General features: G+C 46.5%; 2 protein-coding genes across 12 annotated transcripts in view; both read left to right on the plus strand.

Moving 5' to 3' along the window:
• LOC142579574 (dopamine receptor 1-like) overlaps positions 1 to 95,111 on the plus strand; it is a 533,834-nt gene extending 438,723 nt beyond the window's left edge. For all 5 annotated transcript variants that reach the window (XM_075689927.1, XM_075689926.1, XM_075689931.1 and 2 more), the window contains 3 exons: positions 1,597 to 1,707; positions 73,402 to 73,583; positions 91,121 to 95,111. In XM_075689927.1, the coding sequence (XP_075546042.1) occupies positions 73,518 to 73,583; positions 91,121 to 92,473 (1,419 nt within the window). In that variant the 5' untranslated portion in view covers positions 1,597 to 1,707; positions 73,402 to 73,517 and the 3' untranslated portion in view covers positions 92,474 to 95,111. The remainder of the gene's footprint in view (positions 1 to 1,596; positions 1,708 to 73,401; positions 73,584 to 91,120) is intronic.
• A 24,215-nt stretch (positions 95,112 to 119,326) lies between these two features.
• On the plus strand, positions 119,327 to 232,433 carry LOC142579575 (uncharacterized). Of its 7 annotated transcripts, none has more exons than XM_075689934.1 (23): positions 119,327 to 119,848; positions 120,675 to 120,721; positions 120,826 to 120,857; positions 123,916 to 124,052; positions 124,501 to 124,601; positions 124,714 to 124,829; positions 128,843 to 129,650; positions 135,782 to 136,136; positions 143,597 to 147,439; positions 147,698 to 147,807; positions 149,284 to 149,370; positions 155,993 to 156,108; positions 157,773 to 157,935; positions 160,215 to 160,358; positions 164,102 to 164,270; positions 174,792 to 174,910; positions 183,727 to 184,024; positions 185,490 to 185,545; positions 187,633 to 187,812; positions 188,462 to 188,590; positions 189,055 to 189,187; positions 203,278 to 203,427; positions 229,357 to 232,433. In XM_075689934.1, the coding sequence occupies exons 2-23, from the start codon at positions 120,695 to 120,697 to the stop codon at positions 229,488 to 229,490; spliced, it is 7,407 nt and encodes a 2,468-aa protein (XP_075546049.1). In that variant the 5' UTR covers positions 119,327 to 119,848; positions 120,675 to 120,694; the 3' UTR covers positions 229,491 to 232,433. The 7 variants fall into 7 exon arrangements, with proteins under 7 accessions (XP_075546049.1, XP_075546050.1, XP_075546047.1 ...); XM_075689935.1 differs by having other exon boundaries at positions 185,487 to 185,545; positions 189,055 to 189,188; positions 203,288 to 203,427; positions 229,357 to 232,432; XM_075689932.1 differs by having other exon boundaries at positions 185,487 to 185,545; positions 229,357 to 232,432.
• The last annotated feature ends 41,869 nt before the right edge of the window (positions 232,434 to 274,302 follow it).

Here is a 274,302-nt window from a genome sequence, read left to right on the forward strand (position 1 = left end):
TGTCTGTCCTTGCGTATGAACTTGTGCCGGGCTCCATCGAATTTTGAAACTAGAAAGCTAGACCTAGTATTGGAAAGTTAGGCTTCTTTCTTTTTACCCGCCGTGGTGGCGTAGTGGCTTTGGCGCTGCGCTGCTGAGCTCGGAAACGCGCGATAAAATCCCGTACGCGGCGGCCGCTTTCGATGGGCCCGAAATGCAAGAACGCCCGAGTACCGTGCATTGGGTGCGCGTTAGAGAAGCCCAGTTAGTCAGAATTAGTCCCCCACTACGGTGTGCCTCATAATCATATGGCGCATTTGACGCGTAAAGCCTAATATTTTTTTAAAGTTAACTTTCGCCGTGAGTTATTAGCGCCGACTTTTTTTTTTGTAACAAGTTTCTTATTTTCTTAGGATGGCTCGAAACTGTTTGAGAATGTAAAAATGGCGACACTGTGTCGTCCGCTGGATGAGCGAAAAGCGTTTCTTGCGGAAGAGTTATAGCCTAACACCTTTAAAACGCGAAGTGATTGTACCTGATGTCGAGCATATTTCGAATAAGTTCCCGTACAATCCCGCAGAACGTTGCAGCTCTCGGACGACTTCTTTGACTTCGCCAAATTTCGCACACTCTACAAAGACAGGCGACTTTGTAAAATGTCACCTAAACCATTCGTCACGAGACAACGGGTTTCAGCGAAAACGAATTCCACGTGCGCGACAGTCGTATGGAGACGCGTGGATTGAAGGAAAGTGAGACCACTCGTTACCCGGCCCGGTGCTCTGCCAACTCAGCAGCAAGGCCATTGACGCTGACATAGCGATGGCTACGTTTGCGTGAGCCAGTTAGAGTCGGATCGAGTCGGTTTGTCGGGCCGAAATAGGGTTGTCGGATTCATGTAAACGCTGGCAGCTCGAGATGAGAGAATCTTGATGCGAGTTCAGTCAACTCGAGTACAATAGGTGGAGTTGATTCTCCCATCCCGCTTGGCAAGATCCATGAGTGAGTGAGTGACTGAGTGAGTGAGTGAGTGAGTGAGTGAGTGAGTGAGTGAGTGAGTGAGTGAGTGAGTGAGTGAGTGAGTGAGTGAGTGAGTGAGTGAGTGAGTGGTGAGTGAGTGAGTGAGTGAGTGAGTGAGTGAGTGAGTGAGTGAGTGAGTGAGTGAGTGAGTGAGTGAGTGAGTGAGTGAGTGAGTGAAAATTTAACTGAGCTCTAGTAATTGTGTTTTTCTGCGGCTGGGGCGGATTCTTAAGGAGAGTCTTCCTCCTTGTGTCTTCCCCATGTAAAGATCCATGTAAACTAGGTCGCGTCGGGATAAATTATCTTGACCTCTAACTCAACCCACTCGCGTCGAGTTCATGTGATCGAAGCTTATGGTGCAGTCACTACATTCAACAAAGCGTGCGTCTCATGCCGCCACACGAAAAAAGGTGTGCGTGAGCTAATAGCCCTATGTGGTTAACACCCCCGGTGTTAACCGCCTATAACCACAGCTCAGTTTCTGTGCCTAAAACCCACGCTCATGTGCAAAAGCTCCATCACTCTCGCACAGCGTGCAAGTTTGCACGGTGTGCAAGTTATTTGCCGTTTTCTCATTCCGAAAACTTGTGTGCGCAGGTGACGTCGCCGTGTCAAGCTGGGAAGCCAGCGAAAGCTGCCGGAGTACGTGCCCAGCTGCCACGCCGAGAATTCTAACCGCTGCGCTGACATCTCTCCGAAGATAGTGAGGTATGATTAAAGAAGCCAGTATGATGCATATACTGAAGATATGATTAGTTTGGCACCATGCTAGGATATATTGCAGAACGCGAAATAGCCGGCTATCTTTTGGCCCAAGAGCTAAAGTTCGCGTTCAGCTCCCCTCCGGAATGTGACGCGTATAGGTATTGCAATAACGTTTGAGCTGGAAAGTTTTGATTTTTCCGTGACTCTTTCTGTAACGAGGATGGCCGCAGCTCTCCTCGTTCGTCCTCAAACCTTCAGTCAGCCACATCCGGCGTTCTACTTCCCTCTTTCGTCAACTCTTGCTTCGTGAGCTCCGTGAGAAACGTCTCCAATCGATATCGCTCCTCGATCTGCCTTCCTCGATCTTGCTTTATCCATTCACTACCGCCCCTTCCCCTTCCTGCGTCATTATTTCCATTTTTAGCCACGTGCAGTTCGTAGCAAAACCCTTTCGCCACTTTGTATAGTGCGCTGGGTCCGCCACATATTGATTGAGCACGCGGCTTTCTATAAGAAAGACAAGGAAAAAAATATAGTGAACACTGGGAAGAAAAAACGAGTCTTTTGAACGCTGTGTTGCATCCACCCACTTCTACAAGCTAAACGAGTGGAAGAGTACATTCTATTAGTAATGTTTTGCTTCATTGTACACGCATTCTTTAATATTCTTTTTTGTTGTTGTCATTTGTTGTTGGTTGCTGCTGCTGCTGCTAGTATTTACCAAGTTGGTGCATAGTTCTCTTTTTTTCAATCTATCTATCTATCTATCTATCTATCTATCTATCTATCTATCTATCTATCTATCTATCTATCTATCTATCTATCTATCTATCTATCTATCTATCTATCTATCTATCTAATCTATCTATCTATGATACATTGCTTCTCTTCGCCCTCGCTATTTTCCTGCGTCATCTTGAGTTGTCCACAGATAGCAAGCTGCCGTACATCTATATTGACGACAGTTTCTGCTGGCCGCGGTGTTTTTCTTTATTTATTTTCATTTTGTGCATACGATGAAATGACCTTTTCGCTTCCATATTTGTCCTGTCAACGCACTCACGGTGCCAGCGACAAACATTAGTGTGTGTCTATGTTACTGCGCGTGTTGTTTCTCGTTTTCATTCCCATCCTGCGCGGCTCAAAATGCGTTCTGACAACGCCTGCGGCCATCGCTGACTGGAATGACGCTTGCGTCGAGGTCCCGAACCGCCTTCGTCGGAATGAGCAAAGAAACAATCGTTTGAGGTGTTTGGGGAAGGTGATAGAAGGTTGGGGATCGGGGGGGGAGATTTCTTTGCAACGCTTGTCTGGAGGCGAAGCGCGTTTCCAGGAGAATTAAGAGGGAAAATTCCAATCCCCGAGGTATTCCACGGAACAAGCATTAAGTTTCTTGTGTTTTTTTATGCCTTCACTTTCTGCCATGTTATTACAGAACTGCATTTCCTCCTTTCTTTGCTCCAAAGCGCGAGTGTGATTTGAGACGAGCTATCCGCTTCTCGTAACCGCACTTGTTTTTTGTAATCAGCTGCGGCGCTCATACTTAACGGAATGACGGCGAGCGAGAGTGCGACGCAGAATAAATTGCGTTTGCAACGGGAGATGGACAGCCATGAACGATTTGTTTGCGCATGTTATCCCGAACGCGGTACTGTTCACCTGTGACCGTATCAAGGATAGCGCTGGTTTTAAAATTAAATGAGCGTGAAATACGGTATCGCCAGCCAGCATTTTGTAAGGTGCCAGGAAACGCTTTTTTCCACTGAACCCACACTGGCGAGCTCAGCACTTTTCCAACCCTGATTGTATACATCGGAGAGCATGAAACGCCAATCCGACCCACAGGCGACAAAGAATAGTTGATTCCCGTAGTAGCAGCCTTGGAAAATGCCTGAACTTCAGACAAACGTCGAGAGAAGGCAGACGGAAATTGGTGAACTCATTACAGCTCCATCGTACAAAGTATATGCTCAAAAGTAGCCCACTGCAGCCTACTCGAACCAACTATTTTCGAGTTTGGGATGAAAGTACCTCGGACACCATCATGAGCAGAACGGACGCCATCTTCTACACTCGGTATCTTCTACAGCCGTCCACTTTCTGGTTGTGCAGTTCAGGGTGCCTAGCCCTGACGGATGTCTACGCAGCAGGCAAAGTATAAGGAGGGAAGCATTAGAAGTGATCACGCGTGGAGCTGTCCATCATGCCCGCAGTCGTTCACTGAGATGAGCCAATTTCGTTGAAGTGAGCTGCTTCACCTTGCGTGGGGTAGCAACCCAGTCGCGCGTCTGGTTCACGTCCCTACATTTCATTTCTCTCTCTATTCTTCCTCCTATGCAGCAGGCTTCTTATCCTACTCCGTCTTTTTAAAGAGGAAGTAACTGTCCCCTTTCTCGTTTTCCCTATATTTCCATCGCTACTTTTCCATTCCACTGCTTAGAAAACCGTGAAATGGCTCAACGAGCCATTTGGCACCGTGCCTCCGTGTATCGTACGGTTGTGATTATTCAACGCTGTATGACATTGAAACTATTCAAAGCCGTACAGGCTACGGATGCACTCAGCAATATGACCAATTGAGGGGAAAATCGTCACGTCAGCTAGGTACCCCTAGTCGTAAACCAACCGCGCACTGATAAAACCTGTGGCTAGCTGACTCACTGCTACTGAGCTCATTTGGGCTTAGTCCTGGTTGACCCCCCTGCCTTCATCTCTCTCACTTTCTGTATCCATTTCGCGACCTTTTAATAAGTGCCGTAGTGAAAGAGCGTTGGTCGTAAGTAATGGCACTGGAAGTAACATGCAAGGAGTCATGATCACATCGACGCATGGGCCCACAATGAGTCAGCTTCTGATACTCGAATGAGCCTTTAATGTGCATCACAACTACGCAAAGAACTTGTGAAGAGCGTCGCATCTGTTGACAACACTTCGCTTTGTTATTGCAGAATCATTTTCCTCGTGCCTTATACCAAAGGAGAGTAGCTTTTAGGTACTTGACGTCCGATTTCTAAGCATCTGCGTAGAATCAAGGCCGGCTTACGTTCGAGTGAACACGGCAATAACGACACGCTGGGGCGCCTTACTAACCGCGTTCCGTACCTCATTACTACAATGCGTAGGTGCAACGATGCCTTCCTGTACGCTCAACTGGGCAAATGGCGACTATTTCCGGCGAGTAAGACACCGGGGCGCATTTGTCATCTGGCGTGATAACGCCGACCGTTCCGTGACCGTGGACACCGATGGAAATCTCCTTTCCGCGGAGCACCCAGTAGTGTACGTGTCCGAGACCCACTCGTATACGCAAATAGATCATGCGTACTGTCTATCGCTCATCTCAAAGAAGAATCACGATGCATCCCTCTAATATATACTGGTGACCTATAACGAAAAGTGGAAGCGACAAGAAAAGAAAAAGGGAAAGAGTGAGAGAGAGAGAGCTCGTGCTCGTAAATTATTAATGACGATGCCCCACCTCTGCCCTCGGGGCTGCCTGTGAAGCGACGGCGCATGCGCGCCCGACGAAGGCCACGCTAACAGCGCCTATAGCAGTACATACAGGTAGCGCGCACATATACGGTGACCGTCGTTACCAAGAAGTCCCGTCTCTCTATACGAACGTGATTCGCCCCCGGCTATGGGCAATTTGTTTCAGCGTTGAGAAAGCCTTTGTTCTTTGTCGCTGAGCGTCCCGTTCAGAAAGCCTCCGGTGGTATTCCTTCTTGGCCAAGGGTAAAACCGAGGCGAGGCTTCGGAGCACCGAGGTACAGCACCTCTTTGTCTATATAGCGTTGTACCAACTATACGTAAGCTTTCGTCGCTCTTTCGCTGTAATTCCGGTAATTTTCTCTTCCCCGCTCATACGCATATGCAGGAATGGTACGGGGACTTTAATAAACCTTTCTTTACGTCTCTTTCTGTATCTATCAAGTTTATCCACTATATAGTCCCAAAGGACAAGGCGGTGTCTGCTTACATACCGTGGATTCCTTGTACAGAGGTTATTATTTATGAATGGTAATATGCAGGGCGCCGATAACTAAAGACGGGGCTGCAGCCAAATTACACCTTGTCACCGGACGACCTGGCGCAGCGGTCTTGTGGCGTGCATGCCTCGCAGTGCTGCATACACAGCACGTTGCTTTTGGCGCTACTTACCTTACTAACTGGCGCTATTATTTTTTTCTGCACACTATCGTCTCATCTTTCACGTGCGGTCGTGTGCAGCCTGTGCAAATAGGTGAACTCGGAGGGTCGTACTTTCATCTATGTCCGCCGGTTACAAGCTAAAAAAGCAAATCGGCGTTCACGCGACGACGCTACAGCGCACAATTTGCGCTGCGCGTATGCGTGTGACTAAAGCAGCCGAGTCGTGAACAGACTAAGTATGGACTGTTCATCCGACGATGTTGTTTCGGGCCAAGCGGACGAATGAAAGAGCGCGTAGTATAATGCGTGCTCTTTTCCTCCCGCGTGACACGATAATGCGATAAAGCTAGAAGTCTCGCTAACCAGAGGGCCGAGATTTATTTCGAAGAAAACGCCTTGGCGCGGAGGCGTCGGAGTTTTGCTCAACTGAGCTGGAGAACTCAAGCTTGCGTATGTTCGTAACACACGGTGAGAATGCTAAATAGCGAAGACGCTTCTGGAGAGTTGCCATGCTAAACAGCATGTGTATATAGAGCTGGGGGAGAAAGAGACGGTGCCGAAGTGCGGAAGACGTCAGCGGCCAGTAGGCTGGTCGCGGCGACGGTTATACGCACTGAGCCGTGCGTGCTTTTGTGGGCCGCAACTTTCATGTCACGTGCATGAAATTGGCGCCCACTATCTGTGACGACGTTCTCTTCGGCGTTTTTGAAGGCGTGCCGCGAAGTAAACGTTTTTCACGCTAACCTGGCTTGGCCTGCAGATATCCTCGTCAGGAAGGCGTGCCAAAAGAAACGGTCAGCGCTTACCTAGTAGTGTTGAACGTAAGCTTTAGTATGGAAAAAGCTAGGGTGGCAATGGGAAGTCATTTGATTCCCGTTAAGCGTCTATTCCATTTCTTTAAAACAACGCGAGGACTGCTCCTGTGATCCAGGCAGGAGTGCGTCCCATAAAGCGCGTAATAAAGCGCACCGTGCGCCGCATGCTCGTTTCGGCCGTCGTATAGCACATAAGCGTAGAACGATCCTCAACGATTGGCACGGCATGGGCGAGCGTGACGTTGCTGAGCCACAACGAACGTCGCGGCCTACCGCGCTCTTGAGTGCAGTGTGCTTCGGCGATATGACTGAGTCCGCAACTTGGTCCTTTGAGTGACCAATAGCGTGAACGAATGCGCTGGAGTCGACGCATAGAATAGGTCATAAACGATTTTGCGAGGGAAACCGTCGAAGATGATTGTCGAAATTAAGCAATGTCTACATCGCCTGCATCAGTGTTTTCTTTTTCTTGTTTAATTGAAACGCCGTCGTTTTGTGAGGCTGTCGCAAAGCTTCGCCTCGATCGCACTCTAGCCTACAGGCGTGACAGTGAGCGAAGTGTGCCTTTGCGCCAACTTTGTCGCAAAGGTATGTCTCGCTTTTATCGTGCAGTGTAGCAGCGTTACACAGCATGCAACGCCGGGCGCCTCCTTTCACTGCCGACCTGGAACGATACCGCACGTGGTGTAGTGAGTGTAGTTTCACGTACAGCGGCTCAAAGCTCTCAAAGCGCTAACTGGCGCGAGGAAAGGAAGTGTTAATTTTGTTCACCTTTGTAAGTAAATCGTTGCTGTGCGAGGCGACGCATGAGCCAAGGGCCTCAAAGCTCTAGCTTCCACGAGAGAAGTAGCGGTTCTTCATAGTGGAATTTAAACCGCTCGGGCTCCTTCACGTGCCGGCCGGGACGCCTCGTCGGCTAAATCATTACCTGTAATGAGCCCTGGCAGTCAGTAAAATATTATCTCGTCTCATTTCTGGAGAGCTTGGTGGGAATCATCTCTTATCTGATGTACCAGTTGTTCACGAGTCGTGTGGCGTAGGATAATCTGCTAATTCTGAGCGGCTGCCTTTGAGTATCAAGATCCCCTCCCCTCCTCCTACCCCATCCCAAGAGTCGCTTCGTTTCTCCATACGGAGCCGAGGGCACGGGTCGTGCCTCAGAAGCACAGGCACGCGGTGCCTCGACAGTTGCGTCACGGAGTACGGGGCACCGCACCAAGCCAAACATTTCGGCAAGCGGTGTCACGTCATTCACGCGCTTTTCGCGCCGGATGCTGCTCCCAAGAATAGAATAAAAGCCCGCGCGACGAGCGATTAAACAAAAGAGAAAGCACAGCGGTCCAAAAGCGTGAAGGCTCTGATCAGCGCGGACAAAAGGAATCAACTGTCGATGCCTTGTCACGGCGTCCCGAGCTTTCTGTTCCTAGCGCCGTTTGACAGCCATGACGCGACAGGTTCAGGAGAACAATCGCCGGCGTGCGCAACGCTCCCCACGCGTAGTGGCCGCCAGACGCCGGTTGCTGCGGGTGAACGGGGGCGATTGCGAGTACGCCCTTGGTCTTGGTGCTTAGTATTCTGTCGCTTTTTGCTTGCTTGCTTGCTTGCTTGCTGGCTGGCTGGCTTGCTTGCTTGCGTGTGTGTGTGTGTGTGTGTGTGTGTGTGTGTGTGTGTGTGTGTGTGTGTGTGTGTGTGTGTGTGTGTGTGTGTGTGTGTGTGTGTGTGTGTGTGTGTGTGTGTGTGTGTGTGTGTGTGTGTGTGTGTGTGTGTGTGTGTGTGTGTGTGTGTGTGTGTGTGTGTGTGTGTGTGTGTGTGTGTGTGTGTGTGTGTGTGTGTGTGTGTGTGTGTGTGTTTGTCCTGCTTGTTTGTCTTCACCGTGAAAGCCGTTTCAGTTGAAGGTGAGTTTAAAAAGTTTAAAGGCAGCTGTGAACCGTAAATAAGTAAACCAGAAAGAAACGACTGCGCTTGCAAATGCTCGCCGCTCCGGGAAACGCTGAGTGAAACGCTAAGGCGTCACATTTCCCCTGGGCTATCGCTCACCGAGCGTTTCGTGGAGGCTCGCTTTCACATTCGAAGATGCGTCGAAACCGTGGAGTGTAGGGCACCGGCGCTGTGGAATTATTTAACTCTTCGCTTTCTGCCGATCGAGCGTTGCCTTAAACGAGCTCTACTGAAGCTTTCGCTCACCGTCCTTATGTGATATTATGTCGGCTTTCGTGCATTCAGGATTCATTTTAACTTAGACTTAAGTCTCTCTCATTGGCCTGCTTGTTTATTTCCTTTCTTTCTTTCTTTCTTTCTTTCTTTCTTTCTTTCTTTCTTTCTTTCTTTCTTTCTTTGCTTCTATTTTATGCTTCATAGGTTTTCTTTAGAAGAGCGGTCGCTGCTATCAAAAGAGCTTCTCTTCCTTCGTTGACCCTGTGCTCTGGAAGTAAGACATACTGAAGCGGTTATAAAGCTTTCACGCCGGAGTCCCAAAGAAATAGATGCTGTTTATACTTAACGCAATTCACCATTTTCGGAAATGCGTCGCCGTGGGCGTTATACTTTGCCAGTGTGAGGAGAAAGTGACCTTCTCCACCTCCCAAGATTAAGATTGAGGCTTGCACACGATCGAGATGCAGAGGTTAACCTTGGAGATATCTTTGCTTGAAAACTGCCGTTGTTACTGTTATTACTCGTCCCTGAACAGTAACTCATATCTCGCTTATTTACTGCAGCAAAGGTTACTCCTACTCCACAGCCGCCGCCCGTGTCCTGATACATCATTTCTTTTTCTTTGACGCTCCTTTCTATTGATACGTTCTATTCCTAACGCTAGCCTTTAACAATACTGATATTTCTCAGAAAATTTATGTGCGAACTGATTTTTTTTTATCGGCAGCATCTGCACTTATAAGAAAGAAAAAAAAAAAGAGCAATACAGATAGGGAGAGCGCTGGCTGGAACATAGCGGCAGTGGTGGTTGCTGAGAATTACTACAAACGATATGTCAGGAGCTAAAGTATTACCTCGACCTAAGGCAAATTCAAGCGCGCGCTCCAATGACGCAGTGACTGAATCGTTCCATGATGAACTGCACATTGCGCCAGACTCGGTACATAGGGTTGACAATCGTCCCGCCATTTCCTGTATTGTCGTCGATCTTGAGAAAACACTGCGACATATGACCTTGTCGGAACGACCACTTGCCCCGGTTAGACTCCGAGGCGGATATCCCTTTCAAGCGCTCGTGCACTATTAAGTACCTCTTTGAACAACGCGTGACTTGTAACCAAGGAAACCGCACTACACTTTTTTTTGTGCGTGCGTGTGTGTGTGTGTGTGTGTGTGTGTGTGTGTGTGTGTGTGTGTGTGTGTGTGTGTGTGTGTGTGTGTGTGTGTGTGTGTGTGTGTGTGTGTGTGTGTGTGTGTGTGTGTGTGTGTGTGTGTGTGTGTGTGTCAGCAGCGTTGCATAGTATAGAATGCTCTCTGTGAAGAAAAGCTTGTCCCGAGACTAGTGAAATCGAGTGCTTAGGCAATACATGAGGCGCGGCTTCAGATCAGCACGAACTTTCGCTTACATAAAACGTGTGCATGAAGTACAGTTACAGTGTGAACCACTGTTGAAGGGAACGCATGATTGTAGGGCACTTGCGAGTTTTTCCGCTCACAAGTGCAGGATCGCCCGAATTTGCGGCAGGCGAATTACAGCATTGGAGGCTGCGACGCAACTATACAGGGTGTCGCAGCTAACTTTAGCCAGAGTTTAAAAATATGTGAATGGCACGTAGCTGGGCAGAATAAGCGTAATGTTATTTGCCGTCGCTTGGAGATGCTCAAATTATTTTTTCATTCCGCATAATTGGATAATTAGGCTTACATAGTTAACCCACTTCTCAAATATTATAACTAGATGAAAAGTGTCAATCAAACAATTGTAAAGCAACATAAACACCTCCCGATTCAGCTTTTCGTTGCTCAGTACGTGCTACATAAAAGTGTTTTTCCGAGCGTTAAAGTAGCCCACGAATACACGCAAAGTACCTCGAGCGGCCATTTGCGCGGCTATTTCGCGCGCATTAGCGGGCTTATTTCACGCTCGGAAAAACACTTTTATGTGACACGTACTGAGCAACGAAAAGCTGTATCGGGAGTTCTTCATGACGCTCTACAATTTTCTCATTGACACTTTTCGTCTAATTATAATATTTGCGACATTGGTTAACTAAGTACGACTAATTATCTAATTAGGCGGAATAAAAAAAAATAACAATTTGAGTATCTTCAAGCGACGTCAAACAACGTTACCTTGGTTCTGTCGAGCTACGTGGCATTCGCATATTTTTAAACTCTGGCTAATGTTAGCTGCGACACCCTGTATATAGACATCTATGCCGTGCGATGACATGTTTTGAACCCGTCGTCGCGGCTTGGCAGCTATAGCGTTGCTCTGCTAAGCACGAGGTCCCACATTTTGAACACATTTTAACATATAGAAGCGAGAACTGTCCTCTACTTAGATTTACAGAGGCGCACCTCAGGGGTCCCCGGGTGATCAAAATTAATGCAGAGCCCGCCCCTATGGCGCGCCTCATAATCACATTATTGATGATGATTGTGATTATGATTATGATTATGATTTGGGATTTTTATGGCGCAGCAGCCGTGCAGACTATAATGCGCCAAGCACATGTTTTTCGTGTGAGCTTATTTGTTCAAATAATCACATTATTCGAGGCAAGCCGCAGTGGCACCGCGAGTTTCATGAATGTAATTTTTTTCTATTTTTCACATATTTTTCAGCCAGTACTTGGCAGCTAGAACACCGGCAAAGTGAGAGCCACACGTTAGTGTTCCTCTCAACAGCGAACCAAACTGTACGTTCTAAAGAAGGTCAGCTGACCGCCGCACCGCAGGCGCCAAGATATTCTGGAAATGTGTCACATCATATCTAAGCTAAAAAAACAAAAATAAACAATAACCACGTCAAGAAATGTAGAAATAAAACCGCGAATCCCTCCAGGTCATTCACGCCTTTAATGTTCAGCTCCCCTGTGTTCTTATTTCTCCTAAAGATAGTTTGCAGCCGTAGCTCGGCATCTATCTATTCCTGCTGAAAGAAGCTCTGCGATGTCCCGACCGATTCCATAACCTGAGTTGCGCCCACGCTTCTGCAGTGAACCCCGCTGTCTGAGCGTATACTTCAAGCACTCGGCTATTTCGTAACTGCCTCCGATGGAAAGCATATGAAGCAACACTTGTATAAGCATGGCGGTAGGGCTGAAAATCACCGAATACGTCTCCACCCCCTTCCCCCTCCCACACGCCGACTTGGTGATATCGACTAGCCGCAGTTGATCCAGACGTGTCGTATATAGCTGCACATCTATTTTCTGTCAATAGCGGCTATCGGCTCTCGCGCGGCTGAAAATAATGTAAGGCGCAGGCTGCAAACACCATGAGCCTTAAGCTGACTAAAAGAAACCCAACAGTTATCGAGCCAGACAGTTTCACACGGCCGATTTATGCGCGCTAAATGTGGTGTTCTTCTTTTGCGCGTGTGCAAGCACACTCTTTTCTCTCCTCGCGCAAACAATTGTAGCGGTGGCGTCACTGGTTAACACTTGGTGGAGTGAAGTTCGCATAGGCACTGTTCGATGTTCATCTTTCTCAGAGCAACTGATCTTTCAGTATAAGCACTCAATCGCCCTTCGCGAAAAGCGTGAAGCCGGTTTGGCATTTAATTACTGTAGTATACATCATTTGTGTAAGTTGGAGCTTTCTTTTAAACTCTACTGTTCTAACATGTACAATCACTTTGTTGTCTTAAAAAGAACAACAACATTGTGTGCACTTTTCCAGTCTCTGCTATTCTTTCACGTTTAAATTCTGAATCGCGGGTCACTTCTATAAGGCCCGACATGCGTGGCAACTACAAACTTACACGCCTCCTGCAGTGGAGGGGGGCACAAATTACAATTCAATTCCTCGCCGCCCTTTATCGTTGCTTCACTCTCTGCGGACCGTGCAAATGGCTGAATAGGAAAAAAAAAAAGAAAAAGCGAGCCTGATTCGTCAGTATGCCGACCACACCCATGTGCTGTGTAAATGAACCAAACTAGACCAAACAAAAGTGAAAGTATCACTCGTGTGCCCGGCGAAATTTTGGCCCCCGGTTCCGACAGTCACGGGAACGTTATCGTCAATATTGTTGCTTTACGTGCTTTCGCTTCCAAGGCTGGTCAGCCAGCTGGCCACACGGCCGAGCGTCCCAAAGTGGAAACCACAGCGGGTAGGAAGGGCATTAGCGAGTTGGGGAGTTGTCCGCGGAAGGGCAGCGTGCAGGCTTCATTTATCGAGCGGCAGTGTCCATTCCTGCGACCGCACGCGAGGCTAAGTGGCGTGGAGGGGGGAGGGGGGGCATGGGGGCGTGAGGGATAACCGACAGAAGGACATCGCAGAGGGAAAGTACGGCGGGAAAGCGGGACCAGACATGCGGACAATGTTTCGTGGTCAAACTCGCTTGCGTGTTTGTTTGAGCCGAGCTCCACACGACAAGCGTGCCGGGGCGAAATCAATCGTGTCTTCTCTTTTCATCTTTCTTTTCTAGTAACGCTCGACGCATGGTGGTCAGTGGGGGCAAAAAAAAAAAAAGAAAGACACGGCGGGCAGTGTTTGCGGCTACGACCCCTCACCCCCTCCGACATCTTCTCGCCGTTATTGCTCTGTCGGCTTCCGCTTTCTATTCTTTCAGGCAACTTTTGTTTCGTTCGTCTATGTGCTTTGCTAGTTGTTTCACAACTCTTGTAGCGCTGTTTATTTTGCTTTTACCTCCCGCTTTTTGTGAGGCGTTTGATCTTGTGGTTTTCTTGTTTCTTTTTTACCTTCTATGAAGTCTCACACCTATCTTGTCACGCGCTAAGCATTTCGTCTTTTTCTAATTAAGTTCGCTTTGTGTTTGCATGATCTCGTATCATTTCTTTATTCAGTTTGCCAAATCTATCTATCTATCTATCTATCTATCTATCTATCTATCTATCTATCTATCTATCTATCTATCTATCTATCTATCTATCTATCTATCTATCTATCTATCTATCCTAACTTTCCCTCTCTTTCTTTTTTTTTCTATCTTTCTTGACCTTTATTCGCCGCTGGAACAGTGTGGAGGGCAATGGAACAAGGTTGGCCCGGCTAAAGGGCGCACAAATGGTCAAAACGACGAGAAAAGGAGGCTGGAAGGAGCACGCGCCGAATAACAGGCACTCGGGGCCAAAAGACATAAAGCTCGCGAGCGTGCGCACCTCGCGCCGGCAAGTATATATATAACTACAATGCCATAATTCCCCTCGCCCGTCCTCTGGCTCACTCTATATCGTGGTCATTGGTTTTCGCGACCTGAATGCGACTCCGCTCGCTTGTCGCTCTTCTCTGCCATTCTCTCCACTTTTCGGGGGGCGGCGACACGCGAATGCTGCGCTCTTTGCAGCGGATGCCGTTGCGTGACGTGACCTTTCGTCTTCGCACACAGACGTCCCGACGATATGTTTTTTTTTTCTTCGGGTGTAGAAAAAGAAAGATCAACGAAAAACGCGCCTGTGTTTGTTTTTGTTTTCGTCATTTGTTTTTACATATTTATCTTCTTTTATTTTTCTGTGTTAGCACAAAGAGGATGTCGTTGTCAGCGAGTTTTCTCTCTCGCTCTCCTTCTCCCATCTCGCCCTTTCTCAGTCATTTGCTTTACGGCCGCGTGTGCGCTTCTGCGCTGTCTGTTGTCGCTGCCCTCCGTCCATGAAAAGCCTCTACCTCTAACACCTGAAAACTGCTGTGAGCGCGTGAGCACTCAAGTCAGTGACGCTATGTTCATTAGCGCTGCCGAAAGGAAGAAGCGCGTTTCTGCAACCGCTGCGCTAATTACTGCATTTGTCTGTTTGGAAGCCTCGGTGTATTTCTAGCGTAACGTAACGTACGTGGTCTTAGAGTACGTGAGAAGCATTGTTTATTCACGGTGTCTCGATGAAAACAGTCACTCGCAGAAAGTATGCGACATTCATAAATGTATCTGTGGCGTCAGCTATGATGGCGATCGGAAGGCGGTTGTTGGGCAGAATGCATGGTTAGAGCGATCACGCAGGTCACGCTTGTGTTGCGTTATAGATAATTAGATCTTCTTGCGTTAATTGAGTTCGTACAACTGCGGTAATGATTTCGTAAGTTGTGCCACAAACTGCTACTGAAAACAGTCAGTCGTCTACAAAAGAATGCTGGTTCACTGCGGATCGGGCCTAAATGAGGATTCTTCCCATAACCACCGGTTTATAACACTTGTACTTGAGATTGGAACCTGTATTGAAAAGAACCCTTACGCTAGAATTGTTCGTAAGATCAAATGCTAGCTCATGCGGACGCTGAACATGGCATTAGCGGCCAGACACAAAGAACCTTACGAATGAAGAGCTTTGTGAATTCGTCCCCAGGATTGCAACAGCTTCAAACTTTTGTGCAGTCATGACAGTGTCATACATAACTGTCGGAAGAAGCATGAGGCATAGAAAAGTTGCGGTGCTTTGCGTAGTGGCTCACCTAATGAGTTGTGCCAGATTAATGCGATGTTACGCTATCTGCTGTTCAAGAGCCAAAGAGTACCCAGCGATGCGTATTCATGCGCCAACATCTCTATCTATCACGTAAATAAAACAAATGCCATAACGTATAAAATTACACGGCATACACTATACGCACAGCGTACACAGTCAAGCGACATCCAGCCGAATCAGAATATTTTTGTTCAAGCTAGTGTATGGCAGGACCAGCTTACCTCTTGAATAAATTCTCATGGCGCAGGCTGCGTAAAAGGATCTTTGTTTCCTGTTCGCGAACCATGTTCTAAAGGACGCGGAGTGCTGTCTGTATCCTGCATATCTACAACCTGTTTACATGTACCTGTATTCTGTGCGCTCATTCAACAGCGAATAGAAAGGAAAAACATCGGACACGGGGAAAGCGTGGTGAACGGTATTTCAGGGGCCGTCTAAATTGGGCCCTCAAGCAGACGTCGACCCCCCCTTTTAACGAAATGCGACACTCGTGTTCACCGACCGAAACGGTGAATTCTCGTGTCTCTGACACGGTTCTTGTTTCTCCGCCCGCGCACGTGCGCACGAAACGCGAGAATGGAGTGCTTCCTGGCCTGTCGCTTTCTTTGTTTCTGCTAGCTTGGAGTTGATCACTTTTGGTTAAGTATTTGCTGCCGCAGCCGCCGCTGCTGCTGCGGCCCAAAGAACTGGTGCAGCTGAGGATGCCCGCTCGGGAGAAACGAGAGGCTGCAATTAACGAGTGAAACCAAGACGGTGGCGGCGCACGCAAAAAGCGCGACCCTAATGGAATCAGGCTCCACAAATCCCGTGCGGAAGAAAGAATTTCGTACAGTCCGGCTCACAGATTTGTTTAATCCGGCGGTCAATGAAGAAGTAAGGGGCACGTGGGAGAACAAAAAAGAAAGACGCATTTCTATGCAGCATGGCAGCTTGCATGCAAATATAACTTAGTTCGTTGGTTGTTTTGCACGTTCATAGATGTCATGATAAGGAGAAAGAGGGGACCGTTAAGACGGATGTAGGCACAATTATCATTGCCGTACAAGCCCTATTCAAAACTTAAAGCGGAACAACAGTGCTGACGGTGATAGGTTACGTGAGCATAGTGCGTTAGTTATATGCGTAATAATGCGTCAGATGTAGCGCGGGAGTGCTACTGTTGATCAATATCTGGATGGGGGTCGCGGCAACAGCAATGGCCATGTCTGGCGACATTCTTTTCAACCATAACGCATTATAAAACACCCTTATGCTGCACGGTTCATCTTTTCGAAAAATAAAAACAAGGATACGGAAATATCTTCTGTTGCATATGCTGCTGCTAACGCGCTCACGTCAACATTACTGTAACACAGCCACTCATTTGAATAAGCGTTTAAATGGGAGAGTTGTGCGAGTTGCTAGTTGTACACCGCTGAAACAATAGTCATGCCTGTTTCGGTTGAACACAGCGCGGTAATATGTCATCATCAACGCTTCTGTTCCAAGCTACGTTTTCTGGCTGAGGTCAACTCTTGAGCTTTAACCCTATATATACTAAAGCATCTTGTGGTGCTATGTAGGTTTTCATAGTAGAAGCTTTTTGGCGTAGTATTAAGCTATTGTTGTTTATTACGTTTCGTTATTATACATGGTGTTTATTAAACTTCGGGAAAATAGTTCATCAAAAGGCCAAATATTTCGAACAGCAAAAGTGAACCAAATGACTGAGAAGTCTCAAAAGAAATTATTAGTGTTATACGTAGATGTGCTCAATTTTGATCTGTATGCAGTGGCATGCTTTTATGTTTGTTTGTCCTGTATAATTAAGAAAAGAGCCTTGGGGCTATGCAATTTAGAGCCCAGCTCTCCGTCAAGCCGCCATGTCGTGGGCCTTCGTCTGCGCCCCTGCTATAATGGGACATGATTCCCAAACAAACAAACAAACAAACAAACAAACAAACAAACAAACAAATGAATGAATGAATGAATGAATGAAAAGAAGCTACAGGGATATGACGCGCTCACGGTGCTCTTTCCCCAGCATTTCTGTGTTATAGGCAGTACCGCTAAGCTGGCGAGATACCACGAGGCCTAGCGTGATTGCATGATTTTTATTGTTTCCATGTTACTTCATTAAAAGCAGCGCTAGTGTCTCGTCCTTGTTCCTTTGTGGTTGCATGTGTTAGCGCTGTTATAATTTTCAAATCATGCTTGCAAGTTGGCCTTCATAACCTACTTTGGGGGATTAAATTAGGAAAAAAAAGAGCCGCAGCGCTTTAAGAGCTCACCGATGGTGACAAAGAGAATCTTTCAATTGAAATTGTCTGGCACTTCGTAGCTGATGAGTCACTTTAGACGGCGCGTGTGTGTCGCAGCAACTTCGAGAGTCTCGTCGTCGCTGCAGGGTTGAGTTGGGAAACGAACAATCGAAACCTCGTTAGTCGCCGAGTCTAGTCTCACACGTGCCGAGACTAATAACTCAAAGTGGCTAAATTTCTTCCGAAACCCGCACACTCACAAAGACGGGGAAAGGCCGATGGCCATTTAAGGGTGGAGGAGGTCGTTGCCTCCGAGGCAATCTAGTCCCCCCGGCAGGTAACCGACCTCGGCGACAGTTCGATTACTGGAGGTTCGTTTATTGTGCTTTCATTTTAAAGATGTTGCCGCCTAGAGCTTAAGGAAAATGTAGAGGATCGTACTAAGCGGTTCCTAGTAAAACGAAACCACCTTGTCGTTTGTATTTCTTTTACTTGGCGTTCATCGTTTTCAAATAAGAATTTCCTTTAGCTACCTCATGCCGCCCGCTTGTTGGCCTATCCCCCTTAGTGGGTGCGAGCCATGGCAGAGGTTCATCATCATCATCATTTTAATAATAATCATCGTCATCACCTTGTTTACCTTGTCGTCCAGCCGTGTGCAAAGACTGGTGGAGGTGGCTGGGTACAATTACAACGACGCAATCCATGCACAAGACCCCGTCTAGCAGCTGGAACACGTGTACTACGACCGTGAACACTTCAGTTCACCGAGCGAGCCATCGGCAACGAGGCCTACCACCAGAGACTCCAGTAGAGCCTACCAAGAAGGGGCTATGACGTCCTCTTAAGTCACCACGGAAGTTCCGACGCCTCGTACCCCAACCTACCGTACCTCTCGGAACCCGCTGTCGCCCCCTACCTTTCACGGAGATTTATATGGGGGCGCACATGACTGGCTGGGTGAGTTTGAATGGGTTGCTGCGTTCAACTGCTGGGATGATGCCACAAAACTCCGGAACGTGTCATTCAGCTGTCATTCAGAACGTGTCAAGGACGCCGTCCGCACGTGGCTTCAAAATAGAGAAGACCTGTTAACATCCTGGCGTGAATTCCGACATTACCTTCTGGAGTGCTACAGGAACGCCGACCGCCGCAAACGTGCTGAGCATGAAGTACAATCCTGCGTTCAGATGTCGAACGAGGCCGTCATGATGTACGTTGAGGATATGACTCGACTTTTCAAACAAGCGGATCCTACTATGCCAGAGGACAAAACGTTACGCCACCTGATGCGCTGTGTGAAGGAGGAACATTTAGTAGTCTGGTGCGGAGCCGCACAAAGAGTGTGGCCGCGATCCTCAGTGAAGCCCTGACAAATGAGAAAGTCTTCGACCAGCAAGTCAATGCCACGTCAGCGCCCGAATTGTTCGTCACCTTCGGGAGCAAGAGCACCGAATCGATTCGCGAAATTGTTCGCTCTGTCGTCCGCGAAGAAACGGAGGAGCACTACGGTGTGGGACAGTCAGTGATCGACTTCATCGCCAGTGTAATCCACGATGAGGTTCAGCAACCGATACCCACTGATTCCCAATGATGTGCCCATCCTTGCGGGACCGGTTCCCGTGTTCGCAGATATTCAGGACCGCACGTACGTAAAACCCTAGCGAAACTCCACGCCTGTTTCTCGCCTTGCAGTCTCAGTTCAGAAGACGCCACCTGTCGCGATTCAATCAGCACACACTGGTTTGGATACCTATGGTCGCCGTGCAACCACGCAGAAGCCTGATCTCTGGCATACGTCGGATGGACGACCCCTCAGCTACCATTACGGTGAGGCCGGTCACATCTGCCGCGGGAATCAGTATCGTCAACTTGGGCTGCGCGGTTTCTCCATCAACCCACCACGACCTCAAGTTGGCCGGAGTCCAAGGGAAATAGAAGAGTGTCTAGCCCAGCAACGAGTACCTTTCTCACGACGTCAATCGCGGTCACCATTTCCGAGGCGACCCTCACCCATTCGTCCACGTTTCGGGGCAACAGCATGGGGACGCTCGCCAATCCCCCTTCGAAAAACACTGAAGGCAGCGGCCTTCGGGGCCGCTGCCTTCAGGTCGTAAACCTGCGTTGCGTGTTGCTGACAACAGCGTGACGTGACCGCCATGAGCAGCTGTTCCCGTATAATCCACGTCAGGAAACCTCCGAGACGGGGACGCTATCGCCGAAGGCAACGTCCCACTTTTAAAAGAAGCTTTCTTTGCCTCTTCCTTCGACTTTCCCACTGCTGCTGCTGCTGTGACTGCTGCTGTGACTGCTGCTGTCTGGCACACCGCGTCGGGGCGGGGGGCAGGTGGGAGGGGGAGGGGGGGGGGGTTCAGAGCGTCTGCATCCTCTGGAGCTCCCTGGGCATCTACATGTTTGCCTCTTGACAGCTGTGATTCTCCATGACCACTCTCAAAAGCATTGCAGAAACTGCATCCCTTCCTTTTCTACTAACATGCGAGTCCAGAGGGAACGTAGATATAACTGCAGAGAGGAGGGAGAAGAAGCAGTTCCCAAACCGGGGGGGGGGGGGGGTATATGGTAATGTGATGAAGGCAAGGAAACCCTGTTACAATACGACATCGGTTGCGGGAAAACTGGATAAGTTTAAGTTCAAGGTACGGTACAGTGCGCTCCTGCTATTTCTGAAAAATAAACACCATGCAAATATGTCAAGCGGACAAATTAAGGAGGCCTCCAGAAGCAGAGCCCGCATTAATTAAAAGGCAATGCAGGGTTCACGCTACACTACGGAAGTCGCCGACCGTCAAATCAACACGTCTGTGCCAGCCGTGGTAGCTTTGCGGCTATGGTGTTGCTCGAGGTCGCGGACTTGATCCCGACCGCGGCAGCCGCATTTTGACGGGGGCGAAATAGAAAACGCACGTGCACTTATATTTTGGGACACGTTTAAGAGCATCACTGTGTCAAAATTAATCCGGAGTCCGCCACTACGGCGCGGCTCGTAATCCGATTTTGGTTTTGGCACCTACAACTCCATAATCTTATTCAAGTTTAGTAGTTATGTCACGTTGTTTCTCTCTCTCTTCTGCCATGATGCGATGTCCCATATGAGGCAATGACAATGTTCAGCCCTCTCAGAGGTTACGAAATATGGCTCACAACAACGCCTCAAGCAAACTGTGTGTTCGGGTGCACCACGCAGACAAAGAGCAGTGGTGCACGCGAGGTAATGTTTAACATCAACTCACCACTCTCATCTTAGACTAAATGTTGAAGAAGTTAAGCTTTCGCCGTCAAGATCACGCCTAACTATCGTCAATCAAATCAACCAGCACAGAAAGCTTCGCTTACATCGATTCCCACTTTGCATGGGATCTGGATAATTTTTAATGCTTCAAGTTGAATGCGCTGCTCGAAGCCTTGTTCGTGTTCGTGACGGGCGGTCACAAATACTCATCATGAATTTCAACTACGAACACCGACATCTTTTCCGCGGCACCTCTGTGGCCTATGGAGATCCTGTAGCTGACGTCACACAGTGCTTCTCATCTGAGAAAATGAATGCTGATGACTATTTTCTTGACCGCATCAACGTCAATTCCAAGCTTTCGGAAAAGAGGAAGGCTGCACTTCACGACCTTCTAAAGGAATTTCAGTCTTGCTTCGTCTCTTCGTCTAAAGCCCGTCGAACCACCGCTCACCAAGCACCGAAATATTACCGAGGCTGATGCTCGTCCTGTCCGCCAAGTGTTTACCACGGTACGGATTACCGCGTTTCTGCTAAAGAACGCGAGGCTGTTCAGACGCAAGTCAAGAAGATGCTCAAAGATGGAGTCATCCAACAGTCCATTGTCATCGCCAGTCATTCTAGTGAAAATGGACGGAACACTACACTTCTGCCTTGATTACAGGAAGTTAAACAGCATCACAGAAAAAAGACATTTACCCGCTCCCTCGGGTCGATGACCCTCTAGACAGGTTTCGGCACGCGAATCATTTTTCATCCAGTGAATTAAATAGTGGCTATTGGCAGATTGAGGTTGATGAGCGACACCGAGAAAAGGCGGCGTTTGTAACCTCAGACGGCCTTTATGAATTCAGAGTCCACCCTATCAGTCGCTGTTCTGCTCCAGCCACTTTCCAAAGGATGATGGATACCGTTCTCGCTGGCTTGAAGCAGGAAAGCTGCCTTGTATACCTCTATGATGTAGTCATCTTCTCTGACACTTTCGAAGAACAACTGAAGCGCCTAAGAACGGTCTTGGAAGCAAGTCGCTCAGCTGAGTTCACGCTTAAACCTCAAAAATGTCATTTCGGCTATGAAGAGCTGAAATTCGTTCAACATGTCGTGAGTGCAGATGGAGTTCTCCCCGACACTTCTCGCCTCTTTTCCTGTTCCGTGCGAAGTTTCCATGGCTTGTGCGCTTGCTATCGCCTATTTGTTACCAACGATTTGTTGCCGACGTGGGCAAGCACAGCACTTGTGCTTGCCCACGTCGGACTTGGGGCTGTCCTTGTGCAACGACACGGCCGTGTTGAGCACGTCATAGCTTACGCCAGTCTGACACTCTCTCGAGCCGAGTCCAACTACGCTACTTCAGAAAAAAGAATGCCTCGAAGTCGTGTGGGCAACGACAAAATTCGGGCCTTACCTCTACGGCCGTCCCTTCAAAGTGGTGACTGATCACTACTCGTTGTGCTGGCTTGCAAATCTGAGAGATCCGTCTGGTCCGTCTGGAGTTTGTCGTCACGAATGTGTACAGGTCCGGGCACAAACACGCAGACGGCGGCTCGCTTTCCCGCGCACCAGTGGGATATACCTTGCTCTTAGCTCTGAGGATGGCGATGGTTCCTTCGGGGCCGTTTTTGATTCTGACTTCACGTCAAGACAGCGAGCAGACAACGAATTAAGGACTGTTATTGACTGCATGGAGTGACGAAAATCTTCACTTCCTCGCCACATTGCTCGCGAGTTACCCACTTTTTCTCTCAGAATGTGCACGAAAAATGCCCGTGGCAGCGACAAAGCCTTTATTCTCGCTGTGCCTACAGCGAGGAGAAGGGCTTTGTCGCTGACATGCGTGATGAAACATGCGTGATGACATCCTCTTTGCGTACCACGACGAACCCATGTAAGGGCACTTGGGCTATACGCGGACTCTCGCCTGAGTACGCCAGCAGTATTATACTTAGCGTACACCGCTATGTGAAAGTCTGCCGCGAGTGTCAGTGCCGCAAGACACCAACAATGAAACATGCGGGCGTACTCCAACCAGTTTCACCACCTGGGACACCGTTAGACCACGTGGGAGTGGACCTCCTAGGGTCGTTCCCTTTGTCGTCCACTGTAAACAAATAGATTATCGTTGCAACAAATTGCCTGACTCGTTATGCCGAGGCAAAAGCACCTTCCCGCGGCATGGCTTCCGAAGTCGCGAAGTTCTCGTTCACCACATCGTCCTGCGATATGGCGCCCCGTCGTGCGTGATCACTGACAAAGGGGGCGTGCTTTGCAGCACAAATAATGGAGGATATTTTCAGACTGAGCTGCATGAGTTATCGAAAAACAACAGCCTACCATCCACGAACGAATGGACTGAGGTAGAGGTTAAACAAAACCATAGCAGACATTCTGTCAATGTACGTGGACGTGCAGCACAAAACTTGGAACGGGATTCTCCCATACATCAAGTTTGCCTACAATACGGCAATACAGGAAACTACGCGATTTTCGCCTTTCTGTATTGTTCACGGATGTGCAAACCATGCTTGACGCTGTGGTTCCGTGCGACAAAAGCGGTGAACTTACTCTAGACGCCGAGCAATGCACCCAGTACGCCGAAGATGCTCGCCAACTAGCTTGCGTAAACATCCGTTACCAACAAGATGCCGATGCACGATGTTACAACCTCCAACCGCATCCAGCCGCGGGACACTATTTTTGTCACACTCCTTTGACTTGCGTCTGGCTCTCTTATTTTGATATAGGGCGTTCTTCCTAGATATTGATGCGCAGTTTCTAGTGTCAACCGGTGCTAAATGTGTGTTGTCGGAGGAGGGACTTTTTTAATCTCTTGTGCAATACTTTCAGATAATTATTTCGCTTCAACCTATGTTGTGCTCACACCAATAATGTTGTGCTCTCTCTCTCTGTATTCTTTTATCTTCTATCCTCCCCTTCTTCACTTCCCCCACAGCAGGGTAGCAAACCGAATATTACGCAATTATTAACTTCCTTTGCATTTCCCTTTATTCCTTCCTTTCTCCACATTTCCCTAAAGAATTGCTTCGCGACCGTCATTTGACAGAAATCAAACTCAGTTAGACACCGCGCTTTTTGTTCTCTTCATCGCAGACGCCGCATATTAAAAACACATTGCATCAGAAAATATAAACGCATAGCGGACATTGCTTTATGTAATTGGACATGTTCGACTTTTTCTGCTACGTTGACTTGTTGCTTCCGGAAGAAGGCACCAACTGTATAAACATGAGCCCTTTCACCCGAAATGGCGTGCTAATTTTAACACCGATGGAATCGGCTTCTCTTCTATATAGTCGCCGTGACTTGAATTAGTCTCCACCGGAGAAGGCGAGTGACAAAGAAGGATCTAACGAAAGCCGGGTAGGATAACTCACCTCGACTCGGGATCACTGCGAGCCGGCAACGCCATGCGCCTTCTCTAAATTTCCCCTGTGTCGCTTCAGTGAGTGAAAAAAAAGAAACGCAACAAAACAGCTGTAACGGCATACGCAGCCTTAATTAAAGCCTTCTCGCGAAATCTACGTTACATTTACGGACAAGCGTCAACTTTTCTGTAGGCTACGCGATGCTGCCTCCGTCGACTTTCTCTCGTATGCCCACTTAGCCATTAGAGAGGGAAGAAGTCTCGGTACCAGTTTCCGGCATTAATTAGAAGCTTCTGGCAAAGTTCACTTAATCTTCTTTCTTCCTCCAAAAACTGCTAACTTATTCGCAGTTGTTGATCTTTTTGTTCTGCGAAGGCTGCTATTTACTTATTTATTTATTTATTTATTTATTTATTTATTTACTTGCTTGCGCTACACGATTCTGCACATGAAATCTTTTTCGTACATTATATAGAAACGGTGCATAATGAATGTTTTCGCGAGCACCGTTCATCCCTCCCCTCTTCCAGGGTTCTGACGCATAGTTGAATTCCTGCAGCCCAGGTGACGCGCTGCCTGGCATTTGTGACTGAATAGGGGATGTACGAAATTCTGCAAGTACGCTCCCCCCATAAACTTTGACCCACATCAAGTCTAACCCACACACGACGGTGGACACTGCCCTGGAAGTAGAAATAATGTAGGTGGTGTAGCGAACGGGCTGGCTTATGAACAATAAATTACCTGAGACTCTAACCAGAGGGATGTGCTAAATATATCGGCGAACCACACTTGAAGCCGTTTGATTACTTGCACTCGTGTACTTTGGCACGCACCGTATGCGGGAACTGCGCATAAAAAAACTAACTCGAGTGGCTCACGTTGGGGCACTACTTTCGATCAGAGCAAGGGCGCCACAAATAGCTCTCGAAATACAAGACCCAGAAATTCCTAGCATACATCTATGTATGTGGACCAAGACACAAATCAAGGAAGCGAGCCTCCGACTTCCAATTTGTCCAAAGTAGGCCGTCGAAGGAGAAAACGCCCTGCAGTCATGGCGTTTCCCGCTTCATTCCAAACGACCTTTTCTTTCTCTCTCTTTCTCGCGTGAATTCTTTACTCGCAAAAAATAAACCTGAAGGTAGCCAATGGTGCGTTATTTATATTCCTGCATGACGGCGCAACGTATTGCATTGGCCACGACCGTTCTAAACATCGTTGCACCTAGAGCGCGCATATAACAAACACTCCGCTGGCTCACGCAGCAACTCTACGGTGCTTTCTCTCTCTCTCTCTCTCTCTCTATATATATATATATATATATATATATATATATATATATATATATATATACGACACGAACTGTTGGACGTGCGGAGAATGCTCGAAGAAAACACGGAACGAATGAAACTGCGCAGTAGGACTTTGCTTGGTATTGCCACATCCTTCTTGCTTATCCGGACTTTCACAGAAAATTTATCCCTCGGCCGGAATGTGCAATGCGTGTGATCCTGAATCAGAATGAGTGAGTGAGTGAGTGAGTGAGTGAGTGAGTGAGTGAGTGAGTGAGTGAGTGAGTGAGTGAGTGAGTGAGTGAGTGAGTGAGTGAGTGAGTGAGTGAGTGAGTGAGTGAGTGAGTGAGTGAGTGAGTGAGTGAGTGAGTGAGTGAGTGAGTGAGGCGCGAATCCCTCATACCTTTTCTTCCGAACACCAGGTACTCTTTGCTCAATTTGTTATTTGTAGCTTAGTGCTTTATTGGTTTATTCTTGAACAACGCTGACTGTTCCTGACCAGTTCGTTGTTATTACCTACGCAGTATAAGAAGATTAGTCACTTGAACGGCCGGCTGTCCCACAATCTTAGGGCTGCAAATTGGGCTAGCAAGGCAGCTCTCGCGTCGTGCACTTCATTCTTCGTCCCTTGTCTCAGCGCTACGTTTTGTTTGTAACCAATATCTTAGCCAGTCTTACGAAGGAATTAGCGTCGTTCTATTTGTGTGTGTGCGGTTAAACCTACAACAACAGTAGCAAAAAGTTCTTCGTCAGAGGGACGTACACAACCTAGGACAACGACGCGATGACTGCTGTTTTGCTTTACTTCAATTTGCTGCTGGCAGAAGATATAACGCATGCATGCAGCTACGGAATGACGGCACCCGAAAACTTTCACTTTAGCAGTAGCCGGGCCTTCGCCTCTAACTTGTAGACTCGGGCATCACACCACCTTGCGCTTTATCTGAACGGAGAAAGCGAGTCTGGGGGAGTCGAATGTAGTGGAGGTGGTCATTAGCAGTCTCAAATAAAAAGAAAAATAAAAGTCGAGCTGCTTTTATTTTGCTGAGTGCGTACGTATGCATAGAGAACTCCGCGAAAGAGAAGAAAGAATCGTCGATGTTAATTACCGCTCCACCCCTTGTTCCATCTCACCCACCCCAGTACTTTGGTCCGAAAAGAAAAATTCTGAAGGTGCTTATTAGCGTATAAGACGTCGCTCAGGAACGGCCTTTGGCCGTCGCTCAAGCACTAACTTACTAAGGCACGGCGCGGAGGAGTTAATTGCTGCTGACAACACGCGTCGGTATGCGCACATTATTATATTTTCTTTTCGGCCGAAGCCACAACGCTTTCTCGCCGACGGGCATCTACAACTGTAGTAACGTTCCGCACGCTCTCAGAGTTTCCGACAAAGTTATTGCTCTGTCTCACTCGTTTTGTCGCTTACTTCCTAAGCCGACTCTGTTCAAGCGGGTAAGTGCTTGTTTGTTCTGCATATCCTTGCCTTTGTCTGTTGTTCTGGCCTGTCACGAGAAATTGAGTGACCCGTCACGCCATGTGAAGGTGTCGGCGTGCAGGCAGGCTGTGCGGAGTCAAAGAATCCACCCTGATGGAAAGGGCCGTTACAAGGTGGAAATTACGCTCCAGTAAAAAAGAAATAAAAGTGAAAAAAAAAACAATGATGTTATCCAAAAAAGCTTATGGTTGGCTGCCGTGCGCTGCGGTGTAAGGGAACAAGCGAATGAAAGAGAGAGAGCTCAACAAGGCTTAAGCGCTTAAACGGGCTTAAGGCATTAGACGCTTTACACCGCGTTGCATCGGGCTTTGCGCACCGCTAGTCATACTGCGTCAGTTGTGCTTTCTCTTGGCGTCATGCGAATCGCACGATGACTGCAGCTACAGCTACGCCGGTGGAACTGGCAAATTCTCGACACGACTGAAAGAGTACAAGGCAGTTGTCGACAAAAATCATCACGGGCCCAACACACTCGTGGAGCATGTACCGCACTGCAGTCATGTCGTCGACTGGAATAAAGAGTCAGCTATCACCAATGAAATGAACGTGACGAAAAAAAGATATTTCTGGAATTATCACTTAAACAGGCGGCACCCAACCACACTAACCGGATGGATAGCGCTATACTTCTGAGTTTATTCCCGGCCATTACGTCACGTTCTGCGTGCTGACGACGACCTAGCGTCTGCGCAAGAGTAACAAGGAATTCTTTTGGCCTACGGAACGTTAATAAATCTAAATTGGTCAATGGCCAGAAGATTTTGTTTGTCTGTCATATATTGATGTTTAAATGCACGTGAGTTGGATATTAGCTTCACACACGTGTGCAATAAACTCGAGCTTTCCGGACTGCACCAAAGTGGCTTGAAGTTAGAACGTTTCCAGAAGCGAATATTCCATGACCATGCACGAGCCGTACTCGTCAACAGCGTAGAGCGTGGATGCATCGCTGTTACATCTCTTGAAGTCTGTCGAACTGAAAGGCAACTGCATTTGTTTTACGAACAAACGTCAATGCACGTGCGTTCACTCTCTCCATCTTTTCAGCTCTCATTTTTACCGTTTCCCGCCACACAGTATATGTAGCGAACCGTATTGCTATCGGCTGGACCTCTCGAACTTTCTTCCGCGTATGCTTTCCCTATTAATAGCGCCTTCCTCGTACACGTGGCGCAGTGGGCCTAAAGGATTATAGATCAAGAGTCAAGACTTACTCGTTAAATTATATACTGGTCCTGTACGTCGAAGATTGACTAAAATGAAAGATTGATTTTTTTCTTTTGTTTTGCTTCACGAGGAGATTTCAGCTTACCTCAGCTGGTGCCCCCGGATTCGCTGCTTCTTTTCAGATAATTTGTGGCATGGTTACCGCGGACTCGGGTGGCCGATAAATATCTACGTGGCCGCATCGTGATAACTATTGCCAAGCTTCAAATCACTACACGCGGTTGTTTTTTGTATAAGTATTTGTTGTGGAAGGCGTCAGTAGCAAAACAGTCACGCCGCCCCCTGCCTTGCCAGACTGTGTCTCTCATATTTGTGAACAGATTTTCTAACCATTAGCTTTTATTATTATTATTATTTCTTTTGGTGCTTGTAAGTTTTTGGTGCCCTGGAAATAAAATCCAGAGTGAGGTCAGGCAAAAGTGCAGTGATAATGGTCCCTTACAGCTGGCAGGAAAACGTCACGTCTTTATAATATTATTATTAACCGTACTTAAGGAGATGTCGATGCCTGCTAGACGGCACTGGCTACTGGTTTGCTCTTAATTCATCGATGTCCTCCAACGAAAATTTCAAACAATGAATACAGAAAATACTCTAGTAGCAACAGGTCTAAAGTTCACGTACATACACACAACGTTAATACACACAAAGAAATGTCACTGAACAAATTGAAATGAATCCTTTCATTGGGAGGCTGGTTTGCTACAACTGTGGTAGCACACCCCAGTGACAATGCAGGAGACGCTCAGGCGGGACAATCGCCGGCCTCGATTGCCAGGCTAAACCCGCCCATTGCTACAACACACCATCAACACCACCGCATGCCCGAGAGTATAAACTAAGTCTTGACCGAGCACGGTTAAACGAACTCGGATGAACCGGACACAAGCAGCAAACGTTTAATGACTGATTGCACAAGCCATCAGACCTTAAGTCGTCAGGTGCGGGTTGTAGGGCTTGTAGGCTTTGTACATTAGTAATCATTGTTTATTTGCGCCATAAGAGGTCTGAGATAAGGAGAGAAAAAATGCGCGAAAATGCGGCTGTACAACGAGAAACTTGACTTTTACTAGTGGTGTACTAGTAGGTAACGCGCAACTACTTCATACGAGACAGATTATTCGCGTATAAGCACTCTCATATTACAGTCCGAGTTGCACCACGGTCGCCGCCTACTTTCTCCAACCAGTAGCCGTGGCTTTACGGTGTATGAGATCTTTCACTTCATGTAGTGCACATCAGTCAACAAGGAGAGATCACCCCAAGTGAGTTGCGAAGTATTCACAAGAGAAATTGTCAAAAAAGAAAAAGCACGACTCTAGCTGTCTCTGTCGATCTATCACAATGTCTGCAAAGATTTGAGCGCCGCTTTTTCCTGGTTATTTCTTTCATCGGAGAAAAAGATCTCTTCCGAATTGAGTATTGATTTTTACATGAATAACTTCTAATACCTTCTCATCAGAGAACGGTACCAATTAAAGGGACACTAACTGCAAATACTAAGTCGACGTGGACTGTTCAAATACCATTACAGAAACCTCACAACGCTTGTTTCGTGCCAAAAATAAGAAATACTTAGTTTACGAGAAAATTGCATCTGAAGGATTCGTATATCTTTGTCGCAATTCAAATCTCCCGCCACCCAACCGTGGGAGCGGTGACGTTGCATATGCCACCACCACCTTTTGCTGCCGTCGGTGAGTAAAGCGGCGCCCGACAGACGACCGTACTGAGCCAAGACAGAGTGGCGGATTCGCCGCTGCAGCTGCTCTTTGGTCAAGTGGCGTAGACCGTTCGGGTACCCCGCGACATCACATGGAAGTTGAATTCTCTGCTACTTGCAGTTTGTGCGAGTTTCACGAGCCAGCAAACTCAGCGCAGGGGAGGTGTTCTCTAGGAGTCCACCTAGTGGGCTGTCCACTTCGGCCGCAGCTGATTGGCTGGGGCCGCTAGTCTCCTCCTTACTCGTACGGCTGCATCCAATCAGCAGCGGCCGACATGGATAGTCCACTAAGTGGATTCTCACAAAATACCCCCCATGCACTACGCGATAACTATTGAAGCGCGAAAGCGTGGACGGCTCGGAATCGGAACGAAAACGAAATCTTTTGACCGCCCGCGTAGTTGTCAGGGTTATTTCAATGAGTTCGTCTTTCTAAAAGTGAAATAGAACGGGACAAGTAGCATTTTATGTCGCCTTATAATGCAATACAAGGATGTTTTGTACAACGAGTGGTTGAGTACTATAGTGACAGAATTTAACTGAGGAATACTTTTGTCATCGGGCAAGTACTTGAATCCCCCGAAGAGTCTCTAATCATATCCTGCATTTACCTCTATTTCTCGATTATTAAGGCTCTCTTCGCGATAATATTGACGCCTTAGAGATTCTAGAGGACTATTCTATCACTTTAGCTTGACTTAATATTTTCCTTTAGTGTTCCTTTAAGGAGGGAACGTAGCTTGGTTGAGTTCGTTGAAGAAGAAGAATAGCTTCCATCGGCACCCGAGCGCTTGAGTCACGCTTAAGGGCAGCAGGCGCTAATTCCAATACCACGGACTGAAAAGTTGGAATCTTTTGCCTTTACCCACAATGCTGAACGTTAACGGAAGCGCAATCTCTGGCTACTAAAAGCACGAGCTGCTCAAGTGGCAAGCACGTGGGCTTAATTCTGGCGTAAATACAGTTCGAGTGCACCAACCTCTTCCCGAATCATGCTGCATCGATCGAAACGACAAAATAAAATAAAACACGAAGCTTGTTCACAAGCTTGTTTTATATTATTTTGTCGTTTCGATCGACGCAATTCTCTCCTTAAAGTCGCTCGGCTAAGGCTAAGAATGTTCTAGAAAGGACAGCAAGATATCATACAATTATCTACGACATCATTTTCCGAGGATTATTTCGCAGATTATCCCCTTTACGATGCATAAGCCGAACACTGTTGCCGAGTTAAACTATGTATCCGGTCCCCGCGGGCTTTGCTCGTTTCTTTTTTATTACTATCATATTTCTTTCTGCTAATGAACTCAGAATTTCTAAGAAGAGCCCGAGGGCTTTTCTGGTCTTCGCTGCTAATTTTATACACTTTAAGAAGCAGCGTCTTTCGGCAGCGCTTCATTGGTTCCTCCATAACGACGACGGATCTCTGCTTTTCTTTAATTTTCTCCATTTTTGACGGATGAGATGCACTGCTCAGCGTCGAAATTCACCGCGATCGACGTATACGAGAACTTGTGCAATATCGATCGTGCGTGTGTTGCTGTTTGTAATCGTACGTTCCTCCCTCTTTCGTCGAGGTCGTTGACCGAACATCGCACTGGAATGGGCGAAGCGGATTAAAAGTCGACTCCGCTAGAGCCGAGTAACATGAGTGAGCCGAAGATGTTCATTGTTTTCGTGCCGTGTGGGGTAGGAGAATGTTTGCCACGTAAAATGTACGGTGAAGTTCGTGGACTAAAAATCCGCCGTTCATTTCTGTAGCTTCGGCAGAAGTGCTACGAACAATAGGGATTCCTACTTTCACACGTGTTCGCTTTTGCCGCTGTCAGGTAGGGTTTTTGTCACGTGGCCACCACACCATTGCACGATGTACTTAATATTAACATACAGCATGCGGCGCGCACACGGATCGCTCCAACGCGAAACATCAGGTTCTGCAAGTGCATCTAATTACGCGACGTCCGGTTGGACTCAATTTTCAATCTTAGATTATGTGTCTTATATGTGTAACAGCTCTTGTCATTGCCGGGGTAAGGGTGTTAGTCTTACACATGTGGATAGGCCCTAAGTACGGGCTACGTCGATTGTAGAGCAACCTCAACAAACGAAGCAGGCTTTCCCTTATAAAGGTTCTTATTGTGGAGAAGCCAGCTCAAAAACAAATACTTCAGAGCGAGCCCACAAAAATTGTGGGTGGCCCGAGGGCCATCCGCAGAAACTGATTATTGTTTCAATAAATTTTATATATATCTCTCTCTATTCACGTATTTACAAAATAGTGGCTAGCCGGGCTTGTTGGTACGAACACATACTTCGGCAAACAGCGCAAATAACGGGACGCAGAAAAGGGGCACACGATACAGGAGCGTATCACGTAATCATCCGCTTCGTACCCTAGTACCAAGGCCCAGATTGTTCTCGGCATCAAAGGCCTTAAAGGGGCCCTGAACCACTTTTCATCGAAGTGGAGAGAGGTATTTGAAGTGAAAATGAGCCATTTCAGAAATACATTGCCGTAAAAATTACTTCAATGCCGTCATGCCGCCGTTATTGGCAATCAAACACGGCCAACGCTGTGCTCCCTTTCCTTCTTCAATGCCTTGCGCTGCGAAGGCTACGGCGCAGGAGAGCTTGCCCACAACGCCCCGCCTTCTAAATGTCACCGTGGCGCGCAGTTTAAATTTCATTTTGGATGTTAACGTAGACGCCACGACTTCCGCCTTTGGTGCCTACAACGCGCTAAACATAAGCCAAACGCGCTTGTCCTCAGCGAGCCGCAGTGCGCTTAGCCAGCGGACTTGTGGCGGCACCCCGCGGCGGCCGCGGTATCTACGTCATGTAGCCGACCGCAGCTTGATATCAGCTATCAGTCAGTAGAAGCTCTCTAAGGAAATGACAAAATAGTGCGTCCGATGACGAAATGGTGCATCTGGAAGAGAGTGAGGACAGAGCCTTCTGGGGAAAAGAGAGCGTTTGAGAGAAAGGCGACTTCGCGATCCGCTTGCGAGCTCCACGCACCGAGTACGACAGCAAAACTTGGCTGAGATGTTCACTGCAGCGTATGCTACCCGCGGACTATGTTATTTCATCAAGCCCGAGGGGTGGTTCAGCGCCCCTTTAAGCCTATTGTTTCGCTTCCTGAGGACTTGCAGACTTTGTTATAGACCTTGGGTGTTCGAGTACTGCATCGTGTGGGCCCACAGCTTATTCCTTTTTTTTTTTCTGTGATGACTTCATTACGGGTCTCCTTATATCTTTCATTCCCGGTAACACTTGCCGAGTACAGGGTAGCACACCGGTTTTACATTGGCTAACCTTCTTTCTCTTTCGTTCTCTTTTTCCTAATTCCCGTATATACCATACATTGGGCCGTTACAATTTACGGATTCCGTTTGCTCGATTCTATTCCTCTCCTACCATCTGTTGTTCATGGCTGACCAATCTCAATGATAACGTCGGAAGACCACTGACGGAGTGCAAAAGCGAATAGCTTTGAAATTGAACGGAAATTCAAAGGAACTCACTGAATAGAATTGGAATAGAACCGTTACATTATTCGGGCCCTGTAATATTGTGTAATGCGTATTAAAACATCTGATTTCTTCCCGACTTTTTGCCCGCTTACTTTTTTTTTCAACACCCGTCAGAAAATTGGACTGTTTACCTGCATAAATGCATTGAAAACGAGATACGCAAGCGGCAACGGCCGTAGAAAAGACGCGTACACAATAAAAGCACACTGGATAATGCTCCTTTTTTCTGCAACGCATCGTTATAAACTCAGCCATCATTTTCCGCTGCTATTTACGATGTAAATCTGGAGCATTCAGTAGTGAATGTTAAGGGTCATAAAGCATCAAGCGCTATTCATCATCGGAACAGTCATCGTCGTTATCATCATAATTACATTGTTACAAAGTTTTAGTATTCTGAACAGGCAAACTTAACGCTGTCGATAGTCGCCGCGTTAGCAACACGTTATCTTCGGGTCGCTAAGGTAAACATTCGATGCTGCGATCGGCGGTGCTCGCGTGTTGTTATGGCACTGACACTCTCTTCGCTGGTTGAACAATGGCCCTGGCACTACATGCTGAGTGGTACACATCGGCAAATCATTTACATTAGAAATCCAATTTGTTCACACGCAAAAAAAGATGCCCACGATTACGTTACTTCCTAAAGTGAAATTTGAGCGCAGCTCTTCAGCCGTTTCGGCTTTTCGATATATTGAGGCAAAGAATTCGAGCAAGACATGTATGTACAGTTACAGACAACTTTTTGTTCATGATTATATACAGATTTGCACCACCATACTGCTCGGGTACCCACTGTTTCTTAAGCGGGTTACTTGCAAATTGAACAGTATGGTGGTGCAAATCTGTGAAAACATGTTGCCCGAAATCAGAGCAAACAGGAAAAAGAAAAATTGAAAAAAACGCGTGGTGTTGCCTTACATCCATGGGTTGCCACATAGGATAAAAAAGACAGCCCAACGCCATGATGTTCAAGTACTGTTCTCCGCTCCGCAAAAACTAAAAGGCATGTGCAAAAGGGTGAACGCAGGATCCAAAGAGGGCAATCCAAGTGCTACGGTCTGTCAGACTAAGCATGTGAAAAAATACGTGGAATGTGCTACCTCAGTGGTTTACCGAATCCCACTAGATTGCGGGAAAGTGTACATTGGGCAAACTGGACGTTGTCTAAATGATAGGTTACGGGAGCACAAATACACGTGCCAGCTTCTGACAGCACCTAGCAGTTTGGCTGTACACTGCAAACAATGCAAACGCTCTCCGCTACTAAAGAGCACCACAGTCATTGGCACATCAAAAACAAAAACGGAGCGAGAAATATGAGAGAAACTTGCGATAGCTAAAGAAAAAGATATGTGCGTAAACACTCCGTCCATCGCGCTTATCGAAGCTGAGGTCGAGTTTGCCAGGGCGAACAGGTGCAAGGGAACGATGTATGCCTGGCCCGAAGTATGATCGCAGAGCGCAGCCCACCTATCCTCGCTGAAGGAGGAACCGATGGCTTCACGCTCCCACAACACATGGTCCACTGTTGCCCTTAGTCCACAGGCAGGGCAGTCCGCACTGGGATATCTTTCAGGGTATATGTCATGAAGAACCGCGAGGTTAGGCTACGCACGGGCTTGTAAAAGTCGAAGGGTAACCGCCCGCGCCCTGCATAGGGCGGGGTGCGGGAGGGGGAATACCTGTCTTGACAGAGAGTAGTGGCATTGCATGAGGAGCGAAGAAAGCAAGTCTCGCGCCGTGCGCGAGAGATGGCGCCAGGAGCGCGGGCTGCTAGAGCAGCGCGCTGGCCCCGGCTACGGAGCAGGTTACGGCGAGGCACAACGGCAAGGCACGGTGGCCACGGGAAACGCAGGAACGGGCGCCAAAGAGCTGCAAATTTTCTCAACCATTTATGTACGACGAAATGCAATACTGGGTAATCCACACTGATGACGTGCTGTTCGCAGACCCTACGCTGCGTGATCTGCGCGCGTACGCTATCCTTCTATTCGTAAGTTGTTACCAACGCAAATGTTATGAGTCTCGGTGCTCTTCTTCGGGCCCCCGCGAGAAAAGGAACGCTGCAGTCTCGCATGCTTTTGCTAAATTTAACAATAAAGTTCAATAACGCACGCCGCAACGTGACATCAGATAGTTCTGCGTAAGTCGCGCGTACCTGGTACCCTGGTCAGCACCCATGCCTGCCTGCCTGCCTGCCTGCCTGCCTATCTATCTATCTATCTATCTATCTATCTATCTATCTATCTATCTATCTATCTATCTATCTATCTATCTATCTGTCTGTCTGTCTGTCTGTCTGTCTGTCTGTCTGTCTGTCTGTCTGTCTGTCTGTCTGTCTGTCTGTCTGTCTGTCTATCTATCTATCTATCTATCTATCTATCTATCTGCCCTGCCCTGCCCTGCCCTGCCCTGCCCTGCCCTGCCCTGCCTCTGCCTCTGCTGGTAGAGTGAGAAACGGGAGAGTCATATAGGGCCATTTGTCCATGATATGTTGGATACGTCAGATCTCGTCAGCTAACCTTAGCTAAGAAGCCTTGTACTCATCCATTGCTTCCGATGTGGGCCATCGAGGACCAACCAGTGCTTTGACTTCTCGTCTGGCCTGAGTGGAACACTTACCAGGTCCGCGACGGGAAATGCCTCCCCTCGCCCGAAACCTTAGCAAGCAGCTCTTTTTTATTACTTGACTGCCTTATTACAACGCGACTTTTATAACTCCATCGATGCACGAGTTTGGTTTTGCCTTGCCTGTTACAAATACAAACAGGCAGCAGTTGAAGGCAGATAACATATTTGACAGGACATGTGGTGCTGCAACTAGAAAAAGGTCATCTGTTAGAATAAGCGAGTAAACATCCAGTGATAAGAAGCGTAGTGTAATGGTACCGGCAAAAAAAAAATCAGGTATATACTCATCAGGTATATCAGGTAAAATCAGGTATATAATTAGGTCTCACCATACTTTGGTGCTATATGCCGGAGAAAAAGGATAAACAAGTAGTCGTGCGTGATATATATCACAAATGTCACGTTTTCTTCTTCTTCTTCTTTTAACGTTTGCCAGCCGCCAAGCAACGCAAATAGGTTATTGGTGGGTGTCTGGCAGTAACGTGGAGCTTAACCAGGAGCTTAACTTCTAGACGCAGATATTTGTTCTGAGACGCGTGTTTTTAGCAGGCGCCAATGCTGTACTCTACAAAAAGCGCGTACAATGATACTCGCGTCAGGTCATCTCGCATTATTATCAGTCATGAGTGCACTAGGCATCTGAAAGAAAAAGGAAAGAAACTTAAACTCTAAGCAGGGTGGAGGGCAAAAGGCAATATAACTATACCGAGCCTGAAATGCATTCATGGCCAAGAAAAATAACGAGCAAACATATTTCGGTCCTGCGTTGCGTCATGTTAGAGGTTGTAAACAGACCCGTAAAAGAAACAGCTTGGAAGCAGAAAGCAAAAAAAAAAGGGCGGGGGGAGACGGCTGCACGCACACAACAGCGTTCGGTCACAGAGCCCAGTCCGTCTTTCAAGAAGTGCAGCCCGGCTCTGGTGGCTTGCGGTGCAGATAACGGTTGAGGCCGTGTTACTAATACTTTTTCTTCAGTGAACGCTCCGTCGTCCAGTGGTCTTAAAGTATCACTCAAAATCTGCTTCGTCATCAAAAGGAGGGCAGTAAGTTAAAATATGTACCATGGCTCTCGTCGCAATCACAAAAGCTGCACGAGGCATATCGATACGAAAACAGCAGGCATTTTAAAAAGTGGCACCGTTTTCGGGTTGTCTGAATAGTTATAGTATAGGATCGTGGCCTCCGAGATGTTGACGGCGCGCGTGCGATCTCGGAGGTCATGATAAGGCCTACGGCGAAGCGCAGAAACCAGGCATTCAAACTGGAGCGTGCGCATAGGAGCCTTCACACGCAATGAGTCTTATGCAGAGGTTGGCAGCGAGGTACTTCTAAAATAAATATTTCAACCAAGTTGACTACAGGTGAACGATAAAGACAGCAGCATGATTCCGGCGACGTCACTTCAACGTGAATACTTTCATTCGTCAAGGCGACGCCGGCAATCATGGGCACGGGACGTATCCTATGGGTAATTGGCATCGTCATTGGTACTGATCCTGTGAGCTACTAGCTTCAACTGACAACGGAGAGGTGGATGACGAGTCGGTGCTGTGGGAAGGTGTACCTAATCAACGCAACTGATCGAAGTTTTGAGACCAGTTTCCCCATTTCGCGAAAAAGAAGACGTGTTTCAGGGCTCGCTAACTGGGATGGTCGCCGAAAAAAAAATCTACACAGTTCGGAGGATTTTTGCCTAAGGCGAATGGTGACATTGGTTAAGATCACCATGTTCGACGAACGCTATATGTGCGATCACGAATTTGTGCCCAATGGCTCTACAGACCCGTCACAGATCGTCGAAGTACGAAGGACCTGCACTTTCATCCGTAAATCCACTGCAGCACTTATTGCATGACGAGGCAGCATTTAAAGCTAGATAATTAATTAGTCAGTGACGTTTCTTACAAACCTATGTGCCCACGACATTTGCGACACAAACTTTGTACATCTTGAAAGCTTTACTCAGTTTCAGTTTCATTTAGGCAGCAATTACAAAAATTTAGAGGCGTGCGCTATTAATAAAGTTCTTTTTTTTCGTTGTTTCCGGTTGATGGAGCGAAAGCAACCACCCAAAGCATGTGTGCTGTGTAATCTGACTGCAGGAGGTTTATTTGCGATAGCTTCCAGTGCTCGATGTGCTACATTATCGCGAAATTAATCACCCACGAATGTGACGCAGCATTCTCTCTTCCTCCTATGTTCTGGTATCGCACTTTCGGAAGCATACTATACTTCGACTACAGGCACCCTTCTCAGGTGCAAAGGCTCATAAATTGGCTTTCGCTTAAATTTTGAGGGCCTTATAAAAAATTAAGATGGGCTTATTTTCCTCGTCCATGTGGTATTTCGGTTAAAGCATCGGTTGGCGGGAACCATTCACTTTTGTCTTTTCATTTGTTTCTGCTCATTATAGAACAACGCCCAGTGTGCGTCCATTCTCCCGTCCTTCGGCGCTGGTTCTCTGTAAATACAATGCCTAACCACTTATCCCCAATTCAAATTTTAGTGCAGTATGTGTCGAACATTTTTTTTTTTCAATCTACTTTCAGAGATGGCTTAATTTTGCCACTACAGGAGGGGTATTCTGTAAGAGTCCACCTAGCAGACTCAATTTCGGCCTCTGCTGAAGTGCTGATTGGATGGAGCTGTGCGAGCGAGGAGGAGACGAGCGGCCCCAGCCAATCAGCGGCGGTCGAATCGAAATGGACAGTCAACTAGGTAGACTCTTACAGAGTACCCCCCCCCCCCCCGCCCCTGGGTGTTCTACTTCAAGAGCTGGATATTGATTGGTGAAGCAAATTCCCGTGTTCAGTCAAGTGATACAAACATTCGTACTAATTACTAATAATCATTTGAACATAGGTATATTAATACAACAAAAAGAAAATAAACAGCAGGCTCGCAGTCGTCTCATAAAAGAGACACTGCGCCCACCCGCTTGAAAAGAATTGAAGGCGAGCAGAATGAAGTAATTTCCCACTTATTAGAAACCTTTAGAATCACCTCAGCTTCGTAGTTTTTTATCCATTGCTAGACCAGCTAGAGCACCTAGACAGATGGCCTTTGTCAGTGACCAACATCCGTGGACCGAGGCGTCACACGCAAAACCGCAGCAGGCCGCAAAAAGCGCTGCTGCGCGATTACTGCAGGCAACCGGTGTGTGACACAGCTCGTAGCATTTAATTACGTGCGTACAGTGCACAGGAACTCCTGGCTAACTTTCTTATCCCTTTCACCCCTGCGGGGTAGCCATCCTGCTTAACCTCCCTGCGATAATTTATCCTTTGCTCTCTCTATCTCTTAACCATTGCAATCAATTCTTTGCCCTAGGACCAGAGCTGAGGTATATATCGCTAGACGCCCGCTGAGGCGGAACGATATCCCCAATGCCGCGTATGTTCCATACGTTCAGTATGTGCCGTATGCGGGTTATGGATAAAACAGCATGTATGGGATGCTTTCCGCTGCGCATTCATTGTTCCCGCAGTTTGAACGAATCCCCGGCGAAAGACGGAAAATATTTGTCCTCGTAGCGTCGCGCTCGAGTTCTAATTAACACGCTCGGTGCGCGCCTACATGGCAGCGCGGGTGTCAGCGCGAGTGCTTTGACAGACGTTTTCGCTGGAGGACATTCATCCGTTCAATGAGGCCCTCTTGCCGCTTCTCGGAATGAAATTCGTGCCTGCCGATAACGGTTGCTGGTATTCCATTCTCGTCGAATAACCGGGATGAGTGTTGTTCTTTCTGCTCCGCTTCAGCGTGCCGCTCAATTCGCTTGTTATTGTACCGTCACTGCGACGTTCACTGAGAACGTCGATCTTTCTTTTTTTTTTTTCGAAGCTCTTAATTGAGAAGCATGGGGGCCCATACTTTCTTTTTTATCAACAGTTCGCTGTATAATAGGGCTTCAGCTGAGACGTGCTTGCCATTAATTGAGCTACTTCTTTTCACCCTGTACGGTTCTTTTATCAATGACGCAGTCTTTATGAAAGCTCGCCGGGAATTAAGAAGCGTGGGCTATTCTGTTTCTTTCTTATGTCGCCCAATAAGTGGGGCGTTATTACTCTTTTCGTTAATAGATTACTTACTGTGTGTAGGACAGAAACAAAAGGACGTAGATGCAAAGCAATCTCTCGTCCGTTAAACCAAATGTTTTGTTTGCAACTATTCCGCCAAAATAGGGGGCAGGCATTCTAGAACTGGAATCCATACGAAATTATTAGTGTTTCAATATTGCAAGAGGAGCATTGGTAGGTTTTTTATTTTGCTTGAAAGCAGGATTATTCTCACTTTTGATTTGATGAATACAGAAAAAAAAACTTTATAATGCGAGCGGAACAAGAGCTGTGAGCGAGCAAGCAAGAGTTAGTTAGTTAGTTAGTTAGTTAGTTAGTTAGTTAGTTAGTTAGTTAGTTAGTTAGTTAGTTAGTTAGTTAGTTAGTTAGTTAGTTAGTTAGTTAGTTAGTTAGTTAGTTAGTTTAGTTAGTTAGTTAGTTAGTTAGTTAGTTAGTTACACATCGCAAAGCGGCACGTCCGTGGTGAGGGACGCGTTTTGTTTTGGGATTGCGCTTCAGGCTTTGCCACATGATCGCTAAAGGAACGCCGATGTGTACATCAGCGCGGTAAGGGCGCCGTTGCAGACCGGCCGACTTCGCTGTGCGCCTACAGCGACCGGGAATTGTATGCGCGACCACTATTGAACACCCGGCACCACAACACTAACAGCGCTGCCAGACCGCCGCGGCGAGTACACCAACAAAGGTTAGGCTATACGTGTCCGAGGTAGGAGACGAAGCGCCACTGCCGTCGGCCTCGTGTCGCGCGGGCGACTCCGCGGGCATCGATAATCCGTGCACGTGCCGACAGTGTCTCGTCGAGCACGGGCGCATTTGCGTGAAATTTTGCCCGTCTCGATCTCCTTGTCACGACGCGCCACTACAGGCAGCATCGCGTAGCGGCGCTCTGCGGCGCAGCTTCTCTGCGAAATCACGTATGCGCATCCACCCGCCGCTTGGTAGTTGTTGCTGTTGTGGCCTATCACGTGTGTGTCTCCTACCCACGGTGGGAGATTGGCCAAGAAATGGGTAATAGACGTCATCTTGGCCTGGTCGCTTTTCTTCTCACTTCATTTCCTCCAGTTTGCATAATGGATTATTTCAAAAGCGGTCTCTTGATCTTTCTTCCCCTCTGAATTTATCTTTTTTTTTTCTTGGCATGGGCCGTTTTGGGTTTCCCCTTTCTGTTAACGTGTGACGCAATGTACTATTAAGATAGCTGTGAAAATCAACGGCCTTGTAAGCGACTACACATTCTGTGTGAGGAGAATGACAGGATGCTGTTTGCTATCCGCGAAATTGATTAGGTGAACGCAGTGGTGTGAGAATCAGATAGCGCAAATGACTGGCTCACAAAATGCGGCCTAATCTGCCATGATAAAAGTAAATATAAGGTAACAATATCGTTGTCACGTCGAAACATTGGCGCTAAATGCAGACAACAACGAGGGGAAACAAGAAATCACGAGAGCTTGTTGCCTACCTTCGTCTTTGTTCTTTGCCCTAAATTTTCGACATGAGTCGATTCCAAATTGCTAAGTTCAGTCTTCTTATTAATATTGTTGTTGCGCAATAACTGAACCCGAAATCTGTTTAAGTTAGGAAGATGCTTATAAACGGTGAGCCAGAAACAGATACAACGCAGGCTAACACCAACACATGGGCTAAAGAGCGTCGTATACTGCTTTTAAAGCTTGCACGGGTCTCTGTTCTACAGATGTCTCTTAGCTGCTCCAAGACTTTTTCGAAACTCTCTGTGGGCCAAACACTATAGCTTGGCAACTGGTGGCCATGTTGAGAAATATTTACGAAAATAAACGCTGAAAACATTTAGGACTGCTCGTGCGTCGCTCTGCGGTGATTGCAGTATACCGCCAGAAAATGCAACGCTGTTCTGTGATAGCAAACCCGACCGAGCCAGATGATCCGCTATGAAAACCTTCATACCACACTATAGATCATCGTGCGCTAACACGCATCTATTAATTTTTTTCTCCTTCGTATTGCGTCATCTCAGAACCATTACCTCAGATTTAAATTTGCATATCGAAACGCATACGTACTCCAACTAATGCCGTAGTATGCACAACCGTACTGAGTGAGTGAGTGAGTGAGTGAGTGAGTGAGTGAGTGAGTGAGTGAGTGAGTGAGTGAGTGAGTGAGTGAGTGAGTGAGTGAGTGAGTGAGTGAGTGAGTGAGTGAGTGAGTGAGTGAGTGAGTGAGTGAGTGAGTGAGTGAGTGAGTGAGTGAGTGAGTGAGTGAGTGAGTGAGTGAGTGAGTGAGTGAGTGAGTGAGTGAGTGAGTGAGTGAGTGAGTGAGTGAGTGAGTGAGTGAGTGAGTGAGTGAGTGAGTGAGTGAGTGAGTGAGTGAGTGAGTGAGTGAGTGAGTGAGTGAGTGAGTGAGTGAGTGAGTGAGTGAGTGAGTGAGTGAGTGAGTGAGTGAGTGAGTGAGTGAGTGTTTAGGCCAACAGCAGCACATTTAGGAACGACAGAACTGCTATGAAACAAACGAAAATTCCCAACGTACCTTTTGTACATGCGAAAAAGAGTCCAGTAGTGGTTCCGTGAAACTAGTTTGATATAGCGCCTACCACGGTTCGTTGTCTTTTTCTGAATGACTGATATTTCAAATCGATGTCCAAGCTTTGCGAACGTCAGGGATACGGTTGCTTGTATGTTATAAGCCCGAATGACGAGCTTACATCATCTTGTTCATCAAATCCGTACTCTTTAGGGGACTTCCTGTGAATCACACTGAAGCTGATGTGAAAGGACTTACTTTTCACCAGCTTCGTTACTGGCAGGGCGATAAACCTCGTAACTATATTAAACTTCGCTTCATTACATTTTCAGGCAAACGACATCTAAGAGCGAGGATCAACCTTTGAGCAATCTAAGGAGTTCAACTTATTGCCAGCTAATCCCCACTGCTTATTGCTGCGAACCTTATGCCAAGGTAGTTACGGCAGGCATTTTCAAACCATGTACGGAAACTTACCCGTGTCCTCGGAAATAAATGTATATGCACAGGGGGAGGCAGCTGTTTAAAAATGATGGCACCATGCCGAAAAAAAAGGGAAGGTATGACTAATTAGATGAGGGATAGAGAGGGACCGAAAACGGCGGTCAACAGGCGCACAAGCATGAACCGACTATGAACATTGTTAGACGTTTCGCTGACTGTGCGTGGTTTGCGTGGTAATTTTCTCGTTAGCTATCTTCGCTTCCTCAGTCCTCATCTTTTCCATATCTTATCTTTTTGCCTAGTTACAAGCAGCTTACCTGCATCTTGCTCTACTAAACCTTCCGGTCTTACCTAACTAGTATTCACTATATTGCTTATTCGGCCGTTTACATTGCTTTCCTTATTACACCGTCGGCTACAGAAAGTTAAACTGTATGTTTGTCGAATTTGAACCTTCTTTAAGAGCAAAGTAGATTTAGTATTTTATGCGAACGTTATAATTAAACAGCGTACGCGATGTATCTGACATTCAAATGAAGCTTAGACATGCAAGATTTTGGCGCAAGGAAAATCAATCAATCAATAAGTCAATCAATCAATCAATCAATCAATCAATCAATATTATTGTGTCAGATCGAGAAGAAGCAACGGAAAAATTAATCGTTTCTCTTTCTTTTTTCTTGCCAGGAAGCCTTGATAGAATTTGGGATCTCGCTGCCTTGATCACCACATGTGACTCAAACCCTTTCATGTAAATAAGCTAATTCCGTGTGATTCATCAGGTGTGACACATAAATGAAATGAGGCCAGCCTCCACTACGAGATTGCCGCGTGAACGTTGTTGAGTGATAAGATTTTACACAGAGGCTGGAGAACACACTATGACAGCGGTTCACGGTGTGCTGTCGGTTGCTACCGCAACGTCAAAGAAACGGAAGCGGTGCAGTGTCGAAGCACAAACGCGCCAGTTCGCACACAATTTTTGACAGGTGTGCTGACATTTTCATCTCAGGAATGCATTGTGTTGCACGTGAGTTATCAAAAGGTATAGAAGGTCGTATCGCAAAGAGCCTCGCTCGGCATTTCAGTCGTAGGCAGAACATAACCGACTCGTGTGCCAATTTTACAAGGAACTCGTCGAAATTGTTCCAAATCAGATCCGTGTGTTGCTCGAACGTTTTCAGCTTATGTATGCATACGCTGACTGTTATAATAGGTGAGTTCTTTGAAAGTTTTCTAGGTGTGCCAGCGCAAACGTGGCTTGCGTGGTGCTAACTTCATTCTATAGGAACACGTTTATTTGAGCTTTGGCGTGACAGCCTCTATACGACGGACTTTATATTTGCCTTCCTTGCGTGCTCTGTGGAGGAAGTGTCACATTGCGAGTATACGAACTTCCTACTGTGAAGTTATAAAGCGGTGTTGATCGTTTGGCCAGCGATACACGGTAGGTCGTCGTACGGCAGAGTCCACAGGCACGTGTATGACAGAATCGGGTCAGCGGACCGCAGTGAAGTTAGGATTCGGGACTTTATCCGCACATTTGGCGAAACTACACTGCTTATAACTATTATTAGTCATCTATATTTATGTATTTATTTTTATGGCGATAGCAATTATATGGAACTTCAGGCGCATTTCTGGCGCTGTCGTCGCAGTCGGCGTCTCCGTGACGTTCCGTATAAAGTCCAAGTGCGATAACATTTTCGCCGCACGCTGTATACTGTATGCGCGAGCGAACGCGTGGGACGATGAGCCGGCGATGGTGGCACAATATCGCTAGCGCAAGGGAGGAAAGTGGAAGTGTACCACGCCATCTTCCATCGCGGGCAAGCCACCGGGGGTGGGGAGGGGGTTTTTACTTTGGTGGTCGCTGCGTATGGCGCGGCCGCGCGGGCCCTATCTTGAAAGCGATCTGCGATGGGGACTGAGTGCGCCGAGTGGCGATAGCATCAAGCGTGCTGTGTTCTCGCCGCTTAATTCGCTTTGAAGCGAGGGGCAGCACAGAGGTCAATTCGCTCGCTGTTTCTGCCGCGCTTCCTCACTCCAGCGTTTTGACAGCGAGTGTGCGCGGTGGTCGAGGGAGATCTGTTTATGTTTGCTCGTGCGCGCGTGACGCCATGCTTGTCAATTTGGTCAGTAAGCGAATGTTCGCAAGTTTATATGGCCGATGGAACTATTACCCTTACTTTGTATAGCTGTCTACTAGAGGGAAGAGAAAGACGAAGGTGGAAACGTAGGGAGGTTATCCAAGGACGTGCCCGGTTGGCTACCCTACACTTGGAAAGGGGAAAAGAGGAAGAATAGAAAAGGCGAGAAAAGAAACATAATAGAGTCAGTCATTCATCAGAGTCAGTCGCAGAGAAATCTCCGCTGTCACAAGTGTTCGTAAAATCCAGTATCCTTCACGAAGTGAAGAAGGGCCTTTGTGGCCTTTTGCATACAAGAATGCATAGGCCATGTTCCAAGGATATATTCTTCCAAGAGCGTGCTATTATTTTACAGGTTGAGTTCAGCTTGTAGAGTATATCGTTGTGTGTCAAATGATGGGCAGTGACACAGAAGGTGCTCTAGAGTCTCATCGCACCCGCGCAAACTGCACGCCGCACTGCTGGCCATGTCTATTAGGAATGATTATGCATTCGTAAATGCGACGCCCAAGCTCATACGATACAATAAAGTTGTTTCGTGACGGGAGAGTACGGGGGGCAGGCGAAGTCGCAAGTTAGGATCGAGAGAATGCAAGCATGACTTGTTGACAGCCGGCGAATTCAATCGTAGAAGTGTGATGTGTCGAGCAAGGAATTGATGTTTCCGCGCAGCATCCGTTCTTGAGAGGAGTATAGGAACCGGCGGATGCTTTTACTGAACCGAACGCGCAGCTTCATCTGCGCTGTCGTTGCCGACAATTCCGCAATTGCTCGGCAACCATTTAAATATTACGTCGTGTCCTTTCTCGAGCGCGTGATTATGAGCGTGCCTTATTTCGCACATTAGCTGCTTGTGTAACCTATGACTTAGGACAAACTGCAGAGCGTGTAGGACTGCGTTGGAATCGCAGAAAATGGCCGAACGATTTGATGGCTGCTAGAGCACGTAATAGTGCACATTGAAAGGCCGCAAGCTATACCGCTATACACGTGGTATTGTGCGAATATTTAAATCGTAAGGAGATGGGCGTCCGATGGAACAACTACAGTTCCGGTAATTTGCTATTGCAATCGATACTTCGCCTTTGCAGCGAAACTGCGACTTTTTCACAAGCCGCAGGTAAGGACTTCCACGACAACCCATGGCTTGGATTTATCCTTGAAAAGTTCCAAGTGCAGATGAGAAGTCGCATCCAAAACAATCCAATTATGAAGGACGTCAGATAGGGGCGTCATGCACCGAGACAACTTGTTGAATTTGAAGCTACTGTCAGCCGCAGGAGTTTACGGACCGTGGGATCTGAGAAAAAAAAACGATGTTTCCGCAACCTCATAACGCAGCCAGATGTTTAGATGGTGTCCACTGTGTTTAGAAGTTGCCTTCGCGAAGGCTTGCACTACACTAATTGATATAACCGAGAGTGATGCGTGCGAAGTCTGCTGCTGCGAAGAAAACATTAGTATGTCTTGTGCGTCTGTAAAGCATTTTAATGATAAGACATCCACTCCCGAGCATATTTCGACGACTGGGCCATCGGCCGTTGTCCGTGCAGGCGTTACTCTAACACCGTTCTCATCGCTTGTCGGCCCACAGGGCAGTGCAGGTACTTTTGTGAATCTTGAGGACGACTGGCCTGTGTGGGAGTATTTGACTGCAGCGTGGTCCTGACCGTGCACGTGCATGCATTCGCCGCCTCTTTCGTGTCTCTGTCTCTCGTCCTCCTGTTCCCCTTTTTCCTTTCCCCAGAGTAGGCTAGCTAACCAGACGCTTTTCTGTTTAACAACCCTGCCTTTTCCCTTGCTTTCTTCCTCCTCCTCTAGCCTGTACTGGCCCATGCGGACAATGTAGGTTTGTACGGTTTTACTGGCTATGGTCACAAACTGGTCGGAAATGCAACGTTTTCTCAGGTCACGATGTCCACAAACTTTCACAGTCGGCTGTACGTTAAAGCGTGAACTGTTTCTAAGGATGCAAGATGCTCTTAAGAAATATACTCATGTAACATTAGCCAGTTTCTGTCTACTTCTTACCTCCAGCCGAAAAAAAACATGTTACGGGCTGTGTAAGCAGCCGTCTTCAGCGCTTCCTAATGTATGTAAACAATATACAGGGTGTTTTTATTTTTTAGCTGCGCCAAATTTATAAAGATTGCCTATGGCTGATAACACAATCCTAAACCTTGACCTAAATTACTCGATGAGGCGGCATTACTTTTTCGAGAAGCCAAAGTGTTCAATTGAATAACTAAACTAATTATGCTAAGTAACTTTTTAATTAAATCTTTACGTCACATATTTCAATCTACAAAATATAGTCGCTGAGTTCGTACGGCGTATCCACTTGGAACGAATTCTCTGGACAGCACCAGTCCAGAAGTATTAATTTTCGAAGTGTCCGTTGAAATTCACTGGTGTTCCAATTACTTTTGTGCTTCTATGCATAAAAGATCGGTTTCTTAAGAAAGTAACTGGAATGCCAACTCATTTCGTCGGACCCTTTGAAAATTATATCTCGGAACTGGTGCTGTTCAGAGAATTCGTTCCAAGTGGATAAGCCGTGCGAATTCAGCGGCTAAAATTCGTAGATTGATATATGTGGCATGAAGCAATTAATCGAGGTAATTAGCGTAATTACGTTAGTTCAATCAAACATTTTGATTTCTCGTACAAGTAAGGGCCACCTCATCGAGTAATTTAGATCAAGAGTTAGAATTTTGCGATCTGCCATAGGAAATCTTTAAAAAACTTGGAGCCAAAAAAAAAAAAAAAATCGAAGAACCCTATATTCGTGGAAGAATGCTTTTCGTTTGTGGAAAAGAGCCTCGCGTGAAGACTGAACTTTAGAATTAATAGTTTATCTTTTCCTGTATTCTTTCTGAAGGGAGGATAGTAATTTGGAACGTGTGCTGGCTAATCTTCCTCCCTTTGATTATGTCCTTCGCCAGCTCTTTCTTCGGAATAGTTTCTCGCAGAATGCCTTAGACAAATTTCACACGGCCTGAGTGGCCACAGCAGCTGCGCGGATGACAGCGATGTCAGTAAGACCTTTTGCCGAAACCGGGGAAAAAAATAAATTGCTGTATTAGTGAAACTTTGCTTTTAACCTGCCTGGCGAAATTAGGCGGCCTTTCTATTCCACGTCCTTTTACTCACTGAGTATAACTGCCGTTCTCGAGGGGCAATTTATTCCCTCTGCTGCAAGAAAATGGAAATTAGTTTGGGCTCTACCCCTCCCCTTCCTCCCCCATTTCAATCTTGTACTGTCGTTAATCAACAGTCAGAAACCATTCGCGAAGAAAGTTAAAAATATAGTTAGTGAGAAAGCGTCACCTCGGGCCCGCGTACGGTACATTTATACTGAATTTACATAAAGTAACAGGCTAATCATTTAGCAAAACGATAAGCAGGTAAAATAGCGCTGTAACAAAACTGGGATGCGAGAACGTCATCATCGTATGTTAACGAGTCTCCGCCCATTCGTGGACCGCAGTGCGTGGCGCCTAATGTATCTCGAAGAGCACTGATTATACAGTACTGTTGCCTAATCAGATCGAATGAGGAGAGATTATTCCGCAACCATGCGAGTCATTTGATGAGGCCGGTGTTTAAATTACACTGCGCAAGTTTTAATGGCAACCTTCCTGATGCGGTGCGCTTTGAGTGATGTGTTCGCATACTCTGGAAACACTGCAGCGTGGGGTTCGTGAGGTTAATTCGCGGTAAGGGTGAACTGAAGCTCCTGCGAGACTGCAATGTCTGTACGCTGTTGCAAGACAGAGTGTTACGAAACTATCGTGCTCGAATGGAATCGACTAGGCGGTTCTAATTTATAAAACGCACCACTTAAGAATGCGCGGATGACGGGCCACCATGATCACGCGCGGAATGACCGCGAGAGAGAATTGACGGCGACCTCGCACCGTGGCCGAGCCTTCGCTCAATACTCAATGCCTGGAAACTTAGCATCGTTGTTTCCCGTGCGACGGTGCGAGAGTTGCTGCAAGAGCAGGAAAGATGAATATACCGAGAACGGTAGTTCGCATCGGGCTCTGTACTAGTTTGGCGGTAGCTGCATCCTGCTGCGATATTTGAAGGCTACTGGATTGAATCAGCGTCTGTGATCTGGACTGAGTGACCGAACGATATACCCAGTAGACTTTCTTTTCTTCTTTTAATCTTTCCGTCCCCTTTTCCCTTTCCCCAGTGTAGGGTAGCCAACCGGGCTCAGTCCTGGTTAACCTCCCTATCTTTCCTTTATCATTTGCTCTCTCTCTCTCTGAAGTGGGAATGCGCATGATATTTATTTGGTTGGTCAACACTCATCTGCACAAAGTAGTTTCTTTTTTTTTTTTCAGATTACGCGTCCGAGAAACGTAGGGCATTGTGGAACGTCTAAATGCTTTCGTGCGTGTTCGCCGAGCTCTGGCGACGTGCATAAGTGAAGAAGTTTATTGATCCTTCAAGTTAAATATTATTAAGATGTAGGCTGTTTAACACCACAAATGACGTTATTAATTATGACGTCGAACTTGTTTCACCTGCTATGTCTTCTCTCTGTCTCCCATTTTAAGGTATCGAAAATTAATGCGCCTAAGTTGCTTATATCGATGCGTTTCTTTCTAGCTTGACGCGCCATGCAGGAGATTCTTTATTTACTTCGTTAAGACGGGTGGCATGACGATATCTTTTATGAAGGGCTGCATATCAGTATGAAAGCTCGTAAAATGTAGGCGCACATTTCGGGATTCTCAAAACGCGACACACGATCTTTTTTTCTTATTAAATTTTCTTCCCCACATTGCACACTCGTTTATAAAGTGGTGGCGCAACTCATCTATTTTAATGAACGAGGTGGGGAAAACAGCGCACGATGCCACTTGACACTCGCGAGCGATCTGGTTACTGAAGTTGCATTACGGAACTTGCGCACGTAGTCGCCGATTTAAATATTGGCTGCGCATACATCACGTTCGGAAACCTCCATGCGATAAAGCTGACTTAACTTATCGTCATTCGACGGGAACTGTTTTTCTTTCGAGATTGCCTCCTGCCAAAGAAAGCTAATTATGAAGAGCGAGATTATTACTGAACAATAAAGCTGCAAAGTATTCGCATCTAAAAAGAGTGGGTTCGTTAGCACCGCAAGTATTTAAAAATTCTGCTACCAGACTTTTTATCAGGGCATACTTCTACAAACATTCCAGCTTCGCGGCCGGTTGAATTCTTTAGCTAATGCAAAAGTACTTTGTTATAGTGATTTCCTCTTATTTTGATATCAAATCGTTTACAAAACTCTCTTTAGGGTAAGCTTCACTGCAAGACTGGTGCCTTCATCTATGTAGAAAAGCCTGCTTGCGAAATGTTGAGTGCGTTTTAACATCAGCAGTATATGCGACGAAGAAAGACTGCATGGTAAAAACGATGAGGAAGGTGTTTATTAGCAGGGGTGTACCTAGAAGGTGACCTTAATCAGCAAATTCTTCTCGGCTACTTAGCATTACTGCAGTAGGACTCGTTGTTGAGTGAGCTGCGGCTTGCTTAACGACATATTGTAGCGCGAAGGCACACCCAAAAAGAAGATGCGCAGATACACGTCACAGGCGCTGTGACGTGTGTCTGTGCGTCTTTTTTTTTTATTGAAGTGAATGTTAGGAGAGGTTGGCGCCTTTATGTGGTGGCACCGGCTACTCCTTGTCCCTTGGCTGACGAAACAAATTTGCGCGTCTTCTTTGCGATATGCCTTTCAGCACTCCTAGCCTATGTGAGAAATGAGCATGCAAAAGTGCTCCCAAAAGGATGTCTGGTGTTTCTGGCTAGCGTTAACAAAGTCCGAAAGAGTATCCGTCGCCTTCCACGCCAATGATCGGTTAGGACAGTCCTTCAGCATATTCTGCACGGACAGTGGACCATCGTCTAGTCGCCACAGTTCATTGACAGTCTTGTATATCAAATCGAGGACAGGGGCACAAGAAGTGGTTGAGGTTCCCTTAGCAGCCGCAAACATCACGCGCAGCGCTGCCAGCGATTCCGATTACTGCTGAGGAAGCTCTTTGTAGGGAAACTCCTAACCATAACCGCTACAGGAGGGAAGGCCTGTGCTAGCGATTTTGACTGCGTGGTGCCGTCCCCGCACGTGAACACATTCGCCGCTTTACTCTCTCATTTTTCTATTCCCGTTTCCTCGGGAAAAGGGTAAATGTGGTCCAGGGGCATAACCAGATGGCGTTTTTGGTTAACGTCGCAGCCTTCGTTCCATTGCTTTTTTTTTTCCCTCTTAGTTTATCTCTTCCGACTACGTCAGCACATCTATTAGCGCAGCTTTTTCGCTTGCTCGACAACCGCAGTTCACTATTTTTTTCCCCGAAGTTTTCCGTTCCCCCGAAAAAAAAGAGTGCTTGTGAATAGCGACGCCGAAACGATTTTTTTCGGGCTTATAGCTACTCAGAAACGAGGCACATTTTGCGGCACTGTCTCGCTGGGATAAGCAACAAAAGAAGCAGTACCGAGAAAGTTAAATAAATGTAAGGACGATCGAAACGACCGCTCACCAGATACTGCAGCGATGAGGGACATTATTGCGGCGTTTCGCAGGCTACAGCTGCTACGACCCAACGTGCCGTGTACGGTCCAGGTCACTGGCGTTTGGGTTTTATTTCTCTCAGTCCTATCGCTTGTTCGTGGCTGCTTCCTGTTGGACGGTTCGTGCAATTTCCGGTTCGTCTTGGAACCCTCAGCCGAAACTTCATTTCCTCTCCTACACGGCGACGAAAGATAATTTGGCGCGCAGCTTTTGTAAGAGGAGACAAAACCGAGAAAAGGGAAGAAAAATAGCCGTCGCCACCGTATTTAAGGAAAAAAAGCTGCTGCGCTGAGTTTACAGGCATTTCTTTAGTTAGAAAAAATAGGCAAAAGACAAGCTAAGTACAAGCCACAAGTTCAAATAGCATAATAAGTTGCTTTGAAACACCATGAGGGCAATAAAATAACCTCGTCACCAACACTCAGACAGGATGATAAGCCAACGAGTACAACTTATGGTTTTATTTTTATTTATTTTATTTTGTTCCATAAATTTGTTTACCCTATCGTACCCCCACACCAATTTCTAGTGGCGCTTTAAACCATCACGCAAGTGCGCTTCTGCTGCGGTTACGCAACAGCTGCGTTAATATGTGGCGGTTCGCTCTGTACGCCGTGAAAAACGTGGGTCGTGGACAGTGCAGTCAAACCGGTGATACTCGCTTTTAAAACGCGTAACTTCCAGCGATCGTCGCCCAGTGGCGCTGAGCAAATTCCAACAGCTGGGTCTTTCACGATCGTCTTCGCGAGCTCACTGACTTCTCGTTTCCAAAACATTGAGATTCTTCAATACGAGGTCCACAAATGTTCTCAAGGGGCTTTAGGGCGAAGCGTTCTTTGCCGTCTTCCTGCGACTTTTCTGCCGCTGCCACCGCCGCCTTGCACACCGCGTCGGGAGGTGGTTGAGAACGCGTGTAATGCTCATGGAAGGGCTGTGGAGGTGTCTATGAGACCTTTCCAATGAACTCTGCTAGTGTCGAAGCAATGCCCTCTCGAGTCGTTGCCACAATACCCTCTGGAATTCCCTGGCCATCGACACAATGGCCTCCGGAACGCCGAAATTAGGCGAGAGCCCACCGCAAAAGCATTGCACAGGCTGCAGCGCTTACATTTGTACTTAGGCGCAGCTGCCAAGAGGGGAGATAGAATAGCAAAAAGAGGAGACAGAGAATTGTGTAAAGCCAACGCCGGGAAATGGGTGAATCACAGCCTTGCCGCTCTTCGTTCGTGGCAGCTTGCATAACGGGAAGGCTCGCGGGAGAAGAGAAAGGCGTTGTCCGAAAACATGCTTTCCTTGGGGTCTCTTGAATAAAACAAACGCTAGTACTAGACATGGGGACAGTCGCAGACAAACGGTAAAGGTATAATAATAATAATAATAATAATAATAATAATAATAATAATAATAATAATAATAATAATAATAATAATAATAATAATAATAATAATCCAAGGTATCTTACAGCGCCTTTCTGTGATTTCTGGGAAGGAAACACCGCGCAAGTTCGTCCGTATACTGACAGCTGACGCAGGTCGTGCAGACGCAAAGCCTCATTAAAGCGTCGCAACGTCACGACGACAATACGTAAGCGGCGGTTCAGCAAATCAACACTTGCTGCTCTTCAGCCACGATGTACCAACCCTGCAGCACTGCCATGTCTGTTTGCGTGATGGAAGCCCGGTGGGTCAGCGGGCCCTGGTCCCCCTGCAACGGGACGTGGCAGCAGCTGGTTCTCTGCAACACCATAAAGGTTTCTCCCACTCTCAACCACGATGCGATGCGCCGCATGAGAGAATGACTGCGCCACCCTCCTCGCAGGATACCAACGATGGCGCACAACAACGCCTCGAGCGAAAGCGTCTCGCTGTGCGCTCTGTCTACTACGTAGGCAAACACAAGGGGTGCATGCTAGGTGAAATTTAACACCACATCACGACTTCACATGCCGTCAAATTTACCGCCCAAAATATCATCAATGAACACGAACAGCATAGAAAAATTCGCTTACATCGATTCCCACAGTGCATGGGATCCGCATCATTTTTTTTTTTTCCGCAGGCAAGGTCGCAGCAAGGCGAATTGTGACGTTGTTTTGCTGTACGTTCCTCTTCTTTTTCCCTTCTTTTTTTCCTCCTCTTAAAACGCGCTGGCATTGTTTTTCAACAGACAACTGCTAGCCTGCCTCCCGTTCTTTTTGATGCGATGTTTATAGGTTCCCGTTGAGTATACTTCTCCTGGAACCTTTTCTTTCGCACGATTTCCGAAACAAATGTGCTATTTCTATGAAACCTATAGTTTCACATGCGCTATTGGCTTTACTGTTCTGACATCAATGCATTATTTCATCTCGTGTCACATTGTTTCAACACCTCAAAACTTGCTACTGTGTAGGAAGGACGGCGAGAATCGTAAACACCCGCAGTTTATTTATTTATTTATTTATTTATTTATTTATTTATTTATTTATTTATTTATTTATTTATTTATTCACCCTCAGGGGGCGGGTGCATGGTTGAACAAGAACAGAATCTAAAGTTGCGGATGAAATCAAGAAAAAACAAAGCACACACATGTGGAAAGCACATATATAGTGCAAGGCTTTAAAAAAAGAACATTCAAAGTACAAAGATAAGCGAACGTGTTCCAGCTACAAATGCAGAAAATTTTTGATCGAGCATTTGTGGGCCACAGGATCTTCTATGCAGACAATGGATGGGGGCTGGTGGTTCCAATTTGTTGTAGTTTTCGGCAAGAAAGAGTGCAGAAATAGATTTGTACGGCAGAAACGAATGAATGAAAATGAATGAACGCAAATCAATCAATCAATTAATCAGTCAACTATTCATTGAATACGCTAGCGGATCAGTCGACCTCAGCCTGGTATGCCCTAGCTGTCTATCATATTTGGGAAAAACAAACGCAAGCAAATATAAAAAAGCCACAGATCTCACGCCCTGTGGGAATTGATGCTATGTGATGCAGTGTTCGGGGAGCCTACCATGTTAAGGAAACGACCATTAGAGCTCCAAGACGTAGACGGCAGATTCATGACCTTCATGACCCGCATGTCATGACATTCATGTCGTGACCTATTATTTATGTTCGTAATACACTCTTGTCGTACTACGCAAATTTTGGTACATAAAAAGTTAACGAAGCGACCACGAGAGCACCAAAACGCTGTTTTATGACCTACATGACACGTATATCATGACATTCATGCCATGGCATATAATTTATGTTTGTCATACATTCTTGTCATACTATGCCAATTTTGGTACATACGAAGACGTAGGCGGCTGTTTCATGACGTACATGACAAGCATGTCATGACATTCATGTCATGGCCTATCATTTATGTTGCTCGTACACTCCTCATATATATATATATATATATATATATATATATATATATATATATATATATATATATATATATATAGTAACGTGTTTTCTCAGAAGGGTGTTTCATTACACTAGAATCTTGAAAATTTTGTGTTGGTAGTCTTGTGCGGAAACGCTTCTGCTAGCTACCTTTCACGGCAACAACTTACACAAAGCAACGGGGTCGGACGGTAACTGTCTACTTCAAACTTAGGTCGCATGAAAGATCTTCGAGCAGTGTTAAGCCTAGGTTCATCACAAATAGCTCCTGCTACTCCCCAGGAGGCTTACAAACAGCCACGAGCAGACACTGGAGTGTCGTACGCTTTCATCGCCTGCCTCGGGCAGTGACCGCACGACTTCGCAAGCGTAGAGCTTCGACCTGCGGTCGCCAATCCGAGCACCGTAAAGCGCTGCCCAGGCATGACGAGAGAAACAATTAGCCGTGAAAGAAAAGGGGAGCCTCTGTTGCTCCCTTTTAGGTTTACTTTTCTTTTTCTCCTTGGTCTCTGCTGCTGTGTTAATCGAGCGAGCGATCGCACGGCCATTTGCTTGTCATCGGGGACCCGAACTTCTCGTAAGGCGTGTCTACGTTGTTTGCGGCAGGGTCCTTAATCCTTGTCTCGTTGTCCCAGTCGACTCATCTATTACACGACCTTTTTCATTGTTTGTACTTGTAGGTTCAGGACAGATAGTCTTTGCGCTGTTGCAAGCACGCGAAGAAAATAAAGAACTCGCCTAACTGTTCGCAAAAGTATACCGAGCAAGCTATGGCCGTGCACAATCGGGTCTTTCAACTTTCACCCATCTCACGAACTGGCGTGTGTTACTTTGCCAAGGTCACTTCCCTCACGAAGATATCGCTTCTGGAGGGTACTGAAAAAGGCTCGGAAACAGTTGTACAGCACTCAACGCATATAAACGTGAAATGCGGCAGCGCCGTATTCAATGTGTGCTTGAAACTTTTTTCGTTCGCGGCGAAACACTGATGAGAGATGTTGCAGGACGTGCGAGGATGGCATCTGTTTTTTTTTTTTTTTGCATTGCCGCGAAGCGTGCAGGCTTAACAGTATTTACAAACAAAATGAAATAAATATGTATATTCACATATGTCAGTACACAGCATAAAACTATACAACAGCGAAACAGTAGTGCCTACTCCAGTTGTGTTCATCAAATCGTCGCGTTTCATTTGTAGAAAACTTCACACGCAGTACATAAAAAAAAAAAAATATTGAAATATTTCGCCAGTTGTATCCTCATATTCGAGTTGACCCCACTGTTTGCTTTCTTTCTCTCTCTCTCTCTCTTTCCAGTAACCTGCGTCATAAAATTCTCTGTGAAAAAAAAAAGAAGGTTAAGATCTTGTGCACCGCTGCTGTTATAGATTCGGCGCGCCAGGGTCCCGCATTTCTGAAATGCTGCTTCCCCTGACATGTGACCTCTGAGGAGCCCGATTATAAGCTGATTATAAAAGAAGATCACATCTATGAACCTGTGTAAACGGGGACAATGGAAAAGCTTTTGGAGGTGCACGCTTACGGATTGCACGCATAGTATCATGCGCCACATGGGAGCAGCCCTTCTCTTAAAATGAAAAAAAAAAAACGGCAATCAATCCAGTCTGGCGACTTCTACTAGCTGACTAAAAACTGCATTCAAGCCAAAAGTGTCTTCCAAACTCAAGGTTAATGATCGGAGAGGTGCGCTTCGGAAGACATGCGACAAGCCGTGCCACAACGAGGTTTGCCACAGTCGCAGTTTTCTTTTTTTTTCTGACGGGCAACAACCCACGCCAGGAGTAAAGCAAGACTGCAGAATAGCGTTCGAGTGGCCTATTAGAGAGACTATATTTCCTACGGATGTTTCCAACCTCCGTTATTTTGTTTTCTCGTGACTTTGCTTTTTCCCTCCGCTGTTCTTTCCGTATTTCGCCTCATTTCCCCTATGCTCTCCTCGGCTTCATTGACTGTTGGCTTTATACGATTATGATTTCAGAAAAATCGAGCCCCTCGGTTCCCTTCTTCTCTTGTTCATTCATAGCGAGGGTCTCGAATCTGGCAGCCTTGATGTCATTAGGTAGCGTACGAGGGTTCATAAGCCACGTGCCTGTTCTCCTAAGTTCATGTGCTGCGTGACGCCATGGGGCAAAAAAAAAATATGTTCCACATCCACTCACCTTGGCTCTAAGTGGCGCTGGCGAACAATCCCAGGGCTAGCTAGATATAGCAAAAACATAAATACCTAAGTTAGTGGACGGATTGATAGCCGTCGCCGGAGCACAACTGGTAGTGAAACGCACACGTAATGCCGAGGTTGTTGGTTCGGTCCCCACCGGCGGCAAATTATCTTTTTGTGCGCTTTCGTTTCCATTTGCTTTGTTATTTTCTACATTTCGACATTTCAACCAGAGCTAATATCCCCTATGCTTTCTTATATATATATATATATATATATATATATATATCGTAAGGGAAAGGGCAGGGAGGTAATCAGGCTGAGCCCGGTAGGCTACCCCACACTTGGGAAGCGGGAAAGTGGATTGAAAGAGGAGAAGGAAGAAAAAAGGTGCATATGACGCAACTTTTACCTGGTTGTAACCGAAGGGAAGAAACGCTACTGTGCCGCTTGCGAGTAGGTGTTTCTTTCACAAACGCCAACTCATTCCTAAGCGGATTGGCGGACAGTCCCAATTGCAGCAGGGTTGGTGTCGAAGAAACGACCAAATATATCCTGTGTGACTTGCATCAAAATGATGATGATTCTAAGGACTTGCTTTTCGCATTGTAATTCAAGCAAACACTCGTTTATCAGGGCATTTTGTCCCTTTTTGAGGAATGTCTTCCTTTTTTTCTTCATTTCTCGCTTATACGGCATCGTAAATCAGTCCTCGAACATCTGTTTAACTATTTTTTTTATTTAAATGCCACCAAGATAAAAAAGACATCACACAGAGCAGATGTTACACAGAATGGTTATAACAAAATTTATTACATGTAATAAACAAAATGTCGCTACATGTTAATGAGACCCTTAAACAAACTCGGACGGTGCCAGCTCTGAAGTCAGGGTGATCTTGCACGACAGATCGCATCAGCAAGACCACCTTGCTCGCGGCTATTTTCTTTATCCATTTTTTTTCTGCTAGACTTTATGCGTACGACAGAATTTGTGAATTCCTGACATGCCTTATCCGTGATTATACCTACACCTTCAGATTGTTCTTCACGATTTATCTTCCTATGTAGAGCCGTGTATTTAGGACAGCGAGTCGGAAGGTAGTAAGCCTATACTTTTTACGGTTACTGGCTGGCACTCGCTTCCCGCGCGAATCGTCACGAATTCTCTTGACGAGCTGACGGCTGGACGACTGTTGGCCGGTTTGCGAACCCGTGGTTATACTCGATTCGCCCGTGTCTAAACCCGAATATACACAAACTCGAGGCGGCTTCCGTGTGGCAGCGTGACAAGCACGACTGCGATCTGTTCATTCCCCGCGCCTGAGCGACGTTGCGAATTGCGCAGCTTTAGTGGTGTTTCTTGTATCGCTGACCTGCACTTGAGCGTGAGACTTCCGTTCCGTAGCCGAAATTGCGCCCGCTAATGAAGTTATCGATTCAGCAGGTTTCCTCCCCACCCCCACCCCTTTAGCAACAGGTCGATCCGCACACCTGCGAAGCATTCTGCGCGTCGATTCTCCCATGTAGATCGACTTGACAACACAGATCCCCCGTGGGTTTGTGTGCTATTGTACGGTCCTGCTAATTGCAAAACTAGTCTCTTGCATACATTGGCGCTTCTATTTTTGTTTAGCGATGACGTCACTGTGCCCCGCCATCGGGTTGTCGTTCTTCGAGGCCAGGGCCGGATTAAGAACGGGAAGAGATCGGCACTAATGAACCTCGCCGTCTAATTCCTACCGTCCTTGGCATCGATACATGTGGCTCTGTGCAAGCACTTGTGGATGCATTAGTGCGTGTGCATAAAAGTGATAGCAATAATAGTAATAGGAGAGAAGAAAAAAATAATCTAAAGGATGTTCATTTTCCTTGCTAGGGTGGCACATTGTTTTTTTCCTATTACCATCAGAACTGCGTTCACGAAAGCTTCTTACACCAGTTAAGTTCGTAAGAACAAAAACGGCCCAATAGTGACGGCGAACATATTATTAACGAAGGTGGCTGACCAATCAGCAAACGAACAAAGAGCTTCATGAATTAGGCCCGAGGCCAATACTCCCCTCCCCCCACCCCATTTTTTTTTTTTTTTTGCCGCTGTCAAGTAACACGTGACATAATTTTCTTTATAATGCACGTCATCTTCGTGAAACGCAGCAGGCCTCTTTAAACTACATCACGGAAGCCTTCGTTCTAAGCACACGCCAGCGTAGTTCATGAGGAGAATTATCTCTGTACAGAAAAAGAAAAAAAAAGATACTAAGACACGGCACCTCTCAAACATCTTACTTCGGTACTGCATTCTTTTTTTTTCTAATTATTAGCGTTCAATTACGTCTGTCGTGCTTGTTCTCCGTAAACGTTGCCTAGACATTTACTTTCATCCCACCACTTCTGCGTTGCCTATGCAACGGACACGTGCCATTGTAGTGGCTGTGGGAACGGCCCTGTTGATGTTGCAAACAGATCTAACGCGCTTGTTAGAAACAACGTGAAGCGAAGCTTTGTTTATTGGCGATGCCTCTTTGAGGCTACATAAAGACTGGTTTGGTTTGGTGTGATTGGATGAGTTTTATGCAGTAATCGTAGTGAGACATGCCCATTCTGGACCGGGAGCGGGCCCACACGCACTAGTGCATGCTGAGTGGCTAAATCAACGGAAATAAAGTAAATTTACGAATCCGTTAAATATTATTCGCGATTTCATTGGCAGATCGGTGTACTTTAGAGATGCCTGTGAGATTACATTATATGTTTAGGTGTTATGGTAGGAAATTATTATTTTTTTAAGCAGAACGGAGATAGTTGCTCAGCATACTCGTGTTACATAAACCCATTTGTTGGTGCTTTCATTCGGTGCTTAGTAGCACCTAGTGACACCTTGCGTCCCGAGTTGGCAATAAACGATGATAAACTGCAAATGGAGGGGGGGTGGGGGGGTAGAGCAATAGAAAGATATCGCTTTAAAAGTACATTAGATAATATTTTAATTAGAACCCTGGTACCTGCGACTTGTTGCGCATGTAACGTCCGCCTCTTCAAGTAATCCACCTGAACAGACCGAATTGTACAATCTCTGACAGGGAATATAAAAAAAAATCAGCTCGAGCTAAGAAAAGAAAGAGAGAGAGAAGAAAAAGAGAAGGAAACAGAAGTCGGGGTAATAAATAAAGAGAAATAACAGGCCGCATTAAGCACTCGTGCAAGCGTTACATATATACTCACGCGCACGCTCCCGCACGCACCGTCGAGTGCAGTCGTTTCACTTTGAGACATCGTCACCGTCGTTTTCATTCGGTCCTCACAGTTGCGCAGCCGTCATTACATTGCAGCTCCACATCTGCTCCCCAGTGAACGCAGCCAACTCTTTGGCCCGCTTCATCTCCTCCCCGCGATTCGGCGTCCCAGTGCGAGTCAATTTTCATCTCCTTCATTAGTGCTGCGCCGGCGAGCATGCCCTGCCTTTCCGCTCAATGAAGCTCGTCGATGCCGGCTTTCATCTTTACTGACACCGAAAATTACGAAGCGAGAGAACGCACGAAACGGCCAACAATTGCGCAACAGAGCCATATTAAAGTGTCAAAAGAAAAATGACAGTTCGATGATCGCAGAAAAAAAAAATTGAAAAGCCTTGTCGTAGACTTTTCTCGTTTCTCGACGACTTCTGAGAGTTACGTTCGAAATACACTTTTTTTACCCTCAAATCGGTCATTCTCTCGACAATTTGTGACACTTCATTAAGTTCGTAAATATATGCACCGAAATGCATTCACATGTCGAAATTCGGTGCTTTGTAAAAAGAGACATTTCTCTTATACTCCGTTTTCATGGATGGGGAGAGTTAGTGACGCAGTATCGCGGATAAAGGAGCTTTCAGGCTCATTTTTCGTTCTCTCTTTGTTAGTGTTTCTAACCAATGTTGCTCAGAGCCTGTGTGAAGAGGTTTTCAACCAAGCCCTACTTAGTTAGCGAAAAGTGAGAGCAAAATTGAGAAAATGGTCATCGCTGCAAACAAAATATAGTTGCTTCCGAAGAGCCTGCTCACATTTTCGCACTGGCTTTGCCTATTGTGCAATAGAATTCCGGAGAGCGCGTTCGTTTTATATAATTTTCATTGAATAAAACTTACGTTCGAACAGAAGAAATATTTGAAATAAACATTATTTCGTTCCTTGTTCCTATTGAAATATGCAAGAAACATTGTGAGACATTTGGCAATGCAGCTTTCATACGCTTTGATGCGTCAACTTTCCACATACTACAGGGCGGTTCCGATCCCAACTCGCCGTACAACAATGATCGCCCTTTTACAATCGTTCGTTTCACCAATGGAACGCAGGCACAAGAGAGCATCGAGATGTCGTACACCGCTTTCCGTACACCCTGCAGATACGGCCAACTCTTTTGTACCATTCCTGCAGGGCGTACGGAAAGTGGAGCGAAAACCAAAACGAAAAGCACAGAGCTAAGGCAGGTAAAGAGAACCCAATCACTGCGATCTTCACATATTGTCGTTTCGCGAAAGTTCCCGTGCCTCCGTACGCACTTCCCAGCCCGTCCTCCCCGTTCCTCCTTTTATACCCAGCTAGCGATTCCCTTCACCGAACACATATTAATTTCCTCCCGGTCTCCTCCTTTTTTTTGTTATAAAGAGCTCCCCGCGGAGGGATGCTCTATTACCTGAAGAGGGTGAGTGAATAGAAGGGAAATGTGGATGGTGAGGTTATAGGGAACGTGACCCGAAGGAAGAACGCTCACGAGATTGGTCGATGAGAAGAGATCGTTTAGAAAGCAAGTAAGAACCAAGGAACAGGCCGAAAAAACGGTCGAACAGCAATGCCACTCGAGGAGGACGCGTTGCTCAATCTCGACCAAACGATCCCGGGCGAGAAACGCACACCGGCCAACGCCTGAAACCGGCCGAGGTCACCACACTGACCGCGGTTTGCTGGGCCAGGCGGCGGCTGGAGCCGCAGTCGGCGACGGACGCCATTTCGCTATAGTATTGGGGAAGGAGACATTAGGCAGTACGGATTCCTACGTAGGGCTGCCTGCCAGCAATTATCCGGACAGCAAGGACAGGAAGAATATCCGCTCTGAGGACCCCACGGCTTATAGGACGCTTATCGCTCAAAAAGAATGGTCAAAGAAAGCAAGGTCCGTTGATAATCTAATGACTCACTAGCGAAAAATTAATTTGTTGTGGGTATATGGTGAAGCGATGCTGACCGTAAAATAGACGCACACGTTGCTCTTTCGTATCTTATGCTCTAAATAAGCGGATTTCCAGCTCCTACATCGCTAACCGCCACGATATATCTGCGGCTGTGGATCAAAGTGCTACGAACGCCCAATGATAGCTCACGTGATTTGTTCCTTTCACGAAGAAAGATGTTGCGTCGTCTTGTAGCCAAGAACAGAGTGCCTTCGGCTGTTTGCATTGAGGTAAGTGAAAGCAAACCGAGCTGCGTGTGCGGTATGCAAGTTAAGCACACCCCAGCCGAGGTATCTCGAGTGTTACGGAGTTATAGCGAATACCAAGGGATCGCTTTTAACCGTGCTCGAAAGCTGCCCTCAAGGGGGCTCGAGCCATGCAGCCGCACATGTGCCGTGCCGAGACAAGTGCGAGTTCTCGCGAGCACTTTAATGTGTCCCTGTCCACCAAGTAGAATTATAGCACGGTGATTCAAATGTCCGCCGGAGACACGGCATAGATACTGAAAGGGAGTTGCTGGAAGACATAAGTCATAATAGGGATGGAGAGCTTCCGCGTTAGAACGAATTGTTAGCACTTTCGAGACCGCACATAGAAGGGTGAGGAGGAGAAAGAAGTGGAGGGGGCAAGTGAGGCGTCAAGGGGTGTGGAGAAAAAGAAATACACACGAGGCTCGCGCGGGTGCTTGCCAGGGCGAGTAGTTGGGCACTTGGTTATCTAGCATGAGGGACAAGTTTCATGTATCGAGGCAACGTAACTTCTCCAATAAAATATGAGAAAAAAAGAAACATGTCTGGCCAGTAAGCCTAAAGCGTCAAAAGGGGGCCGACTAGGGCATTACTTTCGTGTGAAATAATAAATCTGATATCCTCCTCCTCATCTTGTTAAGTGACTATATAGAGAAATGGGAACAGGTTTAGTGCCAACTAGGATTTCCCGCAACGTAACCAGGCGACAGAAGAGGCTGGAGTTAAATACTTCCAAGCGTTGTGAAACAGTCGATAAATGACGTTGGTAGATAAATGCGTCTCTTTCGAAGTTACAATATTAATCTTACTTTCATTTTCAGTACATAGCAGCTGCATCGTTTACTATACGCTTGTAAAGATCCACCAATATTTATTTTTTTCGTAGCTTTATTTCGGCTTCCTTATGTTTAGCAAATTCTGTCATTGTTTATACTGCCAACATAACAGCGTTACAGCAAACCCTTCCGCTGTTCAGCCGCTTCTGTTTGATAACTCACTCCTCTTCCGCTTTCCTTTCGCCCAATTCTGAAAATAGGACGCCCGGAAGTTAATCGAATCAGGGTCCCCGAGAAAGAGATATAACCGCACTCTGTCTTGGTTACCCCTCTTTTATACGTGTTCTTTTTTTTTCCTTTCCCTTTTGTGAAACGTTGCGTGGAAGTATACCTGACTGAAGCACCTCCGCAGAGAAAGAAATAACCGAAAAAGAAAGAAACGTTTGTGAAATGGCGAGGCAGCAAAGGGACGGCGAAAGACGACGCGTTGGTGGCGGTATAGACGAGTACAGACGAGCGCTTCTCCCGCAACAAAAGCACAATATCGGAAAGCGCGCTCTCTCTCAATCAGGCGCGCGCGAGCACGGATGTGAGGGCAGCCGCTGCAATGGCGGTACAGCGACAGGGGGCTCTTTTGATAAACGCGATCTCGTTTGCGCCGGCTTCGGGCTTCTGCTGAGGCACACCGGCCGCGGCGGCGACCGCTCATAAATATTCCGCTCGGCCTAGGATCAACGAGGACCGGGTAAGGGGGACTGGGTCCGCGTTGACGATGATTGTGGTGGGCAGGGGTGGAGAAAGGCGAGTGGAAGGAGTTTCGATGGTTCTCGTCGCACCTTTGCCCAAACCACTCGGTAGACGTACGCGTATACATAAACGCGCGCTCTCCCACCTCGCCGCCAACTCTGGCCAGAGGCCGGCGTGCTTCCGCATTGGAGATACGATGGTCTCGAGAATATCGCAAGGAGCTACATAATGGCGGTCGTCATCGCCCTGTAAGCCTCGTACCGTGCTTGTTACGCGATATGACCGTCTACGACGCATTTATACGGCGCGGCCTCGCGAAGTTACGACCCGGTAGTTTGTGTGTACTGGCGACTGATGGCTGCACCGCCGTCAGTCGACCTTGCCTCGTGTTGTGCAGCGCAGCCTGCTTGTCAGGTGCGCACGGAGGTAGTATAAGTGGGCAAGCCAGTGCTCTAGCCGACTTTGCAGCTGACGCCGAAAGGGCTGCTAGAGATACTGCTGTCATTGGAGAAATACGGTGGTTGCCACTACTACTACTACTACTACTACTACTACTACTACTACTACTACTACTACTACTACTACTACTACTACTACTACTACTACTACTACTACTACTACTACATTCGTTTTCGTTTCTTTCCATTTTGTTCATAGCTGTCACTGAAGAATTGAGAGAAGACGAGAGGAGGAGGGAGGGGGGAAACGCGGAAATAGTAGGCTCGAAGAGAAGATAAAGCGAAGCGAGAGGGGTCGATGTGTTCATTTACGGCGCTGGCGCTATATTCGGGACATGAAGAACGTTGTCGTTCTGTGCGACATGAGCTGAACAGTGTGCGCAGGCAACCGACTAGTGCTTTTTCCAAACGTCGAGGTTTCTGCTCAGTTTGTACGAGGCTGCCTCGCCAGGTGCACTTGAGTAACGATGCACACCCGAATTGCCAAAGCTTCCCGCTATAACAGCTACAGGCACTTGGCCTACATACCATATAGGCGGCACCCTGGCGGAGCAACTGCCTGGAGTCTTCGCAGTGCTGTGCTCACCTGCAGATAAAATTTTCTTTCTTTTTTCTTCCAGTTTCTGTAAGCCGCTGCGATGACGCTAGTCGAAGTACCGGGGCTTAAAGCGAAAGCCCTAATACTGACGATATTTTTCCTTCTTTTCTGTTCACCTTAAATATGAAAGAAAATAGGGAGCAGGCGATAAAAAACTTAGTGGAGCTAGTGTAAGGAAAACGAACGAACGATGAATTCACAGAAGACTTAAGGCTTGTAAGCCGTAACAATTCTCCATCTCGACGTCGGACAAGAGTAGTAGACGCCTCCATTGAACAAGAAGTGCGCCTTTCGAGTGAATCGACTTTGAGCTTTCGTTGTTCCTATCTGTATTTATTTGTTTGTTTTATTTATATGGCTTTTCAAGATTGAGGGAGTGCTGGACGAACGAGGGCGTGATTGGGGATAGTTTCTCCAGCAGCAGGCAGGCTTTGGACGGAAGGACTCGATGAAAATTTGACGTACCGGCCGTTTTGCCAGGTCGTCACTGATAGAGCTAAATGTACAGACTGTGATAGGTGTGGGCGTGAATCGACGCCCGTCTTGAGCCAAGAGTCCAGGCAACGTGCAGCGGACAATTTGTTCGAAAGGAGTGCACGTCGTTAACAGTATTCACATTTAAAAAAAAACTTAAATGAAGCAGCCACCGACACCTACCAGTAGTGATGGCTACTCATTTTCACTTAGTCTTTCAAGAAAAAAAGAAAAGAAAGAACGTTGAGGAACACATCTTCAAATTTTGGAACACCAGGTGGTGATCGGAAAGCTTTTCGCGCTTTTTTAATCACGAGTGTCTCCAGGCCGGCGATTTTCTTAACTTTCGGAAAATATGTTGTGGCGTACTTGTTCCAGCCCACCCTTCACAACTGTCGCAGTGAGCTAACATTCACGTCAAATAAGCGCGAGTTTGACACTTGTGCTTACACTTAAATCAACATACATGCAACAGTAATTATACATACAGCGATCTCGTTCCCTTGTCCTTATCTTCCCGCTCCGCCCACCCCCCAGTGTACTGTATCAGACCAGATGCAACCTGGTTAACCTCCTCATGTTTTCTTGTCTCTTTCTATCTCTCTTGCTTCTGGGAGCTGTCTACAACGCAAGAGTGATCAATTCTAGCAGTGTGGATTTCACTGCTTGTCAGTCCGAGTGCCTTATTGCGTGCACTTACCTCTTCCCAACGCCGTATAGTTTCGCTCGGAAAACTCGCCAGGACTGAAAGAAAGCTGTAGGCGATGAGATATAACAAAACAGGATACAACTGTGAAAGTTGCCTCCACTTTTAGCGTTCATATATACACATATATATAAAGTACAACTGACACAAGAACGGGAGCGACAACTTTTAATTAAAGTGTCCCGTCTCGGCACCTATTCGTTATTTTGCTATTACGTTTCCTCTTCCGCCTGCCGTGTGTTTTAGATGTCGCCTCGTTGAAAGCTTACAACTCCAATTTTGTGGCCTGTGACAGCACTTTGCGAAGCCTTGTCTTTCCCGCTGAACGAAAAAATATAAGTATATCTCATGGACAGCGAGAGTTTAAAACCAGTGTTATTTTTTTTTCTTTTTTGTTTGTGTGTGTATTTGGGGTGTCACAAAAAGAGACGGTTCGTCTGCAGCATAGTGTGCGTTAGGACGATGCTTGAACCATTTCTTTTTTCTGCGACCCCAAGTTGACAACTTGCCAAAATTCAGAGCGTGAAATCATAAAACTTGTCAGCAAGAGGAGGATGAGGAATAAACTTTATTTTAGTACAGCAGGTTTATGAGACTATAGGCCTCTGTATACATAGATGACGGCCTCGAGCCCTTGGGCCCTGGCCGCATCTTCGGCCTGCTGGATGGTCTTAAGTTCTTCTTCCGGTGCAGAGCTGAGCCAACGGGGTCTCTCACCCATCTCCGGTCTTGCGTGTTTTATTCTGTGTGGGTGTCCGATGACAAGCCCAAACCATGTGTTGTAGGCCCGCCCTTTCGTGACAGAATCTAAATCTATCCGTGTAAAGGTCCAGGCAGTAGCGGTGATAGGCCACCAGGTTTGAGTACGTATCTGCTTGTAAGAGGAGTCATGCCGTCTCTTGCCGCCTGCTGCCGGGGGGGAAACGGGCCCTTCCCAGTTTATGGTGTTTGGTGATCTCGTTAAGACTAGTCATCCGGTCTCTCTCCGTTCCCAGCATTTGCGGGTGACCTGCTCTGTCCGTCAGTTCTGGAGCGAGGTTGTGCGCTATTTCTTTCCCTGGAAGGAAGAAGTGTGCGAGCGCCCACCTAATGTAAACATCTCGATCTTGTCAGCAAGATTCCCACTATTTCGCGCCCATTAAAAGTTATACAAGTCATTCACAGCGGCGCTTAAATAATTTCTTGTTGTGGCCTCAAAACAAGGCTTCATATTGATCTTGAGTTCAAAACATAGCTTCTTTTTAGAATCACTTGCTTCGCTTCGTACTCTTACCTAACGTGCATTCCACTTCTTGCGCCGGACTCAATTCGCCTAATTGCTACATTATTGTAGCTATTGCTACATTACTGTTACATTATAGTATAACTATAACCATACTATTATAGTATAGCTACATCATTACTCACTAAACTACTCTCTCGTGCACCGTAGGGTTTACCGTGAACGCTGCTTTGTGAGGTAATGCGCCTATTAACGTTCCTATTTGTTACTATCAGATACTTTTGATCATGGCTTGCTCCCTTATTTACAATTATTGTCACTTTGCCATGTTATGCAGCGTACATTGAAATAAGGCTTTCGACATGAGCCCAATTCGTATCCGTTACCTCAAGCCAATTAACTGGGGAGGAAATTGCGTCCGAATTCAAAAGTTTTCGTTCGTAATTGCTATTTACCATTAGTCTGCCGCCGTCGTTAATTGTATGCCCAGCATCAGAATTGGTCGAATTTTTCTCTTGCAAAAACTTCTAGCCTAAGAGCTCATTGAGAATACGGGCCTATAGATTCATACGACCCTGTGGTTATCTCATCAAGTTTTGCAGCCTCTGGAAAAGAACGTTTGTTGATAAAATACTGAGCCAATTACAAGAACACTCAAAGGTCTGCTGCATGTCTTAGCGCGTATAGGTTACATCACTGGACTAATAACGCTCTTGAAATATCTTTTCTATGTGTTCTTGCTGTCTTTTTTTTTTTTTGATTTGCCAGATATGTGGCATTATATTGTGTTTTGAGCTGGCGCAGGTGTTATGTCTCTCCTTCGGTTCTTTGCTTGTGTTTCTCGCTTTATTGCTTCTCTAAGAGTGAAAGAAAAAAGTTACTGGTAACGCAATTAGTTGGAGTGTTAGTCCCAGGAAAATGTCATTTCATGTTGTGTAATAAAGAAGGTATTGTCATCAACTTTCTTGCTTTATTTTTGACGATTAAGGTAAGCGTAGCCTTGATATATATATATATATATATATATATATATATATATATATATATATATATATATATATATATATATATATATATATATATTGTGTGTGTGTGCGCGCGCGAACAGCGATCCACAATGTACGTATCCCGCCAGAAATGCCTCTCAGCGTCGAGTCGGTGGATGCACCGAAAGCGGCCGCACCGAAAAGCAGCGCGCCTCCCTACACACACCGCATATAGCGGTCCCCGGGACCAGGCCGCCGCCACCCGTACACGCCTGCGTAAGCCCCATGTTTGCTCACGCGCATTGTATATTGTGCAAACAACGCTGCCTGCGCGCAGAATGCTTTGTAGCGGCTACCGTTTACCTTTGTCGTGGCCGTACAATTTGTAAATGCCGCGCTATAAAAGTGCGACCACGCGCATGCCGCTGCTTCCGATATCAGGCGCGGTTTTTTGCGTCAGTTGCGCGCATGCCTACAACGGTGCTATGCTGCATACTATTACGTATCATGAATGCGTGCCTGCGTGCAGGCTGTTTGTATTGCTGCTTGCGCAGCGAGCAGCGGCGCAATAAAATTGCTCGCGGTGCGTGCATGAAAGTTACTTCTTTGTCCAGCGTTTCCCTCGTCCTAAGCCTTTATTTCTTTTTTCTTTGCGTTGCGCGATCGAATATATATTGGTCTCTAGGCGCTGCGACGCTCGGCGCTTTCCCCTATGTGCTTCAGCTCCGAACTTTTGGTTCCTTTACAAGAGCGCAGCTTTCAATAGCGATGCAATAAGTCTATGCCGCCGCAAGCTGCATGTATAGAGTTCTCTTCTCTTTGCATCATAATAACGCCGGTTCGAGGACAGGGACAGTGTTCCGCTCGGGCGTAAGATTGGAATTCGAGGGATGGGATATTATCGGCACTTAGCACGATAAGACGAAGATGTAAAGCCGCGAAACAACGTGAAATAAAAGAGAGAGAGAGAGAGAGAGAGAGAGAGAGAGAGAGAGAGAGAGAGAGAGAGAGAGAGAGAAGAGGTAGATGTTGAAAGGAAGACAACTGCGTTTTTTTTTTTTTTCAAACACTGCCGCGAAGTGGTTAGCCGAACCTCACCCCCTCCCCCCCGCCCTCCCACCACGCCACCCCAACCCCATTTTCACTGATTGTGAGAGAAAAGATGAAATTGCCGTTCCCTCTGGTGTGCCTCATAACAAGATCGTTGTTTTTGGTGCGTAAAAATCAAGAACGTTTATTCGCTGCTCTCAATTTCTGTGGCTTCCCTTGTGTAATATGCCGTCTTCGGGTGTTCTCGTCAATCGAATAAACTCACAAGTTATGCCCGCTGTTGTGACTATACCTCTCAAGCATTTCACCTTTGCTGCTGAACATAGCTCGACGCAAATACTTGCTTATAACGCTAAGTATTACTTCTGCGAATGACGTTATATATATATAAAGCAATAATTCATGTGTTCAAACGGGCAGTACTGCCCGCTTGAACACAAAATGCCCCTGTAAACCACGAGAGCTTTGTGACTCTAATTTACCGCCTGGTTAGCGAAGCGCGTATCGTTGTTGTGTTTGTTCAACGGCACACAAATGGAATACATTCCGTGAATGGAACTTTTCCACGGGCACTGAACTGGAGCTGGGACCTATCCAGAAGGAAATTAAGAGTTTTCGCCGCGAGCGCTCACCGCGACAAGGACGAGTATAACACAAACTGGCGAATGCGCAAAAAAAAGAAAAAGAAAAAAAAGGCGCCTACGTAGCAGTCTCTGAACGAAACATTATTCCCTTAACCGGATCGCCTAACGAGCCGGACGGAGGTCCGTTCGCAACCCCGTCGCCGCATATACATCCGGGCCTTCTCGTTATGGTGGCGCTCCTTCCTTAGCGCGCGTGCTTGTGGCTCCTGTTTACGTCTAACACCGTGCACGTGCCGTTCCACTTGCGAGAAGCAAACAGACGACGGGTCAACTTCTGCTTCCCGCCGTGCGACGCGGTGATCACGGTCTCGCTCACGAGAGCTGCGATCGAAGAACGGCTGCGCCCGATAAGCATCTTTCGTTCGAGCTCGCCTCCTTTCCGGACCCGCTAGAGAGAGCGCCCCCTGGGGGACTCGTTCTACGGCACTAGTCACGTAAACGCTTCCGGGCACGCGCTCGATTACGATCGCATTTGCGTTCATTGAGAAAGCGGGAACTCTCGGAGCGATAGGTCGTAACCACAACAATAATCAACGAGGTTTCGTTTTCAAGGGAATACGATCGCCGTTCCTGAAGCCAATGGGCGTATGAATCGTTTTGCCGTGCAAAGTGCCTCCAGTGTTATGAGCTGTTGTCGTCGTTAAGTGCCGTATACTCATTTAGTACCTAATGGTGTCGCCAGCTTCCGTGTTTAATTTTGCAATTATTGTCGCGAGAAAGGCACGGCACTCTGGGCCAACTGCTTTAGCTCAAGGGCACGACGACACGAAAAGTGCTTTCGGTTCGCCTAATGGGGCACGCATCCATGTATGGCTTTGTCAGAGTTCCTCGGAACTTTTAGCTATGTATGCTCTGCGCGGAATCAAAACGACTGCCACACCATTGCACAAGATAGGAACTTCATAAGATGTATCAGTGCAAAGAGGAGCGGGGAGTGATGTAGGGATGCCCACAATTGTGCCTCCGGGTAATAATTGACCCAAGTGAAAAACAAGAAAGAAAGAAACATCCTAGATGACTGTTGAGTAACGGCATTAAATGACGCATTCAGCTCCTTTTGCGGCAGTGTATAGCCTGCGTTTCCTTAACAGGCCGGCCACACTTACTTTTGCCCTATACAAAGCATGTGCTTGGGGTGGCGCGTGGTCTGGTCGCGCTTACACGAAGAAAAGAAAACATAAAAAAAAATAGAAGGCATACCTCTCAAGAAGTTACTCCTGTCGCTTTTCAACAATTCGCGTAAGGACTGATATCATTGCACCAATCTGGCGACCCCATTAAGTGCTCGGAGGTGAGTGGAACCGGGTGAACAGCTCGCTGCGGCGACAGGTTTTCACAGAACTTCTTTCCGCGATGACGATTTCCCCGTTTCCGAAAGTGAGCGAGAGGGGAGAACGTCGTAGCGCCGAGCGTCCCCCCATGTGCATATCTTTCTTGGCAGTGGCTGCTCTTTTGAAGAAGGAAATAAAATAAAATAATGGTCATGAAATGGAACGAACTCTACCGATAATGGCTACGCTCTGCCAAAATGGGGGGACATATTCTACCCAGCCCTCCCCGCGCTGCGTAAAATTACGGGGCCACGCGTTGCGTGGCCCCGTAATTTTTATCTCGCGCGCTACGCCGATGTCGCATTTCATTTCGTTCCAGCGTTTTTGATACACATTTGCTCAAAGTATAGGCGTTGTATTTCTCACGTGGCGCCATTTCTTGCTTAGTTGTTTTTGTTATGGTGGTCTTATGAGGCCGATAGAGACTGTGAGAAAGAAAGAAAGAAAGAAAGAAAGAAAGAAAGAAAGAAAGAAAGAAAGAAAGAAAGAAAGAAAGAAAGAAAGAAAGAAAGAAAGAAAGAAAGAAAGACCTCACTCTATCATAAGAATTCATCGCGAGGGCACATCTTGTCGATGGTGCAAGGTGACTGTTACTTGCTTCGTTCTTTTTTCAATATCATTCATCTCTCAAATTCATCTTAATGAGATTGGCTGCCGTTCAACGTCATTATTTAACCACGTACCCGATGGCCCAGCCAGCGTTCACAGATACTGTGAGCCAAACAGCAAAGATGTTGAGATTTAGCAATTCATACCCTAATTGCGAGCCTCACCCACTTAAGTTCGTAATAAAGTTAAACTTTATCGGTTCAGTGTACGAGAATCATGTCAAGGAAACGAGAATTTCTGCCAAGGAATATCTTCTTTCTCTTTTTTTAGTTTCTCTCTTTTCTTTCATTTTTCTTCCTTTATTTAACCTTGGATTGATTTGGGAGTAGAATCTCTCTTTGAAGATTACATCTTCCTTTCTTTTCAGGTTTTTTTTTTTTTTTGCTTTAGAAAGTAAAGTCGAAGCTTTTAAACGGAACTGTGCACCGGTTTTTAACCTTTTTCAGCCGATATGATGAAGATCTTGCCTTTGGCGTACGCGCCACGAACCGCTTTCCCGGTTACCTAAGACGAATTTGGACATCGAAAAAAAAAAATAAGGAAATCAAGACCGACACATTGATTTCGATATTATCTGCAGGAGGGCGTAATAGAGCATTCCTTGCAGGCTTTCACTCCTTTATATATCGCTGATGTGCCCACCACATCTTTGTTTCCGGAACCGTTAGTCCACAGCCTCTTCAAAAAGTTTAGGAGCCACTGCACTAGATGACAAACACTGCTCAAGGACTGCAGCTGGGCTTTGTGGCGGGGCATGCATGACTGTGAAGCTCAAAGAAATGAATTAAGTCTGAATTAAGGTTCCACAGGTGTTCCGGTACGTGACCTAATAACAGCTTTTTTTTCATGTGAACTCGTGGTGTCGAAGTTCATGACAAATGAACTGTCAGAACAAGTCCTTGCAGTATGAACCGCTGTACTTTGTCCGTATGCGTGTGCTGTCTTAGGGCGCGCACCATTCGTGCCCTGATCCGAGCTCTGGTCTCTTTTCCTCCAGGGTGTACCAGCGTACTGTCCTGCCCGCCCAGCTGTGTCTGAATCCGTAGTCGAAGCCACGGAATAAGGCGGAGGCCAAATGAAGAGCCACACCGTGCGTAGCCGGGGCGTTCATCCATGAATCGGCTCTACAGCGTCCTCAGCAACTTCCAGCAGCAACCTGTCACCAGCCACCGAATACTGGTTAGTCTCTGCACTTCTTCCGAGATGTCTTTGCCGATGGAAATTGTTTTCTTATAAGGGCACATGGAGGTGACATGTTTGCTTAGTTTTCTTGTCCTTATTTGTTTGTTTGCGTGTCCTCATTTTTTTTTAGTTTGCTTCTTTATTTTATTATTTCTTGTTACTTGCTATTGTAATACTCGATGGAATTGGCATCAACGCAGAAATTTAAAGCTTTTCCGAACGACAGCACTTTTGTTTTCTCCATTACAAAGTTGGCAAGACAACCACGGACAGGCTGCTTGCGTCCCCGAATTGGGCCAGAAATTGCACCGAACCGTCTTTCAGAAGACAGAGGGTACAAGATGAAGTACACACACACACACACAAAAAAAAAACGTTACAAATGACGTGAGAAAGCTGTAGCATAAAACTGCTTTCCTGTTTCTTTTTTTTTTTCTAGAGCAAAAGGAAGTCACAAGATTTAAAAGAGAGAGAGAGAGAAAACACATGATGCGTCTACCGTTACTGTGAGACCACTCATTCTAAGACCATGAGAAGCTAATTATTTCTCTCTGCATATTTTCTAGCTAATAAGGAGAAAATTCTAATGAAAGTAGATTTGGTCGACCAGTAATGCATTAGCTAGACTACATGATCCAATATTTTTGAGAAACTTATAACCGACTAACGCATAAATCAGTGAATACTTTCATTGTCCATACGATAATTTGACATAACGCTTATTAGCGTTATCTCAAGTGACAGCAAGAAGGCTGATGAATTTGGACAAAAATTATCGTTAGAATAACTAAGCGATAAACGCTAGACTTCCAGACTTTCATTCCGTTTCTTTTTTCCTTATTGGGATTTAACCTTGTTTGCGGGTTTCTTTGTTTGTTTGCAAGTACCGCCACCTTAGCAGCACAGTTTAAAAGAATGCTACTGCAGAAATTTACAGTAAGGACTGGGAAAGAAGTGCTAAAACCCCGGCCTACATTGCAGCATACACGGTCAATCTAGTACTCTATTTGCATATCTAATCAGTATCGCCGTTTAATGAAAACATTGCGGAAATCTGTCCAGAAAAGTGCCGGGACGTATACCCGTGCAACGGGGTGAAGCGCAATTGCGATTCATGGCCCTCAGCGCTATAAGATCTTCCACGTTACGTCCATTAGCTCTTCGGCAAAGACGTCGGCCTTGTTTCGCCCCTCAACGCCGATGCGTCTCGCCCATTCCTTCACGAAGAGGATATGGAAAGATATTGCGGAAGAGCACGGCGAAGGTACGTTCCAGGTAATTTCCAACGCGGTGAAATTTGCAAAAGGCCTATACCGTCCAGGATTATATAACACCGCTTTCTTTTCCACGATGACTCATTGCGGGGAGGAACCATCTCAGGGAAAGCCGCTGAAGCGGGACCCGTGCGTCTCCTTGTATACTGTTGAAGAACGAGTTCGCTCGTTTTTCGTTACGAATGCCAAAGCGCGAGATGCCCATCGCGTTCCGGGATAACCCCCAAGGCTACAATAAAACTGGTCATGGTGGTTCAACTGGTGGCATTTGAATAACTGCCGCCCAATTCATTTCCACGTCGTTTGAATTTCATTACGCATGCAGCTGGTTCTGTGCCGACGACCGCGAGCGAGAAAGGTGTGTATACGAAGAATAACCCGCGGGAATACCTCGTTCCTCTTATTGTCTCGAGGAACAGAGGGGCACTGTGAAACGTTATGAAAAAAAGGAAAGGAAAAGGAAAGAAATGAATATCACCTGACACGCCAAAGCGACAAGCAATATATAGTAGGAGGTTACAGGGCAGAAACCTAAGAGGAAGATGAAGCTACGAAAGCTGCCAGTCTCTTGGCACTAGAGCCTCAGCTATAGAGCCGTTGCGTTTAGAGTGGTGACAGTAAGCACCGTATTCACGAAGTGTTACGTGATCTTAAAAAGCACCTTAACCCCCCCCCCCCTCCTCTTCTTATGATTCATAAAGAACACTGGAAAAGCTCTAGTACCAGTCAAACAACAATAAACTTCTGCGCACCACTATAATAGGCTTCCTTCCAATCGGAAAAGTTATCTCGATTCAACGCACTGTGGGAATCGACGCTACGGGAAGTACCTTGCAGACAGCTATTCAGCATTGTTTGGGGTTCTGCAAAACGTTACGAGGTAGGCCAACATGTTTGTGTAAGGCTAGCAGTAGTGTACGCGTATACTTCGGGAGGACTGACTGTTGGGCTAGTGGGACATGCAATAAAATTATGATAGATAAGCGCAAATATAATAACCGGCACAAAGAACAAAGTACACAAGGCCGGGTGCGACAAAGGCGGACAAAGTGGACAAGAGCCCGTCCTTGTCCACTTTGTTCTTAACGTCCGCTATTCATGTGCTCTAATCTACGATGGTTATGGCAGTAGTGCGCGCGACGCGATAACTTTTGAAGATACGGTCACTTTTGAGAGGTTTTGCGTGACTAGCGACTGACGCGTCGGCGTTGACGAACGACACAATCCTCCTGACACACTGAAAATCATGGTGTCCTGTAGCACAGGACCAAGGAAGCTGTCGCCCGCTGACACCAACGCTTTCGGTGCAGTAGTGGAGCGAAATTCTCGCGAAAGTGATTGTATCCTCGAAAGCGAATATACGGCCGGGAATAGCACCTTTGCACGTAGCAACAGACGCGCGCGGTCCTGCAGATCAGTCAGTTTGTGAGAAAGACAGGTGATGCATTCCCGGTTAGTGAACGCTCCGCGAAGTGGCTTTTACCGAGGACCATGCGATTGCCAGCCAATCCGTCATAGTGGGTATGCGCCACTCATTCAGGGAAATCAAGTCGACGCGTATACAGCGCCCAATGCGAGCATTATCCGCCTGCTTGCGCAAAGTGGCCATGGTGTAATCAGGCCACGGTCACTTTGCGCAAGAGAGGAATAATACATTGCCAACATTGCGTTTTTCATAGTGAGTGTCACTCACTTGCTTATGCGTTAACGTAACTTACATCTAAAATTACCCGTGTAATAAATATCACGAGGGAACAAAAAAACATTGACAGTCACTTAGCATACGCCAAAGAGGGTGATGGCGAAAGCCTGCACGCTCGAGAGACAGTCATTAAATTACTTGACATTCTTATTCGAATGCGTTGTTACTTCTTATCTTCTCCTACCAAAGGTCGTGGGTTAGAGTGCCTTAATTGACCCTGCATTAATGAACTGTGCCTTAATTAACCTCGCCTTAATTAACACCAAAATTCGATTTCAATCAAAATGTGGGGGTTCGACTTCCACCGAAGATCGTGGGTTCGAGTGCCTGAATCAACTCTACATTAATTAACTGTGCCTTTCTCTTTTTCTTTTTTTGCATTGTGAGCGGCATCGGAGCCAGCTGTGGAAGAAGGCCATGATGAGCGCGCGAGAAGTGACACGAGCGCGTGTCTGCGCGAGACGAGCTCACATGACTTTCTGTACCGCACGCCATGTTTTCAAGGTCACTATATGATGAGGCATTCAAGGCTTTCGCCTTCATCTAGCGGCCACAGTATAGCGATTAGAACACTCGTTTTCAAAGCATGAGATCGTTCTTTGAGTCTTAGGTACAGAATAGCCGTTTTGTAGGCACGTTTTTGGCATCCAGAATCGCATAAAAAATACATCTTCTGACCCCCACTGATGAATCTGGGGAATTCTTCTCGCCATTAAAATTACAGCACCAAGTGATGCGAAGTGCCGCGGCAGGATGGAAGGAACAGAGCCAGCGAGGAGTCAAGATGTTACTGTGGTCAAGAGCTGGGTATTCACAAGTGCCAAGCTCGTGATTTCTGTGATACATATACTTGTTCTAACTGCAGGGTGTGAGCTTACCGAAGCTTGTACGGACTTTAGAACAAATATATTAATGTTGTTGAAATATATATAGGTCAAATATCTTTCCCATAGGTGAAAAGAAAAAATGCTAAAGAAACGTGTGCAGCCCAGCCTATGCCGCTCAGTTTGCCGTACATTCAGTGCGATAGCTACAGGCTAAATGAACTGAAATCTTGTCCTTTCGACCGGATACACGGTCATGCGGATACACGCGAAAGGCTACAAATCCAGAGGGTCGATTAACATTGGGTTTGAGGTCCACACTGTCCTTGAGGTACCCACGATGCGAGTCCTGGGTTTGTGGCTTCAGAGCGACGGGAGAGCAGCACAGACGCTCAAAACCATCAAATCCACAACTCATAACATAGCCCAAATGATACGTCGAGTGACGTATCGAAAGGTGGGCATGCTAGGATACGATTCCCTGAGGCTCGTACAGGCCTTAGGGCCAAACAATGAAATCTTCCTTACCTCAGTAAGGAAGCCTTCATTGCAGTGAGGCTACCTTATGTCACTCTGAAAGCTTCCTTACTTAGGGGCCCTCGGTGAAGGCTTCATTGGTGCTTCCTCAGCATAAGGTAGCTCCAAACCTACCTTCATGCGTCCTTACGCCGCTCTTTGCTCTGAACGAGCGCTTCACCTCACTGCTTAACCACGTGACGTTTGCTCGCGCATGCGCGCTGTCGCCCACCTGCGGAGAAGCGCGAGCACAGTACGTCTTACCAGGCATATTCGTTTCAGTCACGCGTGCAGCACGGAAGCGTTGCTAGGCGTTGCTAGGCGTTGCACGACGCCGGCGTGCCAGCGTTGCTGGAGCACATCAAGTTTTGCACTGTAATGCGCTACTTTTTAAAATTTAGTAAACAAAACTAGAAGAACGCGTCCACGCTTCTCTGTATTAGCTCTTCAATCGAAAGATTGTGCGACGATAGAACATTTTTTTATTGAATTATGGTGTTCGCGTAAAGCTTTAAGAGATAATCTTGAACCCAGGCATGCGGCAACCGCTCGTTACGTGAGGACGAGTGAAGGGAGCTTTCAGAGTACGCTTGCTTCCTCCATCGGTCCTTCGCTCTAAGGAGGCTTCACGTAAGGTTAGGAAGCGCTCGAAGGAAAGGAACGTCTCATTGTTTGGGCCTTAGTAATTAGTCGAGTTACGTATGGCTTACCTCACCAAATCCTGAACAGGGAAGAGGAAAGGCAGGCCATCACAAAATTCGAACCGCTTTCAAGGCGGCTCTCGGCCTGCCTAAATGTACCTCCACGAAGCGCATGCTAGCTTTGGGAGTACATAATGCTTTCGATGAAACCAGGCAGGCCACTTTGATGCGACAAAGGGAACGCCACGGATTCACAAAAACTGGTAGGGCAATATTGGCTCGACTCAATGTCCCGGCATACCCCATTTATCTCACCGAACAGGTCGTTCCTATCCCTCCTTCGGTGGTATCCTAAATTACAGTAGGTACAATTCTCAAGAACATGCATGCAACATGTTGTTGCATGAACATGCAACAAGGAAAGGCGCAAAGCACGCGCACACTATATTCAATCGGCGTACTCTAATAACCCTAGGTACTATACGTACTACACGGACGCAGCTGTGTATGCAGAGGCGTCCTATCAAAATCCCATCAATCTAAATGCCAAAAACATCCTTGCTCATCAGCGCTGAGTCCGCAGAAAATACCCGTCGCCTAACCCAAACCTTGGCTGGGAAGAGGCCGCCGATTGGCGCAAGATACAGACTGGGGTGTTCCCCCATCTAAAATTGCTAAACCCACTCCCTGTAGGGCCAACTGCCCTGTCCTTCCGACTTTCATCATCATCATCATCATCATCATCATGGTTAAGCCCACTGCAGGGCAAAGGCCTCTCCCATACTTCTCCAACTACCCCTGTCATGTACTAATTGTGGCCATGTTGTCCCTGCAAACTTCTTAATCTCATCCGCCCACCTAACTTTCTGCCGCCCTCTGCTACGCTTCCCTTCCCTTGGAATCCATTCGGTAACTCTTAATGACCATCGGTTATCTTCCCTCCTCATTACGTGTCCTGCCCACGCCCATATCTTTTTCTTGATTTCAATTAAGATATCATTAACTCGCGTTTGCTCCCTAACCAAATCTGCCTTCCGACTTTACTTCATTGCAATTACTCGTCCTTTTCCTTGGAGTTTAGTCATTTGAAGAGGTCAAAGACCACGTAGTTAGTAAAGCATAGACAGGCGCGGTGCAAGAAGTAAAAGAAGGGCAAGCAAAGCGTCTCGAACGCAACCCATTGTGAACAAATTTCGAACGTCAACCATGAAAAAAGTAGCGTTGACGTTATGTCTGTCAACTGTAAGCAACATGTTGTTTTGTTGCTGATAACTTTGGGTTCTGCGTACTCGCTTTCTTTGCTAGTAAGGCAACAAAGAAAAGCATACTTTATTCAGCCGCGACGAAGACCTTGTGAAACTGAAATGCTAAAAATACATTGTACGATCAGTACATTTCATTTTGTAAGAATAAGATGTCTTCATTTTATTTCCGAGCACAAAGGAAACCTTTCGCGGCCATCCATGTTTTCTGCGTTTCATTGATTAAAATCCCTCTCTCCCTGCCTCTTACATAATAATCCAGGTCCCCTGCATACATCGCGAATGCACGTAATTATCTACGAGTACTATTTTAGTACCTTGGCAACATTCCCTCACTCGAGAAAAGAAGATGAAACAGCGACAAGGCGCCAATCAAACTGTTAAGCCAATTTTTCACTTAGCACGTTTTCTTTTTTTTTTCTGTAATGTCCTCAAAATCCATGCTAACTCAGCGCAGGTCTGAGTAGGGCACCCTTTAACGGTATCTGTACAGTTTCGCCGTGATTATGCGCGTATGCATCGCGCGTTTCCACTTCACGGCCGAGAGCATTCATTTAGATTAAATCCAAGGCCTGGTCCTTTCGTCGGCGGATCGTCTCATGCGAAGGGCTACCGTTCAGTTTTTCACTGAAGCACCGCCAGCCACAACCAGCGCCTTAAAGAGATTTGTGCTCGCGATCCCGCTGCCGCGGTTCCACCGCGAACGCAGCTTCAGATCGGCACGCTCGACTGACGCACGAGGCCAGAAAAAAAAAAAGAAAAAGAAAACGAGACAAAAGCAGACAGAAGGGAAACGCGAACTCGAGCAACAAAACTGAAAAGATCCCATGGCGGAGGCAAAAGCGTACAGTTATACCGTTTGTCTCGACGATATCATACTCTCCCTCGATGGGGCAATGGGTTCCCAAAGACCCCTCAGTGCTTGGAATACCCAAGTTGGCCTTTGGCGGCTTCTGTCGCCGTGCTCGACCCTTCGAGAAGATCGCTTCCAGACCCTGGTCACGCGCTTCTGCGGCCTCGCACGGTAGTCAGCCAGCAGTTTGTTCGCAGCTGCGTGTTTCTCTCCACGGGACGGGCGATGCTCGGTGCGGCGTGAGCACGGCTCGACGTGTTTCCCCACGCAATGTGTCTCATTCGCAGCGCTTCCTTTCGGTTCTGTGAGCTGCCTCTTGCCTTCTTTCGCGTCTTTCCTTTCTTGCCATTTCACAACGCGATGCTATAGGCTTCTGTGCATACTGATTACTGGTCCTAGTTTGTGGGCGTGTCTTGTTCCTTTGCTCATTGCGAGGTAGCTTGAATTACTAGTGTAAGTCGGGCGGAAGGAGGGTGTCGTAATCAATGCAGAACTTGTAAGTGATACAAGTGATCTTTTACGACCGACCGACCGACCGACCGACCGACCGAGTGAGTGAGTGAGTGAGTGAGTGAGTGAGTGAGTGAGTGAGTGAGTGAGTGAGTGAGTGAGTGAGTGAGTGAGTGAGTGAGTGAGTGAGTGAGTGAGTGAGTGAGTGAGTGAGTGAGTGAGTGAGTGAGTGAGTGAGTGAGTGAGTGAGTGAGTGAGTGAGTGAGTGAGTGAGTGAGTGAGTGAGTGAGTGAGTGAGTGAGTGAGTGAGTGAGTGAGTGAGTGAGTGAGTGAGTGAGTGAGTGAGTGAGTGAGTGAGTGAGTGAGTGAGTGAGTGAGTGAGTGAGTGAGTGAGTGAGTGAGTGAGTGAGTGAGTGAGTGAGTGAGTGAGTGAGTGAGTGAGTGAGTGAGTGAGTGAGTGAGTGAGTGAGTGAGTGAGTGAGTGAGTGAGTGAGTGAGTGAGTGAGTGAGTGAGTGAGTGAGTGAGTGAGTGAGTGAGTGAGTGAGTGAGTGAGTGAGTGAGTGAGTGAGTGAGTGAGTGAGTGAGTGAGTGAGTGAGTGAGTGAGTGAGCGAGCGAGCGAGCGAGCGAGCAAGCGAGCTGGGCAGTCATTCGCTTAGCAGGAAGTCATTAAGTCATATACGGTCAGTCGATGAGCGAAATTACTATAATACAGAAAATCGCTAAGGAAGCTGATAAAGCTTCCGAACAAGCATCTTTGTGTATGGTTGGCTTCCTTTATAAGGCACGCCTACTCCTTGTCTTTGAGCGTGTACGTATGAAGGCTATATTGGGCGGCGCATTCGTGTTTCGTGGAGCCGGAGCTGCTTAAACCACATCAAAGGAATAAATAAATCCGGACAACTTTCGCTATGAACCCAGTTACTGCGAGTAGTCAAGTTCTCCAAAGGTTCACTTAATCGGGGCTTACTAGCGCCGACTGCTACCGATACATGTAGCTGTTGAAGTAGACGCAACTACAGCGTACATTGCGCCTGGCAAACTACTGTAGTTAACTTATTGCGTCTTACTCTCTTTCTATTTGTCTCTGGTAGTGGGTAAAGAAAAGACAAATGAAACTAATCTCGATATTGGAATTTGGGGGCAGCTCTCCTGGTTCTTCATCAACACGAGAAGCTTAGCGCAGAACAAGAAACAGACCTCGTCGAGCAACAGTACGGCTTAAAATCGATGTACTCACCCCGCCACGCTTGACGGGGCCAGTTTTGTTCCCCCTCTCTATTATTGCCTTTTTATCGCCAAGCATCTAGGGAAGGACGATGGAGCGTTAAATGGCACTCTAAAATTGGGGTCCGAGAACGGCTCCGATATTGCTTCCGCGTTAAACCTTGCGCAGTAGCAGTGACAATCAGCGAAAGCGAACTCCGAAAAACCATTTGTCTCTTCCAACTGCTGCAGACGTTGCACTACCGTACCAGCACTGGTACATTTGGCGGTGACGTTCATCGGTCCTCCGCCTTTTATAAAGCGTCGTGTAAAGCTTCACGTTCCCTGAACTTGTCTCGAGTCAAACCAAACTGCAAGTGAAGTTGTAAGGTTGCACTTGCGTGGCGTGCGCACTCACTCGCCCCCCCCCCAGTGGCGTAGCCAGAATTTTTTTCGTGAAGGGGAGGGGCGAGCGACAAACTGCTTGGTCTGCGGTTGCCCTGATCCGTCATTTGGAATAATATCTTCCATTTTTACACTTCCTCATCTTCCTTTCTGAAAAGCAGTAAAGGTTTGCGCCCCTTGTGGTGGCATATTTGTCAGCCTGCTCCTTCGTATCCCTTTTTCGCTGTAATATAAATGTTCTGAAGTGGACAAATGTGATGTATTAATTTTCAGCTTACAAAAGGTTGCTGAGAACTGAAATAATAATAATAATAATAATAATAATAATAATAATAATAATAATAATAATAATAATAATAATAATAATAATTCTCGACAAGTCGCTTAACTGTACAGTTCACTAGCACGCCAGCTAACAATCTTAGAATAAAGCGAAGAATCAATCCAATCTGAAATTCCTTCTTTTTTTGTGATAGGAACTATGCAGACACGTCATGAGAATTTCCGCCCTTGCCGCCGCCGGGATGTTCTTTATAAAGTACGAGTGCGATAAGCGCGAATCGCCTGCACGGCGTATGGTGCGGTTTCGAGGGTGAGCCGAGAAAAGGATGGTGGCTTGAGGCACGCAGTCTTCCTGTGCACTCATTGTTGCAGGTCACGTGATCGAGTGCACGCCAAGGTCGATCCAAATGGGTGATGAAGCCTTGGCCGAAAGGTGGTCCAGAATCAATCGTAAACGACATGAGCATGGGGGCAGCTATTGAAGCACGACTGTGTGAGGAGGGAACAAACTGAGAAAGGGAAAACCATTTCTTAGTTAGACGAAGAGAGAGTGTGATTTCATTCAATGAAAATAAAAATTTCTAATCAGTGTTACGCATGTATCGCGAGGAAAAAAAAGACAACTCTCTTTTCCTTTATCATTGAGAATAAATATGTCTTTTTCAGCACCCGATAAAAATAAAGAGACGTGACGTTCACATTGCTATCAGCTGCAATGCAATGCAGCTCTTGAAGTGTGCAGAAAGGCGCGCTCGTGAAGTCTACCTCCTGCTAAATGATCCCCTCAGACGTTTTGTTGTTTTTGCTCGTCAACGGTTGCCTGAATTCTGGTGGCACGGTGTTGGCGAACTCTGTTTCATCGTTATTCTACTTGTTCAGTCATACGTAGTGAGCTACGACCACCAGATAATAGTTTAGCTGCCTTTGTGCGGCTGCGCTGCCCGACGGGGTTGGTGTCCGACGATGTGACCAGCATTAAAGACCCAAGTCTTTCTTCGGTGCGCGAAGGAACGATGTCTTGAGCATGGTAAACCCGTACGACTGAAATGTTCGTGAGTGTTCCCGCGAGATATGTCCAGCTGTGCTTTCTCTCGTATTGGTAAATAGCCCCCGAAATATTGCGACATATTGTAATTCGATAACAAGGACGCGAGCGACATTCAATGGCGCGAACGGTGCAGATATTACGTGCGCGGAGCCGAGCACCCTGACAAATCCTGACATGTATTTCACAGCTGATACTGCACGTAGCAACTCCCTAAAGCAAATTGCTCTCTAGCAGACAAATATAGGCTTTATAATTTTTATAGATTTCTCCACATTGCGTGTAAGGGAGGCGTTTCTGCAGGGAACTGGCGGAAGTTATTGATGAGATAACGTTCAAGTAACGGTCGCCCGTGGACTTTTCTGTATATATGTGAAAGCGTAAATACTGACTTCGACGCACGTTGTTTATTTTCTTATTAGTGCCAACCGGAAGGGACCAACACATGAAACAAGTTTAGGTTAGTGGAGTTGAGTAAAAGTTCACGTCTTTATGCCCGCTTTCATACTTGCCAACATGCGACTCCGACTGACCACAGAACAGCAATAAACCGCTTTATTGCATTTGACTTTTTGCCTTTACGGTGCTTCGCTTAGCTGATAAGCAACATCCTGTCACTCAGAAGGGTGGTTTGCTGGGCGAGTTGGTGAGAGGTTCTTGACTTAGGCAGCGCGAATTAACATGGATAATTTTAAATGTCTTAAAAAAATTTGGTCACTACCGATCCATGTATGAACGGTCTGGCTTTTTAGAAAGGCACACCGAAACTATTACAGCGTTCACTGCAAGCGCTCATCAACTTTCTACCTTCCCACTATAGCGTAAGAAATTAAAAAAAATGTATTTCACAGGTATGCGTGTTATGAGCATACGCTTCCAGCGTTATTCGCCGCGTCGCCATATATTGTTCCCGTAGGCTTTTACGATCGGCCAGCGAGGGTTCTAACCATGATCAGCAAGCTGCAACGAATCGTTTCGTGAAGCCAACAATGCGCCCCTTCGGATAGCGCTACGACACCAGTAAGGCTGGACACGTTTGGTGGACTGAGTATTGTTAGCTAGTTCGCTGTCGCCTGCACGGACCAATTGGAGTAAGGAAAGTCCTGGAAAAGGGTGTCCTACGGAGCTCCCCCACGATCTCCGGTAATCGTCACGATCGTTTGACATACACGGCAGCTAACGACGCAGTCAGCTCTGGAATCAAGACGCACCAGCTTGAGTCAAGCGTGAGAACCCCTGTCTACGAGGCCCCACTCCGTTCGGTGTGTTCAGTGAAACAAAAGTGCGGAAGTGAGTGTGCACGTGACCCCTCGGCCTCAAAGGCTGGTCGGTCCTTCGACGACATTGAACGCTCCGACTGGACGAAGGTTGAATGGCAGGAAGGACAAGGGGGTTGTTTTAAGCAGCCGTTTCTGCTGCTGTGCGTGCTTCGTTTTCAGCCATGCTAGACTGATGAGATGTAATGTTCTCCGCCCTTCATGTAGATATTGTAAATAAGTGCCGTATTCCTAGTTCTCGACGAAAACAAGTTCCTCCCTTCAACAACGTCCTTAGCGTGGATGAGTCGGACGACGGCATGGGCCAACTACCCCTTTTGACATGCCCTAGCCCAACTCTTACAAGGCATTTCCTGTGGATCTCCACGATAATTATTATCACTTCAGGTAGGGAGGGAGGGAGGGAGGGAGGGAAGTCAACGTCCACAGATTACGATTGATAATGCGCGGCAAGAAAGCTTTGTAAATATATCCAGCCATTTTTTTACACTCGCGCTATTTTTGACAACTTCTCATAAGAGTGTTTTGATTGCAATCTTTCGTAAAGCAACAGCAAGGCACATGCAAATATGTAAATGGCTGTGGCATTTCCGCGAGCTCACAGGCTGAAAGATTGAAATGATAAATGGGTGAATATGATAATAAAATATAATATCGGTTGCATTTATTACGGACAAAGCGAAAGGAGGGCAAAGTACTAAAGAGTGCACCAGAACCAGCACACAGTACAAAATATACAAATAGTACCGAAGGTGATATGTTATCTATAACAAGACCTAGCATATAGTCGATGCTTCCACCGCATTGTGACACTGCTAGGCTAACAAGATATGTCACATCTTCTTCCTTCTTCCTTTTTCTTTAAAGTAGAGAAAATATAACCACAACGACACCTAAGTGCAAGACGTCTTTTTGTTTACCTTTGTTTTACCTCTACACCGTAATTCTATACCCCTCTTCAAAGTGCTGTCCAATCCTAGGAAATAGAGGGGGGAGGGGAATGGTACGCGCAGTTCGCCGCCCCTTATAACCGTTACACATTACAAATGGCGCTGGAGCAGGCGAACTTCGGTAAAGTCTCTCTCCAAAGCCACAAGCAGAAGGGATCTAGGACTACTCGGGAATGCGTAGCCGTAATTCAAAAGGCAGCCTGCGAGTGCGGTGTACTTAAAGTGTCCCGACTTCTAAGATTCGCTGACATTCAGCGAATCCGCTACAGCCTTGGGCTCCCGCGCACTCCTCGAAGCTCTACATTTGTTCTTCGTTCCGTTTCTTTTTTTCTCTGGGAGGATTGTTATCTGTGGGGATTATGTGCGCACTTAAACAGTCCAGCTAGCTATCCCACTACCGGGATAAAGCTAATGTTTCTGGGACGCTTTTCCCAACCGAAATCTACGCAGACCCCGTGTCCCCTCAGCGCCTGCTTTGTGTGAGAGGGTGAAACTGCTGCAGTGCGCACTTTGTCTTCTCTCTCGTCTTTCTTCGTGCCGTTCTTTCTTCGTGCTCCAGTGCAGAGCAGTTTGTTCCCGACTTGGAGCCTGCTCAGCAAATAAGCCTTCCTGTCTTTCCGGCGTCTTATTCGCTCTTTCTCTAATCGCAGCCCTTGCTCCACTATAGTAGATATTTCCCTGTTTCTCTCTCCCTATTCTATTAAGGAAGCCTTTCTCTGTGAACTTCACCTGGTTTCGTGACCGTGGCTACGGCCTGGCTGTTCTCTTGCCGAATAGGCCAGCCAATCACAGCGGAGCGTGTGGCACTGGGTTCCTTTCGCCACCACTAGATGGCGCTTGTCTCTGCGCATCCGCGGAGAATATGAATATGTCTACCCAGCTGTCGGTTGTGGGCTCAGGGCCGTGGCTTCAGAACCAGTGGGCAGCTGAGGCTATTAGAGACGACGCAAGGTGCAAGAGCCATTCAAGAGACAGCCTTTACATCCTGAAGCCCCATACCAACTGGAATACTTCCTGATCGCCGCTCCTCGCGCTCCGGCCCCAGGCTTGTTGCGCATGGCGCGGGTGCATAAGTCAGGAACAGATGGTGGTGATGGTGGCACAGCGGCGCAGCCATGCAGCCGCCATCGCCATGCAGTTCAGGCTCCTGTGGACTCTTTGAAGCCCTTAAAAAATTAAATTATGGGGTTTTACGTGCCAAAACCACTTTCTGATTATGAGGCACGCCGTATAGTGGAGGACTCCGGCAATTTTGACCACCTGGGGTTCTTTAACGTGCACCTAAATCTAACTACACGGGTGTTTTCACATTTCGCCTCCATCGTTGAAGCTCTTACGTTCAGGGATAGCAGGAGGAAAGTAAACATATCTGCAATAGAGATTAGTGAGAGGCGTTTGGACGTTTGGTGGCAGAAAAGTCGGGAGACTACAAACGGAGGTGTACAAAAACGAAGTTCCCTGTAGTGGTGCAGAAAGTTTGATGCAGGGATCGAATTGTTTGTGTGCGTTGTTTTCTTGTTTTTTTTTCTTTCAAAAATATAGGCAGGACATAAGGCAAATTAAGAACAAGAATCTGGTGGCGCAACCCACCACCCCGTTTCAAAAGGGACGCTCATAGCATCCATCCATTTGGGGCAGTGGCTCGCAGGCCGCGTGGGAGAAATAAAAAAGAAACAAAGAACCAGAAAGCTCGCGTTTGCGCATCTGCGGCAGCGCGGTAATGAGGCAGCAAATGCTTCTTGCGGATAGAATGGATTCGAATTGCGCTACGTACGTATGCGCATGCTGCCTCTGGAACCATGATGCGTTCAAGGTGTCAGTCGTATACTCGCTAGTATAGACAACTCCGCTTACAAAAGACTCCTTATAGTTTGTGTACGCCTATCCGCGCGCGTGTGCGTGCGTGCGTGTGTGTGTGTGTGTGTGCGCGCGCACTCTTATTTCAACTCTTTATGCACTCAAACAAAGCTTTGCTGTATAAAGGTTCCAACTCATTGGATCTGCAGCATTCTTTTCTTTCTCCTTGTACATCCCCCTCTCCTACTTCCCAGTTAGTGTAGCAAACTGGAATTTGAATTCTGTGATTTTACGCAATAATTTTCACCACCAGGGTACCTTTAACGTGCCCCCACTGCACGGGGCACGAGCATTTTTACATTTCGCTTTCATCGAAATGCGGTCGCCGCGGCCGGGATTTGATCCCGCGACCTCGTGCTTAGCAGCACAACACCGTAGCCGCTAAGCCACCACGGCGGGTCAAATTGGAATTTATGTCCTCTTTAACATGTTAAACAGAACATAGGACAAAGGCAGGGATGCATCCCTGCCTTTCTCCTTTCTTTCATTTCTCTCTATAAAGTTTGCTGCTTTCCCTTTAATACGACCCCATTTGTTTTTCGCCGGTTCTGTGTGCGCATTTGGGCTCCATGAATTAATTTTGTTCTCTTTCTAAAATTTTTGTTTACCCGTAGTCTACATCCACCTATGCATCGGGCAATAAAGCCGCGCGGAAGGAGCTACCAGCATCTCGATTAGTGCCCCAAGCGTCTCTGTTCCCGCCGAATTATTTTTCTTATTCTTTATTGCTTCGTTAACCGGGGCTGAAAAACAAAAACGAGTGTTTGGGTCCAACGCTCATGAAAAATGACGCCTACTGGAAAGGAACGACCTCGTATATTGCACTTGCCTCAACGTGACCGTGCTTAAATGAGGGCCTACGTTGGTGCGCGTGGGAAGGGGCAGGGGGGGGAGGGATAAGGAAAGTGTGTGTGCGCTCACGCATGCGTGTGTGTCAAATATAGTAGCATTTATTCATACGTGTGCCCATTGGTGCGTTAATCCGTGCAATAAGTGTGGTATGCGTGGACGCGTTTTGTCTGTGTTTTCTTTACTGCGCCATCAAGCGAGGTAGCGTCTTCCTTGCCATCCGCAGAAAAGACACTGACGCAGCGCGTCACTGCCTCGACCGCTTCTGCGCTCATACTGCCCTCGACGCGTGAAAAAAATCAGGCAAATAAAAAAGAAACAAACGCTGCAGAGTCTTGCGGAGAGCGCTCATGTACTACGTCGGTCCAGCGTCCCGCTGTCGCCGTCCGGTCGCGACAACGCGATTCCAAATCCTTCCCGCGCCGCAGAGAAGGGACCCTCACCCTCGGGGACAGGTCGTGACAAATGGTCGGGATGAAGCGGAAATCTGCGACCTTCGCCAGTAATGGATCCCGCTAGCTAGTAGTCCGTTGCCCCCAGCTGAGGGAAGAGAAGGCGACCGCATTTGTTTATTCTCCCGTCGTTTCCTTCACAATTTATTCATTCCACTTCAGAACCGACCACTCTTTTTTGCCGTGCACCTTGTCCTGTTCATTTATTGATTTCCTTTTGCACGTTCTTCTATGTTACCCTCCACTTTTGCTCAAGTTAGGAGGTCAGGGGGAGCGGCAAAGAAGGGGATTTTAAGCGAGCCTTGAATGCGGATATATATATATATATATATATATATATATATATATATATATATATATAATAATAATAATATGTAGCGTTGTGTGCTATATTATTGCGTTTTGGTTGCTGCATATTTAAAAATGCGCGGCATTCATTTTTCCTTCCTTTTCTTTTTCTTTTCGACCTCAGTTTTGATTCGAAATACTCGTAGATTTCAATGTTTATAATCACGACACAGGTTCAATGAACGTTAGTTTAGATGAAATGCGCTACGTTTCTTTTGTTGCTTTTTTTATATGTTTTTGTAGTTTTTGTATATTTTCTTATTCTCGTGTTCCGTTACAAGGTATCGCGCAGAAAATGTATCCAGCTATGGTTTCTATATGTCTGAAGTCTTGTAACTTTTCAAACTTGGGCTACTTATGGCGCGAAATCATAACGTTTTGAGCTGCGAACAGCTAGTGAGCATTTTAATTGTGGCATTACAGGCCCACCCAAGTCAAAGTTCTGCTCTTGTCACTGCATCACGAGGCCAAATGCCGCTTGCTATGCAGGCAAGCTAGAAATTAAAAGCTTTATGTTCGTCAAAATAGGCTCTGCCGTACGTTCTTAGAAACGCAAAGGTTTGATGTAATGGCAGTGCTGTATTACCAATAAAACGGACACTTTTTTAACAGCGGTTGTGGTTAGGCTGCCTGAATTTACACAGGTATCTTCCACCTGCTTATTCAGTGAAACAAGGTCCCATAAACTGCACACTTGTGTTCACTCTTTCTTGCTGCGAATCAACACTTTGTATGGCATAACATACACGCAGACGTACACATTTTACCATCGTACGCATTTGTGAATAAATGAGCATTTAAGGAAACAAATACACGATGTCGACGCGAAGACGGCTGCGTGACTATGCTTCCCAGTTGACCATGGAAAAACGAGCAGAACAGAGGAAGTCGTGATTTGTACGGGGAGCATTGGCTATGAATTGTTTGGAAAACGCTAGTGTGGAGCAATGGAAATCATGCTAATAAAGAATCGTGTTCAGCAGTTTCAGGTCGCTTACATGTTCATGAAGACCAGCGTGCATGTCGGAGCTATAACGACGAGAAGTGTCCCTTTTGATAGTCAATACACTTTCTTTGAAAAGGCGACTCGACTACTCTAGAAGGCGCATACGTGCGAATATAAGAAGGCGGTAGTGCGCCTTCCACTGCAATGACTTCCGGTAAGTGGTAAATGTTAGCTAGTTAACTGAGTGCATTCTCCCTGCATTTTGTTTACCTGCACAAGTGCCAAGTGGTGTAAATAATGGCGTTACAGGGCACTTAAAACATCATATTTATCTTTCTACTTCAATGGCGAGACAGAGTTGAAATCTGAGACGCTGCTATGTATATGTATGCGCAGGTGCCCGGGGAGCGGTTGCCGAGCGGGTTCCCCAATGCGAGCTCCTCGGCGGTCATGCAGCCTTCGTCCGCAAGCACGCTGGGCTCGATCGCGAGCGTTCTGCCAACGCTCGAGGCGGCGGCCAACAACACGACGGCTGCGCTACAGGAGGCCGCCGTGCCTTCTTCGGGACACCCATTGGACAGTTGGGACCTTTCGTGCCGCTACATCATCGGCACGTTTTTATTGATCATCATTTTGACCGCTATCACGGGCAACATCCTCGTCTGCCTCGCCATCTACACGGACCGGCGGCTTCGAAAGCTGGGCAACCTTTTTCTCGTCTCCCTGGCCGTGGCCGACCTGCTGGTCTCGTCGCTTGTCATGACCTTCGCCGTCATCAACGACCTCATGGGCTACTGGGCGTTCGGGCCGCAATTCTGCGACATCTGGATCGCCTTCGATGTCATGTGCAGCACGGCGTCCATCCTGAACCTGTGCGCCATCAGCATGGATCGGTTCCTGCACATCAAGGACCCCCTGGGCTATGGTCGCTGGATGACAAAGCGGGCTGTCCTCGGGACCATATGCGGCATCTGGATGCTGTCGGCACTGCTGTCGTTCCTGCCCATCTCACTCGGCTGGCACCGGCCTTACCCCGACTCGCTGCTCGTCGTAAACGGCCTCACCATGTGCGCGTTGGACCTGACGCCCGAGTACGCCGTCACGTCATCGCTCATCAGCTTCTACATGCCATGCGTCGTCATGGTGGCACTGTACGCCCGTCTCTACCTGTACGCGCGCCGACACGTGCAGAACATCCGCGCCGTCACAAAGCCATGCGTGGTGAACAACAAAGACCCTGGCAGTCCGACCAAGTTCCGCGCCCTCGGCGGTCAGTCCTCTCTACACGTGATGGACCACAAGGCTGCCATCACGCTCGGGATCATCGTCGGCGTGTTCCTGTGCTGCTGGGTTCCCTTCTTCTGCGCCAACATCGTGGCCGCCTTCTGTAAGACTTGCATCTCCGAGGAGTGCTTCAAATTCCTCACCTGGCTCGGCTACCTCAACTCGGCGCTTAACCCTATCATCTACAGCATCTTCAACACCGAGTTCCGCGACGCCTTCCGGCGAGTCATCACGGCGCACGCGTGCTGCAAGGCCCTCGCCGAGCGTGCCCGAGCGCCCAGCGACCTGTCGTACCGCACCAAGCGGAGCACCATCTGCGAGACCCCGCGCGCCAACAGCCTGGCAGCGGTCAACTGCCGCCACAACAACGTGGCGGCGGCCAGCGAGCGTATCTCGCTCCGGGCAGAGGTTGACACTCGGGTCGAGATCAGCATCAAGAGCATCGGAGAGATATCGGACATATAGCAGTGACGCACCTGAGAGCTGGCGCACCACGCCGTATAACGTTGTCCTCGTATAACGACCACCACCCGCCTTCGAACGCGCCCGTCAGACCTGTCTGCCGGAGGAATTTTGACGACGCCTTTTACGATGGGCGAGGACGCCTGTACGCCTTCTGGCCAATGCTTGAACCTACGGATGAACTGTAGGCCACGCCACGGCAGCGCCGCGAACGGCGTGCACAGGCCACTACTTATATGAGCCGAGCAGAGTGTTATGTCTGCACCCTTAATTTATTCCACGGGCCATACGTGCGGGGATCGGGAGGGCCTGCATTTGCCATACTACCTCATCATTTTGTGCGCCGCCATCTTCCTCTTGAGGAGGACGGACGTAGGCCTCTGATCGACTCGCAACTCAGCGCCATCTTACGCTGGACTGGCTGAGTGCAACATGCGCGTTAGTTGTGAGCGAACTTGCTCCTCGAGATCAGGACTACACTCAGCAGATGACGATGACCGTGAATTACTACACTCTTCGGCAAAAAGAGTTGGTTGGCGCAAAATACGACAAATGGCTGCTCGGTAGTCTCAACGTGTCCTGCTCATGAGAGCAGCATCTCTCGGTGAAGTGCATACCATGCGGTGAACATTCCGTTTGGCTTGGCTGTTGTCATCCAGCGATCGCAGTGCGCCCCCTTTAGACGATTCGCGTTTTCGTCAAAACCAGCGCCTTTCATCGGCGAAATCTATACTGTCCTAGTCGGCTGATAGCGCACAAACGCGCGCGCGCACACTTAATACACCCCCGGTCACAGGCGGCCCAGCTTTTTTGAGAGCCCCCCGACAATCGGTCACACGAGCCTGAATCACACGTATGGACATCACACGGAAACGGAGACGTACAGAAATCTATACAGGACAGCTGCGAACGACACTGTCGCGTTCGCAGAGTTGTGCCTACTCAGCGACGAGATTCAAGCCGCCAAATGCCTTGTTCCCCGTCAGCTTCCTTCTGTCTTCGACTCAAGCCACTTTCTGTACGCTGCAAAAGTGAGCGTCTTCAATAGTAGCGTAAGTGTTTCATGTACGCAGCACGGACGCGCGGCGCTATTAAATTCGCTCGTCACTCGCCTAAGCAGAACTTGTCATCGCGCTAAACACTGACCTGTAGTTCATAACTATAGTCATAGCTGTAAATAGAACCGTGGTAAGATCGACGTCAGGTGCACAATATTGAAGATCCAAATGATAACCATTCTACGAAACGGACCTAAATCAGTGATATGCGCGTGAGGTAGAGCGGAACGAATTTACTGCCGGATGCCGGAACAAACAACATTAGCCCCTTGAAAGAACAGAGCGAATTTTGCTGCGACACCTAGAATGACGTCGATGAGTTAGAAGGTCTTCCTCTCCTTTGTGGTCCGTCCGAAGGGAGCAGGGGCCGCATTCTGCAGCCATTTTTATTTTTCGGGTATTACTTTCGGCCAATGCCTTGAGTGTATTCGGTTCAAAGCTACGAGTTCAAAAACATAACGAAAAGAGACGTGGGTGTAAAGGCGAAGACCAGATTTTGGGTCACGCTTAAATGGCCAACCGGAAGTTTACGCCATGGAAAAAAATCCGTAGCTGGGTCACTTTCCGGCCGCGTTGTTTTCGCATTGCATAACTATCCGGCGCATTTAAATGACACGTAACAGAAAGCCGGCATCGCATTCCATATTTCATAATGCGAAAGCATCGCTGAAATAAATAGTTTCAGAACGCGGCTCCTGTTTCATTGTTTTATACTACGCATGTCGCAGAGTAGTAACAGGTGACGTGCGCGGAGTACTAGTTTCCGCCAGCCATTACATGCGAAAGGAACCCTCACGCTTGGTGGAAGGGAACTCGGGATGTCACCTCATGTGATGTCACGGCGTGTGGCTTCACGCCGCAATCCAGCCTGGAAAATTTTTCCGTAGCTGTAGCCTCTAACTTTTGACCAATCCAACATCCCCTCCTCCTCTTACCTTCTGTCTCCTCTAGTCTGCATCAGCATGGCAAGACCAGTCATTCCTGGCGCTCGGACTGCCAGCCACTGCGCACTATAGGCATAGGTTTAGGTACTATATATAACGCCGGGGTTAACGCTGCGCATTCTGATAGTGAGTTCGTAGTCGTAAAACGTCACTTCCGCCACGCATTCCTGTGAGCAGTTCGCACAAGATATCCGCCACCTACCCTTCCCCCACGCCTTCGGGCGAAATGTCGGTGCCTAGCGCGTTCGGCGGTTCTGTTCTTTACTTCGAGGCGACAGGCGGGCGAGGCTGCTTCGTGTCTCCGTGTTGTGCGTGTGTGTAATGGGGTCGCACGAGGCCCGTCCTATCTGTACATATTATACCATACGAATAGCCCGTGTAAAGTCAGTGTTTCTTGTCAGGAGAGGACCCCCCAATCGCGCGACTACGCTGTGGTCGCGCGCACGCGAGCTACCTTGTCCCTCCTCTCTTGGCTCGCGAACGTTTGCTCCTGGCGAGATCGGACTGCGGAGAATCAAGTGACTTCCTTCGTTCCCTTTCAGCAGAGCGACAACGTTACTCGTAGAAAGTAATCTCAATCGGACAAGTGAAGCGTCCTTGGACCTAATAAACGGATTGCCTGTTTTTGTTAACGTCGTACTTGAGTGAATGTTTTCCTGTCGTGTGTTGTCTCAACGTATACTTGCGGCGAAACCTTCAGTGTGGGCAGCGTGGAAGTATTATACCCCGCACTCGAAGCTATTCATAACACGTAGACGCGTTATTACTGACACTTGCGAGCTTGGTACGCTGCATTGTCGGCAGACTAAGCCCCACTTGAATGTGGTTTAATGGTTCTTTATAGAAGAGAACAGCATGCACAGTCCAAAACAGAACAAGGCGCAGGCGCTTTGTGATCAAGCTGCGCTACAGTTAGGAAGTGGAACCATCGAAGCAAATAGAATGCTGAATGTGTCACTCTGATTTAAATATTGGATTTATACCTTGCGCATGACGAATTGAGACGAACGGTGCATTACGGTTATTCCGTTTAGTGTATCGTAAGTCTGTATATGACGCTTGTGTGAAGAAACGCATTTTTCTTTAAGGTCGTCAACAAATTTCCTCGAAATATGACCGAAAGCTTCCCAACGTACTCGCACTATATAGTCACTAATGCTCAATCGAAATTAGGCTTTGTGTCAGAGAACATTTTGCTCTGTAATTGGGAGTGAACTTTGTCGAAGTGGGAACCACAAGTTCCGCAACGTGTTTACGCTATGCTCGCAACTTTAATCTTTTGCGAAAAGTGACTTCCGCACACGTGTCGATCATACGAGATGCACAAAATACCTCTTGAATTATTTTTACGTAAGCGCATTCGCGGACCATGGCTGTCTTTCAAAAACAACAACAAAAAGAACGTCATCTCTTCGCAACCCACGAGCTGCGTGAGATGCGAGTCCACTGCAGTGTTCTCATAGTTATATGGAAGATTTATACTTATCGATCCAAGCTTCCGCAAACCGTATTCCAAGCTCCTCTAAAAAGGAACTTCATCGCACGTACTATGACCGAAGACCTGGGAAGCATGCAGTGATCAAGGGACAGAACATGAAGACATAAGAGAAACACGATGACTTCACTACATTCGGCGCTTCATGTTGCTATCTTGTAAAAAGTTGCACTATAATGCTTAAGTACGTCAGTGAGCGGCATGATCAATGCGACGCGAACAAGAAACCGCGGAGCAGAGCACCTTTCGGAAGTAATAACTCGAGAGCACAATCTAGCCCCGTTACTTATTCGGTCGCCAAGGTCGGTGTTGGCCTAACGCTAAGCGCATACAAGCCGAAATTATGCTGATATTGGCGCATAGACGAAAGCAGAAACGAACGAGTGCGTTCTAGTTTGGTCTAAATTGTTCGTATTTCAATTTTACGTGATAGTAAATTTTTGCATGCCGAACATGTATGTGTGCACAAGACAACTTAAGCGTTCAAGCGATCGCGTTCTTTTGTTAATGACGGCACATCACTGCAACTAGCAACCTGCCGAGTGGATGATGCGGTATTAGCGCTGCCGAGATCGCAATGAGCCCGATTTGCTAGGAAGAAAGCTGAAGATGTCGTGTCATTACGATTTTGTTCGCACACAGTGGTAGAACTGCTTATTTCGAAGCCACAGTGACTGCAAACTCTAGAAGTTTCATAAGAGTCTTTCGAACACCTCGTGATAAATGTGCCGTAATAAGCGACTCACGATGATTAAAATGTCCAGAGAGTGCTGCACGATTGCAGCCATGTCAAGGATTGGTGGAGTAATTCGCACTCTCCGAACAGGAGGGGATGGGGCAACAACAAACCCACCCCGCGTGCGTTTAGTGAGGGTTCGACTGCTGACCGGCGATAAGGTCCACGCCTGATCGACCGTGAACCAGAGGCATGAGACGGGAGGCGACGTCGTACAACACCCACACTCAATTTAATACAATAAAATCATGCCCGAGACATAATGGAAAACAAGCATGCAAACTTCCAGTAGTGGGTCCTAGCTCGCGGAAGGCGTGCGGGTCACACAGCACACGCCCTGACGCCACTCGCGCGACACTAAGCCCACCACGTGGGAATCATTAACACTCGCGAAATACAATAAAATACGCGACACAAATACAAAATACTCGCGACAATAAATAGGGCAAACACTAAACTACCAGGACATATAAGAAACAACACGCGATGGATAAAAAAAAGGAAAGATTAAACGCGATTAGAAAGAGAGTCCGGCGGAAAGTTCTGAGAGCGACCCGGAACACGAGGCTTATCTGGGGCGTGCTTGCCGAGGTCCCGATCTGAAGAGCGTCGGGCTGCTGCAACCTCGCTGCCGAATATCCTGACGAACTTGCACCGTCTGTCGCTCGACCGGCGAAGACTTCGGCCTGGAGATCTCAGCCTGCCGACCACATCTTCAGCTGTTCCCCGGTGCACGACCCCACTCCTTCGTCCTCCAAGCTGCTCTGCCGCTCGCCAAGCCGCCTCGTCCCTCCGCCGCGCTCAGGCGACGCACGTGACCAAACCGGTCTGGCGAGCTCGGGACAATGGGAAGCTCGCTTCCCCATCGCCGTTCAAGCGGCGTTGCTGCTGCTGCGGCAATGGCGGCCATCTTGAGAGGAGCGCGGGCATGCACTCTGTGACACCACCCCGACGACAAGAATGTTATTCTAATAACATTCAAACTAACACATAGTCATGCACGCGCACCTTAAGGAGACCGCACTCGACACGTTCTCGAAGGTCACGCGCACAATCACGTCGTCGCGTGGGTCACGGCTCGTGAAGTCCTCCGCACAAGGCACTTCGCCGCGCACATCGCCGCCTCGCTCTCAGCCAGTCAGTGCACTCCGCAGCCAACTACACACTGATAAAACAAAATGACTCAAAACAGCTGCTAAAAAATTGATATGATACTGTACTGTTCCCCTTGGGTCGTGTGACTGGCGCAAACCACGGCAGAGCCGGTACGCGCAGTCTACACGCAACACTTATCACACACACACAAAACAAAACCTACAAAATAACAGATCGGTGAATTGAAGGGCCGGAAAGTTAATCGCTAATAAATGCAATCAAACAAAAAAGTTACGTGGCTCTATCAACAAATCTAAAATGTCAACATAGTGCCGACTGCCCTGCTCACTAACCCCTGCTCTTCAAACGGACTCGCTGGGGTCGCATTCCTGCCGTCCCCCGAGCTTTCCCGACACATAGGTGGGGAGACGCACTAGCCGCTCCACCGCGACATATCACCTCGGGCCCCGGTTGCCTGCTTTTGGCTCGGTGATTGGGGTACACCGAACCTTGCCGGGTCCTCACCCACTCGCAGCGCCTGACCAACCGGGTGTCACGAAGTGCACGGCTTAGCGGCACCTCCCGCGGCGAATATATCGCTCGCGCTCTCTTTCGCGGCGACGAGCAACGCACCGCGACCCCCGAGCTCTGACGACACCTCCGTGACCTCTGCGCCATTTTGCGCGGCCTCCTCCTCACCCTCTGCAATCTGCTAGCGGTCCGTACCTCGTACCTCCGCGGTGTGCGGTAACCCGCCAGCCTCCGCCGCGCCACACACTTCGCCGCCTCTCTCGGCCTGCGATGGCACAATTTGCCTGCGTGGCGGCTGACGTTTTTCGTGGTCGGCTTCTGACCATCGTTACCCGCCACACCGCCTGATTCTCGGAGCACCGGCCTCACGTTCGCTTCGAAGGCCCCGGCGCCCAAGGGCTGAGGCACGAGGTAGGATTCGGGCTGGGCACGAACCTGTGCAAGGCTCACTCCAGAGGGATGAGGTTGGTCAGCGGCGACGGTCGAGCCCGGCAGGCACTCTGTGTTCCGAATGCTCCCGTCACGGCCCTCCCTCGCGCGCAGCAGCGCAATTTCCCTCTCTAACTCGAGGACGCGCTGGGAAGACCGTGCCGCATCGCACTCCTCCGCCTCGCGTTGTCGCAGCTCTCGCGCTTTCCTGCGCTCGCGACTATCCGCCTCTTCTTTGGAGCGCATGTCGCGCACAAACTCCCGGAGCGCTGGCCCCTCAAGGCCCATCTGCCTCCCGACGGCCACGATGCGCTCCAATTCCTCGAGGAGTCCATCAGCCATGTCTTGGCCTTCTCCCGCTCTCGGCGATACGCGTCTGTTCCCCCCGCTATACCTCGTGGTCACGGAAGATCGTGGTCAGCAAGTCCTGTCGCGGACGCCAGTTGTCAAGGATTGGTGGAGTAATTCGCACTCTCCGAACAGGAGGGGATGGGGCAACAACAAACCCACCCCGCGTGCGTTTAGTGAGGGTTCGACTGCTGACCGGCGATAAGGTCCACGCCTGATCGACCGTGAACCAGAGGCATGAGACGGGAGGCGACGTCGTACAACACCCACACTCAATTTAATACAATAAAATCATGCCCGAGACATAATGGAAAACAAGCATGCAAACTTCCAGTAGTGGGTCCTAGCTCGCGGAAGGCGTGCGGGTCACACAGCACACGCCCTGACGCCACTCGCGCGACACTAAGCCCACCACGTGGGAATCATTAACACTCGCGAAATACAATAAAATACGCGACACAAATACAAAATACTCGCGACAATAAATAGGGCAAACACTAAACTACCAGGACATATAAGAAACAACACGCGATGGATAAAAAAAAGGAAAGATTAAACGCGATTAGAAAGAGAGTCCGGCGGAAAGTTCTGAGAGCGACCCGGAACACGAGGCTTATCTGGGGCGTGCTTGCCGAGGTCCCGATCTGAAGAGCGTCGGGCTGCTGCAACCTCGCTGCCGAATATCCTGACGAACTTGCACCGTCTGTCGCTCGACCGGCGAAGACTTCGGCCTGGAGATCTCAGCCTGCCGACCACATCTTCAGCTGTTCCCCGGTGCACGACCCCACTCCTTCGTCCTCCAAGCTGCTCTGCCGCTCGCCAAGCCGCCTCGTCCCTCCGCCGCGCTCAGGCGACGCACGTGACCAAACCGGTCTGGCGAGCTCGGGACAATGGGAAGCTCGCTTCCCCATCGCCGTTCAAGCGGCGTTGCTGCTGCTGCGGCAATGGCGGCCATCTTGAGAGGAGCGCGGGCATGCACTCTGTGACAAGCCATAATATGACAAACTTCGAGGAACCACAAGAAATCTCACACACTAGTCCGTTCGGGTGAAACGTAAGCACATGGGCCTGCTATCAGTGCGGTAATCTTGTGTTTGTTTGTTCGTTTGAGAATTAGTTAAGAACGCGTATGATAAAGTATCGTGATCTGTATGGAAAGCGGTGGTTGGAAAGTTCTTCATAAGGTGCGCAGCGTCCAGAGCAGCGGAATCTGTTCGTCTGTCGTAACAATGAATGTGCTTTCGACAGGCCTCTTTAAGTATTTCTGTTTTATTCGGCTGTGTGCCAGTGACTGATTGGTCAACGCGTGGATTTACGTCCCAAAGCAACACAATAGTATGGGATACGTTATAGTGGAGCGCTCCGGAAATGTTTAGATCACATACGGAGTTCCTAGACCTTTATCGTTTGTTTGTTTCTCTTTTATCAATATCCGCAGCTACGCAAATTTTGTGCTATTTTGTTATAGGTTACCGCAAGAAGAGGGGGAGGATTAAGACCAAGGAAACAAATCTTTATGCGTTAGGTGAAGTGATGTTTTTTTTAACTAAATGATCAAAAACGAAAGCCAAAGCTTTATCTCTACACATATGGTCACCGCAACGCTTGCCTTCTTTGAGACAGCGTTAATTGTGGGTAGCGTGTACGTAGTATCAATGACGCCTGTTCACAACGTCAACCGCACGCACGCTTTCCTGCTATGCCGACTTGTGAGACCCGAAGCCAACGTACAGAAATAACAGACAATGCAAGCCCTGGTATGCTTCCACATATATATATTTCTAAAAAAAAAGCGGGCTGATACTTATAGCGATTAATTGCATTCCGATTTTGATTGCGATGCCGCAGGTTCGATTGCTTACATAAGCAACCGTATTGAGACGCCGGCCAAATGAGAAGCATGTTATTGTATTGAATTTCGGCGCGCATTAAATGATTTTAAGTAGTCTAAATTCAATGTGCAGCAGTGGCGCTTCGACGTGGAACGTTGAAGTTGTGCTGTAGCAGATGCTTCAAACGAAATATAAGTTAAAGGTAGACGGACACCGAAAGCCCCTTACTTGTGACAAAGTATTTCGACGCTGTCCAATAGGGAGCTTGTTATTTATTACAAGTAGAAAATACGTTTCATTTATGTGCTCCCATGTATCTGCAGAAACATAATCACCACGAGGGCACTTTCTTGATATTTTTGCTTTGTAGGTGAGACCCACGCAACATAATAACGTCACTGGCGCATTGCGATTTTCGAATAAATTTGAACATATGGGCCACTAATAAGTCACGTCGGCGGTGATAAAAATGTTTAATGTAGGAAGAAAGACGACATGGGGAAGCAAAGCAAACCGATGGCTTCAACAAAGTGGTTTCTTCAACATGTGTAGCGCATTTATCTGCTTCAAGAATAACGAAACAACCAACTAAAGAGAGAGAACGCCCGCCTAAATTTCTGGAACAGGGCACATCAAGTCATCAAACAGAAAGGCAAGACAAATGAAGTAAAGATCGAGCAAACACGTGCTCAAAACGAAAAAGAAGAGTAGAAAATTTCAGGCATCAACAGGACTAAAGTAATCAGTAATAAGAATATGCTCGAATGTCTTGTCTATATTTAAAGCGACACTGAATTAAAATATTAAGTTAAGCTGCAACGGCAAACGAGTGATTCGAGTAGTGAGAGGAGATGATAAGTAGGAACACTTGAAAGACAGCTTGAAACGCATTTCACTGACTAAATCATACAGTTCGGCTAATTAGTGCTCCATGTCGCTGTCATTTAAATTGTGGACCCATCGGAACGCGTTTCAGCCGCATATATTATAGTATGGCCATCGATATATACAATATATATTAAGCAATGAGAGGAAAGGCAGGGAGATCAACAAGACGAGCTCCCGGTTTGCTACCCTACACTGGGTGTAAGGGAAAGGGGGAATAGAAACAGGAAGAGAGTGTGCACTGAATGCGCGTGGCAGGATGACGCATTGCGATTCTGGAATGAATTTGAATATATGGGCCACTAATAAGCCACGTCCGCGGCGATAAAAATGTTTGATGTAGGAAGAAAGACGACATGGAGGCAAAGCAAACCGATGAATTCAACAAAGTTGTTTCTTCAACATGCGTGGCGCATCGATCGGCTTCAAGAATAACGAAACAATCAACTAAAGAGAGAGAACGCCCCCCGAAATTTCTGGAATACTGGATCACTATGTGCAGTTTCGCAGGCCGGTGCACTAGTGCGCCGGCCTGCACTAGCGCGCTAATCGCTTTTCAGTGCTAGCGCCAGATTTTATGAGCAATGCGATTTGCGCACCACCGGGATGGCAGGCACAAGCACAAAAAATGCGCTTGTGTCTGTCGTTCCCCAGTCCTCATTCCAAGTTGTGCGCAAATGACATTGATCGTGCATCGTAACCGACTAGCCCAAACCAGTGCCCTTCTAAGACGGCTTTTACTAACGGGTGGCACTCGAGAGACCTGAAATTGACACGTGCTTAAAATATGCCGGAAAAGCGTTCGCGTTGTTGCCGTTTTAACGATTCCTCGTTCGATACGCTCGCGACCCCTGTGCACATCTTTTTTTTTGGGGTCACTGACTGAAGGCAGAATTACAAGCGGAAGGTAATGTTTAGATCTGCTACTCACCCATAACTCGAATGGCACTCAACTTGCGAGCGTATATATATATTTGTGCTCTCTCCCGGAACGCGGAATGCCCGACCAATGGCTATATTAACGGCATCCACGGGACGCGCTCGGAGATTAGCTTTTCATCCGTGGCGGGCCCTTTCATAGGGAGCAGTGGTATAAGAAACGAGGAGATTGGGGCCGCTTCAGAAAAGACACTTTGCGGAATGATGCCTCTTGTCGTCTCTAAGTGCGTCGATATACGAAAGCGCCATCGTCCCTGAGAGTAAAGATGGCGCGACGTCTAATTGGTTTAAATGCGACTGCCATTAAATAACGGGGTACTGATCCACTCCCAAGTGCTGAACGTTCAAGATGTTTATTCTCTCTCGCTCTCCAACCAAGTTCTTTCGTTCTGAAAACACCCCGAGCTGCTGCGTCGACCTCTTCTGAATTCCTTCTTCAAGTGAAGCCATGCGTGCGCTTCGCTCATATAAATGCTCTCAAGCGCTCTCTTCGCCTATTAAAAATATGTATTTAAAAAAGAGAGAAATAAATAAAAACGCCAATTTTGTCTTGTTTTGTTTGTTTTAAGATGAGGTTCTCATAAGCGCTTTAAGCGACTACTGATGGCTGGGACGCTCAGGAGACCAGCGAAGGAAGTTTACAGGGGGAAGGAGAGAGGAGGGTTTGTCGAGGGAATCCGTTAGCTAATGAGACCGACCCCCCTGGTTCTTCAAGCGCCTGCAGGTAATCGCGTGACAGAAAAGAAACACGGCCGCGTGTACTGCCCGTCGTCTTGTTCTTCTTCCAGGGGCTCTTTCGCGTCGACGGCCGTGCCGGAGAGCGACGGGCCGGTCACAACCGGTCGCGCGCGCTGCCGCGCTTGGCAGGGGCCCTCCGAGCGTTATGCAGCGCAAATGCTCGTCCATCGATCTCTGCCACACTCACGTGCCTCTGCACTTGTGCTTTTGCTACGGTGTAGGCTTCCTACTCCACTCCCCGCGGTACACGGCGATCGCCGCGCGCGGCGCGTGCCTCGAATCGCGGCTCGAGCACGCGCGTGCCTGTTTAAATTTGTTCGCCCACGAGGCAGGTGCTCACGTATGCCGCACGCGCCCACAGGATACACCGGCGGTGCGTTTTGCAGTCGCCTCGTGCGCAGCCACCGCGTATGGCGACGAAGAAGCTGCCACTTCCTGTTTTCTCGAATCGTCTCGTGCATGAGGACGCGTGTCACGTCACTACAGTGATGTCGAGCCAGCTGTAGGACAATTGGCTGTACTGCAGCCGTTGGTGCTGATTTATTTTCTTATTTCTTTTTTCAAAAGGGGTACCACGGACTCCAGTACAGGGCGAAGAGAAACAATAGGAATGTAGAATGGAATGAAGTGCAAAGAAGCCAAAATACTCGCATTGCAGCAGTCTGCTGCTGAGGGTTTCAGAAGGGGAAGCCCTGTTGCTAGTACTATGAGAGAGCGGAAATGTATCGCCTTGTGCTTACATTCTTATTTTATTAATGATAGCTGTTAATTGGATGGGTTTTACTTTAGTATAAAGCGGTGCAGTGTTGTTGCGTTGCTTCAGCTGTAACTCTGTTTTTTTGTTGTTGTTTTTTTTACTCATAGAAGCGCATGCATAATTTAATTAGCGCGATCTTCATGAGCCGATTGCACTGCAACCTAGATCGGCACGTGTGCATAACATTTTTTTTATAGTCGCAGGGCCTTCGCTCGCAGAACATTTACTTGTCGTGCCCTGCTCGCCTCTGTATAGCAATTAACCTCTCTCTTCATCGTATGTAGCATGTTCCTCCTGCCTAACGTATCCTGCATACATGCTTGGTGCCAGCATTTCGGGCGATTATGAACGTAGGGTCCCGTACCAAGACCTCCCATATAGCAGAGCGACCGGGTGGCGTACGCCAGCTGGCACAAACCGCGGCAGATTGGGCTCCAAATTTTACAGAGAAGTTGTTATGCAGGCTCATACTATTTAACCTTGTAGTCGACGGCTGGCTTATATAGCAAGCTTGAAAATGATTTCCTATTCACCACTTCGCACAAGCACCGTAAATGTATGAGTTCGAAACCCTGCAGCTTAGTGGTACAACGACATCATCGTCCTGGCGTCATCTCGTCATCGGTTTCTTTGTTGTTTTTTGTCATCGTCGCCATCGTCGCATTCTTTATATGGTGCAGCGTGTTTCGTACCGGATCTTGAAAAGGTAACCTCCCCTATCGCTGTCTAATTTCGCGTGCACTGCACAAAATCTTTTTTTTAACGCGTTTTCCTCGTTTTCATACTACTCCGAGACGAGGAAACTGCATTCATACCACTTAGCCCACTAGCGCACCCAGACCCCTTTCCCAGACACATACCGACACTTCTGATATATGTCTTGGTCTCGGCATATATATGCGCGTGTGCGCTGTCAAAAAAAGTGTAGGATGCTTAAGCTTCGCCTTTAAGAGTGGAAAGCCCGATAGCATTCAAAGATCCCTGACTGCTTCTCACGCTTCCTGGCAACTGCATCGTGTGTAACCGTAACATTTACCTGAAAACGCTGGTGGCGAACGCTATACACGAAGGCGGGCATTCTGGTAGAAACGCGGTCTCTTGGTTGGGCCGCGTTGCGACGGAGGTGAGCACCATCTGGAGGCGTTGCAAGGAAACGAGCACGCCGCTCCGTGGCCTCCAAGATATTCGCGTGCCGGCGTGCACAAATGTCGAACGCCGCGTGGCCCGTCTATGTTTGGTAGAAACGCTGGAAAAGGGGTTTGGGTTTTCGCGTAACAGAATTATGCTTTCTCGTATATTCAAATTACAATCGATCTGTACGTTGTGTGTAAGTCGTACTTTACGATTTCTTACGCATATTTTAACTTGAGAAATTCAATTAGTTCAGTAACTTCCTGGTGCTACATGGAGAGACAGAGTATGTGTGGTACGAAAATCTTTTTGCCGAAACGACGCCGGGCACCGACGCCGGATGTTCTGCGACACGGTGACCTTAGCGCTGCCGCGTTAAAATGCAACGTGCATTGAATGGAGCTCATATTCTGAAAGTTTCGAACAGAGTGTTGGTAGATTGGTTTGAGTTCTTCTTTGCTTTCCGTTATGCAGCGGCCTTTGGCTACTGACTGACGAAAGTTTTGAGGCTGCCAGAAAGCTAGAGAAAAGTGTTCAAACTTTTGCGGTCCTTCCACCTGCGCGGTCCTACTATACCGCATCCACTTTCAGAGGATGGAGTGCCTTTCGCAACAGCCTCTTCCAAGACTTTAACAAGCGAAAGCATGAAAGCCTTCCTTCGCAAGGCGATCACGCGGCATCAGGGCAAGCATTAAAGCTATTCAGCCTAACACAAACAAACAACAATCATTAGCGGAGCAGCGGGAGGTACAGCTCGCCAGCTCGGGCCTGGGGGTGCAGAGGAAACTCCTCCAGCAAGTCCAGCGGGCGGCCAAGGCCTGTGGAGCCCTGGAATAAGGGAGCCACCCATCGCTATTTGACCCCTTTCCCCCCACTCCCTTTCTTAATAAAGCTTTTTACTACTCCCGTCCTACCTCGTTCTCGAGTGAGAGAGAAGTAAAGGCGGTAAAAGGTCACTGACAAGATGCAGTAATGCAGCAGGCCCATACTTTCCGCTTTGCCGTCATCCAGTGCTACTGCCTTTTACACTTACTCGTATGAGGAGACACAAGCGTTCGTCTATGTTCCTGCCCCATTTCGTCCTGTCTTGTGCACAAACAACCCATAGGGAGAATGTGGTTAGCCAATCGTTTAGACAGATATCTCACCGAGAAAGAGAGAGAGAAAGAACGTTCATTAAAAATATATAAAGGGTAACCCCTGCGCTGCTTTCGGAGGTGTACCTATACATTAACTCTGTTGTTCTTGCTCAACAGTTGCAAATTTGACTGAAGTTTGAACAGTGAGTGGGAAGAGAAAACTATGTGCACAGCGCGCGCAAACTGTGCTCAGCTCTCTCTCTCTCTCTCTCTCTCTATATATATATATATATATATATATATATATATATATATATATATATAGTTTGTAACATATGAAAAGGAAGTTGGAAACTTCACCATGCTGCGTTGCATTTGCTGCAACTATGTAACCTTATGTTGGCACTTCATCTAAGAAAATAAGATAAGAAAGGATAGTGTGTGTAAGGGAAACCCATGCATGACGTACATTGCCAGACTGCCTCTCTGCATTTTATATAGGAGCGCGCGCGGCGCGCGGGAGGCAGCTCGGCGCCGCGTCGCACGTGGTTCCGTGACGCACGCACAGCAGCATACACAGTGTTCTCGTGCGTCTGTCGGTCACGAGGAGTCTCTTAGCGATTGTCAAAGTCACACAAACAGGTGGCTACCGAGGCCGGCTGTGTCACCTTGAAAGCGAAATCACAGCCTCGCGACGCCGTATATATGTAGGCCAGCAAACCGCGTATGCACGAGGTATACAGGGGCTGAAGACTTTCGCGCGCTTCGCCGTGTACCCGCGGCGCCGGTCCGTCCCATAAAAGGAGGAAGCCGTTTATACCAGAGCCGGAGAGTTATACGCTGCTTACTCGACTGCGGCCAGCAATGCTGGCGCAACGAGGACCGGATACATCACGATCCCACGGCGCACACTGCCGCGCATGCAGCAATGGCGTTTGCAGTTTACAGGGCTATACGATCACGCAATCGTGTAGATGCAGCCACATGTAGTCGTTACAGCAAAGAGTACGGCCGAGAAGCCCACGCACAGGTATAAGCGTCGTGGCACGAAGGGTCATATATACCGGGTGTTCCTTCGAAGACGTTTAAGTGATTTTTGAAAACTTTTCCGTGGCAGATCGCACAATTCTAGACATTATACGCTAGTCAACTAGAAGAGGCAGGCATTACTTGCACGAAGAAATTACAATGTGTAGTCGATTGATTAACATACAATTTGCTAGTTAGGTGTCTAAATAGTTACCGTACGGCGCATATTGCAAATTACAAATTGCAGCCGGTGAGCCTGCAAGGAATATCCACTCGAAAATAATTTTTGTGGATGACAACATTTTGAAAATATGCATCCTCATACTTGCAGTAAAAGTGCGGTGTCGTTCTACTTACTTTCTTTTTAAACAGAACATTGCTTTATGCATTGAAATACGAAAGTAACTGGACCGCCAATGCATCCATTCGCAAAGTTTGGAAATCGACATCTGGAAACTGGTGTCACCCTGAGAATCTCGATCTTGTAAATTGCAATATGTATCGTAAGGTAATTATAGTTAAAAGAACTTAATTAGCTGCTTTCTTTTATTTCGTCGATTACGCATTTCGAATTCTCTTGAAAATAATGTCCGCCTGTTTGAGCAATGCAACTCAAGGATTATAATTGTGCTATATGCATCACGCGATGTTTAAAAAATTCACGTAAGTCATCGCACTAACAACCGGTATATATGAAATAAGGCGACGCAGCCACTCAGCATTTCTGCGACGGTGAGTGGCGCTGTGGGTGCCGTGTACCAAAAAGCGACAGGATTTCTCACCCGGTACACTGCTCACACTCACGGTGAACGGTGGGGAGTCGACGTAGCGACGAATGAACACAAACACGCCCGCGCAAGGATAGGGGGCAAGAATCCGCAGTTAATGATTGATGTGTATGTGCGCAGTTCCTTACGAGGTACTCTTGCCTCTGCTTTTCCAAGTGGCTGCGAACAAAACGCTATAGCTGTTTCCCAAATAGAGTCGATATTGAGTGAGATCGACTGTGCCACGCGAAGGTTATCGCTTTTGTATAGAACGCTGCGGCGAAATAAGGAGACGAGCTGCGGCTGCTCGGACAAACTACGTCAACCAGAGTGCGAAGGAAAGAGCGCCTTCTGATTCACGCGTGGCGTATGCATAGCTCGTAATGTAAGGAATGGGTGTGAACGGGATTATCAACCGCGACATTTCGTTGTGCGTGAAATATTAATCGAAATTTAATTTGGTACAATCCGATTGGACCACTACCTGTGCCCCACGACTTCTAACGCCTGTAATTCCAGCGTGCACTATAGCACTGATACAAGTTCGGCTTCCTATAATTTAGTATAGATTCGTGTAGTTGGCGGAAGACTCAGTCCTAAAAATACTGGCCTGCACTTTATTTGGGGAGGTGGCTTTAAACATGCTCTAGTGGGCGTTCCTTTAAGTTGTCTTAGCGTTTATTCGCACTACAGAGAAAAAAAAAGGAAATAAGGTTAAAGAGTTTTATAGGTACTCGATCTATAGGTACATAGGCTTAATCTTCCCAAAGCAACGCTGAAGCTATGAGGCACGTCGTAGTGGAGGGCTCCGGATGAATTTCGAACACCGGCGGTTCGTTAACGGTCACGTAAATCGAAGTGCACATGTGTTTTTCGCATTTCGCCCTCATCGAAATGCAGTCGCTGCGGCCAGGATTCGAACCCGCGACCTCGTGCTGGACAGCAGAACGCCACTGCGCCATCGCTGCAGGTTGCCTTATTGGTACGAAAACAATTGGTATATAGTTGACCCGACCACGATGAGAATGACAACAACGTCACGACCATGAGGTTGCCGGAGGACAAAAAAACACACGACTGTATACTTCGACAACGACAACTGCACGAGTTGGTCCCGTCCTCGTGGGAAATACTCCGAGACGACGTAGTTGAGGTTTCACACAGCATTCCCCGCCTCCCCGACGCACACACTGGCCGATGTCGATCAATTTTGAACAAGCTGCTACTTCCAAGTTTGAAGGGTGAATGCCTGCGCGAGGCATGAGGTGGCAGGTGTAGGAGGAACCGGTAACACGAGCGTCGAGGGGTTCGCAAAGCTTTACCCTCGGCTGCAGTGCAGGAGTGCAGAAAAGTCGGTACGCCGTTGCTTAGAAACAGCTTGCGTTAGACCGTCCGAACACTGTTCCGAACCCCTGTTATTGGAATCATATGGTAGTTCAACGTGTATGCCGGTTTCGACGGTAAAAGGTAAGTCGGAGCACCAATTTAAAGCGCCCCTTTCTTAGCACTTACCTCCATTTTGGTGTTCGTTTCTGTAACAGCTATCGACTGCGCGGGCGCACACTGACATCATGCGCGCTCCCACAACTTATCAAAAATGAGCAACGCGATATATAGACGTGTATTGGCTTCGTATATATATATATATATATATATATATATATATATAGGGCCTAACGCGGACCACATATCATGCACCTTTTCTGCACTCTTTTTAACTCTCACTAATGTCCAATCAGTCCCAATCGAGTGCGGCGCTTGACTAAATGTTGTGCGCTACATGTGTTCTTATAGTTCACTCGCGTTGTTTATGACGCATGCGCGCAGTAGCAAGATGTTTAACCCCCCGAAAATTGTCAACTCGGGGTCTTTCTGTAGTAGCAGAAGCCGCAACTGCTCGCCGCGGTGTATGACACGTCACCTATAACGTCGAGATTCGGTGGACATATAGATTATGAGTTCACCGGAGGAGTTGTCAAAATGGAAGCTTTGAAGCACGCGTCTTACGCAAGGATCCAAAACCATGGGCGTGTCGTCATCTGAAAATTAAAGAGACCTGCACAATGCACATACCATGTGTTGTGTTTCAGTGCACCATTCTCCAAAACTAATCAAGCCTCGCTTCCACGGATAGACATCATAGATGTGTTCTGTCAAATTTTGTTGTTGCATTTTTACACGTCGAACATATTAATTTTATAACCTGTAGCTCTTTAGCCACGTTGCAGTGTTCTCGCCCCTGCTACTGCGAGTGCATTCGCTTAGGTAAATGGGCGACCGCATATTTGACGCTATATGTATAAAAACGTGTTGCAACAGAGAGTCTCCTAACTGTGCCTGGTATTGCACACATTAGTAATGACACACAAACTCTCTGGAAATTTCGCAAATATATGGCACCGTAATTCTTCCATTCCTTCATTAGTTTTCTTGTTTGTGCTGATAACAAAGCACGTTTCTTTTCGTTAAAATAAATTTATTTTTTAAGTAGCTTGTTTATTTATTTGGTTGACAATGCATAAATTGTCATGACGAGGTAAATGGAAAACGACACCAGCAGTCACCTGACTAGGCCTCTCATTGGCAATACACATATATTTATTCAAACAGTATTACGGTAAACAAAGTCGGAAGCATCATACCAGCTTCATACAGCGGCAACACGCCAGGTTTAAATTTTTCATCACGAGAGAGACGTCGGGGTCTCTGAGCTCTACTTGCGGTCGTTTAGTGTGGACGGGCATGCGTATACCTTATTCGCGTTGTCGTTGCACTTAATTACTCTGCCCAGAATCTCCGCGCGCCGCTTATTTTGTGCGCAAGGCACGTCAACTGACGCACTTTTCAGTGTTTCCATTTCTCGCAGAATATTGTGCCCGAGATCGGATGCCCATCATTTGCGGACTAAGACCTCCGCCGACGTGTATCTTTTACTAATCGCTCCGATGGGGGTGACGACGGTGGAAAAGTATAGGAATGACAAAGAAACACAGTTCAGGGCGTTGGACGATAATTGCTCTTCATGGTGTGCCACCGAGCCACAGTTCAATGACCTTGCCACGCTTCTAAGTGGCAACAACAAAACCAACAACAACAACAAAGGAAACTGCACTGCCCAGCAAAGATTTACACAAGTACGGTATAGCTGTTGGCGATCGTCCAAATGCAATCGACGCGACTTGCGAGGCCAACGGTCGTGCCAGAAGCTACAAAATATAGGTTGTGCGGTGCTATATATGCTGTAGCCTTTGCTTGCATCGTGTGACGTTGCCTGCCTCGTCATCCGACGAAGATCTGCGCGAACTGCGTCCGCGCTAGCGGGAGTTGGTGCGCGAAAAATGAATATCGTCGTCTGTAGACTAAAATCACCGACATTGGGTACAGCTCTGAACATTTCTAGACCTTACAGTGAAACTACTGACACCAGTGCAATGGAAGGAGTATTGCCATAAGCAGCGGAGAGGCACGGCTACGGCTTCTATCGGACCGGAAATGATGATAGGGCAGGAAAAGAACCAATCAACCCTTTAATTCGGGTTGTGTCTATCAAGAACACAGCGGGGAACTTAATTGGCTCTTCGAAGTGCTACAAACAGCTTTTAATTTAGTCGCGAGCTTGACATTTCGTGTTTACCCGCCGTTGTGACGTGTTCGCTTTGGCGTTGCGCTGCCAAGCACGAGGTCACGGGATCAAATCCCGACTGTGGCGGCAGCATTTCGATAAGGGCGAAACAAAGCAGAAATAAAAAGAAGGCCCGTGTACCGTGCATTGGGTGCACGTTAAAGAAACCCAGGTGGTCAAAATTAATTCGGAGACCTCCACTATGGCGTGTTTCATAATCGTACCTTGGTTATGGCACGTAAAACCTCAGAATTTAATTTATTTAAGTTATTTTAGCCTTCATTGGATGTCCACAGGATGTTCATATATGCTTGAAGTAAATTGCACACGTTCGTGATCGAACATACAATAAACATACGCAATAGGACATGGACCACATCTTTATACCACAGATAGATGCCGTGCACCGTCACTGGATATTAACAAATTGCGTCGTCCTTACAGGATTATTTTAATCAATCGGACCCTGAATGGATGAAAAGGGACAGCCTGTCGTCGTGAGTCACTCTTCAACAACAACCAAACATCGTAGAGATGCTCTAAGGATGCCCCATACGGAATGCTGTGGGCGAACTATAGGGATGTCCTAGAGCAATGTCAAAACCCAAGTGAGACAAAAGACGACCTCCCTGTGTAGGATGTCCAAAAGTGACTGCATGTGTGACCTGATTGAGGAGTTAGCTGTCTCCCTTGTTCTCTTACTACGCAGCAAAAGGTAACGAAATTGTCCATATTCTTTTCATAGATATAATATAACGTGAATGGAATTTAGTTTAAAACAGCTTCTCAATGTCCAGTGCCAGTGGTCGCTGCGGACATGTGCTGCACATGCGGTAGACCCTGCGCCGACTGAACCCAACGCATTCCATCTATTTGTCTATATCACACAAACGTAATGCGCAGCATGCGAGGTCTGCCGCCTGCAGAAGAGCGGACACACTGCGTGTGCGCAAATATGCGTCCACATAGAAGTGCAGTGGAAAATTTCCTTCATCAAGGCCTTCCGCTTGGCACAAGGGGCGTATTTACGAACGAAATTTTTCGTATTCAACGCTGTCAGAAAACACGTAAACTACGGTGTGTGCATGAGCTTGAGACGCTATAGCTTCGGGTTATCATTTGAGCATATCAAAAAATGTGTTCTTTTTCTCGGAGGTTGAAAGACCGAACGACAATTACTGTTAATTTATGAGCCAAGGAGCGGTCCGGGTAGGATGTCCTTGGGACGTCCCAATTAGTACAACCAAGAGTATTAAGTGAACTTAAGAGAAATGAGATGCAGACACAGCCATTTGGCAGTACGTCTCCTGATGCACGTTCACAGAAAACATTTCGCGTGCTGGGGGCTATTATGTAAGTGTCTACCTAGTGGGCATGTCCATTATGTGCTGATTGGCTGGGAGTGCCATTCTCCTTTTGACGGGTACCCTAGCCCAGCCAATCAGAACTCCAGCAGCAGACAAAACGGACAAATCACTAAGTGGACACTTGCAGACTAAGACTACCCCCTCACCCCCACCCCCCCGTTTACACATCCAAATCATGTCCCGTATGACGTATTTTTCGGACGTTGCGAACTAGGACGTCCCTTCGAAATCTACATGATGTTTTCATTGGAATGTGGAACGTGTGGATCTTTTTGGGGCGTCCATGGGACTTTTTGTGCCATCTGGGAGGCAAAATAGTAGCTGTGAATCAGCATGAGGGCAATGTCGTATACAGGTCGTCAGTGCGTATGGTGACGCCACGAGAAGACATCTGGAATAATATGGACGACGAATCAAGAGAGCTGGACGTCGACGACACAGTTGCAATCGCGGGACCTGAACGGACACTTTGGCTAAAGGGAGTCAAGCGCCTGTCTTTATACCGTGCCTTCTTTTGGCCTCGTGTTTATTTGCCCAACTCCTGTTCGTCAAGATGTACCAATAGTCCACATCGCTACCCCGTGGACACCTTTGGGCACAAGAAGAATGAATGAACGGCGTTCCTGCGAGCAGAACGAATTGGCTTTGGCTTGGCTTCGGTTAAATCGACCTCCCTAGATAAGGCAGAGTATGGTCACTTACATAAGTGAGGATTAAACGCAGCGGAGGCTTGGGAGTGAGAGGGGAGGCACCAATATTTGCGCCCACCCCTCACCTGGCGATTAGGAAATGCCGACCACAGAGACGGGAGAAAGCTCTATCGCAATTATGACTAGCAGTCCTTGCCATAAACTAATGCAAATGACGAAACATGAAACAGAAGACAATAAACTGGATGTGCACATGAAGAGCATTACATTTGGATAAAGATTATGTTTATTTCGTCTGGTGAATAGTTTTAGTGAGATATTTAAGTGAGGTAGTGATTCCCTTTCCAAATGTTGCTAACCACAAGTCAATTGGCTAAGTTCTCGGATCAACTATTTTGTTATTCCCTTTGTCCACAACATACATACATACATACATACATACACACATACATACATACATACATACATACATACATACATACATACATACATACATACATACATACATACATACATACATACATACATACAAGCGACGAGTGGCCCATGTACGCGCACAAGCCCTCTCCCTCCGCTTTCTCCCATCACACACGCACACAGACAGCGATTTCCTTTGTACATTCCTCTTTCCTGCGCATGCGTATATGTAGTCAAAAATAAATCCTCTTGCGTAAGGCATCCGTAGTGCAGAGAAAGCGCAATGATGGCCGAGAAGGTAGCGCAGAATCAATTACGCGCACCAACATAGACATTTTTAGAGGAATTTTGCATCAGAACTTGGGGGAATAATGAAGTGTAATAAGAATAATTTCAAGCAGAGGAGTAAACAGGGGTGCGACTGTAAACCGAGCGGTACGATATTTATAGGAAAGATGGAGCTGATGGAGATGGAGCTTTATAAAGCGTACCTGAAAAAGAAAAAGAAAAAAAAGAAAACCTCGAACGTATGTTTAAGGTGGCGAATTGGGCGTGTTGGTACATATTTGAAAAGGCGGCAGGGCAAAAAGACACTGTGAACCGCGCGCCAGCAAACCGCTTCTGCCTTTCAAGTCCGCCCACACCATAGGCTCTTTAACGAGCTATTGCTGCGTTCTGCCTAAAGAAGTCTCGCGGCAAATGTTGTAGAAGGACTTGTTGTTAGGCTATAGGTGGTGTTTGCTTACCGACATAATGTAGTGCGAAGACACAATTGCGCATAAGAGACGCAGAACACGTCACAGGCGCTACTAACAGCTTTATATGACAGACAGCGAGAAGAGCATATATACTTTGGAAGAGTTAACTGCTGGGCTAGTTTGTGATCTTGCATACTAAAAAGATATTGCGCCAAAAACAAAACAGACAAGAAATACGACGACACCACGGGCGTGGTGTCGTCGTCTTTCTTGTGTATGTTGTTTTTGGCGCATCATCTTTCCAGTAAGCATATACTGCTCCCAACACGCAGGCGCACCTATACCACTACGGAGGGTGATTACCAGGGCTGGCAAGATCACTTGGTGATCCGAAATTTCGAAAGTAATCTCCGCGTTGTACAAAACAAGAGAAGTCTGGCTTACGCAAGCACAACTTTTTTTCTTTTATGTAAAACGCTTCTAATAACTCACACGCCGTCTTATCTTTACTTCTGGCCAGGATCATCGCAATTTGAAGAAAGTGGCGAATAGGTACTGAGTGCCTGTCGTGTTCTCCGCTCCAAGCAGGCTTGACCAACCGTGTCTCCGCATAATGGGCAGCTCGATGTTGGGCTGCCAAGTAAAACTCGCCAAACCCTACGTCCGTTGCGCCACCGTGGTAGTTTATGAAATCCCCCTGTCTTGCGGAAAATCATATATAGGACAAACAGGCCGCTGCGTCAATGACCGATTGAGGGAGCATGCTAATAATATAAAGGACTTCACTGCGCATCTTTCAGCGCAATGCAAAGCCTGCCCTTGGAAGCCGGTATTTCATGATGTGAATATCCTGGGCAGAAGTAAAGATAAAACTGCGCGTGAGCTATTAGACGCATTTTACATAAAAGAAAAAAAATTACCGACGATTACGTTACTTCCTAATGCGAAATTTGAGCGCAGCAAATAAGCTGTTTCACCTTTTCGATAGATTGAGGCAAAGAAATCGAGCAGCACATGTATGCGCTATCACAGAATTTTTTTTTATTTTTCACACGTATTCCTTTAACAAAGACTCCACTAGGTAAGCTTCTGCTTCGGCGGCACGCACCTCTGGATTCTGACGGCGACGGCGCTGGGCCTCTGCTCTGGCAGCTCGTTTAGCAGCAGCAGCAGCAGCAGCAGACGGAGGACTTCCATCGGTCGTCTCGCTCATGGCTCAGAAAGAACTGGCAGATAATTTCGCAGTGGCGAACGGCAGCGGCAATTTCGGCTCGGGCGGTGCACATATACAGATCCGCCGCCACCGATCTGGCGCTCTGATTGCCACCGCACAGGGCGAACGGCAGCGGCAATTTCGGCTCGGGCGGTGCACATATACAGATCCGCCGCCACCGATCTGGCTCTCTGATTGCCACCGCACAGGGGTTGCATTGGAGGAGGAGCGAAGAAAGGAATTAAGTTCGAGCCGGCGCTTTGACAACCGGAGACTCGCAGGAAGAGGGGGGAGGGGGGCGGCGTGTACACCCAGCGGCAAACGATGGGGGCAGAAGCGCGCGCAGCAAGCGGACAACACGATAAAGGGAGGAGGGAAGAGATAGCAGCGACTGACTGATGCCGCTGACGCCGATAGTGAGTCAACCCCAGCTGCGGAGTTGGTTTCAGGGACAACGCCGCCGATGCCGACACAAACAATATGATACCCTCGCTTCCGCAGCGCTAAGAACCAGGTCTAGCCGTGGGAAGGTGGTCACGTATTCGTCGACGTGCCGGGGCCTACGTGAAATAACCGGCGCGTCGGCAACTGAAGAGCACCCTATCCGCCACACAAGAACAGGGGGGGGGGGACCCTTTCCTCCTCTTTCTGCATGGCGGCGACGGTGTTCTATGCAGTCACGTTATCTTGACTCTCTAGCGGCGTCAGCGGCATTCAGCGGTATCAGTCGGTCGCTGCTAGCGCTGGGGGGATGAAAGGGGGGCGGAGCTGGTTACGAGGCCGACGACAACGCCGACGACGACGTGAAACCCAGGAACGGACGCCAAAGAGCTGCGCTCTAAAAAAAAGTTGTGCTTGCGCAAGCCATACTTCTGTTGTTTTGTACAACGCGGAGGTTACTTTATGTAGATCAACCAGGTGACCTTGCCAGCCCTGATAATCGCCCTGAGTAGTGGTAGGTGTGCGCCATGCGTGTTGGGAACCGTATATATACTCTTCTCGCTGTCTTTCAAAAGTTGTTAGTAGCGCCTGTGACGTGTTCTGTGCCTCTTCTGTGTAATTGTTTCTTCGTGTTACATTATGCTGGTAATCGGCAAATCTTGCTCGCACTGTATCTAGAAGATGCGTTAAATCATCAAGCCGAAAGGCTGCTGAGCGCCGGGTATCCTCCGCACGTCCCCATTTCGGCCGCAAACAGCCTTCTCAAAAAGACACGCACAAAGCCGCAAACATGTGAAGCTCGCGCACAGCGTAGGCAGAAAAGGTAGCTGTGATACCTTACATTAACACGCTATCACACAATCAGCCCAGCGTTACGACGTGAAAGTCGTGTTCTCTGCCTCCCACAAGCTGTAAAAGCTTTGCAGGTTGACCGATCTGGCGGCAACCCATGTGTCTGCGGCACAAAGCACGAACGGTCTTTTGTTTGATGCGGCGAAGGCGTATTCAATCAGTCTATAGGTGCGGAAAAGTATACGTTGGCCGAACTGGGAGATGTGTTAACGATAGGTTAAGGGAGCACGCAAATAGGGCAAAAAATGCGAGTGAAGGAAGTAAATTTTAAGGTTTTCTGGCAAGTCCTTGTCTGACTTGCAAGGACTGTTCACCCGACCTTACAAACACTTCCGTTATCAAGAAGTGTAAAACGCCTATGACACGTGAAATCACAGAATCGGGACGGATTTCTAGACTTGCAGAGGGATTTGTCAGCGTGGCCTCTATCACGCTTTCAGAGAAAAAGCTGGCATACTTTCGCATGCGAAGATGATAACCCCTTGCTCGTACAACACGTGTATTTGGACCGGACCGGGCGCTCAAGAGGGAGACGAAGAGGAAGTGGTAGACTGTCTTCTGAATCACGCGGGTGCCCGAGTACGACAGTCGACGCAGCCGACGCAGATGTTGCCGAACCCATGGCACCGCGTCTCTTGCGACATCGGTGAAGAACCGAAGCGGCGGCCACTGCGAAGCTGCGTTCTGAGTCGTTACCCCGTACCTCCGCCAAATGCTACGAAGAGGAAGCCCGATGCACAAATGTACTTACAACTATTTACGTGGGGAAAAGTTAGCGGTAATCGCGCAGGCTGGTACAAATGTCACAGCTCTAGGAGACCGCGTCTACCACTTCCTCTTCGTCTCTCTCTGGCGCGCCATGTCCTCTCCAAATGCACCGTAACAATGTATTAGTGAATCATTCACAAAAATGTTGTTGGAAGTTCAGCGCTCGTCCCTGTCATCTCGTCTCCATCCGTTCTTTTTATTTTTTTTTTGCGCTGCCGCCTTTTCAAAGGCATGTTTATATTATTCCAGAAGTGACTTGCAAACATTGAAGCTGATGTTCCACTAATGAGTTGAATTTCTTTTACGCCAAAGAAAATGCGTATGTTAGCTAAAACTCTAATCAGATCAACGACTGCAAGCTTTAGCAGTGCTGTCACTTCTAAGAAAAAAAAAAATTCACTCTTGAGAAAAAAAAAGCTACTGATAAAAATGTTTCTCAGTCATTTCACAAAAGTGCTCATGTTTGATCTTTCTGGGGTCATATCTACCCATAGAGTTCCATTCTATAATTTGTATGAAACTCTAATGTATCTACCCAGTTAATTTTCCGTTCTTTTCGCGCTTCGTCATTGGCTCAGACCTCGCCGAACTGTCGTTATCGTCGAAATCAGCCTTTCGACATCATGGGTGATATAATGAGAAGAATGTAAAATGAAACTGATCATTAGGGATTACGGTCATATGTATTTTTAGTTTCCTAAGTACTATAACATCATCTGTCCCATATCCTCACTATCTGTCCGAAGCTACAGTGTACCGAGCCCACCCCCATCAATAACAACTGTTCAGGTGCCTGCCGTAATGCTAGAATGATACGGTACGGTCAGCAGAAAATTTCTTTTTCATCCTTTCAAATGTAAGCGGAATTAGGAAAACCAGCGCTTTCGAAAATCCGCGCGCCCACTCCGCGACCGCGACAAGTCAACACGTACCACTGAGGTGGCCCCCTCTGTCGAGCACGACTCGAAAACAAAAGTTCAACCAGTTCAACGTTGTCAGAGAAGCACCCGCGAGGTGTCGCGACCGTCTCATGACGTAATGTAAACACAGAAACGCGAAGGGGACGCCAGCGGAGCGAAGGTAGAGGAGAGCAAGGAGAGGCTGAGAAGGTAGCGAAGGGGCCTCCCAGGAATTTCATAATGGCTGGCAGTAGCAGCTTGTCAATGCCATCCAGTGTAAAGTAGACTTATTTCTTCACCTGTGTCAACAACCCGAAGCTTAAAGAAGTTGCCACCCGAACCAATCGACACTGCATACTTATGCGGATCTCACGGATTCGGCATGGCACGACCGGAGTCGTCGGACTGGTGCACAGCAGCAGCTCAGTGCTCTTGGTGAGGCCCGCGGTCTTGTTTTATGTCGCTGCGGTTGCATCGGACCGTCGTCGTGATGCCTGTTCGTGACAAACCCGGCAACTGCTGCCGGCTTCCAGCCACGCGGACCGCGGAGTCAACGTAGCGTGGCAGCGCGGGTTCAATAACACCGCCGGTGAGCTTCCGTCCGTGCCGTGATTACGTCGGCCTCTCTACCGAGGCGGCGGGCTAGACTTCTTCCAAGGTGAGGAACCGCTTCGGGGCCAATTCGCCCTTTCGCTTGTGGTTTCTTTCTTCTTGGAGCCGGTCGTGTAGTGCGCGGTTTCCGCTTCTGACAAAGTGACAGTGCATGGTCATGGTTCCTCGGAAGAAAACGCTAACGCCGGAGAAAGTTCAAAGCGATCGGCGTCACGGTTTGGTGCGCCCATGAGCGAATATTTTTGCGCTGCCTTTGCTCGGCTGAAGTAGGGCACAGCACTGGGAGATGCTTCCAAGCGCGCGTTTGATCATTAGGCGGTCATTGCAGCGGCACTATGTGGCGCGTTGTAGAAGGCCACTTTTCTTTTCTTTCTGCAAAAGTGCTGCGGTCTTTTGAGTTTGTCTAAAGACAGTTGTCATATAAATGCCTCTTTGTAGCTCACTGCCAGTGGTTGCACTTATTCTGCAGCCGTTGTACAAGCGTTGCAAAAGCCGCAGCTTTGATGTGCTCTGCTAAACGTTTGCATCGATAGTATGCGGCGATGTGGGGGTGCCGGCATGTCAAGTTTGGCGGGCAATGGGAAAGGTAGCATTTATCCAACTGAAACATTGCCGGTAGACTGCCGTCGCTGCCGCTTCCGACTGGCAAAGAATTGATTTTCCCACTTTCAAATTTAGAGCCATCGAACCCCCCTGTTGCTGTTGATGATATTGGTGCATCTGTGCTTGTATGGCACTAGTTCTCATATCGATCTCTAATAGCCTTATTTGCTCTCGCTCGATCCGGTGCCGTGTTTTCATTGAAGCCTCCGGCTTCCGCATTGATCGCAGCATGACATGTGCTTCATTTTCCCACGGTACTTTCCTTTCAGGCGCTTTCTGCGTGTCCTGTATGGCGGAAAAAATGGAGCTTAGGAAGGTAAACTTGTTGACTTTAGCTGCTGATCGTAGAAAAGGCAATTGTTAAAGTTTGTTCGCTCATTATGTTCTTTTTTTTTTTCTTTTTCTCCTGACCATTTTCAGAGCTTGAGAAGGAAGTTCTCAGGGAACATACGGTTAGTTGATTTCACCTTTCTTTCCATGTTGGTGTGTTCGTGCAATGTCTCTCAACTGGTGCACATTTTGTTTGCAATGTAGATGAAAACAGGTTCGTTAAAATAGAAAAGGTTACTATCACCTCTTGGCTCATATCTGTATAGCAGGCAACGTAAATTATTTTCTTGACATTAAAACGGTGATGTCAAGTTTGTCTCTACAATGTTGGTCTTGTAGTTCTCTGCTATGTGAGCTGCTTTTTCTCCAAGCACATTCATTAGACTGTCTTTGAAACCGTCTATATATGAGCAACATTCGAGAATAAAGACTGGCATATTTAACCAGTGGACGCATTTAGGCCAATTGACATCATCACATTTTATTAGCACAAAATCTGAGCTTCATATTCTGTTAATGTCAGTGTCGCATAAGCTTTCCTTGAGGCCTTTGAGCAGTAATGAATCTCTTTCACATTTGTGCAGTTCTATCTTTCCTGTGAGCAGTTGCCCACAAAAGCTGTTTAATGTCATGTGGCTGTGGCAATATGCTTCTCTAGTCTTTTCCTACTACAGGAGATGTGCTCATTTTCAGTGTTTTTATGGTTTACTGTTTTCTTTCATGAAAACAATTTGTTTCTTAATTGTTATGATTCTGAGTAATTGCTGCAAGTGTTTTTGAAACTTTCAATGTGACATTTTGAATATGCAGCCCAGAAAGCACTAAAAGAATAATAATTTACACTATTGAATAATATTAAGACAAAACAAAATTTGAAATATGCAAGAAAAAGAAATGTTTGATATAAGTTTTGTTGAGCTCAATGTTAGCTGAGATGTTGCCCATTGTTGTACAGACCTTAGTGAGACTCCCCTCATTAAGTCAGAGGTTGACACCGAGATTGACATTTGTGTGAGTTAATATGGATCCATGATGAAATGAGGATACTGTAACATGCAAGGACGCAGAAGAACAGACATCACATGCACTTGCCCACAACTAAAGGTTGATTTGAACAAAACAAGTATTTAAAAGCAAGCAGTACTAACTTCATTCGGGTGAAAGTGTGCAAAAACAGAGCAGAAGGGTAAAACACAAATGACAAACACTGCAGGCACCAAAACTCAAAAAGAGGCCATGTCAAGTTGACAAATTGGGCCAAAAATAAAAGGCAGTTTTCAATTCATACAGTGCATGACATTGCTTGTGTAATTCTGAAGTCGCCATTCAGCAGTGCCTGGAAAGGCCACTAGTCAGTGATCAATTTCTTGTGGTCCAATAAAGCAAAAGTTCATAAGCCAGCATAGGCTTCAATAATTTCACTCAGTGACCCTCAAAATAGTTAATAAGACATTTGTGTTAAGCAGCCACAGCTGCTTTTAAATTTGCCATTTTCAGTGTTTGTATTTTTGTAAACCTTAAGGCAAGAGGCACACGAAGAACTGGTTATGCGTAAAAACAGCACATTTTGCAATGTTACATTGCAAAAATTGCTGAATTGAAGTATTTTATGCTATGTGTATTAAGGAGGCATAGCCAGTTTTCATGCAAATACTATGTATTGCCAGTGGCTAGAAATATTTTCTAGGAGCAGGGGGGTGAGTGTTCTTGCACATTGTTTTATGCCAGGTACCATGGTACACAAAAAGTCACAGTTTCGCCTGAAAAGCGAAGCACCGATTGCGATAGCAAATTAGTAGACAGCTTTACGAAGTAAGGATCGTAGCTTTATCAGCCGTATAAACTTGGAAACATGTGCCTACTAATCGAATTAACAAGCATGGTATCAGGGCGCACAAATAAACATGAACACATCACACTCGATGAGCACAGACACTTGCTGTCAAAACGCTGGTGTGAGCAAGTGTGGCAATAGCAGCGAGCGAAGTGACCTTTTTTTCTGCCCATCGCTTCAACGCAAGAGCGGCGAGAATACAGCGCGCACAAAGGTATGAGCCGTCTGCAGATACCTTTCAAGATATGACACGTGCAACTGTGCGCGGCCATGCAAAGTACGCACTTGTTGGCATGCTCGAAAGCTGTCCCCTCACTCTCTCGCTGCCTCCCCGCTTTCCACCGTATCACCGCGATTGTTCCCGGTTGCAAAGCACGCAGTTGCTGCCGGCGCACAACGCCACCCCCATCCCTCATGGCCTGTCGCATGACAGAAGGCTGCGAATTTGCTCTCCGCTTTCCTCTGCCGCGCGCACCAGATTGAGTTGAGATCGTCCGTTTCCCTCACGTGTTTTCACTTGCACATACGGCGTACGATGCGCGGCGACAATATTATCACCCGTGGTCTTTACACGGAACATCACAGCGACAGCAGAAATGCGCCTGGGGTGACCACATAATTACTATCGCAATAAAATTACTGGTGGGGGGGGAGGGCACACACACTTGGACACTTGGCCAGTACCCCCAGCTGCCACTCTGTCTACGTCCCTGGCAGTGCAGATGTCTTCTCGTTCATCAACACATTATTGTGATCATGGACATTAGCTAACTAAATTTAGCCAGAATTGTGAGACTGGCATCAGGTTTTACAGTATACCACACAAAACTTGCATTATACTTTACAGATTAAGTTCATGTGTTCTGACAAAGGCACTTTTGTGCTCTTTAGGGAAAAATTATCCAGAACACAAAAGTTAGTGTAACAGATCTCATCGAGTTATCTTGAAACTTGTGCTAGTCCTAGGATTCCTGCTAAGTTGACATGACCTGTGCACTCTCTGTCTTCGATTAGACATCATTGTATACCCTAATCTAATTAGACATTAAGTAGCGAATCCTAGATAATCTTTAGCTAATGAGGGATTTTTGGGCGTTCAGTGACACCCACTGCAACTAATACTGTGTTGCTGAAAAAAGCAAAGAAACAAGGAAAAAAAGGGGGGGGGGGGGCATTATCTTTGCAGTGCAGTATCCTTATGTTCACTCTTTCTGCTTAAAGCAGGTGATCACTGCTTGAAAAACTTGAAAACCTTGAAAGTACTGAAATTTAACAGGCGAGTGATTTGCATATATGGCTTTATATTAAGGTTGAATGTGTGTGGGACATATTTTGTATCTTTTCAGTTCCCCTGTTGTAAGAAGAGACAGCCAGGCCGAAGTAGTACTCAAAGGTTGGCTTTATAAACTTGAGGGAGCGACAATAAAACAGTGGAAGAAACGCTGGTGCATCCTTTCAGAGTACTGCTTGTTCTATTATAAAGGTATGCAAGTTAGTAATTCTGTTTCTCAAACACTTATTTTGTATTAAGCATGGGTAATGGGACTGAGTTGCTTTGCCCAGTAATTGTGCCAAATCTCTTCTGGGACCTGATTTTACTTGCAAATGAGTGGTGTGTGATGCATAAGTTGAGAGCAGCACATAAATTGCTTGTGTACGAAATCCTTAGTTGTGTTGTCTTGGAGATAGTAGTTATTGCTATAGTGATAGCAGGAAATGTGCTTGCTTCATTATCATGCCTTGTGACAATTTACGGCATAATTAAAGAGCCTTCATGAACATTGTGTCAATTAAGTTTGCTTTCTGCTTTCGGAAGAGTTTCATTGTGTAAAACCTTACTGAATGATATTCCCTTTCCCAGTTAATACTCGGCATTCATATGTTGCTTTGACATACCGATGTCAGTTAGATAATCAGTCTTAAATTTTCAGGACCTGATGAAGAGAAGTGTTTAGGCTCCATTTTACTCCCAAGCTACAAAATCAGGCCATGTACAACTGATGACAAGGTGTCCCTGAAGCATTCGTTTGTGGTAAGTTCAGCTGAAGAGATTTTTCACAGCAATCCTTTTTATCCTCCCAACCTTGTGCACAGTCTGTGCATCCGAGCAAGACTGTTTCATGCTGCTGTCTTGTGTCTTCCAGGCTGAGCACCAGAACACAAAGACATACTATTTTGCTGCGGAGAACAATGCCAGTATGTGTCAGTGGATGAATTCCATGTCCCTTGCTTCTCTTATGCAAAAGGACACGGACCGCAGGTAAGGTGTATATATAGTAACGAAAGTCTATTTTGAACCAAGAGTGCATTATGCTCATAGAAAGTATTTCAAAAGTGAAACCATAATAGTATCAAGCCCCTTGCTTATGTGCACACAAGTTCTACCTATCACAATGAGTTGTGCCAGTATGACATGATAAATAGAATGGGGTTCCGATTGACTGATTTATCAGTTCATCAAATAATCAGCTGGTGGGGGTGCAAATATCAGAGAGCAATACAGGCTATAAAAGGTGCCTTAGTAGAGGGTCTAATTTCTTAATGTAATCTTGATGTGTACTTGAAGCTCAATACAAAAGTGTTTCTGCATTCTGCTCCCATTGCATGTCACAGGGCTCTCTGCAAATTGTGTTTCAAGGCTATGGTTGCTTGGGATCAGTTTTCAAGTGCGATCCCGAGGTTACGATCATGCTGTAGTTCATGTCGTTGATTCCTGCTCCTTGGGCATAATCATTGACAGCGACCGCAGACTTGATCCACCTCTTGGAACTGCTCGACCACACTTGTAACAAGTGGTGATGAGGGAAAAGCATTCAAGTTTCTAATTCAAGTTCCTTCAAGTATATCTTCCTTCAAGTGCATTGACCTTCTACGCCCACTTCTGCGCATGTGAGTTTGTCGTTCATCTAGTGAATTCAATGCAACAGAAGTTTGTCATGCCAATGTTCGGCAATCTTAAAGCATTCAATAGAGGAGAGGGAGATGCATGGCCCTGCTACATTGTACGCTTTGAAGCTTTCTTTATCGCCAGTGACATCGCAGCAGAAGACAAGTCAGTCTTTAGTTGCATTGGGCAGAAGATGTATGCTCTCTTGCAAGATCTCGTTATGCCCATCCAGCTGCACGACAAAACCTTGCAGGAAATTCTTTCCATTCTAGGTGACCATTACTGCCTCGAGCCATCTGCTGTTGTGCAGCGTTTGCAGTGGTGTCACTCAAAAGTCTCTTGGAATATTGCAACTTTGGAACTGAACTTGGCGATATGTTGGGACCGGATTGTGTGTGGCATCAACAGCAAAGCCATGCAGACAAGGCTGCTCAAGAAAGTAGACCTTACATATGAAGATGCCATGAAAACTGCACTATCCATGGAAGCTGCGAAGAAAGATGCCAGTGAGATAGCCAGTTCCAGCTAAAGTTTGCTTCATACACATAAGGTTGTAGTATCAAAAGGGCGTGTCTCATGCTACCGTTGTGGGGAGGAACACTTTGCGACTACGTGCAACTATTGCTGGAAGCAGGGACTCCCTGCTCAAGTGTGCATATCGAAGAAAAAACACGCTTCATTGCGAAAGGGCAAGTCTACAAAACTACACAGTTCCGTGCCTCCAGCTTGCATAACTTCAAATGGAACGCACCAAGTCAACACTGTTAACAACTCACCTGCCGATGTGTTTGACACGTGGCCACTCGACACTGTCATGCCTTCACTGCCCTTCACTGTGACCGTTGGCATTTGCGGCAAGCCGCTCTGTATGGAGCTGGACACCGGTGCGAGCATTTCTGTCATTGCAAGGAAAAATGTCTTAAGGAGCAACTAACATCGGTGATTGTCATGCCATCTGATGTGCTCCTAGAAGCTACTCAGGTGAGCTCACACAAGTTCAAAGCAAAGCAGATGTTGCAGTACAGTGCTGCTGGGAAAAGCTCACTAGGGAGTTAAAGCAGGCATTTGCTGCCTCACAGGTCATCGCAGCAGGCTCCGAGCTATCACAAGTACGAAGGAGTGTGCTGAAGGTTGCGTGGCAAAGCAACGCAACCTCGATGAAAGACTAGGGGACATTGAGCAAATCGGGAAACGAGAAACGAGGCGAAGCGTCGCGGAGAATGAAGGTAGGCGGAAGTGTGCTGGGTTGACCTCCTCTGGCAGTTGCTATAGGTTTAGTTTGCCAAATGGACGTGCTGGGTTCACCTCGTGGTAACATCGACCTCGCGTGCCATACACTGCGTGTGCGAGTGAAAGCATGCGACAGAAAGCAAGCATGCGACAGCATCTCAATCTTACGTGCACAAAGCAGGAAGGGGTTGGGAGCGCGGTCATGTGAGTTTTATCTTGAACGCGGTCTGCTTTGGGGGGAACAGTCTAGGTCGTCTAATGACTCGTATCCTTGTGTGCGCTGTGTTCTCGCTATTCATTTTGCGTTGAAGCGATACACAGCACAAAGGTCACTTCGCCCGCTGCTGCTGCCGCAATTCCTCACCCCAGCGTTTTGACAGCGAACGTTTGCGGTCATAGAGCGTGATGTGTTCATGTTTGTCTGTGCCTGTTGACACCATGCTTGATTATTTAATTAGTAAGTGAATGTTTACAAGGGGTCATTCTACTCTGGCGGCTGCTGCATATTGTGTGGCTACACCAGCCCTGTCTTAAATACGATCTGCAATGCAGACAGTCTAGGTGCACCGAGGGCTAAAGCTTTGTATGCGCTATGTTACGAACCGCCTGCAAGGGTACCGGCCTACAAAATCTTCCCAGTGAACCGCAGCTGCGAGGGTGGCAAGCTTCCCAGAAGTGACCATGGAAACCTTCCCCACCTGCCGCAGCGACTCGTTTTCTAGGGACGACGGTGTGCTGCATCAACACCTCCTCGGCGCCCCTATGACTAAACGCGGTCGGTGGACCAAGTATTGTTCGTGGATTCGCCGTGGCTGCCACGGCTTGTTAGAAGCAGTGGAACTCCTGGGAGAAGATGTCTGGCGGCCGTCTCACGGGGCTTAGAATTCATGGACAGACGCGGTGGCCATTGTCTGCGGAGTCAACACTGGGATGAAGAGGTGCCTGCTCAGGGCAAAACCCATGTCCGCGAGAACCCACTCACCTCGGCGTGGTCAGTGAAACCTGTGCGGAAGTCTGTGTAAACTGGACCCCACTCAGAGGCGGGTCGGCTACAATGACTTTGAATGCTCCGAATTGGTAGCAGGTTGAATGGCCGTTTTCCCTCACCTAGGGATCTAGGGAGGACACAGTGTACTTAAGGAGCCGTTGGCGGCTCCTCAGAGTGCATTCCTCTTTCAGTCATGTTAGACTGATGAACTGTAACGTTTTCATGTAAATGCCATAAATAAATCCCATATTTGTCGTTCTCGATGAGAACAAGTCTATCCCTTCAACAACATCCTGAGCGTGGATAAGTTGGACGATGGCATGGGCCAGCTACCATCTATTTCATGCCCGACCCCAGCCATAACAGCTACAGCACCCATACACTTGCATGTCACCCACATTCACTAAGGGAAATGTCGCAATCTCTTTATGTTTCCTCCTCTTGTTTTTGCCTCTGTCTACTAACGATGTGCGCTGCAGGCCTCCAGTAGGGTGGCTTGATGCGTGCACCCCCGGGCACGGCGGATCAAGGCACCCTAGCCTCCAGGATCGGTAGCGGTCGCTCCGAATATTCCTCTTAACCGAAAAGCACATCTGAGGCAGTTAATTTAAGCGGACCTTTTTTCTTTTTTTCTTGCATTGAGTCTATGGAAAACCAAACAAATGTTCCCATCTTCGCTATATATGAGAATTCAGCTTAACCGAGTTCGTTTTAAAGAGAGTTCACTGTAGTTTCGATTTAGGTGGCCATCATTTAGGTCAGCATTTTGTAGCGTATTGTTGACCAGGATGCAATAGCCATAGAAAAAAAAAGTGTAGTAATATGTTTGCTGGTAAAGCTTCTTTTTGCTATTTAAAATCTTGAAGATCCCTTGTTACATGTATGGCAACACTGTAAAGAAGTCTATTCGCATTTTGAGGTGGAAGACTTGTCGCGGTCTTGTTGTCCCACCACAACTGTTGCCATGATCAAGGACGCTCATGTCAATTGGCATTGGATGTTATCTACAAGTCCTCCCCCATTCAATGGCTCATCCTATGTATGTTCTTTTTCTTGGGATGCTTTTCAGTCACTCATTTTGTTAGTATAACAATGAAGAGTGTAGACTGACTTTGTTGCCTGCTGCCTGAAGAAAACCAGACACTAATGCTATAATTTTTTTATGCAGCCGTCAAGCACTGCCGTTGCATGGGATGCAAGCTGCTGCGAATGTCTCCCAAGGCATTCCACCAGACTACCACTTCTCACCACATGTAGCACCCCAGAGGCCTGGCATCCAACAACCTCAGCGTCCCTCTGATGAATCCTTCGAGGTTGAGGCATACTCTGTGGGGGCAGCCACAGATGGTCATTATTTGGGCAGCGGGGATCAATACCCATGCTCTTACACTCGTAGCCCCATTTATGACCAACGGCCTCCACCTGCTGCCCCTCGACAGCGCCCATGCTATCCAGTGTATGCCAATGCACCTCCCAAGCCTCTCCGACATGGTGCAACATCTCCAAATGTTGCCGAAGGTGGTGGCTACGATGCCTGCAACAGCTATGAAGGCTACGATTTTTATGGGACACAGGAGCCCTTGCCCGCATATGCCGGCCGGCCCGTTTCAGCACACTACGGAGAGAATGTGCCAAACTCTACAATGACATCAACTCAGCTGATGAGGCCACGCTCAGCTGACTTCTTGGAGCGTGATGACGATGGCGAAGAGCCATACTTCAGCAAGAAGAGTGCGCCAGCCGTTGCAGCTAAGCCTCGCCCAAAGTCCAGCATGGCTCATTACGATTGGGAAGATGAGGACGAGGCTCACGACTGGCGGGGGCAGCAGCAGCCGCAGCAACAGTGGAGGTCTCGCACCATGGAGACAGTGCCACAGGCAGGTGTGTTTCATGATGAGTCACAACTGGGAAGAATGCCATCAGCCAAAGCAGTGAGTGCAAGTGGACATTCAGCACAAAGCAAAAAGGCAGCTCACGTGAGTTTTTGCATACTTGAACATTGACACTCATTGCTGATTCAGTTCTAAGGATTGAGCATTGTTAACATTTTAGGCTCTCATTAAAGCAAATCCTGCTAAGCAGAGGTCTCTGGTAACCCGGGAGTTTGATGATCCTTGTTTAATTTCCCGTTGTTTCATTGCAATTTTTTAAAGGTAGTTTATAATAATACAAGGGGGTTTCTGCAGCTTCTAGGGCGCCTTGATGCTAACACTAAATCTTGAAAAAGAAACACTAGTGACATAATGGCTACTGTGTCTGGGCACAATTGTTTATGTAACCATGGCATTTGACATGTTCGTGTTGAAAACATTCAGCATATTTACCTCCTGGTCTTTCACGGGCTGTAAATTGTGCTGCTTTTGATAGACTCATTTTCCAAAGCTTGGTAGTGGTCAGTTGGTCGGTCAGTCTGTTGGATTCCTGCGAAGTAGGTTCATTGCTCAATAAGAAAAAGTGATTTGTCCAATAAGGAAGCTTGAACGGTGGCAGGGATGGAAGTGCTTCAACCATTGTGCCATCTTGCGTCAAATCATCAAGCTGCATTAACCTATGCCAAAACACTTATCTTAAATAAGCATTTCAAATTTAGCAGGATGTGTATATTCAGTGGCAACCACACATGCATTGGCTAGCGCTTAGCACTGCAACCCAAGCCTAAGCAATGTGTTTCAGCATTGGCGTCTTTGGAGTGTGGGTGTGTTTCTTGGCATAATCGTTTTTTTTTATAGCTGCAAGAAAATGAAAACCGTTTCGTGCTATACAATGCATTACGAATCTTTTATATAAGTGTTGTGCGTTTGCTTATATATGCGGACCAGCTAAATATGGTTTCAATTGGTGCTCATTCAAGGGGCACTTGGGAAGAAAGCCGTGCTACATGAATGAGGTCGTACAGATTGCTCAGCATGTAGCTCATCAGTTTCGTTATGGGTTTCAGCACTCACTTTCATGCTCTATTTGTATATCTACATTGATTGACGGGTGGACGCAGTGTGTGGGATATTCTACATTTATTTCACATGTGCACCACATCCAGTCACTGGGATAATAGTATGGCATGCCAGCAAACGACCTGCCTGCTTTCATGAAACTTCTTGGTCGCAAATATCCAATGGCATCCGTAATCGTCGCTCAAATTTGCACTCAGGCTACTCTACTTTCTTCACAGCCACGCCACACAAAATCAGGCTTTTGCTGCCGCAGACAGCAAGCCAAGAATGTAAAGTTTTGTGATTTGTCAACCTTATCAACCAAGTGGTGGTTGTAATTAAAAGTTCAGCGCAAGCACTAACCTCCGATATTGTGTTTGTGGCAACGATGTTCACGACGTGACTTGTGCAGATTGAGTCCAAAAATTTTCATAAACCATTGTTTGGTGCACAAAATATCAGCTGCCGTTTTACATTGGCTTTACGGTGCCTGTGGCTGATCTGCGAGTAAGCTTGAATAATCGAGCTTATTCAAAATATTGGTTTGGTCGACGAAGCAGCTTGGAAAGCCACAGAACATTTTCATGCCTTCATTGTTTTCAATAATATCTTTGAGTATTTTTCTCGGCAAACGATATGAAATATTGGCCAACATGCAATGACCGATATGTCACTTCACATTTATACTGCGGTATTCTGCTATCTTAACTGAAGGTCTCCAAGAATTAAATATCACCAGAGGGTACTATGCAAATGGCGTTCACTGTACCTTGATGGGGGTTGTTCATGGTGACTACTGCGAGTATTTCTCGTTCATTGTGCACAAATATGTTTAATTAGCTAAAAATATATATTCACCTAGTCAATAAGATGTCAACGAAAAAGTTGTAGATGATGTTCAGAAATGACCGATAACAGCATGTAATGCAACCTAGGGTTCTTGAATACCTTTTCTTTAAGAAAAAGAAAGCCTATGAAAATAAATAAAAATTTAATATAAAGCTCACTATGATTGTAATGACGCTTCTGCACACCAAAGATTGCATCAATCTTTATGCAAGCCTCATTAAATAGGGACACTGGGAACGAGCCTCCATGCTGTTTGCTCGACGTGTCGGGGGTTTTTGGTACGAATCTTCGGTTCCTAAGTCATTATCAAATGCGAGGTAGCACGATCTTCTAATGGATTGCTTTTCGAACCGTCGTAAGACCGCGGCCCAGGTTTTCACGTTGATAATTGCCACGGCTGGTCATGCATTCGCCGTCAGCACGAAGTTGTCGACAGGGTATACAAGCCAGTTGGTCATTCTGTACTCAAGCGAACACAGTAAAGGGTAAGAGTCAAGAGGGGAAGAAAAAAAAATATATTTATCAACTGACAATGATACACAAATGAAAAAATAGGATGCAAGAACACTAACAGACGTGCACTTAATATAGATCAATGATGACGACAAAAGAAATAATACCATGAGTAATTAACAGTGGATATAAGAACCGCCACTACACAAGAACACACTTAACAGGGGTCCACTAAAACAAAGTCCAAAAGAAAAAAAAATGATGGCATACGCACATTCGCATGGCCAGGCAGCGGCAGCAAGTTCGTAAACCATGGAGTTGAAGGCAGAGCTTTCCCGAAAAACGCTGGCAAGCTGATCTTGTTGCAGTGGATGCAATTGCTGTGCTGGGTTTCCTGGGAGTCTAAATCTGACGACTTCCCTTGAGCAGGTTCAGCTAACTCTAGGGAACTACTGTGAGCTTCATTGCAGACAGTCTGTTGTCTCTTACGTCAACTAGTCAGTCGGAGTTCAGACGTGGCTAGGCGGCCCAGGCGATACTGGGAGCAGCACTAGCCCCTCAGCGCTTCTCAGTAGGTAATAGGCTCAGCTTCTAGAATACTTGGCTGGGATTAAATCCTGCGTTTAAATAACTTCTCCTTTCCCTAGTTCCCTGGCTTAGGGAATGGCAGATATTGGTGACAATACAATCAAGTTCGCCCAGTTGTATCACGACTCCTCCTAAGGTTCTGGTGGCTGCCCCCCTTTTAATTAGGGGCAAGAGAACTGGTGATTCCCCCCTGCTGTTAGAGGTTGCACCCTTAGATTGCACCACGCAGACACACATGCACACCCTTAAGTCTTTAGCAGACTTCTGCTGTCCGTTGACAAACACAGAAGAAACAATGGTAGCTGGCCATACGGCTCCAAACCCTTTGACAACACATACGCTGTTAGCAATTCGTGGACACGTGATTGCACAGTGACACCACGTATTTCGTGGTATTCGCAACCCCTCCCTCCTTAGCAACCTTCTCAATGCATGCGCGGGGCAGAGAATGCACAGGGGTCCCCCACAAAAGACTTTCAGGACATCAAGGTCACACCAACAACAACAAAAAAAAAGAAAATTAAAAATCTCTAAACCTGCCTTCGACATTTTCAGTTGCTTGCCCGATTGGCTGGCAATACCTTTCTTGCTTGCTGGTTCCTACTCCCATGACCTTTTGGCACCCGTTGATCGGGGCTCTGCCAACTCAAATAATGCTGCACCGTGACAATAATACACACATTGTAATAGATGATGATGTTTACCTCTGGGACCGGATTTATTACTGGCGTAGGAATGCATGCATTGCCACATGGATCTTTTTTTTTGTAAATCATACAGGTTTCTTCCTTATAATTTTTTGCTTCTTCTTGTAGAAAAGAAAGGACCACACAAGACTGAGGTTGCTATATACACTGTTATCAGTCATTCCTCGACGTATTCCACAAGCTTTGCTTTGGCACCTTATTGAATAAGTAAGGCAATAAATGTTACCTCACTAAATTTATGTACAATTAAAGCTTGAAATAACGAACTTCGATATAACGAAGTTCTCGATATAACGAAGTGGTTACCTTTTCATAATCTCTTGTCCATAGACCACCATGTACTAGAACCTCAATATAACGAAATGTATTTGTACGCAATTTCAATATAACGAAATTTCGCTTCTGTAGCAAAGGAATGCCGAGACAATAAATGGAAACTTCCGCTGACGCAGATGGTCAAATGATTGAATTACAAGTGACTGCTTGCTAACGCGCCTCTCAAATCGCATGCAGCGCCACAAGAGTGACCGCTGAAGTGAAGCTGCATAATGTTCCGTATAAAGTCCAAGTGCGATAAGATCATATTGGGGCCCGCGCACTTTGTGCTTTATGTGCGAGGGAAAGTGTGCAAGGGTGAGCCTTCACGCACCAGTGTCCCCTCCCCACGCAAGCAAAAGTGGGGGAGGGGAGCGAGCTCGCAGTAACACGATCAGGCGCGAGTAGGGGAGGGGGAGTCGCGCTTACAGCCATGGCTGCGCATGGCTGTAAGCGCGACTGAGACTGAGCGCATATGCAACTCCCTGTTTGTAGGTAATCTACCGCGTGTGCAAAGAGCGGGCATGCCAAGATGGTGCGACATCATGCTAGCTGTCTTCCCGCACGTTTAGTATTGAAGGTTGCATAATCTAGAGTTTCAGTGACTCGGAGCGAGGGGCAGATGAAGCATACGCTCCCCGTTGCCGGCGCTTTCCAGTGCGGGCGATGCTATCAGCCGCAGGGGCAGAGTGCACGCGAAAGCGTGGCTGGCTTTGCTTAATTCATACCGCCTAACTGAAGATATCGTCGACGTGACACGAAACCATATCATTCGTCGCCGACACCCGAATTCATCAAAATTGTTTTCTCATTCAAATTTGCTTTCTTTGATTGCCCGATAATTCGGAAAATTCTGCGGCCCCTTTCCATGTAAGAAAAATCGATCGGCGACTTCAATACAACGGTTGAATTTCAATACAACGAAATTTTGATATAACAAAGCAAATTGCCAATTTTACCTACTTTGTTATTTAGCGGTTTAACTGTATTTGTTGGTTGTTCACAATGAAAAAAAGAACAGTCAACTAGCATTAACAAAAGTCTATCAACATAGAGTAGGCATTGTTTGCAGAAAGCCCTCAGTTATTTCTTTTTTTGCCACATTTAGTTGACACACCCGGTATGTAACTTAATGATGGTTTCTGTGAAACCCCTATAGGCTTCCTTTGTAGTTTCATGCCACAGTCATCTATATGACAACCTTTCCCTGTCATGAATTTTGATCGCTTAGCAGGATTCTGAGAAACTGATTTACTGTAACCTAATACTAGTGTCTGCAGAATCAAATAAATTGTCATTTATTCATCTGCCTGTATTTCACTCACATTGACATTTACCAAGCTACGCTGATGCATATTTATTGCTCCAAAACAGACAATTCATGCTCCAAACCTTCTACATAGTGCCATATTTGCTGCTCCTATTCTGAGAAAATGATTTACTGTAACCTAATACTAGTGTCTGCAAAATCAAATAAATTGTCATTTATTCATCTACCTGTATTTCACCCACATTGACATTTACCAAGCTGCGCTGACGCATATTTATTGCTCCAAAACAGACAATTCATGCTCCAAACCTTCTCCATAGTGCCATATTTGCTGCTCCTAGAGCTGCACCAAAGCTTCCTTGGCTGCTTCTATCCCTGTATGGTCTCCAGGCACATTAGCCCAACACTTCAGTCACTGCGCCACGGGTGCAGGTTTCTAACGCTTACCTATTTTTCAGCTTTACTACTCTTAGCTTGTGGCAACGAATGCTTTCACATGATTAAAATGCACATTCACGCTGAGAAACGTGCAAATGGGCCTAAAAGCACTCCTGTAATCATCTTCACTTGTGGAATGTTTGCATAAGAATCACAGGGCGACACTAAAGCCACAGTTTTACGTGACAGCATCTTATAGAAACAAGAGAGAGGACCCTATTGCGGGGGAGATTTGAATGTCTTATAATTCCCAACACTGCCACTCTCCATTGCTTGTGGCAGTTAGTACTTTCACATGATTGAAATGATCATTGACGCTTTGAAACATACAAACATATCTAAACAAACATCATGATAAATTCTTGCCCTTGCCACTTTTCAATCATGCCAACTGGTGCTTTGAGACAATTCAAATGCTAATTTGCACTAGTAATGCTAATAGTAAGACAATTTTAGTGTGAGCATGGGTCCGAAGAATGCTTCACATGTGCTAGTTCCCACAGCGTAGGGGATCTGCATGACTTTTTATTTTTTTGCCTCTTCTCGCTTTGGCATAGAAGGAACAGTCAATGAAGCGACTGCTGGAATGGAAGCAGCGCATGCTGCAGTCTCCCCTGTGCAAGAAGCCAGGCCAGCAGCAACCGCAGCAACAGCAGCAGCACCACCATCAGCAGCATGTTGTGCCTTCTCCTCAAGAACTCCAGTCGGCAGTGCTCCGCAAAACACCGGCGCCCGAGTCCTCACAGCCCCCCGAGCGGCCTCCGTTACCCGAAGAGTACAGAAGACGGGCTTCTGAGGGTTCTAGGCCAATGGATGGCATGCCAGGTGGTCGCTTCTTCAACACGGAGCCACGAGGAGAACCCGTGGGCCGGGCCCAAGAGTCATCAGCACCACCAGGACCAGATCTCATTCGTGGGTCTTCTTTCATAAATACCTCTGTTGCATTTGTTTTGTTGTGCATGTTTTCCTGTTTACTAGCTTTGGTATTGTGGTTCATTTGGTATTCCGTCACTCACTGGCACAACCAGAATGTTCTCTATTTGGTGAGTGAGTTTTTTATGCCCAGAAAAAGTCAAACCACCCAGCCACCCCACCCATCTCTCTCATTTTTTTCATGAAGAGACGTTAAAGGAAGGGTATATGGTTTATGCTGTTAGATTCTTGCTCCAGAATTGTCTTCAAAATGAAGGCTGATCTTCTCTTTCTTGAATTTCACACCTCAATCCTTGTGCTGTGATTTCAGCCTGTTATTGCTGATGTTGTGGCATTTACACACATCTGGATCCTTTCTGCACTGGAAAGGTCCACAGAAGTTGCCACAATGAGCCTTTGGCTGCTTTTGAATGCAGTGTACTGGTTTCCACATTGTCAAACAAATCATAATGTCATCAGCGTAGGCTTTTCAACCCTCTGTTGATGAGGCGAGCCTATTGGCAGTTGTGTAAGTGCAATCTTTAAACCTAGCATTGCTTCATACAGAATATGGTAATGCTATGCTAAAGCTTCCTAGTAACTACAGTTGTAACGCTGCCAGACTACATCCAGTGTACAGCGTTAAGATCCCTTAATGTAGTGTCTAAAAATTATTGCTGGTTATTTTTGGTTTCTTTCTCAGCTTTCCAAAATGTTTCTGTAATCAATCAGTCATAGAACTCCCTATGAGCATGGCTGCTTCCAGGAGAGAAAATAATGGTGCCGTCTTACAGGAAGGTTTAATGACCTTTGCGTTAAGTTACGCCCACATTTGATGTCATTGGTTTGTGGCTGCATAGGGGTATATTTAATGGCATTAGACAAAACAAAGTTTACAATCAAATTAATTTGAGCAACTCATTAAAATGTATTTCACAGCATAACATGTACTCAGAAGAATACCAAGAAATAAATAGACGAACAATAAAAGCAACACAATATGCAAATAGAAAATGTTAAATACATATGGGGTGTCTATTTTTCCCTAATACAAAGCTGCTATTTCTTTTGCCTGATAAGCAATGGGCATCATATTTGCATTTTCGTCATGCTCTGTCATGCCGGCCATGTTTGTTGACAACACATAGGGTTCATATCTTGCTCAAGTTCTGGGTCCAGTTTCATGGCGTAAGTATCCTTTGATTATTTATGTGACTGACCTGCAAATTTTAGATGATTACCATAAACCTCTAAACTGAATTTAATGAAAAAAGATCTTTTGCCAGAGCTGTTTGACAAGCCCTGGGAGACTATAGTATGCTAAGGTCATTCAGAGTCTTCAGTTTGGACTCTAGAGAAAATCAGCATGCATGTGAGCATTTGTGAAAGATTTCAGTTTGTTGTTCTCAATTGCCCAAAGGGTAGCACACTGGGTGTTGTATAGAGGTGAGACCCCATAACTCTCCTAGGAGGTTTATATATAGACATAATGAAAATGTAAAGACAAAGCGTGTGAAAAAAAAAGATGTTTACGACAGTACTTTGTCTTATTGATTACATGATGGAAGCACAAAAGAGTGTAGGTTGGTTTTGTAACAAATAAATGACTTTTGCTATGTCGGCGATTTGTTCACAACTCTGCTGCAGTGTATGAAAAGGAAAATGACCCATAATTGGTGTGGGCGTTCAGCACAGCTAGCATGTTTTAGGTCGTTGATCATAGCGAGTATGTGATATTCTGATAAGTAATTTTTACTGGAGGACATAAAATAATTTTGTGCATAATTTTGTAAAGCTAAATGAAAACATGGCGACAAATGCAATCTGTTACTGCTTGTATGTAAAGCATGCGGTAAGCAAATATAACCGAGCCTATTCTTTTTAATAGAGCCTTGCTCGTAATGACTACATCAGCTGCATGATGCTTAAAAAAGATCTTCCAGAAGAAAAATATTGTGACCTCTCTTCTTACCAACACCACAAGTGCAACAAATATACATAGTGCACCTTTTCAGCTGATTCTCTAGCAGCGCCCCTTTTTTATTATAATTATGATTCTTATGTTGGAAGCAAGCAGAAGAAATCCTTTCAGGGGAGAAACTTGTCTCTCCTGTGGTCCCATTAAGGTCATGCTGCCACTGACAGTATTGGGTCAGTATCTGAAACCCAGGATTTCAATGTTAACGGATAAGTAGACCACTAAAGCTTATACATTTTTGTTTTGCGAGCTCCGCAAGCTTCTGTGTAATATTGAGGTATTATTAGCAAGTAAAGAAAAAACATAGTATCGTAGAACCTCGTTCATATGTTTTGGAAAAACTGCCAGAGAAAACGTATTAACTGGGAAAACGTATGATCCGATGTAACTAAAAAAATTTGACAGACTCAACTATTGTTGACATCGACATAATTCGAAGCGTCGCGCGGATCATTGCGGGGCAAGACGCTGACGCGCATCAAACTGGTGGGGCTCCGGCGGCCCGAGACGCGTTTTATTGTTATGGTATTGCATGATGTTTTAAGAGAACGATGGGAAACTGAAACAAAATCGAGCTGGTGGGCGATGCCGGTTGCTGCCGAAGCGAGACATGTTGCTCACATCGCACCGCCTGCAGCAGGGAACGGCTGCGTGTTTGGATTATCGCCTACTAAAAACGTGCAGTACGCTACCACCGGCACTACGAACCACGCGCTGTGAAACAGATAGGTGATCATGCTTATCGCATTAGGTTTGGCAGCGATAGCTCTGAATGCGGCGTGCGACGACCCGGCCGGAGGTTTTCCGGTACCGGAATAAAGAACTGTGTGCGCCGTCGTTTTCACATGAGACAGGCGGCCATATACTATTGTCGATCACGCGCGCCTCGCGCCTTTTCTTGTTCACATGGGTTCTAGCTACCGGAAAACGTATACGATGGCAGTCTGCAACAGGGAACGGTGTGGCGTTTCGGTTATCGCCCATTAAACGCCTGCGCTACGCTTCCGATGGTACCCGCCGTGGTTGCTCAGTGGCTATGGTGTTGGGCTGCTGAGCACGAGGTCGCGGGATCGAATCCCGGCCACGGCGGCCACATTTCGATGGGGGCGAAATGCGAAAACACCCGTGTGCTTAGATTTAGGTGCACGTTAAAGAACCCCAGGTGGTCAAAATTTCCGGAGTCCTCCACTACGGCGTGCCTCATAATCAGAAAGTGGTTTTGGCACGTAAAACCCCAAATATTATTATTATTACGCTTCCGATGGCACCACGCGCTGTAAAACAGATAAGTGAAGATGCTTATCACAATAGGATAGGCGGTGATAGCTGTGAATACCGCGTGCGACGACCCTGGACAAGGATTTGCTGGTACTGAAATGAGAAACTGAGTGTGCGCCGCTGTTTTCGCATGAGACGGGTGGGCGAGTATTGCGGTGAAGCTGCCGCTGTGGGCAGCTATGTACTGTTCTCGATCGCACGTGCCTTGCACATTTTCTTGTTTGCATGGGATCAAGCGGCCGGAAAACGTATCATACGATCGCAGTTTGGCGACATACTGGGGGGCGATCGGAGACTGTTCAACGAGTTCGATCGGTTACCGGCGCACCGACAGCGCCTGCCGCGGGGTGCGGCCACGTTTTTGGTGACGTCAAAATGACGACGCGCTCCTGTCAATCATCGTGCAACCGAGCACGTCGTCTGCTAGGCACCGAACCCGATGGGAGTTGGGAAGCTTGGAGTGATCATACGCTCGTTATGAGACCGGCATGTAGGAAGGAAACTGAGGAGAGGCCCCACCCCCTCCGTGCGCTAGGAGAAAAGTGTGGAGGAAATGACGTAGTAGGTTCTCCTCATTTTTGCTGTTTTTTTATTTCTTTGCTGTAGCGGCCACGCCTTTCGGGCCACAGTGGCGACTTTGTTATGGATCTGTGCGCTCACACGTATTGCTTCGTAGGTTTCGTACCGTGGCAAAGGCACCGTGCGGGCAAGTTTGCGTTGGTCTCTGTGTTTTGTTGCGCTGCGTTATCTGGACTGTGCTCTACCAGATGTTGCTGTGGCCAGGTGGGACAGGAGGAACTAAAGTTCGTGAAATGAACGCGCATGCAACACTGTATGCAATGTACCATGCCACAACAATGGCTATGGACGAAGGAATATCCGTGGGAAATTTTGTCCTCTTTGGAAGAATCATGCTAACATGCTAACAGTTGTCTAGTATTGCTGCGGAGCGCGCGGGTCCAAGTAGCACGGTTGTGCGCAGCGCGGCATGGTTTCGCGAGAAATGTAAGCAAGAGAGGGAGAGCTGGCCCGATAGGCGGAGCAACGCCAACTTCCGGCTCCACTTTAGCTTCACAAAGAGTGACGTCAGGGCCTCTCCTTAGTTTCCTTACTCCGTGGAGACCGGCTTCGCATGACGTGCCAGGTGGATTGGATTGGATCCAACCGGCTGCTGCGACTGCGGAATGGCATGCTCGGATTCAATGCATAGTTTGATTCGAGAAAATGGTGCTTGCGTTGGGGAACTTAGGTTGTTGCGCTGGCGTTGCTCGAGGAGGTAGGAGAGCGGGTGGCAGTGCGAAACGCGTTTGAAGAAATGGCACAAAGGGAATCCCGGCATCGCTTTCGTGTCTCGAAACAAATAGTGCGTTAGCTGTGCAGCAAAATCGACCCCATCATCGGTGCCAGTGACCCACTGAAATGTTGTTGCTACCCCTTGAAAAGTGTGCCACTGTTCCCATTGTTTCTTTGTTTTTTCTTCTTGCTGTGCGCGTCACTACCTAGGGACGACGCAGAGAAACTAATAATTGTAAATTGTAGTAATGACACGTACTACTATTGGAAGACGTGTTTAAGCTTGAGAAGAAAAAAATACATTTTTAGATAAAGATTTCATTCATTGGAAGACGAGAAACATTTTGCTTTGTAGTACGTATACTGTCTGCAAGCAGACGACAAACGAGGAAAGTAAACTTCCGGGGAGTTCACCGCTTGCTGATTGGCTGCTCTCTCCGCCCTGTTCTCAGAAATTTTGCATACTGCCACTTTGTGACATTGCAGCAACCGAACAGAACGCGTATCGAATAAAGATCTCCGATTGCACCCCTGAACGTTGGTGTCGAAAAATCGTGTTTTCCGGAAACGTATAAACCGGTAAAAAATGAGCCTAACTCTATTGGGTCATTTTTTTGTGTTCTCAATTGCTAACGTTAGCGCCGGCAAAACGTGCGTAATGGGAGCGTATCAACAAGGTTCTTCTGTATATACATGTACAAACTGGGGTAGCTATTGCAGTTCTCATAAGCCCTCACGTTGATCAGAATCAATGGCTGGAATTTCATGCTAGAGTAAGGTGCTCATTTATGTTCTCTGCCAGCCTGTGTTGCGACACTTGCGATGTTATGTGCACCTTGTTACGTCTCAACATGGCCAGTGGCGTTAATTAGATGTTTGCCATGAGGCATCCCCCACCCATCCATCAGTGCCTACCTAGAAGTCAATGCAGTGTTGACACCGACGACTGACAGGCCCACATAAGGCACCCACCCCCACCACTACCTGACAGCCTGAACTAATGATGAAAAGGGCCCATGTCAAAGGCTACCGAAGCCCAGAACCGACTGCGGATTCCCATCCTGCCACATATTCCATAACATAGGGCTTCGGAGGCAGGGTTACTGCGGCCGAGGCTCCTGATGTGACTCTGACGTTTAACTTGCTCCTGCACAGAGTGGGCTTCCGTAACTGGAGCCACGTAACCAAGCCAATAAACCCCCCTTTTTTTTTTAATTTATAAATACTGCGATCTTAAACAAGATCTTAGCAGTGTGGTACACGAGTAAGTTCACAAAACAAAATAAATACAAAAATGGGGAATTGCACTAAAAAAATTCGTCACATTTCTTCATTCCTACTACTGGACATACTCGTCGATGAGCTTGATGGATTCCTTGCCCTGACGCCACCCTAAGCCACAACAACCTTTGCAGGATGGGAAATCACAATGCAAAGTTGAAATGCAAGGATTGCATGCAGTGTGAGCTTGTTGGTAAAGCATCCTGAATAGGTGTACGGTAGCACAATTAAAAGATAGGACAAAAGAAGACACATAGGGACACACAGAGCGCTATATATATAGCGCTATGTCGCTGTATGTGTCCCTATGTGCCTTCTTTTATCCTGTCTTCTAATTGTGCTACCGTACACCTATTGAAATGCAAGGAGCCTGCTGCCTTTTTTCCCATTTCGCAGCCCATCATAATATTGATTTCTTGACAGAAATGCTACTGCAAAGTTATTAACACAGAGATAGTTGCTACGTACATCTGAAAACCTGTAAATTTCTTCACAATGTTCATGAACTCGGGCTTAGAAAATGCTGCACATAGCTGAAAACTGTGCAATCTCTCACTGCTTGATTTTTTAGCTGCTGCTACAACCCAGGACTACCTGTATTTGCCAAATCTTCAGCTGGCAGTATCTGAGAGGCACGAACTCACCATTACCGAGTCATGATGACTATATAAATTGCTCTCCTGTAAGAATCTGCTTTGCAACACTGGTTGGCCAGCAGCAATATGCATAGCATTCAAGAAATGCATGAAATTGTTATTTTGATTCATTAAAACAAGGGTATATTAAAGAAGAAAACTAGCCAGAAATTCTAAGAGGAAGTCTCTCTGAAGTGCAGGTTGGCAATTTGGGTGAATAATGTTGCCTTCTTGAGAATTGCTGCTTTTAGATTGCTTCGCAGACAGTGCATATTGTAGTTGTTGTAATGGGCTAAAGTTGCTAATTGTAGTAAATTTTATGCTTCTGGACTTATCAAATCCTAATTTTGGTAAATTGCCAGCAATGCATGTTAAACCTAGTTTTTTTTTTGTGCTGGTCCCATAGGATACCATGTAAAACGTGGGGATGCACCTTAAGTGCATTTTTTAGAAGTGCTGTGAACCTTGTATTACCTTGTTACCCTCGTAAAACTTTGGGCTGCCTTTGGCAGTGACGTGGGCAGAGAAATTTTTCTGCTAAAATCATTCCTTCTACATATTTGGAAATGAGCATTCTAGCCATCATGGAAGATATTGAGTGGCTTTCCTATTGGTTCCGGAAGGTGTGCAATCATTAGCACCTCTTACATCAAGAGGCTTTTCTGCTTTTTTTTCTTTTTTTTTTTTTTGTCGTGTGTGTGCACTTATTTGAGCTTGCAGTCACCAGCATGCCCTGCTTAGCCATCATTAATTTAAGAGGCTTCAGATTAATTGCCTTGCCTTCTTGAAAAAGTTGTGCGATTTTGATGCTGCCTGTCCACTCTGTGTCACTATTTATAGTAGCCTGTTGCATCAAGGCCTGTCTGTGTTTTGTTGTTGTTATTCATGATGTAGCATGGTTAAGTTTCACTTTCGTTGAACCTGTTTTGTTTTTTCTGTTTGGTCCCCTTACCCCCTCCTCTTTTCTTTCTAAAATCCTCAAAAAACAACAATAGAGCATGCAAAGATGTCACCTTCAAGGTACAGTGACAGCCCGGATTATGTTAACTTGCGGAACCTTCGTTGTGATCCTGAATTTTACCACAAGAAACAGTCCCAAAGTTACACGCCCCACAATGTGCAAAGCCAGAAGCCCCTGCGTTCCTGCTTGAGCCAGTCAAGTGGTGACCGGAGACCATTGCCTGCACAGCATGAACAAGCAGGCACCGATTGGAGCCAGCCGTCGTCAAGAGTAGATCAAGGCTCTACTGGTTTACCGAGTGAAACTTCTCCATTCAGTCACCGTCATGATTCTCATAGCACAATTCAGTCGCGTGCTTTTAGTCCCTTTGAGAAAGCTTACTCCAGTGAAGTACACAGCAGGTCTTACACTGAAGCACATGACAAGCCTTGCACTGAAGACAACCATTCTAGCTTCTACGACACTGCTTATGTGCATTCTGACAGGCAGCTGAGCCCAACTAACATTCTTGTGCAACGAGGCAACCAAAGTGCAACTGCTAGTAGTCACATAAACAGGGAAAAAAAGGCTCAGCTACTGCAAGAGCAATTCACTGAAGCCAGGCAGACAAGTTACTCTTCACCAGGTTCCTCTTTGCCAAGGCACCAGCATGACGAATCAACATTTCTTGAGGAAAAGAGTTTGCTGCAAGCTAGGCAGTTCACGTCCCCTCACAGCAGTGCTGTTAGAGACTCGAAGATTGTTCTCAGGCATCACAACACCCAGCTATTGTCTGATGACCGTGCCACCGATCGGGACAGCAGTCTGTCAAGGTCAGACCAAGGTTTGGGCAGTCCACGACCTGACGTGCCCCAAGAAAGGCTCTATGGCAATGCTGACATGTGGCTTCACAAGAATAGCTCTGGCTCTTCATGCATGTCACAGTGCGCTAAAACCACCACGCAGGATGAGGAGGCGTTCTACATCAAGAAAGAAGACTATTACAAAGCTTCACAAATGTTCTATCCCAAGCAGCCTGCTTCGAAGACCCTTCTAGGTTCCATTTCTGACCTAGAAAGCAGTGGTAGTGGTGCTGCTGAAATGGAGACCTTTGACAGCCGTTACCGTCGCAGCTCAGCCACACCGAAAAGTCCGCAGTGGGAAATTGACAAGGATGTGGGACTTCCAGTCCCTGACAACTTGGACGTTTCCTTCCAGTCAACTAGCAATAATTCTGTCTTTGAAGCATCGTGCGAGTGCCAAACACCAGGGGATCAGAGCCCGGAGCTGTTTCAGGGCACTCTGCGCCCCAATCGAACATACGTGAGGGACCGGCAACCCTCCAAGAGTCCCATTCATCCGTCAAAAGACCTTGGCAACGACACCGAAGCAACCGAAGTGAAAACTCCTGTGGGCAACTCAAGCTTTGAAGAAATGAGAGCTGCATACCAGAAAAAGAAGGAAGCACCGCCTGTGAACATAGTACAGGACAGAATTAAGTGCTTTGAGCCCAAAGACGAGAAGAGTCCAAGCCACGGGGAAAGTGTTCGAGAAAGCTGGGAAGCTGCAGAGCAAAAGCAAATGGGAGAGAGAAATGCATCATCAGTGTGCAATAATGAAAGTCCACAGGATGTTGAGTTCAGGGCCAGTGCTTCCGACGCGGAGAAGATTGACTCCCTAGCAAAGTATGGCAGCACGTCCATCCTTGCTAGCCTACATAGAAGTGCAGAGTTGAACCGAGAGAGTGCACAGCATACGCAACATGATAAGCTTCGACAAGAACAGGTGCAAAAGCCAGACACAGTGCTGTTTCTCAGGCACTGTTCGCAAGAACCACCCCCTTGCTCAGTGCAGTCTAAACCACCTGAGGCGCACTACCTTCCCATGGGCTGGCTGACAAGTGAGGCAGATTACGTTTCCATGAATGTTGATCTTAGTCCTGGTTGTTCTCTTGAAGAGCCAGTTTACAATGAGCCCATGTTGCCAGTCTCTAGCTACGCTCATGAGTCTTACGGAAAGTCTTCATTGGCTTGTCAAGTCCTTAAATCTGAAAGTTCAGGATCGAGCAGCAACGGTTCTGCTGAAAACATTTACGAGCAAGTCCAACAGACCTCAGAAGACTTGCATGCCATGCCGTATCACAGCACAGGGGACAGTGTACAGTCTAAAAGAGAAAGTCCCCCTGTTTATGAAGAGCCATACCGACTGGCACCTTCGCAGCCTGAGAGCAAGTCACCTGAGAAGCCAAAGAGTCATGAGTTGTTTATGAAAGACGGATGCAAGCAGCTTGTGAAGAAGGCCATCCCAGATTTGTTGCACCATGAGGAGGTCAAGGACTCTGGAGCCTCAGATGCGGATGATGAGGCTAGCCGGGCCGACTTTGACACTGCCACTTCATCTCTGCCGAGCTACCAGAAAGAAATTCTGAATGATCATCTGTCTTCTGTCCCTCTTCGCTCATCGGCACAGCCCTACTTACCTGTTTACACGTCGCACACCACAAAATACTCATTCAAAAAGGAAAGAAAGCCTGAGGATACATCAGTACAAAGTACTGATGCTTTTAGAGAACCTGAGAAATGCAGCCCGAGCCAGCATTCCAAGTTTGTGTCCTTTGCTGGAACAGCCACATTGACAAATTCCAAGGTGAACCCTGATGCATTTGTCAAATTTTCTTCTTACCAGAGTGAGAACAGGCCCACTAGTATTGGACTGTTGAAGAGCCTCGACGGTGAGACGAGCTCCAGTGAAGCTGGTTCTAGCTTGACCAGCTCCGTGGTTAAAACAAGCAGTGCAGATGCCTCGCTCCGCTGCTCCTCAACTCAGGGCAACTTTAGCCAGGTTTCGTCGCCCCTTCTGTCTACTGCCCCTGACGTCTTGCCATCGGAAGTTCGAAGTGTTGTCTCAGAGTGCAACTCCAACAAGGTGCTAAACAGCAGCAACAGCAGCAACAGTGCACCATACTACTACTCAGACATCTTTGGCGACAAACTCGGATCAGCTTTTGGCAGCTCAGCAGCACGACCTGCTAGTCAGCAGCTGCGCACAACACCCAACATGCTCAACAATACTCGTGATGTGACATCTATGTCCCCACATTCCAAGGACCATGTTGGTCGTAAGGTCAACAAGATCTCAACTCCACAAACTGGGCTTGGTGTCAGCCATACACGCACGCGCAGCGAGCCGCAGTCAACAGACGACTTGGAGAGCACCCTTCGCGGTCTTCTCCATCCCGCGAACACCCGCAAGTTTTCCGACGCCGAGCGCAACAAATATGTTGCCGGTCACACACTCGAAAAGACATCGCATATGTCGCGCTCTGTTCTCTGCCATATGCGCAGTAAGCAGGCAGCTGAAACAAGCCAGCCAAAGTCAAAGGAATGCGCTCCCCCTCCACATGACTCTGGAGAAGGTGCCGAATGTCGGAGCTCTGGGAGGATGCTGCCGAGGCGTCTGTCTCGCTCGCTGGAAGACATCATCGACAGCTCACCGGCAGAGCATGTGAGTCGCAGCAAGACACCTGTGATACCAACATGCTGTCAAGATGAGCCCTACTACGAGAACGTTGGGTTTGGGAGTGCACGTGCGCAGGCGTCACCTTCGAAAGCACTCAGTGGGGCTAGCCCTCAGGTGTCGCCAGCAAAGCACAGCATTTACGATGGTGAGGATTTGTGCAGGGAGTTTGTGGCTGCCAGCGTGCTGAGTGATCCCCTTGGGATCCTGGGGAAATCTGCTGGACAACTTCCTGCTGAAAAGCAGCAGAAGACAGCGGCTTGCAGCAGCGGCTTCATGCAGATGGGTTCCTTGAGCTCCAGTCTGGGATCGCTCAAGTTGTCTTCGCCTGAGCGTCAGGAGGCTCCTTTATATTCCAGCTGTAGCCCTCATGTTGAAACAGGTAAACCACATTCTCGCTCTCTCTCTTTTTTTTTCTGCAATGGAAATCACTTGTTTAGCAGTTAGATTATTTCTACTTTCAATTTGACCCTGCAAACCTGCACGGATTTGTTTATATGTTGAGTGTGCATGTTTATGCATTTTTAGCCTGCGACTTTCTTTTTATATAATCTATATTTATTCTCTTTACTGCCTCATGGTCATGTAACTATTGCCTCTTCTTGTGTCTCTTCAATTCTCATCTTTAATTTTCTTGCAGGTAAGCGTTGCTGGTCCAATGACTTCCCAAAGTCTGCTGTTCAAGGTGATCTGCACAGGCACAGTATTGACAGTTTGCACACTCGAGGAATGGAAGTTCAACTAAGAAATGTAAGTGTGCGCATATACTGTTTTTAATGGTCTTACCTGTCACATTATCCTAGTGCCAGACTTGTACACATTACAGAAAAATGTAACCAATTACAATTACAACTGCACAATTACATGACTAAAGATGTAATTGATTACAGTTACCAATTACTGCCCCACGAAATATTGAGGAGTTACTTAAAAATAATTGAAGACTTCCTAGGTTACTTTCCTCCGAACTTTTCATAACATTGTACAGATGCCGTAAACTCGAGCTGGCCTGTTACATTCAGCATATTTTCTGCAGCCCTCCATACATTGCTTATGTTTACTAGCAATTACTTTTTAAAAAATTTAATCAGTCATCTTCTCTCGTTTTGGTTGTGAAGACATCAGCAGCGATACCGAAAACTTGATCTATATGTATGCTGTGGAGAAGTGCAGTGTTGTCATTACTTAGCATCTGTGTCCTCTATGAAGTGCGGCGCTTCATTGTTGCTGGGACTTGACGAAGATGCTCTGGTTGGGCCAGTGAAAACATGTAAAAATCGTCCATAGGTGATATCTTGGCATTAACATCCTAAGTGGCTGTCACTATCGAGACATACCAGCACCTGTTAAATTTGTAGGCCGACGTCTGGTGGAGTGTTAACATGAGCAAACAAATATTGAGCTCCTGTGTTTGCCCGCCTTGTCTCGTCGATAAAGTAACAAATTACATGTAATTGTTTACTGAAAAAGTAATTGAATTGCAGTGAGCATTACAGAGTAAAAACTGTAATCGTTAAATTACAATATTACCAAATGTTACCAAATGACCAAATAGATTGCAGGCAATTACCATATTCACTTGCATAATGAATGCACTTTTTTTCCCAAATCAATATGTGAATTCGCTTCAATGCAAACTGAGCGGTGAGAACGTAGCACGCACAAAGGTATGAGCTGTCATCGGCTCAGCTCCCGACGCAGATCATTTTTAGATAGGGTGCGCTGCGGCCACACAATGTGCAGTTGCTGCTGGAGTAAAACGCAGCGCCCCCCCTATTGCCTCTCTTCTCCCTGACACCGTGCGCGCGACGAAAGGCGGTGCGAGAGATTGAGCCGGGATCGTCGGCTTCCCTCACGCGCGTTCACTCACGCCTACACCATGCGGCATGCGGCACCGGCGACATTGGCAAAAATGCACCTAGAGCGTCCATACAATTGCTATCGCAATAAAAGTAGGAGACATGGTACGATTCGGTGTCCAATACAGCGTCAGATGCAACCACACCCGCCAGACGGCATATCAGACGCCGAATCATACCATGTGTCTCCTACTTCACGGCAGCAAGTTCAAGGTGCGATCATTATGCAAGAAAAAAAAAAAAAACACTTCTTGATGGGAAAAGTGGGGGCTGCGTTCATTACGTGAATAAATACGGTAAGTACATGTAGTTCGTACATACAAGTCTGCCTAGTGCATACACTCAATAGTGTTCCTACTTTCTGCAGTCACCTGAAAGGGCCTCTGAGCCGACATCTCCATCCAGTCCAAATCTGAGCCATAGCATTTCAGCTGGTGATCTGCTAGGAAAAAGTGTAAGTCTGAAAAACTTATTGTGCTTGGTTAGTTGTTTCAGTCTGTGCGCATCACTTTCATGCAGCCATCCATGATTCTCTTGAGATTTACTTCATTCTAACTCCAAATTTTGGTGAACCGGAATGTATTGTATTTACCCGAATGTAACGCACACTTTCTGTCCGGTAAAATGGGTGTGAAAATTGCTTGTGCATTACAATTGGTTACGAAACCAAAAACTGCGTTCATGGCATTGGGCGTCAGAGCCGTCAAACGCTGCTTCATTGCCATCACAAGGTGGCAGCAGAGCATGTTTTTATGAAGGCTGCTGTGGGTTCGTTTTGTGCTTGACTACGATCTGGAGTGATATTCTCAGTCACATGCCTTCAGAGATACTATCCCTTTCACGAGATTTCGCACAGCTGAGCACCAAATGCATTGGAGCATGTCTGGTCATCAGCGTTCCTGGCACTATGCCAAGCTCACTATCTGTGCACAGTTCCAGGAATGCTGCTGGCCGCATACTTCCACAATTTCGATGCAGAGTCATGTAAAATCTTGCAGAAGTGAGACGCGTAATAGCAGTTCTAAATCTCATCGTTCGAGAATACTGCCCCTGTTCTTTTTGCTTTTCCTTTTTCTGACAAACGCAAGCCAAAGGTAAAGGTTTGATGTGTCACTACCATAATGCCGCATGCTATAAAAATGACAAGGAAAGATGCGCAGGATGCCGAGACCAAACCTATTATTTTGCACTTGAGGCCAGTTAACAGTTCTTTATAGTAAGCCCATAATTTCACTTAGGACTAGAAAATAGCACTTGGTCATTCCTACTGCTAAAGCAAATACTTATCTTCAAGGAAAAAAATAACTGTTCATAACAAAAGAGGCAATATGGGGACATGACGTACAAAGACTATGACATCTGACCCATGAACTTGCTTTAACCCCTTGAAAGTCACCACTGTACACATATGGTGGTGGAAACAAATCTCAAGTGACCACGGCTGTACATGAAGCAACTGAATATCAGAAAAACGTACGTTTTTGGGATGAAGCATCGCCTGACATTATTCCTGAGGTGCTGACTTCTAGCAAAAAATTTTATTGTGCTGCTGCCCCTCTGCTTTCATCAAAACTGAGTTTTTTTTGCTTCGGCGTATGGTGTCTAAAACCATGTTAGATTGGGAGTATTTTTGCTTCGCCTAGCTTACTGCTATGTGCTCACACCTGTGCTTGGGCACTTTATGTTCTGAATTCTCATGTGTATCATTTCCAAGTAAGGGCATTGGAAACACTGATTTCTATCTCATTTCTTACCACTTAAAGCGCAAGGTGCTTGCTCACATGGCTCTCTCGCAGGTGTGTGATTACTTTGCCAGAATTGTGGTGCAGTAAAAGACGAGGGACAACAGAAGCAACATAGACAGGTGCACTCTGCTTCTGTCGTCACTCATCTTTTGCTGCACCAAAATTCTGGTAACCAATGCACCAATTAGCGCAGTAACTTGTTTCATTGAAGAACCTTCTTTGTGTACTTTGTTTACAGGTGGGTGCTTACAAGCCAGTGATACTGTTATGCAAAAAAGAGGTGAGGCATGCAGACAGGACACCAGAGTAGAGAAGTGGACAACACTTGTTGTGCACTTCTCTACTCTTGTGTCCTGTCTGCAGGCCTCACCTCTTTTCTGCATAATGAATCCTTACCAACTAGCTCAGCTTTCTGTCGTTCTAAGCTTCATTTCCAGTGATACTGCTGCACATTCGTCAGTATTTGGGAGATACGCAAGGACCGATAGAATCTAATATAGTGCTCTCACACTTGATTACAGCAATTTTCTCACTCGCTTTGTTTTCCTGATGGGTGCGCACCACTGAGCTTGCTTGCGGGCATTCACATGGCATGCCTCACTTTTGCTCTGGCTGTGCATCCTGGGGCTGTCTTCTATAATGATTCGCGTCATTCATTTTCCATTCTTCTTGCCCTTTGTCATTTAGACATAGATTGAAAGTCGCCGCAACGCTGTCTAGTTTGGGATGGCACCCTCGGTGCAACACATGAATGAGGCGAGATGTGAAATGGAACATTTCTAAATATTGGCCCAATTTGTGTGAAACCTGTTTAAAACAAAAATAAGTTGTGTTAATGCTATCACATTTGTAAGAAATCGGAGGTGGGCGAATGCCAAATTTTTCAAATGCAAATCGAATATGAATAGTAAATATTGAATATTGAATTGAATAGTCAAGCATAGATGCACATACAGTTAAACCTCGATATAACGAACTTCAGTATAACGAAATTCTCAATATAACAAAGTATTAACTTTTCATAACCTCTTGTCCATTGAACACCGTGTATTTGGAACCTCAATACAACGAAGTGTGTTTGCATGCAATTTCAATGTAACGAAATTTCACTACCACTGCAAAGGAATGCCGAGACAATGAATGGAAACTTCCGTCAATGCAGATGGTCAAACGATTGAATTACAAGGTGCTGCTTGCAAATGGACCTCTCAAATCGCGTGCAGAATGACTGCCGAAGTGGAGCCGCATCGTGCTGCGTATAAAGTACAAGTGCGATAACATCCTACCTTGCGTCATACACTGTGTGATTTAGGTGCGAAGTGAAAGCGTGCGAGGGTGAGGCAAGAAAGATGGTGCCTTCATGCACGAGTGCCGCCTCTCCGCGCGAGCAAAGGGAAAGAAGGGAGGGGAGCGAGCTCGTGGTAACACGATCAAGCACGCGTGAGGGGGGTAAGTTGGCGCACGTTTCTACAGAGGCTGTGCATGGCTGTAGGCATGGCTGAGCGCATACACAGCCACGCACCCGGCTTTATTTGTCAAAATTAATTGTTTTCTCATTCAAGTTTGCTTTTTTCGATTGCTCGATAATTCAGAAAATTCTGCGGCCCCTTCCTGTGTAAGAAAAGCCGATTGGTGACTACTTTTTTGCATAAAAAGTTGAATTTCAGTACACTTAGATCTCGTTATAGTGAAATGGCTTGTAATGAAATAATGGATATAACGAAAGAATTGTAATTCCCTTTGAAAGTCCCCATAGAAACCCATGTGCTTAAAATTTCATTTTTACGAATAAAGATTCATTGATCAATGGATATAACGAAAAATATTCATTCCAAAATTGCACCTAACAAGCCACTTTGTACACAACATATATATTTCTTAAATTGTGCGACGCGTTGCGGCCCTCCAATGCAGCAGTTCAAATCTCCGGCGGCGGCCCCTCATCATCCGGCAACGCTCCAAGCCAAGCCAAGCTGGCCAAGCAGCCAAGCCACTCCGTCCGTTGTGTGCAGTGCGCACTCCCAGCTGAGTGCCGCGCGCCTTTGTTTGCGTTGTTCCATACGCTGTCCGTCAGTGCTTTTTACGCCGTGTCGTCAGTTTCACGACAGGGAAATTAATGGCAGCAGCAGCAGCAGCAGCTTGAAGCTAAAACGGAAAGTTATCGCCTTGGATCAGAAGGCAGCCATAATTAAGGCTGTTGCGTCAGCCACGAAGAAAACTAAAGTGGCCAAGGAGTTCGGCATCGCGCCGAGTGCCCTTTCTACAATCCTCAGCAGCAAAGAAGTCATCGCTGGCGCTGGCGCACGTGGCGTGAAAGGTAGCTGGAAGAAGCTGCGGTATCCTGCCTTGGAAGCTGTGGAAGAGGCGCTGTTCAAGTGGTTTTTTATATGCAAGGGCTGCTAAATTGCCCGTGAGTAAGGCAGTGCTCCAGAGAAAAGTGAGAGACTTTGCTTGCATCATGGGCTGCGACAGCTTTGTTGCAAGCGATGGCTGGCTGCGGAATTTTAAGGAGTGCTGCGATATTGTTGGCAGGGTTGTCACTGGCGAGTCCCAGGCTATGGACAATGAATTCGCAACGGCGTGGGTGAAAGCTAGCATTGGTCCTCTCCTTGAAAAGTATGAAGAGAAAGATGTGTTCAGCGCTGACGAAACAACTCTCTTCTACCAAATGTTACCACAGAAGACCCTATCATTAAAAGGTGAGCTCTGTCGTGACGAGAAACATAGTAAGGTCCGCATCACTATGCTCCTTTGTACGACTATGAACGGATTGGAGAAGATGCCACCTTTGGTGATAGACAAAAGCGAGTTGCCACAATGCTTTTAAAGGACACAGGCGACTTCAACCGCAGTACTTATCAAACCGGAAAGCCTGGATGACAAGGGAAGTTTTTTGCGGTATGACTGGGATGAGAAGTTAGAGAGCCAGAATCGCAAGGTATGCCTTTTTCTAGGACAACTGTGCTGCCCACCACACCACTGCTGCACTGATGAACATTGAACTTCGGTTCTTGCCCCCGAACTGCACGGCAGTGATACAACCCCCTTGATCAAGCCGTGATAATGTCATTTCAGGTTGGATACTGGAAACGGGTGATAGACCGACTCGAGTTAAGCATGCAGTTGAACCGTGACACGAAGGTCGTCTTGTATATATGGCAGTAGAGATGCTTAATGCGGCATGGATGGATGTGACAGCCAACACCATCACCAACTGCTTTCGACATGCATCATTTGCTGCCAACGGAAGCAACCCTGACACCGACGACTCAATGGACTGAATTGCCTTACCCAGTGGTGCCGCTGTATCAGACGAAGCTTTAGCGTCATGGAGGGTGCTCCACGATGCCAGTGTAGTGTGTGAAGGTGAAACCTGCGATTACGTGAGCGTGGATGCTGACGTTCTGGCAACGGAGGAGCTGACAGACGACGACTTTGTGCTTGCTGCCCAAGAGCACGAAGGAAGCGATGATGAAGGTGCCACAGGTGACAACGACACTCCGCCCTGTGCTTACGATGTACTGACATCGTCCCAGGTTCTGGACTCTGTGGACCTGCTGCGCTGCTACTTCGGCGGCCACGAAGACGGTGCAGATGGGCTAGAGATGGCTGCTGCTGCCGAGAAGGCCGTCCTTCAGTTAAGGAAGACACAGCAGCGAAGCATAACCGATTATTTTGCGCCGTCAACACGAAAGGTTCGCGCCATCGACATGGAAGGCATTAAAATCAGTTCTTATGTGTTTGATTCCAGTTTCTCCCTGTGTGCGATATCGGTAAGGACGATTAGCACTTGCAACGGACGCAGCCACTTTGCCGCGATGGGAGCTGATACCGCGGCGATGGCTTACCTGTAGTAAGTGCACGCTCGTGTGCAATAAATGAGTCTCAAATTATTAGTCAGTGGCTATGACGAACTAATGCTTATAATAAACAAAATTTAGTGCCCTTTCGTCTTCGTTATAACGAAATTTAAGTGTAGAACAAAATTTCAATATAACAAAGCAAATTGCTGCTTTTACCGACTTCGCCATCTCAAGGTTTAACTGTATGTACAGCTGGAATACTTTTGTAGGCATAATTAGGTGCAATGCTTCTCCTGACTAGGGAAAATGAGCTCCATTTCGGTTTAGTTCCTCGTTGCCCTCTTAAAACGCTACTCAATAGAAATATGGCTAAGTGTGTAGCAGGCCGCTGAAGCCCAACCAGTTCAGTGCGCGTCAGCGTCTTGTGCCACAGTGATTCTCGCAGAGTGGGCACCTCAGAACTTGCCAACAAAATTCCCCACCTCTAAAAGCTGCTGACCCAACTTCAAAAACAAGAATGCGTCTTGGGCCACCCAAGCCGCACAAGCTCGGCACATATCGGCATCTCGTCTCGTGCTGCTACCGATTCGCACAATGCTTTGTAAATGTCAACTACAGTTGAATCTCACACTTTTTAGTTACTTTGGGTCGTGCGTTTTTCTGGTCAGTACGTTTTTCCTCGGGTCTTTTCCACAATCTGTGAATGAGGTTCTACTTATATTAGTCTCGGGTGTTGCTTCAGTGTGCAAAAATGTATGTGTAACACAGCGCAAAGAAACAGGGACACAAGGCAGAAAAAACTATGACCCGGTGCCGTGTAATCATATTTAGTTCAAAATTAATCCTAACCAACTCGCCTTCTTGCAAGTCACGGTTTTCTAACAAGCTGGCACCGCTTCAGCAAATCCAATGGAAATGACAGTCACGTTCAATTTGTTCTCCTTTGTACTCTAAGGTTCAAATGAGTATTTCATATTTCTTTACTAAAATCTTTTTCTTTTTAATGTTACTGTGCCAAAGCTTGTTGCAAGTTTTTGACTATTGCATCTAGGTCTAGACAGAGCTGCCTTGGACGCTTTTATTTTTTTCTCAAACAGCTTGCTCAGTATGTGTGCACTTAAACTAAACTTTAGAGGCCTTCTTCGTGTAGGAACTGCAATAATGGCTTAGAGAACTTATTGTCTACGAGCCAACGCATATAGCTGTCTGTTTGAATGGTTCACAGCGACTAGAATTTTCTTTCCAATAGCCCTAATTTTTGGACAGAGCCACAGCAGCCTGTAGTATCCTAAAGAAACACTTCCTTCACCCAAGAAAGGTTATGGGGAAGGCAGCATACACCTGGTGTAATTAAGGGGCGCACGTGTCCTTGCAGAGAAGTGGTGTTTGCGCTACAAGGATTGGACGATGGTCCGAAGTAAGGGAATTGTAGTGGAATTTCTGTTGTGGAAGTCTAGTGCACATTTCTGTCACCTTCGGCTCGTGTTGCCAACATGACATTTCGTCTTTCTCTCTCTGTCTTTTATAGCACGAAGAGCTGGTCCTGCTCCTGATTCAGCTGAGAAGAAGTCAAAGCAACTTGTTATCGTGCCAACTCCAGTGCAAGGAAGAACTGCAGGAGCTAAAGCAAAAGCTTGTGCAGAGGTCTGTGCTACGACGTCTCCTGTATTTCGACACTTTTCCTGCTGGAAAAGTCCCGCTATAATGCAGTTTACTGCAGTCAGATGTCTCCTGTCTAGGGCAGACAGCTGCAGCTGCATTATGTGACAATTTTTATGAGTGCTAGTGTCCGTAAAGCGAGTGGTTCCTTTGTAAATTTTGTTCCTCCTGAAAAATTTTCCTGAGCACATGTCCATTACCTAAGTGAGCAGTTAGCAGCCTTCAAAGGCCACCATCAACAAAACTGGACTGTTTAGAAGGCTTAGTTCCAGATAGTGTACATATATGGAAAAGGCTCCATGCAAAATTTTATGTTTGATAAGCAAGTGGATGAATTGCAAGAAGCTAGCAAAAATAGATGTTTCTGATAGCGAAACTGAAAAAAAATCCCACCATTACCATTTACCAGAAATGACACTGAATATTGAGAACCAGTGTAGTGCTTGAGCATGACTTCTGATATCGGGTGGCACTTGCTGTGCTCTGAACATTTCAGAGGCCACATGGCGGGACTTTTGTCACATCCTTGAACCATTAAGTGCCTGTGTCATCTGCTTAGGAACTATTTAGAGGCTGGTAATAATAAAATAAGACACTTACCAGTTTTGCTAAGATTGCTTCAATGGGGTGTACTAGTACTCACTTATAACCAATTTAGCCAACATGAAATTTGATTACAGTTGGCCTTTAAGGGTAAAGCACCTTGGCTGTATCAATTTTTTTATAATAACATCTTTTTTGGCTTTCCTGCTGAAATGCAAATCCCTTTTGACTGGTTACACTCATGGGGTCTCTGTGGCTTTCTTATTTTCGTTCGTCACTCATGTCGAATAAAGAGCACGGAAATCTGGCAAAATCTTATCCATCAGTATTAAAGTCTTGCTGCTTGTCACTAATTTCACAGATGTATTACGCAGCACATAAATTGGTGCTATGGTTGCTTTTATTTTACATTTCCCTGCGGCTTGGCACACTGCAGGCCGTAATGTTAGGGATGAAAGCTGACTCTGCCAAAGAAGCATAGGCTGTAGTACATGGATTTCTATGTCAGTCACCTTGATCGGGTTTTCTTCTGTAAAAGTATCACTGGGAGTTAGACCACGCTCAAGCTTGCTTGCCATAATGTGGCAACACACCTCTGAAAATCGATAGGCCAAAGCACAGTCAACTCACAACCATTGAAAGTCTGATAATAAAGAAAGCCTGATTTGGTCAAACAAATCTCAGAATTTTGGTTGACCTGTTATATTTTGCGTTTGTAGTAATCTCTTGATTAGGGTGCAGAACTCTAAACTGTAAATGTTATTCAGCTCATTAACTTTTCTACACAGGTGCTTCGTGCAGTATAGTCCACTCTTAAAGGTAACATCTAATTAGTGTTGAGTCAGACATTACTGAAATATACGAACATTATAGAAAGAAGTGCTTAATGTGATGTGCAACATAGAAGTATAATAGTAACCTTGTGTCAGGATCGAGCTGTAATCAGTCCCAAATTGGTTTTCTCTTGTACAGTGGACCAAACCGTACATCTAATAAAGCCTCTGCCATAAATGTACAACCATGCCACATCGTTTAGAGCTGCTGACTTCGTGTTGGAATTTTATTAGGGAAGTCTAATTGCTGTTTGTGCCCTTCAACCCACGCAGTGACACGCAGAGCAGTGCAGCAGACGTTCAGCGTTTGGTTGGCCTGCAACGGAGCTTGAATGAGTTGACACGAAACCTGGACCTAACTCAACCACTGATCAGCTTGGTCGAGAACATGGTCAAGCTCGGCAGTCTGTACACTGTTGCCGGCATCAGCAAGCAGGTGGGAATGGCAAAGGGTTGGCCGTGGTGCATGGCTGTTGCAGCCTTGGTACAGTCAATCCTGTATATATTAAGTCTAAGCATGTCTGATTATTGTCTATATCGAACACTTGTAACATCTCCTTGGAAATACCGTGGAAAACTATATACAGTCAACGACCGATTTTTCGGACCCTCTAGGGAACGTAAAAACGTCCGAAAATTCAGGCAGTCCGAAAAAATGAATGCATGCAAAAAAACTCACTTTTTTTCTTTTTTTCTCGGATCTAGAGGTAAAGGGCGAAGTACCAGGCTTCCGAAACCCTTTGGTTTCGGAAGCCTGGTAATGAAGCATTGCATTGTTGCAATGCTTCATTACATTATTGCAAGCTTATTGCATTGTTGCTTATTGCTGAAGAACTTGATTGTTGTTTGGACAGCATTCCGGTTGCATGCGTTCATATTCGCCTCGATGTGAGCGAGGGTCATGTCAGCACTGCACACCGATGAAAGAGTGAACAGTGCTCACGTCAACTCGGCGCTTGTAGGCGGCGCAGGCATTGGCTCCTCATTTTCAACATCGGAGTCTTCTGAATCTCCCACAACCTGACGGACTATTTCCTCGTCAGTCCTGCGCAGAAGTCGAGCTCGTTATCAGCGTCAACAAACTGTTCAAAAGTTATTTCCGCGGGTATGGAAACCCCAGCAGAGCGGAGCCAATGCCGAACTCCTTGCTCACGTCAGCCTGCGATCGGCCGCTCACGACTTGCTTAATAACGGCGGCTTTCTTCTCCATCGTTAACCGACGGTACTGCTTTCCACGCTTCGATGCCATCGACGAGAACGACGAAGACGGAGTGTGGGCCATCGAAGGCAAGCGAAATCCTCAAGTTGCGAACAGTGGAGTTCGTTGACGAGTGTCGAAGCACCTAGGATTAGCATCGCAGAACACACTTGGCACAACAGCACAACCACACACCACGCTAGCCAAAACGTGGCCTGCGCAAACAAACGAAATGGCGCCGCTCCGGAAACTCCGCCGGAGGCGGAAGTGCGGCGATAACATAACCAGCGTGGCCAGACCAAATCGGTGTGTGACGGCTAGATTCGGCTAGTTGTGGTTCAAAGCGGTGATATGCTTCGGCTGCAAGTCGATTTCCTTCACAAGGGCGCTGCGCGTGGAGCCAAAGGACCTTCCGTCGCGTCAAAAAGTCCGGAAAATTGGACGGCGGGGGGTTCGAGTGTCTGAAACTTCAGATGTCCCTATACATTTATTCTATGGGGCTCGTGGCGGTGCCGCGAAGACGTCCGAAATATCAGGCATGTCCGAAAATTTGGGCGTCCGAAAATTCAGTAGTTGACTGTAGTGATGTACTACGCATGCATCAAGCTCCTCTTTACTGCCACATTCTATATAGAGATATATAGAGTGCTGTGCCACTTCTTGGCCCTGCAAGTGCACTTCATTTACGAACTTGTGACATTTACGAACTCGTCAAAAATAGTAAATGCCAACCAAACGACACTGTTTTAGCAGAGCAGGTGCTGTTAAACAAGACATTGAATCTGATAGGCAGTACATACCATGGAGGAAAAATAAGCAGGCTACGTGTCTCAGTTTTTCTTGCTGCAAATACGGATGGCTCGTGCAAACTGCAGCTTTGCATTAGTCTCGGTAAGAGCACATCAAAACCCTGCTCCAAAAACGGAAATGGCCTCCTGGTTCAATTCGCATTCCAAAAGAGAGCGTGGATGACACCTAATATTTTCACTGAGGACACAAGCCAAGCAAGTGTTATGGGCAAGTGGATGTCAGAAATATACCCGAGAAACCATTGGGTGTCAGTGGTGTCCGCCGACCAGTGATGTCTGCTGACTAGTGATGTCATTCGTGGGCACCGATAGGGTTTCGATTTCTGACCACAGCAGCCGCATTTCAATGAAGGCTATATGTAAACGCATTCATACACTTTGATCTAGGAGCACATTCAAGATACAGAGGTGGTCAAAACTAATCTAGAGCCCTCTACTAGCATCCTTCATAACCCGCTGGGCAGTTTTGGGATTTTAAACTTTAAGAAACTGGTTTTAGTGGCAGTCATGGCAAAGTCTGGGTGGGCAGGGAGGAAGTGTTCCCATTTTGCCTGCCTCCCATCTTTTCAGTGCCACTAGAAACTCTACTAGGCTGAGATGTTAGTGTTTTTATCCAGTGCAACGAAGAAGTCTTTAGTAGAATAATGTGAATGGTTCTTTCAATGCAACGGTCATCTAGTCCTTGCCTTCTGCTGTTTCTTGCTTCAGAACAAAAAAATGGATGAGGGCGAAGATTATCGCTACGAGGACACCTATGCTGAGACTCTGGAGGCTGAAACTTTAGAAAAGCAGCAGCTGCTGATTGAAAAGGAAATTCTACACATTCAGAACATGCTTGCTGAAAGCACTTCGGTGAGTGTCCAAGGTCATACACCACACATCTCATTGATAGCAGTTGCACTGTCACATGTACGTTCAGTTTCTTTTTCCCTTTCTTTCCCCTCTACCAGTTTAAGGCCGCCACATAACGTTTCTCACCATCCTGGTTAAGTGCCACCATACTGCCCTGCTATTTGCCGTTCGTGCCTCGCCTTTGCTGTCTGATTTGAACGTACAGTGAAAGTACCACCATGTTCTAGCTGCTGTTTGCTTTTATGTTCCTGTTTAGAAAGAACCCCAGTGTTCTACCTGCTGTACCTTAAACTGTGAAATGCTGGGGATGCAAGTGCGCGCATCTTAAGGCAAAATGAAACCATCAATGGTGAATCGGGAGGTGGGGCCAGCCATGAAGCAGGGAATGGTGCTGCTTAACAAAGTGGCTGAAAGTGTGTCACTAAGAGGGTTTCGCAACAAATGTGTTGCTCTGATTAAATTGGGATCATGTTGGTTCGTTGGTTCAACTTGTGGCCTCATCGCACTACATTTAATTGGGTGTACGATGTAAATGTGCCCACCTGTTGTGGTTTTGACACTTGTCAAACGTATTTAGTTGACTGCAATTAATTTAAAGTGCTCAAGTGTTCCTCGTACTGATGTCGTTCATGTTTGTAAATAAGAATGACGTGGCATTACTAGCAGAATGCATTACTAGCAGAGGGCAAAAAGCATCTGCTATTCTTTCTGCTGCAGTCATTTAGAGGGCCTCTGCAGCCTAGGCAGCTTCATCTCCCTCTTTCTTCATTGTTACTGTGATAAGAAACTCGGGATGATTAGGAAATCCGATGCAACTGCTGGAAATGGTTTGTGGCACATTGGCAGCAGCGAACATTGGTAGACACCTCTCTGTAATGTCGTGGTATGGAGGAGGTTTGTCGCATAGGTGGAATTCTTAGCCTAGAAACTAGGGGTGTGCAAATGCCGAATGGTAGATTACAAATCAAAAATAGAATCAAATCAAGAAAAAAGAACCCGCATACCGAATCGAATTGAATATCACAATATTTTTCCCAAAATGTAACGAATCTTGGGCAAGAAAGTATGGGGTCGCACATGCTTGAGATTCTTTTAGGATTGCATAACAAAAATGTAGCAAGCTGTCAATAACTTACTTGCATAGAAATCAAGAGATACAGTGTGGTATATCATTGCAATAGCAATTATATGGACACTCCAGGTGCATTTCTGCTGTCGCCATGAGGTTTCGTATTAAGTCCAAGGGCGACAAAGTCGCCGCGCGCCGTATGCTGTATGTGCAAGTGAAAGCGTGCGAGGGTGAACGGCAAATGTGGCTCAATCTCATGTGCATGAGCAAGGAGGGCGGGCCGGAAGCTCGTCCTCTCCTGTCGCATGCGAACCACAGAGGTGAGGCAAGGGAGGTGGGCATTCTCCTCTGGCAGCTGCTGCTTACAGTGTGGCCGTGCGGGCGCTGTATCTTGAAAGCGATCTGTGGCATGGCTAAAGTGCACGCCTGTGTGGGCCTCACCTTCAAGGCGATCTGCTATGTTTACAAAGTGCGCATAGTGCCGGTAGCTTCGTATGAGCTGTGATTTCGACGTTTCGTTGGCGTTGAAGTGAGAGACGCACGAAAGTCAATTCACTCGCTGCTACTTCCGCAGTTCCTCACTCCTGCATTTTGGCAGCGAATTTTCGTGCTCATCGAGCCAGATGTGTTCATGTTTACCTGTGCGTGGGGACACTGTGCTTGTTAATTTAGTTTAAACATGTTGGCGGGATAGTTCGTTTAAATCCATGGTAGAACGTGTAAGTGCAACTGAACAAGGTTGTACAAAGAAACAGATACACCGAGTCAGCGCTTACTCTGTGTGTCTGTTTCTTTCTTTGTCCTCGTTCAGTTACGCTTACACCTTTTAGAATTGTTAATTTAGTTAGTAAGCAAATGTTTACAAGTTTATACGGTTGATGAAACCACTGTCCTTACTTCGTATAGCTGTCTAATCTTCTGTCGCAATCAGTGCTTTGTCTTTCCCGGTGAAACTGTGACTTTTTCTTATTAAAGGAAACACCAAAGTATTATGCCAGCACTGATTACAGCTAACGTCTAGTACGTGTGTAAAGGTCTGGAAAATATTTTGTTTATCAGTAGAACTTCTGTTAAATAGAATCAAGTGGTTTTTTTTTTTTATTAGGGACATTGTGTGTACTGAATACCAATGAGGTTTTCAGTATAACAGTGGCCCTGTGTGTTGCAGCAATCTTTTAGTTATTGCCAGTTTTTCACCAAAATTATGGATCTGTGATTACTCGGATATCACCTAATCAAATCGAATAGTGAACATTAAAGTAATTCAGTATGCGAATCTAATATTGCCGTATTTACTCGCATAATGATCGCACTCACGTAATGATCGCACCCCTGAATTTTGTCATCAAAATTCGTTTTTTCTTCTTTCCCGTGTAATGATCACACCCCGAACTTGTTGCAGCGATATGTCATGTGCCAAGTCTAGCTAATGATTATCGCGCTTACCATCTCCCAAAATCCACTTGAATGACTCTTGACATACCAAGTGGTCTGCACGCACCAAACATTCTTAAGCAGTTAAGCAGACGCCCCATTTCATTCCTTTCATCACTTTCCGCACTTCCATGAAAAAAAAGAAAAGAAACTACAACCAAACTTACCTTGGCTTTATTATTTGTAGGCTTCATAATGGTTTTGGTCAAGAACATCAGCAGAAAAGGTGCCTTTCGATTCTTTGCGTCTGCACTCGTGGACACGCAACAAATCGCGAGCGACAATGACAGTGGCCACGTTTACACTGATACATTAGCAGTGTACCCTATTCATACGCCGACATACACCGAAAAAGGCATGTGAAAAGCATGGGATTCAACAGAAATTCTAAAGGGGAAAAAGTATTTCCCAGACCTTCATATCTAAATTGATACGTAATTAGTGCTCATAAACTAATAATCAATAAGACTAGACCACACTACATTCCTCGATTTATATTTACGCAAGTTACTGATAGCTCGCTAAGTTCTTGTTATGCAGTGCTAGGAGAATCCTGAGCATGTGCAGCACCGTATTTCTTGCCCAAAATTTGTAAGCATTAAATCGGGCAGAAAATTTTTTGGTATTCGATATTCAGCTTCTTTTTCTTGATTTGATTTGATATTCGATTTGAAATCTACTATTCAGCATTCACACACCCCTAGTTAATAGTTTGTTGCGCTCTCAAGGTAATGAGGCCCTATTGTGATACTTAGAGCTACCTGCTGCTTAAAAGGCAAATAAAAAGAAAGCAAGGTGGTACTTGGAAATTACTTTCTGGCAGCTGAAAATTGTACTTCATGTGGATTAGTGAACACAAACTAGGTTGTTGCCTGAACACTAGCATGCATACAAATTGTGTAGCCCATGATGCATTTCATGGGCACCGCTATCAGTAAAGAATGCACTTCAGCCAAAAGCCCTCATTAGTGCTTTGATAGAGCTGCTTTGCTGCCCATGTCGCATTATTCACTTAAGGAAGTGCGATTTCTTCTCCTTGCCTTTTTTTTCTTTTGTCTTGTCTCTTTCTGTCCTTGCCATCATCTTTGTGCTGATATATTTATCTATAATATATTTATGATTTTCAGCTTCAAGTAAAAACAATTGGTGGTTAGTGCGCGTGTTTCCCCTTTCACATCCTTTCTCTCAAACAGATCTCGTTTCTTTTTTTAAACTCATCATGCCTTCTTTGTTTTTCAAGTGTGGAAGTCCTCTCAAAGATGACTTGGAGGTTGAGCTCAAGAGGCTTCAAAAGATAGTGAATGACCTACTTCAAAAGAAGAGTAAGGCATCCATGCCCCCCAGTGCCTACACGGAGAAAGATTCTCAAGTGAAAGCAAAGCCTCTGGAGCCAAAGCATAGCCCCACTGGTAAGTGTTGCACAGGAATACATTAAACAGAAACTTTTTTTTTTCTTTTTTAAAGGAGTACTGAAACATACTTTCAAAGTTGAAAAAGCTTTACCACCCACTTCTTGCTTGTAAAATAATGACATTTGGGAAGTTAGGAAATAGTTATAAAATATAATAATTTGATGTTAATTGTTGGTTTGAAACGCTGGACTTGGAGTCATCTCCTTTAAAGGTTGTATTCTAAAGCATTATAGGGGTGCAGAAAGACCTATATATTGTGTCACGGCGATGTTGTGGCCCCACAACATGGTAGTACGCACGTTAAAGAAATGCTAGAGTATTAGAAAATCCCTGGAAGGCACCAACGACGACATGTTGGGGCACGCGGCCAGCGAAAAGCAATCATCTTCAGACTGTTCAAACGAGTCGGCAGCCAACAAGTCGAGTGCCACCAGTAAATAAAACTGTCTTGTGCCTAAAATTTTTTTCATTGACTTTTTTGCCTGAAGGCAAGGGGGTTGGCCTGTATTCTGTCTCAACCTGAATTCTGCATTACAGTAAAAGCTTGATCATTTGAATTCCGCGGGGATGCTAAAAAAATTTGAATTGTACAAAATTCAAACTAATGAACGTCAGAGAAAGAAATTGCTCAGTTAAGGTGCATATATAGTCCGACATGGTGTGAGCAGGCGCACACACACGCTACATCACTTTAGCGTGAACAACATCTATACTTAGAAGCACTGGTTCAGCCATCGTAACCAGATGCAGCCAACGCGGTCCGACTTGCCCGACGTTGAGATGGCTCTTGCTGCATCTGCGTGTTTGTCATGCTGAATGGTACGGAGAAAAAAAAAATATCGTAGTTTCGCCCGAAGAGCAAGGCATTGATTGCGATAGCAGATTAGTAGATAGGTATACGAAGTAAGGATAGGAGTTTTATTGGCCGTATAAGCTTGTAAACATTCATTTACTTAGTAAATTAGCAAGTATGGTGCCACGCGCGCACAGGTAAACATGAACACATCTCGCTCGATGGCCAAAATGCTGGACTGAGGAATCGCGGCAGCAGCAGCGAGCAAATTGACCTTCGTACTGCTCTCGCTTCCATGCAAATGAAACATAGAAAGCACGTCGCATACGAAGCTACCGGCACTATGCGCACTCTGCAAACATCGCAGGTTGTTTTGAAGATAAGGCCTACGCAGGCTCGCTCTTTGGCCAGATCGGAGATTGCTTTCAAGATACGACGCCCGCATGGCCGCGCCGTGAGCAGCTGCTGCCAGTGAAAAATGCCCCCTCCTTCTCCCTCCCTCCGCTTCACCCCCGTGCCTCGTGCGCGACAGGAGAGGGCATTCGCCCCGCCTTCCTCGCTTGCACACGCGAGATTGAGCCACGTGTGCCGGCTCACCCTTGCATGCTTTTGCTCGCACGTACAGCATCGCACAGCGACGATTTTATCACCCTGCAGCTTTGTACAGAACCTCACGGGAGAGAGGCGACCTGTAACAGAGGCGTTGGCCATGTCTGACCAGGTGCAAATTTGTCACTCTCCAGTCAGGCCTAAACAAAGAGCTGCAGATGGAGAAAGAAAAGCCGCACGGCCAGTGCGGCGATGCCAGCGTCGCCAATGTGCTCCCGCCGCGCACTGGCACTCTACCCATCCACGATGGCACGGAGTTCGAATTATTGGTGACGGTGCGTATTTCAGTGTGAGTTAGCGGGATGTGTTACATGTTGCTTTCAATAAATTGCTGGACGGACCGCGGCAGCTTCTTCGAATTATCGAAAATATCGAATTAACGAGCTTTTACTGTATATGCAACTTTTCTCCCAATAATTATTAACATAGCACAAATCCAGTAAATAAAGAAAGCTGACCGGGCTCTTTTAGTGCGTCTGCAGCCATAAACACAAAGATATTTACTATCAATTGCGCTTCAAATTTTTCGTCAGTCATCTTCCTTTTTCTTGTCGTGAGCACATCAGCTGCAATGCTAAAAATTCCCTTAATGTGAGCGCCAAAGTGTAGGGCGGCGCCGCAACGTACACCTTGCAACCTTGCATGCAGGATTGTTTTGCTCAATGTGCCGATACTCGTGTTTGGGTCCTCTATTAAGTGCAGCCCTTCATTATTGCGGGCGCTCGGAGGAGGCTCTCTGGGTAGGGCCAATGAAACACTGAAATAAAAAAAGTCGCCCGTAGATGCTTCTGTCATCATTGTCTGAACTGGCCGTCACGATGGTGCTATAGTAGCACTGGTTCAATTCGTCGCCCAATATCTGGTGAAATGTCAATAACGACTACACAAATACTGAGCGCCTGGGTTCGCCTGGATCGACGAGGTTACTACAATGCACAACCACGGGCTTTCTACTGTAGCTCTTGTACAGTTAAAGGGCGCAAATCTGCGTTGCTTGTTACATCTTGTCTCATCAGTAATGTAACTGGTTTCATGTTATTTGTTACCAAGAAACATTATTGAATTACAGTTAGCATTACTGGGTAAAAGAAGTAATCAATCAATGACAATACTATGAAAAAAGTGTAATTTATTACAAGCAATTATATGTCATTCATTGGGTACAAATCTGGTAGCAGTTTATTCAAGTACAACTCCTGCCTTTTTCCTTGCGTTCTTATTTGTGTCTTAACCTATCTTTTATATCATCATCACCATCAGCCTATTGTTATGTCCACTGCAGGACGAAGGCCTCACCCAGCGATCTCCATTTAGCTCTGGTTTGCACTAGCCGATTCCAACTTGCACCTGTGAATTTCCCAATTTCATCACCCCACCTAATTTTCTGCCGTCTTCAACTACGCTTTTACATTACATATAATGCACATCTTTTATATACACACATCTATATTTTTAAGATGAATGGCTGTTCAAGGCTTATTACACACTTTGCAGGTTATCCATCAATGTGTTACCACGTCGATGTCTTCAGGATCAGCCCAGTACTTTGACTGTTGAGGGCACTGGCTGGGAAGATTATTAGAAAGTTTTAGCTTGTCCGGTATTCTGGTAAATGCAGGCCCACACTGGGCATTTTACTGGATGGGCAGATACATAAACATGAGCGGCCGGAGCGATGCAGCCACCTGGCGGCACAGTACTCAACCAGACAAAAACAGCTAATATTGCAGTGGGGGAACAGCTGCGCCAAACTGTGCCGAGAGCGACCCTGTGTGCCATCCTGCGCCAAAAGGCATTTTAGCAGAAAATTGCACTGTGCCTGCGCCAAAGCTTGCATAAAAACGAAACCCTCATTCCACCGATGCTTCGCAGCTAGCAAAACTAAAATAAAAAACGAACATTGCGCTATCATCATCATCATAGGAGGGAGCAGAGGCCTGTCAAAAGAGCCTTGAAGTCGCCCGGTTCATCATTCGCACATTTTTCTCTGAGGACCGGATGTACAATGAATGTAGGGCCACTGTACCGTCTTGCTGGCTGGCGCTTTATTTCAGTGTTCATCAAACCCACTTGGTACTGCGGAGTTTGTCAAAGGAAGATGTCACATTCTAGGATTCAGGGTAAAGTTTTTCTATGTTTATGGATGATAGCGGGGCTTTGCGAAAGAGCCGCTATAATGAGAATTGCACATGGCGCATGCTTAAAAATGGTATTAGCAAATGTGGTACACGGCGAAAGCCACAACTTCGGTGGGTGCCGCCATGTTCGCTGATGCAACACTTCTGCGTCAAGTTTGTGTCACTGCACTATTTTGGTGAAATAGCGTCGCCTGCGCAAATGCAAAGCCGTATTTGCGTCCCACGCATGCGCAGTTACACTGATGCTGTTCTTTAACATTTGCAGCCCCTATTGGAAAATTCCCTAACCTCATGGCATGACATGAGTATATTGCATGATGTCAAGTTCAGCGCAGGTGTGCATACTCGATTGCTCTTGTGCTGTGCGTTTTGCCCACAAGCCTTGACTGTCGCACCGTGTTGCGTCTGCGTTAATGAATGTCAACAACGATCTGTGCCTCCTCTGTGCCGTATTGACGAACCCGGCCATAGCGCTTTTTGTGCGTCACGCCTGACCGAGCTTGCGGGGCAAGAGAACATATTGACTATATCAGTTAATATTTGCATGGTACAGTCGACTCCCGTTAATACGAAGTTCACGGGGACCACAAAAAACTTCGAACTAAGCGAACTTCCAATTAAGCGCAAAACACAAAAAACAGCACTTTATTTGTGGCGAAATCGAGTATTTTCTCTAAGAAAAATAGTCGGTCATCTTGCTTTGCTTCTTCAAGTTCTGCAGGCTATAGATGTGGCGGAATGCTTCTTCCGCATTACCTTCAGAGGCAAAGAAGCGCTCCGCAAGAGCAAGGCCCGCAGCTACATCGGCAGCCTTAGGTTGCGGCTCACCTTCAACGTCATTGTCGCTTTCCTGGGTCGCTTCCTGGGGCCGAATAATCTCTACAATTTCGCTATCCGTCAGCGCACCGCACGTTTCGACTGCCTTGTCTGCGGCGACGTAATCTTCAAAATTGACGTCCCCGAGAGCATCACCAAAATCAGTGCCGTCAAGCTCACTTGTTGACGCTTCCTCCGCTGAAATTTCAGAGGCATCCTCCGAAGAAGCTGCCACAAAACCGCAAGCCCTGAAGCAGTTTGTGATTGTTTCTTGCTTCACGCGATCCCATGCTCGCGCCAACATGTGGATGGCACTAAGCAGGCTCACCTCGTACTTTGTGGAGCTATCCATACACAAAATCATGCGCTCGAGGAGGTGCCGCCTGTACAGGACTTTAACATTCTTGATGATGCCTTGGTCCATTGGCTGCAAAACAGCCGTTGTGTTTGCAGGCAAAAATGCGAGGCGAATTGCATTCAAGGCTGGCACATTCACGTGAGCACTGCAGTGATCGACAAGGAACAACACCTTGCGGTTCGAAGCAGCAAACTTGCGGTCCAATTTGCTTATCCAGCTCTTGAAGATTTCGGCCGTCATCCACGCTTTTTTGTTCGCCTCATAGTCCACAGGCAGCGTCTTCACGCCTTTAAAACATCTCGGCTTCGCGGCTTTCCCGATCACAAGTAACCGACATCGTTCCGTGCCAGTCATGTTTGCCGCGATCAGCACCGACACTCTCTCCTTGCTGCGTTTGCCCCCAGCACAGTTGTCGTCCTTGAATGTCAGGGTCTTCTCTGGTAGAAGCCGATAGAAGAGTGCAGTCTCATCTGCATTGAAGATGTCTTCCGGTCTGTATTCGGCGAGATATTCACGCAGCTTTCCGTCCTTCCACGTGGCGCATGTTTCCTGGTTAACGGATGCCTTTTCACCACACACGCTCTTTAAAACCAGGTCATGGCGATCTTTAAAGCGCGTCAGCCATCCATTTGACGAAACAAAGTCATTGATCCCCAACATTGCTGCAAGCGTTCGGGCTTTCATCGCAACGATGTCTCTGCTGAGAGAAAGTTTGTTGCTCCTGGCCTCCCTAATCCAAACCAGCAGAGCCTTCTCCAAATCTGGGTAAGCGCCGGTGCGCATTCACTTCCGAGAAGTCTTGAACTTGTCGTTCTCAAATGCATCCATTATTGTGCGCTTGTTCTTGATGTAGTTAGAGAGCGTGTTCGGCTTGATCCCGTACTTCCGCGCTATGTCTTGTTTGGCGGCACCTCCCTTCTCAACTTCCTTCAAAACACCCGCCGTGGTTGCTCAGTGGCTATGGTGTTGGGCTGCTGAGCACAAGGTCGCGGGATCGAATCCCGGCCACGGCGGCCGCATTTCGATGGGGGCGAAATGCGAAAACACCCGTGTGCTTAGATTTAGGTGCACGTTAAAGAACCCCAGGTGGTCAAAATTTCCGGAGTCCTCCACTACGGCGTGCCTCATAATCAGAAAGTGGTTTTGGCACGTAAAACCCCAAATATTAATAATTAATTAATTAACTTCCTTCAAAACCTCGACTTTCGTTGCCAGGTCGAGCGTGCGATAAGAGCCACGGTTTGCCATGGCTATAAACTGTGCGACTAGGTGCAGTCAATTCCGAACCTAGCCTACGAGCTTCCCGCACAAAAGCGCTCGACTAACACACGCCTCGACATACGCTGCGCACGCTGCAAGACTAATCTCGCACAATCTCGCCACTGCCAGTATGCAGCGCTGCGTGCACTTATAGCACCCGCGTGGCCTCTGCTATCAGCTCCGGCCACGCGCGTCAGCCGCGTGTGGCCTCTGGCGGGAAATGCTTCGCCTCCCACCGGAGTTGATCGCGGAGGCCACGGCAGCCGTAGCAATGAATAATCGCGCCGCTCCAAGAAGGATGGCGTTGCGGGCGGCTGCGGGCGGCTGCGGTGGCGATGACACCAACGCGGAGCACGGAACTGTTGCAACACTTGAAAAATTGCACATTCTACCAAAGAATGACGGTCACCTCGAGGATCCCGGCTGAAAATTAACTTCCAATGAAACAATATTACTGGATGAGGACTTCGAATTATCGAGCGATTTCTTCTATAGGATTACATGCAAAACTGACGGGACCAGCACTTCACTTCTAATTAACCGAAAATTCCAATTAAACGGCTTCGAATTATCGGGAGTCGACTGTATATGGTAAGCACATGTGCGTTCGACCCTGTACCAAAAGTGCTTGCTGCTGCACTAAATAGGCGTTTTGCCTGCGCCAGGACGTGCAGCGAAAAGTGAAATGGCTGTTCCGCCAGTGATATTGCAGTAACCAAGTGTATTCTTTTTCACTGCTGGTCTAAATGTTTGCAGATCCATAACTGCGTCACGATTTGCTGCTGCCGAAACTTTGCCCTTGCAGCGAAGTAGAGTACACCTGGTTGATGCGATATTAGCTCTGCATCTCTCTGGTGACAGGTGGTGCCAACAAGTGGCATCACCTGTCAAGCTGCCCACGTTTACGCCTCCCGCCCATCCAGTAACACCCCCCAGTCTGCCTGCTTTATCAGAATATCAGACAAGCCAAAACTCTCAATCATTAGGTTATGACCACCTGTTAGAAGCACATTTAATTCTATTTCTCTTTTTAATCTATTTATAAATGTTCAAGAAAGGGTTTTAGCACAAGGTATGCAGGGAGGTAGGGGTTTATGTTTAGCAGCATACTGGAGCACTGCCTTTAGCTAGTACATATTACTCAATCTTTGGAGGTGAAGCAGCTCTTTGCTGTGTGTGACTATAAGTTCTGACTTGAGCACAAATGTATCTTTTTTATGTCATTATTTTGTTTTCTTTCTTTTGGAGTAGATGATGGGGTGAGGTGGAGTGGTGATAAGGAAACAGGTAAAAAAAGAAGAAAATGAAATGAACCTGTAACTTATTGGTGGCTCGTTAGCAGCAATAAAGTTTCATGAAAACGGGTTCAAGCTGCACTGTAATGCTAAGTGCACAAATAAAGCATGATGATATCCCTGATTGTTTGATAGAGTTGTCAGTGACAGTTAGGAATTGTTATATAAGGCACTTTGTACCTTCTGGAAGATGAGTGTGCATACTCCAATTGACCACCAGATTTCAAAGGAAGCTGTTGCTTTATCATTAACATATTTTATTACTACCTTTTGCTGTTTTCCAAGTCACGTCATTCGATATGTCCTGTACTCTGCACCAAATTCAGGAGCCAATGTTGTTGTAGCTACTTACCGTGGTGTCGATTTTGAGTGTCTGCCCAGGTGAAGCTCTTTTCTAATTAAAGATAATTTTATTGCATCATGTTGTGCGAAGGCATTCAAGAACTTTTTCTGCATAAGGATAGCATAACTGGGCAATAATAATGCAGCTGAACCTCATTATATAACAAAATTGCATATGACATGAAGTACCTTCATTATAATCCTATGTTCATTGTAAGCATACATGGTATAACCGATTATTGTTATGATCGACTGTAATTATCCAGTGAAAAAGATCTGTTAGTATATCCTAAGTACATTCTCTCCAATATGTATTAGTGTCGCTGTATGTTTTTAAATGGCAATTTTTTAGTATTGCAACGTGGAGGTGATCGCAATACAATGAATATATTGAAAATAAAATAATAAATTTAAATGAATTCATGCGGTAACCGTACTAACACACTAGCAGCATGGATCTTGTCCACGAATTTCCAGACACTGGCTGACAGCGAATGGCAGTTTCTGAAAACTTCACAACGGCAAGATGTTTTTTTGTTGTTGTCAAGAAAGAAAATGTATATATTTATGTTCAGTCAATATTTCTGCCATGTTGGCCAGCTCCTCACCATGCTGGCTTTTTAGAGTGTGTCGCAGCCACCTATGACGCAACTATTGGCTACAGCTTGCTTTTCGCTTTAACTTCTTGTTAATAGAATAAATTAATGTCTTATTTTACCTTTCACGAGAAGCAACGACCAATGTCATACCTCTAGCACGAATGATAGCTGCCATGCGAGGCAAGTTGAACTAGGAGACCACGTTCAGCCGCCACTGCACTGCATGCTAGACGACTCGACTGCATCACATGCTTTGTACCTTAGGCTGTGTGAATTGCAGCCTACCTTTCTTTATGTGCATTGGTGCCATTAGGAGGTAAAGTGCTGTTAAAACAATGCATTTTGCGATCGTCAGCATTTGTTTTTGAAGTGCCATTGTTACGGATTCATAGCGAAGAGGGTAAGGCCTAGCCGCACCCTCGGCACCGAGCCAACAGTGGTGGACAGCGGTGAGCTGCATGTATTGTCGTCCCAAAAAGTAGCCGTCTCACAGGTGTCGCACAGCATGCCAATCTGCGAAGCTTTCCGCTGGTTCGTTTTTGCACTTTCCACAAGTTGCCGCAAGAAGTCTCATGCAATGCAGCATGCAGACATTTCCACAGCAAATTACATTGTATATTCTTCTTCTTGACAAAAGTCTCCAAAAGTTTTGTTTGTTGTAGCCAGTAGTTCATTATAGCTAGGTCTGTTAAAAACAAAATTCGCTGCATGAATAATATATTGGCTGACCAAAGTGAGACGAAGGATCTGGTATGTATTTCAGAGTGCCACGTTTGCAAGAATGTAACTCAAGCATTTCTTTAAATTTTTTGTTCAATATTTTTGGCATCGGAGCACGCTTCACATTAAGTTCAGGCTTGTAACACAAATATGTGTCACATGTAATATATATGCAATGTAATAATATCCTTTATGTAATACCCGGCAAGGGGTCATTAAGGTAGTAAAAGGAAATGAAATAAAATAATGTAATTTATCCTTTTTTTTCCTAATAATTTGGCTGGCACTTTAAACTGCCGTGAGCTTAAACCTCTAGACACCACTGCGATCGCTACCGTGTACGGAGCCGTGCTTGAACACACACAACAAACACGGCTTTGCCTCGTCCGGTTGTGCTGCAGGCACTTATGAAGTGCTGCCTGTGCAATAACCTTGGTGGCATGGAGGACGACGCCGTTCTCGCTTACGGTGACAAGGACATCGGTAGTGATAACGAGTAAATTACGCATGCACTCGTGCTTTTACTGTATTTTGTGACTGCAGTTCACAGTAATGATGAATAAAGCGCATTGTGGGCATCCACTTTAATGCATCACTATGCGTTATAATTGTAACATATCATTTTTATTTTTCTCAGAGACCGAAAGACCCCCCCCCTTGTGTTATATTCGTGGCTGTGTTATTGCCGTGTAAAAACGGTAGGTTGTATGACACATCCCTATGTTTGTATGCTGATCTATTGTAACAGGTGTGCCTGCATTAGAATGGGCTAGTTGGTAAATCTGTATTGAAGCGACTACAGTGCTTGACTGTCCCCATTATTTGTGTTTTATCTGTTTCTGCACTGTAGTCGCTTCAGTAATCATACACAGTGATATTAGCATCTCAAAATTTCGCAGTCGGGTCTATGCGAAAGAAATGCAAGCATGAGGCGTCTGACAGGCCAGCAGAGAGTCTCCGATAATTTTGATGGCCCATCAGCAGTTGATCATTATCGCACACGACATGCGAGCAATGCTAAAATTGCAAATGCATTTGCACAGTCATAAACAAGCAACTGTGCAATCAGTGTTGTCACATGAGATTGGAACTTTGGCTTGCTGGTTGCAAGCCAGGCTCTAAATGTGGCAAACATGGCTTTTTTTTTTTGCTAGTGGCTCGAAATATGTAATATTTCGAGCCACTATTGCATTTTGCATTTGCGATTCTTTTGTAGCTGTAGAACACTCATTGAAATAAAACATGGCCAACCAAATTATACATTTGCTTTATATCCAATAATTTGTTATATCTGTTTTCGTTATATTGCACTTAGGCTGTATACTTGCACAGCCCTTATTTAGAGAAATTTGCTTGCATGTTGATAGAACAAAGAAATTATTATTGCATAGCCAACCTTATATAAATAAAACAAAATTTAGGCCATTTGTGAAAACTGAAAACCTTTGGCTGTGTCACTGAAAGATTATCCTGCTTACTTTTCATTTTTGATAAACAATACATGTTGAAGATATTGCTGCCTTTTCTTTCCAATAATCATCACAAGCGTCATTGTTTATGGAAGTTTTGTTGCTGGTTCTTTTTCCAGGGAGTGTTCCAGAGCGAAAGCGCCACCAGAAAACTTACTACGAAACTGACCTTGACTCATCGGTGACAAGTAACCTCGCTCTGGACAGCCGGCCAACATCCTTGTGTGATGTAGTCACTGTAAGTTAATATTTCATTGAATCAGCACTCCAAACGTAGCTTGTGTTGTAGCATGGCAGCATTTCTTGAAGTTTGTTTAAAAGGTAAACAAAAAGGACAACAATCATGTCAATCTTTCCTAGTAGATCACACTTGTGGATATCTCACGGTGTTTGTTCTGTGACAAGATTGGGCTTAGTTGCAGAATAGTAAATCAAGATTTGAAGTGACTCTTCTGTTTTCTTTATAGTATTTATTGCCTGCATTCAGAGGACGTTTATGTCATCCTTGTTATAAAGCCCATGATCTCGAAGATTTGGGGGCATGTTAGAGGTCCTGCTCTACAGTTCCTAATAAGTTGAAGGGCACTCTAATTCAGTATGGCACCTTGAAATATGTGATCTTTGATGAAAAGAGCTGGGCGATTTGTAGTGATTTTGTAGTGATTGTTCCAACAGTTTCACACCACTAGGGCAGACAACAAGGTAGCAAGCAGCATTTTGAGTGAATAGGGCTGATAGAGCAGCAAAAATGAAAGCATACTACATGGCCACATTTCCAACAGAGGGGATGAGTCAAATTTTGCTTTAGTAGGGCCAATATGGGATCAGCATGAAAGTACAGCTGCTGACCGATAATTAAGACTTGAAGGGAACCATCTAATAGACCGAATAATCAGGAGTCTGAAATATTGGATTTGGCAGAAAAATGCCTAAGTGACTTTATTTCCAAAGTGACCAAAAAAGGTTATCATTGTATTGCTGTGTGGCATATATACACTTGCCTGCAACTTTATTGGTCCATATTTAGACCATTTTCATACTGTCGCGACAAATGGACAAAAGTACAGTTAATGTGTGCACCAGATCCATATACCCTGCTAACTTTTAAACAGAGATCTACCACATGCCGATAGCTGAATGATCACGGGTTTCTTCGCAACTGTCATTGTCCGATGCTTCCCGCACTGAATCACTGTCCTCATCACACACATCTAAGGTTGAGTAGGCGTTACTTGAAGCTGTTTGATGATCCTGAGTGACAAAAGTTAGTCACGTAGGTCTATGTAGCTATTTAATGTGAGGAAAAAACGCAGGACCCGCGGAACTGGCACTGCTTTTATGACTAGTCACAAATGCAACCTTTGTGCCAGTTAGCAGCTTGGCTGGGCTTGTCCTGTATTTTGGGTTCAGCCGGTGTCTGTTTGGTTGACTAGGCTTTGCTAGTTTCACTTTTGAAGGCACTGGCAATATTTCCGTTTACCATGCCGGTAACATATGAAAACAAAAGTATTGGATTTCTTAACCAATAGAACGGCAACCATCAAAATTGGAGAGGAGAAGTCGAAACCGATAGCCCTGGGAGACAGAGGCACTCTGCAAGGATCGGTTCTTTCGCCGCTTCTCTTCAACCTGGCACTCCTCCCTCTCCCGACTTTGCTTCAAGACATAGAGGGCATAGATCACGCTCTCTATGCAGACGATATCACTGTGTGGATGTCGAGGGCAGGGTCGGAAAGTTCGATGGAGGAGACCCTTCAGAGAGTGGCAAAGACCGTGCACGAGTTCGCTAAATCGTGCGGCCTCAGTTGCTCGCCACAGAAGTCCGAGTTACTCGTCATCAAGCCAAGAAGAAAGAAAGGAGACCAAGAGAACGTACGCATCACCATCGACGGGACGACCATAACACCAACCATGCAAGCACGTATCCTGGGTGTCATCTTCCAGAACAATGGCAAGGCGGGGGCGTTGATCGACAAAATCAGTTTCAACGGAACAAATTTCGAACATGATCAGAAGAGTCACAAACAGACAAAGGGGATTGAAGGAGGACGATGTACTGACGCTCGTCCAGGCCTTCTTGACGTCGCGCATCGTTTACGCGGCGCCGTACCTCAAGTTACTGAAAAAAGACAGGGACCAGTTGAACGTCATTATACGAAAGGCAGCCAAGATGGCGCTGGTCATTCCGAAGCATTCTTCGACCGACAAGCTTCTCGGCATGGCCAAGCACAACGTCGTCGAAGAGTTAATAGAAGCTCATCTATCTAATCAAAGAGTTCGGCTCAGTCAGACGTCGGCGGGACGTCGCGTTCTTGCCAAGTTGGGCTGGCAAGAGGTAGAGCGGAAGGAAACGGGGCCGTTACCCAGGTTGTGGGCGCATAAAATCCACAGTACGCCACTGCCTAGAAACATGAGGTCGGGTCGTAACGACGGCCGCAGAGCGGCTCGTATAGCGGCCTTGATGGAGACTTTGGGTCAAATAGTAGAAGAAAGTTGAGTTAATATGGACACCGGCTCACTCTGGGCTGGAGGGCAACGAACTTGCCCACCAGTTCGCCCGAGAGATGGAACACCGGGTTGAGGAAGGTGAGCCACAGTCCATATTTAGTTACAGAGACATTACGAACCATTATAAGACGGAGAGGCGCCGTTACCCCGATCCTCACAAATCGCTTAGCAGAGAACAGCAAGCGATCTACAGGCAAATACAGGCAGGATCCGTCCCACACCCTTACCTTCAAAACAAGATGTACCTGGAAAGGTACAAGGAGGATTGTAACTTCTGCAAAACTCAGTTGGGCACGCTCCAACACGTCTTTGGAGTATGCGATTTCATCAAGGCGATCCCCCCACCTCTTAACTGCCCCGCTACCCTACCCCATCCCTCATCCACCCTTACCGAGCGATGGGAGACCTTGCTAACCAGCACCGCCCTGGAAGACCAGCTCGTCCTGATCTCCAGGGGCCAGGCGGCTAGGGAAGCATATGGGTCCCGTGAAGAGGGAACCACTTCCATCGACGGCGTCTAAGAAGATGTCGAGCTCGGCTCAATAAAGTTGTTTCTCTCTCTCTCTCTCTCTCTGCTTTCTGCTTTACTGAGTGGTAGAATTAGCATGCTTTCATGTAGGTAGGGTCCAAATTACCAAATTACACACTGAAAGGTGTCAGACATTTTGATTGTCCTTATACACGAGCCTATGGGGCAGATGGGAGTGCCGCAAAGCTGTCCGAATAATCAGGCATGTCCAAATTTACGTTCATTCGAATTACTGGTTGGCCGCTGTATACTACACATCTATTGAACCAAGCGGAGCCATGCTTTAATGGCTTGCTAAGTGGAAATAGTATAAAAACAATCAGTGAAGTTCCTGTTGTCAGCTGGAAAGGGACTGGGAGGATGTGAAGAATAACCATAGCCATGGGATTCTTTTGACTTACTTTCTCATCACAACACACAGGCAGTAACTATAGTACAGTTGAACCTCGCTACAACGAAACTGACGGGGCGCGCGAAAAATTTCGTTAAAGCGAAATTTCGTTGAGGCGAAAACAGGCCAAAAACACTGTCAGGTTGGACCACATAGTCCCAAAACATCATTTATTTCCAAAGAAGTCGGTCAGCTTCTTCTGCTTCTTTTTTTTTGCCACGAGTGCAGTGGCGCGGCTTTCGCACTCGGTGAACAGTTGCATCGCGACGTCGTCATCGTGAGCACCGAAAAATCTGCGGATCACATCAAAAGCATCCATCACTTTTATTGCAGGTGGTGGCGCTAAGTCCTCCGCGTCGCTGTCATCATCCGATGATGCGTCGTTGTGGCGAACGCCCTCAATTATAGCTTCGTCACTCAGCTCCTCGTGAGCTAGCACTTCACTGTCAACAGCGATGTAGTCGCCGATGTGAACATCGGCCGGCACATCTCCGGAGTCCTGAAGGGCTGCCCATGCCGCATTGGCCTCTGTGGAGGGTGGAGCAATTGTACTGCAGCCTTCCTCGTCCGACGTGGAGTTCGCTGCCAGTTGAGCATCGGAGTGAAAGCCGGCGTGCACAAAACAGTTGTAGATGATACTGCGACTGGTTGCCGTCCACGCTGCTGAGACCATCTGTACAGCCATGTACAAATCCACTTCGATTGCCCGACCGGTGTCGATGTTTAACACCAGCCGCTGAATCAGTCGCTGTCGATAAGCGCTTTTAACGCTATTGATGATACCTTGATCCAGCGGCTGGATTAAAGCCGTGCAATTCGGCGGGAAGAATCTTACTTCCACGCTTTGAAGCTGAACGTCTTCAACGTTATGCGCTGAGCAATTGTCGATGAGCAAACAAACCTTACGTTTCTTTGCCGTCATGTCACGGTCGAAAGCGGTTAGCCACTCTTTGAAAACGGCCCGTGTCATCCAAGACTTCTTATTGGCAACATATTTGACGGGCAGGCTCTTGCCACCTTTGAAGCACCGCGGCTTCGCACTTTTGCCTATCACCAGTGGGCAGCGCTTGTCAGACCCGTCCATGTTGCAGCACAGGAGCACAGTCACACGCTTTTTGCTATGCTTCCCTCCGCTGCATGGCTGGCCCTTCATGTGAAGCGTCTTGGAGGGGAGGAGCTCGAAGAAAAGTCCCGTTTCATCGGCATTGTATATGTCTGATGTGGCATATTTCTCCATTAATTCCGGCACAGTAGCTGATGCCCAAGCAGATGCAGCGTCGGCGTCTGATGAGGCCGACTCCCCACACAGCACTTTAGCGACGATTTCATGCCTGGCCTTAAAACGGGTCAGCCACCCTGAGCTGGCTTTGAAATCATTGATGCCCAGCATACAGGCATAGCCAAGTGCCTTTTGCTGCAACATGTTTCCGCTGACCGGCATCTTCTTTGCGCGCACGTCGAGGAACCACGTGTACAGAGCCTTCTCAAGGTCCTCATGAGCCGCTTGCGTCAGCTTTTTCCGCTTCGCGGATGTCCCCGAAGAAAGAGCTTGCGCTATCGCGTCTTTCGACTTCAAGATCGTTGACAGCGTGCTCTGTGAGATGCCGAAGTCCGCTGCAACATCTCCCTTTTTCCTGCCACTGGATGCCGCGCTGATAATCCGTGCCTTCTCTTCAAGCGAGAGGAACTTCCGCTTTCTAGATGAAGTCGCCATGCTCGCATTCATTACAGCGCACTAGCAGCACAAGCACGAGTGAAAAAAACTAGGGCAAACGCGCTGCTGTTGCCAGGCTGCTGCGTCCTTTGGCAACGGATTGGTTGCGGCTCTGAATTGGATTGGAAGAAAACGGGAGCTTGCCCCCGCGCCTTGTCGCAAGGCAGCCAGCCCGATAGTCATCAACACCAAGCTATGGCGGTGATCATGTGCGTTTCAGTGAGTGGATTAGTTTGGTCCAGCGAATGTTTAGCGAAACAAAGCAGCGTGGGCCTATGGAAGTACATAGATGGGCGGCGATATGCTTGTTTTATTGTAAGATATATTTTTAAATCGAGCTTCGCATAGCAAAAATTTCGTTGAAGCGGAAACGCGCCCCAAAAATGGTTCGTTGTGATGAGAAATTTGTTCCATTACTTTGTATAGCGAGCTGACGGGGAATTGGAAATATTTCGTTGAAGCGAAAATTTCGTTGAAGCGACGTTCGTTGTAGCGGGGTTCGACTGTACAGTTAAACCTCGATATTGATACATGCATATTGCATGTTTGTTGTGGCTGACGCACGTGGGCGTCCCAACAAAGACGACGAACGCTCTCTGGCTCTCGAGCTGTCAGCTGAACTGGCCAGTGCTGCAGTTACCTTTTGTAAATATACTTTGTAAATAGTCTCCAGTTTTAATCCTTTGTTCACCTAACATTTTGGTGGAGGGTGCCGTTCCCCGTCCTCGCCACGAAGCTCCGTAGTGGCCGCACCTTCTTGCTTTCCACCATGGCCCCCGGTGACGACATCTCGTCTCTTTCTACTCCTGTGACCCCGACAACAACGTACGTTACGGTTACCAATCCCTGCGATCCTGGCATATTCTCCGGCCAAGATAATGTCGACGTTGAGGACTGGCTCAACCTGTATCAACGTGTTCGGCAAAACAACCGCTGGGACCCTACCATTATGCTAGCCAATGTCTACTGCTTGGGTGGAACTCCTCGTGTCTGGTTCCGGACACACGAGGACGAGATCTCTAGCTGGGATCCTTTCAAGGAGAAGCTCGTCGACCTCTTTGGAAATCCCACCGGTCGACAACTGGCTGCTAGAAAAGAGCTTCCTACCCAAGTTCAGTCTTCTACTGAATCGTACGTCTCGTACGTACAAGATGTGCTCTCTCTTTGCCGGAAAGTCGACAAGAAAATGGCCGAGGTTGACAAAGTCGGCCACGTACTCAAAGGGATCGCGGACGACGCCTTCAACTTGTTGGTCTTCAACAATGTGTCCACCATCGATGTCATTGTCAAGGAATGCCACCGCATTGAGCTCACCAAAGCCGCCGTGTCATTCCACAGTTATCCCGGCTCCCTAACACGGCTGCGACGTCGTCTTGCCTTGACCTTACTGCTTCACCACCCTTAAATGAGCACGTCACACGAGCCCCTAACGGTGCATTGCCGTCAGGGGTACAGGCACTGCTTGCATAGGAATTGCTAGCCGACAAGTTCCAGTCCTGTTCACCGTGCTGACCAGTTGCACTCATGACCTAATCTTCGGGCTCGACTTTCTGACAATGCATTCTGCCCTCATCGACTGTTCCACCGGTACGCTGTGCCTCGAGCTTCCTCTTCTTTCAGACGTTCGCCCCAAACAACCGAGCACCCTCTGCACTACAGCGTTTGTTCGCTTACCTCCAAAACCCCTAACCTTCGTGGAATTGGCCTCAACGACAACTGTGCCTGATGGCGACTATGTCGTCGCACCTATTCGTAATGTTCTCCTGGCACGCGACATCTCTGTGCCACACTCCGTTGCAACCCTTGCCGCTAATTGGATGTGTCTCCCCATTATCAATTTCGGCTTGATGAAGCAAGTGTTACTTGAAGGCATAGCAGTGGCCATGCTCCGGTCAGTGACAGACGACCACGTCACTGCTTTTGCAGCCGACGCGTCTGCAGATCCTCCTGATTACCCGCAAGATGCCTTGAACTTCGACGGCCCATTACGTCCCATGGTCGCTACGGACCTCGCACCTGACCAAGCAGCCGCCCTATATCGCCTTTTGCTTTCCTACCGCGACATATTTGACACTGACAATCGACCACTTGGTCAGACGTCCCTTTTTAAGCATCAGATAAACACTGGTGATGCTGTTCCCATTCACCGCCGACCGTATCGTGTCTTCATGGCAGAGTAGCAAGTTATTCAGCAGGAAGTAAACAAGGCGCTCGCAAGGGGCATTGTTGAGCCCTCGTTGAGTCCTTGGGCGGCGCCAGTCGTGCTCATCAAAAAGAAAAATGGCACGGGGCGTTTCTGCGTTGACTACCACCACCTAAACTGAATTACTAAAAAGGATGTTTACCCTTTACCACGAATCGATGACACTTTGATTGTCTTCACGGTGCCAACTACTTTTCATCCATCGACCTAGAATCTGGTTATTGGCAGATTTCCGTCGATGAGCAAGACCAAGAAAAAACCTCTTTCGTCACTCCAGATGGCCTCTACCAATTCAAGGTTATGCCGTTTGGTTTATGCAATGCCCCCGCCACGTTTGAACGGATGATGGACTCTCTGCTTCAAGGTTTCAAATGGTCAACCTGCCTTTGTTACCTCGACGACGTCCTTGTATTCTCTCCTACATTTGAGATGCACCTTGAGCGCGGCGCCGCTATCCTTGACGTCTTCCACAAGGCTGGGCTCCAATTAATTTCATCGAAGTGCCACTTCGGGCGCCGACAGATTACAGTGCTAGGCCATCTCGTCGATGCTTCTGAAGTACAACCCGACCCGGAGAACGTTTGAGCAGTTCTCGTAACAATATAATGAAGTGTTTAACTTTTCATAACCTGTTGTCCATAGAACACCATGTAATTATAACCTCAATATAACAAAGTGTATTTGCATGCGATTTCAGTATAACGAAATTGCGCTTCCGTAGCTGCGGAATGCCGAGACAATAAATAGAAACTTCTGCTGACACAGATGGTCAAATGATTGAATTACACCTGTCAAATCGCACGGGACGTGACAAGAGCGGCAGCCGAAGTGGAGCCGCATCGTGTTCTGTATAAAGTCCAAGTGCGATAAGATCCTATTGCGCCTTGTGCACTTTGTGCTTTAGGTGCGAGGGAAAGTATGCGAGGGTGAGACAAGAAAGACGGCGGTTTTTCGAGTGCCGCCTTCCTGCGCAAGCAAAGGGAAAGGGGTGGTTGAACTCGGGGTAACGCGACCAAGTGCTCGCGAGCGGCGGGGAAGGGGGGGGGTGTGTAAGTTGGCGCACGTCTGGGCCATGGCTGCACATGGCTGTAATCGCAGTTGAGCGCATCCGCGCACCCTGCTTTAGATGTAATCTGCCTCGTGTAAAAGAGGGGGCGTGCCGAGAAGGCGGCTGCTTCATCCCGTAAGCTGTCTTACCGCACGTTTAGTATTGGAGGTTGCGTAATCTTGAGTGTCTGTGACCCATTGGAGTGAGAAGCAGACGAAGCATTCGCTCCTCGCTGCCGGCGCTTTTCACGATAGCGTCATCTCAGTGGGGGCAGTGCTGTCAGACGTAGGGACGGAGTGCACGCGGAAGTGTGGCTTGCTTAGCTTGATTTGTACCGCCGATGTGAAGATATCGTCGACATGGCATGGAACCGTATCATTCGTCACAGACTCCCAAATGAATCAAAACGAATTGTTTTCTCATTAAAATTTGCTTTCTTCAACTGCCTGTTAAGTCAGAAAATTCTGCGGCCCATTTCCATGTGAGCAAAATTGATCGGTGGTTGATTTATTAATAAGCATAAAAGGTTGAATTTCAATACAAAGAAATTTTGATATAATCAAGCAAATTGGCTATTTTACCTACTTCGTTATATTAGGGTTTAACTGTATTGGTGCTTTGTACATTTTGCTTTCTTTCTTTTTTTCATTTTTTTTTTCAGAATTCCCAGGTTGCAGAACTGGAGTCCCCCAGCTTCTCACCTGAGCCGAGCGATATGGCTGAGGACAGGTCATATGTGGTGCAAGACATCAGCAAAGCAGACGATCGTACTAAAAAGTTCTACGGGCTGCTGCCCCGGGACCGTGCACAAGAAATCAAGACGGTGCGCATTGTGAAGCGCGAGTCTGAGCGCAGGAACAAGGGCAAGGAGCGGCGGAAGGGTGGCCTGGATGACAGCTGCCCTTGGTTGCCCGAAGAGGGGGACACGGTCTTTCAAAACGAGGAGGAGGAAGAAAGTGGTGTGTTCCCAGTCTGCTTTTTGATTTGCGATCTTGTCACAGTTATTGTGCTTCGAGTTGTCGATTAGTTTGGTTGTGTGCCGCCATTTGTTAGCCTGCTAGCCTCTTGGTGAAGCTCAGGTTCTTTGTAAATGCTTAAGCATTTCTATGCTTACCTAACTAGAAAACTGTCAGTCCGTCCGTCCCCTAAGACAATCGCTTTCAAGATAGAGCCCGCAGCAATGAGCGACTTTATTTTTGTGCTGCCTGTCACTTCAACACGAACCAAGCGGCAAGAACACAGTGCTCACGAAGGTTTCAGCGCAAGCCACACCCTGCCCCTTTCACAGATCGCTTTCAAGACGGGAGCCCGCATGTCTTTCCTCAATGCAAAGCGGTTACAACACAGCGTGCAGAGCTATCAGCAGTTAGCACACTCTGTCTGCATCATAGATCGCTTTCAGGATACGGTTGGCCCAGCCGTGCCAGAGTATGTTTGATTGGTCTTTGCCTCCGCCCGAGTATGTTTGATCACAATTCATAATGGTTTGACACGGATGGACAAGGCTCTAAAGAACGATAACGGCTTATGATGATCGGAACATCATCAGCGCACCTGGTGCCATCACCTGCAGTACTTGGCTTGTGTTATCAATGCACCTTGCACCGCCATCCGCACCAGTTCATGTTGCCACAGCACTGTCATTTGTACTGGCCGAATCGAGTTTCCTAACACTGATAATGACACCTGGCTGCATGAAGATGAGCTAGTAACAATATACTTATGTATACTTAGACAACTCCCAGAGGAGGAGCTGCGTGAATATTTAAAATTATTATTATTATTATTATTATTATTATTATTATTATTATTATTATTATTATTATTATTATTATTATTATTACTATTATTATTATTATGAATGTCCTAAAGGCCCAATGGGCATTATAGATGGTGGCGTATATATAGAATATTGTTGTCATTACTTGGTATGCCACGATGGCAGTGATATATATTGCACATGGTTACACATTGGCTAGCAGTAAGAAACACTGCAACAAAAAATCCAAATTTGGTACAAGCTTCGTCACTATCCAGGCAAATTAAAAAAAATTTAAACATTTCAGAGCAGAACACTACAATAGAGCACATTAGAAAAATTCATAAAATTATTACATAAATAACTGTTATTAGGTACATAAAATATCATAGTGTAGAAAAAAGAATTTAGCTCATGTACAATGTGGATGAGAAAGAAATTAGTATCTACGAAGGATCATAGTTGACCACTGCTGAAAGGCGTTGGTGCCTGGTTCGATTGGTGGACTAGGATGAACTTTTCTTCGACTGCAAAGCATTGTTTTTGAGGAAACTGTCTTGGTTTTTATGCTTCTCTTTTCATAAAGCATCCTCCATTTTGCAGATTTCTACCAAAATGATTTACTACATGTCTGCACTTTACATTTCTTATTTCATTTTCAGCAGAAACCAGAACTCCGGACGCCTCTGTTTTAACGTATGAATCGTCGTATGAAACCAAGGTAAGATTTTCATAAGTTACTATTAACTAGCACTGCAGTTGGTGAAATCAAATCAAGTGCGACTGTGTCTCTGTAGTAAATCGATCTCTGAATGCAAAAGGCACCTGCACGTTACTTATTCTGAAGAATAAAGTGATTACGTTGTACTGAAGCAACTTTCTTTTGTGGAACAAGTTCGGTACCTCAGTAGCAAAAGAAGGTCATTAGAGCAGTATCAGGAACTTCAATTTTTTATCTGTTTATGGCAGTTTGATGTTGAAACATTTTCTCTTACTTGCCTCACTCTGAAGCTTAATTCTCTGCGAGATCTCTTTTACTAGAAAAGCATCCTCATTCTTGTATGTCATATTTGCCATTTGTTCTTGCAGCAATCGTACATTCCAGCTTATTATTGCAAAGTAATAAGTGGAGGAAGGAAACAACTTAGGAGAAGTCATTTATTTCACTCTTTTTTTTTTTTTTTTTAAGCAGGAAGTGAGCTCTCTGCCATCTTTCTGGGCCAACTCGTTTAGACTGTGTACTGTGTTTAAGTGTTTATGTGCCGCTTTAAGCATTGTGCAATGCTCGACTCCTCTTCTGCCTCTTTCTCATCGGCTCACCCACTAGCAAAGGTGAGCTTGCCACTTGGTCCCTAAAATGTGGTGGCCAAAGGAAACTTCTGAATATATGCTATGCACTATGTGTTGTTGTCAGCATTTACGCGGACATTGCCCAAAAGCTCCTACCATTCCTATGGTTGGCTCTGTGCAGGATGAAAGCATAGACATGTCGGAGGACCTTAGATTTTATTGATAATTTCAGCCACGTTTGGTGCCACTGTGACGTCAAAATTTTTTAGCTTTGTTTCCAAAGTGTGAGGGGTTCCAGAAGCTTTGCGCACACTACTACACCAGCAGTGAAGGCGGCATGCTTATTGGCCTCTCTTTTCAGCGTAAACATCTGGCTGGGCTGCAGCACTCTTGTGCACAAGAATAAATCAGCAGTGATGTCACCTGGCATAAAAGAATTTTACTGAGCTTGCATACTTCAGTTGTAAAAATAAGCCATACAGGGCATATTTGACGCTTTGTTTATAGTACTTCAAATGTTTTACCTGTTTTGTTTCTTGTTCGGTCTGCGCGTGTCACATCATGCAAGTAAAATTATCATTGCTCGCTGATCGCCTAATATTTATCAGAATGACTTGCAACTGGGCTTGGAAAGGCTTAGTTTATCAAGTTCTAAGTTTCTCCACTGTGTTCTTCTTTCACATTTTATGCATGGGAAAGAGAGAAATTCAGTATTTCATTTGAAAAAAAAAAAAATGTTACACATGGCATATAGATGTGAACAGTCCTAGTGAGAAACAGCATTACAACCCATATAGTGACTAGCAGCAGTACTTGGTGTAGGCTGGCCCATACTTTATCATTGTGTTCAGGCACTGACAACTCTGGCTAGAATGACTGGCAGACGCTGTGCAGGACTACTGAATATCATGAAGTTGTATCAGGAATTGGCATTCCTTTGATGACAAGTTTTGCTTTCTTTTTTTTTTCATTTAAATGCCATATGCATACCTGCCAACTTTAACAATTTTAATATAAAATGCCTGATCTTTAGAGCTTATTTACAGTTGTTGTATTGACATCAATAATTTTATGATTTTTCATTTGCACCCAATTTAGGTCAAAACTCAATTGAAAAGGGTACAGAAACAGTCGCTGACTGAATTTTTAGAGCCCGATTTTTAATTTTTCATGCATACCTGCAGTAGCACCACCCCCTATAGAATCAACTTATAATGGCAAGTGAAATTTTGGCAGCCATTATGGGAATATTTCATAAATAAGCTTATTAAGCAATTCCATCTCTAATGACCATAGGGCAAAACATATGCTCACAGAACCCTACTGAACAGACTGCTTTTCTTTAAAAATAAGCACTCGACACCTTGACAACACTAAAAACAACCTCTGGTATGTTTCACGAAATTTTTGTCTCTTTGGCTCCAACTATAGTACTTCAAATTTTAAGGTTAGTGAGACTGCGTATGAGAGCTCTTGCATTCTTTCATTATTACAACCCTTTAATAACTTTGTACACAGAAGCCAGCTCAGGACAGCTCAAGCTCTGAAGGCAGAAGCACAAGTTCGTCGTCGTCGGCAGAGAGCACGTCTAGTGGCCAGCGCACGCCACTGAAGACCGAGTCTCGCCGCAACAAGCGTCGCCACTACACCATCTCTGGGAGCCATCCTTTCCTGGAGCAGCATTCACCACCTAAAATGGTTAACACCTTCACCTCTTGCTGTGCTCTCAGTGTTCCATTTTTTTTTTCTTTGGCGAGTGCGTTGTCAATGTCTGGGCCATAATCCTTTATTTACTTGTTGGGAGCACGCACATATTTTTCAATTGCCACTATGCACACATGTGCGTGGTGTATGTACATTCTTACTTTGCTTTTCTAGAATACTGAAAATGTTGTTTTTTATCATCAGAGGAGGCTTGGTAAGAAAGAAGATAAGCAAAATAACTGGTGGTGATACCCCGTTGAATTTTCAGCGCCAGGTTGCTGGGAAGTCGTGGATTTTCACAGCATTTCTTTCTGTGTAATTAATTGTGTATCGGTAATGGAAGAAAATTTCCTGTTCTAAATGAGCCTAAACCTAAGAAGTTTGAATAACTTATTCTGCAGTACACTGGGCCTCAAATACGAAAAAATAAAGAACACACCTTGAAATTTTTACATCACGCTAAAATAAAGGCACTGTAGTATTAATGCGAAATTTGAAGAAGAAAAGCTTGACATTAATTTTCTTCTCTAGTAATCAGCATATCTCCAGTTAGAGTTTTGAAAGAATACGTCACCAGTGTAAAGTGTTTTAGTGTTTCTTTTTAGTCTCCGTTTGACCCAGTTTGTGCACATTGCTGATGCAGCCCGCTGGCCTGCGGTCACGGGATGACATGGACATGGAGCGATGTCTGAGGACAGTCAACACGCCAGACATTGTGCGCTCTACTATAAAGAAGTCTGAAGTCTTCGACGAACAGACCATCGATATGCAGGTGGGCACAGCGTAGGCTTCCTGTCTGGTGCAGGCCTTATTATTGTCACGTCACACACAGTCGAATCATATGTGGCGGTTGTTCACAAAAATGCATTCCTTTTTCCGCGCGGCTATCTTACTGTAATATACTGCAACTGGCGCAAGCTAGTGTCCGCATTTTACGCAGATTCTGCTGCGATTCTAATGCACATTGCCCAGTGACTGCGGCAATAAAACATTAGCGTTGAAGTTAAACTCTAAAAAAAATGTGTATTGAGGGCTATTTCGAATCAACATCTCTAGTTTCTGCAGTCAATAAAATTGGCTTCTTTCTTTTATTTTCCTTCTGAGTTCAGTCTACCCAGTTATTTGTGCATTTTTGTGACTCCTGTGTCCAAGAAGTCTGTCAATAGGTGTGCTTTATCTCTTTGTCTTGATTCATGTTTGCATTTTCACACCATTGTTCTGTTTCTTTGCTTGTAGATTGGCCTGCCTCAGAAGATCCTCATTCCCGAGCGGTACATTGAGGTGGAGTCTGAGAATGTGTCCGCGGTGGAGCAGCTTCGAAGAAGCCTCAAAGCGGCCAACATTCGCAAGATGCTTACGGAAACTGTTGGGTATTTACCACCTTTATTTAATGCCCATCCTCAGGGCTAACACTCGGCATGTTGCAGCTTCTCTCTCGTTATGTAATTTTGAACAGGAGCTTTTGCGGTGTGTGTGTTTGGCACAGGTGACAAGTGGCCCTTGTGCGTCACCTGTCACCAACTTCCACTTTCGTGAATTAATCGATACAGTCGCCAACCGATAAATTGGAAACCAATAATTCGAACAGCTCTGCGGCACTACCACTAGTCCCATACACTCAATCTGCTCTTTCACGTGACCAGCACCGGACGAGTAGGCAGGCTGCTGTGCTTTTGCGCTGTGATAAGATAGAACACTTGGCCTCGAATGCTGTCGCTTGTAGGTACAGATGAGTTTTGTGCTAGTCATGTGAAATTGAAGGTACAGTAAAATCTCGTTAATTCGGCCCCTGTTAATAAAAAATTCGGTTAATTTGGATGCGCCATCTGGTCCTGCCAAACATGTACATAAGCCTATGGCACGAAACTCCCGTTAATTCAGGCATATTTGCTCGCACTTCAGTTAATTCGGACAGTTCGCGGAGCTCAGAGGCACGTGAGGCATATAGGATCAGGTGGCACTAGGGGGTGCTAAAATCGTGCCTCCAGTGGTGGCGTCTCTGATTAGCTTGCGCCAATCTCAAAGGCCATGCTTGCATGTGCTGGGAGTGCCGAAAGGCCGGAAATATGTCAATGCCTCCATGTTTATTTTATTGCTACATAATAGACAAACCTACCTGTCAAAAAACACGGCGGCAATAACGTACTTCTGGCTTTGCAGTCGCTTTTGGCGCTTGGCACTACCTCTGCATTACAATGGTTATCGGCACGGTAGTTATCAGTCTATGCTAGCAACCCTAATCTATACGTACATGTATTTTTCTTTGTATTGTCCGCCATTTCCGACATTGTCTTTTGCTTGTGCAATTGTGTGGTGGTGGGTGCAGTTTTTTTTTCATTGTCATTTTTATCGTGTTTATCGGTTTGCATCCGGTGCGTGTGCGAGGACGGCGGAACTTTTGTGTGTGTGTGTGTTAAATTTTGTTTGCACTTTTCTTTTTTCCTTTTATACTTCATTTTTTCTTGACATGCGTCTACCTGTTGATTCGTTGCCGCGCCTAGCCGCACCACCATGTGCTCTCGTGCCCCACCGAAGCGGGCGAAGTATGAGGCGAAGGATTTGGCAACGAAAGTAAAAATATTGAAAGCTGTGAAGGCAGGGATGCCTCGGCAGGTCGCAATGAATAAATTCAACATGAAGAGAAGCCTGCTCAGCATGTACGTGAAAAATGAAGCGGAGATTCTTCAGGCGTACGACAGCGACAAGTTTGCTGACAACAGGAAGAGACTGCGTATGGCAGCGCACCCGAAACTTGAAGAAGCACTGTTAAGATGGATTGCCGATTTGCGCGACGTAGAGCTGCCTTTGAGTGGCCCCCTTATCTGTGCACAGGCCGAAAAGTAAGCTCTGAAGCTCAGCATCGAAGACTTCAAGGCATCGGAAAGCTGGATCGACCAATTCAAGAAAAGGCACGGCCTGGTCTTCCGAAGCGTGTGCGCCGAGAAAGAGGCTGTGAATGAAGGCGTTGTCGAAGATTGGAGGGCGGGATTACTCGCACGCCTAGTCGATTATGATGCCTGTGACATATTTAACGCAGATGAGACGGCCCTCTTCTACAAAGTCTTGCCGGATAAAACCATCCCATTTAAGGGGGACCCTTGCGTTGGCAATAAACGAAGCAAGGACAGAATAACAGTTTTGCTGGCTGCCAACATGACTGGCACGGAGCGGCTACCGCTATTGATAATCGGCAAAGCAGAAAAGCTGAGGTGTTTCAAAAGCATAAAGAAACTTCCCGTAAACTATCGCTCAAATCGAAAGGTGTGGATGGCCTCAGCGATATTTCAGGCCTGGCTGCACGAACTGGACCGCCCTCTTTTGTGCAAAATGGCACAAAGCGCCAATTGTTCTAGATAACTGTGGTGTGCACAATAATGTGTCGGGGCCGACAAACATACAGCTGCTTTTTTTGCCGCCTAACACAACGGCTTCCCTGCAGCCTCTGGATCAGGGAATTATCCAGTATGTGAAAGGCCGATACAGAAGACAAGTGCTTGAGCGCGTATTGCTCTGTATGGAGGCAAAGAAAAAATATGATGTAACTCTGCTCAGTGCTGTGCACATAGTGGTGCATGTGCGGAGCAACACGCCGCCCGCAGTAATTGCGAACTGCTTCCGACACAGCGGCTTTGTCCGTGACGGTGATTCTTTGGAAGCCGGAGATGCTGATGTTAACCAAAACGCCGAGGAAGATGACAGTTGCTTCGACAGACTTTTGCCTCCGGATGTCCCGCTGGACAAATACATCCACATCGTTAGTGACGTTGCCGTTGCCGGTCGCCTCAATGATGACGAAATACTGGGTGTACTAGGCAACGAAGAGCCCGACTCTGATAGCGAAAATGCGTCCGTCATGTATGCATGTGAAGTGCTGCTCCGCACTGCTAAAAGTTTTCTCAGAAAGTTTTGTGCATAGGTAGCAGCAGAGAAGATAAATCTTCTCTGCTGCTACAAAACTATCTATGTACAAAACTTTCTGAGAATTCTGGGTTGCACTGTCGGTTAAATCACTCAGCTGCCATCTTGATAACCACTTGACATGACAAATACGAGATATGACGTGACAGTCACCTGACAGATAGCCACTTGACGTGAAATGGGAAATGTTCCCGCGCATTGGATTATTTCAACATGTCCACTTCTTTTGGTTTATACAAGCTGTGTGCACTGTATGTGTTATACTCTTGAAAGCCATTGATAAGCATCACTCCCGTAGTAAACATTGAGTATGGGCATGAAGAAACAGTCGCAAAGAAGGTACAGGTGAAGTGAGGGAGAGGGACCTCATAGGCTATCCTTTCTCTCCTTGACTCCCCGGAGGGGCGTCTGCATCAGCAGGAGTTTGGTGTATTGCGACACCATGTACCCAAGCACACGAGGGCTGGACCCTCCTGTGTGTAATCGTGCACGGCTTAGCCGTGTCTGGGGAAAGGGGAATCTTGGGGGTTGAGCCGATGCCAGGTGTTTGGCGCGTTAAGGCCCCCGGTGGAGGCAGTACACATACCTGCCAACTCTCCTCATTTATGTGGGAGACTTCCGAATTATGACCAATCCTCCATATTTTATTTACACAGGCAGAAATCTCCCGAAAATGTGTCCAACCATAACGCAGGAACAATGGGAAAAAGATAAAAAGAAAGAAAGAAAGAACGAAAATGTCATGCAGCGCAGCCATGATCGTAATTCTCTCTATGCGCGGGCAGCTAGCCGAAGTCAGATTTAAATCCAAGCCATTTGTGTGCTGTAAGCACAGGCCTAACAGTGAGCTTCGCATCAAGACATGCGTTTCATATTGGCCGGCTTTCTTAAGTCAGCTTCTGTGTTTTGCATCCTTGTTATGCGAGGGAGGATATTAAGAATGAAAAAGTGGTGATTCATGGGACGTAGTACTTTCCTGAACTATACACGTGCGCATGAGCCCCTTGTTCTATCCCAGCACGAGAATCGAGACATCTAATGACTGTACTGGCAGCCATTTAGAGCTGTTTCTGAGGTGGCTAAGGCCCGAGGGAATTTTTTTTTTTTTTTTTCGTCCCACTCTCGCTGAACTTCCTGAATTTCGAGGTCCCCAGGTTGGCAAGTATGCAGCACACCTCTCTGGCTTCTGCTTCACATAGACGGCACATCCAGAGTGACCCACCTGGAGGAAATCGAAGTCGCCTTTTCCTGTCACCCTCTTCAGTCTTCTTTTTTTTCCATCATCATTCTTTTACTCTCCTATCGTCTCTTCTCTTCAGTCACTTCCTAATTTTCCCAGGCGGGTTGGGTTAACTTTGTGTATGTATCCTCCTTTGGGTATAATATTTTAGGTTGTAGTGGCATTGCACGATTGGCCCCTGCAGCCTTGCGCATTAAGCGCTTCAACATCCCCTAGTTGGGTGGGTGGCTGCCAGTGCTGCCGAAAGGAAACTGAACTACTATGGGAACACCAGCATTTCCCCACATACTTGATTGTCATCCTCAAAAGAGGGGACATACCGTATTTACTCGCATAATGATCGCGCCCCTGAATTTTGACGTCAAAATTAGTTTTTTTCTCTTTCCCATGTAATGATTGCACCCCGAACTTGTCGCAGCGATATGTCGTGTGCCAAGTCTAGCTAATGATGATTGCGCTTACCATTTGTCAAATGCCACGCGAACGACTCTTGAAGACATACCAAGTGGTCTGCAGGCATCAAACATTCTTAAGCAGATTCTCCATTTCATTCCTTTCATCACTTTCCACACTTCCATGAAAAAGAAAAAAAAAAGCTACAACCAAACTTACCTTGGCTTTATTATTTGTAGGCTTCATAATGGTTTTGGTCCACAACAACAACAAAAAAAAGGCGCCTTTCAATTCTTCTTGTCTGCACTCGTGGGCATGCAACAAATCGCGAGCGACAACGATAGTGGCCACTTTACACCGATACGTTATCAGTGTACCATATTCATATGCTGACGCTTGGAACGCAGCTAAGATATCGCGAACCCTTAGCGGAAACGTGCCATATCAGGATAGTAGCGAAGACAAATGCTGCAGTTTCCGCAGCTTGCTCGCCATGTGTTTCTATGTCACTGGCAGCTAAGCATGCCCACGTCTGTTTATGTCCCCTCAATGTGGGCATGGCTGCGTTATTGTTGCAAGCTTGCCGATATTTACGATATTATTCATTACTGATACGGAAAAAACTGTTTCAATGCGCGAATGTACTCACGAGAAGAAAAAAAATCATGTTCGACGTGTTCAGCTTGCTCCGCCGGCCGCCATTTTTGTTTCGGTGTCCCGCACTGTTCAGCGGCAGCCGCCTGCTTGTTGACCGGTTGTCATCCCGCAGCAAACGTGGGACGAAAGAAATATTTTTGTTTTTGCGGGAAATTTAACCCGCTTAATGATCGCACCCCTGAATTTGCATAAATTTTTTTTGACAAATAAGTGCAATCATTATGCGAGTAAATACAATACCGATGAACTGAACGCATGTTTCAACCAACCAAAAGAGGCCTATCCAAAATACCACGCTGTACACAGTGAGAACTCTGAAATACAGGCCAGATTCATTTCTCCATTCATAGTTGCAAAATTGTTGACTAATGCTTTAGGGTCAGGTTATAAAGTGATTAAAATGGCTAGCGGAGACCTTCTTCTTGAGATCCCTCAGAAACATCAGTACGAGAAGCTTGGCAGTCTTTCGACGTTTGGCAACATACCAGTTTCTGTCACACCACACCGATCAATGAGTAGCTCACGTGGAGTTATGTCAGAAGCAGATCTCTTAAAATTGTCGGAAGCTGAACTCCTGGAAGGGTGGAAAGGTCAAAATGTCACCAATGTAAAATGTATCATCATTAGACGGGACAACAAAGAAATCCCCACCAAACATCTTATCCTAACATTTGGATCTAACGTTCTGCCGGAAGCCATTGAAACACATTATGTTAACTGTGCGACCTATATCCCGAACCCTAGACAGTACTTCCAATGCCAAAGATTCGGCCATGGTTCGCAGAGCTGTCGTGGTCAAATAACCTGTGCAATGTGTAAAGTCCAGGACCACCGCTCTGACAACTGCAGTGGCACACGTCACTGTGTGAACTGCAGTGGTGACCACACAGCTTACTCATATTCCTGTCAGAACTGGAAAAAAAGAAGACATAATCACCCTAAAGGTCAAGGAAAATATTTCTTTAAAGGAAGCCCATAAGAGGTGCTCACCTTTCCACAGCACACCTTGTGCTGATGCGGTGCATCAGGGGGCAGCGTTGCAGCAGCCTCTGCGAAGTGCTCAGTTCGGGCACAGTGAGCTGCCACTTGTGGCTCCTGCCCCCGAGGTGGAAGTAGTTAAGCCTACTCCACGCAACCAGCAAACAAGCCCGGCTACCCTAGGGTTGCCAGCACCACAAAAGTTCTCAGCGGCAACCTGCACTGCGCATAGCAATCCCGCAGGGCTGCCACCAGCCCCCATGGTGGGCGCAATCAAGGCTGCACTACTCTCGCCAGCCCCTGCTGGCGCTGGCAACAGCCAGTGCAGCTCGGACCTACTGGCCCCATCGACCTCCGGGCTGGTGGGTACAGGGGTCTTGTCCTCCGAGGCGAGACTCTCTCACGGAACTTCTCACTCGCAAGAGTGCGTGTCTGGCGCCTCGCAAGAGGCAATGGACACTACACCTATCCTGACAGTGCACCAAGTGCCTAAGGAGCGGTGAGGCTCCCTTGACTGCTTCAGAAAGGGCAAACCTTGCGTTACAGGGCCTTGAAAAGGCTCTGTAATCTAAGGCAGCACTTCCGTTTTTGTACACACAGCACCAATTTACTTTCAGTGTTGATACACATACTATACAATGGAACTTCAGAGGTCTTAGAAACCTCGATGATGTGCAAGAACTTATTCGTGAACTCAATCCAAAAGTGTTGTGTGTACAGGAAACACACTTAAAATCGAAACACAAACTTACTCTGACAGTATGTTACATTTCGTTAAGATCGCGATGTTGCTGTCATATCATCAGGAGGTGTTGCCATTGTTACTCATAAAAGCATAGTGTGTCAACGTTTACAGCTACAAATGCCCCTTGAAGCACTGGTAGTTCGAGTGGTTCTCCTGAACAAACTCATCACTATTTGCTCGCTTTACATACCCCCACATTACCACTTACACAAACATGAATTTCAGTCCTTTATAGATGAATTGCCAATTACCATTTACACAAACATGAATTTCAGTCCTTTATAGATGAATTGCCACAACCTTATCTCGTTCTTGGCAATTTCAATGCGCACAACAGCCTGTGGGTCGACTTAAAGCCCCTCCATACACGTTTCCACCGACCAGGTTAAGTACCACCAGCTTGCCCTCCTCCTCCACGCTCCTCTCCTACTCACCCCCTTAGCTTCCGGCGGCTAGCGGAACTTATGCAGCTGCAGCTTCCTGTTCCGAGTGGAAGTGACATTTTGTTTTTTAGCGTTGTTTACTATCGCATCGCTGGAGAGGCTTTAATTGCACCAGCTGCGGTTGAAACTGTGAATGCGATTCCATCCAAGAACCGCCGCCTATTGTAACCAGTGATCTGCTCGTGTTCGCTGCTTCGCGTCAACCTGTGACCGGTTGTGGCACGAGCGACAACGTAAAGTGGAATGTAGTGCCTGGGCACTTGGACACCACTGCTGTTTTTCGTGCATTTGGAAAACAGTGACCGCGAACTACTGCTTCAGTGGAATACAACAGCTTGTCCCCTTTGCATTCTTTTTATGGTGACTGCCACAGCTCACTGCCACGTGCTCACTGCCACGCGCGAGCGTTTCACCATCGTCTAACAGCAGTCAAAGTGGAAATTCCCGCAGCGCAACTCCAGGAAGCGGAAACGCCGGAACCGAAAATTTTTAAACCGGAAATGCCGGAACCGGAAATAACGGAACCGAATTTGGTGTTAGGAGAAAAGGCGGCGCACAACAAAGGTTGTCGCTACTTAAGAAAGCGGCGGTGGCGCGTGGATGCAGGGGCTTTAGGGCGACTCTCGTACAGATGCGCAAGGTCGTCTTGTTGAACAGTTTCTTTTCTCCTCTGGTGTATGTCTCCTGAATAAGAAGGAACCTACATATTACTGTCTTGCAAACAGAACTTTTTCTTCTATTGATCTTAGCATAGTTTCCTCATCTATATTATCTGAACTTGAATGGGAAGCTACCATAAATCATTATGGGAGCGACCACTTCCCCATACTGCTGAGAGCATGCAAAAACAATGAATCTTCTCCACAGGCTCCTTGGTGGGAGGTTGATACAGCCAATTGAGTGAAATTTCGAACTCTTACTCGTTCACTTTAAGAAGATAAAAATCCAAAAGCAGGAAAACGTGCCGACAGGCCAGGAGAGAGAGTTGTCAGAAGTTTTTATTGGGTATCAACTCGTACACAGATGAGGCCAAAGTCTGGAACACGGTTAATAAGGTAAGAGGGCGACAAACATATTCATTCCCTTTGGTAAACGGCCAGGGCGATAGCTTGGAAGACCAAGCAAACTTCCTGGGCGCACGTTTTGAACATCTGTCCAGCTCAGCGCACTATCCAGAAACATTTAAACTATACAAAGCCAGAATAGAAAGACAGAAGCTGAAAAGAAAATGCAGAAAATATGAGGCATATAATGAGCCATTCTGTTTAGCTGAGCTACAGGCATCACTAAACAGCTGCAATAAATCTGCCCCAGGAGCTGACCATATAACACAGTCAAACCTCGATATATCGAACACGGATATATAGAATTATTGCTTATATCGAACGGTTTCTATATCACCTGGAAGACTGCATGCATTTTTATTTTTTTATTTCGAACAGAGTCGGACGTAAAATAGATATATCGAACTCCGCCATGCCAGACCACACGCGCTCTGTGGACAGGCGGTGAGCTTTCCTGCAACACCCTCGAAAATGGCGCAATGGGCGTTCCCGACTGCTGCTCACTAAAGCTGCACACATCGATTGAACCGGGGGCGCTGTTTGAACGTAGTGGCATACACACGCAGCGGCTTGCCTAGTTCGACAACATTAACGACGCATTGCATTTGCCACACTGATTCCTCCTCGGTGCCGCGCTCTGCGCCTGCCACGCCTCGTGAGAACTCGTGGTTTGCATCTGCAAAGATGTGCGACAGTGCGCGCTCACTAGGCTCACTCATAGATGCCTTCGCAGATGCCACTTAATACTTTGTTATTGACAGTGTTTCAAAATGCTTCGATTGACAGACGTGGAGATCGCAGTAGAAGTAGCGGCTCAACGAAGATGTTGCCAAGGTTGATCCCGCAAGCGCTGATGTTGCCCCGCTCCCAACTTCAACTGAGGCTGCAGCTGCTTTGGCCCTTCTACTCCACTACTGCGGCACAATAGAGGGCACTGGCCTATCGGTTGTGGATCTTTTAGACTATTTTGAGGACTTCGTGTTTAAGCATGCAGCTGCCATTAGAGTGTTTTAGTTGAGCTTGTTTACGTTCCGCTAAGCAGCTAAGCGGAGCGGAAGCGCGAGTGCGCATGCGCCGTCCGCTTAGTCGTAAGCGGGCTAGCCGAGCGAGGAACACGGTTCGCTTAGAAGCTGCCTGAGCGGAGCGTGCCGTGCAGCGCTTTGGCTAGCGTTGGCGTCAGAAAGGATTGGATTAGATGCAGAAAGCAAGCATGCTGGCTATCACGTGGCGTTCCCCAAGACGGCACTTTATTTTCCATTGGATAAAATGGACCGGTAATGTATTACAAGCGCATGTCTAGATACTTCATGGAGAAAGAAGTTATATATATACATATATATGTTTTACTGTATAAGAGTGATCAATAGGTGTATTTATTTCCTTTCATTACCCTGAATTTCGCCAGGGGGCGCTGCAACTACGAAATGTCTGCAATAGGCATTAGTAAGAGGCGATTGGAGTATTGGTGGAAGAAAAGTAGGAAAACGACAAAAGACGGAGACGTACAAAAGCACAGGTCGCAATAGGGGATCAGAAAATTTGGGCATGGTAGTTCATAGCGTATTTTTTTTTTTTATTGTTTAACCTAGGTAGGACATTAGGCAGTATAATAGCAAGAGCCTGGTGGCGCAACCCACCGCCCCGTTCCAAAGGGGACGCTCATAACATCCATCCATCCATCCGTCCGCTACGCTATGCTAAACGTGAAAATCGCCCACCGCTCCGCTGTGGATTAGCGGGGCAGCTCGGAGCGGAGCGTACCATAAAGATGCTCAACTAAAACACTCTATTAAGAAGCAGGCTACACTATTGCAGTACTTTCAGCCAAATGAATAAATACTTTGTTTTTGTGGGACGCTTTGAGTATTTACTGCACCATGATTAGGGCACGATCGGGGATTGTTGCTCGGAGTGCGCGATTGGCCTAGACCGCGCCGACTTTGCGTGGCTGACGCAGTGGGCGCAGCCTACACTAACTGCATGCGGCGCAATCAACTACGCGCTCCCAGCCGACGAAGTCGGCGCGGCCTAAGCCAGTTGTACGCGGTGCAACCGAACGCGCACTCCGAACAACGATATCATGCCCTTGGTTCATTGATTGATTGCAGTTTTTACACATTTTTTACAGGATCTTATATATCGAATTCTGGCTATATCAAACTATTTGGAAATCACCGCACTGTTCGATATATCAAGGTTCAATTGTATGTGAAATGTTGAAGCATCTACCTTCTGAAACACAAAAAGCTTTCCTTTCCTTCTACAACGCTGTGTGGACTTCTGACGAGATCCCGCCTGCCTGGAAAGAGGCCATTATAATTCCTATTCTGTAACAGGGCAAGGATCCATCGTCTGTTTCAAGTTACCGGCCTATAGCACTAACAAGCTGCCTCTGCAAAGTCTTCGACAAAATGATAAACCGTTGCCTACTACTTTTCCTACAATTTAACGAACTGGTTGGCCCAAACCAGTGCAGTTTTTGCGAGAGTCGATCAATTACTGACCATTTGATAGGTTTGAGGCACAAATTCATGAAGCTTTTGTCCGCAAACAGTTTTTTTGTCAGTATTTTTAGATATGGAAAGGGCGTACGACACAACTTGGCGCTTTGAAATCCTTCGTGATTTTTTTGGAATAGGAGTTCGAGGCAACTTACTGAATGTGATTCAGAGTTACCTCTCCCATCGCACGTTCCATGTCAGAGTTGGTAACATTCTGTCTTGTCCTTTTATGCAAGAGGCTGTTGTTCCACAAGGTGGTGTGCTGAGCTGCACTCTTTTTACTGTCACAATGAATTCGCTCCACACTGCCATACCATGTACTATGTTTTATTCTGTGCATGGGGGTGACATCCAGATAGGTTACAAATCATGTACAGTGAAACCTCGTCAAACCGTAGTTGGCTGGAGCTCCGAAAAGTTACTAAATGGTGGTGCTGCTTAACCGAAATAGCGCGAGATCGCCCACTTACCTGTCAGAAGCGGAACTACGAGAGCGTGCGATGCAAGGGCAGAAAACGTACCGTATTTATTCACTTCGTGTGACAAAAGTCTGTTATTTTCATTTGATGCCTTGGCGGGCTAGCAGCGACGAAAATCGTCCTGCGACGAAAAGTGACCACCGAAGCAGAGCAGTGTCATATTCCGTATAAAGCCCAAGTGCGATAAGGTCCTATTGTGCCTCACATGCTGTATGCCTTAGATGCGAGTGAAAGTGTGTGAAGGTGAGCCAAGAAGAATGGTAGCTTGATGAGCACCGTCTTCCCGCACGAGCAAAGGGGAAAGGCTGGGAGGGGAGTGAGCGTGCAGTCATGTGATCGAGCATGCGCGATAGCAAGGGAGAATGGAACAGGGGGCAGGTTGGCGCGCATCTCTTTTATTTAGTGCGGCTGTGGAGGCACATGGCTGTCAGCGTGGCTGAGCACATACGCAGCACTTTCATCACACATTGTGCACTTTCTTCCCATGCGTTTAGTGCTGGAGGTTGCGCAATCTCGAGTTTAGAAGACGTGTTGAAGCAAGAGGTAGACGAAGCATTTGCTTCCCACTGTTTACGCTTTTCATGATAATGTCGCCCCACTGCGGACCGCACTATCAGCCGCGGAGGCAGAATGGACGCGAAAGCATGGCTGGCTTTGCTTCGTAATGGCGGTTTAAAGATATAGCCAACGTAGTGTGAAACCGTATCTTTCACCACCAACTCTCAAATTCAACCAAAATAATTATTTTTCTCATTTAAGCTAACTTTTCTTAACTACCCGATAACTCAGAAAACTTAGCGGCCCCTTCCATCTAAGAAATATCCATTGGTGACCGTACTTATTTGCATAAATTATCAAATTTCAATATAACAGAACTTCAAAATAACAAATCAAAGTAGAGATTTTACCGACTGTGTTAGTATATTGACGTATAAAAGGGCCCTGAGCCATCCGTCAGGCTTGGTGAAAATAAACGGTCCGCGTATTGCATACACTGCTGTGAACATCCTCAGCCACATTTCGCAGTCGTGCGCGGTGTGTGGAGCTCAAAAGTGGAGTGCAGTCACCTTTCTTTCAAACACTCTTTTCAACAGAAGCCTGCCCCTCACTCTTTTCTGGGTACTTTATTTCATAATATAGCGGATTCCGATATGCACCTGCTATTGACCATTAGCTGACATCAATCAGGAAGAGTGTTTGGATCAGTGCACTTCCTACTGTTACCATGTATATTTATTGGCGCAGTTTAATGAACAGGTTGAAGTAAACAAAACACAGCTTTCGAATTTCAATAACAATTACGTGCTTCCGGAAGAAGCCAACTCAGGTCTGCTCATGCTCGGCTGCGGCTGCCTGCATGAAAATTTGGCCACCTTGCTTATCAGCGTCATAGCCAGTGGATCTCACTAATTTCGACTAGTTTTATGCACTCATCTAGCCTCAAACCACGTGAACCTCAAGGTCAGAGCACATGCAAGCTTCCCAGCGCACGCTGACTTCTGGCCGCTCCTGGTTAGGTGTCTTGGCAGACTTTGTTTTGTAATGAGAGCGCTTCAAAATGCGCAAGTTGGACGTGGCTACTATCCACCGGTCAAGTCGACAAAGTCGGTCCACACCTCATAGCACAGCCAGATTGGAGCATATGAGCGTGAGTGCGCACTCTAGCCCTGTCGTGCACAAAGCAAATGCTGCAGTTGCATGTCGCTGTGGTCTGCTATTTAGTGTAAATACTGTGGCCGCTGTGGGATGCTGTGACAAGTCTACTGGTTGAACGCACTTCAGCTTGCTGAGGACAACTGCGTTTGGCATGTCGTAGGAGTCAAAATCGTAAATAGTGACTTCTATATGAACAACCAAAATCAAATTTGAACTGTCCACCTCGGTGACATTCAGTAGCCGGAGTGTTGTGAGCACACCACGCTCTGCCATAATCTTCAGAGTGTGAATCATTGAAGAAGAGCGGAAACACCACATAGGGCACATTCGACTGTCAATAACTCTGCTTCTGCTAAACACATAGAAGAATTTTAATGCATTTCTCAAGTAGTTTAATTTAGCTTCAAGTACGTTTCTTTACTTCAACAAAAAGCTGTTCAGGGCCCTTTTAAGTGTACTTCCGATAATGATCACCCAAGACTACTGCCCGAACACGTATGGAAAGCGTGAAATGCGAAGATCGAACTAATAAGCCACTGGAAGACATGCAGATTATAACATATACATGTGTTCATGCACGCAGTTTGGAGCTTTCTGTCTACACACAAGCACGCGAAACTTCTCACTCATGATTCTCACGATTTTGCATGAGCCATTGTATGAGATGGGAGATGTGTGAGGAGGCATTGGGTCATGCCGACAATGCTGGCTGTCACCTCAGACGGCGATGACGACGACATAGAAGCTGCCGTATTTTTGCCTATGTTTGCAGATGTGCTACATAGTATACCACCAACATTCAGAGATTTGTCTGTGCAGCGATGCTGTAGGTGACCTCTTTGTGAATGTTGCTGCACTCTAAGCTCTTGCTGTGTGGCTCAAGGAAAATCTAGAATAAACTGACATGTCTTTTTTTAAACAGTGTACGTGAGAAAAAAATTGTTTTGGCATGCTGCCGGGTGCAGATCTCGATGCATGATGTGCTAAGTCCCTCCAATAAAGTGTGATTAGCACCTGCACTGCAGTATTCTTTTCGCATTAAGTTTTTCTGCAATTTTGGTTTCCGAGTTCTGCAGAGCATTAGCCTATACTAGCTTAAATTGAAGCTCCTCACAATTTTGTCGTGCGAAGCTATGTAATTTTTGTTGGTCAGATTATACAACACCCAAATTATGAAAAGTTCTTGCGCAGTCCCAAGAAAGTTGTATAATCGGGGTTCCACTTAGCTTTGAAAGAAGACTTTGTTAGTGTAAACTTACTTAGTGTATCATTTTAGTGTTCATTTAAAGCGGAGACCCAGGATGTTGGGATACCAACAGCAGCCCAATAGTGTGCGTATGACTGTGTGAGTACATGGCCGTTGCTCTGTGGTGCTTGTCGCCGCTGCCCGGGCAGGTACGAGGACCTTGGTGCCCGGGGCTCTGTGGAAGCACTGCGGTCCAAGGTGGGTGAGGAAAAGAGGCGCCGGGCGCACCTACTGGCCCTCAGCCACACCATCGCCAAGGAGGTCATGGAGCGAAGCAAGATGGTTGCAGGTGAGTATGTGGTTCTGTTGCCGCTTGCTTAGCTTATAAAATAATGCATAAAAATAATACATATCATTTGAATGAGCTTTTGCAATGATAACTCGTTACAAAAGGACATGTCATCTCTTGCCGACACGGTCTGAATCAGGTAAATACGGTAGCTTGGTCCATTAATCTCATGCGACTACAACCTATAAATGTCCTAGTAGTACCATCTTTTGGTTTGAATGAATGTAATGCACTTGAAACAAGCCACTGCACAGCACCACAAAGCGGCAAGCCCTTTTTATAATTTCTTTAGATGGCTTAGCCGCGTCTGGTGAAAAGGGCGAAATCGTGTATTGTTGTGATGTGATTTCCCGGCTACAACGTTTGCATTGAGAATGTATAAAACGACCTAATACAGTTACACTTCTCTTTTACTGGCGAATACGTTCCCAGAAAACAGATTATCGTGATGCGTGATGCGTGATGTGAGAACAACCAAAACAAAGGATCACAGCTGCTCCCTTTTCACTTACACTTATACAAACTTCTGCTTACTTATATACTCATAAAAGGTTTCTTTTTAATTAATTTTTGTCTTGTCCCCTCTTAAATTCTCCATTTTCCTTGTGTTGTGGTGCTTTGGGGCCCTTCACATTTGTTTTTTTGTTCAAGATGATACTCCTTCGATGTAGTTAATGTGGTCGCCTTCATTGCTCATCTTTGTACAGTTAAATTTCAAGGTGGCTTGCACTGGTAGGGCATTCACTTAGACTTGCAGCTCCTGTCTGTGAAAGACAACCCTAAGGCCTTTGTCACCATTGCTTAGCGCAATGTAGTGTCCACCGTAGTAGCATTGTAGTCAGTCGTGAAAAACTGAAATACGGTAATCAATGATGGCAGCCAGGTTTTAGGTTTCCGTGGACGCATTAAACATATTTTCAATTCAGGTAAGCTGAATTTTAAAATTTGTTCATTCGATGAAATATTCTTTTTGTATAAGAGTACAAGTACACTAGAACCTTCTTGATATGATCTCATTTTGTATGATTTCTCTGCGCCAGTGTTCGCATCAAGAACGCAAAATGAGATCCAATGCAGTTACGCTTCTTTATTACTGGCTAATATGTTCCTGGAAAGCATGACTTTTCAGCACCAACATTCAGTACAGTAGAACTTCATTGACAGCATCCTGCTTCGTATGATTTCCTGGCTATAGCGTTTGCGTCGAGAATGTATAAAACAACCCAATACAGTTGCACTTGTCTTTTACCGGCCAATACGTTACCAGAAAACAGTCTTTTGGCATTAATGTTCAGTATATCGCCAAACTGCCATCGTATGATATGTTTTCTGGCGCTCGATTCCATGTGAACTAGAAAAGGTGCAATGCACTTGCGATTGAGAATGGTAGGCACCTGCAACGGCAGCTTCTCCATCTGTGCTTGCCGGCCCGTGTCGCACGAAAATGACGCCATGCACTTTGTTTCGAGTACCGGTACCAGAAAATCTCACAAGCACAGTGGTGCTTGCAGGTTGTCGCATATCACCATTAAGAGCTATCACCGCCAACCAGGCAGCGCAAAGTGACCGCCATGTTTTGTACTGCCGGCATTGTGGCGTCCTATTCCAGTGTTGCCCATCAACTATTTCGTTTCGGTTTTCCATCGCTGTCTTAAAATTGCAAAGCACATCCCAGACTGCTCGAGCTCCACTAGTTCGAAAGCGTGCTGTCTCATGTCACAGCGATTCTTGATGAATGGGCACATCAAATCTCCCACTGAAATGCTCTGCCCGAAGAAGCTGCTGACTCAAACCGCATTCAGAGTTTTCCAGAGTAGTCTGCTTTTTCTTGCATATTTTTCCAAACCGTATGAGCATGGTTCTACTGTGTATTTGAAAAGCAGTGCTGTTTATTCGGGCTTATTATAAGAATGGCAATGCAAAGCAAAAGTACAAGAAAGCAAACACGACAGTTTGCTTTCTTGGCCTTGTTTGCATTGCACAGTTGTTCTTATAATAATGAATCATTACCAACTATTCCGATTATCAGTCTTCTATATGGGCTCTATCCAAGAGAGCTATAGACTTGTTTGCATGGCTTCGTCTGTTCACTCTGCTCGTATATCAGGGCGAGGCAAGCGTAGGAGGGATTGAAGCAGTATTGGATGGAGCAGAGTGATTTGAAAGTCCAACGCTGGAAGGTAGAGGCAGTCAAACAAGAATAGGTAGCTTGCAGAACATTTGTCATGCAGTGAGCCTTAACTCAGCTGACTCACCTGGGTATTCTGATGATTAGATCTGCTGCAGCGTGCTGTGGTTTCTATGCGTGCATGTTGAGTTGAAGCAAAGGTTCTGTTTACTTTTTAACGTGGCATCCGCACAAGTGCCAAGAAATGCAAAAAAGAAACACATGCAAGAAATAAGAAAAGCTGAAAGAAACAATGTTGTCCTCTTCAATATCTTGATTCTTTGTCATCAAGTTTCAAGTACTTTTACCGAGTGACGATGACATTACTTCGAAATTTTTGATTTCACAATGATGTACCAACACTGGGGTTCCAGCACAACATTTTAAATATTGTATTTTGATCTTCATTTTCTGTTTTAATAATCAACCTATGGCCATAAATTTAGTGAAAATATAGTTTTCCAGAATACCGTATTTACTCGCGTAACGAACGCACTTTTCCCGAAATATATGCGTAAAGTTGGGGGTGCGTCTATTATGCGGGGTAAAATTTTAAACAATGTTTTTTTCCGCGGCCACCTTTAAAAAAGTCAGTTTTGCCTGAGATGCGAACCATCTATTGTGATAGCAAATGTGTAGACAGCTACACAAAGTAAGGATAGTAGTTATATTTGCCGTATAAACTTACTAACATTCGCTTCAATGCAAGCTCAACGGCAAGAACGCAGCACGCACAAAGGTATGAGCCGCCATTAACTCAGCCCCCGAAGCAGATCGCTTTGAAGATAGGGTGCGCTGCGGTCGCTCAATGGGCAGTTGCTGGCTGCCGGAGTAAAACGTCAAACACCCTTTCACTCCCTTCGCTCCCTCCAGTGCCATGCACACGACGGAAGACGGCATGTTTTCTTGCCGCCTTCCACTGTTGTACGCTGGAGATTGAGCCGCGATCCTCAGCGGCCCTCGGGCACGGTTGGGCAATACGCAGTTGCTGCCAGAGTACAATGCCCCCCTCCCCCCTTTTGCACGGCGGAAGACGGCGCGCGAGATTGAGCCAGGATCGTCGGCTTCCCTCGCGCACTTTTACTCACACCTACACCAAGCGACGCTCGGTGACAACGACGACGGCGAAAATGTCCACGTAGTTACTATCAAAATAAAAGTAGGGGACAAGGTATGATTTGCCGTCCAACAAGGTGTCGGATGCAATCGCGCTCGCCGAACGCCATATCAGATGTCAAATGGTACCATGTGTCTCCTACTTCACGGCAGCAAGTTCAGGGTGCGATTCTTATGCGAGAAAAAGAAAAAAGAACACACTTCATTATTGGAAAAGTGGGGACTGCATCCATTACGCGAGTACATCTATTATGCGAGAAAACACTGTACTTTATAAATCTAAACTGATTTATACAAAAATAGTCCTGTTGCATTTCACGTAATAGTGAGACCAGTGAATCAAGTGCAAGAATGAAAGTGCGGCATGAGCATGACTTTTTTTGCTTGTGCATGTTTTTGATGTGTGAATGCAGTGCAGTCATTTCACATCAATTCACATGGCTAAGGAAACTCGGTATAAATTTGCGGCACAATTATACTCAGTCTCCTGATGTATATGCAACACATTTTAAACATGATTATTTTCATTACTGCTCGTGGTCATGAAGTGTTGGGTATCTTAGTTGTCTTGGTCAGGACAATTCTTGTCTCTGTCCGCGTATCTTGCACTGTGCCCTCACTTTCTAAGATTAATTACCGTGGGATGAATGTACACTTGCTCTTTATAAAAGGCGCATCGAGTATGGTGCCTTGTTATGCATGGCAAGCAAACATTTTAGCTATTTGTTCCACCTGAAGGTTGCACGGGTTTGCATAAAAAGGCACGGACTTCATCTCCTGTGTCCTTGTCAGTCACACCTTGGTGCTCGTCTAATGAGTTGGTTTGCATTGGAGTTGAACCTTGTTTTAGTGAAGCAGCTGTAGGTGTCGTATTGAGCCACCATTATGCTGTCTGACATTTGTACAAATATAGATGCAAGGACTGGGTGAATTGCGCCTGTGCAAAAGACGCTGAAGCACAAGTGATGGCGAGATGTGGAAATAGGGCTTGGAAGTTATCAGACTCGAGCCCAACAGTAAGCGGTGCCAGATTCATCCTTGCATTTGTGGCTCCCTCACCACAGCTGCCATTGAAAATAAACAGGGGGCAGTTAAAGTTGAGCTTCAATGTCTTATGTGTAATAATCTGTTGTGTCAAGATGCATTGCCATCGTCCTGTGTCACTGCAGGACGAAGGCGTCTCTCAGAGATTTCCACTTGCAGCCGCTTCCTTGTGGGAACTAAACCCCTGTCTATGCTTGCAAATTTCCAGAGGGCCCAGGGCCAGAGTATCACATATCTGTTCATAATAATAAGGTTCAACTCTACTTACATAGTGGGGTGTTGCAAAGCTTTAATGCGAGATTCTGTTGAAATGCTCTGATATGCATAATGATAAACAAAACACACCTATGCATGGGACCATTATCCCTCCATTTCAAGTTGGTGCACTTGTATTTTTTTTCTCTCTTTTTCTTTAATTTTTTCCCCTTGTATATATTATTTGTGTTTCTTGTGATGAGACACTGAAAGCAACCTGCATGCGTGTCCTGCATTTTCTTTTACATTTCAGCGCACGTGACCTACCAGGAAAACACATAGTAATGTGTTCCTTTGTGACTTCCTTTCCTGTGCCTACTGCACAAACACACACACGCACGTGCAGTCTTGGGAGTCACACCTGATTTCGGTGCCTTTGCCGTCCACATACCATCTCTGCATCTCTCATCACATCAGCTTGCACCTAGCAAACGCGAAGCGGGGTTACTGCTTTCAGTATTTGTGGGATACCTTTTTTTTTTTTTCGTTTTGCTTCAGTTTGTATCTCGATTTTGTTTTCCAGATGTCATTTTTGCTTGCGTGTTTGTTGTTTGCGTTGCATCCTGCGTGCAGCACATTCCCACCTCAAGAATGTATTAGTGAAGGCAGCAGTTGTCACAATATTGCATTGCTACTACACCACCATTTTACTTTGCATATCATCTTGCCATAAATGTTCATTTGCATTGCATCCTGCCTGCGACGTTGACCCACCTTGAAAGCATACTGTCAGTAGTGCTGTGATGTTCACTCTTGTTGCTCTCTTGCTGCATCTGTTCTTTGTTTCCTTTGGCGCTCTTTGCACTGGTTCGTTTTGTCCCTTTCTCGTGTCACATTTCGGCATTGTGTTGTTGCTTTCGTTGCCCACTGTGGGGCCTATGTTGATGCATTTAGAGGGTTCACCTTGTTTGATGAACGCTTTAAGTTCTTGGATACACCCCTCTTGCTTTGTTTGGTTTGTTTAATCACGAACTGGGCTGATGCAAGTCGTTTATTATGGCCTTATACTTTCTTCTTTTTTTTTCTCTCGTCTTTTCCTGATATCTTGTGTTTTGATTGGGGTTCCTACTCAGCTGTAGGCACACCTACTTGTGTACTAACTTACGTTTTTGCTTTCGATGTGAGGTGAAATGCAGGTTAGCTTTTACTTTTGTTAGTGCTCAAGAATTTGAAGGTCAGACCAGACGTGATGAAATACTACTAAGGTGCTCATGGCTCAGTGTACTTCACACATTAAGATTTCTGCAGTGTTTTGATATGTTTCTTTTTTTGTGTGTGTGTTTCTTTGTGCGTGGTGTTGTAATAGCAACTTGTCTATTATGTTTTCTTTTGTTTTTGTTTCTCAGCCATGCATTTCATATGAAATCATATCTTTTTATGATTGGTAGCTGCCTCAGTACTTAACTGCCATTTCTTTTTTAGCCGTGTACGTTCCAGTACCCCACTTCATTATATGGCGTTCTAATCCTAGTGCTTTTATGTGAAAGCTAAGCTGATGCTTTAATTAATGTATTCTAAGTGACCATTGTATGTGCAATTGCGGAGTAGGGGGTCGCAATTTCTTTTTCTTTTTTCCCCCTAGTGTATTGTGGGGCCTGTGCAACACTACTATAAGTACCAAACTGCTGCTCAGACCACTCCATGGCTTTCTTATATAGATACATATATCCACGTATTTCATGCAAGTTTTACAAGCAAGAACGGGTGAAAATTAGAGCGCGCTACTTAGTATTTTATTTTTTTATTGCACATTTACACTTTTATGTTCTTAACGTTCTTACTTTGTGTGACAAGAGCAGCTAGACCTCTTGTTTCTTTTTTATTTTATTTGGACCTCTGCTTATGTTTCTGGATTTTCACAACAGCAGTTGTCTGTCAACTTATTCAGTGCATTCTTAATATTCTTGTTCATACTCAGGCGCACTTCTGTCCTACACTAATAATAGTCACCATCCGACATGAACTTTTTTGGTCCACTTCGAGTAGTTTACATTGTCCTCTTAGCCAAGCTTGCATTGACAGTAGCACAACCTATGTTCCATCCCTATTTAAAAATGTGTGCCCAATAAGCTTCACGCCTAATGAATAAGGTCTTGCGCTCGATCAATCAATCAAATTTTATTTCAATATCAAATGTACACTGTGTTGGATGGAAACAAAAAGCCATTCATCAGGCTTTACAAGGTCTGTGACCCCATACATGGCAAGCAGCAAAAGAAACATGTAAAACTAAAAGTTTAGTAATTAACAATGAAATGCACAGGAGTTGGATATTGCAATAATAGAAAGGCAAAAACCTAAGTTGGAATAAGTAAAGCATATCGAGTTAAATAACTAAATTATAAAACATAACTACATGCCTAAATTGATGCCGAATGTAACTGCTATCTACCGCGTGAAAGCAACAAAAATGGGCAATACGAAACAATGTAAATGCACTGTGAAGCAACAGCTTGGGAGCAATACATGCTATTTCTATCAACGCATTCATTGGTATGGAAACCCATAAAAATTCATATGATTCCACGTGACCATATGGGATTATTTGATTTAATTGGGGTGTTTTTTTTTTATAAGAGGTACACAAAGTATGCTTTAGGTCAACATTAAAGAGTACCAGGTACATGAAATTAATCAAGGCATGCCCCCCACCATTACACTACGCTTGCCTCAGCTTGTGAGTGGGTTTGCTGCATTAAATCACATTATTTATATTCCATTTTCCTTGTTTATTCTATTCTACTTGGTACTGTCCTCTTCTGTAACATTTGTACAGGCACAACATTATTGAGAAAGAAATCCAACCTGCAACGTCCTTGAATTGTAATTTTGTGTGTGTTGCCCACGGTACGAATATGTAATGTTTAAAAAGTACACATTGCATTAGCAAATTTTTCCCGGCTGTGTTCCTTCATGGCAGCACACTTTGCATTACCACAGAGCTCTCCAAGTATGGCGCAGCTTCAGTAATGAGTGCATTTATAAAATTGTTTTCTTCTTCTACGTTCCCCATATTTCTTTTTTTTTTTTTGCCATGCGCACTTATGTGCTGTTAATGGCAGGTTACAGGTGCGGAAATTATAAGCAAGCTTATTCTACAGTGGTGACTATTATCATTGTAGGACTGAAGCACTTCTTGGAAGGTGCAAGGTGTTTTTTGACAGCATGTAGCTGCTTTTGTCTTACAAGTGTGGCTGAGAGAGCTGGGGAGTACAGTAGAATGTTTTCGACGCACTTTGGGGAAAGAAAATAAAAAGTGATGAAGATGTCGGTCGTGCCACCAATAAACCTCTTCACAATATGTACCAGGTATTTTTTAAAAGACCATACAGAATTTCCAAAAATAGCCTGTGGTAGACAGCACAGTTCAAGTCTTTAAGCTGGATTTCTCGAAGAAGGACATCATTTGCACGAGAAATCAAAGTGTATAATCGACTTACTTAACAAACTGGTTTCATCCTGACGATTTTTTCCAAGGGATTTTTTTGCAACTCGCCAGCTACAATTCATTTGGGATGTGTCATAAAGGTGTTAGTTAAAAATTAATTAGTGATATATTGTTGATTACCTTATTATGAATTTTGACTTCTCATGCAAGTAATTTCCACTTCTTCAAGTAATTCAGCTCAGGCACAGGAGTTATGCTATCTACCGCAGTCAAATTAAAAAAAAAATATATATATAGGGCCTGAAAAAAAAAAGAAAGCACCTGGTACATCGTCCAAGAAAAAAATGTGGTCCTTATAAGGTACTTTTAATGTTGCCTTGCTTAATCACACGAATGAGGAATATTTCTACAGTGTCTACAATGTTCTACTGTAGTTCTCGGAGCATGGCCTCACAACGTTGGCATAAGATATGCTGCACTTTGAGTTCGTGCAAGTTTGTTGTGCTAATGTTTTGGTGTATTGTAATAACACTGTTGTGAATCATTTCTGTGTCCCCATTTAGTTGTTTGTCCCTCTTCCCATTTGTACTGTGTCTTTACTTTGGTTGTATTAACAAGCTATTTTTTGCTCAGGCTTGGTTGTGCAGGTTTAACATGGCATTTTGAAATGATAGGGCAGCGACATATCAAGCAAGCATTTTGCTTCAAACTGTCCTTTAATATAAGCAAGAAGGCATGTCATATGATTAGTAGTGATGGTTAATCATTATTCGTAATTTCGCTATAACTACTTTCTGTATTTTTTGCTTACTTGTGCTTACTGTCTTATTCTTAAAATTCACTGTTACGACTACAATAATGTGGCTACTGTTAGAAGAACTGGGTTTGCATCAGTACTGCAAATGTTTAAATATTAAAAACAGCCAATGGGTGTGCAATTGTGGATTGCTGTCTACATCTTATAGCGTATTTATGTATTGTTTAAATTATGGTGCCTACTTATATATAATTGAACAGTCCCAAACTTTTCTTACCATGCAGAAGACATTTCAACAAAGAGATCATTTCTGCATCGTTAACAGTGATGTTAGAATTCGGAGATTTGCATTGCACTGAGTAATAATTGGAAATAAAATTTGAGCTTTCAGTTCCGTACTGTGTGGCGGCAGTTCTATTAAGCACTTGGTAATTCGTTATCTGGCTTGCTTTTAGCTTAATGATATTTTCCACACAATCTCAATCTTAAAAGTTGCAGGAAGTGAGACAGAAAACTAGTAAGTTGTGCCCCCCACCGCCCCCCCCCTTTTTTTTTTGGCATATCGTACAGGCACTTGAAGCAAAACCTAGAATATGGAGTACTTTCTGCAGCCCACATTAAATTGCACGATGCAGCAAAATAGCTACTCATTGTCGGCTACGATTAAAATGCTGGTTGTTTCCCACTAGTTCGTTTCACATGCTTGTAAGTTGGCTAAGCACTTTTAAGTTGGCTAAGCACTTTTGAGCTCTAAATTTTCAGGCATCAGTAGTTGCCATGTGATCTTGAAGTTCTCTCTGTCAAATGCGATTGGCATTGTCATAGCTTCACCATCAAAGACAGTGGTGCATACAGGCCAGATGCCTCAAGGTGTCCATCCACTTCATGCATGTAAATTTTGTTTCCCATGACTACTATCAGTATTTTTGTGATATCTGCCTGCTTGTATGACCTTGCCCTAGACTTTCACGCCACTGCAGCTTTTATATGTTTTAAGCGCCAATGACCCGGTCACATTTGTGCATGTCCGTCTACTAACAAGGAGGTTACCTTTGTAGCTTTGCACTTTGTTTTACTTTAGTGATTGTGGTTATGACTTGTGATGGCACATTCTTAAAAGTGCCGTCAAGTCCTTTGCTAGAAAAAGTAGTCATGACAATGGTTAACCATCATACAGTACGACCTTGAGCTGTTCTGATTTCTAAACAGTTACCAAGGGTAAGGTTCCTGCCATGTCTGGTGTGATACAAATAAGTGCTGCACTTGGCATAGTATTCTTCTCATGCATTGCATCATATATATGAAATTAAAAATACAGCAGCTTTCATGATCAGGGAAGCAATTGAGCCTAACGTTGATTTTAGTTCGTTTGCACAGTATGATACTTATTAACAGATGAACAGTGGAGTGATCTTTTGAAAAAACTTGCCATTTAATACAATTATCATAGTTTCATATTAACTTCAGTGAGACAAAATGAAAGTGAAGCAAAGTGCAGCTCTTGTAGACCGAGTGAGTGTTTTCTGATGGCTGTGATTGTGTGTGAAAGGCTAATGTGATTAATAAAGACCCATCCATTTTTATGACTGTGAACATAATTTGGTTTCTGTGGGACAGATTTGCAGCATTAATTAAGACTTTGTGTCGCTACTGCATTCCTTCCAAGATTCCTTCCAACAGAGCAAGAAAACTCGTGCTGTTGTAAAAGGGGAAAAAAGATGGACATACCCATTGGTTATTAAAGATATGCACAAAAATGCCGTGATCATCTGTCATTCAAGTTACAGTTGGAAGTGTTCATGGGCGAGTTGGGTTAATCCGCTCTCACAGTAGGCCTAATATGTACGTGCCAACTTTTCTGATTTTATTATAAAATGTGCGATTGCTAGCGCTTGTTTATGGTAGTTGTATTGGCCCTGTGCCTTAAGGATTCTTCCATAGCATTCATTGAATAGCAAAGTTTATTCCAGAAGATTACAAGATACAGTTGCTGACCAATTTTGCATTGCCAGGTTTTTTTCGGCCTGTTAGTTATACGGACCTATCCATGTAACAGCACCAAATTATAGAACAAATGTGTAATAGCAACCAAACTTCCTTTACTTTAGTACCCAAACACCCTGTGAAATCCAAATCGGCCCACTGCAAATTGGGAACGAGCACGATGCTAAAATTAGACCGTAATAGCCCCACTAACTGGGGCATCAGTTATGCATGTAAGTTTTCTAATCTTTAACGAAATGGAAGTTCATTATATTCAGAGCATAAGTGTCAATGAGAAAAACTTTGGACATCTTGAAAAATTCCCATTCCAGCTTTCTATCACTGTAGCGGCGTTTTTCCATCCAGTTCTTGGGATATCTTGGGATGGGAAAATGGCGCCGGGGAAGCTCACTTGGTGAGAGTATCGCACATGTAATGTGAAGACTCGAATTTGTATCCTACCTGTGGCCATTTGACTTTTCATCCAATTTTATTTCCATTTATTTATAATTTTTTTAATTCAGTCAAAAACTACAAATAATTTCCCCTATGCTGTCTTTTGTGTCATTGTTGGCTTCTCATGATATGACTAATAAAAAATAACCAACCCTTCCCTTACCGGAAAATGGGGCAAGCGAAGCTCGTCCTGCGTGCACCTGACCTTCGTCATGGTTAGGTAACCCACAGGTAACGGTGCCGGATTGCTTCGGCCTCCCGCACCCCCAGCTTGGTATCTTCTCATTGCTGTCAGATTGCGTGGGCTCGGGCGGCTCTAACGTCTGGATCGGCGTGCCGACGGCAAGCCCTTTCACGGGCAAGTTCTCGCTGCCGCTCGTCGAAGGCTCCCTCGGGGAACACACAACGCGTGGCCGTCTCACCCATTTCTGAAACTAAACTGAACGGAAACGAAGCCGGCGCATGATATGGCTATAACAGCTGTACAGGTGGTGGTGGTGGTGGTAAACAAGTTTTATTGATGAGAAGGTCAATAGTAAAAAAATAGCGTGGGCGGCCTTCAGGCTGCCGGCTGTGGCATCCAGGCCATGCCTAGTCGCGACGTCCTCCGCCCAGTTCACCAGCCGAAGTTGGAGATCGGGCTCGTTGCTGGACAAAGCAGCCTCCCACTGCTGCGGACTGGTTAAGTGCCAAGAGGCAGGGGGCAAGTGTCAAGCGGCGGGCCGGCGAGTGCGTCACGCTCCCAGGGTGTTGGAGGTCAAGACGTGCGGGAGTAAGATAGGTATGAGCCTGAAGGTGGCGCCACAAGTGTTGGTGCTGGGAAAGGGATTGGTGCGGAGGGGGGGGAAGGTGAGACGGGAGAGGCGATAGTGCAACGTGATATCGCGGTACGTGAGGAGCGCGTCGCGCGTATCCATTCCCGGTGGGGGCGGGCTTGCTCGGTCAGTCGAATCTTGAGCGATAGAATTGGCCGCGCCGTTACCAGGATGGGCCGCGTGAGCGGGCACCCAGATGATTTGGATGGGGCGAGAGGGAACGGTATCGGAACGCAAGATAGCGATGGCCGGGTGTGCCACCCGTCCAACCACGTAGTTGTAGACTGCAGGTTTGGAGTCGCTGGAGATGTACTTCGCGGAGGTTTGCGTGATGGCAAGGGCAATAGCTGCCTCCTCGGCCTCGCCGGAGGTAGAAGTGTAGACTGAGGCAGTAAGGGTGGGTCGGAGAGAATTGTCAGTGACGGCAAGGGCATGTGCTGGGTAGCGGCGGTACGGGGCAGGATCCACGTACGGCGTCCTGTCGTTCGTACTGACGCCAGGGCGCGGAGGCTCGCGCTGCTCTACGGGAGGTGATTAATGGTTGGGGGGGGGGGGGGTGGAGACATGAGAAGGGATGGGCAGTGATGTGGGAAGAGAAATAAGAGGGGTGAGGTTAAGGGTAGAGAGATGTGCGTGACCAGGGCGGGTGCGGGAGAGACGGAGGAGCTGGGCCGTGCGATGGGCCTCCGTCAGCTCCGTAAGGGAGTTGCGCACGCCCATTGACAGTGACAGAGCCGTCGAGGTAGATGTGGGAAGGGACAGGGCTGACTTATACGCCTGGCGAATAAGGCTGTTGACTTTGTCTTCCTTGGTACGAGAAAGGTAGAAATACGGAAGAGAGCAAAGGCCTGGACCAGCGGCGGAGGTCGTGTTCGCGCATGCCGTGGTGACGGTTTGCAATGCGGCGTATGAGGCGGACAGTGTGGTGTACAGTGTTTGTGAGTCGAGTGATGAGGGTGGTGTGCATGCCATTGGACTGAAGAGTACGAAGATGCGGAGGGTAGAGACAAGAGGAAGGGGTGTGTGTGCTGTCAAGTGAGACGGTGAGGGGAGAAGGCCACAGGGGGCCATCGCCCAGGCCGAAGGAGCGAAAGATCCGATTTGGTTGGGGAGCAGCTCAGCCCAGGCGTGAGTCGCCACCGCCTCCACACCTGCCTGTAGAGTGGTCTCCGTGTCGCCAAGATTGCCGGTGGTCATCCAGATGGGGATGTCATCGGCGTAGAAAGCATGAGACAGAGCTGGGATAACGCGTAGAGCACGTGCTAGCGGGAAGGATGGTGATGTTGAATAAAAAGGGACAAAACAGAGCCATGGGGGGGGGGGGGGGGCGGTTACCCCTGTTGACAAGGGAGAAGGAAGGAGAAGAAAGTGGGCCGTATGAGATTTCGGCTGTGCGGTGGGCGAGGAACGCTGTGACGTAAGCATGGACACGGGGTCCGACATGGAGGGAAGAGAGAGCGTCCACAATGGCGTTGTAGTGTAGTATGTTGTCGAAGGCTTTGGTAAGGTCCAGCGCCAGGATAGCTCGAGTGCGTTTGTAGTGGGAGAGGTGTAGGACATCCTCGGAAAGTTGGAACATGACATCCTGGGTGGACAACTGGGGACGAAAACCGAACATGGAGTCCGGATGTGTCATGATCATCCAGATAGGTCTGGAGGTGGGCCAGGATGACATGCTCGAACAGCTTGCCGAGACAGGAGTTGAGAAAGATGGGGCGGAGGTGTTCGATAGCAATAGGTTTGTTGGGTTTGAGGATGAATGAGACACGTGCATGGGTACAGGAGGAAGAGTACCAGCCTGCCAATGTGTATTGAGGAGGTCAGTAAGGGCTGCGAGGGATGGAGTATCTAGGTTTCAGAGTGCCTTGTTAGTGATGCAGTGCGCCCCTGGGGCCGAGGTGGTGCAAAGTGTGAGTAGCGCCGCACGAACCTCGCCCACGGGGACGTCCGCCTCAAGATCGGGGTTTGGGGAGCCGTAGTAGGTGGGAAGAGGAGTGGGAAGGTCAGTGCAGAGATAGTGGTCCCGGAGGACCGCCAGGAAGTCAGTATCGGTGAGGGGAGGAATGAAGGAGATAGGAAATATCCTTGCGCTGCGAAGCTTTGGTGTGTGTAGGGTCAAGTAGCACCCTGAGAAGCGACCACGTGTCGCGGAGGCTTAGGTTGCCTGCCGTGCGGTCGCAGGTCTGGCCCCACTGTTGTCTAAGGAGAGAGGCGCAGTGCTCCTCCATGTCCAAAGCGAGTCGGGCCAAACGGAGGCGCAGACAGCGATTGTATTTCTGAGCCTGCCACCGGCGGTGGACAGCGTGATAGGCCTCCCAAAGGTGCAGCAGACGGCTGTCTGCCGTAGTGGAGTGTGGTGCTGTAGGGAGTGTGGATGTGGCAGTGCGGACGTCCGCCAAAAAGGTCTCGATCCAGACAGAGAGATCGGTGATAGGAACAGAAGAGGAAGTAGAAAGACAAGTGGAGTGGAAGCGGTCCCAGTCAACTATATAGGTCAGTGAGTAGAGGCGCGAGCAAGGGAGGGGAGTGGGAAAGTTGTGCAGAGGACGTAGTGATCGCTACCGAGGTCGGGGGCTCGACTGGCTTGTGGGCCTAGCCGCAGCGGTGACAGAGGGCGGACTTGGGCTTGGTGCAGACATCCGCGTGGTGGCCATGAGCCCAGCAGTTCGTGCAGGCCCTGGTTCTCGGGCGGAACGGGTGGCAGCGGTAGACCCTGCAGTTGAAGACGATGGTGGAGAGGAGGCTAGAAGCGCCGACGAAAGTGATGAGGATAGATTTGGAGGTCCCCATCTGGCGTGTGTCAGTGATGGCCTAGGGGGTGTTCACATACATGGGTTGGAGATCTTGGACGATCTCGTCCTGGGTTTGGGAGTCCACGGCGTTGTATATGATGCCGCGGAGGGCGTTGTCGAGGGCGGCCATGTAGGCACGCAGGGGGTAAGAGATGGCACCTAGGTGGAGTTCCCACGCGGCTCAGATGGGGTGCTGACAGTAAGGGAGTTGTACGGATTTATCCGTACACGATCGGCGTTGCGGGTGGTGGCGTAGTCGATGGTGGCATGAGTGCAGAGGATTTGGAGCAGGGCTCCGTTAGTAGTAGTGCGGAGGTCAAGAGCTCCAGGTCTGAAGACGATCTTGAAGTCCTCTGCTGGGAGCCGAAGAAGGGGAGCGTGATGACTGAGAGTGGTAGTGCAGGGGGTCTTGGATGGTGGCGAGGCAGGCGGTGGCGAGACGGTGGGCTGGTGGGCCGCGGCTGCACGGTGTGCTTTCACGGCACCGATCCACAGTGAGTCGGCTTCAAGCTCGGCAGGGCTGATGGAGACATCTATGACTTGATATTCCATGTCGGCGGCTTGCAGGGCTGTGAACGGTATCGGCGTAGGCGGCGAAACCGGGAGGCGTCGACAGCAGGCGTTGTGCGGAACGTAGCTCCCGCGCAGGCAAGAGTCCGATTCAAAAAGGCGGTCGGTGGGAAACGGCGAGAAGGCCGCTTCCCATATGACTCCCGGTGATAGCGGCCCGGGCAAGGGTGGTCGGTGAAGGTCGCGTCGTCTCGGTGGTTGCGGAGCGCGCCGCCGACATGTCTGTTCACTTCGGCTGACTGATTGGAACTCTTGGCGCAACAAGGAACCCGGTGCAAGTACCGCTGGATGGACGCGCCGAAGGCGAGACCTTTCACAGGCGAGTTCTCGCCGCTGCTCGTCGAAGGCTGCCTGTTCCTCGATGGAACGCACACCGCGAGGCCGTCCCATCCGTTTCCTGAGCCTGAACTGAACAGAAACGAAGCCGGCGCAGCGCGCGCGAAACGCTTTCCTGCCCGAAACAGCTGTGATTGATTGCGCGCGTGCCGTGAGCGCGCGCGCCTATGCAGCTGGAATCCTTGCTGATGACTCGCGCTCCGGCGCCAGCGCAGCTGTCAATTCATCAAGCCGCCCTTTCCCGCAGCTGCTCTGCTCTGGGAGCAACTGGGTTTTATTGCGTGACCACGACAACGCCACCAAAACTTGTGAGCCAATACAAGCTTCGCTTGAATAATAAAAATCAGGCCCCTCAGCTTCCTTTCTTCTCGTTCATTACATAGCGAGAGTCAGAATTCGGCAGCTTTGTTGCCTTCAGGTAGCATGTGTGGCTTTACTGACCAGTTGCCTTCGCCCAAAAAGTTCACGTACTAGATTACGGCTGCAGAACGAGTGGATTCACGTACTAGGTGACGGCTGCAGAATGAGTGGATGTTCTACATCCGCTCATTCTACATTGTCATGATTTGACTAAAAAAATCGGGCCACTCGGTTTCCTTTCTTCTGGTTCATATACAGGGTGTCCCAGCTAATTTTAGCCACAGTTTAACAATATGCAAATGTCATGTTGCTAGACAGAGCAAAGGTAACGTTGTTTACCGTCGCCTGGAGATACTCAAGCTATTTTTTTCATCCCGCCTAATTAGATAATTAGTCTTATCTAATTAAGTCACTTCTAAAATATTATGATTAGATGAAAAGTGTCAATGGGAAAATTGTAGAGCGACATGAACACCTCCAGGTATTGGCGGCGAGGAGTTACGCAGTCGCCATCTATCGGTAGCGCCTCGCTGGCGTAGTATGAGGGATCACGCGGCACGCTCCTCATAGGTTTTGCTGTCAGCGCTCACTGAAAAACCACGCGGGAGCTCTCCTGGACATTTCTGTAAGTACTTTCGAAACGAGAGAAGGTTTTTACTGTTTAAATAACAATCTTGGGCAAACTGAATGCACAGAATCGTTTACAGACGCTATCTCTTTGCCGAATACGTACAGTGAACGCCACTGCGCGCGGTCGCCGCGATGGAGTCTCCCGAACCGGCTTCTTGCGTGAAAGGTAGGCAAACGCTGAGAGCAAACGATGTGAAATATGTTCTTATAGTGTTTGCATAGCTAAATGGGGCGTAATAGAATGAAGCCTCAATGCAGCGATCGCACAGGTTAGCAGCGATCGACTGCGCGTCTGCATGCTTGTCCGCGCACTGTTTCGCTTTCGCCGCGTGCGCATTTTCGCACCGTGCCATGAGCTTTAGGCCGCATAATATGAGCATTTGGCAGTATACAAGCAACCATTGTTGTGTGGGCGCTATCGGAGCTGTTCAAAAATAATTTCATTGTAGAGACCTCGACGCCTACGGGGACTGTGATGTGCCGTCGCGACGATTCAATCTTTTTTTTTTTTCTAAATTCTTGGACGTTTCAATATTATTTCTCGAGTTGCGTCGCACTGTATGTTTATCGGTGTTCTCAGCGTGCGATTTCCCGCTGCTTCTTTTTTTTTTTTGTAATCCAGTGCATTAATTCATAACACAAACACAAACGTCATGTCATGCTTCTTTTATGCGCTTCTTACCGCTCCCTTTCCACTCCAGTGAACTTGCCAGTATCTATAGCATCGACAAGTTCATAGACCAAACCGTCATGACATTAGTCGGGCAGCGGACTCGGGCGAGCGTCTCAGTGCGCGTTTTCCGAACATCGCAGTCCCAGCGCCGTAGCAGAAATCTTCCTCGCGTCTGTGCTTGCTGCATACCCGAGTTGTAGCCGATGGCTGTCTGCCGGTTTTATGTTTCGCGAGCCAAGCTTCACGCAGCTTCTTGTCCTGCGGCTACGTATGAAGGCTGACACCGGGCTCCGTTGCGTACGTCCGGCTCTGCGGCACCGAGCAGTAGCCTACCATGTTGCGCGCCTTCAAAGGCAGCCACTACCTATTGTAGTGCTGTCAATCCTTGTAACGGACGTACTCGAAGCGGGAAAATCTCGCCACTAAATGAGGACCGCAGCGTACGAGGGAATTTAAACTCGTTTTCAGCTCGCTTCGGCGCTCCCGAAGCAGCCGACGCGGCCGCTATGTCCACGTGATACCTAATAGCACGTCACGCCGACGGTGGCGCCTGCTTTTCCAGTGGTGGAGCTCGAGGCCAATAGCTGTATGTTCCTCAATACGTGCTACATAAAAGTGTTCTTCCGAGCGTGAAAGCCGCTTTCAAATATGCGCAAATTGCCTCGAGTGGCCAGTCTCGCGGCAATTTTGCGTACATTTGCGGGCTTCTTTCGCGCTCGGAAAAACTTTTATGTAGCTCGTATTGAGCAAGAAAAATCTGTACTGGGAGTTTATCGTGCCGCTCTACAATTCTCTCTCTCTCTCTCATTATATATATATATATATATATATATATATATATATATATATATATATATATATATATATATATACCCGCAGTGAGCTTATGTGGTAGATGTCCAGAATCATACTATTTATCGTCATATGTCGCCTAAGTGTGCTGCAACTTGCGCAGCTCGTGACAGGCAGTGGAGCACGTTTGTGCAAGCCCACATGCCTTGCCCCTCCTCGTGACGCATAATTTTTCCAGCGAGTGCATGCTCCAGAATATTCGAGCTCAACATTTGGCACCCCTTGTTCACATTGACGCGAGGATGACCCGCGCAGACTGGCGATAAGCGAATAAACGCGGAAACTAACATATTTCCAAGGTGTTCTTGGTAATGATGTCGCCTGGCATCGGCGCGTTCGCCTGGCTTAGCGCACTCCATGCTTGAACATTTTACGGAGAACTGGTGCGGGCATTGTCGGACGATCACTTTCGTAAATATGATCACTGTCACGAGATTTCGCGTGACTCGGCACCCTGAGCGTTGTCATCTACGGGCGATAGAGTTCCTGGCACTGTGCGAGGAGCGCTATCGGTTGTAGGTGTCGATGTGTCCGCTTCCGAATCATGTGAAATCACGCCAAAGTGACCGTATCCCCGAATGTGACCGGACGCCAACCACTAAGAATGATAGACTGGGTGACTAACCAGTACTGAACCCGTTTGGCTACCCCTATAACCCCAGCCGGTGTGAGTTCCATAATATACAGTTAGCCGATTATCTCGGATGGTCTTCGTAGCAATGCGGCCCCGACAACAGCTTGTACATCGCGTTGTTTCGGGGGAGGCCCACGCCGCGAATAAGCGCGAAATACGCTCATGTAGTTGTAGAGCTGAGGCGTCGTTGCGATATACTGCGCCTATCTACGTCCGCCTGCCTACGTCGCATTCATTTACATCTGTTTTTACCTCTGAGAGCTCCAGAAAGATGCTTACGTCATGGCTCCGTTGACGTAGGCATCTTTTTATTATATAGTCCCATGAAATAAATCTTATGAAAATTGTCTCTTAAGAAATAATGCAGGCCGAGCGAGAATTTTCATGATATATATATATATATATATATATATATATATATATATATATATATATATATATATATATATATATATGTACAGCAAATTACTAGACAGTTTGTCTAAAAAAATTCAATACTGATTAGTTAACGTATTCATAATGACTAATTATTTTTTCCAATTAATGTTAGCGCCTGCGGATTGTGCCTACCTGGTTACATAAGGCTGCACGAAGATGACGTGCCTTGCTACATAGCCTTTTTTTTCTATCTCTCTCTTTGGAGAAAACCTGTACTCTGAATGTACTGTAGGGTGCCTCAAATAATTAAGGCGGATAAGAAATAGCCATGGCCAGCAGGAATGCGGAATCAACGAAGGTATACGTATATGTTGAAGGTCAGTGGCCACGCACATTTACTCGTCTGTGTTTTCCATGTCGTGCTGTGTGGGTAATAGCGACGGACGGTGAACAAGCCCAATTTTACGTGTTGCGGAACTAAACCGCCCAGTTGTCTGCTTTGCCATTAGGCGGTACAAACAAATTAAAGAGCGTAACACTCGACGAAGAAACGAATATGAGCACGCCACAAAGCTATGAAGAGATATGTCGTGGCTCCGCGTAATTGCGTAAAGAGGAAACTTCTTTTTTTTTTTTAAATTACAAGCGGCGGCTATAGATGGTGCGAGAGAGAGTAAAACATCTTTATTAATAATATTTGAATGGCGAGAGCAGTGTGAGAGGAACCCTCTGTCCAGGGTCCTTAAGATGATTCCGACGATGTTTCGAGCCCGTTGTATCACAGCTCGGAGGACCTCGGGAGGTCCGTCGCGGAGGGCATCGTCCCACAGCTCTTTGTTGCGTAGGGGGTAAAGGAGAGTTGGCAAGGGAGGAAAGAGGTTTGCAGTGCACTCAATCGTGACGTGGAAGATTGTGGGTGAGCTTCCACAGCCAGGGCAACGATCTGCATAACACTGTGGGTAGAATTTATTGAGAGAGACAAGATTTGGAAAAGTTGCTGTTTGTAACTGGCGTAATGCCACTGCATCCTCCCGCGAGAAGGACGGCGGTGGTGCGGCGTGGGTGCGACGAATGCGTGTATAATGACGGAGTATGTCTTTGTAACGGAGCAAGGGAGCACTCTGAACTAGTCGCCTCACCACGCCGAGTCGCCCGGAGGGAAATTTTTCGGGCAACCGCATGTGCGCGTTCGTTACCCGGCAGCGAGGTATGACCAGGGGTCCAGAGTAAGTGGATGCGGGGAGGTGTGGTTGGTGTATTTTGCGGGATCTGTTTGAGAATTTGGTGCGCCGCTCTCGGGATGCCATGTCCTGATAGGAACGCCCGGCATGTTGCGTATATATTGTGTATATTGATGTGTATATTTGATGTCTGTTGATATATTTGATATATGTTGATATATTTGATGTTGTTTGACATATTGATGCCTGTTGCGAGTTCATCAATATATACACTTCCTCAGGAACACGGATGGCGTACCGAATTGCAAGAGCAACACCGAGAATTTCTCCATAAGCGGCATTTGTTCCGCGCATCGCAGCGGAGTCTCTCAGGGATTCGGTGCCATCCAAAACTACCGAGGTATAGCCCTCTTGAGTGCATGATGTGTCCGTGTATAAAATATGTGTTTCCGGGTTGTTTGCAAGCATGCGGCCAATGTATCGTACACGGGCTTTGCGCCGCCCTTTGTCATGCTCGGGGTGCATATTACGTGGCAATGGATGAATACTTACTGCTTGGCGTATCGCTGACGAGAAGATCGTTGGACGGGTTTCAGACTCAAGGGGTGGGACAGAGTATCCTAGCCGTGTGAGAAGATGGCGGCCAGTAGGAGTGAGTAGGAGGCGCTGGCGATGGCTGACCCAATGTGCCTCTAGCAGCTCGCCTAGTGTGTTATGTGTCCCTAAGCTAAGGAGACGGCGTGTGGAAGTATGATTCGGGAGGCCATGGGCCAGCTTCGTCGCTTTGCGAATCATTGCGTCTATGTGAAGTTGTTGCGCTTGGGTCAACCGCTGAAATGGGAAATGGTATGTAAGGCGGCTGATCACGCATGCCTCCATCAAGCGCAGCAGGTCCTCTTCTCGAAGGCCCGAGTGCCTGTTGGAGACCCTCCGGATCATGGCCAGAATTTGCTCAATCTGTCTGGACAGAAGGGAAACAGTGTAGTTTGACCTGCCATCCGCTTGGACGTGTAGGCCGAGGATACGAGCACGATTAACCTGTGGTATCGGTGTGCCATCCGCGTGCACAGTGATAGGGGGAGTAGAGGAACGGCTCCGGGGGCGAATGATTATGAGCTCCGACTTTTCCGGAGCACATCTTAAGCTGCATTTTCTCGCGTATAGGGAAACTGTATCGACTGCTTGCTGCAGTCGGTCCTGGATGGCTCCGTCGGAACCCCGTGTCGACCAGATAGTAATGTCGTCCGCATAAATAGCGTGGGCGACATCAGGGGTCTGGTCGAGTAGCCGGGGGAGCCCTGCGAGCGCGATATTGAATAGAGTAGGGGAAAGAACTGAGCCCTGGGGTGTCCCACGTCCTACAAGGCGAATCGTACCGGATCGATGCGGTCTCATTCCTACGGTGGCTGTGCGATCTCGAAGAAATGCGCGGATATAGTTGTACATACGAATTCCACAGTGTGAATGTGTAACATTGCGAAGGATGAGGTCATGTTCAACATGATCGAATGCCCCTTTTAGGCCTAAGGCGATGAGTGCTCTCGTTTGGGCGGACGACGGAGGTCCTGTGACTTCCTCCTGCAAAGCCCATCTTTGGCAGACAGATGAGCCCGATATCCGAATTGTGAGTTAGAAAAGAATGATTTTTCTTCGAGGAAGGGCTGCAGACGCCGCAAGAGTACATGCTCCATGAGCATACCAATGCAGGATGTTAGGGAGATGAGTCGTAAGTTTTCAACCTTAACAGGCTTGCCCGGTTTGGGGATCAGTGTGATGTCGGCGTGTCGCCATGCTTGGGGAAGCATGCCCTTGCGCCAGCAATCATTGAAGATATAGGTGAGGTGGTTAATATCCGCGTCACTGAGGTTACGAAGGGTGGCGAATCGGATGTGGTCGGCTCCCGGTGCCGTGTTGCGGCGTAGATCTTGTAGGACCACCCGCACCTCGTCAGATGTGATGCCTGCATCGAGCAATTCGTTCGCCTCGCCTACATAAGGATAGTCAGGGTACTGCGGCGGCGGGTCTGTGGGTATGAAATGCTTCTCTAGCTCTCTGAGGAGTGTCGAGACATCGTCCCTGTACTCGTGCATTAGTATGTGCAGCTGTTGAAATGTTTTTCCCTTTGTTGTGGTGGGATCTGTGAGTGAGCGAAGAATCGACCACGTTTTTGCTGTGCTCAATGTGCCTGAGAGGCGATCGCAAAATCCTCGCCTGTTATTCCTCGTAAGGATCTCTGCATACTCCTGAGATTCCCGTGTAATTTGATCTATACGTTTCCTAAGTTTGCGGTTGAGGCGTTGTCGTTTCCATCGTCGTGTCAACCCTCTGCGGGCGTTCCAAAGATGAAGTAAATGCGGGTCTATGTCTGGTTTCTCGGTTGTGGTGCGCAGTGTGCTCGTGGTGGCCTCTAGATCTTGTGCGAGAGAGTCAAGCCAGCGTTCGTACCCTTGGCGCTCAGGTGGGTCCTGGTGACGTTCCCTGAATTTCGCCCAATCCGTTATACGCACATTTCGGTCGGGCCTGCGCGCACCCCGTAATGACAAGGTGGTCGCCACAATGTAGTGGTCACTACCAAGGTACTCCTTTAAAGACCCGTGCGCAACGACTGAGCCAGTATTGCGAACGAAGGTAAGGTCAGGGCAGGTGTCACGAGATACGCTGTTGCCCATCCGAGTGGGGTGCTCTGGGTCGGTAAGCAGTGTGTATCTCATGTTACAGATGGCATTCCATAAGCGGGTCCCTTTAGCCTGCGATTTAACGTAACCCCATGCAGTATGCGGTGCGTTAAAGTCGCCGGTCACCACACAAACCCGTCCAAACCTACGAAATTCTGTTAGTAGGTGCTGCAAACAGTGCGTTCGCGAACGGGGGGAACTGTATGCATTGAGTATAAACAGACTCTCGCTGCGTTTACCTTGCGTAATTATTTCCAATATTTGGTGAGGAATGTCAATGTTAGTGGTATGCAGGCGACATGTAACATGTTTCGAAACTAAGGCTCCCACAAGAGGAGAGACACCCGAGAGCGTGCTGTAGCCGGATAAAGAAGGGGTGCAATTGACTTCCTGTAAGAGGATGACAACTGGAGGGTTCGTGGATGTGGCGATATACTGCTGTAGGGAACCTCGTTTTCGGCGGAATCCCCTACGATTCCACTACCACACCACTAGTTGCTCCGTGCTACGCGGCGCCATTATCATCGCGAGAGGAAGCAGGCGGTCGTGCATAGGGATGCGGGCGCTGGGTGCCCACATTTGAAGGTTGCGGCCGAGAGCCTTGGTCGGAAAGCGCGCTTTCGTTGTTACCGCTAAGCTCAGGAACTTGCGTGCGTGCGAAAGTGCACTCTATACATGATTTCACTTGCTCCGTAATCCCTATTTGAAGGGCCTCCATTTGACGTTCTATCCTGTTCAGAGCCGCCTGCATACTAGTGCTCATGTCTGCCACCAGCGCGTCCATTTGTTTTTGCAGGCGCTCACAGCGCGCCTCCATGTCACGACGTAGGCGGGCTATTTCTATTAGAGGATCGGGATTTGATAATGAATTGGTAATAGGGGAAGGGGTAGGGAGAGATTTACGGGGCGGAGCGAGCTGTGGGGGACCCTCCGCCCGACCTACCTCCCGAGGCGCCTCCATTGCTGTTTTCTTCTCCGGGGTCCGCTGCACCCCTGAAGGGACCAGGGTCACTTTGGCTGGGGCGTTGGTCTGCAGGGCCTTCTTGTAGGGTTGTTGGGAAGATGGAGAAGGAGGGCGCCTCTCTGGGAGGCGCACCGATGCCTCGCGGGATCGGGACCGAGACTTGGAGCGGGTCCGGAACTTGCGACGGGATCTCGAACGGGTCTCCGACCGGTCTTGTCTGGTCTCCTTCGTTGGGGCGCGCGACGTTCGGGTGTCCGCCGTATCTGTGGTAGTGGTCGGGTCGCTGGAAGGTTGAAGTTCACGCTGCTCTTTCCCGAGAGCTTTCCGCACCCAAGCTTTGTTCAGTGTCTGCCTAGCACGCCGCGGGCAGTCTGGATCCGCTGTAGGGTGGGTCCCGTCACAGGATCTGCAGTGTGGGGTGCACGGATGTGACGGGGTGGGGTTGTCAGTCCCGCACGTCTCGCAAATGACCATGTGCGGCGTAGGACAGTAATCAGCCCAATGGCTGATTTGGTTTGACCCATCATTCGTGCTTGAAGTATTTGAGTTCCAGGAGCCAAAAGCTCATCCACTAACTTGGAAGACGGTGTACCGGGCAAAAGACCATGAACAATTCCCTTGCATGAGTTGTCTGGGGCCGCAATATATGTTGTGATGGGATAGACTCGCTGACCATGGTTCAGCTCCCTCACCTTGTACAATGCGTTGGCTACGTGTGACTGGGGTGTGCTGATGATTGCCAAGTTCTGCTGAGGTCGCAGTCGGAATATGATGTCCTGACGATCGTCGGTGGTCAAGCCGGCTGCACTCCATAGAGCACTGGCGTGTTCTGGGCGCGTCCACTTATCGAGGCAAATTCCTCCGTGAGGCCGCAGAATTATCTTTTCATCGTGCAAAGGAAGCTGAGGCAGGTTCAGATTCCGACTGCGCTTGCGTACGGTAGGTTGGAAGGCGTCCGGAATGCCCAAGATGTTCTCGGAGTGTTGCATCTTAGCGTGCGTTTGACGGATGCGTCGCTTATGTATGACTGTCTTCCAACAGCCACCTGTGTCGTCGTCAGTTCTGTCGTCGTAAATGTTCGGGGTAGCATCTTCCTCCATCCTTTCCCCGGTCGGAGTGTCTACCTCTCGTTGTTGGAAGGGAAAATTGGCGACGATGGGGGATCGGTAGCCACCCCCGCGGTATCCACCTCGGGCGTCTTCGTTGTTGTCGAGGAACGCGCGGCGGGGTTCTCCGTGGCCGATTGCGTCTTCTGCTCGTTGGAAAATGACGTTGCGGTAGATAAATGCTCCATCGAAACAGAGCGGTGAATTGGCCGAAGGCCCTTTGCACGCCCGTTTAGAACATGGGCCTCAGAAGAGCTGGTCGCTTGGCGTTCTTGGTTCATGGTGTAGAAAACACGCCAAGGCAGCTATGGCCCCGGCAGGGGCAGCCGCGTTGGAACTGCTTCAGCTAGATGTGCGAACACTTCACGGAAACAATTAATCTCCTGTTGTTGATGTATGGTGCCCAAGTGAAATGAAACAGTGAATAATTTAGCACTGCGATTAGCTGCCAACTGCAGAAAGAAACGACAGCACTTTTCCCGTTCTCTCGCTCTCTCTCCTCGATGAAAAAGAAAAAAAAAGTAATTGAAGCGGTCTTCTCCCTAGCAGTATCGTTTCTGCGGGGAAGCCAGCTTCTACTGCTGCATCGAACTTAACGCGTATACAGTTGACTTTTCCTCTAAAGCACAAGTTCTGACCGCGATGTTAAACTGCGTAAAGGTGCCTGCGAGAGGGGCGGCTCTCTTGTGTTCTAGGTGTGCGTACATACGTGTCTCCGCTCGCCTTTCTATCCTCTTTTCCTCTCTCCTTTGTCCCCGTTCCTTCTCTTCCACGGCGCGGTGGGACACGGCGCGCAGTGATGGCGACCCTGGAGCGACTGGACCCCGAGGTGCTTCGGCAGGAGGCGCTACAGAGGGAGCGCGAGGAGCAGGACTCCAGCCCCGAGCAGCCGCTGCCGCTGTACCAGCAGCGGGAGAGCTACCTCACGTGATCTAGCTGCACGCGGATGCATGCGGCGAACCGGGCGAACCAATCTGTCTACGCCGATACGAGGGTTCAAATGCGCTGTGTCATGCTGAATACGCAGATTGTCGTCGTATCATCGAAGCCACAAGCAGCCGTATATCCGGCCCGTCCTTGGCAGCGAGTCCACGCGGGAACGACGACTGCTGGTCACCGCTCTTCTGCTACGGAATATTTAAGGTGTTCACCTTTACCGAGACAACGTCTGCGGCAAGGGGTTTCCCTTACCTACTTTCTCTTCCGCTCCGCTGCCTGCTTGTCCAAGGAGGAACAGTGCAAAATTTTTGCAGCTACACCACCTCGCGTGTCCTTTGGGGATGCGGGAGTGCAGACGTTATTATTGAGAGGGGAAAAAAATCTATGACGTATACGGTATGTAGAAATTTCGAGAAGAATGCGGCGTGGTGCTGGGTGCACAGTAGCAGAGCTATATGGCTTGAATGGCCGCTGTTTGTTGTGTGGTTGTTTCGAATGTGGGCTTCGAGCTCCGCAGCCTGAATGTGATTAAACGCAGATCTTGAAGCATTGTAGCGCGTATCAGTGGGAAGTATAAGGGCGCAGTATAAGCACAGGCATAGCGCGGCCGTGCGCTTCTCTCTCCCACTTCTGTTCTTCTTACGCGCTGCAGTGCTTTCAACGTTTTAATGCCAATTCGACCAACAGCAGGGTCCGTGTGCGCATGTACAATCAGTGACGAAAGTGTACGGTAAGCTGAAGTCGCTAGCAAGGGAGGTTCTTGTTTGTCACGCCCCACGAATTTTGTACACTTTTCGAAAACATTTATCGTTCCGTAGATACGATGAAGCTTTCGTTTGTTTCTGGAGTCAGTGATTCTCACTTCCGAAGATTTCCTCCCGAGAAGGCATCGTTTTTGTTCGGGTTTGCTACAATGACGACTTTTGCAGGAGCATCCGAGCCTGACCGTTCTGCGGTTTGGAATGGGATTATTATTGTACAGCTACCGGAGAAACGGACGGGGTTAGTCCACAACACGTGTCAACTGATTTATTTATTTATTTATTATCGATTGAAAATGTTAGCAACAAGCACAATATATCGCCGGCTCGGGTGCCCCCGCGATTCCATCTTGGTCTTTTGTAGCCTGCATTTCTTCTCAGTCTTTCAACGTTGCGCCATCTGCTTTAGAAGCGGTGGTAGTGAAGCATAAGATTGCAAGATTGTATTAGTTACCTCTTTCTTTAGAGGGAGGGAGGAGGGGGAGGTGCACTCTTTTCAAAGAAATGCTACGACTTGCTTGTGCAGTTAAATTCGTTTCGAAATTCTGTTTGCGCAATACACTTCGCATACGTAACGCAATTACTTGCATCGGATAACGTGGATTGGCTACGATGGCTGTGTGGGCGCGGATGTCTTTTCGATATTCAGTCACGTTAAACAAAACGTTTGCATCCGACTGGGAGCTCTAGCTGTTAAGGATCGCTGTAGGGCTTCTCATCGTGCAGCCATAATCGATTTTTTAATTGAAGTTAACGAAATCGCAAGGAAGCGCTACTGACCGTTGTGTATAGGAATTAGTTGGGATCTTGAGTTACAAGTATTGCCAAAATTATGAACATGTTACCAGAGTTACAGCGCCCTACCCGCTGCGGCAGTTCAATGGCTTTGTTGTCACGCTGCTGAGCATGAGTTCGCGGGTTGGATACCGGCCTTGGTGGCCGCATTTTAATGGGGGCGGGGAAACAAAAAAAAAAAGAAGAATACTCGAGAAATTAGATTTCGGGGTGCAATACAGAACCCCAGGTGGTCAAAATTGTTCAGGAGCCTCCCACTATGACATGCCTCATAAGCCCGTCACGTTATTATTTATTTATTTATTTATTTATTTATTTATTTATTTATTTATTTCACAGCGGCGTGCCCACCAAATGTAGGTAAACGATTACATGGAAGATTTATGAGCTTTAAACGCATTAACAAGTGCCGTGTGTGGCATTAAAAAGTATTTTTGTTGTTGGGCGCTGCAGAGTTTCCAACGCGGTGCGTCAAAATTTCGAGACGTCGCAATCTTTGGCACCTTGTTAAAAAAAAAAAACGGAGGACACGTAAGCACTTCGTATGAGTTCTGAATGCGAAAGCATTCATGTCCAATTTAATGCCGCTGAGTGGTCCTTCGAGTTATAAACTCCTCGTGGGCAAGCGAGCGCGCTGAGACGCTTGGCTGATGCCTCCGAGATACCACAAGGCTGGTGCACTTCGACCCGTGACGTCATATTGTCTTGCCCGGCTGCCATAAAATCTAACGGGGATACTCCCGAGTAAGCTGTGGTGATCTTGACGTCAATGCTTTCGTCACGCCGGGCTTGGCAATAGAAGTTTAGGTCTAAGTAGCATGAAAAGCAGAACGCACAGGCCTTCTATCTAGGGGGCGCCGATGTAGCCCAGTAAGACCCTCGGCTTACGAGGGTCAGGTCGTAGATTCGAAACTCGCTACCGCCAACGTTTTTCCTTTCGAATTTATTCTGTGTTTTATATGCATTAATTTCTTTATAGCGATTACCGAGGCGCAGTTAGAACGCCGGTGGTTGCTTGCGCTGTCAAGGAGCGCGCTGGTAACAGGCTTGTGATGGTGACGTTGCGTCGCGTCGATGCCCTCACCCCCTCACGCGACATCTTGCGCGCTATCGCTGCAGCAGGCGTCCCCTTTCGCCCGCTCTGCTCCGTCGAGGCGCGCTGATGACGTGGCGTCGCCGCCAATCGGAATTTAGGTGCCGTTTTTCGCTTGTCCAGACAATAGACGCCGGCTTTTTCACTCAAACGGCTATTTGATGCTATCGCATCAAAAAGTTAAAGATCAAGGTTACGGTACTGCTCTCTACATTCACTAGATTGTCAAATTATTTTTACTTTTGAATGCAAAAAAGTTCTTGAATGTTGACTGATTGCTTCTCAGTGACAGTATTTGCGCGCGTTACGCATATTTAGCGGGAAAATCGCCTCCCCTGATACGGCCCAGGCTGAAGATAGTGAATAGTAATATATTACCATTTGGGGGGGGATCGATTTCTTTCCATCACTCCACGCGTCTGTGTTTTGATGCGATGTCAACATGTACCTACTATGACGTCGCTAGCGACAACGACGCCTCGTAGTCGCATGCGACTCCGTGGCCGATGAAGTTATTTTAACTTCCGTTCGGGAAACGGTGAACAGGAAGGAGCGAGGAAGTTTACGCCTCTTGCAAGTGCTTCCAAGCGTTAATACTTGTGGCCTCTTTTTGTTTCGAGAGTGGCTGGTTATCAATACTTACAAGACCAAGTTTGTCTCCATAATTAGAGCAACCACGTATTTAATGCGCTGGATGTCCCAAGGAGCTCGTCTCCGCCACAGAGTCGACTCGCGTGTCGAGTATGTGCAATAGAAGATTATTCATAGAGTTTCATAAACAGCAAATAATGTGGATCGCTACAGCGCATTCTAATTAGGCAGAAGTTAACTACCTGTGCAGAAGTTAAGACGAATGCTTCATGGGAAGATAGAAACTGGAATTGATCAACGCTGGTCGAACAAGGGAAACCACAGCCTATGGTCAACGCTTCGACAAGGCGGCTTGCCTTCGACAGGGTGGTAGTTAGATATATTTTTAAAAAATGGCGTTATTAATTGTTGTTATTAAGCTGCTAATTAAGCTGCATTTAACGCCGCCGTGTACACTTCCGTAGGATGAACCCAGCCACGTTGCTATACGCAACCTTTCATCTTTGCGGAGCTCCTTGGCTCGTACTGACACACACACACACACACACACACACACACACACGCACACGCACACGCACACGCACACTCACACTCACACTCACACACACACACACAGCTTATTCTTGCGGCCCCTCGGAACGAGGGGCCGCAAGTCTTCGCAAGTTTTTGCGCAGCACGTGCTCGTACTCGATAAGAGTTTGCGTACGTCGCCATCGTTATGAAAGTTACATGCTAACAAGAGGGAGAACAGACAACCTTAAGCACCAGCACCCGGAAACATTTCGCTGTGCAGCGTAGGAGCGCAGAGCGGAAAGTTTCGTTAGTAATCCGAGCGCTTTTTGAGATGTCTCGTTAAGCGGGAAATGCAGGTTTGGAAGAGCGCAACAAACATTTATTCGTTAAATGAAGAAAAAGAAAACCAATTTCCGTGCTGGAAAGAACCCTTGACTTTCCTACGTAGTCATGGCCTGTGGTCAGAAAAACAGCGGGTGTACGTTTCTGTAATTACCTGTGTGTGTTTCATTGGCTTCGGAATAGTGACGGCCGAGCGTTGTTGACGTGAGCAGCGTCGCTATAATGTGCATTTCTAACGCAGGCTTGCGAGAGTTGAAAAGAAAAGCTATAAAGAATTGGTGCATAAAAAAAAAAAGTGAAAGTAGACGCTGTTATACGCCAGCTGCAACAGCCCTAATATGTGTGTATAGGTGAGCAATCCTTATAGCTGACCTCGTGTTACTCGTGGTTCTGCTTCGTCTACCATTATGAAACTATACCTGATGCACCGTGTGATTAAAATTGATGTTGCAGACAGTAGTGAGCTCCGCAATCTGCCCGACCCGCCTACGTGTCTTTGGTAAATAAAAAAAAGCACATGCATATAAAACCTGCGTGGCCACGGCTCCCGTTTCCGCTGGGCTTCGTATCTGCGTGGAGGCGCTGGTTGCAACGGCTTGGCGCGATCTTGCTGGGCCGTCCTCCACCGATGCCGAACAAAGCGCGGGATGATTGATAGTGCTCCTCCTGCTCTCTCGCATCGCGCACGGAAGCGGCGTATCACTGAACGCTATGCGGCCGTGGTCGGAGATAAATCCCTTAGTTAATGCGCAAATGGGAACGTGCGTCGTACGATCTACCAGTATGAACACGTGGGGCTGAAACTTGGTGGATAGCGAAGAAGCTCGAGAAAAGAGGCTGAGGATCGCGTAACAAGCAACGGAATGAGGAAAATGGTGGGTGCAACGCTAACAGAGAGCAATAAAGAGGGTATAACTGATAATTTTTATTGAGAGTAAGAGCAAGAACTTGGGGGGGGGGGGGGGGGGGGGAGGAGTTGCGCTGGCCACGTGATGCATAGAGCAGGCTATACCAGTGGTTTATCACGGGAACAGAACGGGATGCCAAGGGAAGGAAAACGTGGTCGAGCATGCGACAGAAAATTAGGTGGTGGGATGAATTCAGGGAATTTGCAGGTATAGGATGCCAATCCGCATGCTAATTCGATATAATGTAGACCGCAGCGCGCGACGTCTAGATAAGACTCCCCCCCTCTCCTCCCAAAAAAGAAAGAAGGGAAGAAATCGCTGGCAGTATAAACCAAGATGAGACAAACCTGACGGCATGCGGCCAATTGCTACCATTCGGCGCATTGTGCCGGTTGAATTTAAATGCCGTTGGTCCGGTCGCTGTTCTGCTCACGAGCAGTGCTCCCGACGGCTCTCCTTTGTAGACCGGCTGTAATAGTGGTGCATGCAGTGCGTCTTAGCGCGGCGCATTAGGAAGGCATCTTCGCTTACACTGTGTATTGTGTCATGGTCAGTGTTTGTGTAACACGCACGAATTATTTGTGGAGTGAAAGAACGACAATTCTCAACCGCTACCACCGTATCTCTGCGATGACTGCTGCCTGCCGCCCAGGTGATGGTGGTATATCGCTTATCCTGCATGGGGACTGTTAGGCCGGCATTTGTGCCGTGTGAAAATTGTCATGTAAACAATACAAACGCTATACGAAGAGCAGGAAGGGGAGGCTAGCAATTGTCTCCTAAACGGGACGCCACGGCTACCTACTAAAGAGAGAGAGGGAGACAAAGAAAAAGAAAAGAGCTAAAAGAAGAAGAAAAAAAAATGAGAAAGAAAGCACACCACAAACACATCGAACACTCATCCACGCGCAGAGTACGATAATTACAGACGATAGACTGTAGTCCCGTGGTTGACAAAGATTCCAGCACAGCTTTTGGAGCCTCGCATCGAGTTTAAGCACGACTTTTTGGAAACAAGATATCATTACGCGTGTAGTTCGATCATGTGGGAAGAACGCATCACGACGTGCCCAGCGGACCACTGTCGGGTGAAGAGCGTAGGCAGCTTTGTGGCGAGCACCCGGCTGACGATGTATCTATTATGAGAGCTAAGTGCTGTATTTCAATCACGTGGCCCTCTTGGCATTTTGAGCTCTGTAGCGGTGTGTTCAGAAAATTTTGATTTCACGAGTAAGCTGAAACGATGCGGGCGCAGTCGCTGCTCGCACGCTTTTACGCTTGTTCGAAGCACGCGCTAAGCTCTATAGGTATCGTAGTATTTATGCAAGGGCACATTTTCGCAATTTCAGGTAGTCTCCACTGTTTTACATTAAATAATGGGAACAACCGCATAGCCATGGATGTCTTGGGTATTTTTCGTAAGATCTGAAGGTAGTAGCGATGTTACTGAAGTTTACAGTTTACACTCAACTTAAAGCTCCAAGCATCATTTTATACATACGATATCATAACAGCTGTTACCGAAGTTATACCTATAGGTCACTCTTGTATAAATTTTACTCCTATTGATGTCAACTCTATAGGCCTGACGAAAGACATGCAAACATCCGGACTCGCGCGTATGTTAACATTACTTAATGTAAACAAACAGCTACAATTGCCTTTAAAATATGAAAATATGCGCCTTTTAAAAGTAACTTATAAAAGTAAACTATGAACGTAACCTATGACCACAGTGATCCGTGGTTCGTTCCTCTAAATGTTTAGTTCGATTGATGTACGTCATCTGCAAGCCTGACGAAAAATATTCAGGACGTCCAAACTCGGGCGCATATTACCATTATTTGGGGTATAAAACCTCCAGTCGCCGTTAACATGTGGAAATGCGCACCTTTATAAAAGTTCGTGTTCACGCTTCGAGATGGCGCAACATGTGCTTGTGACAGCGCGCTGTATATGGAAGTATGTATCGTTGGTTTCCGACTGACTGTACGCACGCACACCTCATTCCTCTGTCTGTTATATATATATATATATATATATATATATATATATATATATATATATATATATATATATATATATATATATATATATATATATGATAACATTAGACGTTTCGGCCCCGCTACGGGGGCCTTGTAGCGGTGCCGAAACGTCTTTTGTTTTCAACGATTTGTCGGCGCTAGCTATATCCCGCCATGAATTTTCCCGACCAGGCGGGATATACCGTTGAACCCTGGATTTCATATATATGTATATATAAAAAACAAGCAGCTTAAGTGAGGCGGAGAGGTGCCGAGTGTTGGGTGTATGACGCATATCACTTACATGCTTTCACAGAAAGCTCCATGGGTCAGCTTGGATTTTATCTTCCACCACATAGAGGACTATAGAACTCCTAGTCGGCGCTCTCTGCATTTTTGCGTCCAAAATTACTGGGGTGGTGCTTCGCAGCAGCACAATATTTACTTAGCACATTAGTGCTTTACTATAGCACGTAGCTTCATTAAAAAACAGAAAACAAAGCAAAAAAATAAAGAGCACATTGTTTACGTTCTTGAAAGTGAAAAACAAAAGTTATACAAAATAGTCGACGTGTCTTTCCCATGTCAGAATTTAGCCTTTGTGTGAGCTGCCCTGTTGACGTTGTACATATACTGTAAACTTTCCAAAGAGCTTCCATTTCATTGTAGAAGAAAAAATTTTCCTTTGGTATGTATAGAATGTGCGTGCTTGTTTCTCCCTCTCTCTCTCTTTTGCCTATGCCGGCAATCTATTGCATTTAACGGGAACAGAAGCACTGTGGCGTATGTGACGACGCGACAGCGCTGTATTTATTTCTTCTCGAAAGAGTCACTGATGTCCACTGCCTTTAGAAGATACCAGCCTGTCGTTGTACATACTGACGTCGTATATATGTTTATATAGAGGCTGGTTTTAGTTTTCGATCGCTGTTCGGGAAACCGCGTTGAAGCTTTGGTAATTATTTGGCTGTTGTGACCTCGCATCTGTTGTATTCGAAGCGTAGGTATCGTTCGTGTGGAAGCTGTGACGACTTAGGTCGAGTGTTTATCGCTTTTGTTTTAGTTCTGTTGTTGTTTTTTCTGTCAAGAATCTCAGGGAATGAGACGAACAAGGCATTTCCAATAAAGGTTCGCGGAGGACGTTGTTTCTATGGGCGTGCTATCACAGCGAGTGCGGGGAATGCATGTAGATGCACGTAACAAAAAATAAATAGATGAAATGTGGCAGTGAGGTTGCGAATTGATGCAATGCGTTTAACCGTTTAAATACGGGCTAGCCTTCGTCGGTTTTAGAACATAGCAAAAAGGATCGAGTTACGTGATCGCTTAACGCTTCAGACGTTCAGATATACAGGATGTTTCAGCTAACTTTAGCCAGATTTTTAAGATATGCCGATGCACTCTAAAGCGAGGCGACTAATTGCACGTTGCTCACTTTAGTATATGTAGTGTGTCGCTATATTATTTGTATTTTGCTTAATTAGATAATTAATCAAGATTAATTAACCAACCTTTGAAGCAATGAGGTTAGGCAAAAAATTCCAATTAGAAAGTTGTAGAGCGCTTTGCAAAACATCCGATTAGACAGTTTCCAACTTTATATCTATTAAGTATTAGTTTTGTTCAGCTTACTGCGGATGCCCGCGAAATAAAAAAAAAAGTCATCATCATCATTATCAGCCTGGTTACGCCCACTGCAGGGCAAAGGCCTCTCCCATACTTCTCCAACAACCCCGGTCATGTACTAATTGTGGCCATGCCATGTCTGCAAACTTCTTAATCTCATCCGCCCACCTAACTTTCTGCCGCCCCCTGCTACGCTTCCCTTCCCTTGGAATCCAGTCCGTAACCCTTAATGACCATCGGTTATCTTCCCTCCTCATTACATGTCCTGCCCATGCCCATTTCTTTTTCTTGATTTCAACTAAGATGTCATTAACTCGCGTTTGTTCCCTCACCCAATCTGCTCTTTTCTTATCCCTTAACGTTACACCTATCATTCTTCTTTCCATAGCTCGTTGCGTCGTCCTTAATTTGAGTAGAACCCTTTTCGTAAGCCTCCAGGTTTCTGCCCCGTAGGTGAGTACTGGTAAGACACAGCTATTATATACATTTCTCTTGAGGGATAATGGCAACCTGCTGTTCATGATCTGGGAGTGCCTGCCAAACGCACCCCAGCCCATTCTTATTCTTCTGATTATTTCCGTCTCATGATCCGGATCCGCCGTCACTACCTGCCCTATGTAGATGTATTCCCTTACGACTTCCAGTGCCTCGCTGCCTATTGTAAATTGCTGTTCTCTTCCGAGACTGTTAAGCATTACATTAGTTTTCTGCAGATTAATTTTTAGACCCACTCTTCTGCTTTGCCTCTCCAGGTCAGTGAGCATGCGTTGCAATTGGTCCCCTGAGTTACTAAGCAAGGCAATATCATCAGCGAATCGCAAGTTACTAAGGTATTCTCCATTAACTTTTATCCCCAATTCTTCCCAGTCCAGGTCTCTGAATACCTCCTGTAAACACGCTGTGAATAGTATTGGAGATATCGTATCTCCCTGCCTGACGCCTTTCTTTATTGGGATTTTGTTGCTTGCTTTATGGAGGACTACCGTGGCTGTGGAGCCGCTATAGATATCTTTCAGTATTTTTACATACGGCTCGTCTATACCCTGATTCCGTAATGCCTCTGTGACTGCTGAGGTTTCGACAGAATCAAACGCTTTCTCGTAATCAATGAAAGCAGAGCAGAGCAGGATTGGCCACCCTGGTGCAGTACTTGGCCACAACCTCCTATATGAACACAACAATAAAAAAAAGTACCACGTGACATACCCGCTTGCGCGCCGTGCATGATTGCAGCGTTCCCGAACTGTCCGAGTACAAACGAACATAGCCTCTAGCGGGTCATTCTGCCGCTTAAAAGGTGACAGGGCAGTGACGAAGGCATTGGCTGTGCGATTTACGTCAGCGATGTGCTTCCTTCGTGGCGGTTCTTTATGGCGAGGAGCAGACGCAGCGGCAGCACACCCGACTAAATGCTATGTTCGTTTGTGCGCGGAACGCTTGGGAGCAGTGCAATCACGACGCGCGAGTGGGCATGTCACGTCTTTTTTTTTTTTGTATTTCGCGGACCTCCGTAAGCTGAAAAACACTGATACTTAATAAATAGAAAGTTAGAAACTGCTTAACCGGACGTTTTGCAAAGCGCTCTACAACTTTCGAATTGGAATTTTTCGCCTAACTTTGTTGCTTCAGAAGTTGGGTAATCAATCTTGACTAGTTATCTCATTAATCAAAATACAAAAATAACGTGATACACTACATACAGAAGTGGGCAACATGCATCTAGTCACGTCGTCTTAGAGTGTATGGGCACATTTTTAAACTCTGCCTAAACTTAGGTAAAACACCCTGTATATATATTTTTTCTTGCCTTCTATAGCAAAAAAGACGACTTCAAATTACGCGTATGCAGCATGACCGCATACGGCAAGAAGCAAACTAGAATGGACAGAGCTAACCAATTTATTATTCAAACTGCAGACGATTTCGCTGCACCTGTTTAGTCCGTTTCGAAAGCATAATTGTCAGCGACCAGCTGTAACGAGCATATATGTGGTGCGCCGACGACCCGCTTAAATTATTGAATGCGTATGCTTCCCACTTATACAAGGTTCGAAGCGGAAATGATTGCCTGACAGACCTTGTATAACCTGTTTGCCATACTGACCGGCATAAGACAAAGGCTTCCGTATTCACGTCGTAGGTTATGAATCGAAACCCGAGCAGTTGTAAATATCGTCCTGATCTTTTGCATGTTTATTTTTCGGCTCAGCGTCGCTAGTCATTTCGTGCCTCTGTTGTTTTCATGAAAAGGCGAAACTGTATACTTAACGAAACGGAAAAATGGGCTATAGCATTTAGCTATCGCTCATGCTTTAGATTACTTGTTTGCCTTTTTTTATTGTCGTACAAGAAGGAGATTTCGCACAATTACGGTGCCGGCCATACTCTTGAACAGACGGTAACATTACTTTGTACAAAGTCAGCACGATAATCTTCAAGCGTTGCCTTTTTTTTAATCTCGCATTGTGATGTCAAATATGCGGTTGCTGCAAATCCGCATAGTGATATTCGTTTGCTATGAAAAAGAAAGAGTGTTATCAGTTAATCTATCTCACTGTCACAGTATGGCTCATTATCTCAGCGCCTCTTTGTGTTTTGGTCTTGCCGCACGGTATCGAAGTGTCGCTGTTCGTCTTGCTCTTATGCCCGCATATCGATGTTTTTTTTTTCTTTCTCAGTTTTCTTGCTGGACACGAAAGCAGACACAAGTCAGACTAAAATGGTAGATTACTTTTGCCTGAAACCTCTTAACATTGGATCAGGGAAGGCTGTCGGCTTCCATTACGAAGCCTTATCTGTAGACACGTATTATAGACTGTCTGAATAGACGCCTGTACACTTCCTTTGGCTTCATGTCGGGCTATATAGCAAGAGTGAGCCCTGCGATTGCATCTCGCTCTTGTACTCTTCTGGTGTACTGGAAAACAGTTAAGTAGACCAGCTCTTTAGGTTTATATGCTTCATCAATCGCAGCGTCAAGCGCTTACCTTCCTCGTATGCATTGGTTTCTATAACATGGCTTTCGTTCTCCATGTAAACTGAAAATAAATCTAGCGCTAGGGCTTCAGGTGATGCTCATATACGGCGAAACTGAACAGCTTGTGACCTCACGATAGATTTAAGGGGTCGAGAGAGATTGTGTTGCGATGTCCTTCGGCGGTTTCTTTGATGATGTACACAGCTTGACAGCAGACAAAGGACGGAAATGCACGACGGAGACAAGCGCTGACTTTCAGCTGTCTCCTCCGTCGTCCCTTTCCGTCCGTTGTCTGCTGTCGCGCTGGGTACATCGTCAAATATACTGCCGAAAGACATCGCAACACGATCACAACATGGTCGCAGCATGGATTACCAACTAGACGGGTCTCACGCCTTGCTTCGGTATGTTTGAGTTAGGCGCAATAGCGGAGAAAATGTTCAATGTCATGAGTAAGCATCCTTTCGACAGTCTATCGAACACGACTGTTGATCTAAATTGTCTGTTGACAGCCTGTTTATTGCCTGTAGATAAGAATAGATGTCTATAGGCTTTCTGCTCTCGCAAGATAAGTTTTTTCAAGGTTTATTAGAGCTGGGGACATTGCATAGTTCAAGGCCGAACATTGCATCAACCTTTTCTTTCGCACCGCTGGAAAAAGAAAAAAAAAACTAAGCAGGGAGTGCCACGTGACAATCGGGGTAATTTTCTGAAGCGAAACGTATACCGCACGTTGTGAACATGAAGTGTTTAGATGACATTGTTAAAGATGGTTATTATGCTCAATTTTACATTGTTAGAGTACGTAAAATTACACATATCTGTATCACTTGACATAATTACTCAATGTCCATCGGCTGACTTATTGTCGACAGTGTTTTGACCGTTGACGTCACTAGTGTTTTCACTGGTGGATTCACCGGTTTGGGCGGAGCAAACCCGACGTGCGCAATTTCTGACGCCAGTGTGCACTTGTTGAAGAACCCAGGGGCGCAGTGCTTGGACTCTCAGAGCGGATGTGTCAAGCGGTAAGTTATTTCACGTCATTTCATCGGCGTTCTACCGGTTCCGACGGTCACCTTGAGCGCCATCCGAGCGTCTCGCAACAGCTGCAGTGTGCGCTCAAAAGGCAGGCATAGGTTATTAACGTTTGAAACGCCGTGTTATAGGCTGCACCGCCTTCGGCACTTAATGCAGGAATGATAGGAAACGCACCAAACAACATGATGGCGAGCGGCCGTTTCTCTTCCCACGCCACGCGTGGTTGCGCTGGGCGATATAACACACTGGCTATATATGTTGTGTAGCTCGGAAGTTGTAACGTGCGCCTAATCGTGCGGACGCTCTGAAGGTAGTGTTGCCGCTGTAACGTTGAGAATGTTTCGGGGTACAATGTTTCGAAGTACAATGTTTCGGGGTACAATGTTTCGGGGTATACCGAGGCAGGGAACTAAATAGATAAAATGCGGCCAGTAGCCAGCGAGTGGCACGGCCTGGAGAAAGCGGCGGCAACTCCGCGGTGGCCAGTACCACTGGGATCGATCACGAACCAGTATTCAACGCCCGACATGTGCGCATTTGGCGAAATAGATCGGGGAGCCAACGGCGTCAGAGGAGGTTTCCTTGCGAAGGCTGACTGCTTGACATCATGTTCTCTCCCAAGATTTTCTTTGCTGCACGTTAGCGCTCAAGTTGCGGCAGGAACGGCGATATAGCGGGATACCATTGCTACCGCGCCATTTTAGCAGATTTACACATGCGCCTTGTCTGTAGAAAAAAAAAAGAAACTACAAAAGTTGCAAGGTTGATTTTATTTTCGAGCGCAGTGTCAATGCTTTTAATAACACGCTTAACCTGTTCACCGAGCCGAAGTTTTAACCCGTTATGGTGACGAAAAGTTGCGTCAGAGTTTGGAAGTATGCAGGCGTCACCATCCGGTCTTTCACTCTTGTTCATCTTGGTCGTGACGTGGACACCTGTTAATCACTTACTTTTGTATGGTGTTCTAGGACACCAATGGATGGTTGGCATCCCTACCTTTCTCTCATTTGCGTATCCCTCTCTCTAGGACACCAATTCACCGTCCTCCGTAAATATTTCTTTGTATTAAAAAAAATTATCTACCAATTTAGTTTGACTTGACGTATTTTTTTTTAGTGTCCGTTTAAACGTGAGATTGAACATTGTTCTTAAATCTTTGTTTTTGTATATTCATTGCACTGTCTATAAGGAGCGTCAATCAATCTGTTTGCTCACTTGTCTGTGCGTAGTCGCCTAGGTTGTTAGTTTAAAGGAGAACGGACATTGAAATCTGATCATTCGATTCCCATTTGATACTAATCTTCTTCTTTTGCTTTTCTTTTGAACTGTAAGCGTATGCCACTTCCCATTGTGGAGCATGTCGCAGATTTCCCGAGCTTGTTTTTTTCTTTTCTTTTCTTTTTCTTTTTTACGAACGTAACGTTTTGCTGCTTCTTAGTTTTGGTTCCCATTTCCGAAAGCAGCAGAAAGTCTCACAGCGTTGTACAGCGCGAGTGCGGGAGTCGTGGCTACTGCAGTGTTGCCAACAGTATTTTCGCGCAGTTATTCTATATGAAATCTTCCCGGTGTCCCAGCTAACATTAAAGTTGTTGAACGAAAAAAAAACTATTTAAAGAACACGGTGCGAGATACAACTACAAAACTTACAGTGTTGGTCTGACGACCGGACACCGTAGGTTTTCTAGTTATACTTTGCACCGTGTTTCTTGAATCATTTTTTTTCTGTAAACGGCTTGGCTAACGATAGTGGGCCATCCCGTATATACTGACAGTATAGTTACTTACCAAAATGCGGCGAACAGGCTGTCACCGAAAACATCCAGTCGCCCAAATGTGCAAATACCGCTCCGGTTCGCTTTTCGCGTATATCTGATTCAGTGTACTATACGAATATTGCTGTTTGATTCAAGCAACATCACCGTTATTAACACCAGCGCCACCGTCAGGCTGTTAGACCAGCCGTGCATTTGACGCTAACGAACTTGTCCAGTCGACTGAACTAGATGTTAGCTGCGCTATGTCAGCTAAATCTCGAAGCGACTGGGTTATGTATTTCATCTCGTACGCGCGATGCTCTATTAAGACATTTTGCTTTACGCGAAACGACACTGCCGTGAATCGGCGCATCAGGTGTGCATAAAGCGAGCCGGCATATTGTGCACGGAACTAATCTGACGAGGTGTCAACTTTGGTTGCGCCGTGCTCGACAGTGGGAAGAACCGTAAATGCAGTTCATGTTGATAAAGCAATCATAACTTGATAGCACATGTCGATATATTATCAGCGACCACCAGTAAGCAGGATCAAAGTGATCCATGTCTCATCTCCTTTGAGCTTTCACCTAAGTTGGAACTGTAGCTCGATATATTGAAGTTTGTTTCGTCTACAGTCGCTCACTAAAACTTCTTGGAAATGTTCATAGGCTCTATTTACAGGGCCGTAGTGTTTTTGAACGATTTTGTGCGACTTTTGATGACTGAAGTCTGGAGGTCTGGTTGTGTATTAGCGAGCGCGCAGATTTCTCGCGCCGCATGGTTGTGTGCATTGCTGTGATCCGGTTACGTTGTATTCCTCTTTTATCTTGTACTTTTTTGTAGTGCTTGAAGTTTTTTAGGATTAAAACTTGTACGGAAGTAACTGAGTGGTGTTTCATTATGTTTCGCCATTTGCAATCGTTGTGCTGCTCATTTTGTTGTTTGTACTTAACCTTATAACCCGTGCGATGAAAGCGTTTTGGCTTACATCGAATCGAGGCTCCCTGTCACACAGCTTCAGTGACGTATATGGGACCCTCGGTATACAAAACATACTGTAGAATAAAAAAACCCAGCCGCGCATTAAAGGTGCAAGGGAAACGTAGACCAATTATAAAGGAACACGCTCTTTGAACTTGCCCACTTTTTCCTATGTAGTTTTGCGAACTCGCTCAGCCTGCCTTTAGGTAAACCCACTCAGAATCAGAATTGCCTTTGTTGCTGAGTCCAAGTGAATGTGAGCGCAAGTTAAGCAGAGTTACTTATGGTTCCGACTACTGCTTTTGGCCCGAGTGGCCAAGTGAGTTCCAGCGAGCTTTGGACATATAAGTGGCAATGAATATTGAGGTGCACTATGTGGTAACAGAGCGAGAAAGTAACCACGTATCTCTAGCCTCCTTAGTTTTAGAACCAGATGCGCGATTACTGATACACACACGAAACGTGAAGAACTGCAACAGCGACAAGGCCAAATGGTTCGAGTGGTGAGTATGCCAGACGTACGTAATTAGAAATGTCACGCGGATTCCTAGGACGCAAGTCCAACGAGCAGTCTGTCGGTAACTTTAACTTTTTAACTGGCAGCTCAACAATATTGTTTACCTCTTAACAAAAAAACATCTGCCAAAAAACTAAACAAATCCAAATATTAGGTTGTACCCGAAAATTTAGCTTTATTTATCTACCTGCTCAACAGTGGTATTGACAAAAATGTGGATCGCCAGCAGTAGCAGATGTGTTGGTGACAAAACCCGCGGACTTCGTCTTTCTCTTCTTGGCGCCCGTGGTACTCATATTCTCAACACTGTGAAAATTGTTTCGCATGTTTAAGCAAGCTATTATTTGTTGTCTCCATAGAGGTGCATCTCAAGAACGCACCTTGACCTTGTGTAAGCAAGTACTAGACACCAGTCTTCGACCATACATTTACCTTGAACCGGCTGCTCTGGAATATTTTTGATCTAACGTATCTCGCTTCGTTTTTCGAGAAGCGCCTTCATGTTTCGTCTGGTACGCATTTCTGCTATATGAAGAGGAAATAAAGTAATAAAAATTATAGGCCAAGTCTTTCGTATCTTGCCAGTTAAAAGGGTTAAAAGGTAAAGATACATCATGGGGAGAAGTGGCAGCGAGTTGTGACGAGTACGTAATCAAAATTACTCGGAACACCTCACATAAGCGGTATGGCCCGTATGTTGGCTTGTGGCATTAAGGCTCATGTTTCCTTCCTTTCTACGCATATTAAAAAATAACAAGAATATTAGAGTGCCTTCAGTTTGTTTATACTGTTGTAAAAACAGTCTTATGGAAAAAATAAAGGATAAATGAGGCTAATGGTTACCGTACGAAGAACTGAGCTGACCTTCAAGAAAATCAGTTGAAGCCCAAGTTTATCAAATTGATCTGCTCCTCATCCTCCCTATATGATAGCTTAGCCGAGGTACTCACAGCGTGCTTGAAGATTTACCTACGACGTTCCCGGCATAAAACTTGAAAGTGTGCTCTGCGAAAGGGCACAGGATCGACTTTAACCGCAATCTTGATCTTGCTGTTTTCTAAGGGAATTGCTCAATCCGGCAGCTACTGGTCTTTTTATCCCGCCTTGCTGCTTGACCTTATTTCAGGAGGACAGAAGTCTGTAAAAGTACGCAAGCAGAATCCACTAAATAAGGATGTAATATTTCTTTTTTGCAAAGAACGGCTATTACCGACAAAAAAGAAAGCGGAGGCCGAATTCAAAAAAAAGTTGTTTTTTCTTTTTGTTCTTATGAAGACCTGGTTGATCAGCGCCAATTCGCCGCCCGAGCCCGGCGGGCGCTCCAGGCCAGAGGGTTTCTGCAATAAGGGACCTTACCACCTCGAGTGACAAGTCACTGTTTCAATAAAGGCTTACTTATTTACTTATTCATTATGGGGCAGTTTTTCGTAGGCCCTCTCCCTTAGCTAATAATATATCCAACATCACAACTGTCTGGGGCCTGCTCTTGTCAATAGTTCTTTACTCGAGGGCAACTTTCGGTGGCTATGACGGGAATGCTACGGAGGCAAAGCGCGCACAAGTGAGAGCGCTTCTGAAAGAGTCCCGCGTTTTTATCCACGTTAGTTTAAGCTGTGCAAGAGAAAACATAAACACCTTATTTACAGGGTGTCTACCAACCGGGAAAACCGAGAAAACTGGGAATTCTCAGGGATATTGAATAGTGTGGGAAAAACTCAGAGAAAACTCAGGGAATTTCTGCTTCAATCAGGGAAAATTAGCTGTCATTTTATTGAAAGGGAACGAAAGTCTCCCTACTGCTGGCTCGAGTAAAAGAGAGGAATCGTAACGAATCGTCTTTGACTCCGTGTCGTCGGCTGGAGGAGTTGCCAGTGTACAGTCAACGACCGATTTTCCGGACGCCCGATTTTTGTGAAATGCCCGATGATGCGGACAATTTAGCGGCACCACCACGTTCCCCATAGAGTCAATGTATAAGAACGCCTCTAATTTCAGACGCTGTCCGATTTTCCGGACTTTTTGCCGCGACGGCAGATCCGAAACGGCATTAATCAAACACCGCCGTTTTGATTACCTCGCCGCCTCGAGCCAGTGCTCTCGCGCGCAGATCCGCTGGAAGCCGTAGCCACCACCGCGGCAACGCTAGGAAGATATTGCGGTCCGCTCTTAAGGTTCTTGCCGTTCGGTGCCATGTTTTTCATTGAAAGAATTCGCCGCTGTCAATAATGGCACCGACTCCGCCTCTGTAATGCCCGTGATGGGCTTCGAAGCTTAGAATGCATGGCCGCTATTTTGTAGCGATGCCTTATGCCTTATTTTATGCTATTATTATCATCCACCACACACGGCCGCCTGATCCCGTTTATAACATGGGCAGACTGTCGCTCTGACCACTTGCCAAGCGCGAAAAGCCTGAAAAAGCATAGAATCGGAAAAGGCATCGCTACAAAATACCGGCCTATGACGCGTTGCATAATGCCAATTCTTGAAATGCAGCTTTGCCTCAGCGGAGCAGTGTTACGCGGCGAAGAGTACGTAAGATATCGCGGTGAAGCTTAACATGCGTGGGAAGGGGCAATTGTGACGGGACCCAGTACGTATTCCATAATTATACACGCGTTCACCCGCCGTCTCCTGTCTCAGTACGAGCACCGATATGCCTAATGAGTGTACTGGCAGGCCTTCAGAGCTTTTTCGGACGTGCCAGTGATGATTTGAGTCCTTAAGGACAGTAAAAGACACGCATTCATTTTTTCGGACTGCCAGATTTGATTTTTCGGACATTTTCGTGGCCCCTAGGGAATACGAAAAATCGGACGCCGACTGTATAACTGACCAAGAGGATGCTTCAAATGGTCCGTGAGACGAACGCGCAGCGGAACAAGGACACGAGCACAAATGACCGTTGCATTGAGGAATGATCGGGAAAGTAACTGCGCCGCCTCTTTGAAGGAGCTTGAGCACAAAAAACAATGTTTTGGCTGAAGCAAACATGCAGGTGACCCTTATACAAACCAAAATAAACTCATGAAAGCAGTGAGCCACAAAGAAGAGGCATTGTGCCTGGGCTAAGAGTATGTGAGGACAGTTGAGGTTGACTCTCCAACTGCTGAGAAAATGTCACTTTGTGAATAAGTTCGGGACCAATGATCTTGGTATCACTTGATATAAACAGCTCATTTTCGAAAATATTTGCTCCTGTATGCAGCTTTTTATTCGTATTTGAAAATGTTGGACTCGACTTACATACGGCTTTATAATATTTCTTTTTCGAAGATATCTTATTTATTTATTTATTTATTTAAAAATACCTTACAGGCCTCAAAGTGAGGCATTGAGTAAGGGGGGCAGTACATAGAAAATACATTGAATACAAGACATCTATAAACCGTATCTGTTTACAACCTACAACCAAAGTTGCTGTACATTTTACTATCCCCTACCTTCAGTTTTCTATTTTGAATAAAATAAACACTACTCCTTACTGTTCAAAGTGGACTAACTTCTTTTCTTATTTTTTAAAATGCGTACTTGAGAGTGACAGCATCGCGCGACATGGTGTCCCTCCCCCTCCCCCCCTCCCCCCCCAGCCTGTCTTGACATAAAATAAAGTTCTGTGTCGCTCAGGGAACAACTGGAAAAATTAGGGAGCTCTAAAATGTCAACTTGGTAGACACCTTGTATTAGGAACAGTTAAATAAGACGAAACACAGCACTGAATGTAAAAGTTCACTTATTTTTCGGCCTTTCTGCGTTATTTTTCGGCCTTCTGCGTCTGGGCAAACGCGAAACCGATGCACGTGGAAGCTGCGCCGATTCAGCGTCTGTTTCAGGCAACCAAAAGCACTGTCACACGCTGGCGGACTACTTGGTGCGGTAACAAATGTGCAGAAGCTCCGCCCCCGTAGCTTTCCTCGGATAGCCACAGAAATTTTCCGCGAGTACAGTGTATTGTGAATACGAGGCATGAAATATGTTGTTACCAGGTGAGTCACCGCAGTATATGCGCGTTTAAAGAATGAAACGCTTTAGACATACAGGTTATAACGACTGCAAAGCTGAATACTCTCGGTATAATATGTGTTCTTGGTCATTGACACCGAAGGTCAGCGTGCTATGCTGCGGTGGAATATCGCCTGCCCAATGGCATTTTAGGTACTTTAGCTATATGGCGCGATGAGAAATACGAACGGATAGAGCTACGAGACGGGATGTCATTCTCCGATTGCTTTACGGCCCACTTAGTTATATTGCCTATAAGCGATAGGAACCGTTGACTAATTCCAGCAACGCCTCTACTGCTTCGGAAAGGGCAGAAGCTCATTTGTTTGCCGGTCAAGCTATATCTGCAATAAACGGTCCAATAAAGAAGCTGTGGAGTGTCGGCTGACTTAAGTCTATTGACATATTTTTATCACTTCCGTATGTGGCCCTGTTTGGATGATGAACTATGCATTTTTTCTTTTCCGATTCGCTAAACGTGTGTAGAATCTTCACTGGTACTACAGAAGTCGCACGATCAACTTCGAATATTTGAGTGTCTCGTGCTCTGAGAGTTAATCATGCCGTCCGTGAATTTTAGCACCAATACACATTTTCGAAGTTATACCAGAAAACTGATTTAAGCTAAGGTGATAAAGTTAGCGCCATTAACATGTTTGCTTGCTCTCTACTGCTTATATCTACAACAACAACAACAACAACAACAACAACAACAACAACAACAACAACAACAACAACAACAACAACAACAACAACAACAACAACAACAACAACAACAACAACAACAACAACAACAACAACAACAACAACAACAACAACAACAACAACAACAATAATTTTGTGCCAGTCGTACTATCAATGTCTGACGCCGGTAACAGCGTAAACATCTGGGCCAATGTTTCTATGAGTTGAGTAAAATAGGAATCCAGGATCGTCTGATGCGGGAACATTGTTTTCTTTGGCTAAAGTCATATACTACGAGCAACCATAACAACGTCTGAGTGAATAAAAGATGGCGAATTTGTAAGTTGCATTCTTGAATACCTCGCCGTTGAAACGGACATCCGAAAGAAAGAGAGGCATTGACGAGTGCAGACTCGCAAATAATCTCTAATAAAAAAGCAAAACGTCACAACACATACGGGTTCCTGCCCCTTTCAGTTTTCGGACGCTTCGCTTCAATGAAAACCAGCCACGAGTATATATGCTCGTCATTTCTTTCACCCGTGGGTTCATTTTAATTGTGCAGCAAGCAATAATGTATAATAACAATGCCAGCGATACCTGTACCGATAGGAAGAAATCACACCACGTTTATCATGTCACTCATTTAAACTATAACCGTTTGTCTAGAGCATGGCAGTGGTGTACACACACACACACACACACGCACACGCACACGCACACACACACACACACGCACACGCACACACACACACACACACACACACACACACACACACACACACACACACACACACACACACACACACACACACACGCTCTCTCTCTCTCTCTCCCGCACAGTGCTTCTGCATGTAAACAATCGACTATTGCATCAGTGTCATTAGAGGGTCTATAACTAAGAAGAAATAAAAGAACAATGGCGCAACTATTGGTAGCCTGTCGTCCACTGATAGCTCTCTCTCCAGTTCCTTACGTATTAAATATCCTGATGCTGGGCATGTTATTAGCTAAGGCAACCAGCCAATGGCAAATAGCAGTTGCCAACAAGAGCTTCTTGAATTTGGACCCAGAAGGCAGAATGTTCGAGAAGTTCGTTCATTCAAATAGGAATCAGATATACGAGTATAACGCCTCCGCGTAAGGCCTCAAGTGCAGCTTGTTTGATTGTCGTAACAGAGTGCGAGAGGCGCGGCCTGCGGATGTCGGGATTCACAGAACAAAACCAGAGAGAGACAAAGAACGAAACGAAGAGGGAAATATAGGGAGCTTAACCAAGGACGCGCCCCCTTGGTACCTTATACTAGGATAGGAGAATGGGGAAATATTGATAAGAAGGATGGACGGATGGATGAATAACTTTCTTTAGGTCCGTCGGTGCGCGCAATTAGTGCGCAGCGGGCAAAAATGAGAAAATAATAGCCGAGGAAGAGCCGAGGAATAAAAGTGCGCAAAACGAAAAGAAGAGAGAATTAGAAAATCCACATGCCAATGGCTCGCGTGAGCATGATTTCCCGTTATTTCACTTTAGCATCGTTTTTCTTGCGCGCTGTGCTCATTCGAAGGGAGAACCCAGAAGAAGGCGGGGGCCACGATACTCTATGCTTCGACCAGGACCTTCTGGACGCGGCGATTTGGACAGCGTTCGTTGCGCAGTGTCAGTGGCCGTGTAATGGGAGAATCGTGTCCCGCAGCGCGTGTAGTCCGCGTATTCCTGCTTCGCGGTGTTTACCACGGGCGTACGCGCGAATCGGTGTCGCGCCGCTCTTCCTCGGCCATATGAAACGAACCCAGCGTGTAAGCAAGCGGCCGTGTACTGCTCGCAGCATTTATGGACGCCGTGCTGTGCACGGTGCCCCCCCCTCCGCCCTTCCCCCACGAATGCTTTCGTGCGCCAGGCAAACCTCGGTGTGGCGTTTCGAGAAAGGGCCCGCGTTTGAACACTGACTCCCCGTGCTGAATGCCCTTGATCGACTGACTTGTCGAAATGTTAGCCGGCTGCGCTGCAGTTCTTGTACGAAAAGCGCCGGTGTTGAAGGTCGCCGAGTGAACTGCAAGCCGTCCTGGAATTCGTTTTACCGGCCGTATTTCAAGGGGCGTTCGATGATTAACGATGCATGCGCGCTCTTTACCAAACGGCTGCAGTAGCCGGAGTTCACATCTGAACGGTTCGCGCGCATTTGCAGGCAATGTACCCGCCGTATGGCGGCTCAGTGGCTGTGGCGGTGCGCTGCTGAGCTGGAGGTTGCAGGTTCGAGTGCGGACCGTAGCGGCTGCATTTTGATGAGGTCGAAAAAAAAAGAGGCTCATTTATGAAAGTTATATGCATGTTAAGAAACCTCGGGGGTAGAAGTGAATCCGGAGCCCTCCATTGTGGTATCCCTCACAATCCACTGAACAGTTCCGAGACGTAAAGCCCTATAATTTACCTTAAATTTTACAAGCAAAGCTTATCGTCGGTGTTGGTGTTAAAGGAGCAAAGGAGCTGCAATCTGCGGGGTGTTAGATACGGGACCTTTTCCTGAGCCTCCTTCGAGTTCACCAGACCACATCGAATCGCGTCACACCTAATTAAGGAGCGCAGAAGCACGTCTACCACGTTCCCGAGGCGCGGCACGTCCAAACAAGTTGGCGTCCCCCACCTCGTGCGCCGCAGGTGGAGCTATTCACTGCTTGACTCTTCCCGAAAGTGTAGCGAGAGCCTGGCACGGTTCCAGGTAACGTGGGTCCCGAGGAAAGCTGCTTTGCAGCTCTGAAAGGTCGCTCGAACACAAACCGCCTCCCCCTATGCGCCTATTGTGACGGCGCTTGCAAGCCGCGAGGCAACGACGGCCGTAATGCACCGTGAAGCCCTGGGAGCAATCACCGCCCCCCCGTCCGCCTTTGTGAAGGCAGTTGCAGACCGGGAAGGCAATACCGCAGACAAATAATCCCTCGGGCAATTGGAGCCCAAGGAGTGACCCTCTGAGCCGAATCTGACGTACACTCACACGGGCGCCTACCATTGGCCGAAAATGACGCCACCTGAGCGGGCTCGACGATTGGCCGAACGTGACGTGACTTCGAGACGCCGAAGGTGTTAAAAGCCAGAGACCAGGAGCAGCAAGAGAGCATTCATCTCTTTCGAGCTTCTTGCCACGGGCCGCAGCGTCCGAGCTGCTGCCGGCCCGTAATAACTTTGACTGTTAATTTCTTCGTACTCTCACTGTAAATAATGTAAATAAACCTCCAGTTTTTCATCTCAAGGTCCTCCTCAACTTCGGCCAACTGCCGCACTCAACGGCAAGGTCCAATATCTGGGAGACAGCAATTGGGATTGTCCTCCAGATCCAACTGGGGTGCTTCAGAAGGAGAGCAACTGAATATAACAAGCATCATAAATACTGCGCTGCTTATTCAAATCACGGCGTTAAACGTGTTCCCATAACTCGATACATAGCAGCTTGCCGTATGCTTATAGCTGGCGCTATATTTCGTGCAAAAACACTTTGTGTACGCAGTGCATATGAATGTATAGTCTTCGTGCAAGTGTTTCTGCATCCTCCATGGGGCAGTTATGCTATGTGATATAGAATTTACTATTTTATTATTTTGTATTGTTTACGGATGGCCTGTATCTTTTATGTCTTGTATTCAGCTAAACGCAAACAAGTGTCCGGCCTCATGCACAGTACTATATCCCGCGGTCTACCCATGCTAACGTCTCCGACACGCACAATTACTATTTCAAGAAACGCATAATTCTAGAATGTCCGGCGCTCGCATAAGGTGCACTAAGATGTCTCGCTGTAGAAGAGAACTAGGCCTCCTCACGTTAGAATTGTTCGTAAGAGAAAATTCCCAGTCTGTCCTGACGCTTTACATGTCAATATCAATCGAAGGTGGCAGGCCAATAGCAAGCAGCACTTACGAACGAAGAGCTTTGGGAATTCGGCCCCTGATTAATATCCCTTTAGCCATGTGCACAATGAACAACACACAGTGTAGTGTATTGTAGGCTATATCTTTAACTATACGGTAAGCAATATGCGAAAATTTGCAAACGATCCACAACACAGATCGTTGAAAGTGGTACCTTCAGGAATGAAACCGTTCTTTGGACGGTAAATTAGTACGGAAGGTTGGAGTAAAAATAAAGAGACTATATAGCAAACCTTCATGTTTTTGCACAAATTGCAATAACCTAATTATGTGGTATGCTGATCAGTGCGAGAGGTAGGCAAGGATCGAGTTTCGCAGAAAGTTATTGTAGGAACCACCTTTGATCAATTGTAACGGTTGAAAATGAAACGCAAAACTTGAAGGGGGCATCTTTTATCTCCGGTCATTCACTCATTCATGCTTTTGCCTTTAGCTTCCAGCTCTCATTGTTGTCGTTATCGAGCATTTTGTTTTCTGTCGGTGCATATTTCGGCCTCGTTTTCAGTTCCTCAATCGCGTCGTGCAGGCAGCAAGCTCGATGCTGTGAATCGTATAATTCCGTGTGCAAGAAATGACAAGCTTGAAAGCATAAGCAGCAGAAAACGCATAGAATTGTCGCTGACCATGGTATGTGAGCCACAATTAGTAATTAATGAAGCGCAAAGCACTCAGCGTCGGACAGTGTACGTCACCGCATGCATGTAATCCTCTTAAAATCGAACCCCAGCAGGAGTGCCACGCGCAGCTGCATACTCAAAATAAATCGAATTTCTTTGATATTACTTGGCTATCTCCTATGTTCTTTTTTTGTCTGTGTATATTGTTCCATTTCATTTCGGAGCATAAGAAAGATTGCTAGACATCATACAGTGCACAAAAAAAAAAGTTAAGAGAAATGTAGAGAGATCCATGAAACTTGCATGCACCTGATGGATCTCCACACTGTGGGAGCGAAGCATCTGAAACACTAAAATGTTTGGGGGTGACCAGGTCATTGAGTGCATCGGGCTCAGTGGCAGTGAGCGCCTGACTTGTGGCAGCACTCTGACAAGTAGTGGAGCGCAAGCAATATTTTTATGCGCCATATTTTGACTCAATCGTGGGTCATATTTGACTCAATTTCCTATAGTTGATTTCTCTTGGCGATGCAGAATGTGCTCTGGCTGGCAAGAATACGGTGTAAGGGTGTTCGAATAGCGGAATTTCTTAATCAAATCAAATAGCGATGTTTGATAAACCTCACATAGGACTATCGAATTTAATATCCAATAATTCCTTATCTTCAAATGAAGCGTAATATAACGCTTGCTCAGTGTCCTTCTGGGAAAGGAAAAAGAAAGGGGGGGGGGGGTACGGTTTACACTGTTTGATACACGTAATCCAGTTGCACATGTACGGCCAATTGAGGAGATTGTAAATAAGAAACAACGGGGGGGACGGATGATGGCATCACGATAATGACAGCGATAAAATACGGGAACAGCACGTCAAAAGGTGTTGAAGGAGTTATGCGTAATATTACGCATTACCGGGCATCACAAAAATTTATAGAGGACGACAACGGAGTTCTAACTATACTCGCGGGCAACTTTCTGTGGCTATGAAGGGAAAGCTACGGAGGCAATGCGCACACAACCGAGAGCGCTTCTGAAAATAGTCTCGCGTTTTAATCCACGTTGGTTTAGGCTGCGGAAGAGAGAGAGGGGGGGATATAGGAAGGCAGAGATTTTAACCAGTCAGGAGTCTGGTTGGCTACCCTACGCTGGAGGAAGGGAGAAGGGGAAGAGAGAGAAGGGAGAGAGAAGGTGTAGGTACGTGTACGGACAATTCTAGAGTTACAGCCGCTCGCGCAAACCAGACGTTCTGAGAAAGCACAAAAGTGCCTTCACTGCCTTCTGAGCCGATGATTGGTGGGGACGGTGCTCTAGTACTGTCTGTTCACTCAGCGGACGATCATCTAATTTCCTCAATGTGTTCGACAAAGATTGTCTTTGTGCTTGAAATTGAGGACAATGGCACATTAGGTGGTCAATGTTCTCCTTGCATCCGCAAACACCACATGCAGGACTATGTGCCATTCCAGTTCCGTGAAGGCAACTGCAAGCCACAACCGACACAGAAGAGACGTTTCGCGTCGGTGCAGACCAGCCGGAGGTCTGAGTTGAAGCGACGGGTTTAGTCTGTGCAGTCTTGTGCGTCTTGTATGTGCGGTATTCCACTCTGCTAAGGAGATCGTGCGTGCTTATTAGCACACACTTATTATTATTAATAATAACCTTATTAGCAACAGTTTAATAAGACAGAACACACCGCTGAGTCTAAAGGCTTACTTATTTTGCTGCTTTTCTCTTCCGCATCTGGTGAAACGCGAAACCGTCGCACGTGGAAGGTGCGTCAATTCAGTGCCTGTTCCGAGCAACCAAAAGCGCTGTCAAACGCGGCCGGACGCGCCGTGGTTGCTCAGTGGCTATGGTGTTAGGCTGCTGAGCACGAGGTCGCGGGATCGAATCCCGGCCACGGCGGCCGCACTTCGATGTGGGTGAAATGCGAAAACACCCGTGTCCGTAGATTTAGGCGCACGTTAAAGAACCCCAGGTGGTCGAAATTTCCGGAGCCCTCCACTACGGCGTGCCTCATAATCAGAAAGTGGTTTTGGCATGTAAAACCCCATAATTTAATTTAATTTTTTAAAACGCGGCCGTACTACTTGGGGCGGTAACACATGTGCAGCGGCCGCGCGCCCGTAGCTTTCCCTCCATAGCCACGGTAAGTCGTCGGCGAGTATAAACATGCGATGGACAAAAGACGTAATTGAAAACTATGTAATCATTCTGACAGCCTTGAGCGCACATAAATATCCGATAGGAGAGTTTCATATCTCTCCTTGTCAAATTGTCTTGTACGATATTTCTGTGCGCCCAAGACTGTCAGAATGATTACACAGTTTTCAACTACGTCTTTTGTCATCGTACGTGTAGTTAGAGCTCCATTGTCGGCCTCTATAAATTTTTGTAAGGCCCTAACGGTCAGGGTGTTACCAATACGACAAGAAAACACCCTTAAAGGGGTAAACATTTTTAGTGAGCAGCATCGCACGTTGTCTTAAAGTATGCAAACGCAGTGAGATTGTTCAGGTAATTGGCTGATTTGTCTAACTTGAGATAATAAATCTTTGGGCAGTATAAAAGTGAGGCAACCTTGTTGACTTATTGATAATTATCAAGCAAATGTTAGCTACTTCATGCGTTACCTCAGCAACCGGTGTCCCTCGATAGCAACCGCAGTTTTTTCTTCCCGCAGAGACACATTGGAACAGTCGGCCACTTGCATCTCCTCGGTTGGGGGGTGAAAGGTGGCGCTGAGACAGTTACCGCGCTGCACTTAGCCCCACCTTTCAACCCCCAACCAAGAATTTCTCTCTCTCTCACTTGCGTCTCCTTTATCCCTGCAGTTACGCGATAAGCGCTGTTGTCTCTTATATTCTAACCAACAGAAACGAACATTGGACAACATTCAACAGCGAAATTTTGAGTGGAATACGAATCGAAAAAGAGAAAGAAGGCTGTTCGATTTATGTCCGAAATTCTGAATATTTGCAAGCCCCTAATATAATAGCGAGCTCGCTCTATCGAAAAGCACACGAGAGCTTTCCAAAGTGGAAATAAATATGACAGAACTATTTTCTTCTGCAAATTGAGTTTTTGTTTTTGGGCCGGATGGCCTTGTAGCAATGCTGTGATTGGGAGCTGGTTGATGTAACACCGTGACTATATGGGGGTTGATTCGTAACGAAACGAAATGCAGATTAGGCGCAGTTACTTTTGTGCCTCTCGGTCGCTGAGCTGTGCATTCACCATTACGCTACGAAGCAGCGCGCTATAGCCGTGATGGCCTGGCGTGCTAACTCCAGATGTTGGATGTTGGATGACGATGATGGCGCACACGGTGATGACACTTCAGTACACGCACAAACAGAGCACATGCGCACTCGTGCACGTTAATATCTACAGTTTCTCATTAAATTCGGCATCTCCATCTTTATTCAGGTTTGGCCAATGCGAGCCGACGAACAATTTACATAGCATGGACTGAACGCAAACAAGAAACAACCGCAGAGATTGAACTCCAACTTTTTTTTTGCACTTTTCCTGGATTCCGCCTTTCAAAGAGCTTAACACTGCTTGAGACAAAAGCGTATCTGGGCCGCCATGCTTGGGGCTCTTCAGTGAGGGGCAATGCGTTTCCGGCCGCGCTGGGCGGTCGAGGTTAATCCCCCGCACCCGCTTAGTATTCTTGCTTCACAGACGAATGCCTGGCCGGATATGTGGGCCTGGCTGATTTGCATATTGGCTTCGTGTGAAAATGTTCTTCAGTTTATTTTACGTGCTGAAAGGTTTACGGCACATCTTTTCGTTATTGCTGCTTTAATTTTTTCGTCCAGAGATTCTTCGCGTTGGCCTAATGGGCCATGAAGAACGGTGCGAAGAAAAACAGGTGCGAGAAAGAAGTGAGATTGAGAGTGGCAGTCCCGAAATGCGATCACAAAATGGAGGAAGGAGGATACTAGTAGGGGAAACAGCCAATATAACGAAACGTCGCTTGAAAATTGAACAGGCTAAAGGAACCAACGGGTACACTGCATCTGCGCGCCAGCCGGGTGAAAAGCTGTTGTAAACGTTCGGCAACTCTTTATTGACATAAAAATAAATATGAGCTACTCTTTATCGCCGTATGTTGGCAACGGGTGCTCTTTTTCACTCAGAAACTGAAGTAAAGATATAGTACGGTAAATATACAGGAGAGAGAGAGAGAGCGAGAGAGAGAGAGAGAGAGAGAGAGAGAGAGAGAGAGAGAGTGAGAGAGAGCGAGAGGGAGAGAAATAGAAGGCAGGAAAGGCAGGGAGGTTAACCGGACGCTCGTCCCGTTTGCTACCCTGCACTGGGGGAAGGGGTATAGGGATGAAGAGAGACAGAAAGAGAGCACAGTTTCGCGCACAGTGGAAGGTCCGCACCGAGTTTACACACGGTTCCCAAGACCTGTATACAGTACAGCTGCATTAATAGTCGTGATGCTTTTTAATTTCCTTCGCTACGCAGTGGCACCACGCAGTGGCTTGTCCTTCTATTTAAGTGCTTGGAAGAAGTCTAGCGCGATCGACACGGTGGATTTGAATTTATTACTTTAAGGCAGTTTGTGGATATCGCATAGCTCTTCTACCTGACTTGCGCATACGAATTCGAGCTGCCTGCAGCCACAGCGACAAGTACTGAAGTGTGAAGAACCCTAGCAGAAAGAAAAATAATTCTAGAAAATAATTATACGGAACCCATGCGCTGTGAACACAGTGGCTACAACGAGTACGGCCATACAGTGAGAAACGCAAGTACGACGAGTACAAGTACAAGGTAAGACGTGCTTAACAGCTGAAAAAGAAAACGGGTGCGTCAGAGTAAGTTTTCTACTCATTAATCTCATGAAGAATGAATAGCTTCTTAAACAAGTGCCTTTGTTCAATCAGATCAAGCGATAAAGCACGCGGTCAAGATAAAAGCAAAATAAAAGTACTGGTTTTACCACCTCTTACCGGTGGGATCTATTTGCGTGCAGTGTGGTGACGAGATCACTCTAAGTGACTGGCTTTCCTCAGGCGCTCAATGCTGAAGAGTGGTCCGACGGCAGGTAAAAATGCATATTTTCGCAGAAAACATTAGCATTTAACTGTGTCGCTGTGTCGCTGTGTCGCTGTAGCAGCGCAAATGTCTGGCAGGGATAGCCAAGGGTGAAATCTTTCAAGTTAAGCACCACTTGTCGACGCTTGCCTTATTCTTATCAGCAGATGCGCGCACTCGAGACTGTGCTAATGTAAAAGGCCACCGGATTCGTAATGCAGTTAATCTTCTGTTTCTGGGCGTCAGCCTTAACAAGCGGTATGGCGACGGACGCTTCAGAGCCAAGAAGGCATGGGTGTACACACTTTGTCCCAGGCAGCCACTTCGCGCCCATGCTGAGACTCCACACTGCGGTGGTGACTAGCCGTATTCTCTACAAGCTGCCACTGATAATAGAGGCAACTAGAGTGGTTAGAAGCACTGCACAGAAAGGGACTTCGCAAAGAGTGGACGACCCTCCAGTAGCTTCAAATCAACACATGGTAAACGATGTTGAGAATAGTGTTTCCTTATGGCAAGCCGATCGGAGTGATACATAAAAGAGAGTTCGACGTCTGCTGATTGCTTCTTTCCGAAAGATGGTTTTGATGAATATCTGCTGGCGCGCCCGTGTTACAAACGTTAGAGGCGCTTAGGTGGAGCAGTTGACCAACTGCGCCAGGCTAACCCCGCCTGTTGCACTAAATCCACCACGAACGCCACCAGGACACCAAGGCTCATTCCAGGACATGTATTATCAGCTAATGACTTATAAATTGTCAGCATACAGATTCTGCGGCTACTTATTTACGTTCGTTTTAGCTAAGCCAGTTTGTGCAGTTTAAATCCAGGTGTCTGTGCCAATAAAGATACAAAATAAATTGTGTAGAAGTGTTGGAATTCACTGCCCTGATAAAGCCCACACGCACTACTTGCTTACACATAAAAAAAACCAATGTGTGCTTTCGGTGAAATCTACTGATATGCTTTTGTAAATTTAGTTTTCATCTGCCGTATACGCACACACACACACGCACATGCACGCACACACGCAAATTGTGTGTTCCAGTTCCGCGCTTCAGCGTTCACAGCCACGCGCTGAAGACGCCGCCTAGCCACGCAATTCTAAAATTATTTACATTCGTGGAGTCTTAATGCCTGATGGCACTATGCTCTCAAGAACATCGGTAGGCTGTGGCGAAGCCCCATACAGGAATACAACCGGCACTTGCAGGCCCGAATTATGTTCGCCTACATGCTTTCGCTGTAACAGGGTGAAAAAAGAGAAATATAAGAGAACGTGGAGCGGCGTGTGGACACCTTGCGTGAATAATACCGCCATCCGAAGCTGAGAACAGCATTTGCTTAATTTAATCAGTTCGCAACAGTCTTATTGCAGTTCAAGTATACGAATACTCTCGCAGTAGGACGAGACGGCTATAACTACGCACGTAAATAAAAATCAGAAGGAGTTGTGCCACTAATTGGGCAGTATTTTTTTAATGTGAAGCACAAAGCTATAAAGAAAATATGGTGGAAACATTTAGGAAGAGTGCCATTAAATTTGTCGCCGGGCATCAGGCGCCCTCGCAAACGGTGCAGTTCCGCACCGACCAAGCAGGCGAGAACAGCAATAGTGGCGAAACAAAATGGCTCATTGCACAGCGCTATCCGTATACCCAACGGTGGCAGTACTGGACTCAGGAGCAAACAACACACGCACGCGACTGTCGTATGCAGCAAGTGCGATCCGCCTAACCCTTTGCGAAAGCTTTTTCGAGGCACCACCAACCCCGTCACGAATGCGAAACGAGCACATGCTGCGCCATGTAACGCACAAAACGCGCGCGCGCGCGCGTTTTTTGCACTGCATCCCCGCGTGCTATGCTCGTGCGCGGGTAGTGGGGAGTACTCGCGCTATGCCGGCGGCACCATGTCCCCTGAGATGGGCGGCTAGGCTGGCCCAATAGACCTGGCATTTAATTAACGCCATTAACGAGCAGTACCAGCCCCCGGTGTTGATTGTCTCGACGTCGTTTTCTATTTCCCGCGCGCGGGCATTACTTGCTTTTCTCTTCGCAGCGCCCACGCTTGCACCAGCGGTCGCAGCAACAACGCCCAGTTGGGAGTTCGCAACAGCCACCTCGTTGGACGCCTGCGAGGGACTGTCTCGGTGCTGTCATGACCCCGTCTCTTTCTCTCAGCTCGTTCGACAACAGTCGGTTCAACGGCGGCGCGCCTGGCGTTGTCTGTTTCCGTTCCCTTTCCTAAAACACTTCTTCCCGGGGGAAGAGATGGCAACCTGCATCCCTGGCGTCCGCTTTCCCTAACCTGCCTGCTACGGCCCGCAGCGTTACTGCTGGCTTTTGATGTATTATGCAGAGCAGTTAGCATCGAAACGAGCGCACCGACGTTTCAACGGACTTCTTTGTTCTTGCCTTGCGATTATTTTCAAGCGCAAGTCACCGTACTTCCTTCCCTTTCGCCACTCCCACTCGACCGCTTGCGTCCTCTCCATCCCCTCAGGACCAAACATTGGCAAATTTCCGCACGGGACGCGCGGGTGGGTACCCTCGATGGTACGCTTTCACTTTGTTGTTCGCAATGTGTCAGTGTACGCGTGTCATCATGGTCCTCGCTCGAAAGTGACGCAGAAGCTCGAGAGTGGACATGTGGACAACGCGTGGTGGCTCATGTGAAAAAGGAGGTTGTGCTTGAGGCGCCTGAAGGCTAACCTTTTCTTTTTCTTTGTTTTTTTTAAAGTATAGAAATTATAAATATTGTCACTTGCCGGCGCAACGACGAAATTAGTCGTAGTGTTGGTCGCCGTGAGAAAATTTATAATCGCTACACTATCGCTTCATTTTGCCAGAGGTTTCTTCGTTAAAAGCTTTACACACTCCTCCCCCCGACCCGCCTTCCCCTTCTTTTACAGCGAAGCTGTTAAACCTAGTTGGTCGAGATTTTTCGTGTCCGTCAGCAAAAAAAAAAAAATCTCCTTTGGAATCGGGTGTACAACAGACAGCTCAATATTCATTTCAATAAAGAAAAGCACAAAACAAGCGTCAAAACCACACGATGGATGATAAGGCGCCTGTGAACAATGCGAGGCACGTTCCTTCTCCCCGCATGTGTTTGCCGGTAACGAGTACGGTTGCACAAGCTGCTCCGGTGGGAAAGGGGCAGCAGCAGCATAAGAATCAGTGGGTGACGTCACCAAACTTCATACATAAAAGGAAGACTTGCTTAGCAACCCATTATGTTCATTGCAAGACAGCTATGGGTAGAGCACGCAAAGTTGAAATCCCCAAAGAGCAGCGTGAATACGATGAGCGTCGAGGAGTGCAAAATCGTAATGCTCAACAATGTTGTCATGCTAAGGTTAGGCAGAGGAATTAAACACTTTATAGACAGCATTTGAGTGATTTTCTAACAGCTTCGCTGGCCATCCAATTTCGCAGGGGCGGATGACGAGTCTTTTTTTTTTCTCTCTCAATAGCCACTAGCCTCACGGTGTTGCGTGCTAGCGCTTTTCTACATCGAAGAAACAAAAAGTGCACAAAATTATATTTCTTTGTTATTTACTTGCTTTGAAAGCAGATATGCATGTGATAGGAAAAGGAAAGGGAGGAGCAGGCTGGCAACTGCCACCGAAAGGGGCAGAACGCCAGCCTACTCTTCAGAAATACAGAGCCGGAAGACAGGAAGGAGGATGGGAAAGAAAGAGCAACAGGTCAAACTTACAAGAATAAAGTAGAGCACACAGTACGGGTCACACACAGTAGGGCCGGTCATGAAATGTATCGACTGTGAGAAACATACGTGCCTACACAATTTACAGCGCATAGCGGTATTTTTAATTTGGATTACACAGTTGTTTCCAGAATTGCATCACGAGGGCCGCACGCACTAGCACAGAGTGCACTGAACACTTGCTCGCTGTTAGCCGACGCCGCAACTCCGCGCCGGTGTGAGCTGATGATGATGGATTAATTTTGGGGCGCAGAACGGGCGATAGGGCAGCAGCACTGTTTACTTTTGCCATTCCTTCAATCTTATCTTGTAAGCGATGTCCTGTGTCCGGTGATTTAGCATAGCGCTTGAAAAGATCTACGCGCGAACATACGTATGGCTTCCTTTAAAGCATGGGAAAGTCGACTTCCCCGCAATTAGATAACGCCTGTGGAGAAACATGCTTCCTTCTGTGCCTTCGTTTTACAGGTCTCGGTGCTGTTGGAATCCGCGCATGCGTGCGTGCAAGTGAGACTCACGGGCCCACAATAAAGCGCTAACCGGCTACAGCTGTCGTGTGTGGATGCTGCTCCTGAGTTTTCAGCGTGTAAACTGTCACATGTGATAAATCTATCTCCTCCTTTCTTTGCGTCAGTTGGCACTTTAGTGATGCCTAGCTTGAGAAGCATTCAGTCTATCATATTGCTAGTCGGTGTCCTCGAGACCTCTTGTTTACTTTTTATGCGGCGCCCTATATTCATTTGCATGTTTTCGAAGCAATGAGATCGCAGACGATCTAAGAGCCTCGTTGCCTAAGAAACGCTTTAGTTATTCGCAAGGAGCGCGTTATGGTAACGCGCTCATAAAGCGTTGTGTTGAGCACGGAGACTCTCTGTCTGCCTCTTTCTTTTTTCTTCAGCTTTCCGGAAATTACTGGGGGCGTATTCCCAGCAGTGTTTGTCATCGTTTGAAGTAACGTCGTAGCTGGCGATTACACGCCACGCTGTCGTTATTCGAAACAGCGACGTTCAATTTTCGTGTTGTGCTTCATTAATCTGATCATGGGACGTTGGTAAAAAGGGAGAAAAAAAAATACGCGTTTAGATTTTACAGAAGTGTATACGCAAAGGTAGGCACACATATCGTGGGCGCCTTATTGTCGTTCTTTGCATCACGCGATAAAGCCGTCATCGCCATTCGCCTCTCACTGATTGGTAACTCGCATGGAAAATTTAGAGCGCACGGATTAAGCACGGATTTTCTTAAGTTGGGGACACGAGAACCCTGAAATGCTCTGCGGCGACTATGAGAGCCGCCGGGCGCGACAATGTTTTGGATGGCTTCACTCTCTTCTTGGTTGCCTCGGCTTAATACGCAAGATGCAGTGACGTCGGAATAAGAAGAGTAACGGAGGCCATGAATTCCCTTAATAAGTATGCGAAGCCGCATGTCTTTCTTTCTCCCCGTTGTACTCCAGGCGAATGTGCTGAACTGTAATGTGGAAACATGGGCTAGTTGGTGATTAATCACCAACTGGTGATTTCCTTTCTGGTGAAGCAGCGCACTGACACGGACACAGTGAAGACACACAACAAAAGACGACACTCGCTGCACTCGCAACTATTTTATTTCAGAACACATACTTCATATTTATATACCTGCGCACCCTCGGCCGTCAAAGAAAATCAAGGCAAGATTGAAGGCACTTTTTTAAAATCATTTGCCCACGCATACTCAGGCGTCAAATATATGGCACCTATCTATCATCGTATGCAATCCTATCGTACTTGTTGCACCCCTAACAGACATTTTTATTACACGATTTTTGGAGGTGAGGTTGCCTTTTTGGAAGTACACAAAAAATAAAGAAATAAGAAAATGTGTAATAAAAATGTATGTTAGCGGTGCAACAAATACGATAGGATTACACACCATGATAAATAAGTGCCGTATCTTTGACGCCCGAGTATGCGCGGGCAAATGATTTTTAAAAAATGTCTTCAATCTTGCCTTGATTTTCTTTGACGCCTGAGGGTGCGTAGGTAAATAAATATGAAGTATGCATTCCGAAATAAAATAGTTGCCAGTGCAGCGAGTGTCGTCTTTTCTTGTGTGTCTTCACTGTGTCCGTGTCAGTGCGCTAATTTACCAGAAAAGTATGATGTCCTGAGCTGTGTCATATGGTAAGTCTTGTACAGTGAAAATTCTAAGGTCGTAGCATGGGAGGATACGACGCGTGTATATGATAAAATTTAGAAAGCCCATAATTGCGGCAATGCTAAAAATACACTGCTGAGAAGGAAAAATGGAGTTGGTACTACAGTTTGGGCGCTCACCGTTAGCCACTTTCTAGCGAGTTAACTGGCTGATATCGTTGGACATTGACAATGAGACAGGAGCGGAACGACAAAACGTTTTTGACGATGACGACCAGCCAACAGGCGGTATCAGCATGGCCTAATTAGGCATCAGAGTACCCCCGCTTCCTTTCAGCCTCCTCGCCTACTACTTATTTCTGTCTCAGCTACGCAGGTGGCTTGTATAGAATAAACAGCTTCTGTAAACATTTTTTCCTGTAGGGAACAACAACAACAACAACAACAACAGCAGCAGCAGCATAAGCAAGCGAGCAGCGCCCCCGCCGCCACCGTCGTCGTCGTCAGGGTTGTTGTTCAGCAAGACAACGTCGGAAGTGACAGTTTATATTTCTCACTTACTACTCTATCTCATTTCTTTCTAACATCTTCAGTGATATCTTTTCCTACTATTGGGCCTCCTCAGTACTTTCTTCCCTTTAGTTGATATGCAGTGGCGGGGCCGGAGTGGAAATCTTACACTTTGCCTATTTACCCTTACTATCTCTCTCTATATATTTAATTTAGATCTAGAAGCATGGCAAGGCAGGCTATGTCAGAGCCGGCTATCCAAAAATCCGACATTTGTCAGTCAAGCAACAATAAAAAAGGGGAAAAAAGAATATGTCAAGAAAAATGAGACATACACGAACACAAGCGCACGAAGAATGCCTTCACGGGTACGAACAGCGAAATCGCAGCCCAATAACTATGGAACGTCGCTACAGCTATAACTATGTATAATTGTAGAAATATTGCTCAGGAATGAAGGAGCCTACACAAGTCTCTTCCTACATACACGGTGAGCTGCAGCATTGCTAGCGCGACGTCCACTCAGTTTGTTTCATCGTTCAGGAGCGAAATCATTAGGGCAAATGGTGTCCGCTGGAATAACCGTTGTTTAGTTGTGCTGCCGTTCTCAGGGCTGCCGTTCTTAGGGCTGCTGTAGGAAACGTTGTCTGAAAGACCTTCTTGAACTTACGAAGTTGGCTGTTACTTTATGGTGTCGTGGAATATAACACTGGTACTTGGACCTGACCTAACCCTTCTCTATGAATAGATGCAACAAACTGCTGATGATGTAAAGGGAATTATAGAAAAAAGAAAATTGGCCGAACCAGCCGTGATTGCTCAGTGGCTATGGTGCTGGGTTGCTGAGCACTAGGTCGCGGGATCGAATCCCGGCCACGGCGGCTGCATTTCGATGGAGGCGAAGTGCGAAAACACCCGTGTACTTAGATTTAGGTACACGTTAAAGAACCCCAGGTGGTCAAAATTGCCGGAGTCCTCCACTACGGCGTGCCTCATAATCAGAGAGCGGTTTTGGCACGTAAAACCCTATAATTTAATAATAAAAAAATGGCCGGCGCTTACACTTCTTAGTAATGCGATCTTTGAGGGCGGCAGCTGCCTGATTTCAACAACAGGCAACCGCATACAGAACACGCAGTGCCGAACGGAGGTGGTACACAGCGCGATCCGCCGATATCGAGCCGGCGCTCCGGCGACGCGCCATCGCGCCGTCACCGCCGCGGAGAGGTGGTGGCCAAATCGAAACGCGCCAAGCGTCTCAAGGCGTCTCATGCCCGCGATAAGTTCATAAGGGCGTTTGAACATCGCTTGTCGATACATGCGTCCGTGGCTCAATAGTCTCAACATCCGACTTCTGCGCTAGAGGTCCTGTTTTCAAATCCTGCCGTCGGATAATTTTAATAATGAATATTACGTATTACACAGCACATTGTTGAAAATAACGAGTTTACCAAACCACAAAGCCGTATGAAGCCAGAAGGACGAAATTTAGGCAAATCCATGTACTGCCCATATTTCCCATGCTGGTACGACCGCTCCAACTGCAGCTCCCATAGGCACTAGCGCCAGAGTTCCCTCTAGTAATTATTATATGAAACTCTATGGAGAAGGGGAGAGAAAGGCTCACGCCGCGCGCGAGAGGTGGCAGCAGGAGCGCGGATGATGACCTTGGTTACGACGAGGCCGACGGTGACGCGAAACGCGGGAACGGGCGCCAAAGAGCTTGCCTCTAAAATGACCGGCTCACTGCCATCGAGTCAAGATTGGAACAAAGGTAGCAGGCTTTGACGAGAAGGCTTCCTCATGTCAGCTTTCGTCTTTTTCGTTGGCCGATAAGCTGTCTGCCTTCTAACATGGGCATTGTAAAAAAATTACAGCATACTCTTTCAGCTGTGGAAGACTGACCTCGGCAACCGCTCACAATAAGCTAATCTAATTCTGCATGTAATCTCTGAAGATTATAAGGAAAACGACAGGGACTTCCCTGATATAATTAATGACAAAATAATAAAGAGGTGCTTGAAACATAAACAGTAGCTGTACAACTAATCCCTAGACTGGGCAGATGTGCTGCCAATAAAATGCGACCTATAATACTAAAGCTTCTGGATTTCCGAGATAAGGCGAAAATACGCAAAAATTGCTACAAATTAAAGGAAAGAAAGCTTGTGGTGTGGAAATAGTTTCCTCACCATGTTCGCGACATCAGGAAGTACGTGTGGCAAGCAGCTAAGGCAATGAAAGTGGCAGGTGAAAAAGGTAATTCTTGTATTTGACAAGTTAAGAAATAACAACAAATTATGCGGAGAGGATGAGGGGGAGAACTGGTATTCAGCCTATTAAACGCAATCCTCAATAATAGAAAAACGACAAAAAAAAGTAAATAAATGAAGAGGCAGAAATTCGCGCGTTGCGTCCGTGCAACATCTACACGCGCCCAAAGTTCGCAAACAGTAACGCTCGCAACATTCTTGACAAGTTAACCTTGCTACAATCATTTTTACGCAGCATTGTACCCAACTTTGTCACGCTCACCGAAATGTGGCTGTCAAGTGACGTCAGGCACTTCCAGACAACGGTGTCTAATTATGCAATCTTATGTAAAGACAGACCTACACGTGGGGGTCCCTTCTTAATAAGAAAAGATATTGATTTCACTGTCCTTCCCCAAGTAGAACGAGTGGGAGCTGTGTTTTGTAAAATGCACTTCACTGCTGCGTTTATCGGAGTACCTCGTCAAACATCGAGGTTTTGCATTCTCTATACGCATACCAGCTCTTTCATGTTTTTACAAGTATGGTTTCATACTGGTTGGCATTTGAACCTCCCGGATATCGACGTGCGCACGAGGCAGCATCAGTAACCTTCTTCGTACATATCTTTTTCATAGTATGCTAACACTTGACCTCTCTCAAATCATTAAGCAGCCCGGCCGTTTGCAGAGGTGTTCCTCAAGTATACTTGGCCTGTTGTTTGTCAGCCACCATTCTCCCTCTGATAAAGCCAACGCTGAATTATTAGGTGGCATATCGGACCACAAGATAGCATTGTGTTCCATTCCGGTGCGTGGCAGTATAAAGCCTTCCAAATCTGTTCTAACTTTTCTCGATTTCAAAAATGCTGATTATATTGGCATACTCCGACCACCTGTCACATGAATTTAGTTCATCTAAGCAGCTTGCTAGCCAACCGGATGCTGATATTGTCGCTGCGGAAATTTCCAGAAGGTGTATCCCATTATATTTCTTACGGCACAATAACCAAAACAAAGAAAAAAGTCAATGTATAGATAAATCACTACGTTATTAATGCAAAAGGCAAAGTAAAGCGCCTAAGAAAATTTGATAAACGAGCACCGAATTTTATAACTAGAAAGAACTTTTCGGTAGCTATCAGAATGAAGTAAAAAATAAAGGCAACCATAAATAACTACATTTCTTTCACATTACCTAATTTTCGAAATGACGCACCACAAGAAGTTTGAAGCTAGTTAAATCCTAAAAATCGGAAAGTCAATGCAATGTCCCCTCAAAGTAGAGACAAAGCTAATTTATGTAATAATTACGTTAAGTCAGTTTTCACTTCAGACGATGACATCCTACTGCATCGAGGTACGTAGTGCCAACTACATAAACCTCTTCACATAGCCAAAACAGGTATTTTAAGCTTTTTGCTGAAATGAAACATCAAGAAACAACCAGTGCCTGATAATATACCGAAGGAGTTTCTCAACCGGTACGCCGAATAGGTAACCAGATATCTGTACATAATTTTCTACAAATAATTAACATGTTCCTTGCCTTATGAGTAGAAGATGGCACAGGTTATAGCGATTCACAAATCAGACAGGGAAGCTGATGTCGCCGACAATCGCCCAATATTTTTAACAAGCACATTATGCAAATTATTAGAGCGCATTATTTCTAAACAGAACGCATTTTGGCGCTATCTTAGCACGGGTTTCGTAAAGGCCTTTCCACCGTTACACATTAACCGAATTATTACATGACGTCTCTTTGGCCATGGACTAACAAACGCAGGTCGACTTCAATGCATTTGACTTTTCTAAAGCATTTATCCGGGTATCGCATCAAAAACTAATAAAATAATTACGGGTGACAATAGGTAAAGGACCATTTACAGACTGGATTAGCGCGTACCTAACCAACCGGACACAGGTTGTAAACGTAAATCAGCAAAAATTTCGAAGTAACTGAAGTTACATCAGGAATGCCGCAGGGCAGCGTCCTAGCTCCGATCTTACTCCGTATTTTTATTGATGATCAACTTTCATCCATCAGAACTAACATAAAGCTTTTCGCTGATGATTTCATCATTTTTAAAGAAATTACCTCTCTTTCCGATCATATTGTTCTCAACAATGCCCCAATATCAGTGTCATTATGGTGCGCGAAATTGCAGATGACTTTAAATGTAAGAAAATCAGCTTTGCTAAGAATAAAACGTAAACAAAATATATCAAAATTTTTCCTAAACCATTGTAGGCTCGCAACTAACTACAGCCAAACAGCACAAGCGCCTTGGATTAGTGATTTCAGATGACCTTATATGGGAGACATACGTAAATTGCGTTACATCGTCCAAACTAAATAGGTTATTCTTTATTAAAAGGCGACTCTGATCACCGCCACGTAAAACAAATATCTTAGCGTGCAATACTTTTATTCGACCTATACTCGAATATGCTAACGTAGTCTGGTCCTCGGCTACAAATCATTTAGTTAACAATTAAGTTAGAAGGGGTGTAAAGAAAAGCCGTTAAGACAGTCTGTCTACAACAAATGTGGTTTATTCGATCCATCCTTGCAATTATTGAAGGAGCTCGACTCCTAAAGTTACGCAATCGCGCTAAATTCGCACGCCAAGAAATGCTGTTCCGATTTCTTCATAGACAGCTTAACATCGACAGTTCAAGGTTTATATCTAAGTCTCAAACTGTACAATCGCGCCGCCACAAGCATACACTAACCTTACAAGAATGTCGTTTCATCACAAACTGTTTCAAATACTCTTTCTTCTCGCGGGCAATTAGAGAATAGAATAGAATACTCGAATTATAATTAAGTGTAACAATTTGAATAATTTTTTATCATTGCGTGTATATCACATACGTGCCACCCACAGTTATAATATTGTGTGCTTTTATCTTGTACTAGTGTACTTTTATATGTCTTGCGTACTTTACATAATTTGATCATTAGGTGCTGTATGTATGGACGTAATGTTTCCGCCAGATGACTTTTGCTCTCATCAACTCCAAATAATATTATGCAAGATCTGCAACTGCGTGTTGACACTTTCTTTATCTGTAATTTTTTTCCAGTTTTGTTTTGCCCTTCCTGCAATGGTCCCCATTAGGATTGGTAGTATGTAATAAATGAAATAAATAAGGGCCACACGACTGAGAGATCAGTTCGTTAAAGAAAGTAGCACAATGTAAAGAAGATAAAACAGTACTGTATTTTATAGGCAGTCTGTAAGATTAGCCTCCACTAAAAATACCACGAAGGGAACTCATGGCACGCGTCTGCTTGTCAGATAATGATCAGAGTCCAGCACTTTTCTCACTCTGAGAGGACGTCTGCAAAGGATGCTCAAACTCTCATGACGCACCCTCGAGGCGCTAAGGTCACCGACATCGGCGAGGTCATTATGAACACGCTGGTTGTTATCAGATTTTCAAAAATACGCAGGCTTGGTCAGTACTTGAAAGGGAGACCATCTGGCGATTCCGAGCGCTTGTCGCTCGGTTTCTTCCGCCAGTACTTAAGCTATTCGCCTTGCGTATAAGATAGGTACGGCGCTGAGGTAGAGGGTTTCATTTTCGCCGCTTGTCTGAAATTCGCCCTTTCCTCAACTTTTTGCCGACAAATAGGTAAAGGACAGAGCCGAAACGCCAAGCTCGCTATAAGTGAAGTCCGCAGAAGTGGTGGTGCACGAGTCTGACAAGGTGAATGGCGTCATGCAAACAGGTATAGCTTCTTAGGGAAGAAAGGAGTATTTCCGCAAGTACTGTCTGTTGCAGTGTCTGAGAGAGAGAGAGAGAGCAAATGATAACTGAAAGGTAGGGAGGTTAACCAGGACTGAGCCCGGTTGGCTACCCTACACTGGGGAAAGGGAAACGGGGACGGAAAGATTAAAGAAAGAAGAGAAAGTCCACCGGGGATATCGTGCAGTCACTCAGTCCGGATCACAGACGCTGACTCAATCCTGTATCTTTCAAATATCGGAGCAGCGCTTGTGTGGCCTTTTGTAGCTGCGAAATGCGAGGCCATGGTCCCAAGATCTTGTTGAAGGTGAACGGTTTTCTATCTAACTAGTTGAGAGCTGTGCAGAGATCTTGTCTTTCATTTTCAAATGATGGGCAGTAGCACAGTAGATGGTCTATAGTTTCTTCGACACCGCAGGCATTGCACTCGGCGCTATCAGCCATTCCAATTAAAACCGTATATGCATTCGTGAATGCGACGCCCAAGCGTAAGCGGCACAGCATTGTCTGATTTCGAAAAGAAGTGACGAACCGAATCTTTGCTAAGCAATCAAGCTTGAAGTGATGACTCTCGAAGCGATAAAAAGCTAGTTTCCTCCCGTGCAAGACCGTGCTGAGTCTTGGAGCCATAGAAACTGTGTAAGGAAAGCATTAAAAGCATTTACTCCAAAGTGACATATCACGTAAAACCTGTACATGAATATCGGTTCAGATTTCTGGGCTGAAATATAGGTTATGTGACAGGTAGGCTATTGAAGGTCATACTTCGCAATCTCTTCCACCCAGAAAGCTTGTTCAACACTTTGCGGACAAGACATAAAAGTACTTGAAGGGAATGTTTATCTTATATTTAAACGTGCAAAATACACCGATAATGAGCATATTCAACGAACAGAAAAACATATCTTTCGCGGAAAAGTTGAGGGTTTTGTTTGTCAGAAACACCGGGCAGAACATTGGAAGCGAGCTTCACCGCAAGCCGCCCTTGGTTTTATGTGGAACTTGTACAGACAGCTCTCGTCGGATGTGAAACAGAAGTGTACGTATGTTGCGTTTCCCATACATTACCTGCGGCATACTATTGCATACGTGGATTTTGCATCGGTTTTACTTCTCTAACCGTGGTTTCAAAAGAAAGTCAGACGCGCTGCAAACTTCGGCCTTCTTCCTCGTGCTCAGTTCCAGCTCTAGCCCAGCAAGCCTTCGAAAAGGTACCTTACGATAACCTAATACTTAAGCTTAGAAACTGTGGCATTCCGGAATTACTCGTTTCTTTTGTCCCAGAATACTTAGTCTATCGCAAGCAGTTTGTGAATGTGGTCGACCAACCTTCGGCCTGCATTCCAGTCACATTCGGAGTACTGCAGTGCCGTGTATTGGGCCCCTTGCTATTCCTGTTGTACAGTAATGATCTTGTTGACGTTGTCAAGCTAAGTGAACAAGTACGGCTACTTTCGCACGATTGCACTCTAGCAAAATCACCTGTAGTGGTGACCAAAATAACCTGAACGGGCACACTTAGCTAAACATCCTAGATTGATGCAGAAAGGGGGAGGGGGGGGGGTTGATTCTCAAAGAGAAGAAAGTGTTTTTCTACCTATATCTCGTAAGAAAGCACCGCTCTCTTATACATACAAGTTAGGTCCCCTCCGCCCCCCCCCCTCCCCTGAACAAATTACTATCCAATACTTAGATGCCACTATGACTAACAACCTGTCTTGGAACTTTCACATTAACGACGTATGTGCCTCCGCGTTTCGCGGACTGTATTTCTTAAAATACAAACTTAGAAAGGCTTCACCATATGTTAAACTTCTAGCCTATTATGCTTTAATTAAACCAAAACTTAGGCACCACTGTACTACCATAACCCCTGCTCTCAGTGTAACATAAAAAAGTCTTGAACGAATCGAAGGACAGGCTGTCCAATCTGTGTACAACAAATTTTCGACCTTCGACTCTCAAATTAAACTAAGGAGATCTAATGAGATTCCATCGTTTGAATTTCGTAGCAAAATAAAGCTAGAATTTTTATCCCAACTAGTCAACAACAAACAAGCACTCGTCCCCTCAGTGTATATATTCTCTCTCTCTTTTCATCCCTATGTAGCCCTTTCCCAACTGCAGTGTAGCAAAGTGGGCGTGCGTCTGGCTAACCTCCCTACTTTTGCTCTCCTCTACTTATCTCTCTCTCTCTCTCTTGCCCGAACTAACA

Source organism: Dermacentor variabilis, chromosome 4, assembly GCF_050947875.1.
Source record: "Dermacentor variabilis isolate Ectoservices chromosome 4, ASM5094787v1, whole genome shotgun sequence".
NCBI classification, from domain to species: Eukaryota; Metazoa; Arthropoda; class Arachnida; order Ixodida; family Ixodidae; genus Dermacentor; species Dermacentor variabilis.

Bases quoted from the DNA above. Each gene is read 5' to 3' on its own strand.
- LOC142579575 (XM_075689932.1), top strand. From the start codon at position 120,695: ATGGCGGAAAAAATGGAGCTTAGGAAG. The intron at 157,936-160,214 runs GTGGGAATGGCA...TTCTTGCTTCAG, and splicing joins TTGCCGGCATCAGCAAGCAG to AACAAAAAAATGGATGAGGG. The intron at 188,591-189,054 runs GTGGGCACAGCG...CTTTGCTTGTAG, and splicing joins AACAGACCATCGATATGCAG to ATTGGCCTGCCTCAGAAGAT.